The sequence below is a fragment of the Jaculus jaculus genome, chromosome 1, assembly GCF_020740685.1.
Source record: "Jaculus jaculus isolate mJacJac1 chromosome 1, mJacJac1.mat.Y.cur, whole genome shotgun sequence".
Taxonomy (NCBI): Eukaryota; Metazoa; Chordata; class Mammalia; order Rodentia; family Dipodidae; genus Jaculus; species Jaculus jaculus.
Window position 1 is genome coordinate 64,418,578 of NC_059102.1, and position 245,006 is coordinate 64,663,583.

Here is a 245,006-nt window from a genome sequence, read left to right on the forward strand (position 1 = left end):
CCCACCCTCTTCTGTATCTACAGAAAAGCCACCCTTGCTTCAGTCTGTCCCCTTGCTTTGCTTTAATATTCTTGACTGAATTTGTCTTGTATGTATTGATATTCAGGAAAGTATTTACCTTCCCTCAAAAGTCAGTCTGAATTTTGCCCCTGACTACTGAAGAGGTGGTCTCATCCCCTGGAATGTCCTGGGACAGGAGTGAATATGTGTTTGGGAACTTGTGTCACTGGACAATTTAATAATATGATTTTCTTAATCTGTGTGTGTGCATACGTGTGCATGTCATATGTATGCATGTGATTTCATGTGTTGGGCCTTGAGAGGCCTGGACGTGAGACCTAGTGGAACTTCCTGAGCCTAACTGCCTCGGCCCAGCTATGACTCAGCAGGGGGCCCCTGGCCTGCTTTTTCCACACAGGAAATTAGAATTCCTGCCTGTGGGCACTTAGAACTCAGCAGGGGGCCAAATGGCCTCTGGCCTGCCACTTGCGCACAAGAAGTTAGAGTCTCCCGCTCATGCGGCTTACAACCAATCATCTCAAAGGTCACAGTGTGCTATTGGCCCTTACATCTCACCCCACCCTAAAGTCCCGCCTTCTTTCTCAACATTATATAAACACCCATCTATAACAATAAACTTGAGTTCCTGCTTGAAAGGACTCCTGACTCAGTGTGGTTTTTCTTGGGTGGCCAGGAGAGGTTTCTGAGTCGTCCTATCATCGGCACTACCTGAGCGGGAAGGAGCCCAACATTCATGTGTGTGAATACAGGCGTACATGTGCCACAACATCCAATACGAGGCCAGAGTTCAACCACCAGTGTTGGTCCTCACCTCCACCTCCCACCTTGTTTGAGGCAGGGTACTTGCATGGTGGCCACTGATTACACCAGGCTAACTGGACGATGAGCCTCAGGGGGTTCTCTTGTTTCCACGTTCCTTCTCGCCATAGATGCACTGAGATTACAGACATTTGCCACCACGTCCAGCTTTACATAAGCACTAGAGATCCAAACTCAAGTCCTCATACTTGAACAGCAAGCTCTTTCCTCACGAAGCCTTATTTCCCAGCCCAACAAAATGATTATGGTGAGACTTTGGGTCCCCTCTTTTCATGAGTTCCCACTGCAAGGGCAAAAGACCAAAGGTATTAGCCCAACCTACTGGAGGAACACTAAAAGACAGATACACAGGAAACCTCATTAAAATATCTGCTGTACAAGAAAAGACAAAGGGGCCTTCCCCTGTTAGCGCTGTGTATATGTACTGTGTCACAGTATGGTTGAAAGGAGTAAAGCCATTCCCACCTACAGAATCTTCACCTTTGTACTCCTCCTGGCTATTTTTAATTTATGCCCTTTTCTTGTAATAAAACAAATCCATCAGTATAATTTCCCTGAGTGAATACTGTGACCTTTCCTAATAAATTATCATACCTGAGAATGATTTGAAGATTCTTTGAAACTTGCTGTAGTTCCCTTCTATTGCTGGGACAAAGCACCAAACCAAAACAGCTCATAGGAGGAGGGATTTATTTTGGCTTGTAGTTTGGTGAGGAAGCTTCATAGTGGCAGAGGAAAACGTGGTATGAGCAGAGGTTGGACACCATCTTTGCCACAGCAGGTAAAAACGCAGCAGAAGAGTGAACTCTGACTAGGGGGCACTGGCTATAATACCTCTAGGTTATAGGAAACTGAACCACACAGAGATGGCACCAGAGATGAAGCAGACAATCAGAAAATTTATTGATGCCAACATGGACTCAGGGGAATATTTTCCAAAACCTGAGTCTGAGCTCTGATAGCTCAGTTTTTAAAGACAGTATGGCAGGAAGTCTGACATCTCCTTGAATTCTTTATACTGTTGGTGGGTTACAAGTTTCTAAGGTTTCATGATTTTGGAGCACAAATGGAAATTTTCTTAACAGTAAATCAGTGACAAGAAAGTCCAAATGTAGCCGGGGGTGGTGGCACACACCTTTAGACCCAGCACTCAGGAGGCAGAGGTAGGAGGATCACCATGAGTTCAAGGCCACCCTGAGACTACATAGTGAATTCCAGGAGAGCCTGGGCCACAGTGAGACTCTACCTGGAAAAAAAAAAAAAAAAAAAAAAAAAGGGAGGAGGAAAAAGAAGAGGAGGAGAAAGCACAAATGTAGAACAAAATGCTGTTTGCTCAAGGTATTTGTTCCTATGGCTGCACTAACCAGATAACATATAAGTAGGGAGCAGCTGCATAGGTAGTGAGGAGACTCGGTGTCATGTTGTCCCCCTGGTAAAGGCTTGTACAATAGAAAGTTGTGTTTTAGAGTACAATCTAGGTATGGTTTCTTTGTTAAATGTTTTCTACCATACTTAAACCTGTCCCCAACAACATGCCTCCTCCAGCAAGATTCCACCTCCCAAATTACCATCAACTGTGGACTAAGCACTTAGAATGCATGGATTTATGGAGGGCATCTGACTCAAACCACCACATTATGCCTCTGGCACCCATAAACTGATAATCAGCCATGATTTATAAATGCAGTGAATTTAATCCAACTTTAAAGGTCCCCATGGTTCAAACATCCCCATAGTCCATGGCTTCTTAGCTGTGAATGGTGCACTTACTTGCATGTCTGGCTTCAGTTGGGTTCTGGAGATCTGAACTCAGATCAGCTCACTGGCACAGCAAGTGCTTTTACGCAGTGAGCCATTTCTCCAGCTCTGATGACTTCCCTCATAATCTACAGAATTAAATCCTAATGATGGAAATAATTTCCTCCAAATTTAAACATTTCATCCTGGTGGAAAGCTCATTAACACTCAGAAAGTTAAAAGTCATTAAGACCTCAAAAATAAACAAGGTAGAGGGCCTCACAAGTCTCAGGAAGCTCCTGAAATTTAACAAGATCCCAAGACCTTTCCTGGAGGTGATAGAGGCAGCAAACAACTGCCGGGGGAGTGGGGTGGGCGGGAGTGGGGCGGGAGGCAATGGGGCAAGCCTTCTGACCAACCCCGCAGTGAGCTTCAGTGAGCCATTGCCATTGCCTATGCTGGGATGGGATTTTGGTGATGTAGCTACCTTTGAGTCAACCGTGCTCCTGTAAGTAACTCAATAAACTGACTCAGCAAAATTGGATTTTGGCACAATCATGCTTTTGTATACTGTCTGAGTCCTACTGAGGGTGAATAGACATATGTTCATTTCTCCCCAGGGAAAAAAGTTTACTGCAACAACTACAAAAATAGAAATTTTATCAGGGAAATGCAGATTAAAACTACATTGAGATTCCATCTCACTCCTGTCAGATTGGCCACCATCATGAAAACAAATGATCATAAATGTTGGCGGGGATGTGGAAAAAGAGGAAACCTTCTACACTGCTGGTGGGAATGAAATCTGGTCCAGACATTGTGGAAATCAGTGTGGAGGTTCCTAAAACAGCTAAAGATTGATCTACCATATGACCCAGCTATAGCACTCCTAGGCATATATCCAAAGGAATCATCTCATTTCCTTAGAAGTATGTGCTCAACCATGTTTATTGCTGCTCAATTTATAATAGCTGGGAAATGGAACCAGCCTAGATGTCCCTCAACTGATGAGGGGATAATGAAGATATGGCACATTTATACAATGGAGTTCTACTCAGTGGTAAAGAAAAATGAAGTTATGAAATTTGCAGAAAAATGGATGGACCTGGAAAGGATTATACTAAGTGAGGTAACCCAGGCCCAGAAAGCCAAATGCCACATGTTCTCCCTCATATGTGGATCCTAGCTACAGATGACTGGGCCTCTGCATGAGAATGAAAATACTTAGTAGCAGAGGCCAGTAAGTTAAAAAGGAGACATAAAGGGAAGAGAAAGGAAGGGAGGAGGGTACTTAATAGGTTGATATTGTATATATGTAGGTACAATGATTATGATGGGGAGGTAATATGATGGAGAATGGAATTTCAAAGGAGAAAGTGTGGGAGGGAGGGAATTAACGTGGGATTTTTTTATAATCATGGAAAATGCTAATAAAAATTGAAAAAGAAAAGAAAAAACAAAAACAAAAAAAATAGAAATTTTGTTTCAAATCATGCAGAACCCCAGGAAAAGATAGATTTGCACACAAGAAATATAGAAATGCGCCTTGAAAGCTAACATGCTAGACTCTTCACTGGAAAAGAAGACAGGAAGCGGAGACAAGAGAATCTCCAGAAGCTCGCAGGTCAGCTAGACAAGCATATGTTCACAGTGGTGAAACAATAAAATGACCCTGTCTCAAACCAGGTGGGAGGTGAGGACCGGCATGCAAGGCTGTCCTCTGCCCTACGCATGGGCGCTGCACCACCTGTGAGCCCACTCACACTCCTCATGCATACACACCAAGACACAGAAATAGAAGCAAAGTACTCATCCGGAATCATGTGTCTCTGTTACAGGCTTATCAGAGGCAGGACAGCACGAGGGCTCAGTGTAAAGTTGCAGTTCAAAAGTGAGAGTTCAAGCCCTGGCACCCACTTTCATATGCCTGGTGATTTTGAACAGAGAAGTGAGTGAATTTCTCTGCGCCTCGTCTGCTTGCAGTGGAGAGCAACACCGGTGCAGTGCAGGGCAGGTAAACTCACCTCTGGATGCCACCGCTTTGCACAAGAAGATTTGAGTGATTTACTAGAAACATCCAGAAAAATGCTGGACCATAGCAAATAATGCTAATGATGACAATTTTCTTCTTTCTTTGTGTTCAGCTCATTTCTCAGTATCCTAACAGATATCATAGAAGAGAAATATTCATTTATACGATGGGTTATTTTTCATTTTCACATAAGAAACTTGTGGAGTATAAGATTCTTGAAGAGTAAGTTTTAATCTCTATGTGAAACCTATAAAATGCCTTTTTATTATCTTCATTTCATATACTATAGCAATGGTCAATGCAAGTTTTGTCCTTTGACAGGGAATTGTTTTAACTTGTTAGATTAATTAATGAATTCAATAAATATTTATTGTGCTGATTCTTTGGATAAGACAGCCCGAGCCTGTCTGTGGTATAGTTGAATATGTACATTACCCGTGTTTCTGTGGGTGTGTATGTCTGCAATCTGTATCAGGACTTAGCAGGTGCCTTCCACGCCAGTGCTGTAAAGATTTCTTGCAAAAGAACCCTGCCTTTTAATGAGTTTACCATTTAAAAAAATTGGGACACTGCCTGGTTCCACAATGTTAAATGAAAATAACATTCAGAGTTGAGTTAATCTGATTGCATGGGATCTACTCCCCCCCTCCTTGCTGCAAATCAGAGCAGTTTTCAGCTAACAAGAATGGGTGCCCTACTTGAACGGGCAGCAAGCTCTGCTGCTAGTCAGAGCGGCACTTAGCATGGCATCACCATCATTACATCCCAGGTTCGTGGCAATGAAACTCCAGGAGTGGCAAAGTCAAATCAGTTCAATTGTCTGATTGTTCATACTCATAAAGTGGGGAGCCTGGCGGGGGTCCGGCATAAAACTTGGAGTTCTACAGTGGAGCTCCTTTAAGGTAATTCATTGCCCTCTGCAGTAGCTTAAATCAGAGAGGCCAGCACGGTCACAGTGAATGCAGTCCCCATCCTACTGGAGAGCAATATCGCAGATAGCCGGCTGCTATGCCAGATGTCAAAGGTGCACTAAAAGCACTTGGTTTTGATCTGCCCCATTCCCGAGAAGTACAATGGATGAGCCTTTAAGCACTGCCATAAAAAAAGATTGTGATTAATGAAGCAGTACAACTTAATAAACCAAGTTGACTCCCGCTTCCTTCTCCTAGGCATTTTCACTGTCCACAAAGCAGTTCTTTTACTTAGCAGCAGGGACATGTAAAATGTTAATCATCAATCTGTGGGCCATTAAAGAAGTTGCTTTCCCCTTCTCAAGTTGAAAACCAAGGGGGAAAGATAATAGGTTTGGTTAACAGAGCTGTTCACATAATGGAGATGTGCAGAGGAAAGCTTTGATGGAGTCAGCATGGGAGCCCTTGAGCACTAATCCTTCCTGCTCCCAGGACCATGAGTTCAAATCCTAGCTGGGACGGGAAGGCTCAGGCTAGAGGCCAGGGTGAGTGTCTTGAATGCAGCTGACCAGCATGAGGTTACTGTGCCTGATTGAGGCCAAAAATAAGATGAGAAGACACAGAGCTTTCTGTGCCAACAGACAGGAGCAAGGGCCACTTAGTACTACCTGGTGCATGAGCCCTTCTTCCTCCAAAGAGTTCAAATCCTCCCCAGTTAGGCAAAGAGACTCTCCCGTACCTATAGAACAGGACTCTTTTGAGCTCCTTTCCAAAGCCTAATAAAACACTTTCAAGGGACTCAAAACTATATCACCAGAGATGTACAATTTAAACTTTCATTAATGCCTTAGGGATTGCTTCAGGCAAGGCATAAGTCACCAAGAGGTAGAGACCCAAATCACAGGGGCAAAAAAAGCCCCCAGATTTGTTATATGGCCAATTAGTTAATGATGGCAGGAAAAGAGAAACTACTAGAAGACAGTGCCAGGTTAGGTAACATATCCTGAAATGTTCAGGGTGAGGAAAGGTGATGTCAAAGTGAGGAAGAGCTCAGTGTACCTGTGGCCCCTGTAGGCAAACCCTTACTTTGATCATGCCTTACTAAAGCAAGTTTAGACCAAGTGAGCACCTGGGTTCAATCCTCTGCACCAAAGGGAGAAAAAAAAAAAATGATGTCAAGAGGCTTGGACTATACCCTAGAAAGATGTTAACTACTCCCAGTAGAAAGACATACTTCCAACTACAATGAAAGGAAGACCAATAGTGCCTGACATTGTGAGAAAGCTCTTGGCCCAATGGTACATTTAATTTCCCACCCTTAACCTTTATTCTGCAGCCTTCTTCCTCAGGTGAGTCATTTCCCATCTTTTACTATCATACACACCCACAATCTTTCTTATACATCTTTACTCCTTGATTCTTGGCTCAGAAAATATGATCCAATGAAATCCAGTTCATTACCAATCCTAGTGGTCCATTCGAGTTCAAGAAAAGACAAAGGTCAAATGGGCAACACTCAACTTCTCAGCCCAGGACACATAGGTCATGAAAGAGATGCCAATGATCTTGAAAGGCACTGTAGAAGAAGGGATATTTCTAGATCCATTTTTTTTTTTTGTCTCTTTAGCAAAGTACCTGAGACTGGATTATTTATAAAAGATAAAAGTTTACTTGTCTTACATTGGTGATGTCTGTGAAGACCAAAAGCGTGGTGCCAGTGTTCTCCCACAGTGCGTCTGACGATGGTGTTCCTGCAAGGGCGTCACCTTGTTCTCTTCCTACAAGACCACCAATGTCATCATGGTGACCTTAACTCATGGCTTCATTAACCTAATTTATTTCCAAAGACCTGACCTCCATATACTATTAAAAAAATGAAACTGGGTGTTAAATTTCCAATGCATGAACTTTTAGAGGAGGTATCCAAACCACAGCAGTAGGTTATATACAGACAATGACTTGCATGGTTTCATGGAATCTGTGGTGTGTGTGTGTGTGTGTGCGCGCATGCGCGCGCACTTGTATATGCATGTGTGGGAAGTGCTGAAGATCAAGCCCAGGGCTTCATGCATTAGCAAAGCACATTCTCTATAATGAACTAGACCTTCATCAGTATTGGATTTCTTGGAGAAAAAGCATAAATTTATGGAAGAGCTTTACTGAGTCAGTAAGCAGGCTTTCCTTCCACCCTTGATTATAAGGAATTCACTGTGGCCAAGTGAGCCTGAACACTGCCATTGAAACCTTTTCTCTGCTCTAGATGTCTTCTTTCTCCATGCTCAGACTCTGCTATAGAGTATACAGACCGGCTGTTCTGAAAGCCTTACCCTTTTGGCCAAATGAACCATTCCTTGCATCATGTTTGAATGTCCCTTCTCCATGTACCCAGCATTTGCTCCAGGAAACTGTTCCCCACCAAACACACTAGGACTGTAGCAATTGATTGGAGGTATGCATCACCAAAACACACAGCAGAACAGTTTGTCTTAGTATATAGTAAAACCTGTCATTGTCACAATTCTTACACAGTATAAGTACACAATCAAATTGAAAGGGTAAACTAAAAATCTTTTCTTACTTGTATAGGTTTTTTTCACAGCCTGTGCTATAGAACAAGTCTTTTCCAAACCCACATTTGACATATGATTCAGTAAACTTCCATCAGACACATCAAAAATAAGGCTGTTAATGGTGCTATAAAAAGAAATTCATACCCAGTTGATGATATGAGTAATTGCTCCAAAATACTTAGCCATCTCTGCAATTGCTCTCTCAGCCATTAGTTTCTATGGGGATCTTATTCAGCATTAAACTTCAAGGTTAGGGAGTTTACATTCAGTAGCTGATTATGTGTTCATTGGACTCATTAACTACCCAGAATTCATTGCTTCAAACATTTGCTAAGGTCCCTCCCCTGCATGATAACACCTAGCTTCTCATTGTTGGGGATGTTGGGTGCATGCCTACCATCTCTGTGCTCAAGAGAGTGAGGCAAGAGGATCAATAGTTCACAGCTAGCTAAATCTCAAAAGAACAAAACAAAGTAAAAAGCTTGCAAAGCTATCTTGCAAAGCCTGATGGCCTAGGGTTCGATTCCCCCAAACCAATATAAAGCCAGATATACAAAGTGGCACATGCATTTGGAGTTTATTTGCAGTGCTAAGAGGCCCTGGAATACCATTCTGTCTCGCTCTCCTTGCAAATCAATTAAATATTTTTTTAACAGGATCATTCTTCCAATTCCATCTCGTTATATTTGACTGTTGTAGTTACCTTCGCATTGCTGAGACAAAGCACTCGACCAAGAGTAACCTGGGCCAGGCATGGTTATGCACACCTTTAATTCCAGCACTTAGCAGGCTGAGGTAAGAGGATTGCTGTGAGTTCAAGGCTAGCCTGAGACCACATAGTGAATTCCAGATCAGCCTGGGCTAGAGTGAGACCCTACCTTGAAAAAACAAAACAAAAAAAGTAGAAGATTGGAGGAAAGTAGTTTATTTTGGTATGTAGTCTCAAGGAGAAGCTTCACAATGGCAGGGGAAAGATGGTAGAGCAAAGGCTAAACCTCACCCTCTTGCCATAACAGATGGCAAAAAACAGCAGGAGAATGAGCTTAATACTAACAAGTCTAATAAGCCTCAAGGTCCACCTTACAGCAACACCTTCCTCCAGCAAGTCTCCACCTCCCAAATTGCCACCAGCTGGCAAGCAAACATTCAGAACACAAAAGTTTGGGCTGGAGAGACAGCTTAGCGGTTAAGCGCTTGCCTGTGAAGCCTAAGGACCCCGGTTCGAGGCTCGGTTCCCCAGGTCCCACGTTAGCCAGATGCACAAGGGGGCGCACGCGTCTGGAGTTCGTTTGCAGAGGCTGGAAGCCCTGGCGCGCCCATTCTGTCTCTCTCCCTCTATCTGTCTTTCTCTCTGTGTCTGTCGCTTTCAAATAAATAAATAAATAAATAATTTAAAAAAAAAAAAAAGAACACAAAAGTTTATGAGGAACTTTGGATTCAAACCACCAGTCACTTTATCCAGTATATGCCCTTGTAGCAAGATGCACAACTACTCATGAGTCCTCAAGTATCTCTCCCAGATAGAGTTACCTCCTCCAAGGAAATGATTTCTCCTCATTCACCATTCGTTCTTTTTAATATTTTATTTTCATTTATTTGAGAGAGAGAAAAATGGGCATGCTAGGGCTGGCAGCCGCTCAAATGAACTTCAGACACATGTACTTTGTGCATCTAGCTGACATGGGTCCTAGAGAATCGAACCTGGGCCTTTTGGCTTTACAGGCAAGCACCTTAACTGCTAAGCTATCTCTCCAGCCCTTATTATCATTCTTCATGAGGGTTTTCTTTCCTTCTTGCAAGAGAAGAAGTCTTTTCTGCACTTGACTCCAAAAACATCCCGTTAAGGTCTCAATTGTGCCTATTTATGCAAGTGGATGGTTTTATGTGTCTATGGTCTCAAGACCTGTGAGTATTCACCTGATCATCTTGACATGGTGTCTAGAACATGCTGGTCACAAAATCAACCTTAGATCAATTAATCAATGACTATGCCAATAAAGGAAGCAAACAGTAACAGTTCTTGGGGGTTTAAGTAAATTGATTTTGCACAATAATGCTCTCAGTATATTTCCAGTTGTAACTTGAAAAATTAAAATACATTATTAAAATATTTCTCCTCCCCTCTAAGTTCTCTTGGTGAAATCCAAAATTACTCTCAAACATTATTTTCAGGCTGATGTATGTGATAATAAATGCTCTTTGGAAAAGTTTGTCAATTCCCATCTCTTATGTATAGCTGAACTTTCTACTTACATTTTAGCTCTCGCCATTGTGAAAATTTACAGTGATCATGGCCATTCAGTATAGGGAATGAATTAACATTCTCCCCAGGACCCTCATTTGTATAGTATATTAATAGGCTCCTTATGTAAATTTCCTCTCTTACCTCACTGTGTGTTTGCCTGCTAGCTGGCTGCATGCAATGTAAAAGGAGGGCAAGAATGTTTGCTTTCACACAGTGTTGCTTAGAGCTATGGGGGATGGGCAGGGGTCAGGCAGCAAAGGGACAATGGACATATTTGATAGCTGTCACCAAACTAACAGGTATTCAATAAAGCCACTCTCCTTCCAATTAGACTTTACTTTTTTTGTGACCAATAGATTTTTTCCATTATGAAGGGATTATGAAACCTAAAAGGGAATGTATATGACAAGATTTTAAAGATATCTAGTATCTTTTGACCAAGGGGAATTAGTCAACAGTGCTCCATTTCCTAAATAAAGAAAACTTTATCCTGGGCAATTCTACAGAAAGAAAACCCATGCTCAAAAGCCATACTACATCCTTCAGAGCCACAGTCAAAGAACTGGACCAGAATAGACAGTGTCTAGTTTGACACAGCTTGCTAACTGTTCATCAAATCCCTCTTTTTTTCCTCTGTCTTGGACATATTGATGGACACTTTTCTGATTCTTGTTTGCAGGTGGGCACAGTGCTATAACTGAGTTCTACTTAACGGTTTGTGAACAAAAGAATGTGTGCCTCTCACTCGGCTGGTCCCTGGGATGTGTATTCCTCATATTTCATTCCTCATATTTCAACCCGTCAGACTTGATGGCTAGGTTTCATCTTTTGAAGATGATAGAACCTTGTCACCAAAAACGTGAAGTGGTTCATGTCGGGAGCCATAGAGCAAAAGCCTCTCCATTTTGCTTGGGCCTGCTCATAAACTGACTCATTACTCAGAAAGCTGGTCCATCCAGCTTTCTGTTAGGTACTTCTGGAACTAGTCACCAGACTGCTTACAGAATCTTATCTTTTGCAAAAGGCCAGTTTATGGTCAGGATGTGAAGCCTGGTGCAGTCAGGATGTTAAGCCAGTTAGGCAAGATTAGATGAACACCTAATTACATCCCCTCTAGGTTTCCTGACAACTCCTTGCCCTGACCGTGTCCCCTTCCCCCTACAACCCTATATAAACCTACATGTAAGAATAACTCTCAAGGCCGTGACAAACATCTAGCATGGTCTCCTTCTTGTGTCTGTTTGCCTTATTTCATTCAGGTTGATTTTCACCTTGCTTCTTTGTTCGACTCCCCGCTGGGGCAGGTTCAGAGAGATTCCACGACCACTCATAATCCTAGTTCTTGGGGACTTACAAAAGAATAGTATTATTGGAATATTCAAAGTAAATATTTAAACCATTCATTGAAATTCAGGTCTTACAGAGTCGGCTCACTTGAAATCGTCCATGGTCATTCAAACAGCTATTTTATCATCACATTTTGGTGTCACACAACCTCACACTAGTATAGAACCCTTTGAATTTGATGATTTGATTAACTTTAACATGAACTCTTTAGTCTTAAGTTTTAAAGAAGTAGCTCTATTTCCACAAATCTTGAGCTGGAGATAATTTTGGTAAAGAAACAAAAATGCAATAAACATATTAATAATTTGCATTATGCCCACGGTGCCAGATGATACTAAGTGTTTAGTGTAATTCACTTTAATTTCCATGACAGTTCTGCCTGGTGTGTATTTGATAACAGTGATGAATTTACTAGACAGCATGCAGGTGCAAAATATGACAAGTTACCTTCTCTAAATCTCTCTAAAATCACAAAAGACTCAATGAATCATATTTGGGAAGTTTCTCCAACATGTAAAAGACAACTTAGTGAGGGTTTGGAAAATTCAAAAGGACCCCTAACCATTAGGTAATAAGGCCTATGGTGCAGGGCTACAAGGCCATTCACAGGTGACTTCAGTTGCCCCATGACTAGTGAGGACACAAGTTGCTTCCTGCCATGTCACAGACTACAACTCTGTCAATCTTCCTGATACTCTTGAACTAGACCTCTCCCTCCTACCAAACACGTCTTCCCTGTCTCCAAGGGTGAAGCTTCTTTCTCAGGTGAGATTTTCTCCGCCTCAACAACCCCAAGTACTAGTGCTCATCAATTTTCAAGACATCTTGGAGAAAAGCCATCATATTAGGACTCCACCAATAATGTCCAGAGGCACTGGTATTCACCTCCCTTCTTAAGATGGCCACTGTAAGAAGCAGAACAAATCAGTGTGCTACCACATAATGATAAATCAAGACTAAGCTATACCAAATTAGACACCAGAGGACCAACTTCCTTGGTGTTAGTCTTATTAAGATTTCTGTGCTAAAACAAGAGAGCCTACATCTATTAAATTCTCTCTAAACTGGGCTGGAGAGATGGCTTAGTGGTTAAGTGCTTGCCTATGAAGCCTAAGGACCCTGGTTCAAGGCTCGATTCCCCAGGACACACGTTAGCCAGATGCACAAGAGGGCATACGCATCTGGAGTTCGTTTGCAGTGGCTGGAAGCCCTGGCATGCCCATTCTCTGTCTGTCTCTATTTGCCTCTTTCTCTGTCTGTTGCTCTTAAATAAATAAATAAACAAAAAAAAATTTTCTTAATTATTTTTTAAAAATTCTCTCTAAACTAATAATGGTATCCCATTTATCCAGTGCTGACTTCACTCTCCATTGGAGACTCTGCTTCTCTTTTTCAGATGGACACAGAACCTGAGGAGAGAATCAGCCCATCACATCTCACCAGGGGCCCCAGATGAAACCGTAGGGTTAGTTGGGTAATGAGCAAGAGTGCTGCTTTCTTGGTGAACCTGGTATCAGCACAAGGGTGAAGGAGATAGACACAGGGGACACTCACCGCCTTCCAAACCAGAGATCCAGAGACACAGAGGCTCCCAAGACCTCACCTGAAGTAGAACTAAAATGAACCCAACATGGATAAGAGAAATTTTCAGAAGAGGGGCTGCACAGATTATTTGAGCCACAAGTTGGGACATTAAGTACAGCTACATTGCCTCTTCCTCATAGCTGATGGCTACCCCCACAATGAATGGCCTACCATCCATCCCATGGGGACAACTGGCATCCTCAATGAGGAAGGTCTCTTTGGAGGGGGGAGGACAGGGATGAGGATAAGGATGGTACCAACATGTGCTGTTTACACACTGAGTGTGCATATAACTAATAAAGAAAAATGGTATAAATTTTTTAAAAGATTTCTGAGCTAAATATTTAGTCACATGAATATCTGAATCTGTTTGAAAAACAAAAGGAACTTAATATAATAAAGAGAACATTACTTGCCTTAACATGCAGATGTGGCTATCATTAGACTGGATGGTGATTTAGAGACCTGAGTGCTACTCACAGCTCAGTAATAGTCATATTAACTTTAGATAAAATGAAGTCTCTTAATATCTTTCTCCTTATCTATCCTGTTAGCTCTCATATGTTCTATTTCTACATGTCTGAGAACATTGATAAAATTAACATTGTTTTTTAATCCACATTTGCAGCTAGTAGTGTAAAAAAGTAGAACAGAAAGAGGTACTTGATAAAAGAGAAGACAAAGGTGTCAAGAGGAAAATGAGGAAGAAGGAGGAAAAGGAGAGGGAAGTGGCCATAAGGAGAAAAGATGAGAAAGGATATAGCAATATAATGACCTCAGTCCATTTTTCCCAGGGCTCATGGAAGAGCTATCTGAAATCCTGCAGCACCCTCTGAACCAGGCAGAAGGATTTCAGAATTTGGCTTTTCCACCCCCACTAGCAGACCCATCCCTCTGGAGAAGATGAGATGAAACATTTCCTGACACTTAAAAAATATGATTTATCTGCCTCTCTTTCTTCTGACTTATGCACTTCATGCCACCCTTCTGATTATCGTCCAGCTTCTAAGGATGACAAGGATGTGTTGTCAGAGCCAGGCTGACAGAAGCTTTGTAGGTGACACAGGTTCTAGTTTTCACTCTGCATTGACACTAACAGGACATTAGATGCATCAAATGATTAGCATTGTTATGAATATCTAACTGGGCAGAAAGGCAAAAAGAAAAAAGGGATGCAGAAATGCAGGTGAAAACATAATAACTCTCCAACAGACACAATGCCAGGCAGATGCAAAGGAACATATCAACCTGCGTCCTATCATGATGTGGCAAGACGAAGTAGCCATGAGTGTGCAGAGGAGATTTCACCGACATAACATAAACAGAAAGGAATCAGGAAGCATCTGTAGGATCAGTTTGAATTTTCTTATCTGATGGACAGTTAGAGTGCAACTTTTGCATCTATGTTTCAAACCATCACAGGGTAATATAGCAAGCATTTCTGTATGCCTGATCTACTCCAGTGTTACATCTCAGTTCTCCTTGGGAGATGACCTTAGGCAACTTACTAACTTACTTATGTGGACCATTTTCAGATGTTTTTGATGGGCATAATAGATCCAATTCCTGAAGTCATTGTTTAGGTTGAGTGAAATGATATCCAATGCATACAGAACATAATGTTGGGAGACAGTGGCTGCTTGATACATGTCACCTGTAAGAATAATGTTGCCTCGTAACCATTACTGTCGGCCAATGATGAGCTGGTATGTTGCATATTCTTTATCTGTCTAGGACAACCTTGAAGACAGGTCATATTTCACCTAATAATTTTAACTTCAGTGTCAGGAAACCACAGAGACACTCAGAACTATTACTAGTATAAGCTATACACTGAACAGCTGCACAAAACTAGCATTATACCATGAATTACTTTCCCTATTCCTTAAATATAGTCCCAGAATTCTCTGTAAATAGAAAGACATCTCATCCCATAAATTCCAGCTGATGTTGATTTCCATCTGCAACATACATGTAATCTTCCAGGCACACTACTCCATCAATAAAATAATTCACCAATCCTCTCACCATCCATGATACTCTAACCCCACCCATGCAGACACAGGCACCTGATGATTACTGTTCTTCTTTTCACCATTGCCATCAATCCCTCTGCTCTCCAAGGGTAACCTGGGAATTCCAAATCTTAGAACACAAGGAAGGTTCTTCTAATTAGCAGAGCATCCTGAAGCTCTGTGATCACTTGCTTGGTTACCAATAAGATATAGAGCCCAAATTCCTTCAACAAAAGGCAATTGTTAAAACCCTATCTAGACAGTCATTAGCTTAACAGTTTCTACCATAACTTCTAGAGTGTTGTGACTAACTTAATACATGTAGTTCCTAAAGATCCACAGTAAAAAATCTAGTGGAGAAGATGAGAATGCCTGAAGAAATTAGTTGTGAAGCTAATTAATTAGTTAATTATTAATTAATTAGTTGGTGAGCTACAGATCAAAATCATATAACAGAATAGCCCTATATTAACAAAATTTTGATCATCATTGATAAAAAAAAAACTTTTCTAAAACATTGCTTTACAAATATCAAGACTCTAAATCATTTGGTTTTTTTTCTATACCTCAAAAATGTCACCAATGAGAGGGTCAGCTTGGGGCTCTATTTTGTATCCTGAAAGGTTTTCTCTGAGTAGAGATTAATAAAACAGTTTAGCCAAGAAAGATTTATCCAAAAGCAAAATAAGTATAAGATATTATGAAATGGTGCCTTTCCTATTTTAAAACTAGTTAATTAATCTTTAAAGCAAAAGATACCCATGAGCTTTTTTCCTCCAGAAAGGGGGAAATAGCAGGAGCACTTTTGTGTCTGTAGTGAAACAGGTCCTCTGAGCATCTTCTGTAAACATTCAATAATGATCACATCCTATCAAAATGAAAACCTCTTATTATTTATCGAACGAGATCCCAGGCTCACAGAAGCCTTTGAAGTGAGATTCTCAAAGGACCTCATAAATGCTTTCTCATTATCATTCACCTTCATTTGAAAAGTTAAGTGTCTTCATCTCCATTTCAGAGTTAGGGGTTAAGAGAAAGGTTAAACAAATTATATAAACTTATATTACAAGTCTGAAAAGGATAGAGACCAAGGTTGGTGATCCCTTGAGGAGTACCTATCTTCCTCTGAACTGTGAAGCAACATACCTGATTATTTGTGAGAAGGTGTTTCACAAAAAAAATGTATCATTTGATCTGCACATCATGGTCTGAAATGAAAAATCATAAAGTAACTGATAACTATACTAAATACAAAGCTAGTGTGGTTCCCAGGATTCATTCTCTTCTCTGCACCCACCCATGTGGTTGGAGATTTGAAAAGCTATTTAAGTCTCATTTTCCTTCAGAAGCTAACCTCTGTGGAATAAAATGCTGTTAAGGGGGAAAAAAATCTTTCTGTCATTTGACTTTAACTTATGATAAATTAGCTTCAACTAGTTTCTTAGAAAATTGCCCAAGAAATGACTACAGAAAATTAAATACTAAGACTTCAAAGAGGCAAACACACAGCCTTCAAATTCCGACCTCAGAGAATAATCCTCCCTTTCTCGTGCTTGGGCGAGATGTGAGTAAAGAAACCATACTAGGGCATGGTAATGAACCATCTTTCAAATGAATTTTCTATCAATCTTCTTTTCAAAGGGTAATAAAGTGATGATTATTTCTAGACAGTTTCTGGGAAGTTATCATCTCATTTCAATAGTCACCAGTGAGGGCTGCACTCTGCCATTATCACCAATGGTGATAAGGACAAGAACTGGTTGAGAATTTAATAGACAAGGTATAGGTGGTTGAAAGCTATTTCCTAGAAAATTAAAACAGAGAGAGATCAAAAGAATTATACTGGGTCTTAAGGAATTGGTAATCACTTCATTCTAGATTAAAAATGCAAATCTGATTTATTACCTAGTGAATAAAATTCACCATCATTTATCATTCCTTTTTTTAAAAAAATATTGCAGAAAGCATTCTGTGTGCCATGCTTTGTGCTTACCTGCCAGCAACTGAGAAAGTGAGGAGAGTCATCTGCTTCAGGACTTCCAGAGCCACAGCACTTGGTCTCATCTACTACAACAGCCACACACAACAGGAGAATGTTTTGAAACCATTGACTGAATGGCTCTTTGGGCGTTTTAATCATTTGGTATTTGTGTTTCAAAGTCACACAGAAAATAACAGAATAAGAAATATCCCCAAGTATATTAAATCTTATTCCTTGGTGATACAAAAACTTTTAAGATGGCAGGGGCAGACACAAGTCTAGCGGGAGGAGCATGGCGGGAGGGAACGCCTCAGGGCTGACCTCCCTACCCAACCTGAGTGCAGCTTCTGCCTGTGGTCAAGGCTCAGGGTTCAGAAGAGGATGCTACAGTTTGCTTCCCTAGCAGTTCCAAAAGCACTCTGGCTGTGTCTTCTTACTCACCTAAATTCTCTTATCCCAGTCTGCACCCACTGCTCTAGCAAGTAGAGGATGGGACACATCCCTGGATGGGACATGTGCCCAGAAGTCGAAATGAAAGAACTTAGTAGAAATCCCAACCAAAAACAAACAAAAGGAAACATGAGACATGAAGCTTTTACTTTTTTATTTTTTTATTTTTTTTGAGACATGAAGCTTTTTGAGGGTAAATATGTACTGCCTTTATGGCTGCAACCCTGTCAGCAAGGCAGCACAGAAAAGGTGCCTCCTGGGCTGGGAGATGACTAGGTGGATATTTGCCGTGTAAGCTGAGTGATTCAGGTCAAATACTCAGACCTAGTGTAAAGGCAGAAAGCCTTAGCAGGCTGCTGTGATCCCAGCATGCCTTCACCAGGCCAGATGGAAGACCGAGTCAGAAGAATTTCCTAGAATCTGAGACCAGCTAGCCTGGGGAACAATAAACAAGAGACCCTACGTCAAAGGAGGCTGAAGGCAAGGGCCACCACCCAAATGTTGTCCCCTGATGTGCACCCATGTACAATGGCACACTTATGCTCACACTTATACACATAAACACCAGAAAAGAAAAAGGGAGCCACAGGGAAGAGGAGGGAAAAGGAGAAAAAGTGTTTCCAAATATATGCTGAAGGAAATTGACTGGCTGGATGAACACTGCCCCTTTTGTGATCATAAACCATTCAAACTTAAGATTGTTCATCATAAGCAAACAAGCTCAGTCATCTATTCAAATTGGTATTCTGTAAATTTTTTTTACTGATAAAAAAACACACCATAGAAATTTGAAATCAAAATGTATTTGCTTTCAAGTTTCACTCCAGATAACCAGTATTTGACTAATAAATTTATATATTATTAGGTGACCCATGGACAGATAAACTGCCTCATCCAGAGCTAAGCACAGTACCAAAGTGAGACCAGCAAATCCCTTACTGATACACAGATCGGATAAAAGTGATGAACACCACACGCAATGGAAATATTAATATTTTTATCCTCACTGTTAATCAAGATATTGCCCAACCATGGTAGTGTGCTCCAGTAATCCTTGCACTCAGGAAGCTGAGGCAGGAGGATCAGGAGTTTGAGGCCCTCCTGAGCTACAGAGAGAGATCCTATCCTAAGGTGAGGGAGAGAGAGAGAAATCTCCCAAATGTCCCACCTTCTACAAACCCTAAAAGAAGAATGAAAGGGATATAAAGAAACCTTTAAAGTCACAAAAAAAAAAAAAAATACAGACAAAATCATTGCTAAGTCAACCTGTGGCTTTCCACCTCACTATTCAATATGGCCCCTGAAGTATAGCCTAAGGATACAGAAGTACAGATTTCTAAAACACACTGAGAAGCAGGTGACCTAATCTAAGAACTAATGATAAAGAAATGGGCTGAGGATGTTGCTCAGTGGTAGAGCACTTGCCTAGCAAACTTAAGGCCCTGGGTACAATCCCCAGCACTGAAAAAAAAATTAAAAATAAACTAAAAATTTTTGGGCCTGGGAGGTTTGCTGCTAGCAAACTGGAGTGCTTAGTAAGAGAAGATGCAGAGTAGAGGGCAAAGGGTCCCTGGTCTCATCTCCAGTGGTGTGAAGAGGTCATGGACTGCCTGCCCTACCTTGTACACATGTCACATGTGGTATCTTCCAGGGATTTTTCACCTCAAGCCTCAGAAGCTGTCAATGTGTTTAAGCCAGACCTAAGCTATCAAAGGAAGCAAACACCTGATGGCCACTCAGGCCTCCTACGACCAGACTCAGGGTAAGTTAAAGGGTGGTATGATAAACACGGACTGGAAAGGGAGTGGAGGTACAAAGTGATCCCTGAGAGCTCTCTAACGCTTAGTGTTCCTACACTAAAGGGAAGGAAAATCCTCTCTTAATATTTCTAGTTTGACATATCCTTGTCCCTTTATTAAGAAATAAAGTAGGTATAACAAAATTTGCTTTAGCTTTCTTCTTTTCTCACTTTCAGAGAAGCCTTAAAGGGCCCAAGCATCCTATGATTTGCTAACAATATTCATCAGGGCACAAGTTTCTTGTGGCTACTTGGTGCAGGAGTGTGCTCTCACATCAGCCAACACACTCATTCTGGTGTTTTTCCTGCTATTGCTATTTAAACCTTATGTGACCAGATAGGAGAGAGGAGGAAGTCAAATGGCTTCTTAATGTGCATATATCTAAGTACAATCTGTGGGTGAGGTGATGAATAGCAGTAGGGGGTAGAGTGGGCAGACACAGTGAGAAAATAAATTAATTCATCCCCTGGTTCTTTAGTGCACAGCATTCTGCTCCAACGGTTCCAAGCGACCAGCTAAGGCAATGAGGTATGAAGGAACAGTATTCCCAGCTGGCTCATCTTAGTGTCTTCATGTGGAACTTGAGGATGAGAATGTGTGCCGAACGTCCTACTCATAAGTTCGTATCTACAGGACCTTCCATCAGATTGAGACCTTTGGGCGGTGGGGGGGGGGGGGTACATGGCTCAGAGGGCAGCTCCCAAGGAAACCCTCGGTGTAAGGTCACCCTGACAAAGATTCTGACATAATCAGTGTTATGTGCATCAGTTGAAGTCACAATAGGTCTCACAGCAAAAGGGGCCAAGTCCAATGTCCTTTTACAGCCGTGTGTGATCATCTGAGGAACTTAAATTCCTTTCATTTGCTGGAAGTTCCTCAGCTGCTTCTCCTTTTTCCTGAAGTCCAAAGGTAGAATTTGTCCTTGTCGGAGAATAGTCATTTCTCTTTAGATCTGCAAAGAAGACATGACCATTTTAGGGAGTGCTCGGAAACACAGTAACCACACAGACAGATGGGACTACAGGCTTGACCAAAGTTTCTGGGGATACTGAGTCTGACTCCTCCAGCCTTTGAACATGAGATAACTGTCATATTTTTCAGTTCCTTCCTCCCACAAGGCCCTGAAGTCTCTCAGCCCAGCCCTGGATCCTTCCTCGGTCCTGAGAGGAAAAAGTGCTATGCACTGCTAGCTCTGCTGGCCTAAGCTTTGTGACATCAAGTCCTGGGCATGATGACCATTGCTCTTTGCTGCTTTTTGACCTTTTCCCTCCACATCTGCATCTATACCACCATGGGACAAAACACTATCATCCTACTGCTGAAGGAAAAAACTGGAAACCTGTTCCAAATTCCAATTTTTTTGATAAGTCTTGCCCACAAAAGCCACCCACAACTCCAAGAGGACTAGAAATTACACTCCACTTCTGCAAATATACACTTGTTGCACTTAAGTGACATTAGATGATGCTCCTTTATTGATTTCCAATTCAGCATATAATTTGTTTTTAAGATACAACATCTTACTACATTGCCAAGCTGACTATGAACACTGGGCACAAGTGATCCTCCTGCCTTAGCCCCAATGCCTAGCCCAAGGACATGGTAATGTTTGATAAGCAGGAAGATCTACTCATCTTAAAAGTTGTGAAATTTGGGCTGGAGAGATGGCTTAGTGGTTAAGCGCTTGCCTGTGAAGCCTAAGGACCCCGGTTCGAGGCTCGGTTCCCCAGGTCCCACATTAGCCAGATGCACAAGGGGGCGCACGCATCTGGAGTTCGTTTGCAGAGGCTGGAAGCCCTGGCACGCCCATTCTCTCTCTCTCCCTCTGTCTTTCTCTCTGTGTCTGTCGCTCTCAAATAAATAAATTTTTAAAAAAAGTTGTGAAATTTGGGCTGGAGAGATTTCTCAGTGGTTAAGGTACTTGCCTGCAAAGCCTAAGGCCCCAAGTTTGATTCCCAAGTGCCCACATAACATCTGGAGTTCAGCTATAATGGCTTGAGGCCCTGGCATTCCTATTCTCTCTATCTGCCTCTTTCTCTCTTTCATTCTCTATCAAATAAAATATTTTTTAAGTGTGAAATTCCAGTCTGTGAACAAGTTACAAGGGATGTAGGAAAATAGAGTGAGCAAGCTGGAGCAGACAGCCAGCACCCCTTCAGAGAAGAGAGAACAAAATACATCAGGGCTGGGATTCCAGGCTGGAGGCAGAGGTCTCTAGATATTTGCTTTAGTATCTGGTATAGAGATTTCTGTGTGTACGTGGTAACACCAGTATCAGAGAAAATATGCCACATTCCTAAGTCAGATGTTTTTTAAATATTGCAATGTGTGTTTAAAGTGGAAGATTTGAGGGCTGAACGTGTAACTCAGTAGCAGAGTGCCTGCCTAGCATGACAAGGTCCTGGGTTCTATCCCCAGCACTGTAAAACAAAGTGGTGGGTTGTTATAAAGCAACACTTTCATTGGCAGCCTTTGTTTCCCTCTAGACCACACCTTCTCAAGTGTCCAATGGGCAAAGTAGAGTAGAATAAAAATGCTGCAGGCACACTGTCTGGGTACAAACAGGGTGCTCAGATGGGAGGGGAGGGAGAGGCCTTGGTCCAATTGTACTCCATTTAAGCTGGGGAAGTTTTCCTCTGGAGTGGCTGACAAGCATTGGGCCACATGTTGTTTTACCACATTTTGGCAGCACCTAAAGTAAATCATTGTCCTTCTAAACCTTGTAGAGGCCTGAATTTTTTACAGTCAGAAAGTCAACTTCTATGAATGACTGTGAATGAGATAAAAATGTGACTAAGATTTTGTAGTCTATCCCAGAGTACAATGGTGGTTGTTCTGTGAGAGGTTTGCTTGGAGAAAAATAGAATTGTTTGTGGCATACCCGGGAGTTTGAGCTTCCGGCAGCAAGAGTTGCAACGATGTTTTGCAATGAAGCTTCTAATTGCATCTTCCCCTAAATTGGCTGGTCCAAACACCATTCCTCTTGATCTAGAGGAAATATCAGAATATCAATTAGATCACAGCTGAGAAAAAGGAGCTTGACTGGGATTTTCCATGATCCCAAACAGTATCCCATAGTAACCTAGTCACTTGAAGGAACCAACAGAGAACACAGCACTTGGGGAGGCAACAATGTTAGGTTTGCACATTTAAATTTCAAATGCACTTAAATCTTTGTACCCAACTCCAAAACCCACTGTGAAACTCATTTCACTGCTAATCTGATAGAAGAGTGAATTTTCTATGTAGTGCATTAAAACAAAATACAGTGAAACCCTTTTTAATGCATATGGGGTGAGAGAATGACATTCACTACCAAATGCTGTACTAAAACACCCGAAAGGTAAGGTATAAAGTAAATTTGCTACTGGAAGACAACTTCTGAAAAGATAGCACATGCATTGTTGTGAACCCAAATCTTCAAACAACAGACCCCCCAAAACAAATGCCTAGCTGAACTCTAGATTCTGCAAATTGTCCTAAGTTCTTTCTGGAAAGATGAAACTACTGAGCACACTTTATGGAAGTAAACCACATATGCTCAGTGCAGGTAACAGAATTACAAACAGAATCACGTCCATATCTTCTGAGCATGATCCACAGTAAATACTAGAATTGCTGTTCACACAAGCCATTATTCTAAAGAGTCTGACACTGCATACAACATGGGCCAGGGCCCACCAGAAATACTTCCAAAGAAACTTTATGAAAGCTAATATTTTATTTTAATTACATGCACAGTGGAAACAGCACATTTTCAAATCTGAACTCAATTACCACTCTTAAATACCATGACTTGAGAAAAAAGACAAGCCCCACTATCCAAAAGGAAACAATAAACTTCGCTTCTAAGGAATGTGGTTTTCAAAAGGGACATGGTGTAAAAATGAACTTTTTTTCCATCCAAGGATTGAAACATTTATCTCAATTTCCACTTCCTTTTGGTAGAACAGAAGTGCCTCTGAAAATGTGCCAAGCTCAGAATAAGAGCTGATGTCAGCTTGATCTCAGATAGACTCCCTGCTCAGCACTGGGCAGGTGGGGAAAATCTCTTGGGAAGACAGAACAAAAAGACACTGGGAGTCACTTGCATGGCCACTCAGTCGCTCTCTGCTGGTATTTACCCTGCTGCATAAGCCATCTCTTATTAATTGTGCCACTCACTCAGTCCATCTGCTAAGACACATTCAGGAAGGTGAAATTGAAGGTGGCAATAAAGCAAAATCATTTGCTATTTAGATCAGAACACTCCAATCTCAATAAAGGGGAAAATGAAGGTGTTTGTTCAGTCATTAACACTGACTCCAGCATGACCATATTAGAATATTGTATTTCTTTTTTTTTCTTTTAGAATATTGTATTTCTTTTGATCCCACTTCTGTCATTTCTTTGCTTCCAGGAAAACATGCTGACCTCAAACTTGGAGATAGAACATTTTCAGACAAAATCTGTAAGTGAAATCAGTTCTCTCCATGAGCTGCATGAAAACTAAAGCAAAACTACCAAGATTACTATAAAATTTACATATCAGGGATGTGACCACTCCCAGAACAGGGAAAAGTGAAGAAAGAGTGTGGGGGTTCTCATTTGTATACACACCCTACAATATCCCTAGAGATGGACATTCTCAGATAAATAAGGTTGAAAAAACTCAACTAGCTGTTTTCCAGATTTTTTTCATAACAGGAAAAGCAGGTGGTAGCCTGGTTCCACATACAAGGAAATGCTAATTAGTGCCAGCTATACATAGATTTACTAAAGAACGTCTCATCATCATTTCATACTTGTCAAATGCCCAAAACCATCAAGGCAGTAAACTAGAAAGATCCAGTCCCAAATCCCCAAGAAACAAGGAGAGATAAGAGAAACGGGCCGGCAGGATGAGTACACTGAGAAGCAAGATTAGAACATGTGCCACAAAACGCCTTTTTATTGACACCATCACCCCAGAGGCAGGTTATGATCGGCACTGAGCCTCAGCCTTGGTTGTAAACCTACATGGAGCACGTTCCCGCACATCATCATTGCATGTGTGAAAGCACGTGCTTAAATCCATGCTTCTCAAACTTTGACACCAAATCTCCGGAACCTCTTTTAAAAATTCAGATTCAGGCCGGGCGTGGTGGCGCACGCCTTTAATCCCAGCACTCGGGAGGCAGAGGTAGGAGGATCGCCGAGAGTTCGAGGCCACCCTGAGACTACATAGTGAATTCCAGGTCAGCTTGAGCCAGAGTGAGATCCTACCTCGAAAAAAAGAAAAAAGAAAAGGAAAAAAAAAAAATTCAGATTCGGGGCTGGAGAGATATCTCAGCAGTTAAAAGCACTTGCCTACAAACCCACAGGACCCAGGTTTGATTTCCCAGTACCCATGTAAAACCAGATTCACAAGGTGGCACATGTATCTGGAATTTATTTGCACTGGCTGGAAGCCCTGGCATGCCCATTCACACCCCCCCCCCCAAATAAACAAGTAAAGAAAATATTTTTTAAAACTTCAGATTCTGGTTCACTGCATCTGGAAAAGGTCCTGAAATATTGCATCACTAATAATTTCCCATGATGTTGCTATTGTTGGTCCATGGTTCACATTTTGTTTGGTGAGAGTTCAGCACACATGGGAAATATGTTTAAATTAATTAGATATATTTCTAATTTAACTAATTAGTCATGAGAAAATAAACTTGTTAGGGTCACATGAAGACCTACTGCATAAAAAAACTGGGTGCTTCCAGAAAACAACTGGGGTACAATGATGCCATTCTATCCTCAAGTCATGAGAGACAAAGTTGCCATAATAAGGCCATAGAAAGACATGGACAATTTTTAGTATGTTTTAAAATATATATGTGACCACACACATGCTACTGCACACAAATATCATGTGCTTGTGCCGCTTTTTGCCTCTGGCTTTATATGGGTGCTAGTGCACTGAACCCATGCCAGTAGGCTTTGCAAGCCTACACCTTTAACCACTAAGCCATCTCCCCAACCCCCATGGGCAACTTTAAAAGATACAGACCTTATGGTCCTATCCAGACATTCTAGTTGGATGCTAATCTCAGGCACCTTTTTTCTAATTCCCCAGGTGACCTTAATAGAATTTGAAACCCAGGGCCTATAGAATGCAATTAAATACATAACTGTCAAGAGAGATAATCCTAGAATTCTAAAATGATGTAACAGTCAGGTCATATTAAGTGATATATGCCAAGGTCAAAACTTAATGAACAATAGACAGGGTATACATAAAGTTGGTTCATTATATATGCAAAATTTCTGCACTGAAAAACTGGAAAGAAATTTCTCATAGAAAAAAATCCTATGATAAGCCCTTGGGCACCCAGAATACTAAAGAGATAATGTTTTTAGTGAAATACATTTTAACTCTGCTAAAGTAAAAAGTAGCAAGGTCCATGAATGCCCCAAAGATTACAACATGAAATCTGTAGTTAAATAAATATGATAGCAATTACATGTAAATGTAGCAATGTGGGTGACCTGTATGCTTAGTTTAGCTCACCTAATCCAATTAAATATCAAATATACTTTTTTAATCTCTTTTATTTTTATTTATTTTTTTGAGAGTGACAGACAGAGAGAGAAAGAGGCAGTTAGAGAGAGAGAAAGAATGGGCACATCAGGGCATCCAGCCACTGCAAATGAACTCCAGATGCATGCGCCCCATTGTGCATCTGGCTAACGTGGGTCCTGGTGAATTGAGCCTTGAGCTGGGGTCCTTAGGCTTCACAGGCAAGCACTTAACCACTAAGCCATCTCTCCAGCCCCAAATATACTTTTAATATGTGGATCTCTCTGCATAGGAGCCCACAGATGGGACCATATTTAGATTTCATAATTTTTTTTTTTGTAAAGAATAGAGCACTGGGCTTGAGGAATGGCTTAGTGGCTAAGGCGCTTGCCTGCAAAGCCAAAGGACCCAGGTTCAGTTCCCCAGAACCCACATAAGCCTAACATTCCAAACATGCTGCTGACGGAACAAAATATGGTGGGAATTCAAAAGACAGGCAGCTGTCACAGCCCTCTATAAACTTGGCTCTGAATGAAGTTAGACAACCTCACGCTTCATATTTAACCCTATTGTATAGACTTCTCAAAGCTTTGCGGTGACTGAGCTGCATGTTAAATTCACAGCTCGTATTGTCCCCGCGTGTGATGGAAGGTCTGCAGTGACAGAGGCAGTGACTCCGTGGAAAGAGAAAGCAACAAGGGTGCGGCTTCTTCCACTAAGTGCTTTCATTTCAAAACCTATGGAAGCTGAACTTAAATTTTAAGAGTTGAACTTTCAGCCAATCCTACATTCCATGTATCTTTACTAACCCAGCTTCAATTCCATTCTTATTTTATTTTTCATATTTCTTAATCTGTTGTTTTCATCACATTGTCTATGTACAAAAGCTGTTTGAAAATCTTTCTAGAATCTAGAAGGGAAAACATGCATGTTTATAAAAATGTTTGAAAAATTGTATTCCCAGAAACCCATACTGAGCTCTATTAATAATGTTCTCTGATTTATTTTTTGTTGTTTTTCATAATTTACCATTTAAATATTATATATTGTATGCCTATATGGTATTAAAATATAGCTCATTAATATGGACAAATCATATGTTAATATTGACAACATAGTTAACTTAAATCCAATTTTCTAAATAACACATAAATCAACTCACTGTGTGTCTTCAGGTTTTATAACAGATGGATCTGTCAAGTTTTCTCCAACACCTCAAGAGAAGAAATAAAATTCAGTTAGCAATTAGGGACTCATTTTCTTAGAAATTCAGAAAAAGAATGGTCAAATGCTATTTTCTTTTTTAATTTTTTTGAAAGTTACTTTCAAGCCAGGTGTGACTCATACCTATACTCCTAGTACTTGGGAAGCTGAGGTAGGAGAATTGACCCAAGTTTTAGGTCAGCCTGAGCTACACAGTGAGTTCCAGAAAGTCAGATCTACAGTGTGGGTCTTTTTCTCAAAAAAAAAAAAAAAGTTATATTCGCTCCATAATAACCTAAATATTATATGAATTCAATGTACTACTAAAATTTTCTAGGAAAGTTTACTGAATACACTGTGTCCTTTAACCTAATACACTGTAGGTTACAAATACTGTTTTAGTGATGTCATCACAGCTAGTGATAGCCGCATATACCCTTCATCTGCCACTTGTATGCACTAGACATTCTAATTTTATTTTCTCTAATTCCCATGAAAAGAAAAATATCCTCATATCCTCAATTTACCTCTTATGCTCATTTACATCAATGAGTACATTGATGTTCAAAGAGATTAAGTAATTTGTCAGAGATTGTTTGGTCCATAGTGGCCTCACAGGATCAAAGTGGGCCAAAGCTTGTGTTCCTCCCACTGGTTCATGCTTTCCTTCGATGGAACCCATCAGTACTCAGCAAGGTGCAAGGCCCTGGGAGGTTTTGCAGGTACTGTCTCTGCCCCATCAAAGAAGCACATCAAATGTTCTATATAAACAGCACTTATAAACAGCAGAACAAAATGACTGATTCTTGATCTGGGAGCTGGTTCCACCTGGGTGTTCAGTAGAGGAAATTCTTTGAGGTGTGGACTTTTCAATAAAATTTACTTTTAGAAAGATGAGATTAAACCCTAAGAAGATGACACAGGTAAAATTTTGAGCTAAAATTTATTAAAACTGGGATCAACACCCAAAGTGAATTTCTGTTACATAGTGTAAGTGGTGAAGAGGTTAATTACAGATGGGGTGGTGTAAACCAGTTAGAAAGATGAATGAACCAGTTGGGTAGACACAACAATTCTAAGATCATTCTCTAGCTGTCACTTTTTCTTTGCTTGAAAGAAACTAACTCTGTAGTAGAGAATAACTTATGTTAACTTTATAATCTTGTTATGTATTGTTATTTGTTGGAAAAAGCTACATTTTCTCATAATGTATTTTTAAAAGCTTTTTACTGTGATCTATATATTTGACAATATAGTAAATATTTTACAAGGAAAATTTAATCCTTTGGACTTTTCCTCTTTAAAAAAAACCTAGTTTCCTTATAAAATAAGGGGGCTGTACAGATGGCTTAGCAGTTAAGTCACATGCCTGCAAAGCCTAAGAACACTGATTTGATTTTCCAGGTCCCATGTAAGCCAGATGCACAAGGTGGTGCATGCATGTGGAATTCATTGTGGTGGTTAGAGGCCCTGGTGCGTCCATTCTCACACTCTCTATCTCTCTCTCCCTCTCTCTGTCTCAAATAAGTAAATAAAAAGAAATCTTAAAAAGAAGAAAAGAATTCAGAACAGCCTAGAGACCAGAGTAGGAATGTTCAACATTTGGGAGGTATTTCATGACTTTATCAGTCTGATGAAGCTAAGAGGCCTTGTTTGTAAAGTGTTTGAACATGTGTAATTTAAACAAATAACACGACAAAGGGAAGAAATGATACTGGAATGCAGTTTTTAAAGTATTTTAATTGCTATATTGTGCTATATATGTGAGCATCTTTATCAGTACACTAAATAAAATCTATCCCAGGTCCATCAATCACCATCTAACAAGTGCTAGCTACAAACAGTATTTTGAAATATCTGCCAACACTGCACAGTGTTATGTTATATCTATAATTTCCATTGCCAACAGTCACAGTTAATGATAATATTATTATCATCAATATATCTGCATCATCATTTAAAATGATGAATCACATTTATGGGTTAGTGAAAACGAGGTATAATTTATTTTCTCATCAAAGTTCACCAATCCTCTGAAATCTACCCTGGGACCCTTGATGAACCCCAGCTTGGGAGCTCTTTATGTTGATTTTGAATAAGGAAAGAAAACATCAGGCTGAAACCAAATACAAGGGAAATGTGCAAAATGTGTTTTGCTGAGCCCTTGCTTTTTGGAAAATAAAGTCATTCTATACTTCTCTCATCATATCGATAAGAAGGAGTGGTAGGAAGAATCACTGGTTTTCTAACCATGGACTGAGTGAATGGAATGATGGGCAAAAATGCAGACCAAGTACTAGCAACTGAGAGAGGCACACAGTGAACTTGAAGCCTGAAGCTCACAGCAATGACTGAAGTTTTAGGCTGGTGTTGGAATAGAGTATAATTTAACTAGGAATGTAAACGGTAGTTAAAGGAGCTGTATCAAATTGGAAAAGGAAGTTTTTCAGGGAAAAAAGTCCACCCAACTCTCACCTGCTCCTGTTTAAACCCTGTGGCTGGTTAGAGACACAAAAGTCAAAGGTCAATGGCTCCACTCTCAACCCTGACATTTTCTTTTTTTTTGTTTTATCTTTATTTATTTATTTGAGAGTGACAGCAAGAGAGAGGGAGACAGAGAGAGAGAGGAAGAGAGAGAGAATGGGCACGCCAGGGATTCCAGCTACTGCAAACAAACTCCAGATGCATGCGCCCCCTTGTGCATCTGTCTAACGTGGGTCCTGGGGAATTGAGCCTCAAACCGGGATCCTTAGGCTTATCAGGCAAGCACTTAACTGCTAAGCCATTTCTCTAGCCCTCAACCCTGACATTTTCTAGTTGTGGGCCTGGACACCCTCTTAAAACTCTCAGAAGTCCTATTTTATCAATGGAAAGTATGGCATAACAGGCCTTATCTTTGAGGGCTACTGAGCGGATAAAATGTGATTTCATGAACACACTGCATACACCCATAAGAAGCCAAACAGTGTTAGCTGCTATTTTTTAATTATCATTAGTCAATCTACAACCTCTAGTGAGGCTAACTTTTATGTCCTTACCATCGGTAAAATCATGTTTCTGATTATCTCTTTTCCAAAAGGTACTATCCCGAAGACAGATAACCTCTTAGAAGAATGGGGCAAAAGAGTACCCTCAAAGCCAAATTTTACATTTTAAAATTTAGCTCCTAAATACATGTTTTAAGGTTTCCAAATGGCGGAAGGGCCTTGTAATATATGAAAAAGAGACAGACGTCCGAAGTAACACAGCGCAGCCCTGCAGGGTAGCTTAGCCATGCCTCACCTCCCTGGATCCACCCATCAAGTCCATCCTGCTCTCAGACTCACTTGACATCTGGGAAACAGGAAAATAAGACTCTTTGATATCTAAAAGCCAAAAGATCTTTACTAACGTTAGTATGAGTAATGCCCAAATCCAGGAAATAGGAGAGAACCTAGAAGCTTGCATTCTGACCTCAAATAGCTTAGGATCATCAACGAACTTCATGTGTGCAGACAAGTTCCCTTGTTCATTACACCACCATCCACAATGATGGGGATACTAGCTCTGGAAATTGCTTTGTTGAACAAAAAAAAAAAAATTAATACTGGGCTGGAGAGGTTTCTCAGTGTTTAAAGTGATTGCATGCAAAATCTGATGGCCCAGGTTCAATTCCACAGTACCCTTGTAAAGCCAGATGCAAAAAGTAGCTAAGTATCTGGAGTTCTTTTGCAGTGGCAAGATGCCCTGGTATGTGCGTTCATTCTCATATTCTTTCTTTCTCTCATACAAATAAATAAATATTCTTTGTAAATTAGTACTATTTTACTGGATAAATGGCTTAGAGGTTAAGACGTTTGTCTGCAAAACCTAAGGACCCAGGTTTGATTGCCTGGGACCCATGTAAGGCAGATGCACAAGGTAGCACATGCTTCTGGAGTTCGTATGCAGTGGCTAGAGGCCTTGGTGTGTCATCTCCCCAATCTCTCTCTTTCTCTCTCTCCCTTTTTCTCTTTATCTCTTGCAAATAAATAAATAAATAAGTTTTTAAAATAATACTATATCTCCCTTGAAAAATACAATTAGCCAAAAAAAAGAAGAAAGATAAAAAGAAAGAAAGAAAAGAAGAAAGAAAGAAGAAAAGCTACACATCATGCTAATTTGAAATACAATTGTTTTTAATTTCCATTGCTGGGAAATAAATGCTGGGTTTCAAATGCAATGGTAATGATGATTCAAGCTCTCACATGTAGGATTTTTAAGTGAAAAAAAGACCAGAAAGTTTCAACATAATTCCAAGTGATGGGAAACTGGTTCTGACTCTCCTTGGCACTCTGTTTCTGGTGTGCTAGGTCAGCTTCCGGGTTACCAGTTTCTGGGGAGATGTTAAAGAAGAACTGAAAGAATAAACTACCTAAGTGTTTCCTCACTCCCTCTTCCCCTCAAAGCAGCAGAGAGCAAAGGCTGAACCTAGTGGGGGTCTCTGAAGTACTGCTGGGCTGGGACTATACAGCTAAGGACAGTTTCCTCATACCTGAAAATTAGCTTCTATTTTAGAGTAACTCAAAGATTAACACTAGCAACAATAATATTTATTGGGAGTCACTATATGCAAAGAACTCATCTCACTTGAATCCCTTATCAACCTGGTGACTTAAGTGCACAATATTACTTTTCCTACTGATACACAAGAGAGGTGGGACTCAGGGTGCTTATTCCTCTGGTGTACAGCTAATTCGCAGTGGAGCCTGAGTCAGGCTTGGGCACTGAGAATCCAAAGCTCTTCCTGATGGCTGCTTCTAAGCCTCCTACAAATGGTGGTCACTGAGCCACCCCCAGGCAACATCTCAATGAGACTAGAAACACTACTAAATGAAACACAACATGAAACAGAACCAAAAGTTAGTAAGAGATCTTAAAAAACATATTTTTCCTTTCCAAACTGGTTTGGATTAAATATGATAATACACATACATCTTTAGCCAAATGCACAAAGAATAATAAATATTAATACCCAATATTATCAGTGTAACCACTTATAATTACAAGTACAGGATTCATAAATTAAGGCTGAATCAATTAGCCTAACTTCCTGATAAGTATCCCAAGGTTCCTCATAGCCAATCTATGAGTCCATGATGCCTCTTCATGCCTTCTTTGAAGGTCAATGTTTTGACATAGTTTATTTGGAATTGCCTATTTCTGCAATTCACATAATTACTCAAAAAGAAAAAGAATAAAGTTAATTCCCTCCCTTTCCTCAAGACTATCAATGTAGCATTTGTTCTGTTTAATGTCACTTTGGATTACTAAGAGACATAAAAATCCCCAAACATAAACACTGTTAAACAAAAACCTATTCAAGTGAAATACAAAACACACTGAAGAGTCATCATTAATTCCTTAACGTTTTTCTTTGGTTGTATGTGTGTTTTTTTTTTTTTATTTGCTTTGTTTTGTTTTTTAAACAACTCCACCCCAAACTCAAAGCTCACACAGTGGAGTCCAGATGAAAACAATCAAATGCTCCCCAGCTTGAGTTCCAAAGCAGATGCCTCAGGCACCCACACTCGGGATTTATATGCATCAAGTGCTTGCTGGTAGAAAAAGCTGAATCATGTTGGAAATTTTTATTTTCTTTATATCTTCCCTAAAATATTGGGTTTGAAGTATAATCCAACCTTGTGAACAGCAGTAATCTCAAAATACAGAAGTATTTATATGAAGTTTCAAAACTGCATATACATCTTTGAGCATGTGACACAGATTTTTCAAGGTGACTTTGCTCATGATGCCCTGGGATTGTCTATTCATCCTGACATTCCCCAACCTCTCAGCCTGATTTTTCCCAGAACTGGGAGCTTAGAAAGTCAGAGATGAGAAGAAAAAGCTCAAGTAAGTTAATGAACCATGAGATGGCTGTTTCCTCTAGGTATTACACTCTTAAAGAAATGACAGTTCGGTGAAAGAAAAGAATATGGATGGTCAAACCAGCTTAAGTCTGTATTCTGCCCCCTCCTTTAAGTAGCTGTGCAACCTTAGGCAAGTTATTTAAACTTTCTGGGTCTAAATTTCCCATAATATTTGCCTCAAGGATGCTTCTGGGATTAAATGAGATAACCTCTATGAAAGTTCCTAGGCTAAATCCCTTATTTGAAACCAAAGCCCCAGTCACTAGCCTAAGGAATAAACTTTGACCTTAATAAATATTTGTACCATCCCTTCAAGGAAAACCTGCTGGAGATTCTGTTTGTGCTATAGGATTAGACATCTCACACGTGAGGTGTTAGTAAGGGGTGATGTGCTGATCAGAACTTCCATTAAATAAGAATGCCCCTCTCAGATGGAGCAAGCACTCTCCTGACCTGTCATGTCAAGGTTCAACATGGATATGAAGGTGATTATAAATTGATAAACTCTAAGAAAATGAAATACACACATAATATCAAGGCAAAGTCAGGAAACTGGAAGAAATGACACAAAATCATTTCCAATCTAATTCAAAATTATAGCTGGCTTCAAATTCTAAGCAGCTGCCCACCCATCTCCTCTACCTAAGCAGGAAACAACAGAGCCGGTGGTGATGGTCACCACTGTGCACGGTCCCTGAGCTAAACATCTGCATCCCCTTCAAAGCCAGGCAGAGTAACTCCATGCATGGCCCACCCTGGCTCTTGTGAGATCTCTCCAAACTCCAACTCCCCCGGCACTCCAGCAGTAATCACCTTGCAAATCTAAAACCAGCAGCTCTCCTCGAGTATACTCATAGGTCCAGTGAGAGAAGGCCAACATGAGCTCCTCCAGGGTGTTCTGGGGGGTAATTTCATCTCCATTGTTGTTGTTGTACTTCTGGAACTCCCCTGTCATGTACTTCTCAATAGTCAACCATTGGTTGGCTGAATGACAGTAGATTAAGAAAACTTCCAGAAACCTGTGAGGGGAAAGAGGCTGATGATGCCGTACAGGGCAGCAAAGGGGGACGGCGCCCCGAGAGCAGTCAGCAGCAGAGGAGGTCACCTAGCTGACCTGCTGCAGCTCCGGGAGCTTGGCCTTGGCCTCTCTGCAGAGGGGGGTAAGGCACCACAGGGAGGCTTGTGCCCTGCTTCCTCATGTTCCTTCTCATCAAGAAAACTTTCCAGTCATTTTATGAGCACTAAACATAACTTTTCTTGCTGGGCTCTATAAAGTTTCTTATAAAATGAGATAAAGCTTTAATCTAGGCACTCAGTACCAAATTATGATGTGTCTTGATAGTGAATATAAGTCAGGACTTTGTCCTTACAAAGTTCTTATTTGAGATACTGAGGCTCCTATGCTTAAAAGAGAATGGCTTTTCTGCTCTAGTGACCCTAGGCATTAGTAGCTACAAACCGGATCTGCCTGTCTTACCTAACTGAATGTTGACCATCACTCTGGGCAGACTTTTTCCTATTCATATACATTCAGTGATTCAAGCCAATGTTTCTCTGGGACATCCAATTCTCTTTTCACCAATCTACATAGCTATAACACGAAGAATTCAAAAATAAAATCATGAGGAATTTTCCCACGGGTCTGGTATTTCTCCTGACTAATGGGCTAAGAAGTGGTTAACAGGAATTCTCCTTAAAATGAAGGGCTGAGGTGCCAAATTTCTTACCTTGGGGTATAGGGGATGGTTGGTGGTTTCACTTGGTTGAAGGTATAAATTAGTTTTTGAGCAGCTCTCTGCTGTTGAATTTCCTACAAAACAGGAAAATTTTATTTAAAAAAATGTAAGTTTACTAACATCTCCTACCTACAAATGATCATAGAATTCATAATTACTGCCCAAATGTAAATTTTAACTTCTACCAACCACTCCCTAACTCCAAAGCAAAAAAACTACAGAACAAAAATAACAACAACAACAAAAGAAAAAACACACACAAAAAAAATAAATAAGACTCTCTTTTGGTTAAAGATAATCATCTTGAATAAGGGTATATCCAGACTGTGACCCTCGTGGTCTGCCCACCTAGGCTCTGAATCTTGGAGCGTCAGACTTACTCTCAGACAAAGATGAAGCACTGTGCTCTCCTGGAAGATTTTATGCCATGTCTGCACAACCTCAGGGAGGAAGGACTTCACAATGAAAACCTGTCCTGGTTTGAGAACGTCGTCCTCGGACCATGTGCTGATGACTCGCATGGCTCTGCGGAGGCCTCCGCCCATCTCCTCTTGAGACAACACCTGGATCATCGCAGCCCTCCCGTATTGGGACCAAGAGGACATACTTTTATCAGGAGTCAGAGGGGAACTCTCTTCTAGCTTGTAGATTGTCACTTCTTCCCCTGCTGCAACGAGAAGTGAAGGCCAGGAGTTCAATGAGACGGCAGGTCTGGGGTGTGGGCAGTGCCCTGAATACCAACTCAGAAGCAGTTCGGTTGTCTCCGAGATCAGAGGAGAATGCAACTATAGCAGGACTGAAAGCAGTGTAAAGGTTTGGATCATGCTTATTCATTGTCTAGTAAGGGTGAGGAGGGGAAGGAAGGAAAGGTATCACGTGCCTTACGAGAATTAACTTATATTTACTATAGGCTGTAACTAGACAACCCCCCCCAAAAAAAACCAAAGCAGCTTTAATGGAAGACATACTTTGTTCTATAACTCCAGCCGGCCTGGAATTCACTACATAGCCCAGTCTAGCCTCACACATGGTCCTCCTGCCTCAGCTTCCTGAGTACTGGGATGATGGGTGTGTGCCACCCCATCTGGTTTAAGACAACTATTTCTGAAAATATAATTTAACCTACTGTTATTCATATCACCCCTAAGGAGCACTTTAGGAATATTTTTTCTAATGGCTCTGCATATAATCTGTAATATATTAAGACTGTGCTGCAGATATTTTTAGACTATATGTATATCTGTGATTTATACATGAAAAAATTTATTTTTTTTGATTTTGGTTGTTTTTCTAGCCCTTTTGCCTCGTTGAAACTGCATGTTTTTACCCAATTTGAGCCACTCAGTATCAAGGTCACACCCCAGAACCTCTCTCTTCTTCCTTTGTGTTTCTCAGTAAGTTCTTTGACCCTCAAATGGAAATGAAAACAGTGGTCACCTCAGTGTTTTGCTGAAAGCTTGAACGTGTTAGCATGGCTAAAATGAACTTGAAATTCAGACATAGACTCAAGCCCATCAAAGACAGAGCATGCTCCTTAGCTGCTGCACATCTTCTGTGCTAGAGAGCAAGAAGGAGATAGAACTGGACCTGGACCCCGCCAAACCAGTGTTATAATGCTGCATCTAGTTTTTCTTTATGTCTTTACTTCAAATGTTTGTTGATTTTCTGGTTGCTGTTTTTTGCAAACACTGTACTGACTTACCAGATAGAAGCCTACATCCTCACCCTTGTATGTCATTGGTTACACATACATATACCTCAGAAATTCTTCATGAAGTAGTTTCAAATGTTTATTCCTGATGCTCAGGCAACTGCCACTGAAGAACTCTTTGGAGTTCTAGTCCCCAAGGGACTTAGGGTGGAGCTTTTGATTTTTGCGAAATGAAACCATGGAGCCCAGTGGAAGAAGGAGACATCTGCATTAGCAAACAGATGCCAGCCTGGTATCCCTCATGTGAACAGTGTGAGGAGAACGGAGGTCAAGGGCAGAAAGCTTGCTATAATGTCAACGGGCTCATGATCTTTCATGAACACAAACTTTACTATTCCAGCTTTTCAAAAAAAAAAAATGCAGACTGAAGTAAGGGCAGTCAGTGCCCGTGCAATAAAAAAAGTACAAAGGACTTCTTATCACATGCCTGCTGGCTTTCAGCATACTGACAAATAGCACTTTCTTCTGTGATCATTACACATGGTTGGTTTGCTGTTTTCTTCCCCATGTACTGCCGGCCAGAGCCAGTGAATGCCAGGTGCACCCTTCTTCTTTCTTCCCAACTACAGCTCCCAGTAAGTCCCATCCCCATAGTATCAGCTTTTGACCCTAAATGCAGTCAGAGTCATTAGTAAGGCTTTCCATACAAGGAAATGAAACTCCCACTCTATGATCACCATCAAAATGAACTTTGCGAGTATTTAATGCAACATGGTTCCTCCTCTGTTGGACACAGGTGGCCTAGCTTCAGAAAGGAGAAGATGCTACTCACCAAACAGCTGGACTGGTGTAAATGGTATGGTCTGAGAAAGCCTCATTAAATTGTTCCTTTCAATGGCTGTAAATAAAACAGATTTCCTACATTCAGTGTGCATCGGTAGATTACATTCACAGAAAGCCTTCCCACACTCATAATGTCATATACATTCCAGAGTATTTAATTCTAAACATCCTTTACTTTTGCCCTCAATAAAAATATTATAAATACTACATTTTTAAAGGCATAAACTATGGGAAACTTTTAAAAATGATTAGGTAACGTGGTCCAAGAAAGGGATGCCTCTCCCCTCTCCTGAATAACAGATCAGATATCTCTTATATATGTGGAACTTAAAAAAAGAAGAAAAAAAAAAACAGTATTTGAATCTGTGCTCCTCATTCCCTGGTTTTCTTTTTCCAAGGCAAACCCAATGCACAATGGTCTGTGGGGACCTCTACTGTTGATTCTGCAAAGTTCAGCAACTTTTCCCTGGGAGAATGAGAGGAGACTAATTTTAATGAGAAACAAGTGCTCTGCATTTTCCTGTTAAGAGCCATATCCTAGCAGATCAGTGTCAGTAGACATTGTAAGATTTCTCACCAGGGACTTTCTCAGGTTGACAGCTGGAGTCAAAATAACAGATTACTGCTGAGCCAGAGGACCCACTTACAGGAGCCTGGAATGAGGAGTCGGCAATCCTCTGCCCCATTATTCAACACAGAGGAAAAACTCAGGATAAAACAGTCTGTTACTGGACTGTAAACAAATGGCCTTGATATAAAGACTGGTAAAACAGCACCAATAAGACAACAAGGCCTTGCACATGCCCTGAGCTCCAGACTGTGGGACAGACTCGCCTGTGTGTTATCTCACCCAGTGCTCAATGCTGAGCCCCAAGAAACCAAACTGTGGAACAAATCCAGTTGGTCTATATTACTTTGCATTTCAAAGAATTTCCTCTTAATTCTCAAGGATCCCTTGGGCAGCCCATCCCTGAAGAGGGGTAAGGTCAATCATACCCACTTGAAAGAAAGATGACTGCAGAGAAACATTGCTTAAAAGAGTCAAGACCTTTGACATCTGTTTAATGACACCTTCACATGCTATTGAGCTTATTCTGTGAGGTTGCCATCTTTTCCTTGGTCATGTTCATGGAGAGATCGGGGAGCATACAGAATCCTCCCTGTAAGAACTACTTTCAGATTCACCCTTAGCAGTTCAGTGGTAAAGTAGGCCCTTGTTTAGCTAGGCTCTGAATTCATTCCCCACCATGGCAATGGGAAAAGAAGACAGAGGAAAGAAGCTGTCCAAAACACTAAGATCACTGACTTTGGACTGGCTCTAAGTTTGCAAGGAACTCTGAGATACAAAGATCACCTGTCTTTTTCACAATTTGGAACACGCCAATAAAATATTTTGTTGCCAGGTGTGGTGGCACATGCCTCTAATCCTAGCACTCAGGAGGCAGAGGCAGGAAGATTGCCGTGAGTTCGAGGCCACGCCGAGAATAGAGTGGATTCCAAGTCAGCCTGGGCCAGAGTGAAACCCTACCTCAAAAAATCAAAAAGAAAAAAAATTGCTATCTGAATTCTATGAAGCCCTGAAAACTTGTTTCCCCAAGTTGACTCCATGGTGGGAAACCTCGAGGCTCTTTCCATCAGAGTGAACAACTCTCCCAGCTGGACCTTCACCCGCACTGTGGCACGTTCCCACACTCATATTTGGAAGTGCATGGAGCTGAGTGGGCCTGTCTGCACACAGGCTTCCTACCTGAATAATGATGGTGAGGCTCTTGAGAGCTTTTAAAAGAGGCTGAGATCTCTGAAATTATAGAAAAGATTGGCATTTTAATTACTTGGCTGAAGATAAAAACATACTCATGGATATATTGCCTTCAAAGTTATTATTGAACAGGTTAATCAAAATGGTTTCTCAGTAGTTGGAAAATCTTGCCTAATATGCTTTAGCCACATTATTGCTCATAGTATCCTGACATCTTCCAATCATCAATGTAATATCTCCAAGCATATTTATATAGGGAATTGAAGAAAGACAGGCAATATTAGCCTCAAAGATATATTTCCACTGAACCAATTATACCCCTGGGTTACAGGAAGCACACAACTGCCCATCACACTCCATGACATCCCAAAAGCATGATTCTCTGAGCTTTCTAGCAAGATGCACTGCCTACAGAAAGATATTATTAATGCCAAGTTATTAGCTGACCATTTCATTGACTAAAAACAAAAACAACACAATGAAGAGATATTAAAAGGTATATGCCAGAAACACAGGAAGGGTGGCTAGTATTGTGTCATGGGATTTGTTTCACTGTATCAGGACTTGTAATATGCCCTTCTGCATTAACGCATTCTCTCCCATCTTCTCCAGTCCTAAATCACAAGGCTCCGGAGAAATCCTTGAATGGCTGTGATGTCCCATAAAATCAAAATTAAAGAAACATCAGTCATGGCAGCAGCTGCTTTGTACCTAATTGAGTATCAGCATGGTGAGCCCAAGGTCACAGCTTCTGCTGCCTGATAAGGAACATGTAATGGAGGAATCACCCCCCACCCCACCCCCTGGGCTGCACTGTGAAAAGCAGGGCCAACAGAGAAGACTTCTATTCTGAAATCATTCAGCAATCAAATGTATGCTTTCAGTTCCCGCTACTGGTCGTATGAAAGGGAACCCTGCAGAAAAGCATGTGCAATACTAGAGGAAAGAACATGTAACTACAAGACAACACAGTTTGCTAAATAAGTAGAAGAGTCATGTATACTGAGGTTTACCGAATGTACTAATGTCACTTGGGAAACAGACCCTTCCTAGCAGGCATTGGCTATTTAAAATGAGCAAGCACCTTAATGTGATGAAGTGGAGGTTCAGTCCTGGCTTCACCACTTAAGGGCTCTAAGTGTCACTCATCTTTACTCAGCACATGTTTTATGGAGCAGCTACTGCATGCCAGGCAGCAGTCTCTGCTCAAGAGAAAGAGCAATAATTATCAGACATGCAGCTCCGCAAGTTCTGTGACATAGTCCTGTTTAGACATTTTGGACAAGAGTCTATTTAAGCCACATTGAAGAACACTTTCACATACAATCACGTGCCCCTTAGTGAGCAATGCATAAATCACTTGTAGTGCAAATGATTTGAGTCAAAATAAACTCAGTACTTGAGCTCTAATTCATATAGAAAACAAGAAAATCAATCAAAAATAAGTCATTCAAAAAAAAAAAAATATATATATATATATATATATATTTTTGTTTTTGTTCTTGTTTTTGTTTTTGTTTTTGTTTTTTGAGGTAGGGTCTCACTCTGGCTCAGGCTGACCTGAAATTCACTATGTAGTCTCAGGTTGGCCTCTAACTCTCAGAGATCCTCCTACCTCTGCCTCCCGAGTGCTGGGATTAAAGGCGTGCGCCACCACGCCCGGCTCATTCAAAATATTTTTAAACCATACATCAGTGCTGATGGATCTGAAGACAGATATTCAACTCTCTATTTTTCTGGTGAATTTTCTTCTTTGAATAGTAGGCCAAAATACAGAATAACAAATTCAAGAGTTATGCAAGTAACAGTGAGCCCCATCATTAATAAGATGGAAAATTAAAAATAAAAGCTTTAAATAGAAAAACTTACTGTCAACTCCATTTGAGCTTTTCACCCTGTTTAGGGAAAAAAATAAATTATTTAGATAATGCTGCTTTGAATCTTTCAATAATGAAAGAAGTTAAAAACTTCCTGAAGCAGAAATAAGAGTATGCATATATAAACATTGAGCACGTACAGCAAAGTACTGTTCCTTCTTATACTTATTTTATCAGTAGAGAAGCTCATTGCCATAGTATTGACTTTCATAGAAAAAAGAATGTCAGATATACATGTAAGTCACTCTCTATGCCCTAAGCTAATTGAAAAACAGTTGTTTATTTAATTATCTATGTGAGCACAAAACATACATAAGATTTAACTGTGTTTGTTTTGCTCTGGATCAATTAAACGAAAGGGTTCCTGAACTGTGCAAAGCAGATGCCTACAAATGAGTCTATGAACGTCTCCGGACAAGCCTACAAATCAATTTCATTAGCCCACGTGGCCCCTAAATGTTCACAGGCTGAAATTAGCTCTCTTTAAATTGTTACTTGCCCTGCTCAAGTGCACACGTGGCCACGGGCAAGTCTGAATAAATGCATTCAAAGAATATCTCTAGTATTTAAGGTCCTTGGGGAAGAAAGTACAATTACAATTATTGTTTAATTTCATGCTGCAATAACCCACCACTCTGAGTGAGCACAAACTACTGAACCTTTGGGAGAAGAAAGTCTTGTGTCCTTTACGTCTGGAAGCAGGCTTGCACAGGGCCATGTGGCAGCTCCAGAGAAAGGCCACCTAGCACAGGGCTGATGCCTGCAACTAAAAGTCACCTTCTCTCACTTCCTATCAACTGGCCTCTCCATGGAGTGAAGGGCTTGAATCCTGCCTATGGTGGCATTGTGTATAGTTAATTGTATTTCTCTAATGATAAAATTCAGGAAGATACTCAAGTAAGTGCTCCACATACTCTCTGCATCCCTCCCTCTCTCCCCACCTAAATACTGGCCAGAATTAATGTTTTGACAATTAGAACAATACTAAAAAGCCAGACACAAAAGCCAAGCTCATTATGTAAAAGGAACACATTGTGGTTGGGGAAGGGAGAATGATTTTTAAATCTAAAGAATTAATATAATCATATCTTCAGACTTTCTCTTTAGGTAAGACAGATTGATTTCTACCCTTTAAACCATATTCACAGTCTCACCTACCTGAAAAGATATGACAAACATTAGTCTGTGTGTGGGTTTTTGACACTGATAAAGCAAATATTTAATCTACTGTAGGAACATGTGTTTCATTACTGTGCTCTGAGAAGTGACTCAGGTGAGAAATTGTTGCCAGAAACAGGAAAACTTGGAGGATACTTTTTTTTTTTCATTTTTACTAATAAAAATGTCACTTGAGCCGGGTGTGGTGGCGCACACCTTTAATCCCAGCAGTCAGGAGGCAGACGTAGGAGTATCACTGTGAGTTCAAGGCCACCCTGAGACTACATAAGTGAATTCCAGGTCAGCCTGAGCTAGAGTGAGACCCTACCTTGAAAAAAAAAAGTCACTTACACATACTTTTTCCTTTCCTTCTCAAATCAAATTGATCTTTTGTTCCTAATCAGGCTAAAAAATCGAATTTGAAGCCTCTAATTAACACCATGTAGGAATACTCACAGGAAATCCCTTTTGAGACAGGTGCTCCTAGAACTCCATAAAGAGTCCTCATCCGAGTCCTGAGCAGAAAATGAATGGTCATGACGAGGGTGCCCATTCACCCCATGCTTCATTACAGTGCTACATTAACAGAACAAACTCCTTTTTGTTCCTCTGGCTTATTTCTCTTTTTTAATATTTTATTTATTCATTTGAGAGAGAGGCAGAAAAAGAGAGAGAGAGAGAATGGGCACGCCAGGGCCTCTAGCCACTGTAGACAAACTCCAGAAGCATGTGCCACCATGTGCATCTGGCTTATGTGGGTCCTAAGAAATTGTACTTGGGTCCTTTGGCTTTGCAGGCAAGTGCCATCTCTCTAGCCCGTATTTCTTTTTTAATAAACAGAGAAGACTTCTCCCAAGCTAGAAAAATATATAATGTCAAGGTGTTATCAGAGTAGCTCAATATGTTGATGCCTTTAACCAAATTAAATTACTTCTATTGGAACATTGCATAATATATGAGTTTGTTTATAGAAATAGAGCATCATGTACAAAATCATCTTAATAATCTGAAGAAGGAATGCAGGTTCAACTTGATGAATGTGATAGCTGCTAACATAATAGTATTAAGAAATACATAGCCTATTAGTAAAGGGCACCTTTGGCTGTGTCTTTGAGGACACTACAAGAGAAGATTAACTGAGGGAGTAAGACCCACCCTGAATAGGAGTAAAACCATCCCATGGACTGGGTTCCCAGGCAATAGAAAGGGGAGATGAGAAAGCCAGCTTAGGTCCTGCATTCATCTTTCTCAGCTTCCTCCCACAGATGTTGAGGAAGCAACCTTATGCTCCTGCTGCCACAGCCTTGATGTGCTCCCACCAGCAACCAAGCCTTACCTGCCATGAGGACTGTACTCTCAGACTGTCACCCAAATCACTCTTTCCTACTTTAGGCTGTCAGCCAATAGGCCTTAATAAGTAAATAATTAACATAAGTAATATCAACCATCATACTCTCTCCTAATCATCAGTAAATGTTCCTGGTGGTGATGATGATTTAAAACAACATAATTCTATTTCCTATTTATTCAACCAATATTTCCTTTTTTTTTTTTTTTTTTTTTTTGGTTTTTCGAGGTAGGGTCTCACTCTGGCTCAGGCTGACCTGGAATTCACTATGTAGTCTCAGGGTGGCCTCGAACTCTCGGAGATCCTCCTACCTCTGCCTCCCGAGTGCTGGGATTAAAGGCGTGCACCACCACGCCCGGCTTCAACCAATATTTCTTGATACCCTGGTATACTCTGGGTATTACACTAGGCATTTTCATGACAGTCATCCTAGTTGACTGCTAGGGATCATCTCAGAAGCATAGCGTTTTCGAGCTACAGCTAACAAAACTCACAAGTTAACTGATGTATACAGCTTTGAAACATAGGAAAAGATAAAACCAGGAGCTGAAAACAAATCCTGTCTCTAATTACCTTAAATGGGCTTTCATTTTAATTTCAAAATCTTTCACAGATTCCACTGCTATAATATCTGAGGTTGTTCATAATGCAATATTTATGGTTAAAACCAAAACCAAAATTAGATCTCTTCTGTTATTCTATGTCACACACTCAATAAGGCAGGTGGCACTCAAGCAAGGCATATATAGATGGCAAGGGAAAAAAAGATGTATAATTTCTCATCTCAGCATTAGAGAAATACTGGGTATCCTTTGCCTGCACAGTTTGAATCCCTTCCACTATGTCTTAAGAGGGACTGATTCAGCCTATACTAGACCAACCTCCCTAGGAAGGAACTTACTGATTCCAGAAATAAACAATTCCATCCTTGAAAAGCTCCAATTTCTAAAAATTTCTTCTCAGATTGGACTGAAATCTGTCTCCCAGTATTTTTCCCATGTTGATTCTACATCTAAATTCTACATGTGGGAAATACTCTATTTTTCTTGAACATGACAACTTTCACATACCTGAAAATAGTTTCTAAAAGTCCTGAATTGTTTCTCTCTCAAGCTAAATGTCCCCAGGATATTCAGTGAATAGATAAATCACACAAGTAAAAACACCAGAGAAAGAGGAATGTGGAAAGGTAAAAAAATCATAAAGAGGGGTTAATAAGGCCTTATCCCTCCCAGACGAGCTACTGGCAGTTAATGGTTGCTGGGAAGGAGGAGACATTTTCTTCAGTGGTAATTTGTCCAAAAGTTCCATAAATAACCTCTAACCCTGTAACAATTTTAACTAAACTCATTGGATCACCAAAAGAAAAAAAAAAAAAAGCAGGGATTCACCTGAGCATAGTTTCAAAGATTTTAATGCAATGCCAGTAAAGAGGAGAAGTCAATTAAAGGACATAAGTCAAATGAGTACAGTCAAGCAAAGTGCTGTGTGCATGTGTGTGCAAATGTCTTTTGTAAAAACTATCAAAATATTTTTACCTCTTGATACTGCTTTAAGTAATCACTGTCTTGTATCACATGTTGCTCAACTTCTTTCATTTTCATTTTCTGATATATATAAGGTTCTAGACCTTGTTAAAGAAAAAATAGAAAATTGATGAAAATGTATTAGATTTGAATCACAGTGCTTAAATGGAAAAATCTGAACACAGTACATTCACTTAAGCTTGGATATATTTTTTTCTTTCTGTTTTTAGCCAATTTTACCAAGTTTCATTTTCCTTTTTTTCCTTATGATTGAAAGCTCTGTGTTCTATTTCCATTTTCTTTTACATTCCTAACAACCTCTCCAGCAAAGTTGGGATCAGTTGACCCAGAATATTTTCCTTCTACAAAACACATTTAGCAATTGCTTTTCATTCACCCTCTCCTAAACCCGGTAGCTCTAGCCCCTTTTATTTAAAGTACATGAAATTTTATTTGCAAATTGTCAGGAATCCTTCCCTGGTCAATACACCAAGCACCAAAGTAGGCTGACAGAAAAGAAATAGCACTATAGAACAAACTTAGTCTCTAGACTTTTCTTAAAAAGGAAAATAAGGATTCCTAGTCATTATTTTTATACCTAGTACCTCCACAACTACTGCAGCTAGCAGGTGTACAATAATTCGTAAATACTTAGTTGAATTAATTCTGGGGGAAGAGGAGCCAGTTTAAGAGCCCTGATTAAATACAGGAGATAGTAATTATGCTGAAAATAAGCATACAAGTATACAAGAAAGTACATAAAGAAAGCTATTTGTATAACATAAAATTGTGTTGAATATAGTTTCAGTGATCCCATAGTATTATGATTTGAAAAACAGAAAAGCTAGCCAGGCATGGTGGTTCATGCCTTTAATCCCAGCACTCAGGAGGCAGAGGTCGGAGGATCACCATGAGTTTGAGGCCACCCTAAGACTACATAGTGAGTTCCAGATCAGCTTGGGCTAGAGAGAGACTTACCTGGAAAAAACAAAAAGAAAAAAGAAAAAGAAAAACTAATAAATAGAAAAGCTAAATATAAGGTTTTCTCATAGTTAGTTTCCTCACTCTCTCTCTCTCTCTCTCTCTCTCTCTCTCTCTCTCTCTCTCTCTCTCTCTCTCTCTCTCTCTCTCTCTCTCTCTCTCTCTCTCTCTCTCTCTCTCTCTGTGTGTATGTGTGTGTGTGTGTGTGTGTGTGTGTGTGTGTGTGTGTGTGTGCACCTGAAGGCTGAAGATGTAGCTCAGTAGGTAGAGTTCATGCTTGTCCAACATGCATACAGCCTTGGTCTCAGTCCCCAGCACTGCATAGAACCTGGCATTGTGGAGCGCACCTGTAATTTTAGCACTCTGGGGGTAGAAGTAGGAGGTGAAAGAAGCTCCAGGTCTTCCTCAACTACATAAAGAGTTCAAGACCAGCCTGAGCTGAGAGAGAGAAAGCTAACTGCAAGGGAAAGCACAACCCAAATTTGTATTTTGTGGGTTTATTTTTTCAAATTAGTTCTTAACAAGTTTTGAAAAACAATAAGCTTCTGAACTCAAGATACATTTAAAGAAAGACACTGGGCCTCATCGGGCAAGCTGGGCATAATGGGTCATCCAACCTCCCAGGATTTGCCTCCTCTCAGAACAAGATGGCTTCAGAACCCTCCTGACATCCACAGCTATCTGTTTGAAACTCGCATGAAATGACATAAATATTTAAAAATAATGACATAGCCGGGCATGGTGGTACATGCCTTTAATCCTAGTACTCAGGAGACAGACGTAGGAAGATCATTGTGAGTTCAAAGCCTGTCTAGGACTACAGAGTGAGTTCCAGGTTATCCTGGGCTAGATTGAGACCTTACCTCAGAAAGCAAAAGAAATAATGATATAAAATAAGCTAAATATCAATGTCTATATATCTACCTATCTAAATACACATATATGCACAAAAGAGTTTCAGTCATTCATATAGAAGAAATGAAATGATGTCATTACAGGAAGGTAGATGGGACTAGAGGTCATCATAGGAAGCAAAATACATCAGACTCAGAAAGAAAAGCATCATATTTTCTCTTATATGTGAACCATAGATGTTAAACAGTACGAAAGAGGAACAGGGAGTATTTGGAGAGTGGGGCCAGCAAAGGGAAGAGGGGTCAAGAGAAGGAAATGGGGTTGAAGATGATCAAAGTTAGCATATTATTTTGATGTATGACAATATAAAAATGAAATCCATCTTATAACTAATAAACACAAAAAATGAAAAAAACTAAACCTCAGTTATGCTATTTATAAAAATCATTTTATATATCATATGTAGAATGAAGAAGTACTATTTAGGGGAAAGAACTCTTTGAATATAACAGACTGTGTAAATTTTAATATTTTTTTCTGAATTCTAAGACTAGTCCTTCAAACAACTGAAACTTTGTCCTTTCTATGAGAATTACAAACAGAAAAAAATAATTTTCCTTACAGAGTGTTGCCCTCTTTTCCCCCATCTCCACTTGAAAGAAGAGAAAAGACCACCAACAGTCTAGAGACCATGCCCTGAGAGAGCTCTGCCCAGAGTTGGGGTCCCAGGCTACACTGTCACATACTTATCTGGCTGAACTTGGACACCGAGAGCCAATTCTTGCTGCACTCCTCTTCAGATATGTGATTTTCTCCTGACTCTGAAGTCAGTTGATCATTTTGACAGCAGGCATTGACTGTTATGACCTGGAGAGAAAGTCAGTTGTTGGAAAAAATAACATCCATCTGAAAAAAAAATTAAGTCCCATTAATAGAAACACTACAGTGACATTGGTTAATCCTGGCTGTGTTTCATCACTCCAGCAGGCAGAACGTAAGTGTGTTCTCTTTGCAGACATGATTAAGAAACAGAGTGTAGACCAGGATTTGAGTTGCTCAGGAGTTAAACCACCAAGTTACTGGGATTCATCCTCAGGATTTCTATTCAGAAGGTCCAAAGGAGAGGTATCTCTCATGAGTTCACAGGGAATCTCACATTGCTGATCAGGGATCATATTTTCAGAACCACTGGTATAGAGGGAAATGAAAGTTTAGACTCAAAGTACTTGTATTAGAATTCTCCTTCTCTTGATTAGGACCTGTCTGAACTCTGACAAATCACTGACTATTTCCATCCTGCATTCTCTCCAGCATTAAACTAACAGTAACATCACTGTTTTGTATTCTCCCCAAGGAAAAAAAGCAGATGGGTAAACTGGTAAATTTCAATAAACTAAGGTGAGTGATCAAAGAATATGATATAGCTGTCTACTATTAGGTCTTTGTAAATTTGTCTTAGTAATGTTTTATAGTGTTTGGTATATAAACAATTTTTAGATTAGCTTTCTCTAACTGTGTGGCTAAGTATCATATTTAAAAATTTTTATTATAGGAGACTTTCAGTTAAGATGGCAGCATAGGAGCCATGTAAAAGCAGCCTAGGGGAGAAAAGGCCAAAAAACAAAATTCACACTTCTACTATAAAAGGAAAGTGCATAATAAATTATCAACTGCAGCGGAGAAGCAGGAGCGATCCAGAGCGTCTAGAGACCACAGAAGCAGGCAGAAACGGCTCCAGTAGCGGCAGCACCAGGTCCACGTGGCCGCAGCCACCAGGCTCAGCCTGAGCCACAGGAAAAGCCAGGTGGGGATTTTCTACTCACACTGGCCTCCTCACTAACTCAAGAAACATGAAGGAAGGATGGCAGGGCCCAACGGAGCAGCTCATGAGTAAGAGGATTGTGAGGAAGAGCAGAAGAACTTCAGCCACCATCCACAGCCTCCCCTGCCCCACCACCAGCACAAGCAGCAGCAAGCACCAGAGACCTGGGGAAGGGAGCTCACCTACACAGCACCCAGCACAGGCAATCAGAGCAGTGACCTGGTGACGCTGCCAGCCTACCTGAGCCCATAGCACAACAAAGAGGGACCCAAATGGGCACACAACATAATTGAGACCAAAGCCATTCTAAAAGGTAACAGGGTTTACACCAGCTCAGTACCCACCAAATAAGCCTGGTATATAGGCTTGCATCAGACGTGTTAATTGCATCGTCCATGACAGGGTAAATTATATGTTAAAGCTGATGGATGGTCAGATTTGCCATTCTTAAATAACCTATATTTTGGGCTTGTCATTTGTTGCTTCTTTATTTATAGTACCTTTGTTTCCCCTTCTGTTGTTCATTGGGGAAGGGTCTCACTTGGTCACAAGCTGACTTGGAACCTTTACAGACCAGAAATCTTAGCCTCTCAGTTGACAGGATTAAGGGTGTGGGGCAACACACATCCTTAGGGACTGTGACTTTGTTAGCTGTTAGCACATCTGGTTGTCATAATACCTACTTTTGCATAAATACTCTGTGCTGTTTTTCATTGAATGTATACATTGTTTAGTTAGATTTTAGAATCTGCTTGTATTTTGCTACACTCAGCCTACTTGAAAACTCTGATAGCAGGCAAACCCAACACCTAGGGTCACTTTTGTGATTACTCTGAGAGTCTTAAGAGCCACACCTAACACCTTAAGCTCCTACCCTGAAGATATATAACATCAGATTGATTGATACATCTAATAATATTGCACATAGCTGGAAAACCCAAGGATTAAATTAATCCAAGATGCAAAAATCTCTACATTATAATACAAAAAACACAAAAAATCAAGACAATATAAATCTGCCAAAAAGTATTAATGCATCAGAAATGACCTCCAGTGAAACTAATTTAGAGGAAATGCCTGAGAAATATTTCAAAAGAATGATTATGAATATGTTCAAGGAAATCAAAGAAGAAATAAAAAAGACACAGGAAACCAATTTAATGAAATAAGGAGGTCAATACAAGATATAAACAAAGAAATAGAAATAATAAAAACTAGTCACAAATACTAGCAATGAAGAACACAATCAGTGAAATAAAAAACACTGTAGAAAATTTCACCAGTAGAATGGATGAAGAAGACAACAGAATATCTAAACTAGAAGACCAGGTGGCAGAACTAATACATTCCAACAAAGAGAAAGACACACTAATAAAAAGGTATGAATGGGAATTTCAGGATATCCAGGACACTATGAAAAGATCAAACAAAAGAATTCAGGCTATAGTAGAAGGAGCAGAATTTCACTCCAAAAGCATAGTAGGCATTCTCTACAAAATCACAGAAGAAAACTTCCCCCAAATTGGAAAAGAGATGCCAATGCAAATACAGGAAACTTTTAGAACACCAAACAGACAAAACCTGGACAGAATCTCTCCTTGCCATATTATAACTAAACTAACAAACATGCAAACCCAAGAAAATATATTGAATGGAGTTAGAGAGAAAAATCAAGTCACATAAAAAGGCAAGCCCATCAGGATCACAGCAGAATACTCAACACAAGCTTTAAAAGCCAGAAGGGCTTGGAATGATGTACTCCAAGTTCTGAAAGAAAAAACTGTCAACCAAAGTTACTTTATCTTGCAAAGCTATCCATTCAAATAGATGGATAAATAAGGACATTCCACAATAAAAGCAGGCTAAAGGAATATGTGAAGACAAAAAATACTTGAAAGGATCCTCCATGCTGAAGAGAAAAAAAAAAAAACACATATAATGAACCCAGAAAAAACAAAGCATACTCAGCAAATACTAGTTAATACAAGAGAGCACAAGTAAAACTGGAAGAACTACACAACAAGAAAAATGGCAAAAATAAATACACACCTTTCAATAATAACTCCTAATATCAAGGGCCTCAATGCCTTAAGCAAAAGACACAGGTTTGCAAATTGGGTTAAACAGCAGGATCCTTCAATTTGTTGCCTCCAAGAAACTCACCTCTCTACAAAGGATGGACACTATCTTGGGTTAAAAGGTTGGAAAATGGTGTTTTAAGCAAATGGACCTAGAAAACAAGCAGGGGTCACTATCCTAATATCTAACAGGATAGACTTCAGACCAACATTAGTTAGGAAAGATAAGGAAGGTCACATTATGTTGATTAAAGGCACACTCCAACAGGAGGACATTGCAATACTAAACATATATGCACCTAACATGGGGGCTCCCAATTTCATCAAGCAAATGCTGTTAGAACTAAGGTCACAGATAACACTAAACACAGTTGTAGTGGGTGACTTCAACAACTCACTTTCATCAACTGACAGGTCATCCAGCAAAAAGCAAACAAAAATGCATCTGGATTAAATGAGGTCATAGAACAAATTGACCTAACAGATATATACAGGAAATTTCATCCAAATGATGCAGAATACACATTCTTTTCAGCAGCACATGAAACATTCTCTAAAATAGACCATATGTTAGGACATAAAGCAAATCTTAACAAATACAAGAAAATTAAAATAATCCCTTGCACTCTATCTGATCACAATGGGATCAAACTACAAATCAATAGCAAGAAATTCTATAGAACATATACAAAATCATGAAAATTAAACAATACACTACTAAATGATGAATGGGTCAATGAATAAACCAAAAGGGAAATCAAAAAAATTCAGAGTCAAATGAAAATGAGAATACAACATACCAAAACCTTTGGAACATAATGAAGGCAGTCCTAAGAAGGAAATTTATAGGATTAAGTGCCTATATTAAGAAATTAGGAGTCGGCCTGGGAAAATGGCTGAGGTAACATTTGCCAGTCACCTATTGCAGAAGCAGTTTTCAGAAAACTAGTAACCGACAAATGTTTCAGATAACTGGAGGATAGATAGTGCGGCTACATCCACCTATGAAGTGGGGAACCCCCCTGACTATCGAGGGCAGAGCTGCATGAGGAAGCATGGTATCACTATGAATCACATTGCCCGGCAGGTTACCAAAGAAGACTTTGCCACATTTGATTATATACTGTGTATGGATCAAAGCAATCTGAGAGATTTGAATAGAAAAAGTAATCAAGTTAAAAACTGCAAAGCTAAAATTGAGCTACTTGGAAGCTATGATCCACAGAAACAAATCACTATTGAAGATCCCTATTATGGCAACGACTCAGACTTCGAGCTGGGGTACCAGCAGTGCCTCAGGTGCTGCCGGGCCTCCTGGAGAAGTGCTCCTAGCTGAATCTTTCCTCAGCAGCTGGCAACTCTCCCACTAGTCTTGTGCCCTAAGGATGGTAGTGTTCCTAAGCCCTGGACCCCATATGTCTCTTCAGCTGATTTATTGTTTATCTTAGAAATAATTGTAAGTGGGAATTAGTTGTATTTGCAGAAGAATAAAAATGTTTGAGTCAGTCTGAGGTACAGCATTATAGCATTCTTAGACAAGTTGAACCTCTCTCTCACTTTCCCAAATTACAAAATAGTAAAACTAGCAAATATTGAACACAATAAAGAAGGAATGGCCTGCAGGCCCAGGCCAGCCTCTGAACCCAGCAAGACCTGGGTAGTGTAGTCTACCTAAAGTGGGGCATGGCCAGCCCAGACAGTGCCCTCTGCTTGCCTTATACTTCTCCTGGGCTTTTAACAGTCAGTCATAGCAGCCCTATCTATAGCAGCTATCAGCTTAACGTTAGAAAAGTTTTAGCTCAGACACTCAGGGTGCACACTTGTATATTCAAAAGAAAAGGGATATTGGGCATGGTAGGGCATGCCTACAATTCCAGCACTGGGGAAGATGAGGCAGGAGGATCATGAGTCAGTTATAGGCCACCCTGGGCTATGTAGTGAGAACCTGTCTCAAAAATGAAAGAAGGAGCTATAGATGTAGAATGATTAGTCTTTAGCACCCTTAATTTCCTCAGCTTACTTGTTCCCATCTTATCCAACTTTGCTCTAAAACTGGAATGACTTCCAAAAAGGACAACTGTGTTTTATCTGTGGTTAGAAGGACATGTATTATGTGCACATTAACACACATAATGTACATAAGTTGGCTTCCGTATGAAAAAGTAGTTTAAAAGTTGGAAAAAGTCCCATTATGTTAAAGTGCTTAAATACTGACAACATTCTTAAGCATCTTTTCATCAGCTAAAAAGCTGCAGGCAAGCATAGGTAATTTCAGTGCACTTAACATAGCTGACCTCAAATTCATGTGGATATATGTCAGGGAAGATTGCTTTTTCAATAAACTGGGTGTTATAAATACAAAAAAAGAAAGAAAGAAAGAAATTAGAAAAGTCACAAGTAAACAGTGTAATTCTGCACCTTAAGGCCTTGGAAAAATAAGAACAAGGCAACCCAAAAATCAGTAGACAGGAGGAAATAATAAAGATTATGGCAGAAATTAATGAAATAGAAACCAAAAAAAAAAAAGTCCAAAAAAAAAAGTCAATGAAACAAAGAGTTGGTTTTTGAAAGGATAAACAAGATTGATAAACCCTTAGCAAATCTGATCAAAAGAAAGAGAGAAGAGACACAAATTAATAAAATTATAGATGAAAAAGGCACCATCACAATGGATACCAGAGAAATTAAAAAATTATAGGGACATATTATAAGAAAATATACTCCACTAAGTTTGAAAATCTGAAAACAAAGATGATTTCCATGATTTATATGACCTGCCTAAATTAAATCAAGATGAGATTACCCACTTAAATAGACCTATAACAAGTATGGAGATCCAACATCCAAGCAGTCATTAAAAAAAATACCCAACTCGCTGGGCATGGTGTGGTACACGCCTTTAATCCCAGCACTCGGGAGGCAGAGGTAGGAGGATCGCCGAGAGTTCGAGGCCACCCTGAGACTACATAGTGAATTCCAGGTCAGCCTGAGCAAGAGTGAGACCCTACCTCGAAAAACCAAAACAAACAAACAAAAAAAAAAAAAAACCCAACTAAAAGAATCCAGGCCCAGATAGATGCACTGGTGAATTTTACCAGACCTTCATGGAAGAACTAATACCAATGCTTCTTAAATTTTTCCATAAAATAGAAAAGGAAGGAATCCTACCAAACTCCTTCTATGAAGCCAGTATCACCCTGATACCAAAACCAGACAAAGATAAAACAAAAAAAAAAGAAAAATTAAAGACAAATCCCCTTCATGAATATAGACTCAAAAATTATCAGTAAAATACTGGTAAACAGGATACATTGATATATCAGAAAGATCATTCACCCTGACCATGTAGGCTTTATCCCAGAGATGCAGGGATGGTTCAACATTGGCAAATTGATAAATGTAATACATTATGTAAATGGACTGAAGGAAAAAATTCACATGATCATCTCATTAGATACAGAAAAAGCATTTGACAAAATCCAACATCTCTTCATTATAAAAGTCCTACAGACTGGGAATAGAAGGAACATATCTCAACATAACAAAGGCTATATATGACAAACCTACCACCAACATAATACTAAATGGAGATAAACTTGAAGCTTTTCCACTAAAATCAGGAACAAGACAAGGGTGCCCACTATCCCCACTTTTATTTAATATAGTACTGGAAGTCTTAGCCATAGCAATAAGGCAAGAGACACACATAAAAGGGTTACAAATTGGAAAGGAAGACATCATTATTATTATTTGCAGATGACATGATTCTATACATAAAGGACCCTAAAGACTCTACCAGCAAACTGTTAGAGCTGATAAACACCTATAGCCACATAGAAGGATACAAAATAAACACACAGAAATCAGTAGCCTTCCTATATGCTAACAACAAACACACAGAGAATAAAATCAGAGAATCATTTCCATTCACAATTGCATCAAAAAAAGTACCTTGGAAGAAAACTAACCAAGGAAGCGAAGGATCTCTAAATTGAAAACTTTAAAACACTCAATAGACAAATTGCAGAAGACACCCTAGGAAATGGAAAGACATCCTTTGTTCTTGGATTGGAAGATCAATTTTGTGAAAATGTCAATGTTACCAAAGGCAATCTACACCTTTAATGCAATCCCCATCTAAATTCCAATGGCATTCTTCATGAAAGTAGAAAAAAACAATCAACAATTCATTTGGAAGCACAAAAATCCTCAAATATCTAAAATAATTTTGAGCAACAAAAAAAGGCTGGTGGGGGCCAGCATACCCAATTTTAACCTTTATTACAGAGCCATAGTAACAAAACCAGCATGGTACTAGCACAAAAGCAGATATGTAGATCAATGGAATAGCATAGAGGACCCAGATGTAAGTTCATGTAGCTATAGCCATCTGATCTTCAACAAGAATTCCAAAAATACTCATTGGAGAAAAGACAGCCTCTCTTCAGCAAATGGTTTTGGGAAAACTGGATATGTGTCTGTAGAAGAATGAAAATAGATCCTTATCTCTCTCCATGCACAAGAATTAAGTCCAAGTGGATCAAAGACCTTAATATCAGACCTGAAACTCTGAAGCTGCTAGAGGAAAAAGTAAGGGAAACCCTTCAACATATTGGTCTTGGCAAAGGCTTTCTGAATATAACCGCAATTGCTCAGGAAATAAAACAATAGATCAACCACTGCGATCTCATGAAATTATAGAGCATTTATCTGTACAGCAAAGGACAATATGAATAGAGCAAAGAGGCAACCTACAGAATGGGACAGAAGATTAATGTCTAGGTTATACAAAAAACTCAAAAAATTAAATAATAAGAAATCAAACAACACAATTAAAAATGGGCTATGGAACTAAATAGAGAGTTTTCAAAAGAAGAAATACAGATGGAATATAAACATCTAAGAAAAGTGTTGTACATTCCTAGTCATCAGGAAAATGCAAGTTAAAACTACGTTGAGATTCCATATCATTCCTATCCAGTTGGCTACCATGAAAACAAATGACCATAAATGCTGGCAAGGATGCAGAATAAGAGGAACCCTTCTACACTGTTGGTGGAAATGTAATCTGGTCCAGGCATTGTGGAAATCAGTGTGGATGTTCCTGAGACAGCCAAATATAGATCTACCATATAACCCAGCTATTGCACTCCTAGGTATATATCCTAAAGATTAATCTCACTACCTTAGAGATATTTGCTCAAGCATATTTATTGTTGCTTTATTCACAATAGCTAGCAAATGAAACCAGCCTAGATGTCCCTCAGCTGATGAGTGGGTAATGAAGATGTGGCACATTACACAATGTAGTTCTACTCAGTGATAAACAGAAATGAAGTATGAAATTGGCAAGAAAATGGATGGATCTGGAAAGGATTATACTTAGTGAGGTAACCCAGACCCAGAAAGCCAAATGTCATATGTCCTCTCTCATATGTGGATTCTAGCTACAAATGATTGGACTTCTATGTTTGAAGAAAGGGCATAGAAAAGGAGGGAGGGGGACCTTAATAGGATTGTATTGTATATATGTAAGTAGAAGAACAGATTAATGGGGGTGAAAAGGCCTAAGTGGGGTCAGGGGAAGTGACTTAGTAAAGGAAAGGTGGAGGGAGGGCAAATCAAAATCTAAGAGAATATAAATAAGTCATATGAAAACCTACTTTTTTGGAAATGAAACACACAGGAGCCATAGATTGTTACTAGAAAATTTTCAGTGCCAGGGATTGGATACCTTCCACTGAGTTGTTGGCCAGGGAGGTCACTGATACCCCCAAAACATTACAGGCCAATGCCAATGCCCTTGGTTTCATACCAGGAATAGATGGTAAGACCCTATTGCTGAAGACTCCACATACTTGGGCTGCAAGGTCACTGTGAAATCCTGCTGGAGCTGAGCTGAAGAACTCCTGTATGTAGGCCAGCTGTCAGAAAGTTGGAAAAAGCTACACTGTATGCAGTTCAATTGGAGAGAGAGAAATCACCAGTGAAGATAAAAGTGGACATTACAAGCCTTAAGTTTGGTAAGCCAAGCCAAATGAACCAATGGGTTCAATAGTGGCATGTCTGTTCTGGGGGAAACCAACCACTCTTTAATTGGACTAGAGGCCCACTCCATGGGAGGGAATACATCCCTGATACTGAAAACCTACAACAGGAGTAGTCATGAGACCTAGGGGTGTAATGTCTGCTGATGACTGACTAAATGTATATACTATACTCACCAAACTGCCCAGTAAGCACTTATCTTAACATTCATGCCCATATATTAATGCTACTCTCACTTTTGGTTACAGAAGCTTCTCTTTTCAGATGGCAGTGACCTAGGGATGACTCAAAAGGCACTGTGGTGCTGAGAAGAAGTGACAGAGGACCCTCAGCACTGAAATATATCTATCACACTTTCCAAGGCTCAGAGTCCATTGCAGGAGAGGTGGTGGAAAGAATGCAAGAGCTAAAGGAAAGGTAGGACCCCTTGTAACGTGCTCCTCCAGACACAAAATGGCCTGGATATCAATGACCTCACAGTCCCTGACACTACCTACACAAGACCATCATACTAGGAAGAAAAGATCATGATATCAAAATAAATGTGAGACTGATTGAAAGGGGGAGAGGATAAGATGGAGATTGTAGTTTCAAAGGGAAAGTGGGGGAAGGGAGGAAATTACCATGGGATATTATTTACAACTGTAGAAGTTGTCAATAAAAATTTTTAAATTTTTGGGTTGGAGAGATGGCTTAGCAGTTAAGCACTTGCCTGTGAAGCCTAAGGACCCCGGTTTGAGGCTCGGTTTCCCAGGTCCCACGTTAGCCAGATGCACAAGGGGGTGCACGCGTCTGGAGTTCGTTTGCAGAGGCTGGAAGCCCTGGCGCACCCATTCTCTCTCTCTCCCTCTATCTGTCTTTCTCTGTGTCTGTTGCTCTCAAATAAATAAATAAAAAATTTTTAAAAAAATTTTTTAATTTTTATTATAATTACAATTAATTTTAAATTTTAAATTTCTAATTGTGGTATATATGCACACACATAATATTAATATAACCTTTTATGATCTTAGTCTTATATTTCACAATCTTACTAAACTCTTTAAATTTTTAATTTTTAATTTTTGAGTAGTTTATAAAATAGTTTCTTTAGAATGTTCTACTTAAATGATATTATCTACCATGAAGTATGAATTCTTCCTTTTCAATCTGGATATATTTATCTCTTTTTCTTGCCTGATTACACTTGTTAGAACCTTTAGTACCACATCAAATACAAGTGGTAAAAAGCAATTATCTTTTTCCCTTAAAAATGGGACCAGAAAGCTATAGAGATGGCTTAGCAGTTAAGGTGCTTGCCTGCAGAGCCTAAGGACCCATGTTCAAGTCTCCAGGTCCCACATTAGCCCTTAATCAGAAGCAGAAACAGAAGCAAAGCAGTAAGTATGGAGGCAATTATGTAAAATCATCTTCTAAAGGAAAAAATTTAGCCAACAGATTACCCACAGAATGGGTGAAAAATTCTGCCAGCTATACCACTGACAGAGGCCTAATATCTAAAATCTACAAAGAACTCAAAAAACTAAACAATAAAATACATCAAACAACCCACTCAAAAAAAAAAATGGTGTAGAGAACTGAATAGGGAGTTCTCAGAGGAACAAATGGCTAACACATACTTAAAATGTTCACCATCTCTAACTATCAGGGAAGTTCAAATTAAAGCAACTGTGAGATTCCACCTTACTCCAGTAAGGATAGCAATCATTAAAAACTCAAATGACAACAAATGTTGGTGAGGTTTTGAGGAAAGAGGACCCCTTATTCACTGTTGGTGGGAATGCAAACTTGTACAACCACTATAGAAATCAACATGGAGATTCATGAAAAGGCTGAATATAGAACTACCAGCAGACAAGTTATTCCCTTACTGGGCATTTACCCCTAAATATTCAATACTTCACTATAGAGAAATTTGCTCAACCATGTTCATAGCTGCTCAATTCATAATAGCTAAGAACTAGAATCAACCCAGATGTCCATCATTGAACAAATGGGTAATGAAGTTGTGGTACATATATGCAATGGAATTCTACTCATGAGTAAGAAACAATGATACAATAAAATCTGTAGGAAAATGGATGGACTTAGAACAGATCACTCAGTGAACACACTGCATGTTCTCACTCATTGGCGGTTCCTAACCTGGATCAGCTTGAGATGCTGGCATACCAGATAGGCAATTTGAGGTCTAGACAATAGAGATGGAAGGGCATGGGGGGAGAAGAAGAGGAGGTTAAAGGGAAATAAATACAAAACTAAACCCAAAATGAACTGATATCATAGAAACCTTTCTGTTTGAAGGTAGACTAAATGATTCGACTCTCAACAGGAGTAAAGAGGGTATTTGAAAAGAAGAGCCCTGGAGAGGGTGGGATGAAGCATAAGCTTAAAACATTTTGACTCTGATTGTAACTCTCAGCACCAGAAATTGGTGCTACCTCCATTGAGCTGTTGATTGGAGAGATTGATGAGGTCCCCCAAAACAAGAGACTTCTGTCAAAGCACCTGATACCTGCCTGAGGCAACAGGTAAGACCCTATTGTTGAAGTCACCATATGCTGCTGACAGAGAGCACAAAGAGACCTGACTGGAACCCAGAAGAGAGCCAGTCCTCAGCATGTGCTACATGTGCTACTGGGGGAAGTGGCCAACAACAACAATCTGAGAAACCAGAGGTCTAAGCTACTCAAAAGCAACCAGCCTGACAAGAAGTACACACCAGTGCAATGGTGGCACACAGTCTTGGTGGGAAATTAAAGGATTTCTGATTGGCTAAGAGATCTGCTCGACAAGGGTGAAGGAGATCAACACAGAGAAAAATCAACTCCTACCAAATCACATATCCAGAGACCCAGAGGCCCCCAACACCTCATCACTGAAGCAGACCAAAAATGAACCCAACATGGCTCAGGGAAATTTTGTGGAAGCGGGGATGGAAAGAATGTCAGAGCCACATGTTGGGTCATGATATGCAGAGACATTTATCCTACCCATAACTGTGGGATAACTCCAGAATGCATGACCCATATACCTCAACATGGAGGGGCCAGGGGGAGAGGTAGGACATGGATGAGCTTAACAATGGTACCAGATTGACTGTATTCGCTGAGTACAAAACTAACCAATAAAAGAGAGAGAGAGAGAGATCTGCTCAGTGGAACTGGGAACCAGGTCTGAATCTTATGGGACAAAGATTATGCTCTCCAATGTCAAGCTCCAACTAGTCTTTGGCTAAAAGAAGGGGTACATACATCAAAATCTCCCTAAATTAATAATGTTTATCCAAGTTAATCTATGGTGACTTCACTGTCCATTGGAGAATCGGTTTTTCTTTTTCAGAAGGTAGTGAGACCAGAGGAGATAAACCATCCCTTACACCTCAGCCAAGGCCCAGGTGAAACCACAGAGGAATTGGTGAGAAGAGCAAGAATGCTGCTTCCATGATGAGCCTGACAAGCAGTCCCAGGGTGAAGGAGACAGGCACTGAGGATACTCAACACTTACCAAAGCAGAGATCCAGAGGCTCCTAGGAGCTCATCACTGAAGTAGACTTAAAACACACCCACCATGGCTCAAGGAATTTTGCAGAAGAGGGGGAGGAAAGATTATTAGAGCCACAGGCTGGGACATCACACACAGAGGCATTCCCTCCTGTCAATAACTGACAGCTGCTCCCAGAATGCATAACCCAGAACCCCATGGGAAATACCAGTAACCTCACTTAGGAGGGCCTCCTGCAGAATGGGGGCAGAAAGGAGGGTAAAGATGGTACCAACATATGATGTATCCATACAGAGTATATTCTTAATTTTAAAAATGTATTCATTAAAAGACTAGAATACATAAAAACTACTTACAACTTTATAGTAAGAAAACAACCCAGTTCCTACCTTCTACAATAGGTGAGAAGCTATGTCCCCAAAAGAGATACAGAGATGACTGACCACATGAAATGTTCCTCAGAGAATTAGTCAGCAATGGTTCATCTCACCTTGACATGCCACTGCACCCCCACTAGTATGGCTAGAATTTAAGAGGCTGAACAGGGGCTGGGGGATATCTCAGCAGCTAAATGTGCTTTCTTGCAAAACTTGATGGCCTGCATATGATACACAAGTATTCACATAAAGCCAGGTACACAGAATGATGCATGTGTCTGGAGCTCATTTTAGGCAGCAGAAGGTCCTGGCATGCTCATTCTCTCTTATTTATTCTCTCTCTCTCTCTCTCTCTCTCTCTCTCTCTCTCTCTCTCTCTCTCCACACACACACACACACACACACACACACACACACGTGCACATGCACACAAAGACTGAACATCTTCATGACCGATGAGGAAGCACAACAGCTGGAATGCTCATAAATCAAATGTCAGGTGGGTATGGAAATCAGTGAAGAAATATCTTGAAAAGAGAAACCCCATACAATTCTGATATTCCTCTCATGACCATTTGCCAAAGAGGAATTCAAGCAAATGTCCACAAAAAGACTTGTACATATACACCCATCCCAGATCTCTTGGGATAGCCAAGACTGAAAGCAACCCTAATATTCTCAGTATGTACACAGACCAATGGAGCACCCTGATGATTCTTAAATGTGTGCCTTTACTCTTCCCAGTACATGGTCATTTTGCAGACGTGACACTTTGCCAGTAAAGACAAGCTGGTAAATGACAGGCCAACTGACTCAGTGACTCTGAGCCTATAGCCCAGGAGGTCACACTTACTGGCACCTGTAGTCCGTGAGTTTTCTTCTTCTTTTTCGAGAGCCTCCCATCTTTGGCTAGTAGTTTTGCTTTGATCCATGCAGACCCTATCTCTGAGCATCTTGAATGACCTGAAAGGGAATTAGTGTACGTAAGAAAGCTATAAGTAGTATGGAGGGACAATTTTGTCTTACAGAGAGAGCACTGAGAGAATGAGAATGAGAATGATAATTCACTCAAGATACACAGACAAATTAAAAATGAGAAGCTTTTTTAAAAATTTGCTCCTAGGGGCTGGAGAGATGGCTTAGGAGTTGAGGAACTTGCCTGCAAAGCCAAAGGACCCAGGTTTGACTCCCCAGGACCCATAAAAGAGATGCACAAGGAGGCACACACATCTGGAGTTTGTTTTCAGTGGCTGGAGGCCCTGGGGTGCCCATTGAAGAAGAAGGAGGAGGAGGAGGTGTAAGGGAAAAAGAAGAAGAGGGGGAGGAGGATGAAGAAGAAATAAATTTGCTCCTTACCTTTAGTCTTAGAGGTCTTCATTCGTTTCTCCTCCTTGTGAAACCTAAAACTATGATTCCTAATGAGGGACATGTCTCTGTGAAGAGGATTGATCCATAAAGAACGACTTGGCCATGGTCGCACCACCATGGAGCAGTCACTGCTCTGGCTGGATCTTCTGGAGTTATCGGATAGAGACCTCCTTCGGATCTGCACTGGGCATTGTCCTCCCTGAATGGAGTCATCATTGTGAGCACAGGGCAAGCAGGTTTGCCATTTCTTCTCAAAACTAAACACACCAGTCTCATCACCTTCTGAAAATGCCCAGTTCACATAGCCACCTTGACTTTGCATACTCTTGGCTTGAGAAGGAAAAGAGGTCATTGTCATGGGTGCAAGTGCACAACTCAAAGTGAGCGGAACTGGCTCAGCCTGGCCAGGTTTTTCTGATTCTTGTGCAACCAGCTCATGCTGCTCTTTGGGTTCAGCCACCAATGCCTGGTCAGCAGCAACAGGGGTCTTCCCAGGCTCATTAGCAGGGTCCTCACTCGGGGGGACATGTTCAGTTTCCAGCACAACCATACCTGCATTGCCAGGTGGTCTAGAGAGAGACAAGACAGTTTCTGCAGACAAAGGATCTTGCCTTCTGTAAGAAGGGACCTGGAGAAACTGGCCATACTTAGAGGGTACTGGTCTGAGATGGGACACTCCAGGAGCAAGTATACTTGTTTCCATTTCTTGCTCCTCCTGGTCTCCTACATGTGAAACCACTCTCTTACTGTGTGAAGTCTCCAAAAGAGGCCCCCTCTGCACTCTCAGGGATAGCTGGCTTCTAGCTAGGCTTCGCAACAAAGATGGGGGCATGCTATAGTACTGAAATTTCTTCCCTCTAGAGATCTCCACAGTGCCCAGAACATTTGCACAGAGGAAGTTGGTCCAGCTGTGGGGCAGTTTTCGGCAAGGAGAATGCTTTCTGTTGCTCAGCAAGTCCTCGTCCTCTTGTAAAGTGTCAACTGCAGAAAGGACCTTCAGGGTGTCCACAGTCAGGGCAGACAGATCCTGCAGATGCCCCACCTGGCTGTCCAAGGACAGTAGCGAGTCCTTTATGAAAGACACCTTTTCGTTCATTTCTTTCAGTTGGAAGTACATCTCTGTAACCCTAATGGTAGGAAGAGAACCAGCAAACACATTAAGCTACTGGGGATGTTTCTTGCTCTCTTCTCACCTTATTTCCATTGATAGATAATTGCTAATCCTTAGCTGTTCCCCAAAGTTGTCTATCTTCCACATTCTTCTCTCTAATACAGTTTGTCTTTTCATCCAAGGTGAGCTTGTCTCCTCTACTACCCACTATGGCCCCTTGTGGAAAATTATGAATTGACATTTCTTTTTTTTTTTTTTTTTTTTGGTTTTTCGAGGTAGGGTCTCACTCTGGTCCAGGCTGACCTGGTGAATTGACATTTCTAGCCCTTACTTTTCTAACATTTCAGAACTATATGTCTAGCTGCTTGCTGATAATCACTCTATTGCTTATCCACTAATGTCTTCTCATTTTCATAACAGACACTGGAATATCTCCCACTGGCAACCATTCTACCATTGTGATGGGAGAGGGTCCTGAGAAACCAGAATGTTTAGAAGAGAAACACTTCTAATCCTGTATTACAAATGGCATTTTCATGCTTCAAACAAAATTTATGTAGGAGAACTGTATTCATAAAATACCTGTGAGGGCTACAGAGGTGACTTAGAGATTAAGAAGCTTGTCTGTGAAGCCTAAGGACCTAGGTTGGATTCCTCAGTACCCACATAAGCTAGATGCAAAAGGTTGTGCATGTATCTGGAGTCTGTTCACAGTGGCTGGAAGCCTTGGAGCACCCATATTCATATTCTCCCCCCCCCCTTCCTTTCTCAAATAAATAAATAAAATACAAAAATTAAATTTAAAAAGGCCTGTGATAAGTTTTGTAAATTATTTTGAATACTTTAACCCAAAATCATGATGCCAAACTATAGACTCATGTAAAAGCAAACATGACACATTCTTCAGTTATATATGTGTAAGAATAACTTGTAAGTTGGAAGAGGATAAAAATTCAAAAACGGGAAAAGAGAAAACAGAAAATATTGGTACATATTGATCTGTACATATATGTTTTGTGTCCCTCAAAAAAGTATATGCTGAAGTGCTAACCCCAATACCCTGGCAAGTGACCCTTTTTGGAAATGGGAATCTTTCACAATGAAGTGATTAACCCCAAGTGGCATGAATATAAGAAGAGGAAATATTGGCACAGATGTACATCGAGGGAGACACACCAACATGGAGACACACCAAGAGAAGACAACCTTGGACCTGAGTAGTGCAGTGATAAGCCAAGAAGCACCAAGGGCTGCCAACACGCACCAGCTACTAGCGGGGCAAGAAGGACCCTTACTGAGAGATGGCAGAGAGAGCATGGCCCCTCCAGCACCTTCTGCTTCCAGCTTTTGGGAATGTGACATGATCGATTTTTGCTGATATAAAACACCCAGTTTGGTTTACTTCCTACTTTAGCCTGAAGAAACTAACACAGTTATTTAATCTTAGCCTGAAACAAAATGTATTAAAAAGTATGTCAAATGTTATTACTTGTATACAAAAACTAATAGAAAAAAATTTAAACAAAAATATATTGGATTCCTTTAATCCCAGCACTCAAGGAGGCAGAAGTAGGAGGATCAGTGTGGGTTAGGCCAGCCTGAGACTACAGAATGAGTTCCAGGTCATCCTAGGTTAAAGTGAGACCCTACCTCGAACCGCAACCACCCACCACCAATATATACTTATATGAAAGTTGACGTTTATATTCTTCAGTAAACCACAAAAGGTTTTAGAAATTGCTGAGAAAAAAATTAAAAGACTTCAAATGACACAAACAGATAATTTCACCAAATACAAAATTCAAAGGTGCCAGACATAGTGAATGCCTTTATTCCAGCACTCAGGAGAGAAAGAAGTAGGAAGATCCCTGAGAGTTCCAGGTCAGCCTGGGCTAGAGTGAGACTGTATCTCAACAGAAACAAGCAAAAAAAGAAAAAAAATAAATAGAAAGGTGAGGAAAAATGTCAAAATAGTGAACTTCATTAGATATTCAGACTTGAAAATTAAGATAATAATGACTCCCTCTACATTGTAACATTTGTTTTACACTAGGAAAAAAGTTAAGTAATTGGAAAAATAGGCAAGGCTCTTAGGAGACACAGCATATATAAATAAGCTGTGATTTCACTAAGGTAAAATGACAAATATTCATTACATTAGGAGAAAGAATTTTATTAAGCCACCAAAAAGAATAATTACAGTGTTGATAATTATTGTTGTTGACTATTTCTGCTGACAGGATTAGATATTTTATATTCATTATTATGAGTATTTTAGAGATAGAGAAAGACAGAGCAAGAGAGAGAGAGAGAGTTAGAGAGAATCAGTGCACCAGGGTCTCAACCACTGCAACCAAACTCTAGATGCTTGTGCCACCTAGTGGGTATGTGAACTTTGCGCTTGCCTCACCTTTGTGCATCTGGCTTATGAGGGATATGAAGAGTCAAACATGGGCCCTTAAATTTCTCAAGCAAGTGCTTTAACCATTTAGCCATATCTCCAGTCCTATTTTTTTTTTAATTTGTTTATTTGAGAGAGGGCCAGATAGAGACAAAGAGGGGAGAAAGAATGGGTGCACCAGGGCCTCTAGCCACTGCAAACAATGTGCATGTGTCACCTGGTACATCTGGCTTAGTTGGGCTCTGGAGAATCAAACCTGGGTCCTTTGGCTTTCCAGGCAAGAGCCTCTAAGCTATTTCTCCAGCCCTGTGTTTCTAATTGGATATAAACTTTATGAGGAAATAAATAGTAAAATGTATTAATAAAAAATATTTATTTTGGGCTGGAGAGATAGCTCAGTTGTTAAGGCACTTGTTCGCAAAGCCTGATGGCCCAAGTTTGATTTCCCAGGACCAACATAAAGCTAGATATACAAGATGGAACATGCTTCTGAAGTTCATTTGCAGTGGCAAGAGGCCCTGGTATGTCCATTCCCTCTGTCTCATTCTTTCTCTCTCTCTACTTGCAAATAAATAAATAAAATACTACAAAAAAAAGAATTTTCTGCCTGGCATGGTGGCATACACCTTTAATCTCAGCACTTGGGTGGCAGAAGTAGGAGGATCACTGTGATTCTGAGGCCACTGTGAGATTGTATAGTTAATCTCAGGTCAGCCTGGGCTAGAGTGACACCCTACCTCAAAACACCAAAAAGAAAATTTTTTTTTCAAAAGGGTTTTGATATGCAAAGGAGAAATAAATGGGATATACAAATGGCATAATTTAACCAAAAATCTACAGAAGACTAAATGAAAAAAGAGGCCAAACTTTTCACAGTGAGCTTTGATTTATGATATTGTTTTTATTTATAATTTTTCCTCTATTTTCTCTTTTGTTCTTTTACTTGGGGAAACAGGGATATACTTCTAATTTCTCAATAATTAAGTTAGGTGTGGTTTCGTTTGAAGTATGCTCTTATTATATATCCCTGGCTGGCCTGAAACTCATAATTCTCCTGCTTTAGCTTCTAAGTTCTGAGATCACAGGACCGCAGCACCATGTCTGGACCAATGATGAAAATCTTGGATAAATAAGTTAAACAGAAAAGGAGGGAATCTAAGCAGTCATTTCCCAGCTGGTACACCCGTCAGCAGACATAAAGAATGCTCCCTGGGGCATGGGAGGGAGAACTGCTTCCCACACGAAGTTCCACTTCCCACCTCCAGAACACATCTTAAGGCGCAGAGACTGAAAAAGCTCTTTCCAAGAGCTTTGTGGTATGGAATTGAAAAAATAAAGCAGGTGGTGTTTTCCGGTTTTATTATATCTCACATGAGTACAGTCCTTTCTTGTTTACTTTGTTATAGAATTCAACTTCTGTCACTCACTGGTGGCTTAATAAATGCATGCTGACCTTCTAGAACCTATGAAGTGAGAGCTGGCAAGGATGCTGTGGGAAAGAGCATGAAGTATATGTATATTTCCTTCCAAATATGCTTAATTGGAACATCTCCATCCAGCGCCCTGTTTCATCTAATTCAAAAACAGTACAGCCTGAGCAGCGGTAATGGGGACTCATTAAGTTCCATTAGCTGCAGACACATCGAGTGGATACAATAGAAGCCAGCCTCTACTCACAGCAACAGGTAGCCTACTACAATAGAAACCTGTTAGACAAATAACCTGGTCGCCTCAAATCGGGTCCTATTGCTTTTACAGGCACTCATTTTCAAAAGTGTGGTGTCCTGTGAAGCTTATTTTAATTATGTTCCTAGACCACTGACTACATTAATTCAATCTAGCTTTTCAGTTATACTTTTTTATATACACATAAAACAGATTCTTTACATTTCATTTTCTCTGTGTATGTCTGAGTGGAGGGAAGATGGGCACAGTGGCTGTTTGATTGTGGACCTTTGGACAAGTTTCTTTAAAATGAAATATTAAGAAGCATAATGATTATATCCTGATAATCGCATCCACTGAGTGCTCATGCTGAGCCAGGCATCTTACCGAGGGTCCACATGCACTGAATTCCTTTACCACATGACAGCTCTGTATTGTCAGCCTGACTCCCATCCCTTCATAGAAAAGGGTCAGGTCACATGCAACATTGCATGGCTGGGCAGCGAATCCCATCTCACAGCAATGCCCCCTGCCATGCTGCAGTCTAGTGCCCCTTAGCAACACATATGGGACCACGGTCGGTTTCTTTGAAGAATCCTACAGACCCAAGAAGTATGAGTGTCTGGTCCTGTTCACAGCTGCTCCTGAATAAAGTCTCACAGTCACATGGTGTTGGGGCTTGCAGAAGCTCTAAGATTACAGTTGTTAAAGTGTTTACATGTTTCAGAAATCATGCCATTCGAAGGCTAGAGATATGGTTCTGTGGTTAAAGGCTCTTGCTTGCAAAGCCTGCTGGCCTGGATTCAGTTCCCCCACTACCCATGTAAAGCCAAACCCAAAAAGTGACACAAGCATCTGGCATTCTCCTTGCAGTGGCAAGAGACCCTGGTGCACACCTGTGCATGAGCATATGCAAATAAAAACAAAAGGGAAACCAGAGCATTTACCAAATATGATGCATCTACACATGCTTACAGTGATGCATACCTCCAGCACCTCACCCCACACAGCACAGAGAAAAAGAAGGTGAGAAGCACGTGGAAGGGAAGTACAAGCCAGTGTTCTGAACAAGGACAGCAGGACATGGGGCCTCAGAACTTCCTCTTTGTCCTCTCTCTCAAAATATCTCATTCTAGGTGAGTGATATAGCCCTGAGGTGCAGACAAATATACAAACAGCTTCTAATGCCTTCTGCTCTCTCTTCAAACGGTTACCCAGTTACCTCCCTCACACACCTCATTTATGAGCTCCTCAAAAATGACATCAGCAGGCTAAAGAGATGGCTTAGGGCTTAAGGCATTTGTCTGTGAAGCTAAAGACCCAGGTTTAATTCCCAGTACCCATGTAAGCCAAATACACAAAGTGGTGCATGTGTCTGGAGTTAGTTTGCAGTGGCTAGAAGACCTGGTATGCCCATTTTCTATTTGCCCCCCCCCCCCGACCTTTTCTCTCTCTCTCTCTCTCTCTCAAATAAATAAATATTTTTAAATGACAGCAGCAAAGATGACAGGATAAAACCAGTGTCACTATGATAATTCTGGCAAGAAATAAAATACATGATATTTGAAAGTAGAATTAACTTCATAATTCAACTCCCCACGGAAGTATCCATATTTTCCCCAAGCATACTGCCATTTAATTTCTAATCCTCCCCTGAAATCTAAGAGAAATACAGGGGCATATGATGGTTAGTGTGGGCTATGCTTGCTATATCTTATCTATTCATCTCTCTTAAGCTCTAAAAGGAAGTTTGTATTTTTGATGATCAGTCTTCATTGTCAACTTCACAGGAATATAGCATCACCATGGAAACACATCTCCGGGTGTGTCTAAGATTGATTTGAGCAGGGGAGACCACCAGCATTCACCTTCCTGTTCTCCTGGCCGCAGATGCAATGCACCATGCCTTTTCCACTAGGATGGACTGTATGTTCAAACTCAAGCCAAGAGGAGCCCTTCCTTTCTTAGGTTGCTTCATGACAGGTGCTTTATTGCAGTCTTTAAATATATATATACTCACAATGTTTGCAATCTGTTTTCCATCTTAATAGGTAGATGTCACACCGCACCTTTCCATCCGTCAGGCCAGTGCCACACAATTCACATCTATTATCTCATTTAACTCCTCACAACTTTAAGAGGTTAGCCTGTGTTCCGATCTACTTCACAAATAAGCAAACTAAGGTCCTAAACAGTTCAGGAAATGTTCCCAAGAACACAGAGCAAAGGTGCCAAGGCTGAACATCACCCCAACTCCGCAAACTTCAAAGAGGAACATGCTGCTCCGAATGGAGAGCCACACTGGCCTGCAGGGCTGGGCAAGCCCGGACACCAAGGGGACAGACTGAGAGAGAAGCATCAGGAAGGGGCCTAAAGATGTTATTTATATAAATGAGACTTTGTAGGTCCACAAATCATCATTTGGTAGTCAACATTTATTCAATATTAAATTTTGCCTGAAACTCAACTGGCTATAGAAATGCATATTTGCATAAATATGATATCAACAGAAAAATTGCATACATCTGACTTGTGCCTGTTGTAAGTCATTTAGAATGTATTCAGTATGATTCAGTTTTAAGTCAAGTCATATTTAAGAACTTACATTCTACCTTACCTGACACTTGACTATCAGAAAAATACATAATTAGATTTAACTTTCTAGTCAGTCTCATGTATATTCAGAAATACAGAAATGCATTTAAGTTCTGTCAATTTTCTTTAACATACAGGAGCAATTCTATGTTTGAAAGCATGGGCACTGTGTGCGTCTTCCACATCACACAAAGCCACACACTCGCTCAGTAAACACCCCTGGGGCGGTAATCACACTTCTGCTATATTCCTGTTCTCAGCACACTTCCTCCTCCCCCAAGCCTCTCTAACACCCCTCTGAGCACAAATCACATGAACCCCGAGCACCTGAGGGACACGGCGTGGCCTCAGCAGCTGCGTGCCCACCACCCTCGCTCCATCAGCCTACCCACTGGCCCTACTCTCTTCTACTCAGTTACTTGAGGTGAAAGCCCTGGCCCTCCATGGCCAGTTTCTCAAGGACTTCCTTCCCTTCAGCAAAGTGCCTCATTCTTGCTTCAGCAGTTTTTCCTTGCTGGCAGATCATTTCCAAAACCACACAAGTTTATTTTGTCATTTCCACATGAAATAAAACAAAAGTGGCTCACCATGCCCCATGTCCTATCTTGCTTACCATCACAGCTAAACCCAGCAAAGCTGTCTGCAATTGCTACCTCCACCTCCCCTCTTCATGACACTGAAACTGTCACCAGTGCCACCGGAGCAAATGGTGGTCAGGGCACACTGGAGAATTCCACATCCCCAGCCAGCCAGCAAGCAGAGGACACAGCCTTCTTCCTCCTGGGGTCTGCCAGCTGCTGCTGAAACAGCACATGAGCTCAGATGGCCTTGTGTCACTCCTCTGCCAAGAGTGTCATCACTCCACTAGGTGACCTTGCCTGGCCCGCTCTTACCCCTCCTTCAGGCCTCTCTACCTCAAACTCCTCACAGACACCTTCCTGGACCAGGCTGTCTACAGCAAACCAACTCAGTCCCCAGCACTACAAGGTTTCCCACCACCACCTCTTCCTTTTCAACTACTTCATTTCATTTACTGACTGGCATTAAATTGTGTTTCCTTGACGTGTTTCCTTACTTACTGTCTATTGTCTAGCCTGTCATTCCCTAACACAAGCTCTAGAATGTAAATCCTATAAAGGCATGGGCTTTTGTTTCTGAGTCACCACTTATCCCTAGTAACAAGAAAACTGTGCTGAACACAGTAGATGTGCACCAAGTACACACTGATGACACCAATAACACTGCTTGTAAATCCTTCAGGTCAAGGGGAACTCAAACCTCTGGGGTTTGGAAGTGGATCATTTTACTCTTTAGCCATTCTAGCAATCATGTTTTGTAGCAGCTTGGGAATAGAAAAGGAGAGAGATTTTTACCTTTCTGATGTCACTCGGATTCGTTCCTCAGAACTACAATCCAAATGTTCCATCTTCTCGTGGAAATACTTTTCCACACACTGCTCTTCAAAATCATGAAGTTTTTTCAAGTCCTCTGTGCTTAGGTATAGTTCTATGGAAATAAGTATTACACATATAAAACAATTAATTTTTTCAGATCCTCCCTACTTAGGTACAGTTCTATGGGAAAAAAAAAGTGATACACATATTGAGAACCTTGTTTACCCTTAATAGGAAACTGGTATAGAATATACTATGGCTTGACATGGATTGAGAGTATCCCCACTGGTTCCAATGCTGGAAGCTTGGCCCTCAATATGGTGATACTGAGGTGGTGGAACTTAGGAAATGACCAGACCATGAGATTAATGTAGTTCCCATGGGATGCTCACATCAAGCACAACACTTGCAGCTCTCTTGTTTTCATGCTTCTATCTCTCCATGGAAGCTCAGTGTCTCTCTCTCTCTCTCTCTCTCTCTCTCTCTCTCTCTCTCTCTCTCTCTCTCTCTCTTACCCCCCTCTCTCTCCACACACTCTCCACTCTCTGGACCCCTCCTTTTCTCCTTCTCTTGGCCCCATCATGGATTTACATCACATGATGCATCCACCATATTATGATGTGACTAGAAGTCCATCACCAGAGGCTAGCCAGATCAAGATACCCCAACCTGAACTATCAACCTCTAAAACTGAGAGCTAAGTGATCCTTTTGTGATAAAGCTACAGGCACTAATGTAGATATGGTCAAAAATCAGCATATGGGGCTGGAGAGATGGCTTAGCACCCCAGTACCCACATAAGCCAAATGCACAAGGTGATACATGCATCTGGAAATCATTTACAGTGGCTGGAAGTCCTAGTACACCCATTGTCCCCTCCCTCCCTCCTTCTCTTTCTCTCTCCTGTTTCTAACAATAAATAAAATGATTTTTAAAATCTTTTAAAAATATTTTTTAAAAAGCATATAATATGACATCCTAAAGATCTAACTATTATTAACCAAAACTTTACCAATAATAGAAAGTATTGATTAAATACATCTTAAAATACTTTATTTACTTATTTAATAGAGAAAGAAAGAGAGAAAGACACAGATAAAGAGAGAGAGAATGAATGCACCAGGGCCTTTAGCCACTGCAAATAAATTCCAGATGCATGTGCGACCTTGTGCATCTAGCTTACGTGGGTCCTGGGGAGTCGAACTTGGGTCCCTTGGCTTTGAAGCAAGAGCTTTAACCAACAAGCCATCTCTCCAGCCCTAAACATGCTTTATATATGTATATTATATATGGTGAAAACAGTGAGAAAGAAATCACCTGTAGCTGTAATAAGAAGTCTACTGGCAAGATGGACTGCTCGCATGATGATTAGCATCGAATACTATTTTAAGCACTTATAACACCTGAGCTCACAGCACCGCAGCTGTCAATGACAGGAGTCCCATGTAGGCTCCTCATGCAGGTGCCACTAATACTTCATCTCTGCATCTTTACCTGTATGTTGTTGTGCAAATAGCACCATATGTGTGCTGTGTTGCACTTAAATTAATTTCAATCTTTTATAATATTCTTGTGTGTTTTTATAGTAGTATAATAAAATATACTATTATCTGCACACATTTTATGAATTCATGAAATAACTTTCTCTATTTTTTTTTGATACTTCTAGACCACATAATTGGTCTCTGAGAGTGTATGCTTCATTCTCTTTCTTACTGGTATTTTATTTTATTGCAACTTGGTTTTTTGACAGTCTTATTTTGGAGTTCAGACTGTGCCTTTACCTCCCAAACTGTGGTAGTTTGAATAAATGCCCCCAGTAGATTCAGGGGTTTTATTAAAACTTCTTAGATTTCCAGCTACCTATCTGGAGGAGGTATCACTGGGCAGATCTTAGGGTCCAGCCCTAAGGTGCAGTGCTGGATTTGGAATTCAGGTCTAAAGATATGCAAAGTGCCTGAGTTCTGCCTGGAATTCCTAATTGTGCTTGTGTGTGGTGTGGCTTTTGGTGTTTTTGTCTTGGGGCAATTCTCTCTCTCTCTCTCTCTCTCTCTCTCTCTCTCTCTCTCTCTCTCCTTGGACCTGCGAAAGCAGGCCAGCTTTAATAAATATCTCTTCTTCCATAACTAGTTCGGAAATTCATCTCAGCAAACTGAAGCTGTCTACCGAGGAGTGGGATAGAGTCCTGAGATGAATCTGACCTTGTGGATTTTGGTTTTTCAGAGCTTGTGGCTAGAGGAATGGGAAACTTGGTGCTTGCAATTGAAGATGCCTTCTGGAGCAATAAGCCAAACATTATGGACTATACTGATGGACGTTTGAAAATGCTAAGTGCAGAGAGGATTGTGTTTGGAGACTTGGCTTATGAACTTTCTAAGGGGAAGAAAAGACTGCAGAGGACTTTGTTGGAACTGGGCTACTGACATAAGGACTGAATGTGTTCTGTCGCCCAGACCCAGAGAGTTTGATCATGGTTAAATTTGTAATGGACTGATATACTTGGCTAAAGATATTTGACTGGAGATTTAAGATTTCAAGTTGGAAAACATCAAGCAAGTTAAAATTGCAGGTACAGAGACTGGTTTTAGATTACTGAAGCTGCTACTGTCAAATATATTACCAATCTTAAGGAAGATGGCCCAATTGCTTCACATTAAAACAATGGAGAGGATGCCTAAGGAAAGACTCTGATAGAAATGCAAACTCTTTTGGCAAGAGTTGACTGGAGAAGGAACCCGCTCTTCAAAGTCATGATTTATTTTGTCCATGAATTAAGTATATGGTTGTTTAAGCTTAAAAGAAAAAATTTTTTCCTGTCTCTGACCTGTAACTCCCAGAACCAGAGATTGGATGCTACCCACATTGAGCTATTGATCGGAGAGACCTACAGGATCCCAAATCAAGACAGCTTTCCAACAAAGCACTTTATTACCTGCCTGAGGCAAAAACTAAGACCATATTGTTAAAGATACCATATGCTGCTGACAGAGAGCATGGAGAGAGCTGGCTGGAATTCAGAAGAAAGCCAGTCCCCAGCCAGCCTGCCTAGTGCTGGAAAGTGCTACATGAGCTACTCTCCACAAGATTCTGATCTGGTTCCCAACTCCAGATATGGGTTCCTTTACACTGAGCAGACCTATTAGCCAATCAGAGTGTACTGATTACCCACTGAGCCTATGTGCCACTATTGCACTGGCATTTACATCATGTCAGGGTGTTTGCTTCCTAGTTTCTTAGACCTTTGGTTCTCAGACTATTGTTGGCTAATCCAACAAATATTGGAAGGTGGGCCATGGTTTGAACAGAGACCTGAAGATGTTATGTTTATACCATGTCTGTGCAAGGACTACCACTGAGGCTCTTGGCTAGGGATGGAAGTTTTCCCTGGCTACTCAGCCAAGCTGGATGGGCAGAATTGGAAAGTATGGAGACTGTCATTTACTGGTTATGATATCAGACTTGAACTGCAGAAGTTTGATGTTTGCTTGATGACTGTTGAATTTGAATTGTTCCAGTCTCTCCCTGTTATGCCTTATACCAGTTGAAAATGTTTACTCTGTGCCTTTATATGTGAAAAGTATACAACTTGTTGATTTCACAGGACTCACAGCTAAGAGACCATCTTTAAATCTCAGAGAAGACTTGGGACTTTGGAACTATCCAAGCCTTCACAGTCCACAACTCTTTCTACATTTAGCATTTTTAAACTTTCACCAGAATTGTCCAGCAAGTTCTCCTTATACACTGCAAGCCTTCTCCAGTCCAAAGTACCAAATATTACATATTCCCCCCAGTCACAAGTTTCAAAAGACCAAAACTCACATGTTCAAATTCATCACAACAACTCTGCTCTTAGTACCAGCTTTGCTGTTGCAGTTATGTTTCATTGCTGAGAGGAGCACTCAGTCAGGTGCAGGATATGGAAGGAAAGGATTTATTTTAGGCTCAGGCTCACAGAATCCAAGGAAACACCATCAGTGGCAGAAGAAGCTGTCTCACTTCTATAGCAGAGAGATCCCAACAAACAGGCAGCAGCACAAACAGCCCGAGCTCAAACTGCTCTAAACACACCTTAGAGCTGGACTTCAAGTTCTTCCCCCAGTGACACCTCCTCCAGAAGACTGCTGGAGACTTCAGTAAAAAGCTTAACCTTAGTCAAGTAAATCCCTGCAGGGGGCAGGGCTGGAGAGATGGTTTCATGGTTAAGGAGATTGCCTGCAAAGCCTAAGGACTCATGTTCAACTTTCCAGTTCCCACATAAGCCAGACACAGAATGTGACACAAGCGTGTAAGATCACACAAGTGCACAAGATAGCACACACGTCTGGAGTTTGATTGTAGTGGCTGGAGGCCCTGATGTGCCAATTCACTCTCTCTCTGATAAAAAAAGAAATAAAGAAATTAAAAGAAAGAATTCCCTTGGGCCAGAGAGATTGCTTAATGGTTAAGGCGCTTGCCCGCAAAGCCTAAGGATGAGATTCAATACCCCGGGACCCATATAAGTCAGATGCACAAGGTGGCACATGCATCTGGAGTTTGTTTGCAGGTGTAAAAGCCTTGGCACATCCGTTTCCTCTTGCTATTTGCGCCTCTCTCTCTCTCTCTCTCTCTCTCTCCCTCTCTCTCTCTCTCTCTCTCTCTCTCTCATAAATGAATAAATAAATTAATTAATTAAATATTTTTTAAAAAAAAATAAATCCCTGAGGCTGTAGGGGACAAACTTCACATATAAACCACCACAGGTATGAACATGAATACAGTGAGTATAAGGAAGCTTTACCATGTTACACTGAGTGAGTGCAGACTAAGTACTTCCACTGACATAAAGGAGACATGACCATTACCAGTCAAGGCTGACCCCTTCCTTAAGTAATATTCCCACTGAAAGACACATTGCTTTGGGATAACAGTTCTGGAGCTAGCACAGTTCATCAAATTTCACCATTCACCTTTCCTGTGAAACCTTGATTGTCATCTCACAGAAAGTAAGAACACATCATCTTCGAAGCAAATTTTCAATACTTGGAAAATAAAATTAAGATAAGATGTTGCTAAAAAAAAATGGAGATTTCTTTCTTGAATGTTTCACTTACATTTGGAGAAAAATATTTATATTTCTCCCAGCTTACTAAGAATTTAAATGCTTAAGTATTTTCAATAAAATAATAATGTTAATGGGAAATGTGGCTACAAGAAAGTAATAATTAGCTGTAAAAGAATGTGTTCACGATTCAATCATACAATATTTTCTGATTTATATGATGTGGAAGAATCTTATAGACAAAATCTACATCCTGTCTCACCCCAACCCGACCTAACCCTAACATCTGTGTGCACCGGCAAGTCTGTATGTGTGATGCTTTACAACTGTCCTGATGTGCATCTGCTGTGATCCTCAAGAAGCAAACAGAGCAACTGCAGGGATAAGGGCAGCGGACAGCTTGTCATTCCTAAAACATTCCACTAGGTGACACTGCTGTCCCGCATGTAAACGTTATCCTTAAAGGCTTGGAAGCAACGCCCTGAAGTTTTTCCAGAGCACAAGTGACCTAACCATCAATCAAAATTTTTCAGTTTTCAATGGACTCGTCCCATAAATCCAGGTAAAAATGAGCTCACATTGGGCGTAGTGGTGCACGCCTTTAATCCCAGCACTCAGGAGGCTAAGATAGTAGGATTGCTGTGAGTTGGAGACCAGCCTGAGACTGCATAATAAATTCCAGGTCAGCCTGGGCTACAGCAAGATACTATCCCTCCCCCACAAAAAAATAAATAAATAAAAGGTGAGCTCACAGAAAGTTCATCCATATAGTATCAGAAAATCTGGCAAACCTCGTCAATCCCAGGACCTTTCAGGCTCACACACTCCAATGCTGTTGAGTTGCAGGGATACTCCTCCAATGTCCAATACAGCTCTCCACCAGAAGACTAAACTTTACAGTAGAATTATAAGCACTGTAGCTAACATCAGTAGTGCATTTTGTAATTGTTTGTTTGGTGGTGTTGTTATTGTGGTTGAGACTGTGTCTTGCTATGTACTCCAGGCTGACCTTGAACTCCAGACCCTCCTATCTCAGCCTCCACGTGCTGACTTGTACCAGTACACTCAGCTCTTGTTTCTCTGTTTTATCTTCTGAAGGCTAAATCTCTTGGGAAGAAATTGCTAAGAAAAAGTCTCAAACATGACTCAAAAAGGAAAAATAGTTCACAGAGCCAAGTAACCACACGCAAACCCCTTATACATTAACCTTCCCACTATATGGTAGCACACTGCAGGAAATGCCTTAAAGACCCACCTGAACATGTAACCAGCACATCATCTTCTATCTGAAACGACCAGCACCAGGAATGCTTTGGTAATTAGATTTTCTTTTCCAGCTTTCAAAAAATTATATAATGTGAATATATCACAAATGAGGTGAAGTCTCACGTCAGCACTAAGTCAGTCCCTGAGCCTTCTAAGAAGCCAGTGAGTATTCACACACACGGCACCAGAGAGAAGCAGCTCTAAGTCAGCTCCTCAGGGAAACCCTTCTCCAGTTTAGAAAGATAAAAAGACTTTTAATTTTCAGAAAGATTTTGTTGTTGTCATTTTTAATTTATTTATTTATGATTTATGAGTGTGTGCAGAGGTGCATGCCTGTGTCATGCATTTACCACTTTGCACCTGGCTTTATGTGGGTGCTGAGGAATCAAACGGAGGCTAACAGGCTTTGCAAGCAGGTGCCTTTGACCCAGCCCTTAGAAGCATTTTGGACTAAAGAATGGGAATACAGGCGTGTGACTTTATGAATTCCTGTATATGTAGCAATCATTTAGAAATAGGCTTAGTGACAATGGTGGTACTGTTTAATAAAAACTACAGAAGAGGCAGAGGTCAGGAGTAAGTAGGCTGGACCCATTTCTGAGCACCCTCCCCCACTTCCTCCCAGATTTGAGTTTCTTGTGAGGTCAGTGTGTGGACAACAGGGACTTCTGGAGTGAGCAGGCGGGACCCATATCTGGACTCCTCCCACTGCACTGGTCTGAGTCCCTTGTGGGGTCAGTGTGTGTGACTGGACACAGCCTTCTGGATTGAGTAAGCCAGACCCTGATATCTGGGCTCCTACCTCCCTAGTCTAGGTTGCCTGCACTGATCTATGTCCTGGAGGGCACAGCACAAAGTAGGCCAGATCCCTGTTCCCTTACAGTCCTTATCTAGTCTTCTGGTCACTGTAGGTCCCATTGTGCCTTGCTCAGGGAGGCATGGCCCCTATGTGAGATGTGGAATCAGGCCTTTTGCTCTGCTATCTTGACTGGCCACTAAGTACCAACATCCCTGTTCACCTGAGTCAGAGGGTGAATGGACCAAAGGACACAAACTTTCTTCCTTTTGAATAAAATAGAGATTTCTTAAAATGGGTAGACAACAATGCAAAAAAGCCAATGAAAATCAGAAAACTGAAAGATCTTCACCAAGGAAGGATACCTAGTCCTACTACAAAAGACTCCAATGAAATCACAGAGAAATCAATAGGAATTCATTCCCAAAATGAAAACACAACAACCAATGAGAACCGGATTAAAAAAAAGAAGAAAGAAAATCGCTTAACTAAAAACAAACTATCCCAACAATCATATCAATGAAATTGAACAGAATCTTCTCCTAGAGCATCCAGCCTTTGACAGTAGGCTTAACTTGATTGAAGAAAACATTAGAGCCCTCCAAAGAGATATGAGTAAGTTGAAGGTAAGTCAAGAAATGGAAGACCTCAACAACAAGTGATTAAACTTAATGAAGACTTGATCAAATGCAAGAGTGAACTACAGGAAGCATCAGGAAAATCAGAATTTGACTTGAAATCATACCTCAAAAAGAGATGGAAATTATACAAAACAACACAACAGAAAACAAAAATCAAGTAGAATTTATAAAAATCTCTCTAGAACCACTCACCAACAGAGTTACTCATGTGGAAGACAGAACCTCTGTCCTGGAAGATAAGACAGAGAAATTGATTGGGAGGCCAAAAATTTTGCTCAGTTCACAATAAATCAAGTGAACAGAATACAAGGGAACTGTGGGACACTCTAAAACAAACAACTGGAGCATGGGTATACCAGAAGGAGAGGAAATACAAACCAGAGGCATAGAAAACATACTTAACAGAATTATTGAAGAAAATTTTCCAAATCTTAAAAAAGAGAGGCCCATCCAGACACAAGAATACACAGAACACCAAACAGGCAGGACCAAAGAAGAAACTCTCAAAGACACATCATAGTTAAAACTCTTAACAATGAAAAAAAAAGAGGGGCTGGAGAGATGGCTTAGAGGTTAAGCGCTTGCCTGTGAAGCCTAAGGACCCCGGTTCGAGGCTTGGTTCCCCAGGTCCCACATTAGCCAGATGCACAAGGGGGCGCACACGTCTGGAGTTCGTGTGCAGAGGCTGGAAGCCCTGGCGCGCCCATTCTCTCTCTCCCTCTATCTGTCTTTCTCTCTGTGTCTGTCACTCTCAAATAAATAAATTTAAAAAAAAAAAAAAGAAAGAAAAAAAAGAGGGAGTATTAAAAGCAGCAAGAGAGAAGCAATTCACAACATACAAAGGCAATCCCATGAGAATAACATCAGATTTCTCAATGGAAACCCTAAAACCAGAAGGACTTGGAATGGAACATTTCAAAGTCTGAAAAACTATGGCTTCCAATCCAAGCTACTTTACCCAGCAAAAGTATCCCTCATAATAAGAGTTGTGTGTAGTGGCACACACCTTTAATACCAGCACTCAAGAGGCAGAGGTAGGAGGACTGCCATGAGTTCAAGGCCATCCTGAGACTACATAGGAAATTTCAGGATAGCCTGAGCTAGAGTGAGACCCTACACTGGGGGAAAAAAGTATCCCTCATAATAGATGGTAAAAGAAAAACGTTCCATGAAAAAAAGTCAACTTTATGATTATGAACACAAAGCCAAACCTACAGAGAATACTTGAGGGAATACTCCACACAGAACAATCAAACAACAAATCTCAGGAACCAACAAGAAGATCACAGTAACTAAAATAGACCAGGCTCAAAGCAGTACATAACACAAGTAAGCACCCAACCACATAAAACGCCCCATCATGGCAGGAATTAATTCAAACCTCACAGCAATAATCTTAAATATTAATGGTCTTAATTCACCCATCAAAAGACACAGGTTATCAGGATGGGTCAAAAAACTGGATCCTTCTATCTGCTGTCTTTTAGAAACCCACCTCACCACTAAAGATAGATACCTCCTCAGGGTGAAAGGTTGAAAAATGATATTCCAAGCAAATAGAAATAAAAAACAAGTGTGAGAAAATAGATTTCAAACCAAAAGTAATCAAAAAGGACAAAGAAGGCCACTTCTTCATAATCAAGGGAATGATCCAACATGAGCACATCACAATCATAAATGTATATGCCCCAAACACAGGGGCACCATAGTTTATAAAACAAAATCTACTCGACAATAAAACAGAAATCAACACCAACATAGTTGGAGACTTCAATACTCCACTATCATCAATAGACAGATCATCCAAGCAGAAAATCAAAAGGGAAATGACAGAACTCAACAGCAGCATCAGGGATCAACTAGACCTAACTGTTAACTATGGAACTTTCCACCCCAACTCTACAGAATACACATTCTTCTCAGGAGCCCACAGAACCTTCTCCAAAATTGACCATATATTAGGCCATAAAGTATGCCTTCATAACGTCAGGAAAATTGAAGTAACTTCCTGCATCGTGTCGGATCACAATGCTTTAAAGCTAGAAACTAACAAAAAGAGACACATCAAGAATACCACCAACTCCTGAAGACTAAACAACAGACTTTTAAACAATGAATGAGTCATGAAAGAAATCATCACTGTGATAGTTCTGATCTTATGTTAGCAAAAACAATTAAAAACAAAATACCCCCCCAAAAAAAGAAATCATAAAATCTCTAGATTTGAAAGATAATGAAAACACAGCCTACCAAACTTATGGAACTCAATGAAAGCAGTCATAAAGGGAAAATTCATAGCCCTAAATGCTTTCATTACAAAGATAAAGAGTTCACAAATCAAAAACCTGACTGTCCTCCTATAGGTACTGGAAAAATAAGAAGTATCCAACATAAAGAGCTCCAGCTGGAAAGAAATAATCAAAATTAGAGCAGAAATTAATGGATTGGAAACTAAGAATACAATTTTTATAAACCAAGAAAAAAAAAAAAAAAACAAGATTGACAAACTCCTGGCTAAAGTGATCAAGCAAAAAAAGAAAAGTCTCAAATTAACAAAATCAGAAATGAAAAAGGAGAGATCACTACAGACATTAATAAAATTGAAAGACTCATCAGGGCATACTTCTAAAACCTCTACTCCACAATAAATAATCTGGAAGAAATGGATGAATTCCTAGATACATGCCACCTACCCAAACTAAACTCAAAGCACATTAATCTCCTAAACACATCCATGGAGATTGAAAAGGTAATCAACACCTCCCCCCACACACACACTCACATACACGCACAAAAAAAGCCCAGGATCAGATGGCTTCTCAGCTGAATTCTCTCAAACCTTCATAGAAGAACTTAAACCAATTTTTCTAAAATTATCCTGCATAAAGAGAGACCAGGGAATCTTCCCTGACTCCTTTTATGAAGCTAACATCACACTATTACCAAAACCAGACAGAGATGCAACAAGGAAAGAAAATTATAGGCCTACATCCCAATGATCTCATATGCAAAAATCCTAAACAAAATCCTTGCAAAGTGAATTCAACAATACATCGAAAGCATTATCCACCTTGATCAAGTAGATTGCATCCCAGAGATGCAGGGATGGTTTAACATATGGAAATAGGTCAACGTAATACCGCATATTAATAAACTGAACTATAAGAACCACATGATCATCTCAATTGATGCAGAGAAGGCCTTTAACAAAATACAACATGATTTCATTATCAAAACCCTGGAAAGAATAGGCATGGAGGGTTTATGTAGTTTTCAATTTATATAGAAATAAATTCAAATACTGTCTCAAAAAAAAAAAAAAAAGAATAAGCATGGAGGGTTTATATCTCAACACAATAAAGGCTATATATAAAGTTCCTAAAGCCCCAATAATTTTTAATGGGGAAAACTCAAGGAGTTCCCACTGAGATCAGGAACAAGACAGGAGTGTCCTGTCTCACCACTGCTCTTCAACATAGTACTAGAAGTACTAGCCCAAGCAATAAGACAGGAAAAAGAAATAAAAGGGATTCAAATTGGAAAGGAAGAAGTCAAGTTAGCCCTATTTGCAGATGACATGATCCCATATATAAATGATTCAAAAGTCTCCATCCCAAAACTTCTAAGGTGGTAAATTCTTTCAGCAAAGTGGCAGGATACAAAATGAATGCACAAAAATCATTAGCTTTTTTATATGCAAAGGTCAAATATACAGAGAAAGAAATAAGTGAGGCTGTTCCATTTTCAATAGAAACAAAAAATTAAATACCTTGGAACAACACTAACAAAGGATGTGAAAGAGCTATATAATAAAAACACTCAAGAAATAAATAGAGGAGGACTTGAGAAGATGGAAGGACTTCCAATGTTCCTGGATAGGTAGAATTAATATTGTGAAAAGGGCAATTCTACCAAAATCAATATACAGATTTAACACAATACCAATAAAAATACAAGAATAATTCTCAGTGAGACTGAAAAAATGATCTCAAAATTCATATGGAATGGCATAAGGCCTTGGGCATCCAAACATATCCTCAGCAAAAGAAACACCTCTGGTGGTATCACCACACCTGAGTGTGATGGTTTGATTCAAGTGTCCCCCATAAAGTTAGGTGTTCTGAATGCTAGATTCCCAGCTGATGGAGATTTGGGAATTAACGCATCTTGGAAGGAATGTATTGTTGGGGACAGACTTATGGGTGTTCTAGCCAATTTCCCCTTGCCAGTGTTTGACACACTCTCCTGTTGCTATTGTCCACCCTTTGCTCATGCAATCTTTTTCCTTGACAGCATGGAGTTTCCCTTTGAGCCTGTAATCCAAAATAAACTTCTTGATTCCCTACATGATGCTCTTAGTTGGGTGATTTCTACCAGCAATGCAAACCTGACTGCAACAGTAAAGTGGTAGTGAGGAGTGGGATTGCTGCTAGACACCTGACTGTGTAGGTTTGGCCTTTTGGAGCTGATTTTCAAGAGGAATGTGGGAAAAGACTTCCTGAAAAAAATAAAATAAAACCTGTAGCCCAGGAAATTAAACAAGCACTCAACCAATGGGATCCCATGATGCTAAAAAGCTTTTGCACAGACAAACATACCATAAGCAGAGCCAACAGATTACCCACAGAATGGGAGAAAATCTTTGCCAGCTATACCACTGACAGAGGCCTAATATCTAGAATATAAAAAGAACTCAAAAAACTATACAGTAAAAAAATAAAACAACCCACTCCAAAAGTGGAGCAGAGAACTAAGTAGGGAGTTCTCAGAGGAAGAATTACAAATGGCTGACACACACTTAAGAAAATGTTCAACATCCCTAACCATTAAGGGAATGCAAAATAAGACAACTATGAGACTCTACCTTACCCCAGTAAGGATAGCAAACATTAAAAAATCAAATGAAAAGGACTGGAGAAATGTCTTAGCAGATAAGGCATTTGCCTGCAAAGCCAAAGGATCCCAGTTCAACTCTCTAGGACCCACATAAGCCAGATGTCTCTAAATTAATAATGGTTATCCCATGTAATGGGCACTGACTTCACTCTCTGTTGGAGAATCTGCTTCTTTTTTTCAGATGGGAACTGGACTTGAGCAGATAAATGACCCTGGCCCCAGCTGAAACCACAGAGGAATTAGAGAAATGAGCAAGAGTGCTGCTCTCTTAGTTAAGCTGTTATCAGCACAAGGGTGATGGAAAAAGATACTGAGGACACTCAATACCTAACAAACCAGAGATGCAGAGTCGCCTAAGTGCCCATAACTGAAGTAGACTTAAAATGCTCCCAGCATGGCTCAGGGAATTTTGCAGAAGAGGGGACAGAAAGATTGTTAGAGCCAAAAGTTGGGACATTTTCCACAGAGGCATTGCCTCTTCTCCATAACTGACTGTTGCCCCCATAATGCATGACCCACAATCCCCATGGGGTTGACCTGCCTCTTCAGAAAAGCCTCTTCAGAAAAGTGGTATGGAGCCAGGGGTGGTGGCACACACTTTTAATCCCAGCATTTGGAAGGCAGAAGTAGGTGAGCTCGAGGCCTCCCTGAGATTACATAGTGAATTCTGGGTCAGCTTGGGCCAGAATGAGACCCTACCTCAAAAAAACAAAAAAGAAAAAGGAAGGAGGGAAAGGATGGTACCAACATGTGATTTTTACATACAAAATATGTCCATATCTAATAATAAAGAAAAACAAGAAACTACAGAAGAACTACAAAAACACAATCAGCAAAGTCCTTGTATGGTGGGTGCAAGAGTCAGACAATGCAGTCAAGGTGCACTAGCAGAACGTCAAAACATTCAGACTTATGATTTCAACACTGAATCCTTCAACTGTGGTCACAACCCCATATGGGGTTATACAAGTGAATGAGGGAGGGTCACCAAGAATTATACAACAGTAGAAACTTACTGAACATGCATCAACTAAAATTTAATTCAACACCAAATATATAATGAACCCAATATGTTTCTGGCAACTCACAGGTTATATCGTTAGACTGCACTGTAGCCTTAGTTCTGAACTCACTCTGCACCGTGCATGCCATCACACTATGCAGCACCAGCAAGTGCTGCCTGAAACACCTGTGCTCAAATATAACTTGCTTCTGCTCTTACAGAAACTCAATGATTTAATTATAAGAAATAAAGACTTTTTTCTATTTTGTTACCATCATTCCTTGGCATGTGATCTAAATAGTATGTCTCTGGATTGTATTGTGTTAAATGTTTGCTTTTTAAATTTGCTATTTGATTTACTGGCTTGAGTTTCATAAAAAGTCATTAAATGAATGTTGGCTTGGATTGGAAATAGAACTTCCAATAATTTCTGAAATGGCTATAAACCATACTTTTTCCATTTTTAAAATTTATTTTTATTTATTTATTTGCAAGGAGAGAGAGGTGAGGTGGGGAGGGGAGGGGAGAGGAGCAAATAGGCATGCCAGGGCCTCCAGCTGCTGCAAAGGAACTCTAGATGCATGGGCCACACCTTGTACAACTGGCTTATGTAGGTACTGGGGAATTGAACCTGGGTCCTTGGGCATTGCAGGCAAATGCCTTAACCACTAAGCCATCTCTCCAGCCCACTTTTGCCAACTTTTACAACACATTTGTGTGAAGAGATTCTTAGTACTGTTGATTACAAAGTCAAAATACTGATCAATTCTGAAGAATACTGAAGATGTCCCACGTCCTACCATATCACATATTCAGCCAAGATTTAATTCTTTATTTAAAGTAAATGAAAACATCCATCTCACTGGTTTGCAGATTTGCCTTTGTCTTTGATATATGGTAATAAAGAATTGTTTCAAAGTAAAGTTATCAGGGATAGACAGTCAGCTCAGCACTTAAGGCACTTGCTTGCAAAGCCTAGCAACCCAAGTTCCACTCCCCAGTATTCATGGAAAGCCAGATGCACAAGGTAGCATATGTGTCTGGAATTTGTATGCAGGGACTAGAAACCCTGGTGTGCCCATACCACCCCCCTTTCAATCTCTACCTCTGTTTCAAACAAATAAATAAATAAATACAATACAATACTTAAAAAATTGGGCTGGAGTGATGGTTTAGCAGTTAGGCACTTGCCTGTAAAACCAAAGGACCCAGATTCAATTCCCCAGGACCCACGTAAGCCAGATGCACAAGGTGGAGCATGCATCTGGAATTCATTTGCAGTGGCTAGAGTCCCTGGTGCAACCATTCTCTCTCTCTCTCTCTCTCTCTCTCTCTCTCTCTGTCAAATAAATAATAAAAATATTTTTAAAAAAATTAAAAATTAAAGTTATCATCAGTAAACATTTGTTCTGTATACCTATATGCACAGGGTCATACATGGAAAAAGTTTAAGCACTTCAATTTAAAGAAAACAATGACTACCAGAGCTCTGTGTCCTGTGCTGAAGCTCCTACAACAAGTGTCTCTTAGGAAAACACAAAAACACAATCAGCAAAATTCTCAGAAGAATAATTATTAATAATGATGGTTAGAGAGCCACAGAGCTGTGACTGGGTTCTTCCCTGGACCCCAAGCCTGCTAGGTCACCTGTGTATGTAACTTTAATCTTCTTTAACAGGGAGATGAGTGGCAGCCAGGTGACTACTCCCTAGGAGCTATTCAGACCAATTCCAGATCAGCAAAGAAAACCACAGGTTTCCTAGATGGCCTTTACACAATCAAGCAAAGATGAAACAGCGCCTATCTCAGTACCAGTTAATCAAGAAGGCAAAAGGTCAACCATGAGACCCAGAGCATCAACTGACATTCAACCATCATGCATCTCTCAGAGCCTTCCATCCTGTGCTCTCACTGTGATGACCAGAACTCCAGAGTGTCTCCACTTAGATGTCCACCACTAATGCTCTGCCCTCCTTCTACCCCACCAGTAAAACTTACTTAGCCCCATGTCACCCACTTCCTGGTCCCGTGGGGCTCGATAGCAGCACATCCCTCGGAGCAGCAAGCACAGGTGACTCAGCAGGATGAAGGGCGGGGGTAGCCAGGGCTTCTCGTGGTAGGTCATGATGTAGCGATAGCGATTATATTTCCACAGCTTATTTGAAATGGATTTTATATCTAAGTAAACGTTGCTATAAGTTGTAGAAAAAGAGGGATGATGTTTTAATATGAGATCCTGAATATGACAGTTGGACTTTTTAACAGCTCTTCTGGCTAATTGACATTACCAGCAGTTAGCCGACAGAAAACGCTATCTACTGTGTCTATGATTGTCTCTATGATTGTCTTCCACAATACAAACTACACAAGTCACCTTTTACTATAAAATATGCTAGCTAGGGGGCTGGAAGGATGGTTTGATTAAGGTGCTTGCCTGCAAAGCCAAAGGACCCAGGTTCAATTCCCCAGGACCCACATAAGCCAGATGCACAAGGTGGTGCATGTATCTGGAGTTGGTTTGCAGCAGCTGAAAGCCCCTGGCATGTCCATTCTCTCCTTCTTCCTCTATCAAGTAAATAAAAGAAAAGAAAAGCAAATGTGGACACTAAAATGTGAATGTCACATCTTAAAACAATACATGCAAAATAGGGCAAGAGAAAAAGACAAAGCAACCTGAGACTAGAAAATGGAAACATTTTTTGCAAGGAACAGAATGACCCTCTTGCACTGAGGACTATTTGTGGTAACCATCTCTGCTCATATATAAAAGCCTTTTCATCTTTCATTATAAAAGTAACTTTTTAAAAATGTATTCATGTACTTGAGAGGGAGATAGAAAGAAGCAGGCAGGAGAAAGAGAAAGAATAGACATATCAGGACCTCCTGCCACTGTAAACTCCAAATACATGCATCATTTGTGCATTTGACTTTACATGGTACTGGGAAATTGAACCTGGGTCATCAGACTTTACAAGCAATTGCCTTTAGCTACTGGGCTATCTTTCCAACCCCATAAGTAGCTTTTTAAATTTTGGTTTTTATTTTAAAAAATATTATTTTATTTATTTGAGAGAGAAAGGGCATGCCATAGCCTCCTGTTACTGAATACATATTCCAGACACATGCATCTGACTCCACATGGACACTGGAGAATCAAACCTATAATGTGAGGCTTTTCAAGCATGTGCCTTCAACTGCTGAGCCATCTCTCCAGCCTTAAGTTTCCTACTATTTTTATAACTTGTCATTTTCTAATATTCAAGACTTTCTTGTTAGTTTCTTTTTTTTAAAGAAAACAAAAGAAAAACTCTGAGGATACACATTATCTGTGTTTCTACAAACTCTTGGGGTGATTCTCAGGCTGAATAGTTTGACAACCTATCCCAAAGTGACCTCAGCCTGATCACCAGCAGGTAGCAACCTTTAGTGAATTTCAGGGTCTTTGATAGTAAGAATTCTGTCTTACAGAGCCCCTGGACAAGTCAAATCTGGGATCACCTAGCTTTTTTGGACAGTAGAGTGTTCACAAAGTTGGGTGTGGTGGTACATACCTACAATACCAGTGCTTGGAAGACTGAGACAGAAAAATTAAAAGTTCCTGGCCATCCTGGATGGATGTGGAAAAAAACTACAGGCAAGATAAGTAAGTTTATATTGAGAAAGAAGGGAGATTAAGAATTTTGGTGTCTTGTATTTGAGAAATAGACTATGCTACTATTAATGGAGGGGCATCTGGATCTTTGTTACTAGAAGACTGGAGAAATAAAATGGAATTTCTCAGATATACAGGGAACTGAGCAAGATCAAAAAATGCATAAATAAAGGAAAAGCAACACAAAATGGTTGGAGAGAAGTCGTTATAAGAAGGAGCCTGAAAAGAAGTGAAAAGTAAGAAAGAAGAAAAAAAAGGAATAAGACAGACAGGAGCCAAGTGGAGAAACCTCAAGTCAGTGTCTGACTCCAGATCTCATTCTGCAGGATGCTAATGCATTCTCCAAGGGCAGTGTACATCTCTCCTGCACTTTACTGTGTGCCTTCTACTCTTTTATGGCTTCTGTGTCTTCTTTCCTTCCTAAACTTACTTTCAGAATCTTACCTTAAAACTATCATATACAAAAACTAAAGTTATAAAACTCAGCGTACTTGTGAATAGATTCAATATACCTGACCCTGTTTTCATTTAAATAAAATAACTATATTTAGTTAAAGTTACCTACTTGAAGAAAGCAATCAGTAGGTTCACCATGATGATATATTGGACAAAGAGGTAGACTGCTTGCAGGAAAGGAGTAAGAAAAGAGCCTGGAGGGCAAGCCCTGTTATTTGAACAAACTACAAAAAAAAAAAAAAAACAATAATAATAAATAAATAAAAGAAAGATTAAACAAATCACAGCCTTATATCCCTCTACAAATACTTAGTCCTTTAACTTTTCAGAATATCACAAACTCCACCCATTTCAAAGATTCAGATCAATGCTTTTCAGATTTATTTGTTACTGTATATATTGTATTTTGGTTATAATGCCCTCCTGTTCCTTGCCTTGTCCTTCCTCTCTCATTTACCTTCCACTGAACCTTCTTCCTTCCAATTATTCTTTCTATTTTTGTTTGCCCTATTTCACAATTTATAACAGAATGTTGATGGATCTACTATTGTGCGGGGGATGACAGTGGCTATGCAACTGCTATTTCATGTCCAGAAATCAGTGTTCCATAGCACTCCTCCCTATTCTGTGGCTCTTAGATTCTTTCTACGTCAACTTCCACAATGTTCCCTGAACCTTTCCAGATTTTATTTTTACTCTTAATTTCTACAGTGGCTCAGTTTCTGCCTGAGAGCAAAGTCCCATATGCACCATCTATCTGTGAAGCGTAGACTTCTCCATACATCATCCAGTACGGCTCAAATACAATATCTCGGGCCAGGCTCCAAGACGGAGGCTCATTTGGTGACAGGATGGCTTTGCGTGCCACACCAAAGCTCAGCAGGACAATTGCCATCATGATCACGATGTAGAACATGTTTGCTGCCTATAAAACAGCACAGCATGAGAATTTACCCCAAATTTGAAATTCACAACAAATCAGATTCTAGTAGCCATTCTAATTGCATTTATCAACAATAAGCGCCACCTTGCCACTGACTAATACACCTAAGGTCATAAGTAGCTAGATTTTCTTTGACTAAATCAGTTTTCCTCCACATAGTATGGATTTTGGGCTAATGGGTCACATAAACATACTAAGAGTAGATAAGTGTGCTTCTTTCTTTAAGCAATAATCAAATGTTAGCAGCTTATGACTAGCAACCATCCAACTTTTTGCCATTTGTGCCAGAAATCATATTAGAAAAAAAAAACAAAAAAATAAAGTGCATTCCAATTATTTCAATGATTCCTTATTCCAAGGATTGTTTTCAAAGTCTGGGATATTGATCAGGCCAGGTTCTCTTTGACTACTAGACATCAACTCAGCCTACTGTCCCCTGTGGCAGACAAGAGAGTCACCAACATTCCCACCAGTAATCTATGGGCTTCTCCACATGACTTTCTCTCACTGTATCAATTTATCCTGTTCTCACTCCATCCTCCTCCCCTATTGCACTCACAAGTAGTGCTCACTGCAAGTGCATATTATACTATGTACTTTGCACAGACTCATTTAATCATCATGGCAACTTTATGAAATAAGTAGTGTTATCCTCCTTTATGTACAAATAAATGAATGATAAGTAAATCCGTCAAGGACATGTGTGGGTGGGGGAGCTATTAGGTGAAGGCCATGAGATCTAGTCTAGCCAATAAGATGGGGAGGGAGAGTGACTGGGATCACTTCCTGTCCAGAGCAATTAAAAGCTGTCAGATTTGCTCTGCACCTCCTCATGTGTGACATGGGAGCCTAGAATGCAGACTAACGAGGAAACATTCTGCATCACTTGCTCAATCTCATCAAACCTGGATTCAGAGAGAAATCACCTTGTGCAAAGTCACTGAGATATACTCATTACTTCAACACAAGCAGTCTAACAAATGTCACTGTCACCAACACCACAACATAGTCTAAAAGAAAAGTGCTAAGAAAGAAAATGTTCTGTCCTTGGAGTATAACAGATTCTGCTTTCTCTGTCCCCTTCCTTTATTTCAACACTACTCCTGGCCCTCCAGAACCTTGTTATCTTCTAGAAGTAAAAATCAGGGATAATTTTGATGCTGTACTTCTAGAAGGAGGATCTTAAATACTTGGAAAGTTATAGATGGCCAAAGCTGACACAATGCTCAGTATGCTCAGAGGACACACTGGAGCCAGGTGGCTCACAGTAGGATCCTGGCTCCCAAATACATGCCATGGAGGAATTACTTAACCTCTACCACCTTGTACATAAGAAGTGGACAACAGTACTTATTTCATAAAGCCGTTAGGAAGATCAAATGAGCCAATCTGTGCAAAGCCCCTGGTAGTGTGCTCTACATGAGCTCCATTTATGAGTGCAGAAAGGGAAAGAGAAAAGAACAAATTGGTATTTCCAAAGAAATCACTCTTGGCTGCTAGCTTCCCACAAATGGAGCTCTCTAGAGTGTCTATGCTAAGTCTAGAGCTAATCTGACTTAATGCCGTATGATCTGGGCTTTACTAGGCATGCACAGCAACTACCCATGTGCCATCCAGGGGCATTTATTATATAAAAGTTTCTGGTTAGCTGGAAGTCAGTGATGGACTGATTCCCTTTCTATGCTTCTAGAAATAATTCAGAAGTTAAACCATGAAATCAGCTGTGTCATTTAACAAAGATCACTGGTGTATAAGATCAGACCATACTCACCATTTTTGCAATCATGGTCACGTATGGTCCTGCATGTTGATTCACGGCAAAGAAGTCCATGAGCCGGGAGAACCAGAATATGATGTCTATGCAATAGATGAGTCTCCCTGCTGTTTGCAGAGGAGGGTGGCCCCACCTCAGGCCAAAGCCAACTGAAAACAGGCCAATAGCCACAGTTTCTGTTAGGTTCCAGTACTCACTCATCCACACCTTCACCTTCTGAGTAAACTTCCCAGGTTCTGAAATACAGATCTAAAAGAAGAGCAAAATTTCAAGAATGACGTGCAGGGTTGGGGATAGAGCTCAGGGGTAGAGTGCTTGACAAGCACATGCAAGACACCAGGTTCAATCCCTATCCCCACCAAAAAGGGAAGGTGTGGCCCCATCTTCTTGAATGCATCAATCAGTTGAAAAAAAAAGTAAAAAAGAGTAATCCACATCCCAATACCTCATTTCACAAGAAGATTTGAGAATTATCCCCTGTAATAAATTATTTAAACAATCTTATTACTACATCTTAAAAATCTGTTAAAGTTAATTAAAAATTAATAGTAAGCAGAGTTTGGTGGCACACGCATTTAATCCCGGCACTCAGGAGGCAGAGATAGGAGGATCACCATGAGTTTGAGGCCATCCTTAAACTAAAGATGAATTCCAGGTCAGCCTGGGCTAGAGTGAGACCCTACCTCAAAAAACCAAAATAATAATAATAATAATAATAATAATAATAATAATAATAATGGGGCTGGTAGGATTGCTTAGTAGTTAAGGCATTTGCCTACAAGGCCAAAGGACCGAGGTTCGATTCCCCAGGACCCACATTAGCCAGATGCACAAGGAGGCACATACATCTGGAGTTCGTTTACAGTGGCTGGAGGCCCTGGCGCACCCATTCCCTCCCTCTATTTCTGTCAAATAAATAAATAGAAAAGAAGAAAAAAATTAAAAATTAATATTAATGTCTAGCATTATTACCATTAACCATAAATACTCACTTGAAAACCAAACTAGAAACTAAAAATGAAACAGTGCTTTTTTGTTGTTGTGTTTAAGCTTTCAAACATGGGGAAGCACCCTGACACTTTACACTTCAACACTACAGCAGGTCTGTATAGCCATAGCTCCAGTCATGGCACAGAACAGAAGGCAACAACCACTGGGAGCCAAGCAGGTCCAGCTTCCGACTGCTGTAGACTGAGTGCTTGACAATCTACTATAGTGTGATGCTGGGACCCACTAGTATCAGAGATTCCTTCTAAAATACTCTATCAGATATCCTCAATGTAAAATAGCAACCCTGTTTTCTATGGAGCACAGAACTTGGTAGAATTCAGGTTTCATTTACTTATTTTCTTTCTTTTTTGTGGGAGGGAGAGTTTGAGGTAGGGTCTCACTTTAGCCCAGGCTTATGTGGAATTCATTATGTAGTATCAGGCTGGCCTCAAACTCACAGCATTCCTCCTACCTCTGCCTCCCAAAGGCTGGGATTAAAGGTTTGTGCCACCACGCCTGGCTAACATTTATTTTCTATAACCATAAACTTCACTAGCAGCTAATATAGTGCACATCATACCTTTACTTAGTATATAATGTTGGTCAAATTATCACTAAGACAAAACAAATGTACATAAAACACAGAGCTAGGAATGTATACAAATCTAAAATAGTCTACGCTATAATTATTTGTGACTAAAATGTTAATTTTAAGTGACCAATTACAAGCTATAAAAAGTAATTTGTTGCTTTGTTTCATTTCTTAGACTACTTGCCCCAAAAGAACTTTCAGCTTCAAGTTTCAAAGGTGCTTAGTAGAAACTTTTAAAATGGCCCAAGTATATTCTTTTTACATTATGCAGCTTTAACCACTTCTGTGCCATTCTGTGAGGTGAAATTGATGAAATGCAGGTGATTCTAGGTGATAAAACACATCCCCATAAAGACAGCTGATTCCCACATACTTAGATTATCTAAAAACTGATGGTTTCACCTGCCATACTTCAACCAATGAACACACTAAGACTGCTTCAAAATAACCACTTCCAACATTCAGCAACAAAGGATTGGACAATCTTGCACAGCTGAAATCAGAAAATGGATCCTAAACAACCTTCTTGTAGCACACAAACCAGAATCAGCATTTCTCTTTTCCTCCCTCTTTGACATGTCTACTTCATCCCCAGACCAAGAATGCATCTTCCAGATGCATGCAGAAGACACAAGGGGAAGGGGACTCACCTCCCTGGCCTTCTCAAGGGCATTGGTGAAGATGTAGATAATAACAAGCCACTCTTGCACGCTCGGCTGCGGCTGCATCTCCACCAACACTGTGTAAGTGAACAGCATGAGGAATGCCAGGTATGCCATCTGTGAGGAACACATATTCCCTGGATGTGAGCACAGGTGACCATGGAGAAGGCCAAGCAGTGGCAGGCAAAGCCCAGAAGAGACACAGGCAGGAAATTTAACATGATGACATGAAAATGTAACTGGTACCAACTTTTGATTATTGATGACCTGATGCCAAGGGAAGTCCATGAGCTGACAGTTTTCCAGTCTACAAGCTCGTAGCAAGAATGAAATCCGGGCTGGAGAGATGGCTTAGTGGTTAAGTGCTTGCCTGTGAAGCCTAAGGACCCCGGTTCGAGGCTCGGTTCCCCAGGTCCCACGTTAGCCAGATGCACAAGGGGGCGCACGCATCTGGAGTTCGTTTGCAGTGGCTGGAAGCCCTGGCACGCCCATTCTCTCTCTCTCCCTCTATCTTTCTTTCTCTCTGTGCCTGTCACTCTCAAATAAATAAATAAATAAATAAATAAATAAATAAATGTGTGCGCCATCACACTTGGCAGCATTCTTTAAAAAAAAAAAAAAAAAGAATGAAATCCACTGTTCTCAGATGCATGGAAAGAAAAAATACTATCATGTCCAGTAGACTCACAACTATTGCAACATGCACAAAGGCAGTGGGATGGCAGGTGTTGGTGGGGGGGTGAAAATGTGTGTACCAAGCATGCCAGATAAGCAGTGTCAGCAGATGTCTACCTTCAAATGCAATGAGTGATCGATTCCATAGTTACTCAAATAATCTGGTTAGTCTAAAAGTGCTGTTCAACTGCATGCCTTGGCATTAAAGTCTGTTTAAAGATAATTTGATTCTCAGCCTGACAGACATCCAATAAATGTTTAACTGTTATCATATATGTTACATGTAGATTTCTTATCTCTCCAAATAAGTAAAAACATACATACACAAATGTGCTTTCTCAGGATATTTATAGCAAGATGTGGCCTCAGCAAAGCTTGTCATCATTAGCTATTAACATGCTAGCCAGATCCCATTTCTGGCACATCTATTCAGGGGCAGATCTGGAAGACTCTGCACTATTGCCTAGCTGTGTACCTGTCTCAAATAGTTACTAAGCCAGACATTTCTAAGGAAAGAAATATGAGGTTGTTTCAAATGTTTTGGGACTGGCACTCTCCCCAAATGAACAACTATGGGTAAGGGGCTCTGAGCTCCCAGGAGACTCTTGTGTTTGCAGGTTCACAGGGTCATGAAGCCACATCAAGAGGAGACTACGATATTTAAAAATAAGTAAACATCACTCAGAACTAAGCATTTATTTTTAAAGTATACAAAATAAATATATGGTTATCAGCTCAATATTTTTAAATGTTTGCATAATATGTATTTAGATAGATATCTTGTTATAGTTCACATTAAATGATTTTGGAATACAAATTTCTGGCCATGATCAATTTAAGAATAGGCAATCATTAAAAGAATAAGGACTATTAAATAAATGTGAAAAATTCTCAATACATTTATAGCTCATTATTTCTCTAAATGTCTCCTATCCATAACAGACTTAGGGCCCTAAACTTTTAGACTTAGCTTTTAAACATTTTGGAGCTCTCTGTAAATTTAAAAGAATATGCCACTGAAGGTAAAACCAACAATGGCATTCTTGTCTATATAACACATATTCCTACAAAAAAAAACATTGATTCACCTGATGGCCTTGCGGATTGTTTTTCTGCCTGAGACACGAAAAGAATCCACCACCTACCACTTAATGATGCAAAGACAGCAGTTAAGTTAACTACTCCTAAATGTTCTGAAATGCTCAGTCTTGGCTAGACAATCCAAGAAAGGTGAAAACCATGGGGCATGGTGGTACACACCTACAATCCCTATACTCAGGAGGCAGAGACAGGAGGAGTGCCATAAGTTAAAGGTTAGCCTGGTTTATGTGGTAAGTTTCTGGCCAGCCAGGGCTACATAGTAAAACACTATGTCAAAAAATAAAAAACCAAAGAAACAAAAACTAAAAAGAAAACAAGGAAAAGGAAGAGGACCAAAAAGAGCAGGAAGAAGAAGAAGAACAGTTGAAGGAAGAGGAGAAAGAGAAACAATTTTATTCTCAAACTTCCAATATAGGTAAGTTCTGCTCCTATATTCTTTCTTCTTCCAACCCTCCCTCCTACCTACCTTTCATTCTCTCCCATCCATTTTGTTTTTACTAAATATTTTATATTTCTATCTCAAGTTGACAGAGCAAACGTATCATTAATAACATTCTCCAGGGCTACTAATCATCACTAATACCATATCTACCATTGTGATGAGACTAACCGTGTAAAACCAAAACTTGACAATGGGAGCACTGTAGAACTCATAAACTCTCCTGGTCCAGGGAAGGCTCTGGGGCCCACATTTTAAGTCGTGATGCTGGCTCTCATACAGTTTCTCATCAGGGCCTCTTTCCAAATCGCAGTCTTTCTGTAAAATAAACAATAATCTTGTAGGAGAGTAGCTCAGTAGTAGAGCTCATGCCATGTCGGTAACCCTGGATTGAATCCCTAGCATCTCCATCAATAATAATAATAGCAATAACACCAATGATATAACAACAATCATTTTTGTTCACAGCTTAACTAAAATATTGGCAGGTATAGACATCCTATAGATATAATAAATTCCCTTGCATAGAGGCTACAAGGAAAGCAAAAGAGATGCTACTCTACCTCATTTCTATTTGGTTTTAATTTTTATTGAAAAATAAATTTTGTAATTTTTAAAGTAACAGTAAGAGAGACATTCTCTACTGTCTTTCAAAGTAGTGTCAACTCCTGCAAGATAGTAAATTTTATTTCAAAGCAAGCAATAAATCAAATTTTGTCTGAATATATCTATGACTTTTGAGGTCTGGGACATCTAGATGGGTCATCTCTGGAGTCTGATTGCTCCTAGAACTTCACTTTGCCTGGTGGGAATGAGATCATTACTTAGAGATGTCCTAACAGGTTTGAACTAGCTTAGAATTAAACTAGATTGAAACTAATTAGAAAAAGCATTCATTGAGATTTAAAAGATATCAATACCACTTCAGAAAAAAAAACATAATTCATCTCTCAAGTAATGACTTCTTATTACATAATCATCTTATTATTTTTCTTTCTTATGCATTATTATGCCTCAATTACTCTTGACAGTTTGGATTAGAAAACCAACTAAACACAAGTTAGAGAGTGCTGAGTGAGCCTGCCCCTGAGATAAATTGAAAACAATGTAGAAATGGAAACTCAGATTTGGGGCTTTTATTCTCTGTGTCTCTCTCCTTCCCTTCTCTCCTCTCTGCCTTCCTCTTTTCTATCTCCTCCTCTCTTACAGTAATCTAATACCAAGTTCATCGAATAAAATCATAACTACAGTCAATGAGAGAATATATTTTATTATTTGACTTTTGCTATTTTCTTCACTGTGATTTTTCAGCAAGTCTAAGACTATGCTCATCTCTCCTAAACTTGCTTCTTCTGTAGTCATCCCTTCAAGTTGGCCTTGATGGACCCATCACCCTCCACATATATTTATCACCTCCCCCTCACCCATGTCCATGCTCCATTGACTCGTCATTTAAAATCTGTCTTTCTTCCTCAGTGTCCTTTGCTTCTGATCCTTGCTGACACTCTTTATCCTTATTCTTTCTCCCTCTTTCAGCCTTTCTTTTGGGGAAAAAGTCCTATGCCATGAAGGCCGTGTTTATCCTACTAGTTGGAACATGTTGCTACTCTGGTACTACACAGGCACTGTTTCTCCAGTGAATAAAACAGAACAAAAACTCACGCTGTCACAAAACACCTAAGAATCTCATGATCTGGCTTCAGTCTATGTTACCAGCCATGCTGGTAACTACTCTGTTCTTCAATACCCGCCGTAACCAGGATTCCTACCAAACAGCCCACTTGTGAAGCTTACCTTCTGCCTGGCTACTTCTTTCCCCTACTCTCCAACTTGTAGTATTTCTTCCTCTTGAAATACTGGCTCCCCCTCTGCACCCTCAAGTCCTAGCTGAAACATCAGTCCTCACCTACTGTCTTACTGAGAAGAGTCCCTTTCTTCCCCCCACCCCCGTGTTCCCTTCTGCCTTTTTCATGAAACTTGCTCCTAAAACAGTTCATGCCATCAGAACATATGCTTTTAAGATATTAGCAGCTAGGAGATTTAAACTTGTTGGCAAAGTTAGTTTGCCAGTAGAAATTTCAAAATAAGAGTTTTAATGTGGCATGCTGTTATATACCTGCACTACCAGCTTCTTAGGAGGCTCAGGCAAGATCACTTGAGCCCAGGAATTCAAGGCCAATCTGGGTAAGATAGCAAGAAAGAGAGGGGAAAGATTTGTAAAACCTCACAGAGTAAATCAAGCATTTGATTCAGTACAACTTCAGCCTACCTCAAGATCAATGCCTTCTTTTTTATTGTCAAAAACATCTTCACTATTTTATTTTATGTTTATTACCACAAAGACACTCAAAAAACCCTGTCTGTCTCACTTGCCTCCAGTTTTCTCCCATAATACTCAAGGCAAATTTTGTTCCTTGACTAATCAATCATATTTATTTAATTGGCACTATGAAATCTTACAAAGCCCACCAAAGTGTTATCTCTTCAAACTACCCCTTACCTAACAAAATGCAGACAACAAATCAGCTAGGAAAACCTTCCTCTAAAACCTTCCTCTCTTTCCATGTGTGTGCATGTGCATGTGCATGTATATGTGTTTTCCCAGGACCAAACACATTCTGGACAAAAATCATACTTAATTACTACATCCTATAAGGAACTACCAACATACTTGCATATATTTTTGTAAATAGATAGATGATATATACAAGCTTTGAAAATAAGCTGCTTTCTTCCTTGTTCACTTCAACAAGCAAGCAAGCTAAACTTAGTGTGGGCAATTAATGGAATAGCTCCACATGAGGATTCCATTCTACTCCTAAGCAGTTGGGTCAACATTACATTCCTTCTGTTTGCTATCTCTGGATGACTTCTCACACATCCCGCAGAGATTAGAATGTACCTAACCTCAGATTCTGAGAATTCTAGGTGGAGCTCTCAGACAGGAGAAAAAGAAAGAGGGAGGGAAGAAAACACATTCACACCCAAACAGGAATAACAATTAAAATACTGACTTGGCAGAGGCATTAACCAATCAGAATGGTTGATCAAACTATCACCAGCTAAAAAACACTAATTAAAGTTGATTAGTTTTCATTTAGTATTTAGTGAATTTGTCTTGACATATTTAAATAATCTAAATTTTTAAATTTTTATTATTTGCTTATTTATGAGAGAGAGAGAGAGAGAGCGCGACGTCAGGAGCAGATAGAGAATGGGCATGCCAGGACCCTCAGCCACTACAAATGAACTCCAAACACATGAGCCACCTTGTGCATCTGGCTTACATGGTCCTGGGGAATCAAATCTGGGTCCTTTGCCTTTGAAAGCAAGTGTCTTAACTGCTAAGCATCTCTCCAGCCTTAAAATAACATTCTAAATAAAAATTTAAATAAAGCCAGGTGTGGTGGCACACACCTTTAAGCCCAGCCTTTGGAGGCAAAGATAGAAGGATCACTATGAGTTCAAGGCCACCCTGGGACTACACAGTGAATTCCAGGTCAGTCTGGACTAGAGTGAAACCCTACTTCCCTAAAACAAAGCAAACAAACAAACAAATAAATTCCTCTTGCCTGCCAAAGCACATCAGATAAGACACTAAGGGTGCTTCATTCAAGTGTACCAGAGAGCTTTACCATACCTCACTGTAAATGGAAACATCATCAACCATTATCCAAGTGGGAAGATGAAGAATAGGAATTGCATTTACAGTATCCAAGACACCTGAAGGGAATATGAGCTGCTGCAGAAGTGGCTTGCTGACCACGAGAGCCCACATATAGAATGCTAGCAAAATTCTGCCCAGCTACTGAATGTGACCAATGAGAAGATGTGTGGAGCATAGCAGTGAGGATCAGCAGAAACTCTAAACACACATCTCCGTAAGTCTCGGGGATGGCAGGCGCTCCTCACTGCTTTGGACAGTATACCAATCGGCTCTACCACTTACAAAGGAATATGGTAACTGAGATAGCTGACAGACATTATGAATCCCTGGTTTGGACTTCCAAGTACAAGTGGAGTATTTTGCTTAATTACATGCAAGAATTAATGGAGTGTGGTAATGCTCTTCCTGACCAATGCATAAAAAGATGAAGATTAGGCAAAAGAGAACTAAATGTTTGATTGATGAGTCACAGATGTTTTAGAATATTTTATAACCCCAGGACACATACCAGGGCTGAACAGTGGCAACAGATGTAGCTGGTTAACAGATTACTAGTACAGGCACGCTATGAATGCGTATCTCTGTGTACAGTTATACCATAAAATGAAATTTGCTATGATACTGCACTAACCACACAAGCACTTTCTTTGTCACTGTTGATGCTCTGGTCACCATAATTCCACGTAAACTGGAAATCCTGGGACTGTGGAACATGGGACATCTCAGCTTTGCTCTTAAATTCCAGTGTCAGAATAGCGGGTGGTAAAAGAATACTCAGGATGATCTGGAAAGAGAAGGAGGTCAAAGGAGAGAGGTCACACAAGTGTCCTTTGACTTAGCAATTTTAGCTGTACAAGTGTCTCCCTCACCATTACTCATGGGCACATGAAGATGTGAACAGATTTGTTCATTTTGGAGTTTTACATAAAAGAAGAATCTAGTGACACTTTATACAGAGACAGCTGGCATAGAATAACTTAACAATAGTATACTATGTAACCATTAAAAAGACAAATGTAACCGTGAAAAGGTAACCATGACATATGGTTAGGTCAAAAGAAATGAAAATTATTAAAAATATGTAATATCCTAATTTTATAAAATAAAATAAAACTGGGTGAGGTAGTGCAAACCTTTAATTCCAGAACTTGGGAGACTGAGCTAAGAGGATCACCATGAGTTTGAGGCAAGCCTAGGCTGCAGGGTGAGTTCCAGGTCAGTCTGGGCTACAGCGAAGCCCTGCCTCAAAATATTTTTTCTAATTTTTAAATATATATGCATTTAAAAGTTACAAAATGTGTATATGTATTTGTTGTCCCTGTAGTCACTGAGGAGTATTATTTTGCAATGACTACATTGTCATAATGTTTGCAGAGCCATTAAATAGATATTACCACATAAAACATTAAAATTTATTCATATTATATTCATAGTATAGAATTTACTCATATTATAAAATGAAATTAACAATGCATCTTCTATCCTACACAGACTTTGTCTTCCAGTAAGACCTAAGGAAGAGACAGACCCAAACCTCCATAGGTTTTTCATTACATTGCTAATATTCATGTATTCAGTCTTTTCAAAAGAATTTTTGTTTAATTAACAGTTTAAATATTCATTACATTGTGAAAACCAACTTGGTGAGTGCTAGCTCTTTCAGGCTAAAATTAAGTCACAAGATCCTGGAATTCAATGACAAAAATAAGACTGACCTGATGACCCACCATGGTGATTTAGTAAGCTAAGTCCTAGCCTTGTCAACCTTCATTTTTTTCATGCTAAATAATCTTTTAAGTTTGGGTTTAAATATGATATTGTGTAAAGTCTCTACATTTATTTCTTTTTTTTTTAATTTTTATTTATTTATTTATTTATTTGAGAGCGACAGACAGAGAGAGAAAGACAGATAGAGGGAAAGAGAGAGAATGGGCGCGCCAGGGCTTCCAGTCTCTGCAAACGAACTCCAGACGCGTGCGCCCCCTTGTGCATCTGGCTAACGTGGGACCTGGGAAACCGAGCCTCAAACCGGGGTCCTTAGGCTTCACAGGCAAGCGCTTAACCGCTAAGCCATCTCTCCAGCCCTACATTTATTTCTAATACAAGTTTGTTTACATGTGTGTTTTCTGTTCAGATAGAGCACCAAATGTGTGCAATCTTTAGGTTTATAACCCTAGCAGGAGAACACATGATGATGTCATACTCACTCCACTTCCTGAAGACTCCTCACATTTTGATGCCCTTGTCCATACAGAACAATTTGCTTGTGGAAAAGAATTCAGTAACACAAACATCAATACTGAAATATCTATTTTCAAGCATGTGCTAGAGCTTATTATATTATAAGCCTAAGAATCAGTTTTTCATGCACACAGCTCTCCATGGTACTCCTGAAGACTCATCCACTTGAAATTGTTTCCACCAGGATATCTCAGAATTATTGGCTAATGTGTTCCAAAAACAGACCAATCACAGATGAACTGGGCTTGTAGACATTAGATAATTGGTTTATCACAGTTTAGAGATTGATTTACCTGATTCAGCATTCATAATTAATTCACTCTGTATCTGAGAGCAAAGTAGTCTTACTTCACTTAAGTCTTCTCTGTGTTAAGTATATAAAGGACAAAAATACATTAAGTTCTTAGAAGTATGGGTTTCTGGTAAACTGGCGCATGGGTAGAACATAATCAAGGGGAAGGAACGCTGTTTCACAAGCACTCCGCTCTCTGCACCATCTCACTCCCCCAGGGCATCAACAGCTGCGGTCAGAGCTGTGTGAGCGCAAGCTGATGTCTGTCCCCCCTTCAGCATGTCTGGCCTGAAGTCAAAGCAGAGCAAACAAGAACCCTGGTAAACGATGTTTTTGCTCTGATATTTTGCTAGAGAAGAATCTGTGTGAGATAATTTTCAATTGCTATTTCTATTACTTCTATAATCTCATTGGGCGAAAATAAAATGTACAAGATCTTTATTTTGTATACATATTTTTACTTTTTGTAGTACATTATGTAATATATACATATGCGCATTTATGTGTGCTTAGAATAGTCATTCTCTCTCTCTTCTTTCTCCTTTTTCTCCTTACAAATAAATAAAAATGAAAAAATATAAAAAGGATACAGTTAAAACAGCAAACAGCTGATGTAGCTCTTAGTATGCAAGCTTGATGCCTTTCCACTGAGTTTCAAAGCAGATGTACTAGAATCTGAAGCCTGAAACTTAGGTTCCAGGTCAAATGTTAAAAATCCTGAGCAGTTACCTAAATCACTCTTGACAACTTAGCTGCGGGAATAGGATGAGACTCCAAACATGGCGCACAGTGTGAACAAGTGTGCTAGAGGACAGCCTTAAACAGCCCAACATTCCTTCCCTGGAGCAGAACATTAAGAATTGCTAATTTAAACTGGGTGTGGTGGCGCACACCTTTAATCCCAGCACTTGGGAGGGAGGCAGAGGTAGGAGGATTGCTGTGAGTTCATGGACACCCTGGGACTACATAGTGAATTCCAGGTCAGCCTGGACTAAGAGAGTGAGACCCTGGCTTAGCAGTTGAGCGCTTGCCTACAAAGCCTAAGGACCCCAGTTCGAGGCTCGATTCCCCAGGTCCCACGTTAGCCAGATGCACAAGGGGGCGCACGCGTCTGGAGTTCGTTTGCAGCGGCTAGAGGCCCTGGCGTGCCCATTCTCTCTCTCTCTCTCTCTCTCTCTCTCTCTCTCTCTCTCTCTCTCTCTCTCTCTTTCTCTCTCTCTCTCTGCCTCTTTCTCTCCGTCACTCTCAAATAAATAAATGAAAATAAACAAAAAAAATTTTTTTTTTAAAGAATTGCTAACTTTATTTAGCCTGTTGTCTGTTAATTACTTTGCTATTTTATTTTATCTTGTTGTGCTGAAGACCAAACCCAGTGTTTTGTGCATGCTGGTCAAATCTACTAGTAGATTATATACCTAGCCCTATTTAGTATTCTTAAACTGAGGGGGGGAAAATAGCTTTAAAAAAGGCCTTCACTTGTGTTAGAATTATCAGAGAAAATAAACAGTGAAATCCTGCTTACACTTGTATGTTTTTAGATTCTAATCACCTTCAAGGAAGCATGGCTTTGTGGAAGACAGGGCAGATGCAATTATCCAGTTTTGAAGTCACTGTGGCAACAGTTATCAAGATAAAGCAGTTCCCAGGTATTCCTGGGGAAGCTCTCAGAGCTCCTGATAAGGTGTTAATTGGCTACCTGGGAGCCCCCTCCTAGAACAAGTGTGGCTAAGGAACAGAGGCCTTCACACTAACATGAGACTCCATGGGGCAGGCAAAGATACCTTCAGCCAGGAATTTTTCCTCATTTGCAGGCGCCCCATCCACATGTCTGTCAGCAACATCTGGGTACAAGAATGAGACACAAAGGGGCACAGGCCTCCAGATGCGGCCAGTTTCAAGCAGGTAGAATTGCTCCAGTTCTTGAGTTCATAGGTCAGCAGCTTCATAGCCATTGGCTCATTCTGCTTGAACGCCTTCTCCAGCACGTCCAGGGCCAGCTGGCCAAATTGCCTGAGGCAACACAGCAGTAAACGGAGGACACAGAGGCAAGTCAGAGCCCAGGAATGTTCTGAGTGAAGCGAGACTCAGAAAACACAGGTTGATTAGGCTATGTGTGTAATAAATAGGAATCTATGAATCTCCATTTACAGAAGGTAGGTGACAACATAGGAGAGGGACTTTTCTCCCTGTCAAGAAAGAAGAGAATTGAGAATTTCCATGGTATACGGAGAATTTGTGTATACCTGGCTGCTTGTGGGAGAAGTTCCGCTACTCGGACATGCTACATACAGCTTGGCATGATTCTACCTGATAAGACCAAATAGAGAATTTTTTATGGGGGCCGTAGGTATGGGTGTGCACACATGTATGTATGCATGCAGTGGAGGCGAGAGGACAAGTTCAGGTATCGCCCTCAGGAACACCATCCATGTACAGGGTCTCTATTTGTCTGGTACTTGCCAATTATACTAGGCTGGCTGGCAGGGATCTGACCGTCTCCATCTCCTTAACGTTAGGATTACAGACACATACCGCTTCTCCCTTAATAGCCCTTAAGAGGAAGCACTTGACCAAAAACACTGTTTGAAACTAAACTAGTAATCAAGGAACATTGTCGAACCATTTTTTTTTTATTTTACTTAAAATGATGACTTAAGGAAGAAGCTAGGCCTGGAAACACCCACAGGAAATTTTCCAGGTGGTTATTTTCTCTGAAAATGTTATCAGGTCCTGGATTATGAATCAAGATTATAAATTAGTTTTTATTATTCTCTAAGCTTCCCTCTATCCTCATTACGACATTTTAGCAATTAAAAAAAAAATCAAGCCAGGCATGGTGGCACACACCTTTAATCTCAGCACTTAGGAGACAGAGGTAGGAGGATTGCTATGAATTTAAAGCCATCCTGAGACTACACAGTGTATTCCAGGTCAGCCTGGGCTAGAGGAAGACCCTACCTTGAGAAACAAAAGAAAAAAAAAAACACTAAAGTGAGGGTGACAAGAGTGTCTAATCGTCCCCAGAAATGCTTGCTTAATACGAAGGAAAGAGACAAGCCTTACTTTGAGTAATTTTTCAGTTCTTCTGAGGTATCGTCCACCATACACTCCTTAGCTTCCCGTGCCATGGCTCGGTAGAGTATACAGGCGATCACAGCCTTAACCGTGGCCTCCTCTCCCTGCTGCCAGAAGAACATGGCCATCTTCTGCCTCTTCATCAGCACAGCCCAAACCAACAGGTCATTGTACGGGTAAGTAAAACCAGTGCACTCAGCGTCCTCTGCCAGGCTTCCCTTTGACTTCTTCTTTGATTTATGAGAGATTCCAGACCTGTCCTGCTGCAAAGCAAAACATGCTCCTCATACTCAGATCCATGATGTTTTACTTAGTATAAAATGAGTATTCTTGGAGATTTTAAAAAAAGAAAAAACTAGGAGCTGGAGGGATGGCTCAGCAGTTAAGGCACTTGCCTATAAAGCCTAAGTCCCCAAGTTCAATTCTGCAGTACCCATGTAAAGCCAGATGCACAAGGTAGTACATGCATCTGGAGTTTGTCTACAGTGGCTATAGACCCTGGCACATCCTCTCGGTCTGTCTCTCTCTATCTCTACTTTGCAATAAAGAAATAAATAAAATATTAAAAAATCGCTTATGATTATCTGTTAGTTCCCCAGCACTGGAAAGAAAAACAAACAAACAAATAAACAAAACCCCAGATGTTCACCACAAATGAAATTGTTAGCACAGGCTATCTGATCCAAATGATACAGAATGTCCAAGATATAAGGCATATCAAAACATTCTGCTGATGGGCTGGAGAGATGGCTTAGTGGTTAAGCGCTTGCCTGTGAAGCCTAAGGACCCCGGTTCGAGGCTCGGTTCCCCAGGTCCCACGTTAGCCAGATGCACAAGGGGGCGCACGCGTCTGGAGTTCATTTGCAGAGGCTGGAAGCCCTGGCGCGCCCATTCTCTCTCTCTCCCTCTACCTGTCTTTCTCTCTCTGTCTGTCGCTCTCAAATAAATAAATAAATTAATTAAAAAAATTTAAAAAAACAAACATTCTGCTGCAGATGTAGCTCAATGGTAAAGCACTTGCCTAGTATGCACAAAGTAGTTTAATCCCCAGGAATGCAAAAAAAAAAATGCATGCATTTTTGAGCCAGAACTCAAAAGTTGGGAATCAAGGAGAATCATAAATTTTTAAGGACAGCTCTGGCCACAGGGTGAGAGCCTGTCTCAAAAGACACTAATAATGGAAAGTTGTTATGAATAAGTATATTATATACATGTATTAAAATTGCCAATAAATTGTAAATTTAAAATGTGATGAAGATAACAATGAGACTTTAATAAGCCATCATACAAAATGTACACTTTTATGGTAATCTATTTCGTGTATTTGACAGATCCAAAGTTCCTAATCTGGGATTTCTCAAAGTTGTTTAGCACAATTTAAAACAGTAACCCGGTAATTACATACCAACTTTAATTTCTCAAGTAAAATGGTTGAAATAACTCACTGGATAGTTAGAAGTGTATGTGTCTTCTATTCTCACCTTACCAAATAGATTTGTCACTGGCCCTTTAGAAAAATGTCACTAGTAGTGCCAACATGTATCTAAACAAATCAGTTTCCATACCTTGATTCTAAATATGTTTCTCTAGTGGTGGCAACTTTAGCAGTAAAATGGCATTCTCTCCCTGGAAAGCCCACCCTTCACAGCTCAGCGACAGTGCATGCAAACCCCTTGCATTTTTCTACGCTGTGTCTGCTGTCACCATGCTGTCAGGGTGTGCTGTAGACACAATCTTGAAAAACCATACCATTCACAATTATTACCTCATGTGCCCCTAACTGCTTACCTCAAAAATGCAATCAAAGTACTCAGTACAATTCTTGGAAAATAATAAAAATGCTTAAAGAAGCTTATATTCATGTAATTTAAGAGATCGTAGCAAAAAATAATTAAAATTGTCTTCCTTTATTTCCATAGGTAATGGAAATTTGTGTTCATTAATAATGCCTAAGGGCAATAAGTACCTTTTAATCTCAGGAGCCATGGAAAGGAAACTTCTTTTATCTAATACAGTATCATTTCCATGGAAGCTTTTAAGCAAATGCATTTGGTCCCAGAGAAGAGTGGGACTGGAGGGGTGATGAGCAAGAGGAATTAAAATGTATGTATGTAACCACACATGTGCGCACACTCGCACACACCTCTTTCTTCTACTATAAAATTAGGGTAACATTAATTTCAAGAAAGCCTTGGGCATGAGGGGAAGGGATGCCAAAGGGGAGTCTGGAAGAACTGAGAGTGGAGAAGGCAGCCACGCTCATATGCAACCAGGCCTGGGTAAAGATAAGGGTGTGGTGATGGACTAATGATTACAGATGTTTAGTGCCATGGCACAGACAGCCTGCCTGAGTCACCATCCGCACATGGCCAAGGTGGCAACAAGGATAAGAACCTGAAGTGCTAGCCCAGACAATCACAGTGTTGTCTTTGCCCACTGTTGTTAGGGAACAGCTGTGTCAGCTGGGATGCTAGCCTGAGCCTTCTGTTTACGGGACTGGGAATGGTTCCCCTATTGTCACTTCCCCTTTTCCCAGCATCCTGGATTGCAAAAGCAACTCTATTTTCAAGTCTACAAACAAGTGATGGTACCTCAGATTTATAAGGCTGGGCAGTCCTAAAGAACTGGGAATGCAGCGTGCTTTCTGTCGACTCCTTTCTATTTCCCAAGGAATATCTCTGGTGAAGTGGGTACTGGGAAAGACTCGGAGCAGAATTGGACACTCTCTGGCATAGAGTTGTTAAGAAGACACAAAGGAGAAAAAAAGTATTATAGCAGTGACAACATTTTCTTTCCAGATAATAATAAAAGCTAAATATAATTGTCTTATGAAATACCCAATATTTTGTTTCTTATTCATCATGATTAATAATTCCTATTCATGTATACATTTACTCACCCAATAAGAGGCTCTCACAGTCTCCTTCTTATGAACACTGCTACTTTCCTAACCTAATACAGAACACACTCTTTTGCTCACATTTCTATATCTGCATTCCTTTTTCTACATGGAAATTCCATTAGATTCTATGGATACTCTATCCTTGGAACAAGTTCAAAATAGGCAATAAAGATTTATAGTTCAGATAAGAAAAGGCTCCAATTTGCAAACAGTTCCAAGGTTAAGGAGAAAGTAGAAAGTTAAGGAATTTCTGCAGGTGTTAAATAATACCTCTAACTGCAAGCCAAGGCCCAGGCCCAGTACAACAGAAGCCATTGCTATCAATGAAGATTTTGTCAATAAGAAACAAAACCAGAAAGAAGCCTCTTTAAAAGGACTGGCATGCAAACAGGATACAAATCCCAAGCTGTGGAACACTTTATTTTCAGCTCATGCTTTATGGATAAAAAGTGAAAAGAGAATGAGTCAAGACTTCTCAATGACACTCCCCAAGTTATTGATGCTGTTATTACAATGTAGAATAATGCTGTCATCGTGGGGATCATTCTTATGAAGTTAATACTACTCTGTAACAAGAATGCACACCTTTTTAGGTATTTCATTTAAACCTTTTAACATGTTTATGCAATTAATTTTATTAAGATTCCCCTTTCAGAGATGAGGTAACAGGCTTCCCAGACCTAATCAGGAGAAAAGTAGGACTCGTGTCAGCTCTGGGCCTCCAAGCCATGTATCTGATAGTGCCGTAGTATAGCTGCAATCAACTCAAAACACCACAAACTGTACTCCTTCACTGGAACCTAATCAGATAAACAGGCCAATTCATCCTGGGAGCCACTTCAGGAAGCGAGAGCAGGAAAGAAACTTCTAGAAGCTGCACCTGGGGCCTGCCTCACAAGGACTCACACCCTCACCCTTGCTGCCCGTTGTAGCCACAGTTATGTCTGTCAGGTGAAGTGGTGGAGGTCTCCACACCTCTCTCTCATCTCAGAATTCTGCACTGTGGACATATCCTGGGTGAGGCCTGGGTTTCTCTGTGTTTTCTTCTGTTTATTTCCTAACACCAAATTTGGTTTTTACTTCTTCTGATCCTTTCTTTTTAAGAGCCAAAGTGGAAGATATTTCAGATGCTTTATATGACCTTACCCCAAGCCACTTTCCCGTCTTATCCTCCTCACAACCTCCTGGTGCTTGTTTAAAAAAATGACAAAGGTCTCATCACTGCAGACCCTGCCATGATATATGAGCACTGTGTCCTTCCCTGCTCCAGCTCTCTTCTCAAGACAGATTCTCAACATTCCCTTTTCTGATGTTGCCTGTACTTTTAAAAAGAATTGGGCTCCTCTGATTACTGATGTACAATGGAAATTTTCAGTGGTTATATTTTCTTTGCTATGCTACCAAACAACTATTCTATTTTTATGAACTTAGCCTTTTCAAACTATGTCAGAAAATGTGCTTTTATCTATAAAATCATTTCTATTTTCAAGCTCAGTTCTGTTTACATCTCCCAATACAGTCCCTCCATGCTTATCCCATGTGTGTTATCTCTAGACTTGTGGGATATTATGAGCTGATAGAAACAGTCCTATTAGGCACATGATCTTTGGCCTTTTTATTTTCAAAAGGAAAAGAAAGAAGAATTGGCAGTTGATCTCTCTAGCCAGTTTCAAAACATCAGTTCCATATCAATATAGCACTATTATTTCCTGTTTTACATGACGAGTAATTCTTCATCAATCTGTTTCTTCTAAGTATATCTAATAATTCAGTCTTTATGCTCATCTCTTGCCAGTATTAAGCCTCTGTAAGGTGATATCTGTTCACAGATAGAATACCCATTAGAGAAACTATTGCAATTTGAACTTTGCAGGCCATTTTCCTAAAACAGCAGTTCCCTATATTCCTTTATTTCATTATGATATTTATCAACTTTGTTACCTTATGCTTTCTGTAGAGGTTGTTGTAGAGGACTCTGAAACTTTTTCTAGTGTAGCTGCTGCGATATGCTCCACCAATGAGGTATTCTATCACCAATCCGATGTCAATCAATGTTATGCTGTAGCTTGAGAGAAGGGTATGCTGGAACAAAACACTCAATGAGTTGTGACTTTCAGTTCTCTATTCTGTCTCTGTGGGCATGCTGACAGGCTCACAACCAAATTTATCAATTAACATGGCTAGCCACTGATGTTAAGAAAGAAAATGATTTCATTCTTAGTGCATTTTCTAGTTCCAGCGACATCACATGGATGCATATGTCTGTATACTCATTTCTGTTCTCTGCTTCCCTCCCCCTGTGATGCATGAAAACATACATGCCCACTCATTTGAAAAAAAGACATTTAAATCAGGGACAAAAGGCTATTTTGGGGGGGGGTGTATGTGCAAATGAGTAGTATGTGTGGTGCATGTGCATACACATGTGTGTGCAAATGCATGTCCTCCTTGCACACACATGCAGGGTCCAGAGGAAGAAACTGGGTGTCCTCTATCACTCATCCACCTTATTTTCCCTGAGACAGAGTCTCTCACAGAATCTGGAGCTCCCTGTTTTGGTTAGAATGATGGATCAGAGAGCCTGAACTATCCTCCTTTCTCCTCCCCTCCTCAGCAAGAAAGTTATAAATATATGTGGCCATGCCAGGCTTTTTAACAGCACATTGAACTCAGGTCTTCATACTTATGTAGCAAGCACTCTTGCTCACTGGGTCATCTCACCAGGCCCCAAAAGGCAATTTTTAACTTTTAACTAGAAATTATATGAGTACTACAACAGAAATAAAATCATGAAGTACATGGTGAATGTACACAATTTAAATTAACATTGGCTTAACTTTTCACCTTCACTTCTGAAATGGCTATAACATTTGCCACTATGCTAACTGTGTCATATATAAAACAACAGTATGGCAGGAAGTAGGACAAATAAAAATAAAGAACATAAAAATCTGAGCCAGAAGAGATATCAGAACATGAGGTTGTGCCAAAACAAATGTCATGGTGATAGGACAGCAGAGTGGCAGACTCCAAGTTCCTTGAACTTCATGCTACTATTTCTTCACTTCTGAATTGCCATCCATAGTAAATTGTTGAAGACCAACAGAGTTCTGAACAAGGTCTCCGAAGAGGATATTTTATAAATCATGTTCAAAAACCTATGAACAAGACTTTGAGCTGTGTACTTTTCTTTTCCACCATTCATAATTTACTTTTTTCAAACACCAAAATAATATTGGTGCAATAAAATTGCTTCTGGTCAAATGTATATTTAACCTATTTTACACCAATAGCTTCAGGTTATTGGGATAGTGTTTAAGCGGATAAGTTAGGGAAATTGTTTCGATGTCATATCAATCAATGTAAACTAAATTTACACCTGCACATGGGCACTTTTGCTTACTATAAACTTGCTAAGTAAATGTCTTCCTTTCACTCTGGAACCTTTGCCCAAATCAACAAAACCAGAAAGTCAACATTATCTAATGAACTACCTGACTTCAAAAAAATGAGAGAACTTTTCAAACATACCTTGGATGGATTTTAATTATAGTGACAAAAGGCATTTTAAAATTTCAAATCTGACCTAACCAACTCTAAGTTCAATAAGAACATTATGAGCAAATAAAAAAGGGTATTGAGCATGAGATCCCTCTTGACTCCCTACAACTAGGCTTAGACTCATAAAAGAAGTGGTAGCATGCCCAGGCTGTCACTGGTATTCAAGACAGTGACAACAAAAAGGCAATCATGTGCTCATCCTCCCACAGACAGCAGAACTGTACAGCTCTGCCTCCACAGGCCATGGGCTCCTTGGTAGCTCTTCATGAGGTCTGCCATGAAGTCCTCTTTAGAAGGGTGTGTATCCAATTCATAGAGTGTGCACTTGATCAGTTTGTTTGCTTGCTCGTTTTAAGACAGCATCTCAGTACATAGGCTTGACTCAAACCTTCCCTCTGCCTGCTTCAGTCTCCTAAATGCTGGAGTTACAGGCGTGAGCCACCAAATCTAGCTTATTACTGTTTGTATGGTGCTGGGGATTAAACACAGGGGTTTAGCACTTAATGTTCTGTCACTTAGCTATATCATCAGTACCCTGGTTCACAGTTTTTTAAAATTATTATTAGCTAATGTCACATTGACAGATTAAAATTCTAAAAACACAATTTAAGAGAGAAAAAATTATGAGAGTATAGTTGGATGATGAAATTGTTTAGACATACCTTAAAACAGTAGCTAATTCACTATAAAATCTACCTTTTATAAAGCAAAATTTGATAATTCTGCTATCATAAAGCTACGGTAAATACAAGGATGGTTTTCAATGGTGATAAGCAGGTTACCTGTTTTACATCTTGGACAAGGTGACGCAAGAACATATTAGTTGGTCCTTGTTTCTGTGATAAAAAAAAAAAAGGAAAAAATGTCTCTTTAACTATCATATACTGGGGCCATTCTTTATTTCAGAATATAAAAGTAATCCAGAAAATGGAAAATTGTGTTCAATATTTTTGGTAATGAAACCTAAACTACTTAATTCTTTAAAAAGGATCTTCCTAGGAGAAAATAATTAGATGAAATATTTTTTAAAGCAAGATGTACATATGTACATGGTAAGGACATGAACTTTATGTAGTGAGAACACAAATTTGAAAAAAATTATATCAATGCTATCAAACAATCATAATTCCTATCACACAAGTACATTCCCTCAGAAGGTATTTTGTTGAATCCTTCCAATGTTAAGTCAGATTTCTAAGGGATTCAGAGGGATGTTTCCAATAACAGAAAAGACAGAACAAGTACCTACACCAAAAATTAGCCTACAACATATGTGCTGAAAATAGTTACAAAGAATTCATATTCTAGGAACTAATGACTGTTAACTAACTGAAGTACTGGAGAAGACAGGATTTTAAAAGGTCTCTGAAGAGAAGGGAATAGTTAAAAAGACCAGGAAGGTTCATTCAGGCAGGTTCCTGGCATGACCACTGGGTGTTTTCACAATGAGTAAGCCAAATTCACTGTAACAAAGGGCTCTGCACAGGGAAGTTGCAAGACCAGCATTTTAATGGTGACCTTAGGTCAAGATACTTCAAGCAACTCCATAAAAGCAGTTTGTTCTGATTCACACATTTTTCTTTATGAGTTAAGATGAAATGTAATTGTTAAAATGTTTCTCCTTTAGTTGGAAAGTCTGTGTCTTGGTCCACAAGTGTTCAGAAGGAAAGAGGTAAATCTTAAGCTAGTTAGTGAACAAAGTATAAGGAAAATAGCTTGTGAAATGTTCCACTTACTGTATTATAGAGCTCTTCCAGCCGGGGAATGGTGAGAAAGCGGTGGAGGCTCACTCCATTTTCTATTAAGAGCTTCACGAAGTCTACCCGATCCATCACTAAAGCATCTAGCATGGCTTGCTCCAGGACACTGGGCTTCCAAAGGCACAAATAAACATGACAGAAAGACAGTGAAATAAGTGAAAAACTATACCCCAACCTACATAAATAAAAAAATTATAAAATCTATCTTATTAAGAAACATGGAGGATCTAGATGACAATGCTGGATCATCAAGAAACATTTCATGTTCTTGGGTGGGAAAAGTGACTATTGAAACCACCTCAAAGTATCCCCAAATTAATGGTGTATCTTAATGCAGTTCTAGTGGAAAGCAAAGGGTTCTAGCTTTGACATTGACTTTTGACTTTTAATTTAAGGGGCTTTTCATTTTTATTTATTGATTGATTGATTGATTGATTTTGCTTCATTTGGTTGGTTGGTTTTCTGATTTGGGGCTTTAGGTACCATGTTTCCATTTAAACTTTACTTGGTTTTTGTTTATAAGTACCAAGTTGGACATACTTATTTTTGTCTGACCCAAAATTCCACTAAAATGCATGAAAGAGTCTTGTTTAAAGAGATCAATACACAAACATGAGGAGAAAGTGAGGATAATAGTCCAAAATTCTGTAAGGTAAAGAGCCATTGGTAAAGTTGATGGTTGATTGCCCAGGCCCCAAAAGCCAAACAGTTGAAGTGGGCAGTGTCAACCACGCAGTGCTGTGCCACGGAATCCTAGGAGCTCCACTGCAAAATCCACTTACACAGGCTGAATTGGGGACTAGGGCTTCTCAGTTCTCTTCCCCATTTTACCCTAGAACAGGAGAACCAAGGCCTGTTCCTTGTTAGCTGGGAGATATGAATTGCTGACACTGAGGGGAAAGTCCCAGCAAATACCAACCAGACAACCTTGCTCTAAAGCTCATGTTATAGGGAGGCTCCAACTCTACACACAGAATCTTTCAAGTGCTTTCTGCCCATTCTCAATCAGAAAGTTCAATGCAGGGGCTGGAGAGATTGCTTAGTGGTGAAGGCTGTGAAGCCTGAGAACTCATGTTTGACTCTCTAGGTCCCACACAAGCCAGACACACAGTGATGGAGGCACACAATGTTACACATGCGCACAAGGGGGCAAATGCATCTGGAGTTCATTTGCAGTGGCTGAAGCCCCTAGAAAGCCCATTCTCTCTCCCTCTCTCTCTCTCTCTCTCTAAAAAAAAGAAAAAGAAAGTTCAACCCAAAGAGACAGGAAAAATGGGAGGCACCAAACAATTTGGGAAGAATGTCTCAAAAAACTATCACAAATAGCTCCAAACAAAATAAGATATCCTAGCTGCCATTGCAAACAAAGGAAAGGAAAGTACACTCCGCAGATAAACTTACTCTTAGAAATTAGCAGGTGAACCTTATGCAACCAGAGAAGAAAGACTTTATAAAAGGCTGAAATGTTATAGTTGAGAAAAGCTACAAAGATGTGGAGCATATGCAGTAAAAAGACTAAAGGAGGGGCTGGAGAGATGGCTTAGCGGTTAAGCGCTTGCCTGTGAAGCCTAAGGATCCCGGTTTGAGGCTCGGTTCCCCAGGTCCCACGTTAGCCAAATGCACAAGGGGGCACATGTGTCTGGAGTTCGTTTGCAGAGGCTAGAAGCCCTGGCGTGCCCATTCTCTCTCTCTCCCTCTGTCTTTCTCTCTGTGTCTGTCACTCTCAAATAAATAAATAAATAAATAAAAAATATATTTAAAAAAGACTAAAGGAACAGAATAAGCTTAAAAATTAAAAGAAATATAGGAATCTAGATAGAGAGCAAAGAAAAAACGAAGTCAAAGAAAAACAAAAATGCATGTTTGGGCTGAATAGATGGCTTAGTTGTTAAGGCACTTGCCTGCAATGCCTAAGGACCCAGGTTCTGGTCCCCACTACCCATGTAAAGCCAGATGTAAAGATGGCACATGTGTCTGGAGTTCATTTATAGTAACTAGAGGCCCTGATATGCCCATTCTCTTTCTCTCCCCCCCCTTGGTGCCTCTCTCAAATTAATCAATCAATAAGTGAAATATTTTTAAATGCCTGTTTGAAGTTGTGTGTTCACTATAGTGAATTCCTAGACACAACAAATATCACTGTGAAATCTCAGAACAGCAGAAAATGATTTAAAAAAGAAAACAACTTCTAGAGAGATGGAAAAATATACAAAGGACCTGAAAACAGATATTTGCTTATTAACATTTATATTAGGTGTTCAAAATTCTGCAGATAAAAGTATGTCTGAGTTGAAATATAGCTAAATATACAGGTCTTCTAAATGTTTATCTCCCATGCTCTTTCTGAAGATATGACTAGAGGATTTGTGCTATCAGAGCAGAAGAGGAAAACCAAGAAAAAAGTGTAGAGAAAGAGAATGCAAAGGAGAGAGGCAAAGGAGAGCCCAGAAATGGGGCAGGGAGGTGGCAGCCTGACGGGAACACCAAACTGGAAGGGAGCCTATGCACACTGCAGAGCAAGGCCCCAGGACAGAAATTCTGAGAAGCTTCTAAAGTTGATGCATAGAAGACAGCCATGTGACATGATTTAGAATATGTAAATTAATAAATGTCAGAACAATCCAACAATGTCAAAGGTATTAGGTTTATTGTGGCAAGAAGTAGTTTGTCCCAAATATAACTATGGCATAGCCACACCACTACGGTTTTTTATGAAATGTTAGTAATGGTTATAATTAGCATTAAATGTGCTTTCTTTTTCCTGTTTGCACTAAATTCTCTTGGTGATGCCAGAGCGTAGAAAGTTATGACATGGAAACTACAGAAAGGACCCAACCTACTCACATTATTGCAGGTCTGGAGCTAGCACTAGCCAGAGAGGACCAGGCTGCTCACTCGAACAAAGGGAACCACAGGCTTTGATTGACTCTTGCTTAGTAGTCATCAAAGATATAGCACTTGTCCATTAGTCATGGGCACACCTTCAAATGATGCTCCTCTTATGCACAAAAACCCTGGCCTTGTATTTGGGGCTTAGTCAGTGTCATTCAGAAGCTGCTGAGCTATGGTGGGGTCATCCTCTTGCAGAAACTTCTTGACCTCACGATAGGTCTGAAGCACTTTCAGCACTTGAGTTGCCAAGTGCAAAAGAGGGTAGAAGAAGTGCATTCCTACTCCGGCAGGCAATGGTCCAAGTTAACCCTGTATCATACAGTCTCAGACAAAACATTTCTCAAATAGTCAACATGTGTGCAGCCAGAGCAGAGGAGAACCTGCCTCAAAGGTTGAAGGAGTGAGGGCAGACACATTATGAAGACGAAGATACCAACCCAAGGTCAGAAGTGTGCTCCCACAGCAGACTATAAGTCACTCTGGAAGGAAGCGGACCTCTGAGTTGATCCTAGAGGACAACTCGTGGAAAAGGCTTTTCCTTTATGCTTGGCATTTGTGTAACTGTTTCACACTCCACTAGCTTTTAGCTTGGTTTAGTCACATGGGCAACCTAGTCTAAATATGGTGGCCCCATCTGGTACTTTACAGCAAAGCTGATGAGACAGTACAAGGATTAAGCCAGGAAAAAAAAATAATAATAAGTTTTAACAAGTAACAGGTTAAGAGCCTTTTATCCCCTTAAAGTAGTCTCTATATGTTTCCTTGTAAGCATGTATTATACTTTAATGTGAATTAATAAAACAAATAATAATGATTAATTATTTATTAATTATTAGCAAAACAAAAGACCTCCTTTCAGAATAAATTTGAATTCCTCCCATTCGGTTGATCTTCAATTTCCTATTTCAACTTCACTGAAGCCAGGAAAAAAGTGTTCTGGGGCAGCAAAGCGGAGGAGAGCCCTGACAGCCTCCCTAAGCACAGCCATGTGAACACCACCTATTTCTTCTCCAGTTTTCTCTTTGCCACCTCCCATAAGAAACCAATATACAAAGTACTGTTTTCCAGATAACTTAATATTTATTATACCTTCCAATGTTGCCCATAAACTAGGATATGTTTCTTGGCAATGTCCATTCTGTCCCAAGCCATTGCCAGATTTAATTGTTCTGATATTGATAAGCTTGTCCCTAGGGTAAAACAAGAAAAGAATTAAATAATCTATTCAAAATAGTTAGGTAACAAGCACAAAGCATCCTAGGATGTGAGAACCAGAGGGAGGGACAATTGTGAATCTGCTCAGCTACTCACCCTTCAGCAAAGCTGTTAGAATTGCTAAATCAAGGTCTTGCTGCTCTTCAGAATCCACATCAAATATGGTAATCTATAATCATCAAAATGCAGACAGCCATACACTTTAGCAACTTCCAAATTGTCCCCATAAAATTGATATCTCATCTAGTCTATTGAGAAAAATATTCTTTATTTTATAATTTCAAACAACATTATTTCATCTTATTTGTAGAAAAGAAAACTTTCTTTAAAGGGGGACAAAGAATTAGAGACAATTGGGAAAAAATAAGCTTTAAAAATTCCTTCTTTAAATGGGGACAAAGAATTAGAGACAATTGGGAAAAAATGAGCTTTAAAAATTCCATGCTGGGCTGGAGAAATAGCTTAGTGGTTAAGGCATTTGCCTGTGAAGCAAAAGGACCAAGGTTTGATTCCCCAGGACCCACATAAGGCAGATGTACAAGGAGGTGCATGCATCTAAAGTTCATTTGCAGTGGCTGGAGGTCCCTGGCATGCTCATTCTCTTTCTGTCTGTCTCTCTTCAATCTCTCTCTCCCTCTTCTCTGTCTGCTTGCAAATAAATATATAAATAACTTTTTAAAAAATTCCATGCAGGGGATAGGGAGATGGTTCATATGGTAAGAGTTCTTGCCATGCAAGCCTATGACCTGAGAGGGCCTGATTCACCCTAATTTCAATGCCCCCACACATAAACAGTGGGCATGGTCATGTATACATGGAACCCTAGTCCTGTAAGGGGCAGAGACCAGATAATTGCTGGGGGCTCAAGGATCAGGCAATCTGACCAAAAAAGACAGATCCAGGTTTAGAGACTCTAGGAAACACACGGATAAGAGATGGAGGACACCCAACATTCTTCTTTGTCTACTGCACACAAGAACACACATTTGTACACATGAATGCACCAGAGAGAGATAAAGAAAGAAATTCCATGAATGCTATGAGAGCTTACTATGTGCTTATTGTAAGGAAAAGTACCTCAATGTTAGTTCCCAATAGAAATAAAATCTTTCCTTCTTTTGAAGGAAAACCAAATGATAGCCTTCTGCTCACTTAAACTTAGAATTTCATTTCTTAATGAGAATTGAATCCTCAAGTGTTTGTCCTAAAATCAGTAAGGCAATTAGAATGGAGCCAGTGAGCAAGGGCAATGAACAGCACAGCCTTCCCAATGCCAAAGAGCCCAGTGCATCCTGAAAACATGGCTATTTTTTTTAACACAAAATAAGGATGTTCCTTCTGGTCATAAAGGGTCATCTGCTACTAATGAGTATGTTTTAGCCTTCTAAATGAAAATACATTTCATAAAGTATGGGAAGTTGGTTGATCAGGATTGGCAAGTCCCAGTCCTGGCTATGACTCGAATGAGCCAGTCTTTGAGTAAGTATCTTAAGGCTACTGAATCTAAGTTACATACCCCCAAGGTGAGAAGAACCTGCAAAAACCCTAACGTCCTGAAGAGATGTAAATAGTATGCTACTATAACTTCACATGTTGGCTCCTTTTGCCTAACATTCCACTATGTACATGTGGTGGTTTGAATAGATGGCCCCAAATGTGTTCAGTTCTTGATTGTTTGTAGTATGAATCTGCTGGCTACCTGGCTGGAGGCAGTGTCACTGGGTGATCTTAAGGTGCAGTGGTGGGTTTCTGATTTCAATCTAAAGATATGCAAAGTGTGCCTAGCTGGAGTTCCTGAAGTGTGCTGTAGCTTTTGACCTTTAGGCTTGTGCTTCTCGCTGTCTACTTGGGCCTGTGAAGGCAGGCCAGCTTCTTCTGCCATTATGGAACTTCCCCTGGATCTGTAAGCTTCAATAAATCCCTTCCTCCATAACTGTGCCTGGTCTGGAAGTTCATCTCAGTGAACCCGAAGCTGTCTGCTACAGTATATGAACAAAATCAACCCTCCACTATATCAGCTATTTGGGACCCAGTTGTGGTTCTGTCAAAACCCTCAAGCTGCCACCTTTTGCCTCTCTTGATGATGATCTCACTGATCATCAATTACACTACTTAATGACAGAAAGAGGCAATCTCTTTAAAAAATCATTTTTTTTAATTTTTTTTTATTTATTTATTTGGGAGCAACAGGCAGAGAGAGAAAGAGGCAGATAGAGAGAGAGGGAGAATGGGTGCGCCAGGGCCTCCAGCCACTGCAAACAAACTCCAGATGTGTGTGCCTCCTTGTGCATCTGGCTAAAGTGGGTCCTAGGGAATCAAGCCTCGAACTGGGGTCCTTAGGCTTGGCAGGCAAGCACTTAACCACTAAGCCATCTCTCCAGCCCCCCCCCCAATTTGTTAATTATTTATTTGCAAGAGTGAAAGAGGGAGAGAGAGACAGAGACAATGGATGTGCCAGTGCCTCTTGCCACTGCAAAAGAATTCCAGATGTATGCACCGTGTTGTGCATCTAGCTTTACATGGGTACTGGAGAACCAAACGTGGGCCATCAGGCTTTGCAAACAAGTGCCTTCAAATGCTGAGCCATCTCTCCAGCTTCAAGGAGCAATCTCTTCAAATAGCCTTTTCTCACTGAACATCACGAGAAATGAGCAGTATAGTAGACTAAGAAGCAGATTTCACCCCGAAGATCTCTCCAAGCCACTGTTTAATAGAGTAAATGGATAAATCATATTACCTGTCTTACCTTCAGCCTTATTATTTCTAAAGCTAAAATGAGTAACCCTTGCTATAGTGAACTCATCCATAGGGCTGTTTCAGATGAAAAGAATGTCTCAAAATACATGGCCAATTACAAACATGGTTGTTGTTACTAGATCAGTAAAAGTCTGAAAGGGTTCATCATATATGTCCTGCCATACTTTCTCTACCTTGAACTTGTTCAATTGGGTTTTTTTAAAAACATTTTTATTCATTTATTCACCAGTACAGAGAGAGAGAGAATTGTGTGTAAAGGCATACCTGGGCTTCTTACCACTGCAAAGTCCAGACACGTGCCATTTTGGCTTTACATGGGCACTGGGAATTGAACCCAGGCCAGCAGGCTTTGTATTAAAGCACCCTTAACTGCTGAGCCATTCCCCAGCCCTCAGTTGGGTTTTTGAGTCTAAGTACTTTAGTGCTGTCAAATTCTTTCATGATTTGGTTAAGCATTCCAATTCTGGAAAGAACACTTTGAGTCATGGCTTATCTGAAAATATACTAATTTTCAGCATCATATCATCCAAGTCATAAAAAATAATTTGATCATAGTACCCTAAAACACAGTATTTTTTCTGAGTCTACATCTTGGTCATAGCCATGGTCTGTGAATTCCATTTTCTATTCCAGACTTTACTGTCACATTTCTCCTTGTCCAGTACATCTTCAAAGACTCTGCAAGATTTGCTGAGGACACTGCTGTGGACATCTAACCCAGCAGACTTAATTCCCTGAAGACATGGAGTTATTTCCTTACCCTCTGAAAAATACTTACATGTAATTTTCATTAATTTAGTAAGTTTTCTATAGTGCTGTTTACTATAAGTGCTTTGTCCCATACAGATCCTGGGATTTAAAGCATAAAGGTTAAGTACGTGGGTGCAGAAGTAAGAATCCAAATGTACTCAAGCAAATGGACAAATGTTGTAGAAATTAAACATTTCAGCTTTTGGAAATTGGCCGTTTTAAAAGTCATCAGCTCATCGTACTTACAGAATCCCTGTGCACCATACACTCCATCAGAATTTGGAAAAGGTGCTTAGACTGCTTGAGGCTAAAGTTGAACGTGTTCTGAATCAGACAGGTGATCTCCTCTTCCACCTGAGGTCGCAGCATTCTGGAAGAAAAATAAACAGTCACAAGTTTATGCAGCCCGGGAAGGAAGCAAGCTCAAAGCATCAATGAAAGAAAGCCCATCCGGCCTCCCTGCAAAGAAGGCTGCTGTGGATGCAAACAGGGAGCCCAGCAGAAGGCCAGATTTGAACATGAGAATGGCCTACCCACCAGGACTCTGAAAAAAAAAATACACACACACTGATGGAGCTCTCAAGCTGAAGACTTCGAGAAAGCTGAGAATTTCCACAATTTGGAGCATAATAGTCCGAAGAGAGTCTGAAACCCTAAAAGCTTTCTGGCATCCAGGGTGGTTTTAGGAAAGGGAGAGGTCTTAAGCAGTGAACAAACGTTCAGTAAGTAAATGAGTGGGGTCAATAGTTCAACTCGTGGGCTCTGTGTTCACACAGCATGAACGTGCTTTCAAAGCTAGTGTGAAGGAGATGCGAACCAGTTATCTATCGGGATGGTCAGAGAAACAGTACCTTCCTTAAAGCCTGAATAAACAGAAATATGCTATGGAGATCAAAGATGGGTTTACCCATCTGTGACTGCTTTCACAAATGGCAAATAAATAAGAAGGAAATCTGGAACCAGCTTTAGTCTCTTTCCTCACTATGCAGCTCTCCCAGCTGTCATGGCTAAGGTCAGGAACTGTTCTACCTCTGTCCTCCTAAAATGCCTTTTCCTGAAACTCACACAAGACTCAGGCTTCTCTGTTAAAGGTAGGCTGATCCTCACCTAAGAAAATGTCACCCTTCTGGTTTGGGGTGGGGGAGCAGGGATTTGGTGCTGATGAACAAGAACAGCCCATGATAGAGAACGCTTCTCAATCTCTGTGTTCCCAGTTACCTGATCAACAGAAACGCTCAGCTTGAAAGAATGAAGTCAAGGAAGGAGTAGTCACTGTACTTTCAAAATGGAAGAGTCAACAACTCACCCTTCATCTGCCAAGTGCTTGTGGGTGAAGGCCAGGAGGTCGGCCGCCCTGCCTGTGCCATCACACACCACCACAGGGTCTTTGTTCCTGACAGTCTCCCACACAGAGAGGATGGCATTGGGGCCTCCTTCCACCACCAGCCTCACCACAGGCACACCTTGTCCTGAACCTATGTCAGATCACAAACAGTACCACACTGTTACAAAGCATTTCTTTCCGGGCCAACCAGACACATTTATAGATGCAAGTCTTTCAAGTATGTGTATCTTATTTGCACTGGTCCTTCTCCTATTTTATCTGGGCTTGCTTACATAACCAAGCCAGAAACTTTAACTTCAAATAAATGTAGCAAAAATATGGTGAGGGAATTTTCATGCTTTTGCCATGGAAGAGATTGATAAAGGCTTTCAGAAAAAAAAAAAAAAAGTCCTTAAAATTTTTTAACTTTTCATGTGGCAAATACCAAACATAACCTAAAAGCAAACAAAAATATAATGGATTCCAGTGTCTCCATCTCTCATCAAAAATGATAAGGGGGGCAGGCATGAATTGCACGCCTTTAGTCCCAGCACTTAGGAGGCAGAGGTAGGAGGATTGCTATGAGCTCGAGGCCACCCTAAGACTACATAACAAAATCCAGGTCAGCCTGAGCTAAAGTGAGACCTTACCTCAAAAAACCAAAAAAATAAAAAACAAAAAAGATTAAGAGGCTGGTGAGAGAATGCTTAGTGGTTAAGATGTTTGGCTGCAAAGCCAAAGGCCCAAGGTTCAATCCCCCAGGACCCATGTAAGCCACATGCACAAGGGGGCACATGCATCTAGAGTTCATTTGCAGTAGCTGGAGGCCCTGGTAACGCCTCTTTCTCTCCCTCTCTCACACCATCTCTCTCTCAAACAAATAAGTTAAATTGAATATTTTTAAATGATTAAGGCTTTACCACATCCATAACTTCCTGTTTTTATTTTTTTATGAAAGAAAGAGAACATTGGCATACTAAGGGCCTCTGGCCACTGCAATCGAACTCCAGATGCTTGTACCACCTTATACATCTGGCTTACATGGGATCTAGGAGTGGAATATGGGTCTTTGGGCTTTGCAGGCAAGTGCCTTAACCATTAAGCTATCTCTTCAGCCCAAATCTATAGCTTTTAGTGAATCAGAATGGATTCCAGTGTCTCCATCACTCATAAAAAATGATTAGGACTTCACCATGTTAATAAACTTTTAATGGCAGTCATCATGGTGGGAAGGGCATCCTTTAACATCTTTTACATATCGATATAGTACATTTTCCACTGTTTGAATTTCTTATCATGAGCAATTATTCTTTATCAAAGCAAAGACAAAAAGGAAGTGATCATGTTTTTCCTGAAAAAGTCACTAAGTAGAAATAATTATAAAATGGCATGTATTCAATGTATCCAATGCCTTATACATGGCTGTGTACCTTTTGTTTGTTTGTTTTTTTGAGGTAGGATTTCACTCTAGCCCAAGCTGACCTAGAAATCACTCTGTAGTCCCAGAGTGGCCTCAGACTCATGGTGATTCTCCTACTTCTGCCTCTCCAGTGCTGGGATTTAAGGCATGTTCCACCATACCTAGAAACTATGCACTTATGTACTTTTAGATACATACACATAGGTGTGTATGTGGATGGATGGATGGATGGATGGATGGATGGATGGATGGATGGATGGATAGATAGATAGATAGATAGATAGATAGATAGATAGATAGATAGATGATAGATAGATAGATAGATAGATAGATATGCATGCATGCATGCATATATATTCATAGGTATATATATACTGAATGTTATATGAGTAAGCAGAAATCTCTGGAAAAATATACACCACACCACTAACAGTAGAAAAGAAGGACGAAGACATTAAAAAATGGTGAAAAATAACTTGCTTTGTTTTTGGTTTTTGTTTGTATTTTAGGGAAGTTCTCATTATATACCAAGGTTGGCCTTGAACTTACATTCCTCCTGCTTCACCCTCTTGAGTACTGGATTCAAAGCATGTGTCACTATGCTCAACTTGACTTTATACATCTAATCAACATAAGTTTTAACATCACTCATGAATTGAGAGAGAGATAGCTGGGTGTGGTGGCTCATGCCTTTGATCCCAGCATTCAAGAGGCAGAGGTAGGAAGATTGCTGTGAGTTTGAGGCCACCTTGAAAATGCATAGTGAATTCCAGGTCAGCCTGGGCTAGAGTGAGACTCTACCTTGAAGAGAAAAAGAGAGAGAGAGAGAGAATGGGCATGCTAGGGTCTACAGCCATTGCAAACGAACTCCAGACACAGGTGCCACTTTGTATATCTAGTTTATGTGGTTACTAAGGAATCAAACCTTGGTCTTTAGGCCTTGCAGGCAAGTGCCTTAACTGATAAGCCATCTCTCCAGACCCCTGATATGTTACTTTTAAATCAATTCTATTTTTTTAATTTTAATTTTCAAAAAAAGAAAAGTTGATAAGCAATTCCATGTTTATCACAGAGAATTTTACTTTGGAGCAAGTGTCTTTAGGGCTATCCTAGCCCTTCACAAAGAGAAGCCAATAAAGGCTGACTTCTAGGAGAAGCCTATACCCACATCCTATTGCCTAGAGTTCACAATACCCCAGAATTCACATTGCCAGGGTTGCTTGAGACTCAGTCCAAGGCATGTCCTCCCCAAAGCAATGGACAAGCTTGGAAAGTAGAAGCAAAGTAGACAGTTTTGATCCTGGCTTGGAAATCCAGACGATGGTAAAGGTATAGCCCACATGGCATCACAGGATTGAGTCAGAGGTACACAGAGTCAGAAAGAGAAAGAGTGGCTAAAGGGGCAGGTAAACCTCTGCCCAAATGCCATGTTGTAGCTTAGTGGCCCCTGAAGCCCAAGAATTTGTTTGTGTGTGTGTGTGTGTGTGTGTCTAGAACTTTGAAAGTTTACATATGAAAAAGCTATTAGTTTAAAAAGGGGTTTTTGGGGGGTGATGTCTTCAGTCTCTGTGTAAATACCAACATGCTTGTTATGCATTGTAAACTCAGTGTGCATCCCTGTGTATAAATTTGTAGAGCTGATTTCTCCTACCAATGAAGGTGCACCTTTAATTTTACAAGGGTCTCTCCTTATGAAACCTATAAATGTTTGTAAATAGAACACTAAGACCTGTAGTGATAGTATCAATTTGGGAATATCTGCTGAAAGACCAAAAGTTCAGTTTTTAATGTACCTTGTTTAAAGAGTAAAGATAATTCCTCTTGCTTATTTTTAATAGGATTTTGTTTTTATTGTTATTTTATTCATTTGTGTGAAAGAAGAGAGAAAGGAGAGAAAGAGGCAGATCGAGAAAGGGCACGCCAGGTCCTTCAACCACCATAAACAAAACTCCAGATACATGTTCCACCATGGGCATCAGGCTTACATGGGTCTTGGGGAATCAAACCTGGGTCCTTTAGCTTTGCAGGCAAACACCTTAACTGCTAAGCCCTTTCTCCAGCCTGCTCTTGCTTATTTTTTTAAAGAAGAATGCCCTTTAACAAACGTAGAGCTGCATGAGTAACTCAAACAAATCCATGAAGTGCAGTACCCATTCAGAAATCATACTTCCCGAAAACCGCTCAAAAGCAGAGTCCAGATGGGTTGTTGATCTCACTGCCTGTAGGCTGACACTCAGATTCTGGTGCATTGAGAGAAGAGCAAGGCTGCTTCAGAGCAATGTGAAAGCCAGAAGCTTTGGGCAGGTCTGTAATATAGCAGGTGCCATACTTACCACTAACTAGTCAAACTGACAGGAAACTCACAGAAAAAAAGTTCAAGAATCCTTCCTGCTGGTGTGCACTCCTTACAATAGCAGATTTTTGCAAATGGAGTTTTAAAGACTATATTTTAAAAATTGTATGTTTGTAATGGCACATCCAGAAGCCATAGATTGTTACTAGAATATTTTCAGTGCCAGGAATGGGATACCTTCCTATGAGTTGTTGGCCAGGGAGGTCCCTGTTGCCTCCAAAACATTACAGGCTATTGCCAATGCCCTTGGCTTCCCTTGAGAAACCGATGGTAAGACCCTATTGACTCCACATGCCTGAGTGGCAAGGTCACTGAGAAACCAATCTGGGGCTGCGCTGAAAACCTCCCTGCAGACCAGCCAACTAAAAGCTGAAAAAGCTGCACTATATGCAACTGTATGGGAGACAAAAGTCATCAGCAGTGAAAACACTGGATACTGGAAGCCTCAAGTTTGGCCAGACAGGCCAAAGGACCAAACAAGTGCAATAGTGGCATGTCTGCTCTGGGGGAAACCAACTGCTCTCTAATTGGATGAAGGTCCACTCTATGGGAGAGAATACATGCCTGGTACTGAAAATCTAATCAAAGGCCTATGGCAGGGGAGGTCATGAGCCTTAAGGTTATAAAGCCTGCTCTGTCTGGAAAATGCATGTATTATTCTCACCAAATTACCCTGAAAGTACTACACTTAATGTTCATATTCATATATTAATGCTACTCTCAATTCTTGTTAGAAAAGCTTCTCTTTTCCGATGGTGATGACCACTGGAATGACCCAAAAGGCAACATAGGGCTGAGAAGAAGGGATGGAGAGTGTCAAGCACTGAAACATGTCACACCCTCAAAGGCTCAGGGTCCACTGCAGAAGTTGTTGTGGAAAGAATGTAAGAGCCAAAAGAGGGATACCACTCCTTACAATGCACTGTCCAAACAGAAACTGGCCTCAATATTCATGACTTCATAGTACCCAGCAATACCTACATAAGACCCTCATAATAGGAAGAAAGGATGATGACATCAAACTAAAAGAGAGACTAATGGAGAGAAGGAGGGGATATGATGGAGAGCAGAGTTGAGAAGGAAAAAGTGGGGAGGGGAGCAAAATATCATGGTGTATTGTCTTTAAGTATTGAAGTTGTCAATAAATATATAAATTTTAAAAATTGAATGCTTGTAACAAGTGAAATATGCAGAAAAGTGAATGACAGAAACAGAAAATGGTTATGTTTGATAGCAAGAGTATGGAAAATCTCCTCCTTTATGTTACTATGTTTTCTTTACTTTATCTGAACATAAAAGAATACAATACTTTTGCCATCAGAAAAAGAAATCAAGAGGGCATTTTGTAAAGTAGAGGAAAAGAAAATATAATCTCTGTTAGGAACACTTTTCTTGAATCAGTAACTAAGTCACACAAAACAAATATAAGTGGGATTGTTTTCTCAGAAAGGATCTAACCCCTGCTAATACCATCTGTTTAAGCAGGGGAAAGGCTGATCAGTAGGTACTAAGTTACAGTTGGAGCAAAACAAGAAATTCCAGCGCTGTTGCACAGTAGGGTGGCCACTGATAATAATACATAACACACTTAAAAAAAAAAAAAGAAAAAAGAAAAGTAGAAGAAAAGATTTTGAAATGTAGTCACCAAAAAGAAATCACAAATGTTTCAGAAGATAGGTATGTTCAACCTATTTAAACGATAGAGATATATGGCATCCCATCGATAGATATAATTTTGTTTTATCTATTAGCTTAAAATAAATGTAATAGAATTTAATAAGTAAATAAATATTTTTTTTTAATTTTGTTTAAAAGGAAAAAATTCTAGAGGACTTTCTGAGAAAACTCACTAGAGAGTTATCCTGCTGCTGGCTGCCAAGGCAAGGCAGGAAGACCAAGTGTCTCCAAATGAAAGGTTCCTAGAACAGCCATCCCAGGGAAAGGCACTCCCTGCTCCTGACACTCCTCTGTTATCAGAACAGACATGGTTATCAGGGCCCACATTTCCTATCTAAGACTGATACAACAGGGACGGGCTTTAGCCACCTTTCAACAGCCAGTGTCTGAAACCAAGGATTTCTACAGCAAATCTATGATGTACATCACTATATTTTATTCATTTTACTTACTATATTATTTCTTGTTAGTACTCTCTTCTAATATTGTGTGCTTGCCAAGGACCTCAAAGTTATTTTGATTTTTTTGAATGAAATAAGCAATGTATTTAATAAGTACTTTTATTCCATCAAAGTAAATCCCTTTCTAATATGACAAATGCATGCCCACTATGAAGATCAGCATTTACACAGAATTTGGATAGGCTGGAAAGATGGCTAACAGTTAAAGCACTTGCCTGCAAAGCCAATGGACCCAGGTTCAATTCCCCGGGATTCACATAAACCAGATGCACATGGTGGCACATGCATCTGGACTTCATTTGCAGTGGCTAGAAGCCCTGGCTTGCCCATTCTCTCATTCTTTGTATTTGCCTCTCTTTCTCTCAAATAAATAAATAAATAAATTTTTAAGCTATTGTTAAAATATTGGAGTTGTTAGGGTTGTTGTTTTGTCTTTTCTTTTGTTGTTTTTTGTTGTTTGTTTTTCTTTAGATGTGTGTTGTGTCGTGTGTGGGGGTGACTGTGGCCTTTGCTGTCTCACTGGGGCTCTCCTTATAATAATAAAGGTTACTAATCTACCAGAATTGACTGCACACTCTATCTTCAGAGTCAAAAAAAAAAAAAAAACCCTCCCAGATAAAAGTTTGAAGGTCTTTGAGTGTACAAATGTTACCTGCTGCTATCTGCAATCTCAGGGCCTTACGCGTTTATTTAAAAATTAAAAAAATCAGGCTGGAGAGATGGCTTAATGGTTAAGCGCTTGCCTGTGAAGCCTAAATTCGAACCCTGGTTTGAGGCTCGATTCTCCAGGACCCACGTTAGCTAGATGCACAAGGGGGCGCATGTGTCTGGAGTTCATTTGCAGTGGCTAGAGCCCCTGGCGAGCCCGTTCTCTCTCCCTCTCTCTCTCTCTCTCTCTCTCTCTCTCTCTCTCTCTCTCTCTCTCTCTCTCTGTCTCTCTCTCTCTCTGTCTCTGTCTGTCGCTCTCAAATAAATAAACAAAAATAAAAAATAAATAAGTCAAAAATCACGAAAAAGAAAGGAAAACAGACTTTTCTCTCTTGAGCATACATCATGATGTTCCAAAGAACTCAGAAAACTCCTAAGGGTGTGGCAGTAAAGTCGGGACATGTGGGGTAATTTCTCTGAGGGCTTCTTCTAGTCACTCTAGTTTCTCCCTCCTTCCACACTGTTGCTCTCTCTTCTCCCAAGCCACCCCACCCCACAGGCGACCAAACACCTAGCCCTCTACCTCTCTCTGACTTAAGTGAACTTACATACCTTCATCTACACTAAACTCCAGTGACTGACAAGTCCCAGAGTTTTCGCCATCCCTCGACTCCACCCCACAACCATGCTATGACCACTGTTTCATGGGAGGAAAAAAAACACACACATTTATTAAAGACATCCTATTTACCTCATTACTGTCCTATATATGCCTTCTCAATATTCCCAACAAAAGGCAGGTCTTTCCATTTATAATTTTTAAAAGTTTGATAGGCAGCTGGGCATGGTGGCTCCAGCACTTGGGAGGCAGAGGTAAGAGGATTGCTGTGAGTTCAAGGCCACACTGAGACTACATAGTGAATTCCAGGTCAGCCTGAGCTAGAGTGAGTGAGACCCTACCTTGAAAAACCAAAAAAAAAAAAAAAAAACAAAAAAAAACCAGGTTGATATGTATTATCTTCATTGACCAAGGTCACAGGGAGTAAAAGACAGCTGTGACTTCTCTGACCTCACCACTTTCTGCTACCTTAAAGGAACAAGACCAAAAACTAAAGGGTCTTTAATCCCAGCACTTGGGAGGCAGAGGTAGGAGGATCAGCATGAATTCAAGGCTACCCTGAGACTACAAAATGAATTCCAAGTCAGCCTAGGCTACAGTAAAACCCTACCTTGAAAAAAAGAAAGAAAGAAAGAGAAAACAAACAAACAAAAACCTAAAACGAAAGGGACTTCCTTTTCCAGCCAATACTCACAGGCTGCCGAGGAGCTGAGCATAGGGAGAGTAGCCCCACTGTCTGAAAGGTGGGGGGATCGTGTGGAAGACTTAACTCGGGACAGGAAACAGGGACCATGTTGTGCTACCTTGAACAAAAAGCCTCTTCCAGGCAGCATTCAGCCTCCCTCCTCTCTGTAAAACATTCTGTCTTTCCTGTGCAAGAACTCCCATTCTTCAGTAGCCACCAAAACAGCTTTTTGTTGCTTTGAATGGGGGGGGGGGCGTGTATCTTTGCAGTATTTGGAAGGGAACAGAGCCCTCTACATGCTGGGGAAGCACTATACCACTGAACTGTACCCAGCCAAATGGCTTTTAGTAGCACCACTGTAACCATGACACAGCCTTAAAACCTTCCATGCCTGTATTTCTGAAGCCCCTTCCCTGACCAAAGCCAACCAGCCCACATACAAGATGTCCTTCTTCCTTAACCAAAGCTCAGAACCCTCTGCTTTGGGGCTCATCTCATTACTCATCAGCCATGCCTATTCCCGCATAAAAACTAACCCTTTCCCTCTGTCTTTCTGCCTACATTCTTTTCGAAGTTTTGCTCAAGTTTCCATTCTTGCATGGAATCATCACCAACTAGCATGTCACCTAAAGACGTTTTTCCTCTCTCCCACAATTCTGCATCATCCTGCGTCCTGCATTCTTCCATCTTTGGGATCACACATGTTAACTCAACTCTGGCTGCTCCAAGGCAGGGACCCACTTGGGTCTCTGCACAGATGACAACCCATCCCCTCGCTCTTTAGCAGGCCTGCAGCCATCAGTGTTGGCTGAGCCCCCATAGAACTCACAGCTATTTATCTTCTGCAGGGACAGATGCTTCTCCAGACTCCTCCTGAGCTTCATTTCATTTTCATACTTGCCCACTGTCCCATCATCACACAGGATGAAGTGTGAGTGCATGGCATTGAGCGTGGTGAGCTTGCTGAGGGGGTTACCCAGAGTCTGGTACATACACACCACCTGAGGGACAGCAAGGACAAGAGCGGGTCAGAGCTCTACACTGAGCACTACTTAAGAAGTCTTACTTGCTACTTACAGCAGTGTTTCTCAATGGGCTCATTTTTTTTTATTAATTTCCCATTTCTTCTGGGTTAATCTGTGGTCCATATGGTCACATGACTACCATGCAGCTCCTGGCCCATAAAACTGAGTACTACAATCCCCACACACCATCTCCAGAAAGAAATGCTCCAGACTGTGGACTTGGATATCAAATCAGTCAAATTTATAAAATGGTTCTAAATATTATTTTCTCATATCAGTTTCCAAACATTAAAACGATGCTTCCAAACATTAAAACATAGTGCACAGACTGGCCCCAGCACATAAGCCCATATCCCTACACCAAATACTGACTTCTAGAGAGTATGCCACAGAATAATATTTTGACCCTAACTTTCTCATATTCTTAATGAAATGAGGAATGATAACAGCTAATAACACACATGACATTAAGGTCTTTTTTTTATATTTATGGACTCTCCCTAAAGCTGTTCTATTTCTTATTTTTGAGTTTAAGTCTGGGATAACTTTAGCTCTGAGTAATTTCTACCTCTTTTATCAGGCTTATTTCCCTCAAATATAAGTGAGGATAACTACACTTTCCATATCTCAATGTTACTGTGAGACTTTGAAGAAATAATGGAAATAAAAAGCACCATGAATAATACAAACACTAAATTTTAATAGTTAATTTTATAATTCCAAAGCATGCCACCAAGGCCAGAAGCAAAAAAAAGTCACTGGTAAACTAACTATACGTTTTGAATATGGACATAAACTCGCACACACCTCAGGGCGGAATGTGAATTGTCACTTTTCCAGAAGGCAATGTATCAGGTTTGACATGTACAGAACAAGTGGCTCCAACATTCCACTCAGAGAATTCTTTCGAGGGAAATAAGCTAGCTACTAAAGATGTACAAATCCGATCACACTACTCATATTTCTGGCTATAAAAGTAAAAAACATGTGGCCAGGTATGATGGCACACGCCTTTAATCCGAGCACTCAGGAGGCCAAGGTAAGAGGATTGCTGTTAGTTCAAGACCAGCCTGAGACTACATAGTGAATTCCAGGTCAGCCTGGGCTACAGTGAAATCCTGCCACCAAAAAAAAAAAAAAAGTGAAAAACACAAAACTACCTAATTGGATAATCATAGAGGAATTTGGTTGAGTAAATTATTGTATAGTAGAATACTGCCAAATATGAAAACACAAAATGTACCTGTGGCTGACAGACTACCTCTCTCATAATAAATCCCACTAATTTTAATAAAGAAATTTCTCTAGGGAGGAAAAAGCATACACAGTGAACATGAAATATTTTTTCATGTTAAAAAGCAAAGAAAAGGGGTGGAGAGAAGCCTTAGTACTTAAGGCACTTACCTGCAAAGCCAAAGGACCCAGGCTCGACTCCTCAGGACCTACATAAGCTAATTGTAAAAGTATACATGTGTCTGGAGTTCATCTGCAGAGACTGGATGCCCTGGCACACCCATTCTTCTCTCTCTCTCTCCCCCCCTTTCCCTCCTTCCCTCTCAAGTGAATAAATAAAAATTAAAAATAAATAAAACAAAGAAGTTATGAAGAGGATAAAATTGTGTAAAAGGACTCAGGAGAACAAAAGGTACTACTGGTCAAAATGATACAGTTTGAGCTACATATATGTGTATATGAATTGAGACATACAAAACAGGTTTAAGGTGATGAATTAAAACAAAAAATCTTAATATTTTGACTACTAGCAAATAAAGCAGCAGACATATTTCTTCCCTTGCTATATAATTGTACCATGAGCTAAAACAAATGATTGCTGAGAAAGTATTTTTTATAGAGTTCTCAAACTAGGGCTGGAGGGATGGCTTAGTGGTTAAGACACTTGCCTGCAAAGCCAAAGGAACCAGGTTATCTCCAGGACCTATGTAAGCCAAATACACAAGGTGATGCATACATCTGAAGTTCGTTTGCAGTGGCTGGAGACTCTGGTGTGCCCATTCTCTCCCTCTCTCCCCCTCTTTCTCTTTCTCTCTCAAATAAATACATTTTAAAATTTGATTTAAAAAATAGTTCTCAAGTTATAACTCAATAGCATTCACAACTCTATTGAAAAAATAACTCTAGGCAATAGCTGTCCAAATCATAAATAGGTGACCAAATGTTGATGGAGGGACTCACTTCCTCCTCTCAAGGAATAAACTTGCAGAAAAAGAATCTGAAGTGTCATACTTGTGTATCAAACCACCAATGTACAAGAAAGACAGGACATAGGATACATGCTAAGCCTGATTCAATTAAATCTGGAAAATGTAAACTGTCAGAAACTCTTTAGGAAATGTGGTCCAATTTCTTCAAAAAGCTGGAGAGAGGGAAGGATGAATTACAAGTAACTCAGGGAAAAAATGAGAATGAAAAGACCTATTATATATTATGTATTATTATACCTATTATATAACATACGTGTGTGTGTGTGTGTGTGTGTGTGTGTATGTGTATGTATAATTCAAAAAGACATAGAAGTAGAAGGGAACTATTTGGGAAGAGTGTATGAAGAAGGTTGGAAAAGTGATTGTAATAGGAGGTGAGTATGAAAAAAATACACTATATATTTGTATTCAGCTGTCACAATGAAATCTATTAACTTGTATGATCAATATGGACTAATAAATTTCTTTTGAGACAATGGAAACTTGACTAAACTGGGAAGTTTATAAAATTCAAGAATTATTGTTAGATTTTAAGTTCTGATAGAGCATTGTGATTAAATTTTTCACATATTTTAGAAATGCCTACTAAACATTTGCAGATGTAGTTATTTGATGTCTGAAATGTGCTTCAAAATAATGAAAAACGTAAGTTGGAAATGGCTATGAGAATGAGCTAAGCAAAATAGGTAATGAGTTGATAGATGCTAATGCTAGTAGATAGCACATAGTTCATGATTCTAATCTCTGCACTGTTTATTTTATTGCAGAATAAAAGTTGGAACAAACCATGACCATGTCTATAGTAACTGACACAGGGAACTTAATAAAAGCAGATTCAGGGTGGGACAATAGTTCAACAGTCATAGGCATTTATTAGCAAAGCCTGCCAACCTGGGTTCAATTCCACAGCATCTATGTAAAGACAGACATAAAATGACACATTCATCTGGCATTTATTTTCAGTAGCAAGAGATCCTGGTACACACACATATATGTGCAAATAAGTACAATTTAATTTTTAAAAATAAGCAGATTCAGCCAGGTATGGTGGTGCATGCCTTTAATCCCAGCACTCAAGAGGCAAAGGTAGAAGGATTGCCATGAGTTCAAGGCCACCCTAAGACTACATAGTTAATTCCAGGTCAGCCTGGACCAGAGTGAGACCCTATCTCAGAAAAAAAAAGAAAAAAGCAGATTCATAACAATAAACTTTTCTATTGTTACTTTTAAACACATACATTTTAACTAACTCTACAAATATACAAATGTGTAGAAAAATACTAACATTAGTCATCTTTTTACTTTATACCTTTTCCCTAATACTTGATATTGTTTTTAAAATATGCCTTATAAATAGGCTTAGACAAGTCCCTTCCCTTTCAATAACAATGTGAATGTTACCAAATAATCAATATAGAGGAGTCAATGAAGCAGAGGGTAATATCAGCTGAAGAAAGAGAACTAATATGGTAGTTTGCGTATAAAATGTTCTCTATAACTTCATGTGCTTAGGACTTAGCCCCATGCTTGATCCCCAGCTGATGGGACCTTTGGGAAGTGGAACCTTGCTGAAGAAGGTATGACACCAGGGGCAGGCCCTGGGAATTTTTATCCCAGCACTGCTTGCTGCACTTAGCTCACTCTGTACTTCTTCCCCAGTGCTGTGATTCCTGGCAGTCTGCTCCTGTCATGCTTTCCCTATTGGGATGAAACTTCTCCTAGAAACTGAACCAAAATAAACCCATTCCTTCCATAAACTTCTTGTGGTCAAGTGTGTAGCCCATGCAATGAGAAAGTAACTGCTACATATATAGAAAGACCAATTTAACAATAAGCCTTGTTTTACTCCGTGCAAACCACTGTGAGCATATTGGCTGCATGATGGGCAAGACCCACTGAAGAGTTTTTCAAAGAGGAATGGAAGGATTCAATTTATAAATCATTCCAGGTATTGTGTTGGGACACAAGTGTCTAGGAGACAGGTGTGAGAGGAAGGATGATTTTTGGAATCATTTAGGTGTAAAATCATGGTCACTTGGATCTGCTCAGTGGCAGTGGAAGGAATGAAGGCAGGATCAGATTCTGTTGCATTCTGAAAGTGGAGCTGAGATTTTACTACAAGGTCAGGTTTGGGTTAGGCTTGAAGGAATCACTCTACAAGTAAGCCAAGGTTTTTGGCTCAAACAATTGCAAGGATAGGTTTATCATTTTGGAAAATAGAGTGACAGATATAATAGAAAGACAGGAATTGATGTGGGATATATTTTATTTGAGGGGCCTATTAGACATTTGGTCCCAGTGTTAAGTAGGCAATTTTGATACATGCTCATTTCTTTTTGTTGTGAAAGGATTTTCTACTTACATCTTTTCCAATCAGTTCTCTCTTGTTCTCAATGACTCCCCAAGGAGGGATTCCAACTGTCCAGATTTTCCTCAAGGTCTTAGAGGAATGGGCTTTCAGTGCATCCCCAACATGCTTGGACACGCCTATCAACAACCAGATTAGAAGTCAAACTTTAACTCCCAAATCATACAAAACAATGACTTTCACAAAGACACAAACAGATAACAATGTGTACAAGGTCTTTCTCAGAGGAAGTTGCTGGCACAGTGGAATTATATTCTCATATCTTGATATCTCCTCTCTCTAGACACCTCTTCCTCTTATCACTGACCTCTGCACCTGGACAATTCTCTTCTCCCTTTATTCAGGACTCTTGCCTGACCAGAATAGTCTGTGAATTCTTCTTTCTCAGGCCTCATCTCATGAACTTTTATAATATTTTTGTTCTTACTGTTGTTGTGTTTGAAGCAGGAGCTTACTCTAGCCCAGGGTGACCTAGATTTTACTCTGTAGCCCAAGCTGGCCTAATACTCACAGGCAATCTTACTATCTTACCTTTCCAGGTGCTGGGCTTAAATGTTTAAGCCACCAACTTCTTTATAACTATTTTTGTCTCTAATCTTCCCCAGTGTACCAGCAAAAATGCTATGCAGATGTTTCCCTTGCTATACTGAGACTAATTATTTAAGTAGCTATCTATACACAGTTATTCCATTCTCTTCTAGAATAGATAATAATAGTCATTTTATAGTAGCCATTACTTACTGACACATATGAAGATTTATGGCTAGCTTTACATATAAATAAACTTTAACTGGAACCTTATTTATTTATTCATTTATTTAACAGAGAAAGTGGGAGAGAGAGAGAGAAAGAAGGAGAGAGAGAGAATGGGCATACCAGGGCCTCCAGCCACTGCAAACAAACTCCAGACATGTGTGCCCCCTTTGTGCATCTCGCTAATGTGGGTCCTGGGGAATCGAACCTGGGTCCTTTAGCTTTGCAGACAAGTACCTTAACTGCTAAGCCATCTCTCCAGCCCTGGAACCTTTCTGAAATGCTGAATTTGTTTATTTCATCTTTTTTTTTTTTTTTTTTGGTTTTTGAGGTAGGGTCTCACTCTAGCCCAGGCTGACCTGGAATTCACTATGGAGTCTCAGGGTGGCCTTGAACTCATGGCAATCCTCTTACCTCTGCCTCCCGAGTGCTGGGATTAAAGGCGTGCACCACCACGCCCGGCTCCTTATTTCATCTTTTAAGAATAAAATTAAAAATACTAAATTATCAAGCATTCTACTATTTTGCTTCCCTGTGTTGTCTTTTTCCTCTTAATGTTTGGTATGTATAGACTGTTGTTTACTATGTAAAAATATTACCAGTCCATTTATGACATTCTCTCCAGAAAGATGATATAAGTGTTATGAAGAAACTAGTTGAAAGAACTCAACTTCATGAAAGTTTTCACTATTATTTGAGAATAAATTGATTTATTTGAGAAGAAATATTTGAAAATAAATACAGTAGTTACAAAAAAATACTAAATTACATTTTATAATAGATAATATGAATTACTGTGATAGGTCATTTCTATAACTATTGAAATATTGATGATAGTGAATTGAATTTGTGGGGGGGGGTTGTTTTGTTTTGTTAAGATGTGGTTTCACAGTAGCCCAGGCTGACCTGGAATCTGGAATTTACTATGTAGTCTCAGATAGGCCTCAAGCTCACAATAACCCTCTGACCTCTGCTACCCAAGTATGGGGATTAAAGGTGTGCATGCCCTGCTAAATTTCTTGTTTACTATATCCCTTTTTTAAAAAATAATTTCATTTGGAACTTTAATATATGAACATATGGCAAATTGATCATATTCCCATTAGGTTAAGTAGGAACTTTTATGGAGATGGGGTCTTGCTATGTAGTCAAAGCTATCCTCAAATACACTATTCTCTCCTGCCTCAACCTCTCAAGTGCTGGCACTATAGGCGTGGACCACCATGAGTAGATAAATAGTAACATTTTCTAGTCCATTTTGTAGACAAAAATGGTGGCATATAGAGATCAAATAACTTGTCCAAGGTTATATAGCTGGTAATCTGTACTTAAATGGAAAATTCCTCTGCACAGCCTACCCAACACAGACACAACCTCCCCACCAGAAGGGTACATTTAGTTTAATCAACAACTCTGTTTTGATATATCATTACCCACAAATCATATTTTGCATTATAGGTTGCTTTTGGTGTTAGATATTCTGCAAGTTTTGATGAATGTATAATGACATATTTCCACTGTTATAGTATCATAGAGAATATTGTTACTGTCCTGAAAATTCTCCATATTGTCTATTTACCCTTCCCTCCTTGCCTAACTTTAGCAACAACTGATCCTGACAATCAGATAGAAGGTATTAGGGGTTGAGGGCGTTATTGTCACAAGTGGATTGATGCTGTTATAAAAGGGAGCTCTGAGAATGTATTGGCTTTGTTTTCCTTCCATCATGCGAGAGCATGGCCAGAGAGCCCACCTCAGATGCTGCTGTTTGAACCTCACTTGATCTAGGACTGGCCTGCACCCAATGATATGAGAGAATGAGTGTGTGTTCTTTATGAGTTACCAAGTCTTACCTATTCTGACAAAGTGATTCATACAGTCTCAGACATTGCTATATTACTAGTTTCTGACATATGGCACTAAACCCATTTATTGTCTCTGGAATATCCTCTTTAAACCTAATTTCTAATTTTCCCTTTGAGTCATCTCTAGTATTTGGTTCAAGTTAGCAGGAACACATCCATGTCAACTGTGGAACCAGCTGCCCCAACAGAGATATTGATTTGGCTGGTTGGCCAGCATTGCTGTGGTCTTGAATTACCTTACCAGTGATCCTAATACATATTCTATCTTGGGCATCCTGGTGAAAAACATCTATGTCACTCCTCTAGTTTTGTTTTTGTTTTTTGTTTTTTTTTTTCTGAATAAAATCCCTTTGGGTGCTCTCTGTCACACAGAGAATCATTCCATGGCACCAAATCTGCATCTAGACTCCCTTGCTGTCCCTGTCTTCCACCACATGATACCCAGTCCAGCCAGTACCTTTATCACTTATTTCTACACATGTCTCCCTCTGTAAGTTTGTACCTGACAATAAGCTGCCAACTCTGCCTTGTTCAGGACCAACATCCAGTGGTATGTCCTTCACCTAGCCTTTCAGGAGTCAGGAAAACTAGAACTCAATTCCCTTTTCTTGTGCTCTCAGAATATTTTCTTTCCCAACTAATCAGCCCCAATTTCTAGATATTTGCTTTTTTTGTGTTTCTCATAGCCTCCCCCATCCCCTAACATATGACCCATGTTACTCATCTTTTACCCACATGCTTTATGCATGGTAGATTCTGAAGGCTGATAGCATTCAATTTAAGTAATTGTAAACTATTCATGCCAATTATATTCAATTATAGTTCAGAACCATCTCAAAAAAGTCAGGATCTTATAAGCAGAGTTTCCCAAATTAAAATCTGCATAAGATTCATCTATGGGGTATTTGTAAATGTAGGCTCTGACTACAGGTCTAGGGTGTGGCCTAGGGTGTGGTACTGATGCTGCTGGTCCAGGGCCCTTCTTCGAGTACTGAAGCCCTAAAGGAGCAATGGTTGGACCAGCAAATGGATGGTTGTGTAGGTCAGCTCCGAGTATTTCTCATGTTACATTTCTTTTGTTCATAAGAATGACCTCAATGATATCCCACTACTGTTCACCCTCCTTTAGATTAGTTATCCTAATCCAAATTTTATTTTATTGTTATAATTATTTTGTTTTACTTTTCAAGGCAGGGGTTCACTCTAGCACAGGCTGACCTGTAGTCTCAGGGTGGTTTTAATTCACAGCAAACCTCCTACCTCTGCCTCCTGAGTGCTGGGATTAAAGGTGTGCACCACCATGACCTGCTAAACTTTTATTTTTAAAAGAAGCATTAAATATGGGCTTTATGAGTGGATAAAGTGCTTGCTGCACAGGTGTGAACATCTGAGTTTAGATCCTAACACCCTATATAAAAGCTGAAATGGGCATCTATAATCCCAGCACTCCTGTAGCAGAATGGGAGGCAGAAACAGGAGAATTTCTCAAAAGTTTCAGAGCCAGATAGCCTAGTAAGCAGTGGGATGAAAAACTAGAGACCTTGACTCAAATGAAAGGTGAGGACTGACAGCTGAACTTTGACCTCTGACCCCCATACATATGCCATAATACCTGTGAATCCATAATCACACATGAACATATACACATACATCACAGACACACACACCAAAAGTGAGTAAGTAAAATAAGTCATTTAACATAGTTACTCAAAGAAAAAGCATCTACTTCTGCCTTTTCCTAAACTCTGTGAAATTTCCCTAGCACACCCCTTTGTTACTGCAAGTACAAACAGTACTATACAATATTACTTATAACTTAGAACCCTGCCAACTTCAGTTTATTCCAAGAACATGAATGAATTATCATCTATAAAATGTATAAGATGAACTACCAAGTATGTATTAGTACAGCTAGGTGCACTAATACAATCCTTTCATCCTAGCACTCAGGATGCTGAGTCAGGAGGGTCACAAGTTCAAGGCTAGCCTGTGCTAGAGAGAAAGACCTTGCACAAAGGAAGGAAGGAAGGAAGGAAGGAAGAAAGGGAGGAAGGGAGGGAGGGGAGGGGAGGGGAGGGGAGGGGAGGGGAGGGGAGGGGAGGGGAGGGGAGGGGAGGGGAGGGGAGGGGAGGGGAGGGGAGGGGAGGGGAGGGGAGGGGAGGGGAGGGAAGGGGAGGGGAGGGGAGGGAAGGGAAGGGAAGGGAAGGGAAGGGAAGGGAAGGGAAGGGAAGGGAAGGGAAGGGAAGGGAAGGGAAGGGAAGGGAAGGGAAGGGAAGGGAAGGGAAGGGAAGGGAAGGGAAGGGAAGGGAAGGGAAGGGAAGGGAAGGGAAGGGAAGGGAAGGGAAGGGAAGGGAAGGGAAGCAATTATGTCCAACCAATATTTACTGCTATATACTCAAGCAATGTGTAGGCCCTGGCCCAAGGTGTACCACCAGGAAGGAAATCTAATACAGATGCGTCCAAATGTGTGAGGTTAATATGAATATATCTCAGGTGCTGAAGAGGCAAATGCTGCCAAAATTAAGCAATGAGTGAATAGCTCTGTGCCATGAGAGGATGTTTCACAAGTATGGTGGCATCTAGTGTCAATCTTAAAGGATGGGCATAATTTAATTGAGACATTGGCTTCAAAAACACACATCCAAAGGAAGGAAATAAAGAGAAGATGGAAGGCTAGCAACAGAGTGGTGGGACGTGAGGGGCTGTGGGGCTACTTGTTCTCAAGCCATCTGTAAATTACTCCAAAACCCCACCTTGATAGCCCAGCTGCTTGTGCCACCTGTCTTTTCCAAAGCTCCATAAATGGTTCTTCTGTGCAGACAGGACATAAACCCAAGTAAAAGAGTGACCTGCAGGGGCCACTGTATGCTTATTTTTCTAAAATAAATAAATAAATAATAAAATAAAAATAAATAAAAAAAGGCATGTGGTGACACATGCCTTTAATCCCAGCACTTGGGAGGCAGAGGTAGGAGGATCGCCATGAGTGTAAGGCTACCCTGAGACTACATAGTGAATTCCAGGTCAGCCTGGGCTAGAGTGAAACCCTACCTAAAAAAAAAAAAAAAAAAACCCAAAAAACAATAATAATGATAAAATAAAATTGCTCTGGAGACAAGCTCTCACTATGTTGCTCAGTTGGCCTCAAACTCGCAGCAATTCCCCTGCCTCAGTCTTCTGTGTACTGGGGCTACTGGCACGAGCCCAGGACATGGCTTGAATGAGGTTCCTGAATATCAGATTTTAGAGTATGGAAGAGTCAGTGATAGAGACAGTGAGTGGACTGGAAACCTTGACATGAAAACGGAGGAACTGTTTACTCTTCATCAACTCGATCACTGAGATTTTCTGTATGTCACATCTCTAGTATTTGAGAATTTGACAATGATGACAGATTAGCTAGCACTGTGGCCCATGCACACTATACACCTGTGTGATCTCCTTTGCACCCTTGAATAATCTTGATAACAAAAACAAATTCTGGAATGACCTAAATTTAATTAGACAGGCCAGGGGATGGATGGGGAAGAAAGATGTGAATCAGTAAATAGCTACAGGGCAAAGCCAACAAAATCCTGCTCTACATTTCTGAAGCCATGTTGAACCTGAGCTGCTGCCACTGGCTACTACTTACAAACCAACTTCCCAGGCCCTCATCCCTAGCCAATCCGGAAGCAAGGAAAACTTGTATGCACTGTCTCCCTTGCCTTCTCTCCTCGGTTCACATTATCCCACTCCTTTTATTTATAGCCAGTGTAAGTTCAATACAAAATTAATCTGCTTTCCTTCCCCAAGTTTTCATCATAAGAATGTTCTTGTCTTTGGGGTCCAGAGGACACATTTCCAACTGCTATCTAGTCTAGCTGCTGGTGCAACTCAACCCAGGCCTGATCCTTTCCTGGCTAGCATCTATAAGCGCTCCATGAATAGACACTTCTCTTTCAAAGTCTCCTTGGTCTCTCTGGACAAAGGTTCAGTAGACTGAGGCTCAGCAAAGACTTTGCTAGAAGTTTATTTGAAGTTCAGTCAAAATCGCAGATTTTGGTAATGATAAAAGCACATTCCAGGAAAGGCCAAGGATTCCTCCAGCTTTGTTCTCTGTGTCATTCTTCCTCACTACACCATACTGCTCGGGGTCGCCGAAGAGCAGAGATTCCATGTCAAACTGCCTGATTCCCAGTTGGAAAGAGGAGCCAGAGGAAAATGAGAGGGAGGGGGGGGGGGAGAGCCAGCCATGAGCTTTACCTGAGTTGATGCCTTCTGTTATGATCCATGCTCCTGTTGTCTCTGCAGCTTTGACCAGGCCTTGGCTAAAGATCTCTTTTTGCCTGGATGGCATCTTGAAGTTTTGGAGGCCCCCATGGACAGAGATGACAAGCTTAGGCAGCTCCATGTTCCACTCATTCAACATCAGATGCAGCAGATGCTCAGGTTTTGTGTCATAAGAAGTTCTAATATACTGAAAGACAGTGTGGACCCATGAGCAGAAGAGTAAATGGCGGGAGAGATACAAAGAGTTCACAGCAGGCAACTGTCAGGGTCACAACCTGGCCGGAAGTATCTGGGGGCTCTCTGAAAGTTCACTTTCACAGAATAAACATTTGCTTTTAAAGATCCCACACCTCCTCTAAGTTCCTTCTGGGAATTGTAAGTCACTGTAGGAAAACTTCCTCTGGTTGATGGCCTGGCCCCCAATGTTCCCCAGAAGGCCTGAGGTGAGGCAAAAATACTTCAAACAAATGGCCCAAATCACTACATCAGCAAAGCCATTAGAAATCCTAAAGAAGTTGGTGAAATGTGAATTTTCATAAATGTCAGGGCTACTGACAAGGATACTGACAAGGCTACATATATTTGTAGAATTTAGAATATTCTTGAAGAAATTATTATAAAATTCATTTAAACCATTTCCTTAAATGCCATTATCCCTTTGAAACATTTATCTTCCAAAATTAATTCTCATTTCTGAATATTCAGTGTAAGCAAAATAGAAGATCAGGAAAATCCACACCAGCTAAAGTCCACAGAATCACACTGCAGGTTGCCTAATCTACAGGCCACTCAAGTTCTATACTAATGAGATAAGTCGGCCTTCTTCCAGCATACGCCCATCCACAGCAAGAATATGCCAGATATACAGAAAGAAAAGTGCACATTACAAACCATGAATTCTGAATCTGTGCCAATAAAAAAATAAAACACTTCAGATGGAACCTACATACAGGCAAGTAGAAATTATCACACTACCTTCCAAATGAAGACAGTAATTTGGAGCAATTTACTACTCCTCTTTGAACTTGTTAATATGTCATCACTTTATTTTGTAATTAAAATCTTGGACTTTCTGACCACCAGGATGATGTGTCTATCCCAGAATAAGTAGTGTAGAGAGCATGGATGGACAGACACGACTGAGCTGACAACAGACACCACCAAGCTGGCACTGGCTTCACTGCACATCACAATAGCAGAAGAAGCTTCGGGCCACGAGGCTGTTCATTTGCTGGAAGTAGTAGGGGCAATGGGGCAGGCAGCCCAGTGTGCCTGGTTCTGCCCCAGTTCTTTCCTCTTCAACTCTAAATCTGTTCAGCCCTCCTTGAAAACTCTGCTCTCTGAGATTTGGGTGCAAACAGCCTCAAGAAACAACATTATCAGCACTAGTGTCTTTCTCCCAAAAGCTATCTGAAGATTACATTAAAGGGTACTTCTCCTCAGGCAGAATCTGGTTTGCAGGGAGAGTTCTTGGGATACTTTGTGAAATGCCAGGGGAGAGATTGTGGGGAGGGAAGTCAACAGTCGGCTCAGCCACACCTTCCCAGCACTCAACATTAACCGGAAGGATGACAGAACCCAGGGGCTCTTCTCTTCTGACACACCCTTTAGATTGTGTTCCAGTGCACAACACAATGAGAGCCTAAAGTGAGCTTAAAACATGCGAGGCCTCAGATCAATCTGTCCATATTTTCAGTTTTCCTGAATCTTCTTTAACCTTTGCACAAACTACCCCTCAGCCCCATTGGGCATCCTTTATCTTATTCACCTTTCAGATCTCAGCTTAACCCTACTTTTTCTACTTTCAAATGGCTTTCTTTTCACTTGCTGTGTCCTCCCCCTACAACAGAAGGGGTTACCCTTTTCCTTCTCTCAAACAACTGTTTTACATTTATATAGCCTCCTCCTCCACTGTGTGATAATTGTCTGTGGATTTGCTCTTTTCCTTACAAAATGGTAAGAGAATGTATTCTCTTCAGGGTACAGCAAGTTCAGGCACACATAGTATTTGCTGAATGGATGAAAACAAGAATGAATACATGAAGGTGATTAAAAATAAATAACAGTAAGTGTATATACTATGCTCATCAAACTGCTCAGTTCATACCATATATTAATGCTATTCTCGCTTTGGTTAGAGAACCTTCTCTTTTCAGATGGCAATGACCTTGTTATGACTCAGAAGGCAGCATGGTGCTGAGAAGAAGTGATAGAGGAGTGCTCAGCACTGAAATATCTATATCAAACCTTCCAAGGCTCAGGGTCCATTGCTGAAGAGGTGGCAGAAAGAATGTAAGAGCCAAAGCAAGAGTAGAACTCCTTACAACATGCTCCTACAGACACAAAATGGCCTGGATATCCATGACCTCACAATGCCCATCACCACCTACACAAGACCATCATAATAGGAGGAAAAGATCATGACATCAAAATAAAAGAGAGTCTAATTGAGAAGGGGAGAGGATATGAAGGAGAGTAGAGTTTCAAAGGGGAAAGTGAGGGGAGGGAGGGAATTACCATGGGATATTGTTTATAATCATGAAAGTTGTTATTAAAAAACAATAATTTTGGGGCTGGAGGGATGCCTTAGTGGTTAAACGCTTGTCTGTGGAGCCTAAGGACCCTGGTTCAAGGCTCAATTCCCCAAGACCCACGTTAGCCAGTTGCACAAGGGAGCACACGTGTCTGGTGTTCGTATGCAGTGGCTGGAGACCCTGGTGCGCCCATTCTCTCTCCCTCTCCCCCCCACTCTCTCTCTCTCTCTCTCTCTCTCTCTCCCCCCCCTCTCTGTCACTCTCAAATAAATAAATAACAAATGAACAAAAAATCTTTTAAAATAATAATAATAATTTTTAAAAAGAGTAAGCTGAAAAGAACAACAACAAGAAGAAATAACAGCCAGGCATGGTGTTGCACACCTTTAATCCCAGTACTCTGGAGACAAAAGTTGGAGGATTGCTATGAGTTCAAGGCCAGCATGGGACTACAGAGTGAATCCCAACTCAGCCTGGGATAAAGTGAGACCTTACCTCAAAAGAAAAGCAAAAAATAAAATTTAAAATAAAAGTTAAGGGGTTGGGGAGATGGCTTAGTAATTAAGGCGCTTACCTACAAAGCCAAAGGACCCTGGTTCAATTCCCCAGTACCCATATAAGCCAGATGTACAAGGTGGCACATGCATCTGAAGTTTGTTTGCACTGGTTAGAAGCCCTGCTGTGCCCATTCTCTCTTGCTGTCTATCTCACTCTGCTTCTTTCCATCTCTCAAATAAATAAATAAAATAAAATAAAATATTTATTAAAAAAGAAATATTGGGCTGGAGAGATGGCTTAGCAGTTAAGCGCTTGCCTGTGAAGCCTAAGGACCCCGGTTCGAGGCTCGGTTACCCAGGTCCCACGTTAGCCAGATGCACAAGGGGGCGCACGCGTCTGGAGTTCGTTTGCAGAGGCTGGAAGCCCTGGCGCACCCATTCTCTCTCTCTCCTTCTATCTGTCTTTCTCTCTGTGTCTGTCGCTCTCAAATAAATAAATAAAAATTAAAAAAAATAAAAAATAAAAAAGAAATATTGTATATTTTTTTAAAGTTTAAAAAGAAGAATAAATAATAGTTGGGCACACTATAATTTATATAATAGTGGTGGCACACACCTTTAATCCTAGCACTCAGGGAAGCTGAGGTACTAGGATCACTTTGAGATTGAGGCTACTCCTGGCTTCAGAGTAAGTTTTGTTTGGGTCATCCTAGGCTACAGTGAGACCCTGCCTCAAAGAAAGAAAGGAAAAGGAAAAGGAATGGAATGGAAAGGAAAGGAAAAAGGGATGGAGGGAGGGAAGGGAAAGGGGGGAAGGGAAGGGAAGGGAAGGGAAGGGGAAGGGGAAGGGGAAGGGGAAGGGGAAGGGGAAGGGGAAGGGGAAGGGGAAGGGGAAGGGGAAGGGGAAGGGGAAGGGGAAGGGGAAGGGGAAGGGGAAGGGGAAGGGAAGGGAAGGGAAGGGAAGGGAAGGGAAGGGAAGGGAAGGGAAGGGAAGGGAAGGGAAGGGAAGGAAAGGAAAGGAAAGGAAAGGAAAGGAAAGGAAAGGAAAGGAAAGGAAAGGAAAGGAAAGGAAAGGAAAGGAAAGGAAAGGAAAGGAAAGGAAAGGAAAGGAAAGGGAAAGGAAAGGAAGAGAAAGGAAGGAAAAGCTGGGAAAGCTGGGCCAGCTGGGCTAAGAGCACCAAGTAGGCAACACGAACAAGAGAGAAGAGGGACAGTTAACCTGTTGACACTGTGCTACAGTTGGGTCTGGTGTGTCCTCAAAGAGACATTTTTAAAGGCCTGGTCACCTTTAGAAGGTGGAGTCTAGTAGGAGGAAATTAGGTAATTGGGGCATGCTATTGAAAAGTTATTGATATATTATTACTCTGATTCCCTCCCCTTCCCTCTCTCTCCTCTTTCTCTCTCTCCCTCTCCCTCCCTCCCTCTGTCTCTCTCTCTCTCTCTCTCTCTCTCTCTCTCTCTCTCTCTCTCCCTCCTCCCTCCCTCCCTCCCTCTCTCTCTTTGCAGCTGTTGGGAACAGGCTGTGTCTGTCCTACTTTGAGTCAAACAGTGATTTTTCTGTCTGTGCCTTGCTCTGGGAGACTCGATTTTATGAGTATTTGACTCCATTTTGAGTGCAAACACGGAGGTAGAGTGACTCAGCATCTCAGTAGACTCATTACCAATACCATGTGTCCAGTGCCACTCATAAGGCACAGAATAATAAATAACTTATTCCTAAAAGTGAAAAGGGTGCTACCCTATACATTTGTCAATGTAAATTGGGACCATATAAGCACTTGCATTCCTAATTATTTATCACACTCACCAGACCTCACCTGCATCCCATAAAGAGGAGGAAAGGGAACACTGCGATGACCATGCTTGCCACCTACCTATCATCTGACCACCTAGTGTATGCCTGAAGGGGCTGGCAAGCCAAGAACTATAGATGGTCCCCAGGAGCTTCAGCTTGGTTCAGTCCCCACTATTGATGGGACCTATGTGAATGGCTGTCCATCTATATGGTCTCCACAGTCACACATCTCTCCCAGGCAGATCTGCCCAACTCTGACCCAGAGACTTAACTCTGCAACAGGGCCTCCTCCTTCAAACCTTTAATGGGTTTTTTTAAATGTGTTGTTGTTGTTGTTATTATTATTATTATTATTATTATTATTATTATTATCAACATGTTTCTTATGGGTACATCTTGTGTTGGTACTCTCTTTTTCCTCATCCCTGCCCCCATTCTGTTGGGGACACCCCTCGGTGGGATTTTGCAGAAGTGGGGGTGGAAATTTTGTTAAAGCCAAAGGTTGAGACAATGAGGGTTTTTTTTTTTTTGTATTTTTAAATTATTTTTTTAATGACAACTTCTATACTTACAGATAACAAACCATGATAATTCCCTCTCCTCCCCAACCTTCCCCTTCACAACTCCACTCTCTCTTTAGCTTGTCTTTTATTTTTTTATCTACCTTCCATTGAGGCTCCCTTTGCATCTGTATCAGCCCTTGGCCTCCCCTCCAGGAACACCTTAAACTCTGTTGAAGGCTCTTTAACCCCATCTGTAAACTACATATATATTTATGTAGATAGATAGATGATTGATAGTGTGATGTGCAATGTGCAGTCCAGGAGCTGATATCAGTAATTAAATTGCTGATTGGAAGTAAAAATACCCTGTATTTGTCAATGACCAGCTATCAAGGAAAACTGATAATATTTGGAAAACTGCAGTCATTAAAACCAAAGGAGCTGGTAAATTTGCTGTTATTCGATAAATTCTAGCCGGGCGTGGTGGCGTACGCCTTTAATCCCAGCACTCGGGAGGCAGAGGTAGGAGGATCGCCGTGAGTTCAAGGCCACCCTGAGACTACAGTCGATTCCAGGTCATCCTGGACCAGAGTGAGACCCTACCTCGAAAAACCAAAAAAATAAAAATAAAAATAAATTCTGACATTCTAGAGAGACACAAACACATCCATCATGTTTCTGACATAATGTATTCATGACAGCTGCTCAGAAGTGAACAGCCCCTCTGCTTGCTGTGACACACAACACTGCTACAAGCCCAACAAATCAGAGCCAAGCAACCATGACAGAAAGCTTAGCTTGTCTTGGTTGCCCACCAGAACTAGACGGTAAGACTGAAACACCACATGTTTCGGCTATAGGACACAGAAATCAAGCTGGAGATGAGCTGGAAGCCTTCTGCCTGCTGACTAGCTGTAATGATGTTAAAAAGAGCTAGGCAACCTGTTGGGGGTTGGGGGAGTCAAACAGTCTTAAGCAGCAGTGGATCCTGCAAGCCTTACAGCTGGCCAACCATTCCAAATGTACCACCTGGGGCAATGGTGGCTTGCCTGTTTTGGGGAAAATTAGCTGCTCTCTGATGGGATTTAAAGAACATTCCATGAAAGGGAATCCATGTCTCACACTGAAAACCTAATCAAAAGCCTATAGCTGAGGAGTTAATAAGGCTTAGGGGGAAAATATTACTGTTGTCTGGCTAAATGGATATATATACTTACCAGACTGCCCTGAATACTTATGTTCATGCTCACATATCAATGCTGTTCTCACTGCCCATTAGAGAAGCTTCTCTTTTTAGATTGCAGTGACCACTGGGAGGACTCAAAAACTTACCAAAGCACTGAGAAGAAATGATGGTGGTATGTTTAGCACTGAGACACCTCTATCATACCCTCTAAAGCTCAGGGACCACTATGGAAGGGGTGGCAGAAACAATGTAAGAGTCAAAGGAAGGGAAGGAGTGCTCACAGTGCTGCCTTCCAGAAGAAAGCCACCACCTCACAGCAGTTAATACTACCTAAAAACTCCTGCATAACAGCAGGGGAAAAGTGATGGCATCAAAACAAAAGAAAGACTAGTTGGAAAGAAGAAGGGATTTGGTGAGGGGGGACTTCGGAGGTGGAAAAGGGAGGGTGCTGTATTGGGATTATGATCATGTCTATTATACATTGTCTATATGCATGCAAGTCATCAATAAAAAGTTAAAAATGAAAAGAAAGCTAGCTAATACAACCTGTTCCTGTTTAGTGACTTTACTATATCCCTTAAGAGAACAAACAGTCCCAAGCTGGGGAGATTTCTCAGTGTTTAAAAGCACTTGCTTACAAAGCTTGATAGCCTGTGTTCAATTCCCTAGGACCCATAAATCCAGATGCACACTGTGGTCCATGCATCTGGAGTGTTCAGTGGCAAGAGACACTGTCATGCCCATATTCATTCATTCATTCATTCATTCATTCTGTGTGTGTGTGTGTGTGTGTGTGTGTGTGTGTGTGTGAAATAAATACAAAAAAAAAAAAGAAGAAAACAGACAGCACTGTAGCAATTGTCTCAAGGATAACAAACCATAGCCCGCTGAAAGAAGTTCAAACACCAAGCTGGACACATGCTGAGGAAGGGTCCAGTATCCTCAGACACTGAGGGCAGAGAGGGAAAAGCTCGATTTGACAACGGGATCCCTAACATGGATCCTTTTGCAATAAAGACACATTGTCTATCCTCAGGCACATTTTCAGGTTATCCTCTGTTCAAAGCCAGCAATATAATTTTTGTTATTAGCAAACCTTGGAATGGTAGATGTGTTCTCCATGTTGGAAATTGATGGTGCCAAAGGCATCTGTAGGGCTTTCCACTGTGTCCTTTTCAACAGACCACTGTTCATTTCCATTGCCTTCAGCAGCTGAGAGGGCCCAAGCATAACCTATCCCATCATGGTCTTGACTCAATCGTCCACAGTAACACCTAAATTCAGGAAAACAAGTCAGTTCAAAATGGAAAATTGATGCAATGTTTGTTATCTTCCTAGACTACTATATAGATACTATATAGTAATAATTCTTTGAAATTCACATCAAGATTTATATTACCTTTATAACATTGGGTTGTTTATACCTTTGAATTTCCTTCTCACCTAGACACAAAGCCATCTGAGGAAGATTTAAAACAAACTGTAACCTTTTTGTGTACTCATGTTCATAGTCTTTTCTCACAAGAGTCATGAATGGAGCCGGGCGTGGTGGCGCATGCCTTTAATCCCAGCACTTGGGAGGCAGAGGTAGGAGGATTGCCGTGAGTTCGATGCCACCCTGAGACTCCATAGTGAATTTCAGGTCAGCCTGGGCTAGAGTGAGACCCTACCTCAAAAAACAAACAAACAAACAAAAGGGAGTCATGAATGGGAAAAAAATCTACAGACAACTAGATCAATAAAATGTGGTATGTACATATACTGGAATATTATTAAGCTTCAAAAAGGAAGAAAATTCTTACATACATTACACCATGAAGAAATCTTGGATCTTGAGAACATAATAATTGAAATAAGCCAGTCACAAAAAAAGACAATATTAATTGATTCCATTTTATGAGTTATCTAAAGGATCCAAACTCAGACACACTCAGAGTTAAATGATGTACACCAGAGCACAGAGAAAAGGGCAGTGGGAAGTTATTTCATAGGTATATAATTTCAGTTTTATAAGACCATAAAGTTCTAGAGATCCAACTGGGTATGGTAGTTCACACCTATAATCTCAGCATTAGAGAGACTGAGGCAATAGGATTGCTACCAGTTTAAAATTAGCCTGGGCTACATAGTGAATTTCAGGCTATCCTTGGTACAGTATGGTTACAGCCTGGGATACCTTTGTCTCAAAAAAAAATGTTTTTAAGGGCTAAGGAGATGGATCAGTGGGTAAGAATACATGCTGTACAAGCAGGAGGGCCTGATTTGCCCTGAGTTTGATTCTGTAGCACCCACACAAACAGCTGGGCATAGCCACACATACCTGTAACACCACAGCCCTATGAGAAGCCAAGATGGGAAAATTACTGATCAATATGACCAAAAAACAGGAGCTCTGGGTTCAATGAGAAACTCCATCTTAAGGAATCACATAGATGAACTATACAGGAGGACACCTGATGTTCTCTTCTGGCCTCTGTATGTGTGTTCATTCAGTATTCGCATCTGCACACACACGTGCATATACCACACACACAAGCACACTCACATGCACACATGCAAAACACAAACTTTTAAAAATGGTCTGGAGACCCATTGCACAATATTAATGTATTAAGCATTATAGAACTCTGCATTTTAAAGTGGTTAACATTTTTAAAAATTAAAGAGATGGCTTAGCGGTTAAGCGCTTGCCTGTGAAGCCTAAGGACCCCATTCAAGGCTCGATTTTCCAGGACCCATGTTAGCCATATGCACAAGGGGGTGCATGTGTGTGGAGTTCATTTGCAGTGGCTGGAAGCTCTGGTGTGCCCATTCTCTCTCTCTCTCTCTCTCTCTCTCTCTCTTTCTCCTCCTCCTCCTCCTCCTCCTCTCTGTCTGTCACTCTCAAATAAATAAATAAAAATAAACAAAAAAACATTTGTAAGTGTTCCTGGGGCTGGAAAGAAGGCTTAGTGGTTAAGGCACCTGCCTGCAAAGCCAAAGGCCCCATGTTCAACTCTCCAGATCCCACGTTAGCCAGACACACAAAGGTGAGGCAAGCCAAAGGTCACACATGCCCACTAGGTGGTGCAAGCATCTGGAGTTCAATTGCAGTGGCTGAGGCCCTGGCATGCCAATTCTCTCTCTCTCTCTAAAAAATTTTTAAATAAAAAATAAAAGTGTTTTTGTCTGTCTCTTTTCTCTCTCTCTGCTTGCAAATATATAAAAATAAATATTTTTAAAGGGTTGCTTAGTGGTTAAAGCTTAGTGAGATTGCTTAGTGGTTAAAGCTCTTACCTGCAAAGCCTAATGATCCAAGTTTCATTCCCTATTACCTGCATAAAACTTGATGCACAATTTAGCACATGCATCTGGAGTTCATTTACAATGGTTGAAGGCCCTGGCATGCCCATTTTGTCTGTCTCTGTGCTCTCTATCTTTATCTGTTTGCAAATAAATAAAAAAATGAATATTTTAGGCCGGGCGTGGTAGCACATGCCTTTAACCCCAGCACTCGGCAGAGGTAGGAGGATTGGTGTGAGTTCAAGGCCACACTATGACTACATAGTGAGTTCCAGGTCAGCCTGAGCTAGAATGAGACCCTATCTCGAAAAACCAAAAAAATTAAAAAAGAAATAAATGTTTTTTGAAAGCTAAAATATATCTAATATGAAAAACTTGATGAAAATAAGAGAATGTCCTTATGCAAGACACAATGTTCATATCAAAATGAAGGAATATTAATAAGTGCAAGAAACAATGAAACATTACAAACATATGTAAAACCATCACTAGGAAGATATGTAAACATAAGGCCATGAAACATACTTGATTCTAAACATAAATAATGAGTTAATATTATAGAATATAATATAACTTTAATACGATTATAACTTTAATAATATTATGTAATGTAATATAACTTTAAAGGTAGAAAATCTTTATAGATATTCTTAAAAATTAACAATTTTGAAATCATCTAATGTAAATAGCTAGAATTTCACTATACAAGATAAGCCATACAAGTAAAACACAAACATTTTTAAACTAATGTTACATAACATATAGTGAATATTATGTTTGTAAAACTATGAGAAATTTTTCATCTTTGATAAATTAGAAGTAGCCAAAATGAAAATTTGGGGCTGGAGAGATGGCTTAGACGTTAAGGTGATTGCCTGTGAAGCCTTAGGACCCAAGTTGGAGTCCCCAGTACCCATATAAACCAGATGCATAAGGTAGGTCATGTGTCTGGAATTTATTTGCAGTGGCTAGAGGCTCTGGTGCACCCATTCTCTCCCTCTCTCTCTTTCTCTCTTCCCTCTCAAATAAATATATATTTTAAAAAAAGAAAGAAAGAAAAGAAAATTTGAAAAGCTAAGCATGGTGATACATGACTTTAATCCCAGCACTCAGAAGGCAGAGGTAGAAGGATCACCATGAGTTTGAGACCACTTTGAGACTATATAGTGAATTCCAGGTCAGCCTGGTCTAGAATGAGACCCTGCCTCAAAAAAAAAAAAAAAAAAAAGAAAGGAAGGAAGGAAGGAGGGAGGGAGGGAGGGAGGGAGGGAGGGAGGGAGGGAGGGAGGGAGGAAGGAAGGAAGGAAGGAAGGAAGGAAGGAAGGAAGGAAGGAAGGAAGGAAGGAAAGAAAGAAAGAAAGAAAGAAAGAAAGAAAGAAAGAAAGAAAGAAAGAAAGAAAATTTGGATACATAGAATTTTAGAACTCTGCAACAAGTTGTTGGTGACTACTGGTGTACTCAAAACTCATAAAAGTGAGAAGAATAAGTGGCTAGAGTCTGCTCAGCACTAAAGGAAAGCCCCTCCGTGGCTTAGGGACATTGCAGACGAGTAGCTGAAAGACTGTAAGAGCCAGAGAACGAGAGGAGTACTAGGGAATGCTGTCTTGGGACTTGATGTAATTGCTGCACTTATGAAAGCACAGTGATTGCTGTTACCTGTATAAGAACCGCACAACATTGGGCCAATTGATATTTTATCATGGATAGTGAAAGAGGGGGGAAAAAGGCAGACATCAGAGTAGAAGGACTAGTTGCAAAGAAAAAAAAAGGTTCCGTGGAAGGAGGGATGGTGAGGGGGAGATAAAAGAAGCTAATGAAGTGATGGATGACTTAGGTGAGGCAGAAGGTAAAAACCAACACCCAAAAGTTGTCCTCTGACCTCCACTTGTACCATGGTATAGGTGTGCTCCTGAACTCACACACATGTACACACACATGCTTCAAAAACGAATGAGCCAAAGGCTAGGGAGTTGGCTCAGTGGGTAAAGTACTTGCCAGGCAGACATGAGGGCCTGAGTTCAGCTACAATACATGTTTAATGCTGGGTGTGGCAGCACTCACCGGTACTGGGGAAGTGAAGATATGTGGCTCCTTAGGGCCTACTGGCTGGCCAGTCCAGCTAAGTCAGTGAGTTCTATGGTCAGTGAGACACTTTGTCTTAAAAGCAAGGTGTAGACCATCTGAGGCAGACAATGAACGTCAATCTCTTGCCTCCAGAGGCACTTCACCATTCCCACATACACTTACACATATGCACATACACGTCACCATACCCCACACATGCACCTACACACATGCACACACAAGCACACACTTCACGATACCCCCACACATGGACCTACACACATGCACACACACACACACACACACACACACACACACACACACACACACACGCTTCACCATATCCCCACACAGTCACCTACACACATGCACACACACATGCACTTCACCATACCCCCACACATGGACCTACACACATGCACACACACACACACACACACACTTCACCATACCCCCACACATGGACCTACACACATGCACACACACATGCACTTAACCATACCCACATACACATAGACCTACACACATGCACTTACATGAACAAGAAATTAAACTGACACTAATAATGATGAATTCAGGTGCCCTTGCTACACTTGAAGAGAAGGGTTCACTACATTGCATGCATCAGCATGTCATGTTTACATGTGACTATTAAGTGAACAAAAAAAATTGTACCATCTTTTCGCAACCAAAAAAAAAAAATCTTCAGTCCTCAAAAAAGAAGCAAACAACAAAAGAAAATCTTAAAAAGCAGCTACTAACTGAAGGTCATGCTAACAGTGTGAGCACAAGGACGTAAGAAGGCATCAAAAGCAATCCTTCTCAAGCCCCACACACACTGTCTGCCTAGGATGGAAGTTGAAATACTAAGAATGCATGTAGATTTTATACCTCCTCTCATCCGTTTTTGACATAGGGTCTCAGTATGCTGCTTCGGCTGGCCTGGAATTCTGGGTTTAAGTGATCCTCCTGCCTCAGCCTCTTAAGTCGCTGAGACTGTAGAGGTGTGCTACAAAATACAACTCGTCTCCTTTGAGATTACAGTATTGAAGGAAACAAAAGCTTTTGTTACTGTTTACTAAAGTATTCCAGTATTTTTCACCTATCTCTTGCCTTTATAGTTTATGCCTATAATGCATGTTACATTTTAGAAAAAGAGTATACACTATGAGCTGGACACCTTTAATCCCAGCACTCGGGAGGCAGAGGTAGGATCACCATGAGTTCTAGGCCACCCTAAGACTACAGAGTGAATTCTAGGTCAGTGTGGGCTACAGTGAGACCCTACCTGGAAAAACCAAAAAAAAAAAAAAAAAAAAAAGAGTAGACATTAATTATAGAACAGGTGGCTTTCTTTCTTTGGCTTTTTGAGGTACAGTCTCACTCTAGCCCAGGCTCACCTAGAATTCACTATGTGGTCTCAGGCTGGCCTCAAACCCATAGCAATCCTCCTACTTCAGTCTCCTGACTACTGGGATTATAGGTATGCATCACTGTGCCTGGCTTTATAATAAGGTTGTAAGAATATAAATTATGTAATTTATAAATAGGCTTATATATAATACCTATATTGGAATATATCTTCCAAAATGATTTAATGATTTGGTATGCAATAAAATATATTAAGTCCAGGATAGCAAAAGCAGAAATCTTTTGACCATATACCTCAATATATGTTTATTTATAACTTATATAACATCGATTCATATAGCAAATGTTAATCAAGATACAAGTGGAATTACAGGTGTACCAAGTATTCATATTCATTATTTCTCTGTTCATAACTTCAAAATATTTGCAGATAACCAAGTATTCTAAGCATCTATCTATAAAGAAGCAAACAGAGATGGGGGTGTATCTCAGATGGTAGACTGCTTGCCTGTCATTCATAAACTCTAGGTTTGATTCTCAACACTTCATAAACCAGACATGGTGCTTGGTGCACACCTGTAATCTCAGCATTTGAGAGGTAAATGTAAAGGCATAAGAAGTTCAAAATCATCCTCAGCTACATGTTAGGTTTGAGGTAAGCCTGGATTACATGAGTCCTTCTTTAAAAAAAAAAATTGTGGAGGTAAATACCAACCCATACTCTCAGCTACTAGTGAGGCTGAGGCAAGACGATTAGAACTTGGAGGCCAGCCTGGGAAACAGAACAAAGCTTCTGCCCCCTCTCCCAACAAATGAGTAAATAAATAAATAATTTAAAAGACAAAGTTGTTTCAACTCATAATAAACTTTAGGGCATGATCAAAATTAAGGAAATTTCATTTTCCTTCACTGACAAAGAGAGAAAGGCAAATTCTCTTGCTGGCACATATTTAAAATATGTATCACTGTTAAAATATTATAATTTGCATGGTACTGCAAATTTTGGTGGGCTGTGCAGTACAAATGTTTTGCCTATAAACTTGGTAAGCAAACACAATTATTTGCAACTTACAGACCCTGTACATCTCTACATATGCAAGTCCGAGTTTCATTGTGTCACATATAGTGGTATAGCAAAATTATAACTTAAAGCTCTTGCCAAGGACCTTTAGACATTGCATGTCTCAGTAACTCATGTAGTCCATTACAGTCAAATAACCATGTAACTCACACAGTCTATTACAGTCAAATAACCAAGCTCAATCAAACCAGAAACAACTTTGAACACCTCCCCACTCCTGTTTAGAAAGGGGAAAAAACAGGTGTGATGCACTGAGTGCATTTAAGATCTAAGAAGAATGTGAGGGAAGAATGTGAGGGTAATCTGGCCATGCATCTGTCACTCCATGAGGGTTAATTCAGATGATCTGCCTGGCTGGAAGAGTGCCCCCTTCCTCCCTAAGTATACAGTGGGCACCCCTGCCGAAAAGGCATACTCACTTTCCCGATAGAGAAGGCCTGTTTCTCAGTCAAGCGTATATGAGTGGCTGTGCCTCCCTACTAGAACCTCTAAACAAGCTGTGGAGGGCTGAAAGTACTCTTCCAGTGAGTTTTCAACTCCATGACTTACCATGAAAAGGAAGCATATCTATCTAAAACTCACCTGACTAAATTCTGGCAGACTTGGCAGCCTGGAGTACATCTAAATTAAAGAAATGAAGACTGTTAGTTTACTATATATGTGGTCATGGCCATCCATTATTATTTTATAATCACACACAAATAAAGCCTGTTTTCTCCATGAAATGTACTAAGCCATAGATTATTCGTATAATTATGATTAGTGGAGCTAGGTGTGGTGGCATATGTCTGAATCCTAGCACCAAGGCTAGAGAATCATGAGTTCAAGGCCAGCCTGGGCTACATCCTGAGACCAGGGCTTTTCTTGTCAGGTGCGGGGGGTTGAGTGCAGGGCCTCACGTCCAACTAAGCAGACTCTAGCACTGAGATGTGTCTCCAGACTCAAGTCTGCTTGGAGATGATTCTTCCTTGACAGAGGCAAAAGCCTCTTGGACTCTACCTGCTTTCCACTGCACCCACCATCACATTATAAGAAACCATAAAGATAAAGAGACAAAAAAAAAGTGTTACCTTGGCATTCTACAAACATGTTGTAAACAGGTAAAATGACTATTTCCAATCACAAGGTTTACAAACCATGGGTAATTCCATGAAGGCAGGACTAGTCAATGTTTAACAAAGGCAAAGAACAACACTATTTTAGTCATCCCCAAAGCACTAGAATTTCAGGAACTTTGTCATGCTGCCTGCCATAGCATATACTCGTGATTTCTAAGCTTTAAATGAATACAAGGCCACAGCTCAAAGTAATCTAAAATAGACTGGCTCCCTTAATTGAAATATTGCTCCTCTATTTTCCTTTCAATGTTTCCACCCAGACAATGACATACAATCTGACTTTCATGGACCTGATCACCCTGAGGGATTTTCCATGGACCTTTTTTTCCCCTTTCACCAGCTGCATTGCTGAACTTTGTTCTACAAGTAGATTTTCCAAAGGGTTGTCAAGAACTTTGAGCAGTCAAACTCTAACCATTGCTCTGGTGCCCATGATCTGCTCAAACAAATGGACTCTGGGAAGAAAATGGATCAAAAGCACCAGTTTAGATTATCTGCATAGTGTGTGGAACATCACAGACCAATTTATTCTACTTCAGTTGGGGATAAGGAATATTCACAACAGAATGACTATTCAGTTTGCAGATACCATAAATGATTTATGCAATCTTGGTGGGACACAGTGTCACTTTCCTACAGCCTCCCTCCTCCCATCAGGAGGAAATGGAATATCAATTCCACACCATCAACAGTGAAGTCATTATGTGTAGTTTTTCTCTTCTTGTAATTCATTAATTCTTAAAACAGATATTTCACAGGAATGTCCTTAGTGACCAGAGCTGGGGCTGAAGTATGATAAAAGTCTCTCTATATATTGTCTATAATATCCATGCCATGCCTTTATAAAGTGAAAAGAATAAATGTACGTACTAAAATGAATAAGTACTAACTTTCTACATTTCTTCCCACAGTATTCCAAGTAGTGTGGCTTAAGAAAGAAGAATGTAATAAAAATGTGTACCTGTGAGGGTCTTTTGAACTGGGTATGAATTTGTTACATTCTCTCTTGTGGAATACACCTTCAATCCAGGATTTCTGGAAGACAACAGAAAGTGTCATTATTTTATTTTATACTTGAGTTGAGAGAGTCTCATAACCACAGCAGTTCATACAGGAAAGACGTATCTTGGTATCACAGATGTTCATTAAAATGCCAAGACGACTTCCCCCAAAAGGCTAAGCAAAAGCCAGTGCTTCTATAGCATATAACATAAGGAAAATATTTACACAAAAATTCAAAGTCAATCCCTACAGAATCTCACCTTGAGTAACACGTTTCTAGTAAAGCTGTAACTAATATGTTCTCTTAAGTATGCTAAGGGGCACCTTTAATCCTTGAACCATTATCAAATATCAAGTTCTTCAAACTTCTTTCTCATTAAGTCTCTTTGGGTAAGGTTTCATCAGAAACTGCTAAGCATGTCAAAAAACGGTTGTCATCTTGGCAAATCTTTACATAATCTATAAAGGTAGTCCACCATTAAGAGTGTTGGTTCATGTTGTAAACTGATAATTATCCCTAAAACCACAAGAGGAACTGGAATTCCTTCCAATAGTCTCTCTCCTTCTACAAAATTCAAGTCACAAAAATTCAAGCCTTCTGTAAGCTGAATAGGCTGTCCAAAGGCACAGGACATTGGAGCTACCGTACAGGCCAACCACCCATAAGCTTGGCTTTGTCCTAAAATAAAAATATTTTTACTCCACATAGTATAAGATTAGAAGGGTGGATAAAACTTCAGAGATACAGATGTACTAGAACTGGGATGTAAGGAAGGTAAATCAGAATCTATAAGGGGCTCTGTGCTCTTGCCCCATGTGCCCACATTCTAAGGACAAGTGTTCACAACAGAATACAGCACAAGATAATAAAAGCCCAGATGCTGAATAGGACCAGCTGCTTCCCTCTTCCATGCCTTCCTCACCATGATGTATGCTATCTGTAAGCCAACAAAAATCCTTCCTTATTTTAGTTGCTTATGGTCAGACATTTAGTCAAAATGAGAAAACAACTAACACAGAGGCACATCATGACAGCAGTGCATGCCTGAGGAGGCCTGTTCACCACCCCAGAGTCCTAGCAGCTCCCATTAGGTCCCACCTTTTAAAGGTTCCACTGGACACTTACCCAAACTATAACACATGAAACTAATAAGAGATTAATATACAAAATATATGGAACTCAGAGATTAATATACAAAATATATGGAACTCAGAGATTAATATACAAAATATATGGAACTCAAGTCAATAGCAAAAATAAAATGAATTAATCTCATTTAAATATGTGCAAAGGACCTTAACAGATATTTCTAAAAGAAGACATATAAATAGTTACCAGAAATGTTTAACATCCATAGACATCAAGGAAACACCCACAGATACAAATGCAGAGAAGAATTCTATCTCACTAATTCTTTTGCAACTCACTATTTGCATGTTGGTCCTCCTGAATGCACCACATACATGCTTTAAGTACTAAAAATGAATAAATAGAATTAATCTCCTAAAACAAATAATAAATAAGAGCCAAGATCTTAAGTATAGATAGGTTCCTGTGCATCTAACATTTATGCATTTATGTGCATACGAGGTAAAGTTCCCATTTGAAGGCCAGAGATATCTTAATCATTCTGTCCCCTTATCCATTTTTCACAGTCTGCAATGATTTTGTGCAATTAAATAGCATTCACTAATTGGAAAAACATTAGAAACCTAAACCTGGAAATATCCAGAATCACCAAAATTTAACATGAAATAAATGTATATAAACTCAAATTTTATTTATCATAACAAGAAATTACTCAATCACTTAGAATCATTAATCCCTATCTTCTTATTTAAAATACCAATGATTTCAGGGTAGAGAGATGACTCAGCAGTTAAGGCACTTGCCTGCAAAGTGACCTGAGTTTGATTCCACAGTACACAGTACCCACGTAAAGCCAAATGCACAAAATGGCATGTGTGTCTGGAACTTGTTTGCAGTGGCTGGAAGCCCTGGCATGCCCATTCTCTGTCTCTCTTCTCTCTATCTCTCTTCTTATACATAAATAATAAATAAAAATATTTTTGAAAAATAAAATAAAATACTAGTGATTTTATTTATCTATTCTCCAAACACAAATAAAAAATTAATTTAGTGAGGCACTGAAATGCATGAATGTTTCCTTAAATAATTCTGAATTTTGAAATATTTGAAGCTACTAATTCACTCAAAAATATTTTGGACAAGCCTCCATGCTGCATACTGCCCCCCGCCCCCCGCTGCTAAGGACCAAACCTAGGGCCTTTCGCTCATTAAGCAAGCGATCTTCCGGTGAACTAAAATTTCCAACTTCCCATGTTGGAAATTGTTTGGCAAATAACACAAGGTCCCTGGTGCTGAGAAAAGTAAAAGAGAAGAAAGAGGGGGAAGATGGAAGAAGAGGGGGAGGAGAGGAAGGACAAGGTAGAGGAGGAAGAGAAAAGGAGGAGGAGGTGAAGGAGGAGGTAGAGGAGAGGAAGAAGGAAGAGAAGAGAAAGGGACAAATAAAATTTTATAATAAAACTTTGTGTGCACCATTATCTATTAAGTACAAGTGCAGACCATGTGTAATAGTGCCTACTTACTGTCCCAGCTATTTGAGAGGCTGAAGTAGGAAGATAATTGAGTCTAGAAGTTTGAGACCAATCTGGACAATACAGCAAGATTCTGCCTCAATACAAACAAGCAAGCGAAGAACCAAGCAAAGAATAGATATAAAGTTGATAGATAGATAGATAGATAGATAGATAGATAGATAGATAGATAGATAGATAGATAGATGATGGATGGGTGGGTGGGTGGGTGGGTGGATGACAGACAGACAAACCAAGTGACTAGAAAAGTTCTCCTTACTGGTGAGTCATATGTACATGCTAAGCAAGCTGAGCTCAGCTTCTATTCAAAAGGACTTACATCTATTTTTTAAGGTTTAGAGAGATTTTATTCAACTATAGATAGAACTTATAGCACTTAAGAGAAGGAAAAAGAAGAGAGTACAAAGAGCTCCTGCCAATGAGAAGTAAGGAGTGGGGCAAAGTGTCAGATATCTATCTAAAAGACTAGATAGTAGCTCTACATCCTCACCAAATCACTCCATTTCTTCATGCCTGTTTACTTACCTACAAAAATGGAGATGATAATAAGATGAGTTGGCTGGACATGTGGCTCAGTGGTTGAGTATATACACATGCAGTATATAAGGCCCTGGGTTTAGTCTCCAGCACCAAAAATCATACTAAAAATAATATTTCCACATATAGCTGTTAAGAGAATTTGTTAACTAAATGGTTAGATATTTTTTCCAAGAACTCATTAGACCTCAATAAAGCTTAGCTTTTGGCTATTGGCCTGACAACTTAACTTTGAAGTATTTTTTCCATAGAAAAACACTTCCTGACCTTCAAACCTCCCTCAAAAGACCTATCATAGTGCAATTTAATGACCCAACAGGTCCATTTTCTCCTTGAACTGCAGCTGGTATAAGCTCCATGCCAGTCATTCCTGTTGTCCCAGGGCACAACCCAAAGGTGGTTGAATGGACAATAAAATGAACACATTCAAAACAAATATCTAGGCACCTTGCGTAGGATTTTCCTTTCCAAGGTATAAACAGGAAGCCTGCACTATAACAAGAACATAGGAAGGGTTTTCCTGCAACTACTTGATCTTAGCTCAAAACTACAGTTAAAGCCTTGCAGCTCTTCACTGAACATGCTGAGACAAGAGGATAATGTGATGTCAAGTTCAAAGCAAACCTGAGCCACACAGTGAGGCTGCCTCAAAAGGGAAATGGGAGGGAGGGAGGGAGGGAGGGAGGGAGGGAGGGAGGGAGGGAGGGAGGGAGGGAGGGAGGGAGGAGCAGACTACAGATGCCATAGCTGAAGGAGGGCGGGAGCTATGCCATTTCTACAGGTATTATAGCAGTCTTCATAGACAGGGTGGGGTTTTTTGTTTATTTATTTAGTTATGAGAGAGAAAGAGGCAGATAGAGAGGATAGAGAGAGAGTGTGTGTGTGTAAGAGAAAGAGAGAAAATGGGCATGCCAGGCCCTCTAGCCACTGCAAGTGAACTCTAGACACATGTGCTACCTTATGCATCTGGCTTACATGGGTACTGGGGAATCAAACCTGGGTACTTAGGCTTCCTAGGCAGGCACCTTAACTGCTAAGCCATCTCTCCAGCCCTTTTGTTTATTTTTAATTTTTTTCCTTGTAAGAAGGGACCGGCAGGGAGAAACAATGTTGGTACTAAATCATAGTAGTCTTGTACATTCAACCATAGATCTGAGGTGAAGCAGGGGAAATGTGTGTGCATGCATGTGCGTGTGTGTGCGCGCACACACACACACACACACACACAAGACTGGTCCTCCTCCAACACCTGCTAGGCACCTGACTGAAGGTGTTTTATGGTTTTCTTTGCAGGGCTGGTGGCTGAACTGAGGGCTTCACGCATGTTAGGCAAGTGCTCTACCACCAAACCACACCCCAGACCTTAGTACTTTTGAGGGTTTTCAGATTACAGCTTCTCCAGGGGGAATTTCTGAAAAGGCATACTCTTAGAGGTATTCCTTAGTTTTCAACAGCTGATAATTTAACATATATAGGGCTAAGTGACCACAGTACAGGGGAACAAAGACAGCTTTTCTTATAAAAACGTTTTTTTTTTTTTTTTTTTTTTTTTGGTGTGTATGTGTGATAGGGTTTTGCTCTAGCCCAGGCTGACCTGGAATTCACACTGTAGTCTCTGGGTAGCCTCGAACTCATGGTGATCCTCCTACCTTTGCCTCCCAAGTGCTTTGGGGAAGCACCAGACTGAATGAAAGGAAGAGATGATGCTTTCAGACTTCAGGAGGATATTTGATACTTTCTCTACCATCTCCTATTCCTTCAAACTGAGTGACAAGCAGATGAACAATCTGTTGGCTCAGGGAAACTAGCAGAGGAAGCCAGGGCATTCCCTTTGGAAAATGAACTCAGGGCAATGGACTGGGTATCGTATAAACTCTGCAAAGATATCTCATCTGACTCACTGGATTCAAGAAAAAGAGTCTCAGACAAATAGTACCCAAGCACAAAATATCTAAAATCTTCATATCTGGTCCACCAACACTCCTATGAGATACATTGACTGATTTTCCACTAAATAATCTTCCTAGGAGGTAACATTTAATATTATATTCAGAGAGGAACATAGAATTGGCTAACCCTCATTTCAATTTTGTGATAGTGAAGCTGAGCTATTAGGAATGTTTTAACATCTTTTGCTTTTGCTTTTTGGGGGTTCTTTTTTGTTTGTTTGTTTTCCCCAAGGTAGGGTCTCATTCTAGCCCAGGCTGACTTGAAATTCACTGTGTAGTCTCTTGGTGACCTTGAACTCAAGGCTATCCTCCTACCTCAGACTCCCAAGTACTGGGAATAAAGGCATATGACACCACACCCTGCTACTTTTAGTAATTTTTAACATCCCCTAAAAATGGAATGTGAACTAAATAACTCAGAAATCCCTAAAATGCCATTTCTTCCATGTAGCTGAGAAATCTTCCCATACTGCTCTGTTCAGCAAAGGCAACTTCAGGATGTACAATATTTATAGGTTCTTCTCAGAGACAAACAGGGGATTAGAGGCATTCAACAGTGATCCACTCTGAAGAGTCCAGAAGAGTTGCAAACTAAAGTGATGACAGACCCCCTTCCCTTGCACATTGGTTAAAACCCTCATGATTTCAATTCAAAAGTCCAATTTCAGAATAGCAGTGAAAAGTGCCCTTGCTTGAGGGTTGGCCTGTCTCCCCAGAAGGAAAATATGCAATTATAAGACATTCACAGTCTCAGGCAATGTTAAATTTGTATGTGTATGTGTGTATGATGTGTGTGAAGAAGGGGAAATAGAAGTCTCTTTCCTTAATGTTTTTACAAGTGTTCCTTGATAATAAAGTACAGGGCTCTAACCAAATACCGGGACTGTTGGTTGTATTACAGGCACTCTAATCTGCTCATGTCATCCAGTCAAGATATAAGTAAGCCTCTCCAACACCCAAAGCACAAAAGCCCCCCCTACAAATCAGTGATCTAGTATACTGCTGAGATTAAACCAGGGACCTGTTCATGCTAGGCAAGAACTCCACCACTGAGCTGCATCCCATTCCTCACAGACAGTCTTTGTTTATGCTCCAAAGATCTCATCAAATTATCCAAAAATGGGCTCAAGAGATGAATTAGCAGTTTAGGCACTTGCCTGCAAAGCCTAAATTCCCAGGTGAGATTCCCCAGTACCCACATAAACCAGATGCATATGATGATGCATGCTTCTGGAATTCATTTGCAATGATGAGAGGTGCTGGCATGCCTATTCTTTCTACTTCTTTCTGTCTCTCTCTTGAATAAATAAATAAATAAAATTTTAACAATTATCCAAACCTTTGGCTAAAGAGATTACTCAGTGGTTAAGGGCATTTGCTTACAGACTATTGGTCCAGGTTCAATTCCCCAGTACCCACATAAAGCCAGATACACAAAGTAGAACATGTGTCTTGAGTTCATCTGCAGTAGCAGGAGACCCTGTTGCACCCATAGTCTCCTCCACCCCTCCTCTCTCAAAAAAAAATAATTGAATGAAAATGATCCAAGCTGGGTGTGGTGGTGTACACCTTTAATCCCAGCACTAGGGAGGCAGAGGTAGAAGGATCACCAAGAGTTTGAGGCCACCCTGAGAATACAGAGTGAATTCCAGGTCAGCCTGGGCTAGAGTGAGACTCTACCTCGAAAAACCAAAAAAGAAAAAAGGAAAAAAAAAAATGATCCAAGCTGGGCATGGTGGTGCATGCCTTTGATCCTAGCAGAAGTAAGAGGATCTCCATGAGTTCAAAGCCAGCCTGAGACTAACTACATAGTAAATTCCAAGTCAGCCTGGGCTACAGTGAGACCTTACCGGGAAAAACTAAAAGCAAAAGGGCCATTCTTTTGGGCTTGCCTCAAAACAAAAAAATATCCAAACCTTTACCAAGACTACATACACATCAGCTACATAGTCTGAAACATTATTTCTTGTAGTTGAATTACTTTTCTCATTGCTGTGACAAAGTACGTGACAGAACTTAATGGAGGAAAAGCTCTGACTAACTTTTCATTTATTACAGAGCAAGAGGCCTTATAGGGTAGCTTGGTGACAGCAGGATCATAGAGCTTAGAGCACGCAACCAGAAGCAGGAAGCAGAGAGAGTTCATGCCTGAATCAGAGGGAGGTCTATATAACATGTAAGCAGAGATCCAAGTGTACAAACTCATGAGCCTGTGGAAGACAATTTATATTCACACTATACACTAATAAAACTATTTTTTTAAAGAATTCACTAAAAGTTTAATTGATGAAAAGAAATAATCTTCTGAGGCACAGCCATTTTTAGTCATCTTATGCTATTTAGGATACCTATAGTAAAGTTTTATGCACAATGGAGATTGTCGTATTTTCAGTATAGCTCAACAAAAAGAATACCACAATAGGAGTTTTTTTCTCAAAATTTGGTGTAGGCCACGTGTGGTGATGCAAACCTTTAATTCTAGCATTTAGGAGACTGTGGGAGGAGGGTGACTGTGTGTTTAAGGTCAGTCTGGGGCCTGCAGCCTGTCCTGCAGTGAGACCCTGCATCAAAAAAAATAACAAATGGTACAGCTAGGCATATGGCACAAACCTATAATCTTAGATCTCACAAGGCTGAGGCAGGAGGCTTGCCACAAACTTGAGTACTTCTTGGGCTGCATAATGAGATCCTGGTGTCTCAGAAACACATTTTTTTTAATGGTAGAAACAAATAGCACATGTTCAGAATTAGACAAATTCAAAAGCTTCACTAAAAGAATAAGGGAGGGAGTCAGGTGTGGTATCAAATATTAGCATTTGATAAACAGAGTTAGGAGAATTGCCATGGGTTCAAGACCAGCCTGTGTTGTGACTTCCAAGAAAGCCTGGGTTACGGAGTGAGACCCTGTCTCAAAAATTAATTCATCGATTTAGCCAGGCATGGTGGCACACACCTTTAATCCCAGCACTTGAAAGGCAGAGGTAGGAGGATCGCTGTGAGTTTGAGGCCACCCTGAGACTACATAGCGAATTCCAGGTCAGCCTGAGCTAGTGTGAGACCCTACCTCAAAAAACCAAAAACAGCCGGGCGTGGTGGCGCACGCCTTTAATCCCAGCACTCGGGAGGCAGAGGTAGGAGGATCGCCATGAGTTCGAGGCCACCCTGAGACTACAGAGTTAATTCCAGGTCAGCCTGGACCAGAGTGAGACCCTACCTTGAAAAAACCAAAACAAACAAACAAACAAACAAAAAAACAAAAACAAACAAAAAAAATTAATTCATCAATTTAAAAACAATGAGAGCAATGTGGCTAGAAGATAAAAAGCATAACAAACAATTTTATGGGCTATTTTTCTTCCATTCCCCATTTAGTGGTATTTGGTCTTCAAGAACCAACCATTTCCAAGCTTTTGGGGCTTAAGATCCCTTCATACTCTGAAGAGCCTTTATGAGTTAGGTCTACTAGTGTTTACCAAGGTAAAAATAAATAAATAAATAAATTGAGCCATGCATGGTGGCACATGCCTTTAATCCCAGCACCTGGAAGGCAGAGGGAGGAGGACTGCCATGAGTTTGAGGCCACCCTGAGATTACACAGCAAATTCCAGGTCAGCCTGAGCTAAAGTGAAACCCTACCTCCAAAAACAAAAACATTAAATTGAGACTTTTATAAAATTTACTCAGTTCATTCGTAAATAACAACTGACCTAATACATGTTAACATTGTTGTGTATTGTTATAAATCTCTTTCATGTATGCTGGATTCTTCTATTTGTATCTAATCTGTTATAATATATAATTCTGCTTTAAGTATATAAAGAAAATTAGGAACTGAGGCTCTAACATTCAGTGATAGAGTCCTTACCAGACATGTGTGAGGGCTCTGGTTTTCCCTAATAGCACAAAAGAAAAGAAAGAAAGAAAGAAAGAAAGAAAGCCAGGTGTGGTGGTGCACGCCTTTAATCCCAGCCTTTGGGAGGCAGAGGTAGGAGAATTACTATGAGTTCAAAGCCACTCTGAGACTACACAATGAATTCCAGGTCAGCCTGAGCTAGAGTGAGACCCTACCTTAAAAAAAAAAAAAAAAAAACAGAAAGAAAACATAGAGAGTGGAAATGCAAGGAATGGAGAGAGGGAGGGTGAGAGGGAAGAAGGGAAGGAGAAAAGAAAGGAAAAGACATGTAGCTTGAAAAGGACTCATGTAACCCTGAGAAAAATACACTCATTAGAGGATAGATGAAAAGGGCAAAGTGTAAGTCAGCACCATTATGAAAATCAGTTTCACTCCGGGACCCCTTTGAAAGGATCTCTGGGACCTAAGTGAGTCCTTGGGCTAAACATGAACTGCAGCCAGACAGAGACTATGTGTAGTACTGGGACAAGTGAGAGAATGTCGCCACTTCTCAGTCACAGTGTCTACACCCCCAAGTTTGCACTTTATTTCAGTAAGGATATCCCAGTATTTCAAGATCCCTTAATCTAATCTGATATCCCACTTAAGAAAGTTCCAACATAGAGAAAACGCATTTCCTGATCAAATCTTCATATACTTTAATATATTTTATTTATTTATTTATTTATTTATTTATTTATTTATTTGAGAGGAAGAAAGAGACAGAGAGAGAGAATGAAGCGCCGGGGCCTCCAGCCACTGCAAACAAACTACAGATGCATGCGCCCCCTTGCACATCTGGCTTACGTGGGTCCTGGAGAATCATACCAGGATCCTTTGGCTTTGCAGACAAATGCCTTAACTGCTAAGCCATCCCTACTGCCACAAAATACTTTCATTTTGTTTTGTTTTGTCTTTTGTTGTTGTAATTGTTCTTTTTTGATGCAGGGACTCACTCTAGCTCAGGCTAACCTAGAATTCAATATGTAGTCTCAGGATGGCCTTCAACTCATGGTAATCCTCCTACATCAGCCTCCCGAGTGCTGGGATTAAAAGTGTGTGCCACCATTCTGGGCCCAAAATACTTTTGAGAGGGATAAAGAAAGGAAGGGAGAGGGGAGTTACACAGATCTTGGTGATGACTGGATAGGGGTATAAGAAAATGCTCTGGACAGTCAAGAAGGGCTCAGACTTGCTTATTCTTCTGAGCGACACAAGAAGTAAATAATAAAAGTATCTTTCATGGCAATTTTGCCCATCTCTGTTTTTTATGATCTATGTAAAATCAAAGCCCATTTAGCTCTGAAGGTTTCAAACCTCAACATTCATTTCTGCCAGTCTTACAGAGAGAGAAACAAGAAGTAAGCAGACTCCCAAGCACATTCACAGTGCCTTTTTATCAGGACCATTCAGCACAGTAACGGTGCAGTGCAGTTCCTAAAGTATGTTCACTCTGTCGATCAAAACGTACATGAAACAATTTCAAATTTTTCACCAAATTTCAGGTAGATTGGGTACAACAATAGTATGACACTGGGCATCCAAAATTATGCAATATTCTTGCCATATGATTAGGGGTTTTCCTAACAAATGACCCTAAATACATGGGCCTGAGAAATACATGCATCTGCAAAATAATTGCATTAAGGGAATGGGAATTTGGGGTAAAGAATGTGAGTAGAGAAAGAGGAAAAGCAATACAATTTCACTTCCTTTTCTAGCCAGTAGATTTATTTTTTTATTTTTATCATCATTTTTTTTTCAAAGCAGGGTCTAACTCTAGTCCAAGCTGACCTGGAATTCACTCTGTATTCTCAGGCTGGCCTCAAACTCATGGCAATCCTCCTACTTCTGCTTCCCAAGAGCTGGTGTGCCCCACCATGCCCTGCTTCTAACCTTAATTTTACCTTAAAAGTTAAAAGTTAAGATTATTATCTCACTTTTTAAAATTTAAGATAACAATCTTTGAGCTGTTAATTTATTTTCCTTTGTTTTATTTATGGTTGTTTTGCCTTGTTTTCTGCACCCATCGTCCTCCACACACACCACCACCCACCCTCCTATTTATTTTGTTTTGTTGCCCAGGATTAAACCTAGGACTTCCTTCATGCTGAACTCAAGCCCTACCACTGAATTACATCTGTAGCACTGAGCTGTCAAAAGCATCTTGAAAATCTTTTAAGATTTTAATATCAAATATCACAAATCCAGAATAACTAATTCTCTTAAAATTCTGAAGAAAATGTTTTAACGAAGTAAGAGGGTTCCCGGAAGTGGAGACACAGCAATCTGTCAGTGGGATGCCAAGAATGCCATAACAGAGGTTGGCAGATATGAAGTATTTGCCAACTGCTGCTCCTGGCTGTGGTACTGGTATGGCAAGTCCCAGTGCTGTTTTGTAGAGGATGGACGTCCCCAGTGCTACTCAGGAAGGAAAGAGGAGGCGCCTTCCTCCAAGTCACCAGGAAACCAAAGTACAGGACAGGTTTCCATTTTCACTGGGTGTTGATCACTAAGAAGTTTCTTCTATATTTAATCTCTCCTAATATTGTAAGATGAGAAGGAATTGTTCCATGCATAAGGAAGAGACCTTGACTTAAAGACAACTATAAAAGAGGGATTGAGAAAAGACAACAGCTTTTCTTATTCTCTGGATGTGTCATTCGGATGCTTAGACCATCTTCTGGTTGTATTTTAAAGAATAGTTTACCCTCACTACCTCCAGATATAAACCCACCCTAAATACAATAATAATTTAAAAGAAGCCATTATCCTTGTCTATAGGTCAGAGAACAGAGCTGGTACTCCAGAACCTCTCAGAAGTTTCCTCTACCTGCACCTCATGCAGACCCACCCTTCTGGTGACCTGAAAGACCCTGACACCAGGAAGAGCCCTAGAGAAGGACCTTAAAGGCTCCTTCAGGGTAAACGGCTCCTGGTCCTTCACCTGTCAAGCCTGTTTTCAGCTGGATGTTTACTACACAACCAAGTGCTCTCCAGCAACAAGCAATTTCTGTCTGAAATGTCTCCAAGGTGAGAGCTGCTTCTCAAGGAGCATGCCTTTGCTCAAGGAGCATGCCTTTGCTCGTGTGAGAAGTGGCTGCAGAAGCTTGAGAAAGCAAACATGGAGTCCGAGTGGCATGCCTCACTGTGCCCCGGAATAGTTAGGATCCAACTCAGAAAAGTCACAAATCCTACCTGGTTTGCTTTTTGTAAGGCTGCCAAAAAACTTGAACTAATTTTATACAGATTTTAAATGGAAAGATTTTATGTTCTTGGAACCATGCTCAGTAGTATGTACCATTAATCCCAGTTAAAAAGGAAGCTGAGGGCTAGAGAGATGGCCTAGAGGTTAAGTGCTCGCCTATGAAGCCCGAGGCTCGATTCCCCAGGACCCACGTTAGCCAGATGCACAAGGGGACGCACGCGTCTGGAGTTCGTTTGCAGTGGCTGAAGGCCCTGGCGCGCCCATTCTCTCTCTCTTTCTCTGCCTCTTTGTCTGTCACTTTCAAATAAATAAAAAAAATTTAAAAAAAAAATGTAAAGGCGTGAGCCACCACGCCCCGCTCAACATTTAAAAAAAAGGAAGCTGAGGAGCTGGGTGTGGTGGCGCATGCCTTTAATCCCAGCACTCTGGAGGCAGAGGTAAGAGGATTGCTGTGAGTTCGAGGCCACTGTTGAGACTCCATAGTGAATTCCAGGTCAGCCTGGGCTAGAGTAAGGCCCTAACTTGAAAAACCAAAAAGAAAAAAAGAAGAAGCTGAGGGCTGGAGAGGTGGCTCAGTGTTTAGGGAACTTTCCTGCAAAGCCTAAAGCCCCAAGTTCAATTCCCCAGTACTCATGCAAAGCCAGATGCACAACGTGACATTTGTGCCTAGAGTTCGTTTGCAGTGGCTAGAGGCCCTGGTGTTCCCATCCCCCTCCCTCCCTCCCTCTCTCGCTCTCTCTTTCTCTTTCCCCCTCTCTCTCGCTATCTCCCTCTTTCTTTCTGTCACTCTGTTAAATAAATAAATAAAATATTTTTTTGAAAAAAGGAAGCTGAGATAGAAGGATCACTTGAGCCCAGCAGTTTAAGGACAGCCAGGGCAAAATAGAGAAATGCCCTCTTTTAAAAAAGAAAACTGAAGCCGGGCGTGGTGGCGCATGCCTTTAATCCCAGCACTCGGGAGACAGAGGCAGGAGGATCACCGTGAGTTCGAGGCCACCCAGAGACTCCATAGTGAATTCCAGGTCAGCCTGGGCTAGAATGAGAACCTACCTCGAAAAACAACAAAAAAAAAAAAAGAAAGAAAGAAAAGAAAAGAAATAAAAAAGAAAACTGAAAAAGATTTAGACTTTTGTCTCTAGACACACCATATACTCTTGGGTTAATCCTAGGGTCAGACAGAAAACCTGTCTACCTGGAAGGCTGAGTTTCTATAACACAGACAAGGACAAAAATTGGGATTGGTTTTGTTTTGGTTTTGAATCCTTGTAAAGCAGGCACTAACAGTGATGACAAAGGTTACAGAGGAGGAGATGGTACAGCCAAGGGTCTGTAAAGTACGCTGCAGACTTAAATTCATCTGAGGGTCTGTAAAGTACGCTACAGACTTAAATTCATCTGAGGGTCTGTAAAGTACGCTGCAGACTTAAATTTATCTGAGGGTCTGTAGAGTGCACTATAGACTTAAATTCATCTGGGAAGAAAATTGTGTTTCCTGAGATGATTACATGTCTCAGTTTACAAAACCTCTTGTCCTTAAAAGATCAGTGAAGGGTATCTTCTTTCTCCAGGAAGAAGAAAGAGGTCTTCATATTTAAAGGCCATGCCAGCCTGTAAGACAATATTGGCAGCAAGGTACCAGTTTCTTCCACGCTCTTGGTGTGCTCTCCTGCACAATGCAAAGCACCTGGTTAACCCATCTGCCTAAGAGCAGCTGAGTGCAATCACTGTGCTCATTTTATGAATGAGGGTACTACATGCTACAGAGGGTGAATCATTTGCCAAAGGGACCTAAAAGGTCATAAAAGTCACAGTAGGATTCATATTCATACGTAGGCATTCTGACTTGAGTTCATGCCCTTAGCAACTCGCGTCACCATCACTTACCTGCAGAACTTGTTGCTGACACCAAAGCCAACCATGATGGCACATGCTCGTAGCCCCAGCTTCAGAGGCTAAGGCAGGAAGATTGCTTGAGGCCAGCCAATGTAGTAAGAACTTATCTCAAAAAAAAAAAAAAAGAAAAAAAGAAAAAAGAAAGAAAGAAAGAAAAGAAAAAAGAAAAAGAAAAGTGGTCCTCGTAATCTCTGAAGCAGTTGGATTAAAAAAAAAAATCAGGGGCCTGAGGGATGGGTTAGCAGTTAAGGCATTTGCCTACAAAGCCAAAGGACCCAGGTTCAATTTCCCAGGACCCATGTTAGCCAGTTGCACAAGGGGCACAGGTGTCTGGAGTTCGTTTGCAGTGGCTAGAGGCCCTGGCGTGCCCATTCTCTCTGTCTATTTCCTCTCTCTTTAAAAGAAAAAAAAAAAATTGAAGCAGAGTGTGGTGGTGCGCGTCTTTCATTCTAGCACTAAGGAGGTAGAGGTGGGAGGCTCACCTTGAGTTCGAGGAGCGCCTGGAAGTACAGAATACGTTCCAGGACTGCTTAGGATAAAGAGAGACCCTACTTCGGGGGGAAAAAAAAAGTTTTTAATTAAAAAATAAAAAGAAAGGAAATTCTGAGAAGTCCTAAGTCTCACAAGGGCCAGGGAATGGAGGTGGTGGAGCACATGAGTCATTCAAGTAGAGCTGTAGGTCCAAAGCAACAGAAATCTGCTTCACATTCCTGGATATATACTGAAACTTAAATCCCAGGCAGCTAACCCCAAATGCCACCACGCCCTACCTTCATATGAACTTTCCGGACAACTAATCCCAACTAATCCAGAAGCAGCTAGCACTGTTCCTTCTGGACTGTCCTATCCCTGCTTGGCTTCATCCGGCCACTCTTACCTATGACAATGGAGGTCAAGGCGCACACTGTGTGCTTCCTGCCCGAAACTTCTGCATCAACATGCTCCCGCCCTGCCGCCCAGCACAGCTCCACAGACCGCTTCCGGCACTATCCAGGCAGCCGCTGGTGCTGCTGGAATCTGTCCCAGTGCCCGGTCCCTTCCTGCAACCGTTCAGTGAACCTTTTATTTCAGAGAACCCTCCATGTCAAGAATTGTAGTTTAACAGATGTGTTCGAAGGTTTGCCAATTCATTTCCTGAATATAAGACCATTACACGATGATTCTTCTAAGGTCCCTGACACACAATGACAAGTGATATCACCCATGGAAAATGCTCAGGAAACCCCCACCACATAACATGTCCTCTAAGGAAACCCTCAGACACACAGAGATACTGAGAGGATCCTGGACCATTAGAAATTCTAACGCTTGCCTGCCTGCCTTCTTCTTTCTTTCTTTCTTTCTTTCTTTCTTTCTTTCTTTCTTTCTTTCTTTCTTTCTTTCTTTCTTTCTGTCTTATTGGAGGTAGGTTCTCACTCTAGCCGAGGCTGGCCTGGAATTCACTATGTATCACAGGGTGGCCTTGAACTCATCATGGCAATCCTCCTAGTTCTGAATCCCAAGTGCAGGGATTAAAGGTGTGTGCCACCACACGCACACTAAGGCTAACTTATCTGTGGATATGAATATGCACTTTTTTTTCAGGAAAAAAAAATTCTCAAGAACTGGATCAAAAATAAGTAGCGCACAAAGGATCCAAGTAACTCATTTCCCAAGGAAGATACCAAGTGGCCATATGCATGTTTGGAAGATAACCAAAACTATTAACCTTTGGGTAAGTACAAATGAAAACCAAAAGGGACCTCTATAGTCTCTGTGGTGGCTGCAGGCGAATGCCAGACAATGGGAAATGAGGCGATGAACCTAGAGATAGAGATTCCTGGAAGGAATGAATGCTAAAATGTCTTAGGAAAAATACAGTCTGCAGTTTCTAAACAAGCTAAGCATGGACTTACCCTGTCTGCCAGCAATTCTGTCCTATGTGTCTACCCAATAGAAATGAAAACAGCCACACAGAAGCATACACAAATATTCAAAGTAGTGTCAGGACAAGAGCCAAGAAGCAGGAATAACCAAACAGCTGTCAACTTACTAATGAAAAATTAATTATGATATAATTACAATATACCCATGCAAATGAATACCATGTAACAAAACAAGGAAACCAAGTTCCTACACATGCTTCGCTGGTGACATAAGCTGGTCACAAAAGACTAAAGGTTGCATGCATACATTTACATATGGTACTTGCAACAGCCAGATCTGCAGAATCAGAAGGGAGATTAGTGGATTTCAGAATGATATGGACAGAAGGAAAGACTGGGATAGTAGCTAAGAGCAATGGATTTCTTTGGGAGATAATGAATGTTTTAAATTTGACTGTGGAGAATGGATGTTCAACTCTGTGACTGTGCCAAAAGTCACTGTATCCCCTCGTTAGCTGAATTATATGACATGTAAATTCTAGCCTAATAAAGCTGTTAAATTTTTCTAAAAAGAAACAGGAAAGAGCACAGACAGAAAGGGTCACAAAAGAAAACAAAAAAAAATTAGAAATTACAAACAGCTCACACAGAGAAAGCAGATCTCAGATCAGTTTCCTAAACAGCATTAAAAAAAAAAAAAAAAAAACTGAATTGACTAGCAAAATAGAAAAACTAAGATTTCACTTTAAAAAAAAGAATCAGGTAGCTGGACGTGATGGTGCACACCTTTAATCCCAGCACTCAGGAAGTAGAGGTAGGAGTATCGCTATGAGTTGGAGGCCACCCTGAGACTACATAGTGAAGTGCAGGCTAGCTGGGACTAGATAAAGCAAAACACTACCTTGAAAAAAAAAAAAAAGAATCTGAGGGCTGGAGAGATAGTTTAGGAGTTAAGGTGCTTGCCTGGGAAGCCTAAGGACTCAGATTCAATTCCCCAGAACCCACATAAGCCAGATGCACAAGGTTGTGCATGCATCTGGAGTTGGTTTGCAATGGCTTGAGGCCCTGTTGTGCCATTCTCTCTCACTATCTGCCTTTTTCTCCCCTCCCCCAATAAAGAAAGAAAGAAAGAATCTGCATGCCTGCATTTTCTGTAACAAAGAAAAAAAGGAGTCTGGAGAGATTGTTCAGTGGTTAAGGTGCTTGCTTGCGAAGTCTAAGGACCCAGGTTTGACTCCTCAGAACCCACACAAACCAGATGCACAAGGTGACACACGCACACAGGGAGCGTGTGAGCATAAGCTGATGAACACCTAGCGTTCGTTTGCAGTGGCTAAGGCCCTGGCATGCCAATTCTCTCCCTCTCTTTCTTTTGCTCTCTCTCATAAAAGAAAGAAAGGAAGGAAGGAAAGAAGAAAGGGAGGGAGGGAAGAGCCTGGAAACACTAGGCACGGGGTCAGCAGTCAAGCAGGGCTTGCTCTAGTCAACTCACCACAGTGCCAACCATGCCAGGCTTCACTTCCATTGGAGACTTTAAGACCCTCATCTATTGCTTTCAGCAGAATCTCGAAGGAATCTCTGATTCAACAATAGTCACAACTCTTAGAAAGAGGTGACCAATAAATGGTAGCTATGTATTTTAGATAAGGCAACTAAGGTGACTTTTGTGAGTTAAGGAGGGCATATAGCCAGCAGTAGAACATGGTGACTGGCTCTGAGTTCCTCTCAATAGCTTTTAAAAAAAATTTTATTTATTTGAGAGAAAGAGAAAGTGAGAGAGGGAAAGAGAATGGGTACAGCCAGGACCTCTACCCACTGCAAACAAACTCCAGATGCATGCACCACCATGTGCACCAGACTCACGTGGATTTGAGGGAATTGAACCTGTGTCATTTGGCTTTGCAGGCAAGCACCTTAAGCACTAAGCTATTGCTCTAGCTCCATTACCTTTAAAATATATATTTATTTGTTTATTTCAGAAAGAGAAAGAAAGAGGCAGATGGAGAGAGAATGGGCATGTCAGGGCCTCTGGCCATTGCAAACAAAATCCAAACACATGTGCCACTATGTGCATTGGGCTTATGTGGGTACTAGGGAATCAGACCTGGGTCCTTAGGCTTTACAGGCAAGTGCCTTAACCACTAAGCCATCATTCCAGCCCCTAATTATCTTTTCTTAAAAATATTTTTATTATTGCTGGGCAGAGGCAGAGGTAGGAGGATTGAGACCACCCTGAGACTACATAGTGAATTCCAGGTCAGCCTGAACTAAAGTGAGACTTTACCTCAAGAAAGAAAAAAAAGAAAAAAGAAAAAAGAAAAAAATATATATATATATATTGTTTTGTGCAGGGCTGGAAAGATGGCTTAGCATTTAAGGTGTTTGCCTGCAAATCCAAAGGATCCTAGTTCTACTTTCCAGGATCCATATAAGCTAGATGCACAAGGAGGCATATGCCTCTAGAGTTTATTTGCAGTGGCTGGAGGCCCTAGCATGCCCATTCTCTCCCTCCCTGCCCCTCTCTCTCCCTCCCTCCCTCTCTCTCCCTCTCTCTCTCTCTCTCTCTCTCTCTCTCTCTCTCTCTCTCAAATAAATAAATAAATAAATAATTTTTTATTTAGGGCTGGAGAGATGGCTTAGAGGTTAAGGTACTTGTCTGTGATGCCTAAGGACCCAGGTTGGAGTCCCTAGAACCCACATAAGCCAGATGCACAAGGTGGTGCATGTGTCTGGAGTTTGTTTGCAGTGGCTAGAGGCCCTGGCATTCCAATATTCTCTCTCTCTCTCTCTCTCTCTCTCTCTCTTTCTCTTTCATAAATAAATTTTAAAACACTAAAAAAAAATTACTTATTTTCAAGCACACACAGAGAGAGAGAATGGGCATGCCAGGGCCTCCAGCTGATGCAAACTAACTCTAGATGCCTGTGCCACTTGTATTTTTTGTGAGTACTGGGGAATCAAACCCATGTTGTTAGGCTTTGCAGGCAAAGGCTTTAACCACTGAGCCCCCTCTCTAGCTCTCATTACCTTTTCTCTCTTGGCTATGGGTACTGAATACAAGGCCTTGTACCTGCTAAGCACATACTCTACCACAGAGCCATATCTTTAGCCCTCATTATTCTTATGTTGTTACTACTTCCAAGTATGCATCATTGTCAAATTCTGATTCTTAATTCAGTACCAATAGAGAGAACTCAGTGAGAAAGGAACACAATACACATCCCAAGCATAGCTTACAATTTTCAGACACTGTGATCTAATCACAAGCAGAAAGTTCTGACTACAAGTTTCCTGTGGTTTGCATGAACAGCTGGAGCTGGAGCTGGCCCTCTTGGACCCGTTGCCAATAGCCCCAACACTGGCAAAGATGAAGATGTCCTATGCCGGGCATGGTGGTGCATGCCTTTAATCCCAGCACACACACACACACACACACACAAAACAGTGTGTTTTCTCCAGGGTCTCATAACCCATATGCTACAGAAAGGACAAGTTTCTCAATAGCAGAGATAGACATGTATGTGTTCTCCTTGGCCAGGTGGTCTGCTTGAGGTAAGAAGGAACATCTGTAAGAAGCCCTGTAACTACTCACATGTTCTGGGGGCCTATAATTTCACTGCCTGGGCTTTGAGTTGGCCTGTAAGAAAATTGCATACAACAGTCACACTCAGTTTAAGGAGGACTGGAAGATTAAAGAACCAACAAACTCACCAGGTTAACCTCATCATTGCATAGTCAGAAGCCTGGACTACCTGGTGCCTGTCTGGTGAGGGCAGCCAAAGGAAGAGATTCACAGTGCCTTCCACTCATCAGTTCACTATCCTACCCACCACACCAAGTTTTCTCAGGCTATGTAGTCAAGGCTGCAGGGGAAATGCAAGGTAACCACACCTGGGGGAGGCATCTGTGTGTGTCTCTGCATAAGCTTTTTTGATCAAAATGGACTGATAGGCTGTGGCAGAAGTGCTTAAACAAACTTTAAGAATGAACTGGAGAGACTGTCTAGTGGTTAGCGCACATGCCTGTGAAGCCTAAAGACACAGGTTCAATTCTTCAGGTCCCACATAAGCCAGATGCACAAGGTGGCACATGCGTCTGGAGTTCATTTGCAGTGACTAGACCTCTATTTCTTTCTCTCTCTTTCTCTCTCTCTCTTTTTCTCTCTGTCTCTTATAAATAAATAAATAAATCTTTAAAAAAAAACTTTAAGAAAACATCCATTACCTAAGGCAAATAAAATGATGGTTTCTCAGTATTGAAAACTAATTGCGGCACTCTGTGTCTTCTGGTATTACAAATGACCGTATACCCTCATCCAGAGAAACATGGAAATATTAGTCACTAGGAACAAGGGATGTGTGGCAGGTCTGTCACCCTGGCTACTATGCAGAAGAATAGCTGAGTTCATGGACAATGAGGACCACATAGTGAGATCATGTCTCCAAAGGCCTAGAGAGAAAAGGGGAGAGAGAATAGGGTGGAGAAGTATTGGACTTCCCAAAACAATGGGGAGATTTCAGGGTTCTCCACTGCCATACCCTTTCCAGGCCATGAAACATCTAAGAATTCTAGTCAAGAGCAAAGCAGATTCAACCATCATATTCACAGTACAGGACATAGCTCATTCACAATGAGTGTCACAGTACCAGAATTTTTGTTGTTTGTTGTTTTAACTCTTTAAAAAACTTTTTTTTTTTTTTGTAAAGAGACAGACAGTGAAAGAGAAAGAGAGAGAATGGGCACACTAGGGCCTCTAGCCATTGCAGATGAGCTCCATATGCATATGCCATCTTGTGCATCTGGCTTATGTGGGTACTGGGGAATAAAACCTGGGTCCTTAGGCTTCACAGGCAAGTACCTTAACCACTAAGCCATCTCTCCAGCCCTGTTTTAAATCTTGTGTGTGTGTGTGTGTGTGTGTGTGTGTTTATATATCTAAGTGTGGATGTGTTCATGAGGAGGTCAGAGGACAGTCCTAAAAGTAGGTCCTCAACTTCTACCTTGAGGAAGGGTCTCTCATTTCCCACAGTGAATGCCAGGCTACTTGGCCCCGGAGCTTCTCCTATCTCAAGATTCTCCTATCTCTGTCTCCATGTTACCATAGGAGGCTGGAATTACAAATGTTTGCTGTTGCTTTCAGCTTTCCACATGAATCCTGGGGATCCAAGATCAAGTCATATACTTGAGCAGCAAACACTTCACCCACAAAGTCAGCTCCTCAAGCCTGTTTGTTTTTGAAACAAAGTCTTACTTAATAGCTGAGGCTGGCCTTTCATTTGCTGTGTAGTCCAGGCTGGCCTCAGACTCATGATCCTCCCACATTGGTTTCCTTAGAGCTAAGATTACAAGCATAGTCCACCTTGACTGGCTTGTTGTATTTTTATTATCTTTTTTATTTTTTATTTGAGAGAGAGAAAAAGAAGCAGAAAGAGAGAATGGGTGTGCCAGGGCCTCCAGCCACTGAAAATGAAATCCAGACATATTAACCACCTTGTGCATCTGGCTCAAGTGGGTCTTGGGGAATCGAACCTGGGTTCTTTAGCTTTGCAGACAAAAGTCTTAACTGCTAAGTCATCTCTCCAGTCCTTGTTTTGTTTATAATTGTCATGAAATATACACAACATCATATTAACATCCTACTCTGAAGATCAATATTGTTACACATAGTCGCATGGTAATGGAACCATCTACAGAACTCTTCCATTTCCAGCTGAAACTCCATGCCCACTAAGTACCTCTTCTTAACCCTCATCCACCCCCTGCCAATCACCACTCTACATTTCATTTCTACAAATTTGACAGTTTTAGATCACACATAAGTGGAATCCTTGATTGTTTATCTTTCTGTGACTGGCTTATTTTACTTAGAATGATGGCCTCAAGGTTCATCCATCTCAAAACATGTCAAAATGTCTTTCCTTTCTAAAGTTGAATATATTCTGCTGTATGTATGGCTAGGTCACATTTTGCTCGTCCATTCAGAAAAATCTATTGATAGATGTCAGAATTATGGTTTCACTGGTCTAGTGGCTATTATTTTACAAAGGGAGATACAGAGGTTTGGGTGAATGATATTTGTACTCTAGGAAAAACATGTCAGTTATAACTGAAGCTGAGCTTAACCCCATCAAGATGCTGCAGTTACTGTCTCTTCTCTCTCAGAATCAGAATCTTGTGCATCTATATCCCCAAGTTCTGAAGTAGGGATTGGCACCCAGTTGTTTCTCTATAAGCACCTGCTGCTGGCCGAGTGACTCTATAAGAGCACTGGCCACAGGGAGAAAACTGCCGTATGTATGATCCAGATTCCTCAAGCTCTTGGCATACTATTCAAGTCAGCTCCAACGTATATAATGACAGGGAAACAATTTCCAGGAACTACTATTAAATGAACAAATTATACATCAATATATATAATATTGTTCCTTTCATGCAAAAAAATCACAAATCAATAATAAATACACATGAATACAAAAATGCCACTTAAATAATTTGTCTCATACCCTATGATTACAGCCCCTGGTGGGAAGAATGAAAGACAGTCAAGGAAATTTTTATAATCAAATCCAAATACCAAATAGCCAAATATTAACACATCATATTTACTTCGGAAAAAGCCAACGCGCTTGACAAAATGACCCATCAAAATCTGCATGAAGAGCCAGGCCTGGTGGCGCACACCTTTAATCCCAGCACTTGGGAGGCAGAGGTAGGAGGATCGCTCTGAGTTCGAGACCATCCTGAGGCTACATACTGCATTGCAGGTCAGCCTGGGCTAGAGTGAGACCCTACCTTGAAAAAAAAGTCTGTATAAAGAGACAGAAGCAGAAGAACACATTTCTCACTGAACAGCTAAGGGTGATCCACCTTCCCCCTGAAGCACAAGCATGTGTAAGACTAGAATATTCATGTCCTCCGTGGTGTTAAGGCATGGATATGGGTTCAAATCTCAACTCTAGTTCTCTCCCTCAACTTCATTTTCCTTCCTCCTGGAAGGAGGAAGCAGTGCATGAAGGCGGGTAGACTGCAATCTCAGTCACTGGAGAGGAGGAGGCAGGAGGATTGTAAATTCAAGGCCGGCCTGAGAATCTTAGTAAGGCCCTGCCTCAAAACAAAGCAAAATATACAAATAGTTAGAGATGAAGCTTAGTGGTAGAGCATTTGCGTGCGGGTTCAAGCCCCAGTATCAGAAAAAGAAAAGGAAAGAAGAGAGAAGACAGAAGACTCTTACAGCTTGTCAGCGTGTTAATCCATTCTTCTAAACGGCGTTGGCATATCCTATCCCACTTAATCTTCATATAATAGATAGTATATTCCCGTTTTCCCAGATAAGAAAGCTGAAACTAAGAAGGCAACTGGTCTGCCCAGGGTCACATGTAGTGATGGTGCTGGGCGACAAGGCGCGGGCTGAAGTGCGCTAACGTTTGGCCAGCCTGAACACAACGTGCTAAGTGACCGTACTTCGTGCTTCATACGCAGTGTGTGGAAGTGAAGAAAGGCAGTAAAAGTGACAGCCAGCTCGTGCGTTGGCAGCTTTAGGGGAGACGCAGGCACACCGGGGATCTCCACCCTCTCCCTGACTCGGTAGAGTAGCTCCTTCTCCACGCGCACCCCTCTGGGGACCCGGGGACCATGGGAGGCGCCGGGCCGCAGCGGCCAGCGAGGGACCCAGGCTGGGGTCCTTTACCTTGACCTGCATTGTCCACGCCGCGGGGACCCGGGACTTCGTGACCCCGGCTCGTCTCGTCGCGAACGGCGCCCGCTGGCCACCGCCCGCAGCTCAGAAGCCCGAAGCCCTTCGGGGCGGGACGGCTGCGGGGACCTCGCGCCCCACCGCGCCGCGCCACCCGGCTGGGGTCCTGCCCTCCGCGCCTGCCGAAACTTCACTGCGATAATCATCTTCCGCAGACGAAAGCACTTCAAAGTCGGCATTTCGTAAGCCTATTAGCTGTTCTAGATCTTTGGCAGATATAAGTGCGTCTGGCCCCACCCATCGCCACCTGGGCCCCAGGGCTACCACCCAGCGCTTCCCGAGACCCCTGCATCACCCCACGGGCAAGAGCAGCTGAGCATACCTGCGAACGCTCCATGGAAGGCTGGCCTTGCATCTTGGGTTTTCTGGACCTCAGCAGAGGCTTGTCGGAGCTTCTGACTGGACTCAGAAAATCTGGGCTCCACCTCCACGTGGACACTGCCTTTTACAGCCCTGTGGATTTGTCACAGTTCCTTCTGGCCTCCGTTACCTCCTATGTAGGAAGGAGGTGATTCCGATCCTGCTGCATCAAAAGAAGTACAGTGAGGACAGCTGGGCCAGTCACTGTCATCACAGGAGGACTTTATGTTCTTGTTGAGTCAGTGTGGTGGGTGAGGAGACACCCAAAGTCTAGCCTCTCCATCGGTCTACTTCCTGGGAGCTACTTGGTAGCAGAACAGCCCTTCTAGACCTCAGTTATTTATCCAAATACGGAGAGTAACAGTGGAAGCACGCCTTCCTCCCGAAGTTGTACTAAGCAGAGAAAATCACTTACCTGGCTTTATGTGTGAAGTGCCAAACAAAGACTTTTCTTTACTTAATCTATTTGGGATGGGTTCCCTGAGCTAGGCAGTCTGGACTAAGGCTTTTAGCTCTTGACTTTTTTTTTTTTTTTTCTTCGAGGTAGGGTCTCACTCTACCTCAGGCTGACCTGGAATTCACTATGGAGTCTCAGGGTGGCCTCGAACTTACAGCGATCTTCCTACCTCTGCCTCCCAAATGCTTGGATTAAAGGCGTGCGCCACCACACTAGGCTTTAGCTCTTGATTTTGGATGGTTCCCACTGTGATTGAAAGAAGTGTCACAACACACACAGGCAAAGGAATGCTCAGATTATAGCAAGTGTCAAAGCGAACAATACTAGGCATTATAAGTGACTTCACATTCGGGACACCTACCCATCTAGTCCTGTGTGAATTTTTGCTCAGTGAGCTCACCTATGCAAGCACAATAATGCGCATGGCTTTGCTTATTAGTAAATTAGAACATCTCCTTTGTGTATTGTTTTGTTTTGTTTTGTTTTTTCTATTAAGCCATGAAATCTCCTTTCCTCCTCTTACTTCATTTCCTGCACACTTAATAATCTTTAAACATGGAAAAGGTGCATATTCTCCTGTAAGGCAAGTAATTGCTTCTGGATTTGTACCCACTAAGTATCTTCTGTTAGCTCTAAAGCCCAGAGACTGGGCACCCTCGGAAACCTTCAGACCCACAGAGAAGATTTAGAACCCAAAATGCTGAAGAATCTCAGTGTTTAGTGACTATCACTACCACTACCTTCTACTTTAAGCTCTGGTAATATACATGCTAGAATAGTCACATATTCTTTTCAGATCAAATACCAAGATTCCAAATGCTTTCCACATCTTATGTACTTTTGGTGCAAAGCTGTGTTAGAGATACTGGAGGCATTTGTTGAAAGGGTATCACCAAACTCCAGTGCCTGTTACTGCCCATTTGGCCAGTTAAGTCCAGAGATAAGGTGTTTAGGCAAGAAAGACAACTTTATGCAAAAATTTGGCTCAGGGTTGGAGAGATGGCTCAGTGGTTAAAGGTGCTCACTTGCAAAGCCTGATGGCCTTGGTTTGGTTCCCTAACACCCACATAAAGCCAAATGCACAAGGTGGCTCATGGTACTGGAGTTTGTTTGCATTGGCAGGCTGTCCTAGTGCACCCATTCATGTCTGTCTGTCCCTGTCTGTCTGTCTGTCTGTCTGTCTGTCTGTCTCTCTCTCTCTCTCCCTCCCTCCCTCCCTCCCTCCCTCCCTCCCTCCTTTCCTCTCTCTCTCTCTCTCTCTCTCTCTCTCTCTCTCTCTCTCCCTCCCTCCCTCCCTCTTTCCCTTCCTCCCTCTCTCTCTCTCTCTCTCTCTCTCTCTTCCCCCTTTGCAAATAAACAATAAATAAAATATTAAGCTGGCTCAGCAAGAAGTTGGAGGACCCCCATCACAAAATCCATCAGTCTGGGCAGCTGATTCAGGAGTGGGTTATAAAGGTTAATAATGGGTGTCCTGGGCTGATGAGCACCTTCTCAGATATGGGGTGGAGGCTGAGGGTACATTTCAGATCCTAAGGCCTAGTCATGAGATACTTTCAGCTCTGCAAATCTGGAAAGCAAAGATCATTACTTTCTTGGTTAGTCTTGCCACTGATTAGTTTACCCATCTGCACTTTTTACACAATGGACAGGCCAGAGGGTGTAGCTTCCCTGGGGTCCTCTTGCTGATCACCATCCTGGTTGTAATGGAAGAAAGTATACCTCACCTATAGAGTGGAACACAAGGGCAAGGTGAATTTAAATCAGGTGCCAATGAAGAATCTTGGTTTCCATGTTTGGCAGATTTCCAGGTCCTTCCCACAAAGGTCTCCTATGCAAGGATTTCTAACATAGGGACCAGGAGTCTGTCCCTTTCACAGGCCCCTCCATGAATTGAAGAGATTGTCTATAAAAGTCTTCTGGCCATATAGACATCTTTACTCAAGGCTACTGATGCCATTTAAATTTCAGAATGTTATTAGTATTTTAGAGTGAACTAATTCAGGCCAACAGGCATTCCCTAAACACAGACTATTTGTGAGGTATTATGCTGAGCACCAGAAAAGACAAAGATGAATAAGACATTGTTCCGTCTGCAAATAGCTAGTTTGGAAGAAGATGGGCAATCAGAAATGAAAGGATACCTGAGCATCATCAGCAACACGTATGACTTAAGGTGCTTTACTTTCTCCTCAGTTGCTGTCCTCCCTTGACCTTTTTCTTTCTCTGTCCATTCTTACATTTTCTTCTCCCTTTTTATTTTTAATCTTTTTTTTACTCTGAGATTTAAAGGTTTTCATCCTTCTATTGGGCCATGTGGACACCACAAATTTTGACTCTTGTTCCAAAGGGGACTTAAGATACTGCTTCAACATTTAAGATCCAACTATTAGGGCTAGAGAGATGGCTTAGCAGTTAAGGCATTTGCCTCTGAAGCCTAGGGACATAGGTTCAACTCCCCAGAACCCATATAAACCAGATGTTCATGATGACACATGCATTTAGAGTTTGTTTGCAGTGGCAGGAGGCTCTGGTGTACCCATTCTCATTCTCTTTCTCTCTCTCCAAAAAATCCAACTATTAATGTCAAGATGGAGGTGAATAGTTGATGTTTCACCTGTGAGGGACCAACACTGTGACAACTTTCTTTTCTTTCTTTTTTTAAACATTTTTATTTATTTATTTGAGAGAGAGGGAGAGAGACAGACAGACAGAAAGAGAGAGAGAGAACGTTTGCTCCAGGGCTTCCAGCCATTGCAAGTGAACTCCAGACACATGCGCCATCTTGTGCTTCTGTCTTACATAGGTCCTGGGGAATTGAACCGAGGTCCTTTGGCTTTGCAGGCAAATATCTTAACCACTAAGCCATCTCTCCAGCCCACAACTTTCTTTTCTTAATAAGTGAATATTTAATATGTCCCAAGACTCAAGGCCATTCGGAAATCATTTCTAACATACACATTCTATTGTGGAGGAAATCTGCTTCCGGATTGCATTAAGATTGGGCTTTGGTTTCATTTCCTTTATTTGGATGGTGGGCGCTTGTTAGGAATTTTCTAGAGCAATATTTCCCAGTCTTTTTGAACAGTCTAGGCAAGAAAAAAGAAAAGTAAATAGCTCTGTTCCTTTGCCCAGGAGGAAAAGACCCCACAGGAACAGCCTCCCCAGTTCCTCCAGACTTGTCACCATCACTGGCTGTGGTTCCCACTCTGGGTCACCACTCTTCCTTCCAGAAGCACAAAGAAAAGAAAACCAACAAAAAGGCATTCTGAAAGGTGTGATGGCAACTGTCATAAGCCTGCAGGACATTGCACAAGTGAGGAAAGTGTGGGAGTATAAAAAAGTTAAACTTGCCAGGCATGGTGGTGCCCGCCTTTAATCCCAGCACTAGGGAGGCAGAGGTAGGAGGATCTCCATGAGTTCAAAAAGGCCACCCTGAGAATACAGAGTGAATTCCAGGTCAGCCTGGGTTGGAGCGAGACCCTACCTCGAAAAACAAAACAAAAACAAAAAGTTAAGCTTATTCCTGTAATCCATGCACTTGTGAGACCAAAGCAGGAAAATGGCTATGAATTTGTCTTCAGCCTTGGCTACACATCAAGATTCTGTCTAAAAAAAAAAAAAAAAAAAGTTAGGGAAAAGTACATTGTTGATAATAGGGGTGGAATTAGCTTTTCTAGTTCATATGTGGATAGCTATTTCTATTTTCAGATCTGCTTGTTCAAATCCAGAAGCCTGAGTTTAAATTCCATCTATTCATTCTCTTGAACGCTTGAAAATCAACATTTTCTCCTCTAGCTGAATAACTCTTACTCAGTACTTCTTTTCTATTTGCCATGAAAACAGAGTATTTCTCCTGTCACATAAGTAAAGATTAAAATTTTCTTGGGGAAATGAGACTCTAACTCAATGGAATACATGAAGGTGTGATGGAGGAGGATACCCCACATTCTCCTCTGACATGTATACTACAAGTACCACAAGAAAAAGAAAAAAAAGAGTTAGGGGCTAAGGGGATGGTGCAGCACTCAGAGGTGCTTGCTTTTCCGGATCAGGTGGAGGGCCTCACACATGCAAGGCAATCATGTTCCCACTGAAATTCTAATTACATTTTAAAATTTACATACATAATGTGTGTAAATTGGAAAGTTTGCAGGAGAGTTCTGTGAGAAAGCGGACCCAAACAAGTTATTAACAAGGCATTTTAAAAATGTGGCTTTCATTCAAATTTAACTGAGCATCTTGCCACACAGAGCTGACATATAAGCCTGGAATGTTTTTAAAAAGGGTATTGTTCGCTAATCCATCCTGTCCTCAAACTCAAAGTAATTCTCCTACCTCACCCTTCCAATTGCTAGAATTACAAGCATGAGCAACCCTGAGAGTGCCCTTTCTAAGAATGCATCACACTGATACCTCGTCTCCATTCTCTTAGAGCCTAACTGCAACTTACTATGCAGGAGTTTTTCTTACCAGGGTGCTGTGTACTCCAGGCTGTCCTCAAACTCTCGATATACAGCCAAGGATGACCTTGAACTTCTGATCATTTTGCCTTTCTCTCAAGTGCTGGAATGAGAGGTATGCACTACCACACCTGGTTTATATAGTGCTGGGAATCAAACCTAGGGCTGTATGCATGCTAAGCAAACACTCTACCACCTGACCTACATCCCAGCCCTACTTTATATAATCCCTAACAACACTTTCCTCTCTTAAAACAATATTAAACTCGGGTGAGTATGTCCAACAAATTTCCATCTTCATACTTCTTTGAAAAAGAGTTGATGCTATAATATAGTATGTTATGTAAGGACCACAAATCGCTTCTATTTCAGTCACACCTCACTGTTCTAGAACTTGGCAACAGCCTTCTCATACAAGGGTGGAGTCTTTACTACATTTCCTTAAATATGAATTGGATGTGTGGACAGTTAAATGGGACAAAAGTGACATGGTTTAGATTCCTAAGCCTTATAGTCAAATGATCACTGCAGCTTCACTGCCCCCCTCCCACTGTACCACTGCTCTGAAACCATGCAAACCCTCCAAGCCACCAAGTCAACCCTCAGAGTTATAAGAAATTTAAAAAAAAAAAAAAACACATTAATCTAGGAATGCTGGCACTTAGGCTCAGACAGGAGAACCTCATCTTTGAGCCCAGCCTGAACTACATAGTGAAACCATGTCTCAATAAAATAAAACAAGAAAAAAAAATGTTATTTAAGCAGCTAAAATTGGGGTACTTTGTTGTCACCATTTGTTACTTTTGTTGTTACTTAAAAGGATAGTTTCCCAAGGAGAGCCATAGTTGTTTAAGGAACAGCAAATTCAACAGATTCAAAAGTTACTTCTGGCTGGGAAGAAAACAGCTCAGTCAATCAAGTAGCTAGCTCACCATACAAGCCTGAGAAGCTGAGGTCAAGCCTCAGAACCTCAACAGCCAGGTGAGGTGACACATAATCCCGGGGCTGGGGGGCGGGGGGCGAGACAGGTGGATTCCTGAGGCACACTGCCAGCCAGTACAGCCTGATTGGTGAGCTCCAGGCCACTACAAGAGCCTGTCTCAAAAGGAGGAGAATGGCAGTCATAAGGATGCACCTGAGGTTGCCCTTTGGCCACTTCATACACACACATACACACAACCACAAACATGCACACACATATCCACATATCCACATGCATGCACACCACACACATGCACACACATACTTATGTACACACATATACACACAAAGAAATTAGGCACTTTCATTTTCAGATAAGAAAACTGTAAAGACAAAAAAAAAAAAAAAAAAGATTTAGCCGGTCGTGGTTTTGCACACCTTTAATCCTAGCATGTGGGAGGCAGAGAGAGGTAGGATTGGCATAAATTCGAGGCCACCCTGAGACTACATAGTTAATTCCAGGTCAGCCTGGACCAGAGTGAGACCCTATCTCTAAAAGCAAACAAACAAAAAAAAATTTATTTAACCAAAGAAGCTAACTCGTTAAAATTTCATTCTGGATCTAAACCACCACAAGTACATAAATAATAAGTAAACAGCCAATAAATCTGTTTGTTTGTTTGTTTGTCGTGTTTTGTTTTAAGGCAGGGTCTCACATTAGCTAAGGCTGACCAGCTGACCTAGAATTCACTCTGTATCCCATGCCATTCTCAAACTCATGGCAATCCTCCTACCTTAGTCTATCAAGTGCTAGGATTATGGGCATGAACCACCATACCGGGATTTTTCTTTTTAATTTTTTTTTAATTTGGAAATGTGTATGTAGCAGCACAGTAAGTTGTTGACACCATGTGCAGAGTTCATTAAACTACAATGGGAATATCTTAAATCTCTTTTCCAGGTAAGTGCTTAGATTGAATCCAGAGTATCATGAATGCTCAACCTGTGCTCTACCAAGGAGCTAGACCCCAAGCCTCCTAAATTTTATATACTTTAAACTGAAATCTTCCAAGAATTCTTCCTAAAATATTCTTTACCTTGTCAGTGTGCCATATGTAAAGGAAGGACTTAGCATATATCAAGCACCTTATTGTGTGCTAGGTCTTAATTTTTTTTTTTTTTTTATTTGAGAGTGACAGACAGAGAAAAAGACAGGTAGAGGGAGAGAGAGAGAATGGGCGCGCCAGGGTTTCCAGCCTCTACAAACGAACTCCAGACGCGTGCGCCCCCTTGTGCATCTGGCTAACGTGGGACCTGGGGAACTGAGCCTCGAACTAGGGTCCTTAGGCTTCACAGGCAAGCGCTTAACCGCTAAGCCATCTCTCCAGCCCCTTAATTTTATTTGATACATTATTAACTACTATTTTATAAGAAAAGCAAAATACTTGGTCACGGTGGCAGGCTGCATAAATGTCCAGACTAGAATTTGAGAGATGTTTTCTTTGACCCAAAGGCCCGTAATGATCCCATCCTATCAAGAATTCTTATTCAAAAACATCTCAACTGTCACTTCCGATTGGGGCTTAATTTTGCCTTTAATTCCTTTACTTTGAAAAATAAAACTTTAAAGGTGGGTGTAGTGACACACACCTTTAATCCCAGCACCCTTATGCTGGGGTAGGGCTGTAGTGAATTCAAGGCCAGCCTGAGCTACAGAGTTCCAAGACAGCCTGGGCTATAGTGAAACCCTGTCTTAATAATAGTAATAATAATAATAATAATAACACTTTATTTCAGTGAAAGTAGTTCTAAATCCTAAACAAATCAATATAGTAACATCTGCAGCAAAAAAGAACTTGTAGACTTTCAGTATCAATAAAAGATTTTGATTCCATCTTCCTGTAAATAAATTGCACACAACTCATCTGATAGTGAAGATACACATGAGTTCCTATAATATCCCCAAAGTTATAAGAATTTAAGGTTTTTTTTTTTTTTGAGGAAAGATCATTATGTGAAAAGATGAAACTTGGAATTTCTGCATTCAACCATACAAATTATGAATTCATTTAAGGCTATAGTAAAATACACTATATCAGGCTGGAGCTATGGCTTAGCAGTTAAGGCACTTGCTTGCAAACCCAAAGGAACCAGGTTTGATTACCCAGCACCCACATAAGCCAGATCCACAAGGTGGCATACATGTCTGGAGTTTGTTTGCAGTGGTTGGAGGCCCTGGTGTGCCTTTTCTCCCTCTCTCTCCCTCTCTCTCTCTCTCTCTCTTTCTCTCTCATTCTCTCTGTCTCTCTCAAATAAATAAAAATAAAATACACACTATCTTAAGTGTGTACAAAGAAAACGTTGTTATAAATATAACCCCATGACTCAGGAAGATAAGTTCTTGTCTCCCACCAAAAAGATCCTACAATGTAAATTTGTACAATAGGATACACATATCAAAATTATATAACAAAATAAAATAACTTTAGGGTTTATTATTAAGAAAATCATTAAAGAAGTTATCACATAGGAAGTTTACATATATATATGGCAACAGTGAAGATTATGTAGTGTGGAACCAGGGAGCTTAAAACAGTGACTTATGTGAGTATAGCTCAAGAAAAATTATGTGGAAGGAAACTACAAAGAAATGGTTCCCTCTTTTCATTTATTGTCAGTAATTATATAGTATGACATATATTTGTAGATGCATGCGCCACTGTGCATATGGCTTTATGAAACACTGGGAAATCACAATCAGTTATTAGGCTTAGCAGGCTAATGCCTTAGCCACTGAATCATCTCTCCATCTCCCTTGCATAATTTTTTATATTTTAAAGAAACTAATTAAAATTAAAACCAGGGCTGGAGAGATGGCTTAGCGGTTAAACACTTGCCTGTGATGCCTAAGGACCCCGGTTCGAGGCTCGGTTCCCCAGGTCCCACGTTAGCCAGATGCACAAGGGGGCGCACGCGTCTGGAGTTCGTTTGCAGAGGCTGGAAGCCCTGGCGCGCCCATTCTCTCTCTCTCCCTCTATCTGTCCTTCTCTCTGTGTCTGTCACTCTCAAATAAATAAATTAATTAATTAAAAAAAAATTAAAATCATACATATGTTTAAAAGGCTCATAGGAATAGTAGAAATCCCCATGTAACAGGTTTCCCTATCATTATTCTTCCTGACTTATGAAACGTGATTCACTTACCTTCCAGACATTTGGAAGCAAAGTTTTAGTACAAGTGCTATTATTTTTATACTTTATGATTCAAGTATGACAATGAAGACCCTGGGACTTCTTAACCATGTGATTTTTAAACTACACCATTTAACCAAACACTGATGCCAATTATTACTTTGCCAAGAGGATGCATATGCTGCTGTAAATCAACAATGCCTCTCTCTCTCTCTCTAATAAATAAATATATTTTTACAATATATTTACTTATTGGAGAGATAGAGACAGTATGGGTATGCCAGGGCCTCCTGTGCTTGCAAATGAACTCCAGATACATGTTCCAGTTTGTGAGTCTGGCTTCATATAGGTACTGGGGAATTGAACCTGGGCAATCAGACTATGCAAGCAAGTGCCTTTAACCACTTAACAATCTCTCCACCTGACACTCTTCCATTTTAAAAGTTGTTGCTAAGTGTGTTAACTTTCATTGCTATAATCAGATACTCGAGAAAAGCAAATTTAAAGGGGAAAGAAGGAGCTAGAGAGATTGTTCAGTGCTTAAGGAGCCTGCTTGCAAAGTCTGATGGCCTGGGTTTGATTCCCCAGTATGCATGTAAAGCCAGATCACAAAGAGGCACTTCTGTCTAGAGATTGTTTGCAGCAGCAGGATCTCTTCCTCCCTCCCTCCCTCCCTCCCTCCCTCCCCCCCCCCCCCTCCTTACAAATAAATAATTATTTAAAAAGGAAAGAGGGCTGCAGAGATAGCTCAGAAGTCAAGGTTCTTGCCTACTAAGGCTAACGACCCAGACTTAATTCCCCAGTAATCACTTAAATCCAGATGTACAAAGTGGCACATACCCCTGGAGTTCATTTGCAGCAACAGGAGGCCCTGGCATGCCCATACGTTCTCTCTCTCTTTCTTTAATGTCTCTCTCTCCCTCTTTCCCTCTCCCTCCCCCTCTCTCTCACTCTCTGGGCCCTGGCGTGCCCATTCTCTCTGTCTCTTTCTGCTTGCAATTTTTTTTTTTTTTTTTTGTGAAAAAGCAGAATTATTTTAAAAAGTGAAGAAGAAAAAGGAAAAGGCTCACGGTGGCTGAGGGTTCAGGCCATGGTTAGACCAAACCTCATGGTGTGCGGTAGATGAGGCTCTCGTTTCTTGGAAGACAGGAAGCAGGAAGTGAGCACAACAGAAAGGGGCTAGGAATAATTTGCCCCCTCAGACCAGCCCCGATGACCTACTTCCTTTAGCCAAGCTAGTTTTCGGAACCTCCCCAAATAGTGGCATCAACCAGTGACCAACCTTTCACTACAAGTCTTTTTTGGGATACGCTTCATACCCAAACCACAGCACCAAACCCCGTGTATCACGAGATGCGGATATTTTCCTTTAAAATTAAACCAAAAGCACGAAGAGCCAGCAAGCTGAAGCATGCTAGTTCTCCTGGCATTATGCGCCTGCAGGGGAACTGGAACTTGTTCCCTAACATGCTTGACAAGCTGAAGAGCCCAGTGGAAGTGAGAAAATCATGAAAGCAGATGATTCCTGCCGTAAAGCAACTCATCACTGAGACTAACAGAGATGAGGAAACACTCACTTGGGCTGCACACTGTATCAAAACAACACCGCGTAGGTGTTCATAGCCTCGAAGTCCCACTCAGGACAGAAGAGACAGGACCAGGAAGTCATTGTTATGTAAGGCTCTGACAAGAAACAGCAAAAGACCTACATTCACAGCTATGGAGCCAGTTTCAAGTCATGGAGCACCCGGGAAAGCAATGCATTTCAGGAAGACATGGCGCAGAGCTGTCTGGCACTTGCTTCCCACGACCCCCACCCCGACATCGAGAAAGAATGCTTGATGAGATGGTTTGGCCCCAAAGCCAGGATTGCGTAATGTTTGTCAGCATTCCTTAACAGAAATGTAAGGTTCTTGGAGCAACTTCTTCCAAATGGTGATGCAAACCTAGAGTGGAGAGAACTTGTGGCCTGGCAGGAACTGGGCTCTGTTCTTGACTCCCGCAGGCCCTGCTTGAAGGTGCTAATGGTGGCTTCACATTCCACTGGCGAAACCAAGGCAAGGCTGGTGTCAGCTTAGTCTCTGCTTACATACCAATTCTGGGTTATGTTTGGAGTCATGTGTGTACCTGCCTGCTCCACTCAGAAACTGCCCACATGTGTGCTAAACCTGGAAACCACCTTACTTTAAAGAAGTATGTCACTTCCACTACTAAAAACAGGATGGGAAGGCTCTAAACAGCTGCCTGTACCACCTTCAGCTCAGAAGCACTCTGGTATTTCTCAGAATCATGTCACTTCCCGACCTCTTTGGCTTCTTGTCCTTTCACATGATTTCCACGTATGTCTTGCCTGTTCTCTGTGTATGCCACACTCTTGGTATTCGTGCATACCTACATATACATCATGCGTATGTCCTGACTAAACACACACAAACATAACTGCTTAATAGCTGTGTCATGCAGCTATGTCTTGAAACTCCCAAAACAGAATGGCTTGGTGTTTCTGTCGCTTCCCTTTATGACAGATATACAAGTGATTGAAAAGTCAGAAAAATTAAAAGAAGAAGTACTTAAAACATTTGACCCAGCTGTTTTTTTTTTTTTAACATAACACAGTTTGGTGCCCAGAAAACATTTACTAACCCAAGATTATAGTGTAAAGGCTGTTGAAGCCTCTTAATCCTGCTTATTGCCATGAAACAGTTGTTATCAACAAAGGAGCACAAAGGTTACTCACCAGTGTGTTGTTTTAACGTTTGCCATAAAATATATCTGAAAGTTCATTGACAGAAATGCTGAAAAGAATTTTGCTAACTCTAGAATCTTGTCTGAATCGAAAAGGGGGCAGATTTGTTTAAGCTGAAAACTCTGGATGGAAAAAAAAATCATAGGTATGTTTAAACTGTGAGGAGAAGATACCTTCAAAATCAGTATGAGCAGAACTCCATGTTGGAAATATTGGTGACCTAATAGAATATATTACTAGGGCAGGTATCTGCCTGTTTATAGGCTGATACACAGGTTTTAAAATGTTGGTTGTAATTTATTTATTTATTTTGGTTTTTTGAGGTAGGGTCTCACTTTAGCTCAGGCTGACCTGGAATTCACTATGTAGTCTCAGGGTGGCCTTGAACTCACATCAATCCCCCTACCTCTGCCTCCCGAGTGCTGGGATTAAAGGTGCGCACCACCAAACCTAGCTTTGGTTGTAATTTGGAATCAGAAACTGACTTTGTAGTTTTAACTAGTTAGCTCCAATGTTGGTATAGAACAAACTAAACTATTTAATGTAATGAGAAAAGAACAGAGGCTAATATTTAACCCTACCTTTCTTCTCATATATACTTGTAATATTTTACCATACTTATGTATTCTATTCAGAAATGCTTCTTTAAATTTTTTTAGTACAACAAAACAAAAATACAAAAGAGTCACTGAAAATGAAAGGTGTTACTGAAGTATTACCATGTGAGCACTGTGGTAGTCGCCTGGAACTTCTCCACATGTCACAGCTCAGCCACAGCCCTGTCTCTAACTCCAAAGTAACCACCAACTTGACTTCACTGGCAAGCATCTCCTCCTATGATCTTGGCTTTTGTAAGTTCCTAGCATTTTCTTATGGCTTTGTTTTTCAACCAAGTGTGCATCCCTAGATTCTAGAGTTAGTCTTAGCCATTTTTAAAATGTTTCTGTATCTCTTTTATCAATTCAGTGTCTCTTCCCATTTTTGGTGTTTGTGAGTTCACTCTCAGAGGCCAGAGGGGACACAGAGCGTCCTCTTCTATTGCTATGCCACCTTATTTCCATGAGATAAAGCCTCTCATTGAACCTGGAGTTCCTTGTTTTTCAGTTATACTGGCTTGCCAGGGGGCCCCAGTAATCTTTCCATCTCCTTCAACCCTAAGGTTAAAGGTTTGTATGGCCATGCCTGGATTTTTCTGTGTGTATTAGAAATTGGCCTCAGACTACTGGAGATGATGGGATACTTCCACTCTGGTTCCCTGGTAAGTCACCTATCTTCTGGATCAGGGAAAATACAGAGACCCAGAGACAAAACAAAACAAAACAAAACAAAATTGGTGTACAGTCTGAAAACAGGAGAGACACAACTGAAGAAAAATCAGTCCTCCTGAGTTCTCAGATAAGGGAAACCTACTTGGCCAGACTCATCCTAACAGACAACACCAGTATTGGAGAAGCTATAGGGCTACTCCTGAGTCCCTAAAGTCTCCTTTGGGAGCTATTAGTGACCTCCAAATTTAATCCTTGATTGTATATATTTTGACTGCTTGCTTGGTCTTAAATTCTCAGAAATAAATATATATATTTGTATATTGTATATAAATGTGTAATGTATATGTATTGTAATATACATAATATATATACATATATATAATATACATAATATATCTACATACATATATATATATACATATATATATATATATATATATATATATATATATATATATATATATAATACCAGAGATAAAGGGATACCCCAAATATATGAATTAAGTAATAACACAACAAGAACTTTCTAAGAAGGGAAACAAATAAGGCTTTGAGACATGCCCCCATTTCTAATAGTTCTAATTCTCTAATAAGAAAAATTCACTAATAAAGACTCATATATATAATTCTAACCAGCAGTCAATTAATTTTTATGCTGTGAATAATGGTGAATCTCTTCTAACCTGTGCCAGGACTTCAATAAATAATTCCTGAGGCCAAAAGTGAATTTATACAGCCCTTAATAGCACCCAGTGGTTCTATGGTACCAATCTTTGGCCCTGGCTACCCCAGGACAAGTTTTAAAAGGTATACTCTGGAAGGCTATTATACAAAATATTGAGGATGAATGTTGTGTACATATTCCAGATAACTCTGCTAATGTTGTATCTGTTTTACAAGCTATACAGAAACAGACTCAAGCCATGTCAAGTACTACTGTGCCATTTGATGAACAGTCTTGGAAGCAGCAGATACAGGAAGAATTGTGCTCAGATGATCCCAACAATCCAACTCCATCTACCTGGGTTCCCTTGAATGCTCCCCAAGGCCAGGAAGTCCAAAAGAAGGACACCCCTAAAGGCAGCCAGTTTGATGTGTGCTCACTTCTTATTATCTCCTTACTTTTATTCTTCCTCCGCAACATTTTCTTCCAAAATTATCTTCCTGAACTCCATCAATACACTTCTGGGGTCCTTTAGATAAGTTCCCCTCTCTGGGAGAAACACTCTAACTGCCACAATTCCATGCCTCCATTCAGCAGGAAATAGTTCATGATCTGATGTCATCACCCCCTTCCCTCTAATAGCACTTGGAATGTCTTCTCATCAGCGGGAAAAATTAGAGGGGGGTACAGTTAGGGTGACCAGACCTCTGAAGGTAAAAAAGGCAAGAAAGTTTGCACTTGCTAGAAATCAAAGATGATCTTACTTCTTATTTGTTGCCTAGTTCCCTAGACCTGTTTTTACATAAACAACCAGGACCCCTCCTGGGAGGGAGGTATTTTATAGGATTTAAATACATTTTTTTGTTGATCAAGTTCAGACCGTGAAACTTGGTATCAGGGCTAGCCTTTTCCTGAGGCAGCCCCTACCTCTAACCAACCAGCTGTTCCTCTGGTTCACCTGAGCCAGAAGACAGCCCACCACTATAAAGCTATAAATGCCTTTGCAAGGAGAGAGCAGGCTGTCTGACCACTTGGGAACTTCCAGCTGTGGGTGAGCTTTTCCCTTGGCTGGGTCTGGGCTGGCTCTGCTTGGGGCTACACTTAGGCCCAGCCGGGAAGGCTCCTAGCCCTTACTCTCCACATGGGCTCCTTTACCCCTCCAGCTCTCCACATGGCAGGAGCTTCTTGAATTTTCTTTACTTTCTTTTCTTTCCACAGTTCCTCTCCACCCAAGCCCTCCCTCCACATGGGAACTCTAGCCATGTGGGTAACTTTCCTTGGCTCTGTACTTCTCTCAATAAATAGTTTGATTTATAAAAATTGGCCTCAAGTCCTCATGCTTACCCATTGAACCCATCTTGCCAGCCTCTCTTACACTTCTTCTGTTGAATAAGCTAAACCATTTGGCCAGTAGCAACTCCCTATCTAGCTGGTACTTAGCGTGAGTACGTTCAACATGGCCCTTTTCAGCCCACAAACTGACATCTGAACCCAAATTCTTCCCAAAAGCTGCATCCCTTCCCACCAGACCAGGAGGCTAGCCATGAAAGCTGAGAAGAAGGTAGCAGGCCCCAGCTCACATAGGGGTCTAGAGGTCTTGTAACTGCAGATTCTCGGGCCTATGGCCATCTGTTTGTCCTTTGCCTTGAACAGGGCACATAGATGGAGGATCACCACACTAGGAGTTCTAGAACTCAGCTTCCCTTCAGCCTGGGGACAACACAGCATTTCGGGGTCAAGCATGATTTAAACTGGTCTGTCATTTTACTAACTAAAGCAGAAACACAGGGCCTGATATTTCCCAGTAATGTGGGAAGAAAAACGATTCTAAGAACTGAGCATAGTGGCACACACCTTTAATCCCGATACTCGGGGGGCTAGGTAGGAGGATTGTTGTGAGTTTGAGTCCAGTCTGGCCTACAGAGTGAGTTCCAGGTCACCCTAGGCAAGCATGAGAACCTGCCTTAAAAAATAAAATATATTATTAGGATTCTGAGATTAGCCTTAAGAAACTACTGGGGGCTGGAGAGATGGCCCAGCAGTTATAGGGTCTTGCTCACAAAGCATGCCCTCCCAGGTTCAATTTTCTACTATTCACATAAAGCCAGATGCACAAACTGGCACATTCAGCTGGAGTTCATTTGCAGCAGCAAGAAGCTCTGGAATAATGTCCATTCTCTCCCTCCACCACACACACACAAATACAAAATACATTCTTCTATTTAAAAGAAAAATGAAGCTTCTGGGAAAACACAGTGCTTAGTGTATCTAGGAGCATCTGTGGGTATGTTTGTAAAGTTACTAGATTAGGCTAATTGAGATATTGGTGGCACTATCCCATGGGCTGGGGTCCCAGACTAAATAAAGAGAAAGCAAACTGAGCACCAGCAGTCATCATTCTGCTCTGGGTGCAACGTGACCAGCCCGCCTCCTGCTGCCACGCCTTCATCGCATGATGGATAGCATCCTGCAATGCTAATGAACCATTCTTCCCTTCAGTTGCATCTTGCCAGGAATTTGGTCACAGCAATGAGGAAAGTAACTAATCCACCACCTCACCTGTCAGACCTGCCGTCAGATGTTCTCCTTCTCCCGCATTCTGGCTCTGGTGGACCAGTGTCTCTGAGATTTGCAGAAATATAACTTGATAAGAACTGACAGGAGTCCAGGATGGGGAAGCGTTACTTCTAAAAAGTGAAGGTAGCCAGGCGTGGTGGCACATGCCCTTAATCCCAGCACTCGGGAGGCGGAGGTAAGAGGATCGCCGTGAGTTCGAGGCCATGCTGAGACTCTATAGTGAATTCCAGGTCAGCCTGGGCTAGCGTGAGACCCTACCTTGAAAAAGAAAACAAAAAAAAAAACCTAAAAAATGAAGGCATGTGGCGCTATGACCTGGAACATATGCAAGAGCCCAAGTCTCAGCTGTAAGAGGCAAATGAGGTCAGAAGGTCAACAGCATTAGGGTCTTTCCAAGACCCCTAGTCTGGCACAGGAAGCCAGTGTCAGGGAAGATCTTCAAACCAAGACAGGGGAGAAGGAGAGGCTGTGAGCTGAGTTTGGGTGTAAGCTGGGAGGGGAACAAATTTTCACCTTTCACATGGGACAGTGCCAATACAAGGATGGAGGTGGTTCTGCCAAAACTTCCATCCTCTATGACCTCTGAACCCTTTATCTGCACAGGGGTGCAGGGGTATGAGATGACATAACGTAAGACATTAGGAGAGAAGACATGATACCACTTCCCCAAAGTTGGTACAAAGGTAAGAAATAGTTCCACCAGCAGGTGTGGCAGGACACACCACAGCATGGCTGTCAACCAGCGGATGCAGGCCAAGAGGATGTGCCCTTCATCCAGAGACCCTCCTAGGCCAGGATGGATCAGAACCTTTCTGTGCCAAAACAGGTCATACTTGCTGTGGGGTATCCTGGTTCAAATGTGCTCCCATGGTCAGGCCTGTGGTCTAGAGGCTGACAGACCCACCTGCCAGGCCCGGCCTCTCCTCGCCCTCACCTTACAATGGTGAGAAATCCCACTGCATGTTTCCAGAGGAGGTGGCCACCTGTTGGCTCCTTTGGGGTTCTCTGTCTGGTTCTTGGTTTATAGGAGTGCCTATTTCTTCCTTCTGTGCCTCCTATATAGATGACAGCAACTGCAGTCTATTATCGTGGGGGATTCCTCCATCCCTGCTTATATACTGAAGGTTTCTGACACTGACTGGTCACTTGGATGCTTCATGTTTGCAGAGCTTCTTCTGCCTGTGACTTAGAGTTTACATTCATTTCCAGAAAGTCCTAGACATTAATGCTGCTGTGGGGCTTATAGTCTTTTCTCACTTTTTCTGGTACTCCCAACTGCTTAGTTCCTGAATATTCTATTCTCTCTTTTTAAAAAAGATTTGTTTTATTTTATATATTTATTGACTTGACAGAGAGAAGGAGGGAGAGAGAGAATGGATGCACCAGGCTTCTAGAAACTGTAAACAGTCTCTAGACACATGTGTCACCTTGTGCATCTGGCTTTCTGTGGGCAGTGGGGAATTGAATCTGAGTCCTTAGGCTTTGCAGGCAAGGGCCTTAAGCACTGAGCCAGCTCCCCAACCCTGTTCTCTTTTTAAATTCTTTTTCCCTTTATGCTTCAGAGTTGGAAGAGTCTCCTTGAAAGAAACATTGATTTTTCAATTAAATAAATGTGTGTGTGTACAGACTCACGAATACCACTGGGCATGTGGACATCAGAAGTCAACTCTCAGGTCAGTCCTGGCCTTCCACCTTATTGGAGGTGAGGTTTGTCTCTCTGGACCTCGCTGTGCTGCTGATATTTTATTCTGTGGCTCTTTGCGGCAATCACCACAAGCTTCCAGGAAACTCTCCTATCACTCCCTCACATCGCTCAGTCAGCACGCTAGAATTACAAAACTCCATACCTTCTGGCTCTTTGGTGGGACCTGGGGAAGATCAGCCTCAGGTTAGCAAGTTTGAGAGTAAGCATTTTATCCACTGAGCTACCTCCTCAGCCTGACGTTCAAATTTTTTAGCTTTTTTTTTTTTTTAATGATAGTGGTGATGGTGAGATGTTAGGAATAAGGACTCCAAGTCTCCTTAATTGGTGGGCCAAACTTGTGTATCTGCCTAATTCTGTTGTTTACTTTCTGGGTTCTTTGATTTGCCTTCTGTCCCCATGTGGGGAGGACGGAAAAACACTGTTCACATAATACTTTTTATAAAGTTTTTTTGTGTTTTTGGGGTTTTTTGGAGGTAGGGCCTCACTCTAGCTCAGACTAACCTGAACTCATTCTGTAGTCCCAGGCTGGCTTCAAACTCACAGTGATCCTCCTACCTCTGGCTCCCTTGTGCAGGGTTTAAAGGTGTATACCACCACACCCAGATCTATAAAGTAATTCAGTGTTTCATACATTACTATTCATAGTTTGAAAAAATATAATCATTTAATAATTTATCATAAATTAATATTTACTTTAATAACTGAATCATAAATTAACAAGAAATAGATAGGAATTTATTTAGAAAAAGAAAAACATTACAAAAAGGCAATTTAGAGAAGAAACTGAAATATCAAGATTTCAAAACTTGTAACCTCATTTAAAACAATGAAATACCAATTTCATCCCTGACAACAAAAAGTTATAAAGCTGGTAATGCTAAGAGTTGGCAGCGTTACACTTTACATGCACTCTGTAGAATGGTTGGGAGGTGGGGCCCACAGACGCTACCAGGATACACCCTGGGATATAGCAATGCCCAAGTAATGTCTCACTGTAGATACACAAAGATGTGGTACAGAGATGCTTGTCATAGTTTGTAGTGCAAAGAGTTGGAAGGAATTGTTGGTTCTATTAATGGAAGTGCAGACAGATAAAAATGAGTGAATTCACCTATGAAGCTATTTATGCAGTGATTAGGATTAATAAATTTATAACATAATAATATGCATAATCTTCACTTTTTGCTAGTAAAAGGGTAAAAACCAAGTTAAGCTCAATAATGCATTACAGGGCTGGAGAGATGGCTTAGTGGTTAAGCACTTGCCTGTGAAGCCTAATGACCCTAGTTCAAGGTTCAAGTCCCCAGGACCCACGTTAGCCAGATACACAAGGGGGCACACGTGTCTGGAGTTCGTTTGCAGTGGCTGGAAGCCCTGGCACACCCATTCTCTCTCTATCTGTCTCTTTCTCTCCCTCTCTCTCTGTCACTCTCAAATAAATAAATAAAAATGAACAAAAAATATTTTTAAAAAATAATGCATTACATATTTGTGGTTTTAAAAAGAGGGCTGGAGGCTGGGCGTGCTTAGCATGCCTTTATCCCAGCACTTGAGAGGCAGAGATAGGAGGATCACAGTATGTTCAAGGCCACCCAGAGATTACATAGTGAATTCAAGGTCATCCTGGGCTACAACAAGATCACAGCTCGGGAAAAAAAAAATAGGGCTGGAGAACTGGCTGAGTGGTTAAGTTGCTTGCTTGCAAAGCCAAAGAACCTGAGTTCAATTCCCCAATACCCACGTGTGGCTGCATCCGTCTGGAGTTCGTTTGTAGTGGCTGAAGGCCCTGGCATGACCATTTTCTCCTTTTCTCTCTGCCTCTTTCTCTTTCTTTCCTCAATCTCTCTCTCTCTCTCTCTTTCCCTCCCCCCCCCCCGTCATAAGTAAAATAACAAAAACATGCTAAAAGAACCCCAAGAATTCAAGGCCTATAATTTGGATGGTGCCCCCTCCTCCCATGCATTAAGACTTTGCTCCAGGGTGGGTCCTACTGGTAGTGATGGAAGCCATAGGTGGTAGGATGCCATGAGGGATCCTTAGGCCACTGGAGACATCCCTCAAAGGGACTGTGGAGCCCCAGTCTATTTGTCTTCCTCTCCTTTTGCATCCTTACCATGAATTGAGCAATTTTGCCCCATCACTTGTTCCTGAAATTGTGTGCTGCTTTGCCATAGGCCTAACTGATCATAGGCCTCCAATGTATTTTTTGTAAGTTGACCATTTCAGGTGTTCTATTATAGTGACAGAAAGCTGACTGACAGACATCAGAATGGTTGCTGAAAGAGTAAAGGAAAATGACAGGACTAGGGACAGAAGAAATGCTCACACAATGCTCAATGAAAAACTTAATAGCACTCTGAGATCCCATCTTTACCTAGTCAGAATGGTGATCATCAAGGAAACTGAAAACAAATACTGGTGAAGGGCGGGGGGCAGGGGAGAAACTTATTCACTCTGGGTGGAAGTACAAACCAGCACAACCATAGTCTATCTTGATTTATGGAAATCAGTATGGAGGTATCTCAGAAAATTAGTACTAGAACTCCAATATGACCCAGCTATACTTTTCCTGTGCATATGTCCCACGGGTTCCACAGTCTACTACAAGATCCTTGCACACCCATGTTTACTGACACTCTATTTTCAATAGCTAAGAATTGGAATCAGCCTAGCTACCAATCAAAAGATGACTGGATGATGAAAATACACACAATGGAATTCTTTTCAGCATTACAGAAAAATGAAATTTATAGGAAAATGGATGGACCTGAAAAGAATTATATGAAGTGAAGTGACTCAAACTCAGAAATTTCAAAACCACATATACTCTCTGACTGGAAGATGCTCATATAGCAAATGTGCATAAAACCTATAAAGGTAAAATGGTAACTGTGGTGGTTTGATTCAGGCATCCCCCATAAACTTAGGTGTTCTGAATGCTAGGTTCTCAGCTGATGGGAATTAACACCTCCTGGAGGCAGTGTATTGTTGGGGGTGGGCTTATGGGTGTTATAGCCAGTGTCCCCTTGCCAGTGTTTGACACACGCTCCTGTTCCTGTTGTCCACCTGATGTTGGTGAGGGGGTGATGTCTACCCTCTGCTCATGTCATCGTTTTCCCCTGCCATGATGAAGCTTCCCCTCGAGTCTGTAAGCCAAAATAAATGCTTTTTTCCCCCACAAGCTGCTCTTGGTTGGGTGATTTCTGCCAGCCATGTGAACCTGACTGCAAACTAATATGCAGCTTGAGCTGCCCATTATGAGCTGGGTGTTATCTGACCCACCAGGCCATAAAGTTGGATGTGCCTAGCAGCAGTCCATCATCAAGTGGAAGTGGTATATACATGATCGGGCTGGAACAGGCCCTGAAGACACAAGTAAGTTACATGAGGAAGTTGCCCAAATGCCTATGGTTGCTACTCCTGTAACAATGCCTGCTGTCCCTAAGCATACACCTATGGCATCATGGGGTGTGCTCTATGACCAATTGACTAGGGAGGAGAGGACAAGGGCATGGTTTACAAAGGGTTCAGCACATTATGTGGGCACCTCCCCGCAGCATTACAGCCCCTTTCTGGGACAACTCTGAAGGACTGTGGTGAAGGGAAGTCTTCACAATGGGCAGAACTTTGGGCAGTGTACATGGTTGTTCATTTTGCTTCAGAAGAAAAATGGGCCAGGCATGGTGGCACATGCCTTTAATCCCAGCACCCAGGAGGTAGGTAGAGGTAGGAAGATTGCCATGATTTCAAGGCCATCCTAAGACTACATAGTGAATTCCAGGTCAGGCTGCGCTAGAGTGAGACCCTACCTTGAAAACCAAAAAATAAAATAAAATAAAATAAAAAAGAAAGAAAATTGGCCAGATGAGTGGTTATACATTGATTCATTGGCGGTGGCCAATGATTTGGCTGGATGGTCCGGGACTTGGAAGGAGTACAGTTGGAAAATTGGTGAAAAGGACATTTGGGGAAGGTGTGTGTGGATAGAGTTTTCTGAATGGGCAAATGATATAAAGATACTTGTGTCCTATGTTAATGCTCATCAGAAGTTGACCTCATCAGAGGATGACTTTAATAGTCAAGTAGATAAGCTGACCCGTTCTGTGGATAGTGGTCACCTCTTTCTGCAGCCACCCCTGTCATGGCCCGATGGGCCCATGAACAAAGCGGCCATGGTGGCAGGGATGCATGTTATGCATGGGCCCAACAACATGGACTTCCACTAACTAAAGCTGACCTGGCTACAGCTGCTGCTGAGTGCCAAATTTGCCAGCAGCAGAGACCAGCTCTTAGCTCCCATCTGCCAAAACTACCATCTGTGGGCTTACAGAATGCCTTACATGGGGAGGTAATATGATAGAGAATGGAATTTCAAAGGGGAAAGTGTGTGTGGGGGGGTATTACCATGGGATATTTTTTATAATCATGGAAAATGTTAATAAAAATTGTGAAAAGAAAAAAGTAAAAGAAAAATCAAATGGGGTCTGGGGATATGGTTTGTGGTAGAGCCCTTGCCTAGCATGCACAAGACCCTGAGTTTAATCCTCTGTACCACAAAAAATAAATAAATAAATAAAATCAAAAGAAAAAAGAAACAGCTACAGCGCCAACTAGGTGGCAATATCTTGGAGGGCTGGTAGAGTGTCTTCCAGAAAGTTGTATATGCTCTGAATCAGCGTCCTATGTATGGTGTTTTTTTCGCCCATAGCGCAGATTCACAGGTCCAGGAATCAAGAGGTAGAAATGAGAATGGGCCCATTTACCATAACTCTAAGTAACCCATCAACTAAATTTTTGCTTCCTGTTCCCACAACCTTACACTCTGCTAGCCCAGAGGTCTTGATGCCAGAGGGGGAAAATGCTTTTGCCAGGAGGCACAAAGAACATTCCACTGAACTGGAAGCTAAGTCTTCCTCTAGCCACTTTGGCTCCTGATGCCCTCCAGTCAACAGGCTGAGAAAGGAGTTACAGTGATAGCAGGAGTGATTGATCCAGACTACCAGGGAGAAATTAGACTGCTCCTCCACAATGGAGGAAAGGAAGAGTATGTCTGGAGTATAGGAGATCCTTTAGGGTATCTCTTAGTGTGACCATGCCCTGTTATCAAAGTCAATGGACAACTGTAATGACCCAATCAAGGTAATGTGATAAATGGCTCAGATCCTTCAGGAATGACTTACCCAGGCGTGGTGGCACACACCTTTAATCCCAGCCCTTGGGAGGCAGAGGTAGGAGGATCGCCATGAGTTTGAGGCCACCCTGAGATGACAGAGTTAATTCCAGGTCAGCCTGGACCAGAGTGAGACCCTACCTCGAAAAACCAACCCCCCCCCCAAAAAAAAGACCCAAGACCTGCTGAGGTGCTTGCTGAAGGTGGAGGATATACACAATAGGTAGTAGAAAAAGGCAGTTACAAATACCAGCTAAGGCCATGTGACCAGTTATAAAAACAAGGACTGTAATTGCAATGTTTCTGTCCTACCTTGATACACAGTGTATGTACATATCTAAACAATATTAAGATTATATCACTAGCTAACTGTTGTTGAATTTATATTAGACCTATTATATTAGAGACTAAGCATTCCTCAAGGAACCCTGCTTTGTGTTGGGGGGAAGATTTTGCATTTCTAGTTGTATGTGGGACAGTTATACCATGTTAGGTGGAATTATGGGCTTGTTACTATCTTCATTTGGAAATTAAGTATGATGTAAAGAGATATGGTTTGGTGTCAGGTTGACAAGGGGTGGACTTGTGATAGATAAGGTGTTGTCAACTTGATCTGTTTAGTAATCCACAGAAATCCCTTTCAGATGGGTCTCTGAGGTTGCTTCCAGGAAAGATTAACTGAAGGCGGAAGTCCTTTCCCTCAAAGTGAGCCTTTCCTCCATAGCAAGTGGCCCCTTTCAGAGGGGGACTTTATATAAGGAAGCTCTGTGTGAAAAGAGCCCCTTCCTTCCTTCCACTTGGCTTCTGGAGCTGCTTGCTGCCTTCCAGTATGGATTGAAAACCAATACAGACTGAAGACCCACATGGATTGAAAACCAGCAGCTCCCCAGGAAGCCTACGGGCCTTCAGTGCCGGATTGGGACTGCTGAGGCATCTGGCCACGTGGACTGAGCAGCTACTGGGTCCCTTGATTCTCAGGCCTACAACTTCTATTGGACTAGCATAAGCTACTCCAATAAATTTCCTTTTTAATATAATTCATTCTAGCAGTTCTGTTCCTCTAGAGAACCCTGACTAATACAGTAACCAAAAGTGATTATAAGGAAATGAGCAGGAAGAGGGATGAGGGAAGGACAAAAGGACAGGAGGATATTGGGGAAGGAAGGTAGGGGAAAGGGAGATCAGTGAGTGGAAGGGGATAAAACTAACAAGTCATTATTTTTTGTTTATTTATTTATTTATTTGAGAGCCACAGACAGAGAAATAGGCAGATAGAGAGAGAATGGGCGCGCCAGGGCCTCCAGCCACTGCAAACGAACTCCAGACGCATGCGCCCCCTTGTGCATCTGGCTAACGTGGGACCTGGGGAACCGAGCCTCGAACTGGGGTCCTTAGGCTTCACAGGCAAGCACTTAACCACTAAGCCATCTTTCCATCCCTACTTGTTTGTTTTTAAGATGAGCTTTCAGTAAGCCAGGCTGGCCTTGAATTCAAGAGCTTCTTGCTTCAGCTGTCTGAGCACTCTAATTACAGTTATATACTTCATTCCTGGCTTATTTTAAAAATGAAAAATAGAAAGTTAAGTGCAGAGAAGTGAGTTGGTCTACTCAGTTTAGAGCATTTCATCATCATTGATTGTGTTGTATAAGTCACCCTCATTTTTTTAAAAATAATATTTTTGGTTGGAATACAGAGAATTAGGTATCATTTATTCTGGCATTAAAAAATAATTTGTTGGGTTGGAAAGATGGCTTAGCAGTTAAGTGCTTGCCTGTGAAGCCGAAGGACCCCAGTTCGAGGCTCAATTCCCCAGGACCCACGTTAGCCAGATGCACAAGAGGGCGCACGCGTCTGGAGTTCGTTTGCAGTGGCTGGAGGCCCTGGCGTGCCCATTCTCTCTATATATATATATATCTGCCTCTTTCCCTCTCTGTCTCTCACTCTAAAATAAATAAATAAATATAAAATAAAAACAAAAATTAAAAGAAAAACAAGCAAAATTTTTGAAGATTAATTTGAATACCTTCCCTCACAATGTGAGTTTTCTTAAAGACTACTTGTAACCTTCAAGTACTATTTTTTCTGTCCTAGTAGCATTTCCTCTAACTGATGTCTGTTCTCTGACTACTTCTTTTACCAGAATTTCCATTTCAACCTCATAAGTTTTATTCATCTGACTCTAACATTCATCTGACAGTTACAGGTACTATTTTACCTTTCCTAGTAGCATTAACTCTATTGCCTGTTTTCTGGCTACTTCTCTTGACAGCATTTTCATTTCAGCTTCATACATTTTAGTCATCTGACTAACTTGCTTATACAATAAGTACTTAAGTGTCTACTCAAATATTATGTGCATATAAAGTATTAAAGATAAGAGGAAAACCCTTGTGATCTCTATTTCCTGGAACATACAACAGGATGGTGGATACAAACATTAACCCATGAAACAGCTCAAAAAGCCTGAGCAGAACTGACTGAGTAGCTGAAGGTAAGAAGCAGATGCTGGATACAGCTAATGGATTCCAAAGTTATAGATAGGGTCAGTGTGGACCAAAAGGTCTCTCAGGAAGGTCATAGTTTCACTGGGTCTTATATGATGAGTCATATAGATTAGAGGAAGAGGAGAGTGCAAGTCAAAGAGGGAACCCATATTTTTTAAAGGCTCAGGTCAATTAAAGCACAATCCTAAAGTATAAACCTATAGGGTGGTGGCTGGGAAAGTAAGTCAAGGAAGTAAGTTCAGTCAGCAGAAAACAAACTGTACAGGTCTTGAAGGTTATCTCTAAGAAGAAGTCTTAGATCCATTATCCTATTAGCAGCAGGAAGCTTTTGAAAGTTTGCAAGCCAGGAACTGAATACATTTTATATGGTAAGTTTCATACAGAATCTCCCATAGCTCAGGGTCACAGCCATCTTATTAATCAGCCCCAACCTCCAGTGTCATGTTCTGTCCCAGACAGGTCCACTTAGAACCCATTCCTCTATGCTGGCCTGTATGCAGCATAACCAGACTTCATTGCATGACAGGCTGAATAATGTTCATTCTCCTGGCTTCCAATGCTTACCTCTACTATACCATTCATCAATTCACTATTCAGTTCAAATACTTCATGAGCCCTTTCTGCCTATTGGGCACTCTGTCAGGGGATGATTCCTCAATGATAAGTGAAAGCAGAACCACATGTTCCCTTATGCAGCAGTAAAGAGAAAAAAGTATCCTGATTTCCGCTGTAGAGTTGATTGTGCCACATCCCAAGTGTCCTTTTTGATCTCACTAGGTATGAGCTCCTGGTGAGTAGCGTAGTATAGGTGCTCAAAAAGTGTTTTCTGACTTAATAAAAGTGTGGCAATTGGAAGAATTCTACATATACAACAATGAGAGTTGTAATCAACCTAGGTTAATGAAGGAATTTCATCCCCGCTTAGGACAGCAGAAAACATAAAAATGTACTCTCTCTCTAGGATTGGCAAGCTTTTCCTGTGAAGTTCTAGATAGTAAATATTTTAGTACTCAAAAGTCTTATGTAGGCTGTAGCCACTATTCCACCCTGCCACCATAGTGGAAAGTACCTGCGGACAAGAGGTCACGGTAGGTGGCTGTGTTATAGCAAAATTACATTTACAAAAACAAGCAGTAGCTGGGCTAATGTGCCACCCTGCTCTGGAGGATGCTACCTCTGTCAGTGAAGGAATGCCTTCATGCCTGATTCATGCTCTGTTCTTCAGTCAGGGAAACTTAATTTGATATAGTCAACATCTGAGTTTGCCTTTAAAATTATTTCTGCATTTAAACTTGTGGTGTGAAAGAACAGGTAATTTAAAACCTAACATATCTGTTTTACCCAGTGTTTTGATAGTTGGCATGTTACTTGGATATTCTGAACCCTCACTTATGAAGACTAACTTGAATGTGTGGTGAGAGCTAAGCATGCCAGGATATGCAACAAATAGCTTTCTTTTGCGTATCTGAAGTCATTATAGAGATAATATTTATTGAGATTCTACTATATCCAAGGCAATTTCAGTTGTTTTACAAATTTATACTAAGCTGTAAACCTCCTTCTTGCTGGCTAGTTTGCAAAGTGCCAGTAGGTGTGAAGCAGGCTTCTGGAGAGAAATGTAATCAATAGTCTTGTATAGCTGTGGATCCTGCATACCTCACAACTGAATTGTCAAGCAAGATATGCCAATTGATGTAATAGTGGAGCCATGGTTATGGGGGTAACCAACTGCTTTCTGATTGGATTTGAGGAGGGAATCCATGCCTGGTATTGCAAATTTAATCAAGAGTCCATGGCTGGGAAGGTAATAGGCTCTTTTTATTACTACAGGGGGAGAGCTACTGTTGCTTTTCGAAAGAGATGTGTTGTGCCCATTAAACTGCCTTCTAAATTCTTATGTCCATGCCAATATCTTAGTGCTACTCTCAGCTTTAGTCAGAGAAGCTTCTTTTTACAATGGGTAGTGGTTACTAAAGAGACTCATAATTGGCCAAAGGTCTGAGAATAAGCAACCATTGAGTGCTCAGCCATAAATGGTAGATTTACATAACCTCCTTAAAGGTTCAGGGAATATCATAGATGAGGAGGCAAAAAATAAAATGCAACAGCCAGAGGATGGGGAGAGGGGCTGTGGAACGCTGTCTCCTGGACACAACATGGCTGTTGCAGTCATGAGCTCATAGCAGTTCTGGTTACCTGCACCACACCTGCATAAGATTGGGCCAGTGAGTATTCTATCATGATGGCAGAGAGGTTCCTGAAGTCCTGCCCCTCCCTGAAGAGCTCTTGACAGTTGGTGGTTGTTAGGAAGGGGAGACATTTTTGTCAGTGCAACAGTTGCTGTAAACTGCCTATATTCTGCTATATACCCCCGCCATGCTTATGCAAACAACCTAATTAAACCCAGTTGTTACAAAAGGAAAATAAAACAGATATCAAAGTAGAAGGGGGACACTAGTTTAGAAGAAAAAGGGGTTCAGCACTCAGGGGGAAAGGGACAGGAGAAAGTAATTTGGGGAAAATGTGATCAAAATACATGATATGTGCATAAAATTTTCATAAATAATTTTTTAATCTCCTTAGAAATCTCTTCTTTTGTCTCTTTTGACTATTATCAGTTATAACTATACCATAACTGACTTGGGAGGATGAAGGTGCTGATATTTGGATCCCAATCCTAGTGATTCTTCTGCAGGTGTTATCAGCATGGCCTGGGAGTCAGAATTAACCCAGCACTTTGGAGAACTAGAGTTGTACAAAAGGACTCCTGCCTCAACTGAGGCACAGTGCTTGTTCGTGCCACTCCTCGCCTGCCTCCTTTCAACAGCTAGTATTTCTGGCACCTTCTCACAGAGCTAGAGTGATTGAATATGTTTATCCAAAACCAAGTGAGAAGAAAGATAAAATGTGCATCTTCCTTTGTGTTGGACATTTGGCTATGTTTCTGGCATCTCAGCCTGACATGAAACAGCCCTCCCTCTGCTTCTGGACCCACCTCTCCCCTGAGAGAGTCCACTGAGTTGGCCTGTGGCTCCACCCCTGGCCCATGAGGCTCAGGAAGTCAGTGCATAGACCATCTGGACAGAGGAGTTCACTCCCTCTGGGTGAGTGTTATGATTTTATTTCTAGCACTGCTTAGCCAAAGACTATCATTTTTGTTTCCTTGCTGGATCAGATGTGGAGAGTATGCAGTTCCTGGAGATTCTAGCGTCAATTTTACATCCCCAAGGAGGAAGTTTGTCTATGAACAGACTGAGAAGAGAAAGGAAGGGAGGGAAGAAGAGTACAGAGAATGAAAAGACCATTTTTGTGCCACGCTATATCTCAAGCCAAGAGCACCTTCACACTACTGCGTGAGCCAGTAGTCTCTTTTGTTTCTACTTCTAGTCTTATCAGTTTTAATTTCTTTACATTTTAATTATTTTTTTTAATATTTTATTTTTAGTTTTCATTTGAGAGAGAGAAAGAGGCAGGGGGAAAGAGAGAGAGAATGGGCACACCAGTCTCCAGATGCTGAAAATAAACTCCAGATGCGTTTGCCACCGTGTGATCTGGGAGGGAGGGGGTACAGGTAAGGTGACTGGACCTCTGAAGGTAAAAAAGGCAGGAAAGTTTGCACTTGTTAGATATCAAAGCTGGTCTGACTGACTTCTATCTCTTGCCTAATTCCCTAGACCTGTTTTTCCACAAACAACCAGGACCCTCCTGGGAAGAAGGTCTTTCATAGGGAAATATTGTGGTTTATCAGACAAGTTCAGTGCCCCACCACCACCACCACCACCCTGAACTTGATGCAGGGCTAGCCCCTTCCGGAGACAACTCCTAGCCCTAACCAGCCAGCTGTCCCTTTAGTTCAGCCCACCACTATAAGGTTACAAATACCTTTGCAAGGGGAGGGCAGCCTCTCTGAGCACATGGGAACTTCCAGCTGTGGGTGTGAGTTTTTCCCTAGGCTGGGATGAGCAGAGGGGAGGACCCCTAACCCTTACTCTCCACATGAGTTCCTTTATCCACTCCAGCTCCCCACAGGGCAGGAGCTCCTTGAATTTTCTTTTCTCCCTTTCTTTCTGAGCACCCCCCCCTCCCCAGGCCCTCCACGTGGGTGCTTTTCCTTGGCTCTGTACTTCCCTCAGTAAATATACTAATTTAATAATTATCCTTCTCAGTCTTCTTTTTTATTCAATTATTTGGTTAAAATTAGAAACAAAAATGAACCTAGGGTTTGGGGTTCAAGGACATTCCTGGACCCCCAACACTCCATTACAGTCTGACTTATGTGGGTTTCGGGAAATCAAACCTGGGTCCTTAGGCTTTTCAGGCAAGCACTGTAACCATTAAACCATCTCTCCAGCCCATATTTTAATTATTTTTATAAGCATACAAAGTAACTGGTTTCCTCATAACATTTTCATCCACGTATATCACTGTGCTTCGCTCTTATTTCCCCTCCGGCCACATTCCCTTGCCCATCCCTCCTGTTGGTCCTCTTTTGTCCCCACATAGTCTCCTTTCTGCTTTCATAGTGTAAATGTGTATATATTTAAATCTAAGTTCTGCATATGAGAAAGACCATGGGATATTTGTTTTTCATTGTTGCTAATTTTAGTCAGGTGTTCTGCCACTGGGCACCAAAATAATCCCAAACCAATACAGTCTCCTCTCTACCTTTCTCAGAACCAAACCTCACCAACCATAAAAACAGAGCCTGTGCACCAGAGGTAAAAACCACTCACTCATCCAGCAAACATGGATGGTGTGCTGGTTCCCTCATTGGGGCCAGGAGAGTCTATATCTTCCAAATCAAAGTCCTTCTGTTATGTTCACATGTAATTTACCTTTTCTGGCAATAATAATTAAAATATTGACATAGTCTGTTACATTCTACTATGCCTATTTTAAGTAAGTTTTAAGAAAAAAAAAAGTTATCTTGCTTATTAAAAACATTCCACCATAAATCAACATTTCTATTTGAACTAGAATTTTTGGTATATGAAACCTGCCATTAGATAACTTGTACTTTTCAGCGTGGTTATTTTAATAATCAAAATGTCTTACCTTTTTGTTTACACAAAATTATCTCCACTCTATTTACTGAAAAGTCCAACATTATTACAGTAATTCATAAGGACACTTGAGTAACAGTTGAATTCACTATGCACATTGTTTCATTAATAAAAACAATTTTTTCAGGAAAGTGAAACAATTTTGTCTGCCAAGCATGCTTCATTGTGCATTTTGATCTTTTATTAACCTAAATTCAGGTAAACATAACCATCCGTCTAATAGCATTCCATTCATATTTGTAACCACAGTTGCAAGATAATGCCTTCAACACTTTGTGATGAATAAAATCTCATGTAAGAGCCATGGGTGGTGGCACACATCTTTTATCCCAGGACTCAGGAGGCAGAGGTGGAAGAATCAACATGAGCTTAATGGAGGCCAGACTGGGACTACAGAGTGAGTTCCAGGTCAACCTGAGTTAGAGTGAGGCCTACCTCAAAAAAAAAAAAAGCCAGGCATGGTCATGTACACCTTTAATCCCAGCAGAGGCAAAGGTAGGAAGATCACTGTGAGCTGTGAGTTCGAGGCCACCCTGAGACTACATAGTTAATTCCAGGTCAGCCTGGACCAGAGTGAGACCCTACCTCGAAAAACCAAAAACAATAAAAAATAAAAAATAAAACACTCACATAAGAGATAAATAAGCATAGGGCACCAAGAATTCTCCTTCACTTACCCTCTTCATTACCACAGGCACTGTAAACTTGATTCAGTCTCCCGATGTTGACTGCTTTCCTCCAGTTTCCATCTACCTCACAATCAGATAAACCCCAGTTTGTAGGAATGCCGTCAAAAGAAATACCCAGCAAATGTCCATGAGCATAATCTGGAAGGGAGAAATGGAATGTGCACTGCATGAAAAGCATTTATCTGTACTTAAACCAGAGGGGCTGATTTCACTTTTAGCAGGAACTTGTGACTAGGGCTGCACAGTGAGGAAATGATTAACACTTCTGTGGACATCTGTTGGCACTCTCCAGCTGCAGAGGTCTGGCTCAAGAAACCTTATCAATTCTGGGAATGTGAGTTGTAAATTCCTTGTCCCAGTGAACCTGCATTAACAACCCTTAAGTATCAGGCTATTCTAAATAAAAATGAACTTAAAACTGCTGTCAACTTAATGAGTGGCCAGTTTTACTAAACTATTTTCACTTCGGTACCTGCTCCACATTAAAAGATAGGTTATTACTGTGACCTTTTTTCTTGAAATTCCAAAGGTTTATAAGTAACAGGATCTCTGTGTTCCTACAGCCTTGTTTGTCTTCCCAATGACACTTATTTCTAAAACTCGAGTGCTCTTTCGAACTGTCAGGTCTCACTCTTCTGGAACCCAAGATCATGGGGAAGGAGAGGGGTGGTTTCTAATAGGTGCACATGCCATGGAAGCACTAGAAAGTCTGCAAAGGATTCATGGTTTTTCTGTTTATGTGGCTTGTTATGACCCACAACTACTACATAGTCCTTCTAGAAGAACAGCAATCCACTTCCAGAGCTTTACAAGAGAGTCATTTATGAAGTACCTTGTGACCAGAAGTCTTTGATGATGGTGCAAATAGCAGGCCATCCTATGGAGTTCCACTCCACCAACAAGGCAAAGTGGATTGTGCAATTCTGTCCAATTGTCCAGTGACAGTAAAACCTGGGTCTCAAATTCAGTGCTGTTTAAGAGCTTAAGGAATAGTTCTCAGTTGTGTTTATTATGTTATAAACTTCACTTTCCTGATAGCCCATGAATTGCTGGTTTGGGAGAAGATCATGACTCAGAGTTCTTATTATTCTCCCTGCCTGGTTAGTTCTGAGAACTCAAAACATCCTCCTGGCCCCATGTTGCCCCACCCTACCAAATAAGTCAAGTTTTAATGATTCCAATGCTGTTAAGTTATTCTAAATGAATTCAGCTAATTCCTCTCTCTACCCATATATTGCTTCCCCCCTCCCCCGACTCCAGGAAGGATTAACCGAAAGAATAGGACCTTCACCCAGAGTGGGCAGCCTATATATATAAAGAGGTTCTAAGAATAAATGACCCTTTTGCCAACTGCCCCTGCTCCTTGCTGGTAAGTACATCTACCCCATTGCTGCCATTGTTAGCTGATGTCAGAAGATAGCTTCTTGACTTTCCAACATGGACTGAATTCCAAGACTCTCCAGGAATCTTCTAGGCTTTCAGCACCTTTGCTGAGGCATCTAGCCTGATGGTCTGAGTAGCTACTGGGATCTCAGCCTCCATAGCATTCAGACAAGGCAGACTACCCAGCCTGTACCATGCAAGGCAATCTAATAAATTGTCTATGTATTATGTATTTGTCCATTCTGTGCCTCTACAGAGCCCTGACTAATACAGATTATTGTGCCAGGAGCAGTTCTAGAGAAACAGAGTTGTAATGATGAATTTTTTTTAGTGCACCATAGAATTTTAAATTGCTGCAAAATTAATGAGTGGTCAATGTTGTGGTGTCTGGAGCTGGTTCTCTAATTCTAAGCCTACCAAAGATTCTTCTGGTAGCTAGAGCACTGTTAATCCATGGTGTGAACTATATAAAGAACTGTACAAGACAGATGCATTTGATGATTCCCAATAACCTCTTGTGAAGAGCAAGGAACTTAGGGACTCTGTAAAACTTTGGACTCTTTGTGGAAAAGGAATATTATGGTCCAGGCTGGTTCTAGCATCTCTGAAAAGAAACAAAGGAAAAGAATGAGCTTAGAGATGAAATTTTCCAGGTCTGCATGAACATTAATAATCAAAAGGTTTAGGGCTAGGGAGATGGCTCAGTGGTTAAAGGACCTTGCTTGCAAAGCCCATAAGCCTGGGTTCATCCACTTAAAGCCAGATGCACATGAACCAGCAAGAGACCCTGATGCCTAACAATACATATACCAACAAATAAATAAATATTTTTAAAAGAAATTTTTTAAGTGAACCTTGTAGCCACAAGGCTCAAGATGAGGAAACCAAATCCAAGCCTTCATCATATGATTGGCTTCTTTACAACACAAGTTCAAGTCCCAGCCTCAAAGGATTCAGCAGTTAAGATGAAGAAACTAATTGGAAAGGAATAGAATACTGCAACGTGGGATAAAGGTATAAAGGAAAATTCTGATTAAGCTAATTAATTTGAACTCTCAGATATGATGGATTTGTTTCTCCTGAGGTATTCATGGGCCTCCCACCCTTAGCAGCAGATAGATCCTGTATTCTGAATACTTGGTCCCCAGATGGTGGCCATTTAGAAAGTAGAATATTGAGGCCAGGCATGGTGGCACACCTTTAACCCCAGCACTCTGGAAACATAGGTGGGAGGATCACCATGAATTCGAGGCCACCCTGAGACTACGTAGTGAATTCCAGGTCAGCCTGGGTTAGAGTGAGACTCTACTTCCAAAAACCAAAAAAAAAAAAAAAAAAAAAAAAGAAAGAAAGAAAGGAAGGAAGTGGAACATTGTTGGAGGTATGTCATTGAGGGTGGTTTTATGAGTGTTATAGCCAGCTCTTCTTTCTAAAATACAATTCACTCTCTTGCTGCTGTTTTCTACCTGCTGTGGCAAAGGTGATGTCCAACTCTGCTCATGCCATGCTTTCCCTGCTGTCGGGGACAGTCTCGAGACTGTATACCAAAATGAAAATTTTCCTCCTGTCAGCTGCTTTTGTTCAGATGCTTTGTCCCCAGCAGCAGGAAGGTCACTACAACAAACCCTTACTCTAACTTCTGCAGTATTACCCTCTCCACCCTTGCCTGTGGGAACTAATCCTACATTGTCTATGGTACTAGCAGTGACCTTCCCTTGGAGGAGATGCTAACCCAGATGATACCAATGGCCCCCAGTGCATACCCAACTTTGCCTTTAGACCTATAACCAGGCTCAACACTAACCAGGTCCCTAGAGGTGAGGTGGAAAGGGTGACCCATGAAAATGTGTGATACACCCCTGAAGAATTTCATTGAGTTTTTCAAACTCATTAAAGCAGAAGTCTGGGCAACATATACAGAATGGATTTTAAGGATGTAGGATAATAGAAGGAGAATATAAAACATCAGGATGAGTTTACTGACAAGGGTCCATTGAGCAGTGATTTCAGGTTTAATGTTGCAGCTCGTGCAGTTAAAACAAGGTCTGTGGATTTATTTGATTAGTTAGCTAAAGTATAGGTCAAAAGATGGCCTACTGTGAATGAGCTGAAACTGCCAATATTCCTTTCTTAATTGATGAAGGGATTCAAAAGCTCAAAGAAACTGGTCTGCTGAAGTAGATTTGCTGTCTCCTGCCCTTAACTAAGAGTGTTAGCAACACATTTGTGAGAGGAACAGCAGCATTCTTGAAGCTCTCTCACTGCTCTCTTCTATACAGTAGATCTTACAGTGGTAACAACTGTTGCTCAACTTGATAATGTAAACACATTGGGTCTAATTCGATTCTAGAGTAACAAAGGCCAGTGGCCACACAAGTTGTCAAAGGTGAGGTGAGAGTACTTACCATAATGAAGAGCATAGGCAATGCAGTGTTCATAATGGTTTTACCTGTGTAGACTTTTGGCACTGACTAATTAAGGTGTCTGTAGGAGTGAAATACATAGGAAGCCAACTAACTTCTTTTTTAAAAAAGTTTTTTGTTTATTTTTATTTAGTTATTTGAGAGTGACAGACAGAGAGAGAGAAAGGCAGTTAGAGAGAAAGAGACAGAATGGATGCACCAGGGCCTCCAGCCACTTCAAAAGAACTCCAGACGCATGCGCGCCCTTGTGCACCTGGCTAACATGGGTCCTGAAGAACCGAGCCTCCAACTGGGGTCCTTAGGCTTCACAGGCAAGTGCTTAACTGCTAAGCCATCTCTCCAGCCCCCAACTAACTTCTTGATCTATTTGTATAAGCAGAAAAATTCCCAAGCAAATAACCACAGATTTCTTTGAATCATAACAACAGAGAATCACATAGTCCCTTAACCATTTTTTAATATTTATTTATTTAATTAATTTTTATTAACATTTTCCATGGTTATTAAAAAAATATCCCATGGTAATACCCTACCCAACACTTTCCCCTTTGAAATTCCATTCTCCATCATATTACCTCCCCATCTCAATTATTATATTTACATATATACAATAACAACCTATTAAGTACCCTCCTCCCTTCCTTTCTCTTCCCTTAATATCTACTTTTTAACTTACTGGCCTCTGCTACTAAGTATTTTCCTTCTCACGCAGAAGCCCAATCACCTGTAGCTAGTATCCACATATGAGAGAGAGCATGTGGCACTTGGCTTTCTGGGCCTGGGTTACCTCACTCAGTATAATCCTTTCCAGGTCCATCCATTTATCTGCAAATTACATAACTTCATTTTTCTTTACCACTGAGTAGAACTCCATTGTATAAATGTGCCACATCTTTATTATCCACTCATCAGTTGAGGGACATCTAGGCTGGTTCCATTCCCCAGCTATTATAAATTGAGCAGCAATAAACATGGCTGAGCACGTACTTCTAAGGAAATGAGATGAGTCCTTTGGATATATGCCTAGGAGTGCTATAGCTGGGTCATATGGTAGATCAATCTTTAGCTGTTTTAGGAACCTCCACACTGATTTCCACAGTGGCTGGACCAGATTGCATCCCCACAAGCAGTGTAGAAGGGTTCCTCTTTTTCCACATCCCCACCAACATTTATGATGATTTGTTTCCATGATGGTGGGCAATCTGACAGGAGTGAGAAGGAATCTCAAGGTAGTTTTAATCTGCATTTCCCTGATGACTAGTGACGTAGAACATTTTTCTAGATGCTTATATGCTATTTGTGCTTTTTTCTTTGAGAATGCTCTATTTAGCTCCATAGCCCATTTTTTGATTGGCTTGTTTGATTCCTTATTATTTAACTTTTTGAGTTCTTTGTATATCCTAGATATTAATCCTCTATCAGATATATAGCTGACGAAGATTTTTTCACATTCTGTAGGTTGCCTCTTTGCTTTTTTCACAGTGTCCTTTGCAGTGCAAAATCTTTGTAATTTCATGAGGTACCAGTGATTAATCAGTGGTTTTATTGCCTGAGCAATTGGGGTTGTATTCAGAAAGTCGTTGCCAAGACCAATATGTTGAAGGGTTTCCCCTACTTTTTCCTCTAGCAGTTTCAGACTTTCAGGTCTGATGTTAAGGTCTTTAACCCATTGGACTTAATGCTTGTGCATGGCGAGAGAGAAGAATCTATTTTCATCCTTCTGCAGAAATATATCCAGTTTTCCCAACACCATTTGCTGAAGAGGCTGTCTTTTCTCCAATGAGTATTTTGGGCATTTTTATCGAATATCAGGTGGCTATAGCTACATGGGCTAATATCTGGGTCCTCTATTCTGTTCCACTGATTTACATGTCTGTTTTTGTGCCAGTACCATGCTGTGTTTGTTACTGTGGCTCTGTAGTATAGGTTAAAATCAGGTATGGTGATACCACCAACGTTATTTTTGTTGCTCAGTATTATTTCAGGTATTCGAGGTTTTTTGTGATTCCAAATGAATTTTTGGATTGTTCTTTCTATTTCCATGAAGAATGCTTTTGGAATTTTGATAGGGACTGCATTAAATGTGTAGATTGCTTTAGGTAAGATTGCATTTTCACAATATTGATTCTTCCAATCCAGGAACAAGGGATGTTTCTCTACTTTCTCATGTCTTCTGCAATTTCTCGCTTGAGTGTTTTAAAGTTCTCATTGTAGAGATTCTTTACTTCCTTGGTTAGGTTTATTCTAAGGTACTTTATTTTTTTTGATGCAATTGTGAATGGGAGTGATTCTCTGATTTCATCCTCTGTGTGTTTGTTGTTAGCATATATGAAGGCTACTAATTTCTGTGTATTTATTTTGTATCCTTCTACATGGCTATAGGTTTTGATCAGCTCTAACAGCTTGCTAGTAGAGTCTTTAGGGTCCTTTATGTATAGAATCATGTCATCTGCAAATAATGATAACTTGATTTTTTCCTTTCCAATTTGGATCCCTTTTATGTGTGCCTCTTGCCTTATTGCTATGGATAAGACTTCCAAAACTATGTTAAATAAAAGTGGGGACAGTGGACACCCTTGTCTTGTTCCTGATTTTAGTGGAAAAGCTTCCAGTTTTTCCCCATTTAGTAATATGTTGCCTGTAGGATTGTCATAAATAGCTTTTATTATATTGAGATATGTTCCTTCTATTCCCAGTCTCTGTAGGACTTTTATCATGAAGGGATATTGGATTTTGTCAAATGCTTTCTCTGCGTCTAATGAGATGATCATGTGATTTTTGTCCTTCAACCCATTTATATAATGTATTACATTTATAGATTTGTGTATATTGGACCATCCCTCCATCTCTGGGATAAAGCCTACTTGGTCAGGGTGAATGATCTTTTTGATATACTCTTGTATTCTGTTTGCCAATATTTTCTTGAGAATTTTTGCATCTATGTTCATGAGGGAGATTGGTCTGTAATTTTCTTTTTTTGTTCTATCTTTGCCTGGTTTTGGTATCAGGGTGATGCTGGCCTCATAGAAGGAGTTTGGTAGAATTCCTTCTTTTTCTATTTCCTGGAAAATCTAAGAAGCAATGGTGTTAGCTCTTCCTTAAAGGTCTGGTAAAATTCAGCAGTGAATCCATTTGGGCTTGGGCTTTTTTTAGTTGGGAGATTATTAATAAATGTTTGTATCTCCATGTTTGTTATAGGTCTATTTAAGTGATTAATCTCATTTTGATTTAATTTAGGTAGGTCATATAAATCAAGGAAATCATCCATTTTTTTCAGATTTTCATACTTTGTGTAATATATGCTTTTATAGTATGTCCCTATGATTTTTTTAATTTCTTTGGAATTCGTTGTAATGTTACCTTTTCATCTCTGATTTTATTAATTTGTGCCTCTTCTGTCTTTCTTTTGGTCAGATTTGCTAATGGTTTATCAATCTTGTTTATCCTTTCAAAGAACCAGCTCTTTGTTTCATTAATTCTTTAGATTTTTGTTGTTTTTGTTGTTGTTTCTATTTCATTAATTTCTGCCCTAATCTTTATTATTTTTACCCATCTACTGATTTTTGGTTTGCCTTGTTCTTCTTTTCAAGGCTTTAAGGTGAAGCATTAGGTCATTTACTTGTGACCATCCTAATTTCTTAATATAGGCACTTAAGGCTATAAATTTACCTCTTAGAACTGCCTTCATTGTGTCCCAGAGATTCTGATATGCTGTGTTCTCATTATCATTTGACTCTAAATTTTTTGATTTCCTTCTTGATTTCTTCATTGACCCATTCATCATTTGGTAGTGTATTGTTTAGTTTCCATGATCTTGTGTATGCTCTATAGCCCTTCTTGCTACTGATTTGTAGTTTAACTCCATTGTGGTCAGATAGAATGCAAGGAATTATTTCAATTTTCCTGAATTTGTTGAGATTTGCTTTGTGTCCTAATATATGGTCCATTTTAGAGAATGTTCCATGTGCTGCTGAACAGAATATATATTCTGCAGCATTTGGATAAAATGTCCTGTATATATCTGTTAGGTCCATTCCTTCTATGACCTCATTTAGTCCAGATGCCTCTCTGTTTATTTTTTCCCGGGATGACCTGTCAATTGATGAGAGTGGGGTGTTAAAGTCATCCACCTTTACTGTGTTTGGTGTTATCTATGACCTTAGTTCTAATAGTGTTTGCTTGATGAATTTGGGAGCCCCCATGTTAGGTGCATATATGTTTAGGACTGTAATGTCCTCCTGTTGGAGTGTGCCTTTAATCAATATAAAGTGACCTTCCTTATCTTTCTTGACCAATGTTGGACTGAAGTCCACCTTGTCAAATATTAGGATAGCAACTCCTGCTTGTTTTCTAGGCCCATTTGCTTGAAACACCATCTTCCAACCTTTCACCCTAAGATAAGGGCTATCCTTTGTAGAAAGGTGAGTTTCTTGGAGACAACAAATTGTAGGATCCTGCTTTTTAACCCAGTCTGAAAACCTATGTCTTTTGGTTGGGGCATTGAGGCCATTGATATTACGAGGTATTATTGAAAGGTATGTATTTATGTTTGTCATTTTTTTTTTTTTTTTTTTTTGTGGTTCCAGTTCTACCTTTGCTTTCTTGTGTTAACTAGTATTTGAGTATTGCTTGTTTTTTCCAGGCTCCTTATATGTGTGCTTTTCCTTTTCTTCAGCATGGAGGATTCTATCAAGTATTTTCTGTAGAGCTGGTTTTGTCTTTAAATACTCCTTTAACCTGCTTTTGTCATGGAAAGTCCTTATTTCTCCGTCTATTTGAATGGATAGCTTTGCAGGATAAAGTAACCTTGGTTGACAGTTGTTATCTTTCAGAACTTGGAATATATCACTCCAAGCCCTTCTGGCTTTTAAAGTTTGTGTTGAATAATCTGCTGTAATCCTGATGGGCTTGCCTTTGTAGGTAACTTGATTTTTCTCTCTAACTGCTTTCAATATTTTTTCCTTGGTTTGTGTGTTTGGTAGTTTGATTCTAATATGACAAGGAGAGGTTCTTTCCAGGTTTTGTCTGGCTGGGGTTCTAAAAGCTTCCTGTATCTGCATTGGCACCTCTTTCCCAATTTGGGGGAAGTTTTCTTCTATGATTTTGTTGAAGACACCTACTATGCCTTTGGAGTGGAATTCTTCTCCTTCTACTATGCCCTGAATTCTTATATTGGATCTTTTCATAATGTCCCGAATATCTTGAAATTCCCACTCATACTTTTCTATAAGTTTGACTTTCTCTTTGTTGGACTGTATTAGATCTGCCACCTGATCTTCTAGCTTAGATATTCTGTCCTCTCCTTCATCCATCCTACTGGTGATATTTCTACAGAGTTTTTTATTTCATTAACTGTGTTCTTCATTGCTAATAATTCTGACTGGTTTTTCTTTATTATTTCTATTTCCTTATTTATGTCTTGTATTGCCTTCTTTATTTCATGAAATTGGTGTCCTGTGTCTTCTTTGATTCCTTTGATTTCCTCTTGGAGTTCCTCTTTGACTCCTTTGATTTGTTCTCTGACTTCTTTGAACATATTTACAATCATTCTTTTGAAATCTTTCTCAGGCATTTCCTCTAACTCATTCTCACTGGAGGTCATTTCTGATGCATTAATACTGTTAGGTGGATTTATATTGTCTTGCTTTTTAGTGTTTCTTGTGTTATAATGTATATATTTTTGCATCTTGGATTAAGTTAATGCTTAGATTTTCTAGCTAGCTAGGTATTCTTAGCTGTATCAATTGATTTGATGTTATATATCTTCAGGATAGGAGCTTAAGGTGTTATGTGTGGCTCTTAAGGCTCTCAGAGTATCTACAAAGGTGTTCCTAGGGGTAGAGTTTCCCTGATATGGGAGTATTCAAGTAGGCTGAGTGGAATAAAATACAGGTAGATTCCAAAACTTAACTAAACACTGTACACATTCAATCAAAAACAGCCCCAAGTATGTATGCCGGAGTAGTTATTATAACGACCAGATCTTCTATCAACGTAGAGGTTAAGATTTCTGGTCTGTTGAGGGATCCAAGTAAGCTTGTGACCAAGTGAGAGCCTTCCCTTGTGCAGTGAATCCCAGTTACCTTTTTGGATGATTTTGGTCTCAGTCAAGTTGCTGCCTGAGTCACTGGTCTGCTGTTCTGATTTCTGTAGCTGGGCACTGGCTTTTCCTGCAGGGCAAACCAAGCCTGGTAACTGTGGCCCTGCAGAACGGCACCCCTGTGGCTGGAACTGCCAGTGCTGCTCCTTAAGCTGCCACTGCTGGATCTGTCGCCACTGCTGCTAAAACTGTCACTGCTGGGTCTGTTGCCTCTGCTGGGTCCTCCACTGCTGCTGCCACTGCTGCTGCTGCTTTAGCTGCCACTGCTGGATCCTCCACTGCTGCTGCTGGATCTGTGACTGCTGCCTCTGAAGCTGCTGCTGCTGGATCTGCCACTGCTGGGGGTGCTGCTGCTGTTGCCGGAGCCACTGATGTTGCTGCAGGACCCTGCTCCTGCTTGGGTCCTGCTGTTGGCTCAAGTTGGCATGGCTGGGTCCCAGGACCACTGCTCTGTTCGCTGGAGCTGGGCACAGGCAGTTGGGGAGGGGAGGGAGCCGCAGCGGCTCTGGTTCTCTCGCTGTTCCACATGTCCTTCTACCTTGTGATCTGCTCCTCCATTGCTCACTACCACTCTCCCTTCATGTTTCTTGAGTTGCAGAGAGCTCCGGTGTGAGTGGAAGCTCCCCTATCCTGGCTTTTCCTGCAGCTGGAGCTGAGCCTGGCTGCTTTCTGGTGCGCTGCCGCTGCCGCGGTCGGTGGACCTACCAGGGCAGCTTTAGCCAGCCTGTGCAGGCTCTGGGTCTCTTCTACTTCTCCATTGCCATTTCGATTTCCTATACACCTCACTTTGTAGTAAAAGTGTATATTTTGCTGAGCTTTTTTCAGTCTTTTTCCCCCCTAGGCTGCTTTGGCATGGTACCTAAGCTGCCATCTTAACCAGAAGTCCCCCCCCCCCTTAACCATTTTAAAGGCTTGAGCCATTTTACAGACTTCTACAGAAGTAGAGGCCAGTTCCCTTTGAGTAAGGACCTTGCTATAATTCTGAAAAAAAATAATTTTAATTTTTCCCCATCTTTCCCCAAAGGGACCTATGGCCTTTTATTAATGCACCTATATGTGGGTGAAAAGGAAATAATCAAATCTTTCCAGGCCTACTGGGCAGTAGCTCTGAATCTACATTGATTCTGAGCCACCTCAAACAACATCATGGCTCTCCAACTAAAGTAGTGTCTTATAGAAGTCAAGTGATCAAGAGAGTTTTAGCCAAGCCTGACTCACAGCAAATTCAGTGAACCACTGAATTCATCTGTGGTTATTTCTTCAGTCCCAGAATGAGTGCATATTCATGATAGATACACTTAAAAGTTGGCAGAATCTCTCCATTAGTCCTCTGATCTATAGAGTGAGGGCTATTAAAGTTAGAAAGGCTAAATGGAAAGCACTAGAATACTAGAGCCGTCTTCTTCCAAGGAAAACAGTAAACCCAAAACAGTATCACATGCCTGGAAGGGTTACAATGATTAGTGCCACCATCAATGATTTAAAAGAGATAGGCATGAGCCGGGCATGGTGGTGCACGCCTTTAATCCCAGCACCCGGGAGGCAGAGGTGGGAGGATCTCCAAGAGTTCGAGGCCACCTGAGACTACATAGTGAATTCCAGGTCAGCCTGAGCCAGAGTGAGACCCTACCTCAAAAAACAAAACAAAACAAAAAGATATAGGCATATGGTGGTTCCCACAACATCTCCCTTTAAGTTTCCTTGATTATTAGAAAGTTAATCAAGTGGTGACTCAGCTGTTATACCAGATGCACCTTCCTTACTTGAGCAGATTAACACACCTGGTACCTGCTATACAGCTAATGATCTTGCAAGTGTTTTTATCTCCATACCTGTCCTCAATGACAGCCAGAGGCAATTTGATTTCAGCTGGTAAGGACAGCGGTGCACCTTTACTGTCTTACATCAAGTTTGTAGGAATTCTTCAGCCTTGTAGCGTACCTTCCTTCACAGGGACTTTGATCATCTTTCTCACCTACAGGTATCATGTTAGTAAATTATATTGAATTATATTAAGTTATATTGAATATATAAGTTATACTGATGACATTGTGACAATTGGACTAGCTGATCAGGAGCTACTGGTACAGCACATACACATGATAAGATGTCTTCTATCTCAGCAAATTTTTTCTGAGCTCAGCAGCGTGGGTCATGAAGAGATGTTCCTTCTAAGGTGAAGGATATGTTGTTGCATTGGAGCTCTCTACCACCAAGAAAAAAGCACAACATCTGGTGGGCCAATAGGATTTTGGAGGCCAAATATTCCTTGAATACTTAGGGACTAGCCATTAAAATAATAAAGTAGGAAGAGAAAGGAAGGGAGGAGGGTACTTAATAGGTTGATATTGTATATATGTACGTACAATGATTGTTATAGGGAGGTAATATGATGGAGAATGGAATTTCAAAGGAGAAAGTGTGGGGGGGAGGGAGGGAATTAACATGGGATTTTTTATAATCATAGAAAATGCTAATAAAAATTAAAACAAAATTCAAAAATAATAATAATAAAGTAAGGTCCACATCAAAATTGTGTACAGGTCAGAAAAATACACAACAAAGGAATTTCTTATAAGGGCTTGAAAAAAGATCACATAAGAGTAGACCTTCCCTTGTCTCATGCTTGCCTTTCACCTTGTGATTTACAAATCCTGGAGCCATGCATGTATCTTCATCACGTGTTGATGGATTGCAAAATGAATATGAAACATTTCTGTAAGTGAGGAGCTGTCAGGGTATGTGCTCTTAGTGACCTGCTAGAGGTGGCCATGCCTACCTGGCTGGTGGCTTGAGGCATCTCTAAAGACAAATATTCTGTTTCCTGACTAGCCACTCTGTCTCTATGCCTCTGGCTTTTATCAAAGAAAACTCATCCTTAAAATGTGATAGTTTGATCTTACTTTTGCTAGGGTCCATTTTTTTTAAATTATTTATTTATTTGAGAGGGACAGACACAGAGAGAAAGACAGATAGAGGGAGAGAGAGAATGGGCGCGCCAGGGCTTCCAGCCTCTGCAAACGAACTCCAGACGCGTGCGCCCCCTTGTGCATCTGGCTAACGTGGGACCTGGGGAACCGAGCCTCGAACCGGGGTCCTTAGGCTTCACAGGCAAGCGCTTAACCGCTATGCCATCTCTCCAGCCCCTAGGGTCCATTTTTGATTTCTCTTGACTAAGTAAAATCCTCCCCCTCCTTGTTTGTGCTGTATGCACTCATCTTCCTCCCCTGACTGCCCTTCTTCCTCCTTCCTTTCCATGCTACATTGAAGTCGTGGTTTAAGACACCACAAGCTGTCATCACAAGACACTGAGAAACTGTGGCATGGGAGCTAATGTGTGATAATGTCACCAACAGCACGAATAAGCAGAAGATACAATATATCAGATGGACAAGAAGCGTACACTTGTAAAATAGTGGCATACAGCCCATGTGGGTAGCCAACTACCCTCTGATTGGGCAGGAGGTCCGCTCAGTGGGAGAGAGCTCATAACTGGTGCTGGGAACCAAGTCAGTGCCCCAGAGGCAGGAATTGGAGAGAAGTTTCCATTGTTCTCTGTCAAGTTGAATGGGTATCTTCATCAAAATGTCTTTCAAAACTATATGCATACCCCCTTAATCAAAGCTATTTTCACCCCTGGTCAGAGAATCTGTTTTATTTTATAGGTGGCAGAGAACACTAGGGAGATCCAAGATCCACAAATTTAATAAGAAAAGACAGCCAAATGACCTGTAAAGCCCACATGACCTCCCCATCCATCTGTAGCCCTGAAGTCCTTGTTCCAGAAAAATACCTGTTCTTATACTTCAAATGCTCTCCTCCAAGGTGAGCACATGGTTGGCTTACTTCCTCACTCCCTTTAAACTTTAGTTTAGGGCTGGAGAAATTGCTTAGTGGTTAAGGCACTTGTCTGAAAAGCCAAAGGACTCAGGTTTGATTCCCCAGGACCCACGTAAGCCAGATGCACAATGTAGTGCATGTGTCCAGAGTTCATTTGTAGCAGCTGAAGGTGCCCTGGTGCACCCATTTTCCCTCTCTCTCTCTCTCTCTCTCTCTCTCTCTCAGATAAATAAAATAAAATATTTAAACTTTGGTTTTTAATGGCCATTTTCTCAATGATCTCTTTCCTCACTGTGTCCTCTAAAACCACAGGCACTACTTGTCCATCAAGCTCCTCACATCTTCTTAGCTTGCATTTTCTCAGGCACATTTATTCATATCTAAGAAAGTGTATATTTTGCTTATGGGAAGTAGGCTCCAGGATGGCATAGGTTCTTGTCTGTTTCACTTAACTATTAAAAGACTTCTGTTTGTACAATGATTGTAATGGGGAGGTAATATGATGGAGAATGGAATTTCAAAGGGGAAAGTGTGGGGGTGGGGAGGGAGGGAATTAACATGGGATATTTTATTATAATCATGGAAAATGTTAACAAAAGCCAACATATTACTAAATGGGGAAAAACTGGAAGCTTTTCCACTAAAATCAGGAACAAGACAAGGGTGTCCACTGTCCCCACTTTTATTTAATATAGTTTTGGAAGTCTTAGCCATAGCAATAAGGCAAGAGACACACATAAAAGGGATACAAATTGGAAAGGAAGAAATCAAGTTATCATTATTTGCAGATGACATGATTCTATACATAAAGGACCCTAAAGACTCTACTAGCAAGCTGTTAGAGCTGATCAAAACCTACAGCAAGGTAACAGGATACAAAATAAATACACAGAAATTAGTAGCCTTCATATATGCTAACAACAAACACACAGAGGATGAAATCAGAGAATCACTCCCATTCACAATTGCATCAAAAAAAATAAAGTACCTTAGAATAAACCTAACCAAGGAAGTAAAGAATCTCTACAATGAGAACTTTAAAACACTCAAGTGAGAAATTGCAGAAGACACTAGAAAGTGGAGAAACATCCCTTGTTCCTGGATTGGAAGAATCAATATTGTGAAAATGCAATCTTACCTAAAGCAATCTACACATTTAATTCAGTCCCTATCAAAATTCCAAAGGCTTTCATGGAAATAGAAAAAACAATCCAAAAATTCATTTGGAATCACAAAAAACCTCGAATATCTAAAATAATACTGAGCAACAAAAAAGAGGCTGGTGGTATCACCATACCTGATTTTAACCTATACTACAGAGCCATAGTAACAAACACAGCATGGTACTGGCACAAAAACAGACATGTAGATCAGTGGAACAGAATAGAGGACCCAGATGTAAGCCCAAGTAGCTATAGCCACCTGATATTCGATAAAAATGCCCAAAATACTCATTGGAGAAGAGACAGCCTCTTCAGCAAATGGTGTTTTGAAAACTGGATATATATCTGCAGCAAGATGAAAATAGATTCTTCTCTCTCGTCATGCACAAGCATTAAGTCCAAATGGATTAAAGACCTTAACATCAGACCGGAAACTCTGAAACTGCTAGAGGAAAAAGTAGGGGAAACCCTTCAACATATTGGTCTTGGCAAAGACTTTCTGAATACAACCCCAATTGCTCAGGCAATAAAACCACAGATTAACCACTGGGACCTAATGAAATTACAAAGATTTTGCACCGCAAAGGACACAGTGAAAAAAGCAAAGAGGCAACCTACAGAATGGGAAAAAATCTTCGCCAGCTATGTATCTGATAGAGGATTAATATCTAGGATATACAAAGAACTCAAAAAGTTAAATAATAAGGAATCAAACAAGCCAATCAAAAAATGGGCTATGGAGCTAAATAGAGAGTTCTCAAAGGAAGAAATACGAATGGCATATAAGCATCTAAAAAAATGTTCTACGTCACTAGTCATCAGGGAAATGCAGATTAAAACTACATTGAGATTCCATCTCACTCCTGTCAGATTGGCCACCATCATGAAAACAAATGATCATAAATGTTGGCGGGAATGTGGAAAAAGAGGAACCCTTCTGCACTGCTGGTGGGAATGCAATCTGGTCCAGCCATTGTGGAAAACAGTGTGGAGGTTCCTAAAACAGCTAAAGATTGATCTACCATATGACCCAGCTATAGCACTCCTAGGCATATATCCAAAGGACTCATCTCATTTCCTTAGAAGTACGTGCTCAGCCATGTTTATTGCTGCTCAATTTATAATAGCTGGGAAATGGAACCAGCCTAGATGTCCCTCAACAGATGAGTGGATAATGAAGATGTGGCACATTTATACAATGGAGTTCTACTCAGCGGTAAAGAAAAATGAAGTTATGAAACTTGCAGAAAAATGGATGGACCTGGAAAGTATTATACTAAGTGAGGTAACCCAGGCCCAGAAAGCCAAGCGCCACATGTTCTCTCTCATATGTGGATCCTAGCTACAGATGATTGGGCTTCTGCGTGAGAATGAAAATACTTAGTAGCAGAGGCCAGTAAGTTGAAAAGGAGACATAAAGGGAAGAGAAAGGAAGGGAGGAGGATACTTAATAGGTTGATATTGTATATATATAATTACAATGATTGTAATGGGGAGGTAATATGATGGAGAATGGAATTTCTAATGGGAAAGTGTGGGGGTGGGGAGGGAGGGAATTACCATGGGATATATTTTATAATCATGGAAAATGTTAATAAAAATTTAAAAAAAAACAATAACAATTCAAACAAAAAAAAGAAAAGAAAATGTTAATAAAAATTAAAAAATTTAAAAAAAGACTTCTGTTTGTTTCACCTAATTAAATCCTACCAATACTAATATAAGTGACTACTACATAAAGTATACAAATAAACATTTGGTAATAAATTGAGGGATTAATGAACAATAATATACACTCGGGATTATTATGAAAATAAATAAAATAATACATAAGGTATGCAAAACAGAGCTTAATATGTGTAATGCTTCTAACTCAATTTTCTTCCTTCCTTTCTTTCTTTCTTCCTTCCTTCCTTCCTTCTTTTCTTTCTTTCTTTCTTTCTTTCTTTCTTTCTTTCTTTCTTTCTTTCTTTCTTTCTTTCGAGATAGATTCTCACTCTAGCCTTGGCTGACCTTGAATTCACTATGTAGTCTCAGGGTGGCCTCAAACTCATGACAGTCCTCCTGCTTCTGCCTCCTGAATGCTAGGATTAAAGTCATCCACCACTATGTCTGGCCCTCAATTATCTTTCTTTTTTTCATTTCTTTTTAAATATTTTATTTATTTATTTATTTAAGGCGAGGGAGAGAGGAGAGAGGAGAGAGAGAGAGAAAGAATGAATATGGGCATGCCAGGGCTTCCAGCCACTGCAAACAAATTCCAGACACATGTGCCCCCTTGTGCATCTGGCTTACATGGGTCCTGGGGAATCGAACCTAGGTCCTTTGGCTTTGCAGGCAAGTGCCTTAACCACTAAGCCATCTCTCTAGCCCTCACTTACCTTTCAATAGTAAATAAATATATTGTAATAAATTCACACAGTAGACTTCTATAAACTCATGAAAATAATATGGACAAAGCTCAGTAAACATAATGCAAAGTAAAAGTAAGCCAATCAAAAAGCAATTATGGGCTGGAGAGATGGCTCAGTAGTTAAAGTGCATATGGGCAAAGCCAAAGGACCCAGGTTTGATTCCCCAGTACCCACGTAAGCCAGATGCACAAAGTGGAACATGTGTCTAGAGTTTGCTTGCAGTGGCTAGAGGCCCTGGCCTGCCCATTCTCTCTATCTGCCTCTTTCTCTCTCTCAAATAAATAAACATTTTTTTTAAAAGAATCTCAAAAACAATCATGCATACATTGTATATGTGCATGTGTGTGTAGTGAGTGGGAGTGTATGTGTGCTTGTGAGTTTAGAATACAAAAATTAATCTAGATTTCTGGACATCACTATTAGTTACATTTGTTAATTGAAGCGAAATGGATGGGATAACTCACAAAATGGGTATTTAGAGGGCTGATTATCTTCTGTGTCTTGATCCTATGGTGCTAAGAAGTGTGTTCACTGTGAAAGAATCCACTGACTTATACACTCATGATTTGTACCCAGCTTTTCAAAGATTTTATTTATCTGCAGGTGTGTGTGGGTTTTGTTTTATTTCTATTTTACTAAAAGGGTGCAAGAGAGAGTGAGACCTAGAATATTCTGCCCAGCCAGGCTTTGTTGGAAGATCAAGGCACTAGGCCAGTAAAGTGTACCATATAAAAACTGAGGAAGTAGAGTAATTGAGTACTCTTCTTGAAAAAAAAAGTCACCAATGTATTCAAGACATCAACAATCTAAGAAGTTGTTGGTTGGTGAAGCAGTGCAGTAACAATAAAGGCAAAAGTGAAGCAACAGCAAATGCTCTCAGACAGTGTACGGTAGTATGATGCTAGCCGTAGTGTAACACATGGACAAAAGGAAGGCACACTTTTCTTTATTAATTAGTTTTGTAAACTAAATGTGCATGTATATGCCATATAACCAGCAAAGGAGAGTATGGTGTTTAAATATGAACTGATAAATTGCTATGCATAGGTGGAAAGTTCAGCACAAGCTCAACACTTGGCCTGCTACACTCACAGCTGCTGGTCTGACCCTGTTTGCTGTGACCAGATGATGCTAGAAATTCGGGTTGGGATGCTACTGGGCCCTGCCCAACACTCCCACAAGTATGCACCTGCAGTTTTACAAGCTCAAGGTAGAAACCCTATCTTCTTAATAAAAATATTGCCTTTAAATTTTAATAAGTGTTATGTAACAGCTCCCTTGTTAAGTCTGGGAATTAACAGCTTCCACCTAAAGGGTAAGACAAAATATTTTGGAGTTGGTTAAAATGTTGAGCTATTTATACAGAAAACCACATCATTTCAATAATTCCAGCTTTTTGCTTTTTAATTTAATTTATTTATTATAGAGAGAGAGGAAAATGGGTGTGCCAAGTTCTCCAGCCATTGCAAATGAACTCCCGACACATGTGCCACCCTCTGCCTCTGACCTACATGGGTACTGAGGAATCAAACCTTAGTCCTTAGGCTTTGCAGGCAAGTGTTTTAACTGCAAAACCATCTCTCTAGGCCAATTCCAATTAGTTAAAAGACTCACTAGTTAAGAATATTCAAATAAAATGTTTAAGAATAATAATGACTTCAACAATATATGAACAAAAGGGAAAATTAAATAGATGAGAAATAAAAACAGAAAGATTGAAGAATAATATTAATAATTCATCTTACTTTAATAGGTTAGGGAGGAATGAATATTATCTGTATTACTGATATGTAAGTAAATTTTGATTTCCCAATCCTTTGCAGAAGACTTTTATTATTTATTTATTTGAGAGACAGAGAGAGAGGGAGAGAGAATGGGTGCATCAGGGCCTCTAGCCATAACAAATGAACTTCAGACACAAGTGCCACCTTGTGCTTCTGGGTTTACATAGGTACTGGGGAATCAAACCTTGGTTCTTTGGCTTTGCTGGCAAGCACCTTAACCACTAAGCCATGTCTCTTGCCCATCCTCTATGTTTATGTTTCTTTAATATTTATCAGAATTTTAAGGTTATTTGTTTTTGAATATGCCTTAATAGTTTCTAGAAATTTTATCCACTGGATGTAATTTCTCAAACTTAACAGCAATAAAGTTGCATGTAAAATCTAGACTTTATTCTCTTTGCTTTTCTAATACTAAGGATTTAATCTAGGAGCTCATCAATGCTTTACCACTGAGCTACATCCCAGCCCAACACTATTAGAACTTCAATGGCATATCATAAATTTTAGTGTTCTTTCATGGGTTGCTAAGACTCTGCTCACTGTATTAATGTTTTCACTTTGGTTCTTCTTTTTTGTTGACAATTTTCACACACGTACATAATTTATTTTTATAATCCCTACCCACTACCTTCTTTTATCCCCTCATTTCCCTTTCCACCGAACCCCTCTTCTTTCCAACCAGTCCCTCTTCTATTTCCATGTCTTCTTTTCCCCTCCTCTATCATCCATGACAAAATGTTGGTGAGCCAATACTATGTGGACCTCATGCCAGTAACAACAGCTACTATGAGGTCACAAATGCAAAGAACATTTCGTGTCCAAAAGACAGCATTCTAAAGCACTCCTCCCCATCCTATTTCTCTGGTTTTTACATTCTTTTAAAATTATTTATTTATTTATTTAAGAGAGAAAGAGAATGAGGTGAGTATGGGCATATCAGGGCCTCCTGCTACCACAGATATACTCCAGATGCATGTGCCACTTTGTGCATCACCCTTTATTTGGGTACTTGGGAATCAACCTCAGGCCATTAGGCCTGGTAAGCAAGCACATTTAACATTGGAGCCATTTTGCAGGTCCTGCCTTTTTTTTTTTTTTTTTTTTTTTTTTTTTTGGTTTTTTGACGTAGGGTTTCACTCTAGCCCAGGCTGACCTGGAACTCACTATAGTCTCAGGGTGGCCTCAAACTCATGGGGATCCTCCTACCTCTGCCTCCCAAGTGCTGGAATTAAAAGCGTGAGCCACAACACCCTGCAGGTCCTGGCTTTTACATTCTTAACACCCTCTCTTCTGCAACAGGATATGATAGAATGGTCATATTTAGTGTTGAGCTTTCAACAGTAACTTTTTAGCAATTTGATGAATTTTGAGTGTCCCAGCAGTCACTGTCATCTGCAAAAAGCTTCCTACCTCCACCTCCTCAGAAATTTCCTACATGTGTGCACCACCACAACTGGCAACTATGTGGCTCTTACAATCTTTCCACCAAGCTCCCTGAGCTATGGCAAGCCTGCTGGCAGACTTAGTGTTAAGTTCTCTGTAGCCTCTGTATTTCTGCTTTGATAGATTTGATTGATAAATGTGTTACCAGTGCCCTGGAGCTGGTTGTCAAGCTAGCAGTAAGAGCAGTGGAATAATCTTTTAAATTCACTGATTCTTTCTTGTTATTTCCCTTCCATAACGTAGCAAATCTATGAAAGCTTTTATCTTATATGCTGTGTTTTTTCCTCCTAAAATTCCCATTTGTGGGTTGGGAATGTAGTTCATTTAGTAGAGTGCTTACCTCAGAAGCATGAACCCTTGGGTTTGATTCTCAGCACTGTATAAATTGAGCATGGTGGTACAAACCTGTAATCCCAGGACTAGGTGTGTGGAAGCAAGAGGATCAGAAGTTCAAGGACATCCTCAGGTACATAGGAAGTTCAAAGCCAGCTTGGGTTAGAGACACTGTCTCAAGACTTTTTTTTTTCTCATAGTTTATATTTCTGAGAAGTCCTACCTTTTCACTGATCTTGTTTTCATGGTGGAGCTTAATTACAATGACTGCTTTACATTGTGAGGTCAGGCGCTTTCAGAGTAGAATGGCCGTAGACGCTGCAACTGCTTTACATTCTGATGATTCTGACATTTGCATCACCTTGGGGTCCATATCTGATGATGCCTTTTCCTTTGAAACTACAGTGCTGTTAAAATTCTCCAGAGCATATTGTCTTTTTCAGACCACCAGCTCTTCCAAAGGCATGTCTGTCTAGTCAGTTCACTGCTCAGTTTTCCAGCTGTGTTAACCATGAACTTGTCCTATATGTGAGGCATGCAGGCATTAGAAGTTAAACTTCTGGTTGGGTTCCCAAAGCTCATGGATTTGTACCTCAGGATGAACCCAGGACTAGTGTCACCCCCAATGATGCCAGAATTATGAGGTCCACTAGTCAGCTCTTTTCAGCAGACTTTCTCCCTATGTCCTGTTGAAAGCAGCTTCCTTTCCCAGTCTTCTGGCGTGAGTGAGGCATCTCTGTCTTTGCTGCCCCCTGCAGCTCCACTGGGTTTTGACACCCAACATGAGCACTCAATGTTCAGAGCTGTGACATACAGCAAGAAATACAAGCAAAAACATGCAGTATTTGTCTTCTTTTCCAGCTACCCACTAGACACTGTAACATGTTGATTTGTATCTACATTTTTCCAATTATTTTTCTATCTTATATTATAGATAATAGGTTATGCTCTTCTATCCCTTCACCCCTGATCCCTGTTGGCTGGAGCCTTCATTGGTGGGGTTATGGTATTTACTCTGGGGTCATGAAAGCCTGTCAGTCCCTGTGGGGTGGCAGGGAACCATGCCTCAGGGTATTACTATCCACTTTGTGGCTCTTACAATCTTTCTGCCCCATCTTCCTCAATGTTCCCTGAGCCATGGCAGACCTGATGGCAGCCTGATTTAAGATTGAATTTCTGTGACCTCGGGATATATCTACTTTCCTGGACTTTTTTTTTTTTCACTACTAGGAGTCAAACCTGGGGCCTTCAACAAGGTATGTAGGTGCTCTACTACTTCCCCTAAGAATTTTTAAAATTTTTTTATAGACAACTTCCATAATTATAGAAAATAACCAATAGTAATTCCCTCCCTGCCCACACTCCCCTTTGCAACTCCACTTTCCATCATATCCCTTCCCCCTCTCAATCAGTCTTTTTTATTTTGATGTCATCATCTTTTCCTCCTATTATGATGGTCTTGTGTAGGTAGTGTCAGGCACTGTGAGGTCATGAATACCTAGGCCATTTTGTGTCTAGAGGAGCATGTTTAAGGAGTCCTACCCTTCCTTTGGCTCTTACATTCTTTCTGCCACCTCTTCTGCAATGGGCCCTGAGCCTTGGAAGGTGTGATAGAGATGTGTCAGTGCTAGATACTCCTCTGTCATATCTTCTCAGCACCATGGTGCCTTCTGAGTCATCCCAAGGTCACTGCCATCTGAAAAGAGAAGCTTCTCTAACCAAAAATGAGAGTAGCATTAATATATGGGTATGAACATTAAGAGAAGTGCTTATGGAGTAGTTTGGTGAGCATAGTATATACATTTTGCCAGGCACCAGCAGATGTTAGAACCCTGGGGCTCATGACTTCCCCTGTTGTAGGTTTTCAGTATCAGGCACAGTATTCCCTCCCATGGAGGGAGCCTCCAGTACAATTAGAGTGGTTGGTTTCCCCCATAACAGGCATACCACTATTGCACCTTTTGGCTCATTTGGCCTGGCTAGTCAAATTTAAGGCTTGCAGTGTCCACTGTTGAGTATATTTGCTGGTGATTTTTCTCTCCCCCATTGAGCTGCATGCAATGTAGCTTTTTCTAGCTTTCTGTCAGCTGGTCATAATATTGATTCTAGCCAGGCATGGTGGCGGACACCTTTAATCCCAGCAGAGGTAGGAGGATTGCTGTGAGTTCGAGGCCACCCTGAGACTACATAGTTAATTCCAGGTCAGCCTGGGCCAGAGTGAAACCCTACTTTGGAAAACAAAAAAAACAAAACAAAACCAAAAAACCCATAATATTGATTCTTCCAATCCAAGAACAAGAGATGTCTTTCCACTTCCTAGTGTCTTTGCAATTTCTGTCTTGAGTGTTTTAAAGTTTTCATTGTAGAGATTCTTCCCCTCCTTGGTTAGGTTTATTCTTAGGTACCTTTTTTCTTTTTTTTTTGAGGCAATTGTGAATGGGAGTGATTCTCTGATTTCATCTTCTGCATGTTAGCATATAGGAAGGCTACCAATTTCTGTATGTTTATTTTGTATCCTGCTACATTGCCACAGATGTTTACCAGATCTAAGTTTGCTGGTAAAGTCTTTAGGGTCCTTTATGTATAGAATCATATCATCTGCAAATGATGTTAACCTGATCTCTTCCTTTCCAATTTGTATCCCTTTTATGTGTGTCTCTTGCCGTATTGCTATGGCTAAGACTTCCAGTACTGTACTAAATAAAAGTGGGGAGAGTGAACACCCTTGTCTCACTCCTGATTTTAGTAAAAAAGCTTCAAGCTTTCCTCCATTCAGTATTATGTTGGCTGTAGGTTTGTTATAGCCTTTATTCTGTTGAGATATGTTCCTTCTATTCCTAGTCCCTGTTGGACTTTTATCATGAAGGTTTGTTGGATTTTATCAAATGCTTTTTCTGCATCTAATGAGATGATCATGTGATATATATATTTTTTGTTGCTCTTCAGTCCATTTATATAATGTATTACATTTATTGATTTGTCTATGTTGAATCACCCCTGTATTTCTGGGATAAAGCCTACTTGGTCAGGGTGAGTGATCTTTCTGATTTATTCTTGTATTCTATTTCCCAATATTTTGTTGAGAATTTTTAAATCTAGGTTCATGACGGAGATTGGTCTGAAATTTTCTTTCCTTTTTTTTTTTTTTTTTGGTTCTATCTTTGTCTGGTTTTGGTGGCTTTGTAGGAGTTTGGTAGGATTCCTTTTTCTATTTTATGGAAAAGTTTGAGAAGCATTGGTGTTAGTTCTTCCATGAAAGCCTGGTAAAATTCACCAGTGAATCCATCTGGGCCTGGATTTTTCGATCTCCATATTTGTTATAATCTATTTAAGTGCTTAATCTCATCTTGGTTTAATTTTGATAGATCATTTAAATCAAGGAAATCGTCCATTTCTTGCTGGGCTCCCCTGGCGGGTAGTGCTGAGGAAGGACCAGGCCCACTGGTTCCTCCCAAGGGGGCAAGGAAGAGGGTGAACGTCGGACGACTCAGAACCTCTCCTAGTCACTGGAGAAAAACCACACTGGTCGGGAGTCTTGTCGAAGCAGGAACTCACTTTATTGCTACAGGTGGTTGCCTATATAATATTGAGAATGAAGGTGGGGATTCTAGAATTGAGGGAGAGGTAAGGACCAATAGTAAACTGTGACTATTGAAATGATAATTCCAACTCCTGCACAGAAGTAGCAGGCAAGAAGCCATTAGGCATCTTGCTGAGTCCTAGCCGGCCAGAGACAGGTCGCCAAACTTTAGCTAGGCTCAGGAAGTTCCACTAGGCCCGTGTCTGGGCCCCTCAAGACCCAACAATTTCTTTCAGATTTTTTAAATTAATTAATTTATTTGAGACTGACAGACAGAGAAAGGGAGAGGAAGAGAGAGAGAGAGATTGGGCACACCAGGGCCTCTGACCACTGCAAACCAACTCCAGATGAATGCACCAGCTTGTGCATCTGGCTTATGTGGGTACTTGGGAATTGAGCCTTGAACCAGGGTCCTTAGGCTTCACAGGCAAGAGAATAACCTCTAAGCCATCTCTCTCGCCCTTCTTTCAGATTTTCAAATTTGGTGGAGTATATGTTCTTAAAGAATGTCCCTATGATTTTCTGAATTTCTTTAGTATCTGTTGTAATGGTGCTTTTTCATCACCAATTTTATTAATTTGTGTCTCTTCTTGTCAGATTTGCTAAGGGCTCATCAATCTTGTTTATCCTTTCAAAGAACCAACTCTTTGTTTCATTGATTATTTGGATTGTTTTTGTTTGGTTTTATTTCATTAATTTCTTCCCTAATCTTTATTATTTCTTCCCATCTACGGTTTTTTGGTTTGCCCTGTTATTCTTTTTCCAAGGCTTAAGGTGAACCATTAAGTTGTTACTTGTGATCTTTCTAATTTCCTGGGCTTTTTTGTTTTGTTTTGTTTTTGTTTTTGGGGTAGGGTCTCACTCTAGCTCAGGCTGACCTGGAATTCATTATGGAGTCTCAGGGTGGCCTCAAACTCATGGGGATCCTCCTGCCTCTGCCTCCCAAGTGCTGGGATTAAAGGCATGCATGTGCCACCACGTCCGGCCTTCTAATTTCTTAATATAGGCACTTAAAGCTGTAACTTTCCCTCTTAGGACTGCATTGTGTCCCAAAGGTTTTGGTATGATGTGTTCTCATTATCATTTGATTCTATGATTTTTTAAAATTTCCTTCTTGATTTCTTCATTGACCCATTCATCATTTAGTAGCTTGTTTTTTACCCAGTGTTCAAATCTGTCTTTTGGTTGGGGTATTGAGGCCATTGATATTAAGAGTTATTATTGAAAGGTATGTATTTATTTTGCTATTTTTCTTGGTTTGTAGTTCTTCCTGTTTTACCTTTGCTCTCTTAACTAGTATTTGAGTATGGTTTGTTCCAGGTTCCTCATGTGTATACTATTCTTTCTTTTCAGCATGGAGGACCCTTTCAAATATTTTCTGTAGAGCTGGTTTGGTCTTCATATATCGCTTTAGCTTGCTTTTGTTGTGGAATGTCCTTGTTTCTCTATTTGATTGGATACCTTCACAAGATAAAGTATCTTGGTTGACAGTGGTTAGCTTTCAGAATGTTTCTCTCTAACTGCTTTCAATAAATTTTCTTTGGTTTGTGTGTTTTGAGGTTTAATTATTATATGACAGTGAGAGATTCTTTCCTGATTCTGTTTGGCATTTTATAGGCTTCCTGTGTCTGTATTAGCATCACTTTCCCTACTTGAGGGAAGTTTTCTTCTATTTTGTTGAAAATACCTGTTATGCCTTTGAATTCCTTCTCCTTCTACTATGCCCTGAATTCTTATATTTGATCTCTTCATAGTGTCCTGTGGCTTTGCAACCTAGTGCCTTAGCTACTAAGCCATCTTCACAGCCCAAGATTTTTTTAATTTTTATTTATTTGAGAGCGACAGACACAGAGAGTAAGACAGATAGAGGGAGAGGGAGAGAATGGGTGAGCCAGGGCTTCCAGCCTCTGCAAACGAACTCCAGACGCGTGTGCCCCCTTGTGCATCTGGCTAACATGGGACCTGGGTAACTGAGCCTCGAACCAGGGTCCTTAGGCTTCACAGGCAAGCGCTTAACCACTAAGCCATCTCTCCAGCCCAAGATTACATTTTTAATCTCAGTTGATCCACAACCAATTTCATACCCAGGGTTTATTTACTCAATTATAAAACATTGATGAAACTAGTGAAGGCAAAATAGAAGAAAGTTAGGTTCTTTCAGACAGTTTCAGTTAGGAACAGAAGTCCCAAAGAGAGAACCAGGGAATACCACCCCACATGCCAACCCACCCTGGCATGAATTAAAGTCAGGAATGGAAATGGTGTCTGATGAGACTTACCTACAAAGGCTGCAGTGCCCCCTGCTGCTCACAGTCCAACAGCTACCTTGACTCCCTAGGGGGGCTGGCCAGGGAGCCTGGGCCTGTTTATCTACAAATCAACCAGATCTTCCCTTTGCTTACCTGAATTTGATGAAAGAATACATTTTATTTATTTATTTTTACTTTTGGTTTTTCGAGGCAAGGTCTCACTCCAGCTCAGGCTGACCTGGAATTCAGTATGTAGTCTCAGGGTGACCTCGAACTATCAGCAATCCTCCTACCTCTGCCTCCCGAGTACTGGGATTAAAGGCATGCGCCACCACGCCCGGTGAAAGAAGTTTGAATTGACTATACAGGCTGCTGTTTCCACCTTATTCTCTCTCTGCCTCTCCTTGCTGTGGTCACAGGGATACATATAAGTCTGACTTTCCCTGCCACCCAGCTGGGTTGAGGGGAGAGCGGACTACTGCTTCTTAGTCTGGGCTGTTTTTCTGCTTCCCTCTATTTTATATTGAGATGGCTTAGCGGTTAAGCGCTTGCCTGTGAAGCCTAAGGACCCCGGTTTGAGGCTCGGTTCCCCAGGACCCACGTTAGCCAGATGCACAAGGGGGTGCACGTGTCTGGAGTTCGTTTGCAGTGGCTGGAAGCCCTGGCGTGCCATTTCTCAATCATTCTCTCTGTCTCTTTCTCTCTCTCTGTCACTCTCAAATAAATAAAAAATGAACAAAAAAAATTAAAAAAAAATAAACAATTACATGTTGACATGATTTCCCTCTCATCCCTGAATCTCTGACATGCGTATTTCCTTTATACTCCAGATCTACCACATGGGTGCTTTCTCTAACTCTAAGCCAACTACCTGTGTAATTTCTCTAAATTCAGGGTTATAATGGGTATAACTCTCTTAACTATTCATTTCTCATCTAAATTTCTTAGTTTCTGCTTCGGTATTTTTCCTCCACCACCATTTGCCCTCTTAACGTTCTCCCATGGGAAAGCTCAGGGTGGATGCTGAGTGTTCCTTCTACATCTCCCTACAGGCTCTGCTCCAGCCACTTCTCCTAAATGCACTTCATGGACTATGCAGCATTCCCCCCATGAGTGCATGTTTCCTACTTTCCATGTGCTTATGACTTAGCTCTAGTCTTCCTCCTAGTTCCCAATTTCCCTTTCAACAAACCCCACAATTTGCGATTTCTCCCTAAGTTCAGTAATTCATAATTTGTCCTTCTTGAGTTTTTTTTTTAATCAATTATTTGTTAAAAATGGGACAGGACCACAAATGTGTAGACTTGTGTGTGAGCTGGAACCAAAAATTGGTAGCAGAGGCCAGTAAACTAGAAAAAGGCTATAAGGGAAGCAGAGGGAAGACTTTAGGGGAAGGTATTGTGTATATGTAAGCAGAACAGATTATAGGGAGGGGAATTGCCTGAGGCCAGAGGAAAAGATTGAGAAAGAGAAGTGTGGGAAGAGGGTCAATCAAAATTCAAGATATTCTGAGCCAGGTGTGGTGGCACAGCACTCGGGAGGCAGAGGTAGAAGGATCACTGTGAGTTCAAGGCCTCCCTGAGACCACATAGTTAATTCCAGGTTAACCTGGACCAGAGTGAGACCCTACCTTGAAAAAAAAAGATATTCTGAATAAGACATATGAAAACCTACTTTTTTGAATAATGGCTCATCCAGAAGCCACAGATTGCTACTAGAAAATTTTCAGTGCCAGGGATGGGATACCTTCCAGTGAGTTAGTGGCCAGGGAGAACACTGTTGCCTCCGTAACATTACAGGCTATTGCCAAGGCCCTTGGTTTCCCTTGAGAAACAGATGGTAAGACCCTATTGCTGAGGACGTCACATGCCTGGGCAGCACGGTCACTGAGAAATCAAGCTAATGCTGAGCAGAAAACCTTCTCCTCATATCCAAGCCCACTGAAAGCTGGAAAAAGCTGCATTGCATGCAACCCTATGGGAGACAAAAGTCACCACTGGTGAAAACAGTGGACACGTGAAGCCTTAAGTTTGGCTAGTCAGGCCAAATGATCCAACAGGTGCAATAGTGTCATGTCTTCTCTGGGGGAAACCAACTGCTCTCTAATTAGACTGGAGGCCCACTCTATGAGGAGTACATGCCTAGTACTGAAAACTTAAATCAAAAGCCTATCGCAGGGGAGGTCATGAGCTTTAGGGGTATAAAGCCTGCTCTTTTCTGGGTAAATGCATATATTATGCTCACCAAATTGACCTGAAAACACAACACTTCATGTTCATATTCATATATTAATGCTACTCTCACTTTTGGTTAGAGAAGCTTCTCTTTTCAGATGGTAATAACCACGGGGATGACCCAAAAGACAACATAATGCTGGGAAGTGACGGAGGAGTGTCCAGCACTGAAACATCTCTATCATGCCCCGCAAGCCTCAGGGTCCATTGCAGAAGAGGTGATGGAAAGAATGTAACAGCCAGAGGAAGGGTACCACTCTTTACAATGTAACTGTCCAGACAGAAATTGGCCTGGATATCCAAGACCTCGCAGTGCCTAGCAATACCTTCACAAGACCCTCATAATAGGAGAAAAAGATGATGACATCAAAATAAAGGAGAGACTAGTGGAGGGAGGGGATATGACAGAAAGTGGAGTTGTAAAGGGGAAAGCAGGGAAGGGGAGAAAATTTTCATGGTTTATTATGAGTACAGAGTTGTCAATTAAAAAAAAAAAATAGGACAGGACCCAAAATTGGTATTCACAAACTTGGAGGATTCTTCCTGAATGCCCAAACCTTGTATCATATTTTCACCAAAAAATAGAGTCATCCCATGTTCATGGAAATATTAAAATTATCCATACTTCCCAAAGCAATCTATAGATTTAAAATCTGAAGGGGTGTAGTGGTGCATGCCTTTAATCCCAGTGCTCAGGAGGCAGAGTTTAGAGGATAGATGTGAGTTGGAGGACACCCTGAGACTACATAGTGAATCCCCAGTCACACTGGGCTAGAGAAAGACCATACCTCAAAAACTGAAAAAAAAAAAAAAATTCTGTAGGAAAACAATTAAAACTCATATGGGACACCAAGACACTGAATACCTAAAGCAATTTTGAGGGAGAAAAACAACTGGAGGTATCACACTACATGACTCCAAAATTATATATAAAAAGCTATAGTCACCAAAATAGCACAATGCTGGAGTAACACACACACTCCAATGGAACATCAACAACAAAAAGATTAAAAACAAAGGTGGAATTAGATGTTTATTTCTCACTGTATACAAAATAACTCAAAAATTAACTAAAAACGTAACTATGGGCTGAAGAGATGACTTGGGGTTAAGGCACTTGCCTGTGAAGTCTAAGGGGCCCACATTCAATTCCCCAGCACCCACATAACCCAG

The 245,006-nt window shown here is 40.7% G+C and overlaps 1 protein-coding gene across 1 annotated transcript; it reads right to left on the reverse strand.

The window, feature by feature from the left end:
• Positions 1-18,984: 18,984 nt before the first annotated feature.
• Positions 18,985-214,945, reverse strand: Trpm6 (transient receptor potential cation channel subfamily M member 6). The gene is made up of 40 exons (XM_045154985.1): positions 214,876-214,945; positions 183,434-183,631; positions 159,355-159,428; positions 157,858-157,896; positions 150,574-150,751; positions 142,936-143,149; positions 136,067-136,191; positions 131,287-131,458; positions 122,577-122,745; positions 121,517-121,640; positions 117,860-117,932; positions 117,638-117,738; positions 113,633-113,767; positions 112,679-112,732; positions 110,277-110,417; positions 108,025-108,159; positions 105,422-105,696; positions 104,140-104,368; positions 100,457-100,609; positions 96,330-96,476; positions 93,932-94,060; positions 91,697-91,948; positions 89,733-89,907; positions 89,092-89,206; positions 86,873-87,066; positions 71,211-71,343; positions 62,054-63,192; positions 61,551-61,660; positions 47,615-47,735; positions 45,045-45,136; positions 42,615-42,673; positions 40,993-41,018; positions 39,112-39,162; positions 37,354-37,419; positions 35,251-35,537; positions 34,862-34,944; positions 33,948-34,153; positions 27,203-27,254; positions 22,393-22,499; positions 18,985-20,463 (listed from the first exon to the last, which is right to left on the reverse strand). Exons 2-40 carry the CDS (start codon positions 183,464-183,466, stop codon positions 20,330-20,332), a joined length of 6,102 nt encoding a protein of 2,033 aa, XP_045010920.1. The 5' UTR covers positions 183,467-183,631; positions 214,876-214,945; the 3' UTR covers positions 18,985-20,329.
• Positions 214,946-245,006: the final 30,061 nt, after the last annotated feature.

Bases quoted from the DNA above. Each gene is read 5' to 3' on its own strand.
- Trpm6 (XM_045154985.1), bottom strand. From the start codon at position 183,466: ATGCAAGGCCAGCCTTCCATGGAGCGTTCGCAG. The intron at 136,192-142,935 runs GTAAAGCTCATG...GGTTGTTGATAG, and splicing joins AACAGAAGGCATCAACTCAG to GCGTGTCCAAGCATGTTGGG. The intron at 22,500-27,202 runs GTGAGTTGATTT...TATTTCCTCTAG, and splicing joins ATAAAACCTGAAGACACACA to ATCAAGAGGAATGGTGTTTG.